General features: G+C 30.2%; 4 protein-coding genes across 4 annotated transcripts; 3 read left to right on the top strand and 1 right to left on the bottom strand.

The window, feature by feature from the left end:
* Positions 1-19,234: 19,234 nt before the first annotated feature.
* Positions 19,235-19,885, top strand: LOC107444110 (uncharacterized). The gene has a single exon (XM_016058188.2). The coding sequence runs from the start codon at positions 19,235-19,237 to the stop codon at positions 19,883-19,885; it is 651 nt and encodes a 216-aa protein (XP_015913674.2).
* A 12,109-nt stretch (positions 19,886-31,994) lies between these two features.
* LOC147805222 (uncharacterized) lies at positions 31,995-33,551 on the top strand. The gene has a single exon (XM_087149370.1). It carries the CDS (start codon positions 31,995-31,997, stop codon positions 33,549-33,551), a length of 1,557 nt encoding a protein of 518 aa, XP_087005496.1.
* A 578-nt stretch (positions 33,552-34,129) lies between these two features.
* Positions 34,130-37,297, top strand: LOC147805223 (uncharacterized). The gene is made up of 2 exons (XM_087149371.1): positions 34,130-35,670; positions 35,881-37,297. The coding sequence occupies exons 1-2, from the start codon at positions 34,130-34,132 to the stop codon at positions 37,295-37,297; spliced, it is 2,958 nt and encodes a 985-aa protein (XP_087005497.1).
* A 24,172-nt stretch (positions 37,298-61,469) lies between these two features.
* On the bottom strand, positions 61,470-202,457 carry LOC122269110 (LHFPL tetraspan subfamily member 7 protein). Its single transcript, XM_043040722.3, has 4 exons — positions 202,031-202,457; positions 186,381-187,062; positions 64,498-64,747; positions 61,470-62,320 (listed from the first exon to the last, which is right to left on the bottom strand). The coding sequence occupies exons 2-3, from the start codon at positions 186,880-186,882 to the stop codon at positions 64,521-64,523; spliced, it is 729 nt and encodes a 242-aa protein (XP_042896656.1). The 5' UTR covers positions 186,883-187,062; positions 202,031-202,457; the 3' UTR covers positions 61,470-62,320; positions 64,498-64,520.
* Positions 202,458-288,358: the final 85,901 nt, after the last annotated feature.

The raw sequence follows: 288,358 nt of genomic DNA on the forward strand, positions 1-288,358 counted from the left end.
GCTAGATTTACATTTCCAAAGAATCTTTCTAAATACAATTTATCGAAGAAAGATATTTATTCGAAACAATTGCCGAGCTGTACAATATTCAATGACTACATTTTAAGAAATTTATGAAGTTAGAAAATAAAAAAATTACTAAGAAAAGATAAAATTAAAAAATGAATACTGAATTTATTAGTAACTAAGTAAAGCAAAAACTAAGAAATTTTAAATAAATCGATGAAACAAACGTTAGATTTACACTCTTAGAGAATATTTTTAAATACAATTTATCAAAAAATAAAAAAATATTTACTCAAAACAATAGCCGAGCTATCGAATATTCTATGACTATCTTAAAATCTCCCATGTTGGCGAAACAAAAAAGTTCTTTTCCATAAATGACATTTTGGCGCCATATCCGGCGACAGTTTCTCAACAGCTCGTCTCTTTTCCGCGAAAGATTCGTCCGTCAACAAATTTACGCTTTACTGGCTCTACCTAAAAATGACTTTTTTTTCGCAGTCATCGCTGGTGGTTTTTATCCCTTTGTTTTTTTCCGTATATAGTCTATATCTCCTGTCCACAGGCACCAAAAAAAAACAGAAAATGGTCGATCTCTTCTAAGATGATCTTAAAAGTGGAGTTTGTTTTTTCCCCTGCTCCGAATTCCTCAAAGGAGTTTGGTTTCTCAAGAATGATTTTCCCATTTCTTTTTGGAGAAAAGCATTCAGAATTTTGATATCAATCCTACTGGATATGTCTGAAGTTCGAAGAGAGGAAAAAAAAATATTTCTTGGAATTTCTTTTCATCCATAAAATTGTAGTTATGCGAGAAATTTTTTCGGAACAGGATTAGTTTTTTCTTTCTTTTTAAAATGTGTAATGTAACACGAATATAACGACGAGATGGATAAGTTTAGGTTTTCAGTTGAATTGAATTCGCTATATGAGATTTGTTTGGCAGAAAATTGTTATCTTTGAAATCCCATATTTATATACAATCATCGAAATAAGTTGCTATCAGATTTAAAAAAAATTATTGGTGTACAGTCCGCAAAAAAAAAAGATATCACCCTGAATAACTTTCGTTCTAATGATCGGATTTTCACTAACTAAGTGTCAATCTTAATGGTTTCCGGGGGTGACCTCAAATATACTAATTAATTAGTGCTAACTATTAATTAAGTTACGAAATCAGACACAAAAACGTACTTTCTCTGAATAAACATACATTTTTTTTTACATATTTGGAATCTGGACACTTGAATTAGGGGGGGTAGGCAAAATTTTGAAAAAAATGGGTCATAAATTGAGTAGCAATAAAGGTTTATATATTTGGCGATAGTCCAGAAAACCGCCAAAAAAAGTCGCCAACGCAAATGAATATTTTAAGATAACCCATTGACTAATTCAAAAACTTAATGCTTAATTTTAATAGGTTGCTAGGCAACTTAGTAAAAGAACTCTGAATGTAAAAAAAAATGAAATAATGCTCATTAATTTCATAATGTAATTGCTGGGAGAGGTTTAATTAATTGTTAATAGAAAATATCTCGAAGTTTCTAGGCAATAGACAATTTTTAAGCTGATTTCTGTCCAAAAAGCAAAAAAAATTTTTTTTAAATCTCCTTTGAAAAGAAAATTTGAATTGATTTATAAATTATTTATGATTTTTTAAGTTTTTAGAATTTAAATACATGAACTTTTTATCTGATATTATTTAGATATGTTGTTTTTGCTATATTTATTCGAGGATTTCTTACTAAAATCAAATTGACATAACTTATTATAGCTATATACATAATTTTAGGGATAATTATTTTTACAGATTTAATCGAGTCTTCTAGGCAAGAAAGTTTGAAGAAACAAAAAATGCTTGAAAAATAAAATGTAGATTGTATAGTAATTCTAATACACATTCACAAGGTTTTTTATAATTTACGATATTTCTTTTTTCTATAACTCAAGGAATTGCTGAATGTTTAGTGGCATTTTAAAAACATTGAAACATGTTATATTTAAGAATAAGATATTGAAATAATATGTTGCATATTGTATGATTCATTGTTTAAAAAATCGCTTCATTCTGCTAGATATTTAGGTTACATGGTTTTCTTTGGATAAAGATTATTAGCAAATAGCATCCTCATGTTTCGATACATTCTGAAACTTACGTTCGCAAATTCACCATAAAATGTCGCACAGCATATTCTTCAATTACGATAAGCTACATTTACCCCCAAATACTGCTAATATGATTATTTTTGTTTTCTTATATATATCTGATACTCTCTTTTTAAGTAGAGCTCGTAAGATCCTTAAGATACTGAAATGGGGGCACAAAAATTTAAAAGATAAAATATTTAATTTCATTAACTCAAAATATCTGGTCTCAAAATTTTAATTTTTAAGTACTTATAACTTTTACAATATTGATGCTATTACGTTTTTAAAGACCACATAAATCCTGTTGAAATATAGAATTGCTTATGTTTACTTTAACGAGTGTAAAATCCTTATCAAAATAATGATCAAGACTCAAATGTAAAACGGTATAATTGATGATAAAAACTCACCTGGCTCAAAAAATATGAAGAGGGAAGTAAAAGTCGACATGTTTCGAGCGTTCAAATATAATCGCCCATTCTCAAAACTTGTCAAGCTTGAATAACTTGTGACTTTTATAATTGGACACTCAAAACATGTCTATTTTTATTATCATCTATTATTTTTTAAATCAATGAAGTTTTTATATTTTCGATTCAGTTTCTTAGGATTATCTATTTAGTTACACAACATATTAAATTATTTCACTCGATATTAAAATAAGTTTTACATAAGCTATAGGCACAGGTTCTTTGATTGAAAAAAATAATAATTCACTACTTTGTAAAAAAATCGATGCAATTTTTTCTTTTTTTGCTCCAAGCCTTAAATTTTAAAAGCCGAATGTGAAAATGGAATGTCCCCTAGCACCAGGAATCGAAATTAAATAGTTTCAAGGACAACTATTTCAAAAAAAGTTTGCGTTTCCGTCATACTCGAAGTTGTTTGAAAAGGTATTTTTTATATATCGATTCCAAAGTTTATTCTACATATATTTTAGGGTATACTTTCGGAGTATTTTGATCGAGTTTATTTTTACACCCTTATTTGCTTAAAATTATTAAATAATTTGCTTAAAATAAAATATTCAAGCTACCTGATTAATATATAGTATTTATAGTATAATAGTAAACGAGGCTTCCATCGCATATCCTTAACCTTGATATCGCTATCATTAAATAAATGGAATAAGCTTAGATAAATAATAAAATTAATTGTTTTCTCGTTTTAATTTTCATGGAAATATGTTTCGATCAAACAGATTTCATTCTGGAAATAGCGAAATTATTGAGTAGGTCCCTTGGAGCAATATCATTCTTATCCTATTTTGACGAAATATAGGAAAAATTGGTTTTCACAATTTCTGAAAAAAGTATGTTAGCCTTCTTGCCACGTTTTTTTTATTTTTAATCAAAATAAGATCGGAAATTGCGTATTTTTTATTGCATTTTTTTTTAAAAAATCAGATGGTTCAAAAATTGCCACGGCTTCGGAATCTTCTTACAAATTTCAATTTTTATTATTTCCTGCTTAACAAAATAAGTCATTTCTCCTGATAACAAATTGTACTACAATAATATCTTGGGAATCGTGCTAAAGAAAAAAATTAAACAAAATAGTTTAGCATATTATCCGGAAAAAAATCTACATGTAATCATAAAGAAAGAGTAAAAGATAATGAAATAATTATTGAATCACGCGTGGTCAGATAATTAAAAATTTAATTTCACAACTAAGATGTTAGGACGACATTTAAGATACTGAGATATTTTAAGACGCTTAAAAATTTGGCTGCGTATTCGACAGCTTTTTATGTTCGGTATCTTTAGACTCTTTGTAGTGACTTCTAAAACATCAACACTATTTTAGATAATCTATGTTGAAGTCACAAGAAACAAAACAAAAAAAAGACTATCAATGATTTATATTCCTTTTTCGAAAAAAATAGTATGCTTAGTAAATAATCAGCTGTTTTGCATTAAATAATTGTAAACAGTGGAATGCTTTTAATTTCTTAACAAGGTTTTATTTTTAGCTAGCAGACAATAATTCGTTTAAAAAAAACTTGACTATAATTTAAAAAGGAACTTCACTTTAAAGAAAACCTAAATTAAAGTACTAAAAAATTGATTAGTATGTTAATGAGGAAATAATAAACGTAGTAGGGTAAAGAATAAGATTTTTAAAAATGTTAAAATTTAATTAAATAGTTGGTAAAATAGTTCTGCGAAACACTTCTGGACAGGTGATTAAAAAATTACTTCTAACATTAAGACGATATATAAAATGTTGAGAAATTTGCGATGATGTGAGGTATGCTTAAATATGTTTACTACGTATTTTTATTAATATTTATAAAAAATATATTCAAGAAATTGATAAATTTTTATTCCAAATCAATTCATACGTATGTATATTATTGAAGTTGTATCAGTTATTGAGAAGAAAAAACTAAAAACTAAAAAATAATCACATTAAATAAGCACAATCTGGTGTATAATCTTATTCTATCAGAAGCATGCTTTTATAAAACTCGACATTCGTTGAATAAAATGTTTTTTATTCAATAAGATGTTTTATTCAAATTTCTTTACTAAATTGCAAATAGAATTTTAGACTATTAAAAAAGAAACATCGTATTTTATAGTTTTAAAAAAATAAAAATATTTGCAAACGATTATTAGCGAAAAAAATATGAATGAAATTTTCGCTACGCGCGCTAAGTTAAGTTCCTCGTAAGTTTATCACATTTTAATATTTATCGCCCCACTTAATCATTTCTTCATTGTCTCCAAATTATTTTTTTTAAATAATTAATTTTAATTTTTCTCATCTTCTAATAAATAAAAACAGTTGAAACTTTAGATTTTTCAATTGAAAAATATGTTGATTAAAATGGTATAAAGAAATTCATACCTTATAATTCAACTTTTTTTCATCCTCACTTTAATTAAATAATAAAAAATAATAAATAATTATTAAAAATTATTTTCTTCATGAAATTATCTTTGGGTAAATGAGTTTTATGAGTGGGTGCAATTTTTTTTTGAATTGCTTCATTAGTTTTTCAAATATGACTGAAAACGCAAAAAGCGAAATTAACATTAAGGGGCCCGAACTTTGAATTGCTCTCCTGACCAAACTATGGGGACCACATTTCCCAGATTGCGGCTACCCCCTATATTTTGAAGATGAAAAATCCAAATATGTAAAAAAAAATGTATGTTTATTCAGAGAAAGTACGTTTTTGTGTCTTATTTCGTAACTTAATTAATAGTTAGCACTAATTAATTCGTATATTTGAGGTCACCCCCAGGAACCATTAAGATTGACACTTAGTTAGTGAAAATCCGATCATTAGAACGAACGTTATTCAGGGTGATATCTTTTTTTTTTGCGGACTGTACATCAAATATATTTCACGCGACAAAAATTTGCTTCATAATTTTATTGAAATAACTGAGCTTTTACCCACTGCCAAAATGGATTTCATGGAATCCTCACTTTTCAACTACAATAATCACCAGTAATAGTAAACAGTGCGCATGCATTGCTATGGCGACCGCTGCTGTTTGATATTTTTTTAAAAAAATTTTTTCACTTTTAATTTTGTTATGCATTAAATTGGTGAGTTTATTTTTGAGATATGGGACCAGAGAGATGACATAAATACTTCTTGAATTGTGAATAAAAGAGAATTTCATCATTTGAACGATATTTTTGTTTTTATTGTTTTCATTAAGAATCAGAAATTCTAACCTACAGTTCAAACTGGATCGTTTTCAATACTAATTCAGGTGAATATCACAAATAAAGAGGGTCCCAAACTGATTGACGCTGTCCCAAAAGCAAGAAGAAAAAAAACGATGGCAAGTACTGAGATTACCGAGGCTGAAAAAGCCAAAGTACGTAGGCGGGAATACTTGCGTTACACACAAACGAAAGGATTCCGTTCGCAAACGCAAACATGAAGCCCGTCCCTCACAAAACTACCAAAGTGGTTGAGACAATTGAACCCTACCGATGAATGGTGAATCTAAGAACCCCTTTTATTCAAATACGTGAACTGGGTGTTGATCACCAGTTAAAGACAAAAGTATGCATTGTCAGCGTACCCAATAACTTGCACAAGACCGTAGACTGTATTCCACGCAATATAAATGATTCATTCACTATTCATGTAAAATTGAAAAAAAAACCTAGCTTTTAAATCATATTTCATGTATGAACTTGTGAATCCGAAACGGGTGTATGATGCAACTTACAACCTCCATCAAACACCATTGTACCATACCGAAAATGTTAATATTGATCTCGATTAGCTGTTCAATGTCTATTCAGTCATCTAAAGAATTGACACAGAATGTGTCTGAGTTGAATTTAAATATGTCAGCAAAATTGTGTACGGAGTAGTTCAGGATTAACAGTTAAAGATGTCTGAGACCTATAAAGCTTGTTTTCCAAAAAAATTAGATTGAAATTAGAAGAAATTAGAAATTTTTTTTTTGTTTGTTTTTTCAATAATTTATACAAAATTTCAATAATATACATACGTAAGTATAGATTTTGAATAGTATATTTATCAATTTCTTCAATATATATTTTATAATTATTTTTTACTATTTTGAATATTTATCTGTGAAAAGATTCGTGGTTCCAATCTGGAAAATATATTTCAGTGAGTGATCAAAAGTTTGAGTCCCATGACGCTAATTTAAGTGTTTTGCGTATCATGCTATCTCAAAAGAGGCAGTATTTAATTTCTTTTTACTATTATTTAAAATTGAGGCAAAAACAGAACACGTTTGGTTACACGTTTTGGCACGACACCATATGGTGATATTCAATCCAACTATTACATAACTGTTGACTTCTAAAGAAATTTGCTTGAGCAACGAGTTTTTGAGATTTTTTAAATTTTGCTGATAAGGGAGCAATGCTTACATGAAAAATAATATTTTATTGTCACTAATCCCTTGTAAATTGGCGAAAAAAAATTGGTTAAAAAAATCTAGAGTCTAGAGAAATAGATTTTTTTGTGTTTGCATACAAACCTAAGTATAGAAAAAAGAACTTGTTGATTACGTAATATTTCATTTTCATTCATATAGTTCATTCATAATTACTTGACCTAACATTTTAAATTGTTCCCAATTTTTCTTCATTGAAAAATAAATGTTTAAAATAATTTTTAAATTGCTCTATTTCATGCATAAATGCTAGTTTCATTCATAAATACATGCTTAAACTTTAATTATTCTTGAATTTCTTCGATTCATTCATCAATTCTTTCATATGAATTATAGTTATCAGCTATTTGGTTGAATCCTGTTTTGCTTAATATTTCTTCTAACGCTTGCACAAACTTTCATACCGTAGAATTGCTTAAGTGGCAGATATTTTTGGTAACTTATTAACCGGAATTATTACCAAAACTCGTTTCACCTTTTTCTCTGACCTTTTTATTGACTTAAAATTAAAAAGTGTCGACGTTAAAACTCATCCTCTTTTTTTTTCCCCATTAAAGAATAAGTCTGAAGTACTATTAAGATGACAAAACTAGCTAGTTACCAGCCAGTGGTCAGTAGTAGTGGTGACCTTTGAAAACATGTCGCCCCTGTTTCGAATTTCAAAAACTGAAAATTCAAAACAATAGGAAAATATTATTAATGTAAAGCATTTCTCAATATATTGTGAACAGTTCATTTCTAAAGAGAAGAAAATTTTCCTGATATCTAAAAATAGGTATTGAACGTAAATCTTTTAAACTTTAAAAAACAATTTAAACCAATAACCCAACAAAAAAGTTATGTTTGTAAACAAACACAAAATTTACTTATTTAAAAAATAAAGTAATAATAATCATGAAATTGTATTAATTATAATTAAATATTGTCGACTTATAAATAAATATGAAAGTTACTTGAATGAAACTTACTCAAAGTTTAAATCTGATGATTACTTCTTGTAGTGTATCTACCACTTTAAATATACAAAACCAATTCACTACTATATTAGACATGTTAATTTGATTCTATGACGGTGTACCTCTTCATAGATGAAGGTTGACATAGTTGAAAACAATTATCCCCACATTGGTGACTTTCGGACGTGATGAAAACACTTCAAAATTGACAGTAACGCTCATTTCGATTTGAACACGCCGACTTCAATGGATGGCCCATATTTAAAAGTTGACTTGTGACTGCGACATTATCCACCTCCTTGCGCTGTTGCTAATCAGTCTCGATCACTTACAACGTATGCACTCGACTGCGAAAGGCAACACAGGAGCGACCATGACCATGAACTTAATACAGCTCTCACGGCTTTTCACAAGACAGCAATGAATCAACTAGTGGTATCCATTCATCGAATTCTATCACAGCTATAATTCTGGTGGGGGAGTACTGTAGTGTATCTACTACTACAAATATACAAATCCAATTCACTTGTATGTAAGACATGTTAACTTGATTCTATGACGGGGCACCTTTGCATGGATGAAGGTTGACATAGTCGAAAGCAACTATCCACACACTTCACAATAAAAGAAATTGAAATTTCGTGTTTTGTAACACATGGAGGTAAATTTTAGGCGAATGGACGAACAAATTTTTAATTGTTATATTTTATATTACAAATCATCTTGTTAGTTTTGCCCTATGTTAAAAAGGGAAGTACAAAAAGGGCAAAACAATATTTCGTTTTAAACCTGTTTATTTTTAGACATTCTATAATTTAGTGTCTTTCTAATAATTTTGTATGATTCTGCTTAGTGACGGTTAATTAGAGACGTGATGGCTCAGAGCACTCGCCATCTAATGAGGGTAGCCCAGGTTTGAATCCCAGCGATGGCTGGTCGACAACGAATTCTGCACCCGGTTCACTCCGCAAACAGGGCTGGCGTAAGATATCCTCAGTGGTCGAAGAATCATGGATTAGAGTCCTATGGCCGTCAGGCTAACCATGAGCGGTTTTCGTGTTCTTCCTCTGCATTATGCAAATGCGAGTTAGTTCCATCGAAAATACTCCACGAAGTCAAATTTCTTCCAGTACTTGATTTAGGAGTTCCCTTGTCTTCTGGATTGGATCAAAATGACAAGGCTACGGAGTTGAGCATCAGCATTCGTATACTCAAAATTCAGCTGTTCAACGACGGTTAAAAAAATATTTCTTTTTATTTTCCTTGATTCTCTTCCTAGATAAATTCCACAATTAAAAGATGGAAAAAAAATTTTGATAATAGTGGGGAAGAAAAATTTTTCAAAAATACTTGATCTTGCCTAATTTAGGTATATGGAGGTTTCAAATCTGAAATTAATTTTGCTCCTAAAGCTGCAGATTTTCTTTATATAACCTTTTTGTCAAACTGTACAAGTTTAAAAACTTTATAACAGGAGGTCACGTAAATGTTGAGCCTTACTTCTGGGGAAGTTAGGGCACATCATCAGGACTAAAATTGAGTAGGAGCCCATGCCCGAAGATATCATCATACGATGCTAGGGGCAGTTCCCCTATTATGAACTGTTTCTTGGCGTGGTTCTGAACAGGTCATAATATGGAAGTGCCCCCTGCCGCGTGATCCAGTATTACCCCTATAGGAAGTGTCCCCAGTAGTAGTGGTTCCGAGCATGGGTTTTTATGCACTTTTGATCCTGGTGATGAGCCCAAACTCTCCTAGAAGGTAGTCGCAACCTTTACGCTGTTATATATAATGATTTTAAGCTTTAATATTTTGACAAAAATAGATTAAAAATGTCATTAAGAAATATAGATTGGAGAGATAAATCAATTTGATATCGTGAAAACATCCGTTTAAAAATCCTCAAAAATTGTTTCCTAGTTATTGAGAAGCATTTATTAGAGGACATACATCTGTATTTATTCATCTATTAGTCTAAAAAGATTAATGTCAAAAACATAAATGGTTAACAAACATAGAAATAAATTGAAATACAAGAAAAATAAAGAAGAACTAAAATATTTAAATTGAATCGTGATTTGATTTAGGTGTTAAGAAAAAAAAAAAGATACATATTTTTTATTCCTTAATTCTTTTCTTCAAAGAAAAAAATTAATTTATTCGTTAGTTTTGTAGAAATAAAATAAAATAAATAACCAAACATTTAAAAAAAAATCTATGAATTCGATTAAAAAAAAGGGTAAATGCATCGAGCAAATAACCTAAGCTTATTATCGTAACGGAAGTTTCACACATTTTGCCGTACTTTGAAAGAGACTGCAACACTTTTAAAGTAGAAAGATTTTATTACTGTTTTCCTGCAGTGGCTTCTTCTTAATCTGTTGCTACTTTGGTCCTGTAAGTCACCACCATTGCAAATTTTTTTAATTTAAAACTGTAAAAAATTTTGGTTTACAGTTAGCCCCAGTTTTTGGTGTTGAAGTAAGCTAAAATTGTTTGCAGCGCATGTAGAAGAATTTTTTATTTACTCTTTCACTGTTATAGCTTAATTTATTTATTTATTAATTTTTCGTTTATTTGCAGACAACACAGCCGTATATCTAAAATTTGATTTCTTGGGAACTATTCAACCGATTTAGCTCAGATTAGTATTTTGCCATTTAATATTACCTACTTTAAAATGACGTAAAAACTCTTATACCTTACAATTTAAAAAAACTTAAACTATTATTAAATAAAATAATGCATATTAAATAAAATTTAATTTTTGCATATTCCCTGGATTCAATTTTCTTTGAATAAACAAATTTTATAATTGAGTGCAAAAATCTTTCTATTCGCTTAAGAAGTTTACGAGATAAGGCGAAATACGCAAAAAGTAAAATTATCATTAAGGGATCCGAACTTTGGATCACTCTCCTGACCAAACTATGGGGGGGGGGGGAAAGCTACTGTTGAAAAAAAGATACGTTTTTCAGAAAAAGTAAGTTTTTGTGTCGGATTTCGTAACTTAAAATACCGTCTGCAATAATTAATTAGCATATTTAAAGTCGGTTAACCCCTTGAACCATCAAGAATGTGTCCTAGAAAGAGGAGATTCGATTATTAGATCAAAAGTTATTCAGGGTTGTCAGTTTTTTTTTTGGCGCACTGTTCATCTATTTAAAAGTTATAACTTTATTAGCCGTATAATATTTCCAACACTTTTTTTTATTCGTCTCTTTATTTTTATTTGTTTCTCTTGTGATTGATTTTATGCATATTTCCTGCTATAAGTAAGCTTGTTAAAATTTCAAATAATTCTTTAAACACTTAATGATACTCAAGTATTTGAAACATATATAAAAAATTATTTTTCGAGCATTTATCTTTAAAACGGTCTACGAAAAATACAATATTGTATTAAAAATCACGTATTCCTGAAAATGTTTCATAATAATATATCTTTTCTCTATTCAAAGTTTTTAAGATCAAAGAATTTTTTTTATCCACCTTGTTGGTTTTTAGAGAAAAATATTGACTAAAACATTGACAATACTTCCTTACAGATGAATGGATTCAAACAATACCTCCTTTGTGGGAAAACTTAGTGAAAAAACTCACAATCTTTGAAGAAAAATCTTTTGTTAGATGAAGCGTTTGCTGTTCTCTTATTTAGACATCAAAAAGAAATCAATGCAAGCGTCTGAAATATTTGCCTTTAAACAAAGATCTTTTTCATTCTTTCATTTTTGCGTAGCTTTGTTTTAACTTTCGTAGTTATCTGACACTACAACTTTGCTTTGCAGAACTCCAACACATTTGAATATTTTTTAAACTTGAATAAAAAGAAATATCGTTTTCTCTTTCACTTGCTAAATTCAAGTTGTACACCTGTTCTAAAATAATCGTCCTTTGTGTTTAACTCCGTTATCTCAATTATAATCAATTGTTGTCCGATATGAGAATAATTTCAATAGTAATCACTGATGAGAATGATCTCGATAATGATCAATGTTGTCCTATAAGAGCACTCCTTTTAATAATAAATGTTGTCCTATAAGAATAATCTCAGTAATAATCGAGACTGTCCAATAAGAACAATCTAGATAATAATCAACCTTGTCCTATAAGAATAATTTCGATAATAATCAATGTTATCCCATAAGAATAAATTTCATTACTAATCATTGTTGTTCTAAAAATAATATAGAAAATATCGATATTATCCCATAAGAATACTGTGGATAATAATCAATGTTGCCCGATAAGAATCATTCGTCATAATTCCTTTCAGTTATTATTAGTATTATAAGAGCAATATTACTAATAATATTATTCTTATTTTTCGTAACTACTATTTTTTGAATCCTTGTCAAAAAGACGGGAAAAAATTATATTAAAACCAAAAAAACAAAAAAAAAACAAAAAGGACTACCGAAATCAAGAAGTCACTATCGAGGAAGGCCGGGCTAATTGGTTTCATTGCTGGGGGAATCTAAAACAATATAGTAAAGGTAGTCATAAAAGAGCACCCTGCTAATGAACAAAAGAAACAGTAATATAACTTTGGAATCAGTGGCTAATAAATTTAATAAAAGTTAGGAAAAACAGAGCTAATTACTGCATTAAAAAATGCTTTTGTATCACAAATTATAAGATTATAAACACTTTCATTTATTTACAAACGCTTAATTCTTCCATTCTTATAAAAAATCATTCAAGGTAAAGACTAATAATAATAATTTATTTTAAAAATTAACAATATTTAAGCAATTGAAAGAAACTGAATAATACCAACAAATAGGCGACATTAACTAAAATAGTAATTAAATAGTTCCCGTTTCAAATCACGAATTTAATCTGTAAACTACCACAGAAAGTTAAGAATTTAATCTTCTAATAGTATGAAAAAAATAAATTGTTGGATAAAGCTTATTTTTTAATTTTTTTTTCTCAAGAACATTCATTACTGTTTTCAAAACGTTCATCACAATTTTTTAGAATTTTAAAGAAAAAGGTATTTCTACTAAGATACAAAAAGGAAACTATCGTCTGTTATTAAATAATAACGATTATAATTCAGAAAAATGTAATCGAAACTGGCTATTGTCATATTGATAACAATGTAAATGTCATCAAAAAAGCATTTACTTTTTAATTTATAAAACAACGATCTTCAATAAGTTTTAGAGATAAAACGATTAAGTTTAGAGACGACCTCTTAAATATTAGCGTGAAATACATATTTCGCTTTCATGTCTCAATTTTGTCATTTGATTATCGACTTAACCCTAGAATCTGCTCGAAGCATAACTCCAGCCAACAAAACAAAATGTGCACCAATTATAAAAGGTAAATTTCTTTTTTCACTATTTATTTTTCGCCTGCAGGTAATATTTCCACCAAAATAGCCATCTCAAATTCGAGAACGAAAATATGGGAAAAAGTAAAAATAACTGTCAAGTATCGAACAAAAGAATAAGAATCTATTGGTCCGTTCATAACTACGTCCAGCTTTATTTTTTTTTTTCAATGAGAAAGAAAAAAGTACTTTCCACAACCTTGGGGAATTACGTGGAAGATCATTCTCAATTTACGACAGTTCGGGCTTCTCTTGGATCCTTTTTAAATGCTTTCAGAAGATTTTTGATGCTTTTTGGCACTAAAAAATAAAGAGGTGGATTCGCCAAAGGGATTTTTAAGACAGCCAAAATCTTTGATGTTCTGTTGATCTATTTCTGTTAAACGCTGACCAACTTAGGTCATAAATTGCGAATAAATCGTTACACGCTGGAAGGTTTGTGGAGGTAAGTGGATTACGTCAGGGGTTGATTTATGTTTTAAACGCGTGACACCAATGAATGAGCTAAAATTGAAACAGCTTTTCAATGTTATCTGCGAAATGTTTGAATATGGGTTCTGATAATGTTGCTCGATACAATGATTTTGTTTTCTTATTAAAGAATTTCAATATCAAATATATCTTTAATAACACTGAGCCTAGAATTATGTTAACCCTACTTTTTTTCAAAAAAGTTAAATAGTTTATTATGAATTACTATAAAAAATGGAGTAGTTTAATCAAAAATTTTCTATATGAGTTTTTTTCTGCCTTTCATGTTAGTTTGAAGTCTTTTTTGCTTTTACTTTTTTATAAAATTAAGGGTAAAATGATAGTTATCAATAGTTATAATCATCAATAATTATAATAATCATAAATGATAATTATCATTGTTGATGATTATCATTATGTATAATCATGAAAAATAATAATAATCATACATAATCATACATAATGATAATTACCAATAATAATAATCATCATCAATAATGATAATTTTCATCAATAATGATAATTTTCAATATATGATAATCATCAATCATGATAATAATAAAAGATGATAACCATGAATATCCTTATAAGAATCATCCAATAATGATAATGACAATCATTAATGATGAAATGATAAGGGTGGTCAATACGGTACAACACATCTAGAGTCATTGTAACAGCCCGTCAATGCAAGAGTGAAACATTATTAATGAGAATATATGACGCCAAATTTTGCGCTTTTCGTAGTGGATATTTCTCAGCGATAGCGAAACACACGGTAGATCATTAGATTGTAAATAAATTTGATTGAAATTTATTTTAACCGAATTATAATCAATTTAAACATGCACGAAAAAAAGATTTTAAAACTATTACCATAGTAATATTACATAATATGTTTAATACTATAGAGCAATTCCACCATTAATGAATGCCATTTTTGCAGACTATATAAAAACTCCGTTAATCTTGCAGTTCCAATGATCTCTGCTAAAACAACTCTTGAGGTCATTTGTTCTTACTTGCATTCGTTCTTTTTGTCCTCTATTCTTAACTTTTATAAGTTTAAAAAAATGCTGACGTTAAAGACAAGGTGCTTTAGCCGTAGCATAGTATATTACGTCCGTAACAGCCAATTTTTAATTTTTGTAGTTGTAAATTCTATTAACAAAAAATTATTAGAACAGCTTTTTTTTTTTTTAACTGAAAATATGTGAAAAAGGCATTTTAAAGTCTGCTAATATAACCTTCTTAAACGGTAGAATTTCCTCTATAGTAAATGTTTTGATGATAAGAATTATGCGGTTTTGAATGTAAGAAAAAGTTTTAAAATAACGTTGCTTTCAACTAAAAAATTTTCTTTTATTTAATTACCACTGAAAAAAATAACCTTCAAAAAATTTCATAACCTTGCTGCTTTAAACAGAGTAGTTTTTCACAAAATTTATCAAAGAACATGCGATTATATATTAAACCCATTTCCCACTGAAAAACAAAGTTCTAGTCCGGACTTACACCAGAACGATCTAAGAATAAGATTGGCCATTAGTCTTTAATATGGTTGGCCTTAAGGGACTATAGTGTATCTCTTATTGTTTACGATAGGCTGACTTACAGAATTTTACGGCTGCTGGACCAAGACGGTCGCCATTTTTTTCTTCCTCCTTTGGTGATTTAGTGCAAACAACAAAGTTGGTGTGTATCTCATGTCAATGTCCGCTAAACGAATGGTGGGTTATAAATTTTGTGGCGCATCATCACAATAAAACTCTTATCAATATTAGTCAGAGGTGCATCTTTAGTTGAAAATGTTTGTTTCTGCCTCATAAAGTTTTTATAAAGGAAATAAAACTTTTGTTTGCATTTTATATTTTTTGTCACCTGAAATAATTATGTCATCGTTTCTCATTAATAATTCCAGAAAAGAGCTATTTTTAATTATGACCAGGCTAATTTTATTTAACGTTATCGGTAACTTGATTATCCTTTTTCGGAGCATCTGAAATTGAAAAAATCTTGACCCATTAAAAGCAGTAATCAGTTAAAGAAAATTAAAACTAGCGAAATTTTCTAATCTATATTTTTAGTTTTTTATGCAAAAGGAATCCTCAAAATGTATTTTATATAAATGTTTTTCAGCCTTGGCGATCGTAATACGTTAATTTACGAAAAAATTATTAAATTGTTAAATTTATTGCTAATGAAATGGAATCCTTCCGTGTTTTAAACTTTAACCGCGTGTTCCGCCTCTGGTATTACTATAAAGATTAAAATCTTATAATTACTACATTGCGATAAGATATTTAGTATTTTGTTTTAAAAATATTTCACCTCTGAATATCAATCCTATGTCAAACAGTTTAATTTCAAATAATGAATTTCCGGATGCAATAAACCGAATTTAGATCTTTTGCTTTCCTTAAAATTTAATAAGTAGCAAGTTAAAGTACCTGAGAATTATTTATTAGAATTATGCTGCATACTATTTATGGTATGCACTACTACTTAATAATGCAGCAGTCTATATGTTTTACAAATGAGAAATAAACTATTATCGGTTGTAGATTTACATATTTGAGTGAATAAAGAATAAATAAGTAAAATGTAATGAAAATTACCTGCAAATGTTTGTTGAAAAATGGATATAGGGTGGACCCTAGAATGGCTCTACCCGTGGCGACTTTTTAAAATCTCGCCAACAAGCTTTTTAAATCTCGCCAAACTAGATTTTCGGAAGATGTATCGGGGAGATTATTTTGAACAACCACTAACGAATCACAACCATTCTCAAACCTGATTGGTTATTTTATATGTATACCTACGCGAAAGTTGGATTTCGTTAGAAAAGAGGTAAAAGGGTTTATTTTTTTTGCCATTTATGCTTCTGATCTCCTGCTGTTAGAATCATCGTTACCATTTCATTTTTTAACAGTTATTTCATTTATTACCGTTTTTACATAATTTTTCAATTTTTTTTTGTACGGTACCTTATTATTTTTATTCTATTTATAATAATTATTCTATTTTTTATTCTATTAAAAATATTTTAACAAATTTGTAAATAATTTAAGTTTTTTTAAATAATCAAAAAGGAACGTTGATCCCAGTAATAATCACCAACTTGGCGATATATCAAAAAGTCGCCAAGAAGTTGGCTATTCTAGGATTTTACCTGGATATATATTTAAAGAAACTGTAATCATAAAATGACTTCTAAATCATTAAGCGTTTTTTATTTTTTAATGAAAACTCAAAACAGCAAAATCAAAATCAAAATTTGTTGAAATTGAGTTTTAAAAATTAATAATTTTGCGGAACTCCTGTAATACTTCTGTGGAACCCAATTTGTGAGTTTCTGACGATTTTGTTAATTAAAATATTTAAAACATGACAACAGTGATGTTTATGACATCTCTGTTTGATCAAAACTGAGATTCACGGAAAGTTTATTTCAAGTTTTTTAATAATTTGATAGATTTTGTCTGGCAAGCATGCGGCCATCAAAGAGCGCTTGGGCCAGTCCTTTACATATGGTACCAAAGAAAACTGGAAGCTACAGACCATGCGGTGATTACCGAAATTTAAATGCTGTCACTATACCTGATCGATATACATTGCCACATATTCAAGATTTCAACAACCAATTACATGGTTGTAAAATATTTTTGACAGTGGACTTAGTCAGAGCTTATCACCAGATACCGGTCGAACCTAATGACGTTGAGAAAACAGCAATCTGTACCCCATTTGGCTCCTTTGAATTCATAAGAATGAGTTTCGGGTTACGTAATGCCGCACAAACCTTCCAAAGATTCATCCATACCGTACTTCGCGGATTAGATTTCTGCTTTGCCTACCTTGATGATGTACTTGTGGCTTCCAGAACCGAAGACGAACATCTTTCACATCTAAGACAAGTGTTCCATCGATTTCAAGAAGCTGGTTTGGTCATCAATTTGGAAAAATGCGTCTTTTTAAAATCAAACATTAATTTTTTGGGGCATCATATTTCAGAAAAAGGCCTCAAACCAACTGATGACCGGATACAAATTATTGCTGAATATAAAAGGCCAAGTAATATCAAAGAACTGCGTCGTTACCTTGGTGTTATAAATTTTTACCATCGATTTATACCGAATGCTGCTGAGAAATTGGCGACACTTAACAGTTTTCTTAAAGGGAAGAAGAAAAATGATAAATCAATAATAAATTAGACGGAAGAAACTATTCAAGCCTTCGAAAATAGTAAGAAAGAACTATGCTCTGCCACATTATTGGCACATCCAGATCAAAAAGCGAAATTGGATTTAATGGTCGATGCATCTGATCATGCGATTGGTGGTGTAGTGCAACAAAATATTTCAGGTGTCTGGGAACTACTGAGTTTTTTCTCCAAGAAGTTGACAGACCCTCAAACACGCTATAGCACCTATGACAGAGAGCTACTAGCAGCTTATTCTGCTGTAAAACATTTCAAGTATTTCTTAGAAGGACATAATTTTACCATTTACACTGACCACCGTCCTCTAATTTACGCATTTCTGCAGAAAGTTGATAAAGCATCACCGCGACAAATGAGGCATCTAGATTTTATCAGCCAATTTACAACTGATATACAGCACATTTCTGGTGTAGATAATGAAGTAGCTGATGCATTATCAAGAGTTGAGGAAGTTGTCCTTCCGGAAGCGATTGATTTTAGTGCACTAGCCAAGGAGCAAGAAACTGAGGAAGAGCTCAAAAATCTCATAAAATCAAATAGTAATCTAAAGTTTGAAAAATTACCCGTTTTCGGAACCGATGAAGAAATATATTGTGATACTTCTACAGGAAAACCACGACCTTATGTGACAAAGGCATTTCGAAAAGTAATATTTTCGTCAATCCACAATCTATGTCATCCAGGGGCTCGAGCTACAGCACATCTAGTGACGAAAAAATTTGTATGGCCTTCAATGAACAAAGATGTCAAAGAATTCACTAAAAACTGTCTATCTTGTCAAAGATCCAAGGTACAGAGACATGTGCATGAACCAGTTGGGGAGTATGTACCAACCTCAAAAAGATTTGACGAAATTCATCTGGACATAATTGGACCTTTGATAACTTCCGAAGGACAAAGATATTGTGTAACCTTAATAGACAGGTTTACTCGCTGGCCAGAAGCCTTACCGGTGCCTGATATTAAAGCTAACACCGTTGCTGAAGCAATTTATAGTGGTTGGATTTCTCGCTTTGGAACACCGTCAATAATAATTACAGATCAAGGAAGTCAGCTCGAGTCGTCTCTTTTCACCGAACTTGCCCATCTCTTGGGAATCAAGTGAAGGAGAACTACATCTTACAATCCTGCTTGCAATGGGTTTATAGCGCGATGGCATCGAACTCTGAAAAATAGCATCATGTGCCATAATAATCCTCAGTGGACGAAAGTTCTACCTACTGTACTACTGGGGCTACGCTCCACTTTCAGAGAAGAATTCCAAACAACTCCATCGAAATTGGTTTATGGCTCAAATATAAGATTACCTAGTGATTTTCTTCATGAGACACAAGCATCTACTGACATTTCTACTTTCGCTGGTCAACTAACGAAATATTTCTCTCAAGTTAGGCCTGCTCCACCTTCACGACATGGAAAATCTCCCATTTTTGTGACGAAAGATCTTAACACTACTTCTCATGTATTCGTACGAACTGACGCCGTTCGTCCACCACTTCAACCCCCATATGAAGGACCTTTTAAAGTACTTTCCAGAAGTAAAGATTACTACACACTATCAATAAAGGAAAAATCTCGAAATATCTCTATTAATCGTTTAAAACCATGCTTCATAGAACAGTCTGCAGACTTGAAGAACAACGCCTCTTCCTTCAGTTCAATGCCAACAGTCGGCACACCTTCAGTCCTTCCAAAAATTGCTGCTTCAAATATCAAGAAGAAAAGAGTGACATTTTCTGACGAACCGCCTAAGAAATCTTTTTTTAACAAGACTTCACGTGTTGGGAGACCTATTAAAGCTCCATCTAAATTTCTCGATTCGTTCGAATGAGGTTCTCACTGGAAGGGAAGTAATGAAGCGACGTGACATCACACATCATATTCTGCATTAATTGTTTTTATAATTATTTAATAACTTTAAGTTTGTTTTAACTACAACTTTAATTCCTATTTTTTAGAATTGCTTTTTAATGTTGTTCTATTATTATATATTTTCTTATTCGCATCTTAAATATTTGATGCCGCATTTAAACTAAACTAGTCATGCATAAATTGTAAATAAATGTAAATTATAATTATTTAATGTTTCTGTTCTTCAAACCATTCATTACGCTTCAAGCCCCAGTTAGCCAGAATTAGACAGACCGACTTATCATTTATTTTTGGAGCAAAGAGCTAACATAAGCGCATAACATAATTAATACTAACATAACGTTAACTTGCGAACTTGTTTGCTCCAATATTGCTTGATAGGTCAGCTCTGATAGAATAGGAGTCTTAGGTAAATGGGACATTTGTCGATTGAGAAGCCAATTAAGTTCGAGACACACGTATGACGTTGATCACAGGTAACCAATTAAATCTGATTTAAATCCCATGATTAGGAATAATCACTTCACTTCTTTTCTAGCAGCAAGTATCCAATTTAAATTTAAAAAAAAGAAAATTAAGTTATTTCTTACTGTTCAAAATCAGTGGATAAAGTCGGTTAATTGTTGTTAATTTTAAAAAAGCTTGAGTGGGCCTCGAGCATCATATTCGCTGCTAAATTGTATTCAGTGTAGTTTATGTTTATTATGATAAGTTGAGTTTTGATAAAAGTGTTTTGTTTAATCTAGTAACGTAAGTAACTGGAACTCTCAATAAATAATAATAATAATATTGGATCTATTTTAGTTTTTCTACTATGACTTGCCTTTCATGTTAATTGCTTAGTGCTGATTTATTCATCTTTTTTTGTTTTACACAGAACAGAATAGAGAAAGAGTATTCATCTAGTAACAAAAAGATGAAAATATTTTAAAAATACCCCTACGATTTTAAGTAGAAAATAATTATATTATTGTTAGGCCTAAAACATATGCTTTTCATTTTCGTAAGAAACTTCTCTTTCGATTGAAAATCCAAATGATTCGTCTTATGTTTTTTTTTTCTTTTCGGAAAAATAGAATAATTTTTTTCTTTATTCTAATTGAAAAACGCACTTTCTCAAAATTTACATTTCATCATATTTAAGTTATGAACACGTTATTAAGTCAACTTAGTTTTCATTTCCTGGCGATTTTTAAGACGAAGTTATTTGTAAAACAACACAATAAATTACCATTCGTCGAATTAAAGCAAACAATATCCCTTTTTTATAGCCTCAAAACGACTTGAATACTCCTTCCACCCCTTAAAAAGAATGAAATGAGAAGCAAATCTTTATTATAGAACATCGGAGGTACTTTTCCCGGTCAACGTCTTCCCATCTTTCAGCTGTTCTGAGATCAATTTGAAGTTACTACTTTTACCCAGTATGTGTCTCTGTAGATGTTACCGTTTTATGACGTCATTAGTACTTCCACCAGACGATTTTCTCGCATTTTTTTGCCATTTCTTCTTTTTTATTATCGTCATTTTATTGTAGTTTGAAAATAGAATCTTTGCTTTCTTCCCCCGAAGAATGTTTGTTGAAATCTTTCACAGCGTTTCTTCTACACCTAGATTCAAAGTTCTTTTCTTGAAGCCGTTAAATGCTGTGCTTTCTAAGAAAAATAATAGTTTTTTTTTTTTATGGAAATCATGACTCTAATCTGAGTATTTTTGAAACTTTTATTCCAAATCATTAATTTTTATTAAGTTTTGCCAATAAGAAATATTTTAATGTGTTTTTTATAGTGTATTGTCTCTTTTTTTTTAAATTAGCTCTGAAAATTTAGCTTTCGCCCACATTTAACTTCTTGTCTTTTTTTTTAAAATTAGGATCCAAAATTGAATTTTCGCTCAAATTTAATTTCCTGCCTGATTTGAAATCTTCCTTCTGCTCACATTTAATCTCCTGAGACTCAAGCTTTAAATAATTACAGATAATGCGAATTTACTTAATATATAGCTAAATAAAAATAAATACATTAATACGAAAAAATATGTATTTGTTTGATCCTCAGTTAATTAAACTTATTCATTTTTTTAGTTATTTTAAATATTGTGCGTATTAAATATTGTGCTCAATGTAGTATAGCACCAGATGGATTGATTCGGAGGAATGAGATCTTAAAAGATGGAGAAACCGAACGTCTGATCGATTGTAACTAGTCTGTCATGCTGAGAATTTCTTTCTATTTCCATGAAACAAAATCTACAATAACAAGCTATTTATGCGTCATAAAACTACACAAAAGCTTACTTGAATCGAACTTCCAAACTTTATATTATTTTTCATTGTAATTTAAATCTCCGTATACATTGACAATCACTTTGTAAACAAATAGAAAGAAAAATCTTAAAAATCTATTTTTTTAAAATGATGAAATTGTAATATATTTATTATTTTATTTTATTGATAGTTAGATAAGGTTATTTGCTTCGCACTAGAGCTGCACGATGGGCTATTGGCTACGGTTTGTGAAACATTCCTGAGGATAATCCAAAGACATGCCATCGCAATTTTGATCCTCTGCAGAAGTCATTACTAATCATTAAGACACGGTTCCCAGCAGATCACCGAAGTCAAGTATCATTGGCTGCGGTCAGTGTGCGGGTGGGTGACCACTTGGATCAGTCTGCGTCTTGTCGGATCGTTATCGTATCGGTGAGTGAAAAAGCGCTCCGTTGCTGACCATGTATTTTACTTGACCCTATGTCGTTCGCCGACAATCGGATCCGTTTTGTCGTTATCGTGTCGTGTAATGAAAAAGCGCCCTAATAACTACTAAACAGATTATTTATCCTACAATAGCATCTCTTCTCAAACTTTTGTGCCTTCGTTATCGTTGTTCAAAACCTTAGTCAATTCCAACAGAAGAATTACAGCAGTTATTTATGAAAGCTGAATCTGTGAAAAAATTTGCGGTCAAAATTTGATGTAAATGAGGAGCCTTTCATTAAACGCTCAGAAGTGTGAATGCCAGATTCCCACCACAATTTTAAAAAGTTTGAAGGAAGAACACTACACCACAGGCCACATTTGCTCAAATACATAGCCTGCAATATTGTTTTCCTGCTTGTCATTCTAGATTAAGTTCTTGTGTTTTCGTTTTGTGTGTGCTTAGATTTTTGCGAGACTTAGTAACATGAATCGAAGACCTTCTCTGTCACAGTCTGGGACCGACCACTTCGACCTTTACATTTATTTCTTTATTCATTCACATATTCCCACAGTTCACAAGGATGGATCGCCGACGTCAAGTATCACTGGTAGCAGTCAGTGAGCGCTTGGGTGACCACTTTGATCAGTTTGCGAAGGTACCGAAGGTGCACGGAATCAATCCTCTTTAAACTGTTCTGCAGTGTAATTAAAAACATGTGATATAAGTTTTAGCTCTAAAATGTTTTTAATATTTAGAAAATATTTTCAACTATAATTGTTGTTTTCCTATCACTTTGTAATGTGTTTTTCAGCTACCCTACAAGTTGGTAGCGTTTATTTATTTTTACTGATTTTCTGTTTTTTAAATGGATAATTTAAAATATTTAATGGTTATTTAGTTATTCACTTTACGGTTTTAAAGGAAATATTACTTCTAAACTAAAAGTAATTATTTTAAAATTTCTACAAAATTCCGAACCTATCCGTTCACGAAGCATAATTTCAAATAACAAATAAATTTTTTTCCCCCCAGTAAATAGTTAAATGTTTTTTTTTATTTCATTGTTTTGAAATAAGCATCTTTTAGTAGTGTAATGAATAGTTTTTATTATTTAGTCGTGTCTGCAACGTGATTATTGTATATATTATAGAAAAATTATATTTTTTCGAAACTCTACGCTAAATAATCCGATCATAAAAAATAGAGTTATTCAGCGCTATGTCTTTTTTTTTTCTTCCAACTCACTTTGAGCAATGCTATAAATACCGTAATTTGAGGTATTTTAATTTCCTCACAAATTTATTTCTTAACTTTTGAATAATGTTCACGAGTTGTATTTGTTCGTCATATGACGAGAAATTTATGGTTATTAATATCATCTTGTTACAGATCAGTCCCATATAATATAACGTTTTATAACAGTTCGGTTGTGGTTTCTAGCAATCGTTTTGTTCCGCTGTGAACTTGATTGTTAAGACGCGGTTCCCAGTAGAAGTCAAGCATCACTGGCTGTGGTCTTTAATCAACTTGCAAAGGGAACGAGGATGCGCGGTATCGACTCTCGTCTTACTGCTCTACTGTAAAATTCTCTCACGCAAGTTGACTGGCATCAATAGCCCATTGTGTCGCTCTATTGCGACGTAAATAAAGTACTACTACTTACAATTGTTTTGGTGTTTATGCAATTAGAGGGATTACTTCAAAAATAATGGCAAGCCACAATTAAAAACAATGACAAATTACCAGAAGGATTAAATGTTTCTAAGCCTAGAGAAAACATTGAGACCGCGTGTTTAGTGTTTTATATTTTATTAGTATTTTTGCAAATATTTTGTGAAGAAAGATAAAAATACTGGATGTTAGGTATCCACCACTTTCAATGCCTATTTTTCCTTTTCCAAAATGAAGTAAAAAATTTACAGATTGAGAATCAAAAATAATTATCTAAGCGGTAAACAAATGTACTGAAATACTTAGGTGGGAGGTAGATCACCAAATCCTGTTTGATTACTTGATAAACCTAAAAATCGCTTTCCTTCAACAATTAAAATGGTTTTTATCTTTTCACCTTTCTCAGAAGTGATTCTTTAGATTTTAATAGCATGTTTGTTTTATGTTTCTTAAATATTTTTTTTTATTGATCTCCTATTGTGTATACTTTTTCTAAACTCATTTTTGAGAATGAATTTATTAACAGAAGTGATTACAGAACAAAAGACTAATACTGCTCTGGAGGTAGAAATTATATCAGCTGATGAATTCACGCTTTTGTCAAGAAAATGTTCGGTTTTGGGGATGGTGTGTTTGCCTCCTAATAAAATGAACCAGTTTCGAATCCCAGTGAAGAATGGTAAATTCGAATGCTGGACGAACACTACGCTGGTTATAAAAATTAAATATTAAAGCGTTAGAAACAATTCGTAGCAACAAATCAGTAATTCAAGTTGAACATATGTTTGATGTTTTACAAGTTTTTATAATTTAAGTCTGCCGCATAAACATTCAATAATTCGTTGAACTAGTTCTGCGTATTGAAAACAAATCATAAATAACCACTGATTCGGTATTAATGCCACGCAGCTATGCATTAAACTAATAGGTGTGTACTGTCACAATTAAAAAATAAAATCAACAATATAAATTCTTTAATTTTTTCTCGCCATTCTCTATTACTTAGCATTATTAGACGAGAAAAAAAGCAAGCAAGTACATTTTTAGAAGTTCAACCCATCAAAAGAAATATTAGTTACACTAGATCTCGATTATAATTGAGAATTGATAGAAAAACTAACTGTTATATGACATCGAAAATGATGTTATTGATCACGACCAACACACGATAATCAAGTTTTACTACAATCAAGAAATTTTCTAAATAAATTTGCATTTAAATGAAAAATTAAAAGTTTCTTTAATTTTAATTACTATTGATTCATTTGGGGTTATAGAAACACTTTCAAGGGCGTAATTATAAGCAAAATAACTACGTGGTCTCAGATGGCTTTTAAAATACTAATTTATTGACACTAGTCCCAGAGGTTATGCAATAAATTCCCAAAGAAACTCGCTTTAGATTGAATTGAGTCGTGAGTTAGCAAACATCTCTGATGCTGCCTAATTGACCGATAAAGTAAAGAATCGTCTGCAGTTTAAATTACAACAACACGCAATGGCTGATCAATAGGAAAAAGTAATTTTTTGCATACCCCTCCTGAACAGACCAATTAAATTTTCTTAAACGATTTTGGAATTATTAACTAAATTCATCCTTAACAGAGAATCTACAAATTTTAGATTCCTAACGCAATTAGTTCTGGAGAATAAGAGACGAACTCTTTGTCTGATTATAATACATAATATTCGAGTTACAATTTTTAAAACGAATGAAATATAGTAGAAAAGCGGAGCAATATCTAAACGACAACATAATGTACCAAATTATTACGAACACAATTGAAAATAGAGGAGCATAGAAATTATTATTTCCGTTATTTTAATGAAACAATTGATTTCGTTGGTCAGAAAGGAAAGATGAATCGATGGTCAATGGGTGTTCTACAAGATTTGGCTTTCACAGACAAAGGAACAAGACCCAAAGTCTTGGTAGAAACTGATGAATGGACTGAGGCTTTTTCCTGGCGGAAACCTGACATAATGCACCGGACATGGGCCGGACTTAACGTTCTGGGGGATAAATATTTCAATAGTACATTAGAGGAAACACTTTCTTTTCGAAGAAAAGAAAAACTTGGCGTCTTTCTTGGTTTGTTTGGTTATTTCTTGAAATTCTTTTCTTATGGTGAAGACTGTGTATGGAATTGTTGGAAAATGCCTGTTCCAAAAAAATTTTAAATGATTTAAAAATACTCTCAAAAACTTTTTCATATTTTGTTGAAGATTTTAACCAGTTATAATGAAATAAATTTGCTTGATGTCCATTTTGTTATTTATACGGATATTTTTTTCTTGTAGTTTATGTTAAAGTTTTTTTTCGAATGTTCCATCGTCGTATGAAATGATGCTTTTTTTGCGAATAATGTGCTATTTTCGTAACTGCTGTGAGTTTGCAACAGTTACTCATGACTGTTGGATCAAGTTTAGCCTATTTAAAGACAGAGCTGTCTATGATTATTCTAAAAATGGCCCAAAGCATAAATAGGAAAAAAAGCCATAGTTTTGCAAGAATGAAAAACGTTTATGGTCTAATTTTTAATCTGTTCTCATGAAAGTTTGAAAAAAAAATCGAGATATTTGATAATTTTGATCTAGGTTAAAAAATGTCACCCAATCGGCAATTTTTTAAAAAAATTAATAATTTTTAAAATATTTAAGTTATTTGTTCATTGTAAAGATTACATAATTCTTCACTTCAAGATGATATATATAGAATAAAATCATCCTTTTACTTCGAGTGTGAGGCACTCAAACTGTAGCTTTTTTTAGTTTTCCTTGGCGAGAGATCGTCGAAAAACCATTTATTGATCTTTATTTTTTCGGATTGAAATTGATTTATAAAAAGAAATTAATTATGATTTTTACCTTAAATTAATTTTATTAATTTTTTCGTGAGAAGGTGGATAGGATTTTACAAAATTTTACGAATTGTAAAAAATTATTGGCCATGAACTTGAACTTCTGAGCGTATAAATAACCAAATTTATAAATGTTGTTTTAATAACTACAATTGAACTCAATGAGAAATGACCAACAGAACAAATACAAGGGAAAACAGCTCCCCAGTGACGGCATCCCTTCTTGATCACACACTAACCCTTACTGTTACTCGCATTTTCGTAAACAAAGAACTTTATTCATGTTTTTTGTACTTTCTGAAGTTATCAGTAGATGACTGAACAAATCATAGGTAGGAAATTAGCATCCCATCAACATTTGAAAATTAATAAATGGGTGGATGTTTATTTCATCTCTTTATAAAGGGTTAAAACGGTAACCAATGATATTAATTTTTTTCTTTTAAGCAATAGATATGCTGCGGTAGAAAAATTACATTTAAATAATACTTATTGAACAAAAACAGTCAGAATAGTATCAATATAAGAACTTAAGCGTAGCTAACATTGGAAAAAGTCTTCCACGTAAAGATAAGGAGTAGATATGGACGATTGTTTCCTAATTTGTTGATTGTTTCATATCCGATTGTTGTATGCTGTATTCATAACCATAGGGACGATAAAACACTCTTCTATTGATGCGCTCGTGTTTGAAACTCTTTGACGTTTTTTTTCTCGTTATGATATTTTCCTGAATGATTTTTTAAAAAAAGTTATAATTTTTTTTTTTGCATAAAAACTTTTTTTTAAGTTTTTTTTTTCCTGCACCTATAATTTACTTCCTGTCTTAATTTTCAGCATAAATACATTTATTTTTTGACTTAAGATATTTAGTCTAGTTATTAATATTCTTAAATATATATTCCTATTGAACTTTATCTTCGTCAGTTGAAGAAAAACTTTTTTTTAATGTTTAAATTTGTTTCATTTTTATACTAATATTTAAATAGCAACTTTCAAGGATTGTACAGTGCCCAAAACAGAAATAAATGATTAAAACAAATTAAACTCACTGTTAAGTGACGCCAGAGGGCGTATGTGCCAGGGAGAAATTTGTAGTGTTAATTGTAGTAGTGATGTGCCGATCGATTCATTTAAATGAATCGATTCTTTAGAATCAATTCACTAAAATGAACGGTTATATGAATCGATTCTTTGATTCTTTTTTTAATGGTCGTTATAATGGAAGAGTCTTTATAAAAGGTGGTCGTACAAATTAGTTTAGACTATTTTAGTATTTGAATTAGTTGATCTAAGTCAGGGGCTCTCAATATTTTTCTGCCATGGAACTCTAAATAATTAAGGTTCTTTCGGCGGAACACCTGACAAAAGTACTATCTCGTGTTGCCGCTGTAACCTTTCCACGGAACCATAGGGCTTTTCGGAACACCAATTGGGGACTATTAATTTAGATCTTACGCTCTAGGGTGCAGAAGCAGAATATTCCAGTTAAGCGGTCAGCCGTATGTGGCTAAAAAAAGTACCAATTAGAGAAACCCTTGCAATTCTTGGCGGAACTCTAGGGTTCCATGGAACACCATTTGGGAACCACTCTTTTAGATCCTATACTCTAGGGGTCAGAAGTTGAATGTTCTACTTGGGTGGCTATAAAAGTACTATCTCGTGTAACCGTTGTAACTTTTCCACGGAACCATTGAGCTTTCCGGAACACCAATTGGGGACTATTAATTTAGATCTTAGTCTCTAGGGTGCAGAAGCAGAATATTCCAGTTAAGCGGTTAGCCGAATGTGGCTAAAAAAAGTACCAATTAGAGAAACCCTTGCAATTCTTGGCGGAACTCTAGGGTTCCATGGAACACCATTTGGGAACCACTCTTTTAGATCCTATACTCTAGGGGTCAGAAGTTGAATGTTCTACTTGGGTGGCTATAAAAGTACTATCTCGTGTAACCGCTGTAACTTTTCCACGGAACCATTGAGCTTTCCGGAACACCAATTGGGGACCATCAATTTAGATGTTGGGCTCTAGAGTGCAGAAGCAGAATATTCCAGTTAAGCGGTCAGCCGAATGTTGCTAAAAAAAGTACCAATTAGCGAAACCCTTGCAATTCTTGCCGGAATTCTAGGGTTCCATGGAACACCATTTGGGAACCACTCTTTTAGATCCTATACTCTAGGGGTCAGAAGTTGAATGTTCTACTTGGGTGGCTATAAAAGTACTATCTCGTGTAACCGCTGTAACTTTTCCACGGAACCATTGAGCTTTCCGGAACACCAATTGGGGACCATCAATTTAGATGTTGGGCTCTAGAGTGCAGAAGCAGAATATTCCAGTTAAGCGGTCAGCCGAATGTTGCTAAAAAAAGTACCAATTAGCGAAACCCTTGCAATTCTTGCCGGAATTCTAGGGTTCCATGGAACACCATTTGGGAACCACTCTTTTAGATCCTATACTCTAGGGGTCAGAAGTTGAATGTTCTACTTGGGTGGCTATAAAAGTACTATCTCGTGTAACCGCTGTAACTTTTCCACGGAACCATAGGGCTACCCGGAACACCAATTGGGAACCATTAATCTAGATCTTGGGCTCTAGGGTTCAAAAGCAGAATGTTCCACTTGGGTGGTCCAGTTGAATGTGGCTATAAAAAGTACTAACTAGTGGAGCCCCTGTAATTTTAAACGGAACCCAAGGGTTCCGCGAAACACCATTTAGGAACTGCTAATCTAGGCAATGCTAATAATTTTTTTAGAATTTTAATATTTTTATTTTTTTTTTAATATTTGTTTAATTCATCAATTTTATTAAAAAATAATAATTTTTTTTAAAAAAATTGTTACTATAAAGACCAATAATGAATAATAAAGATATTCGTAAAAAAATAAAACGTTAAATTCACTTATAATAATGAAAAAAATTCAAATTGTATAACGTGAAACAAAATAAAAAAATAGTTCAATTGCGTTTTGAAACTTAAAAAATTAAAACTTGAAAAAGTGAGAGGATATGCATTGATATTCAATAAGTTTGTCTAAAAGTATTCCTAACAAAAAAAAAAAATATAAAAGGGGAAAAAAAAAAGAAAATAAATAAAATAATTAAAAATATCCCTCCCCCCTGCAGTAAAAGAATATTTACTCTAAATACTCACATTTTTCGCAATAAACAGTTTTTCAATCATTAAAAAAATAAATATTTTTTTTTATCTTTTCTTAAAAAAAAATAAATAAATAAATAAATAAATAAAAAAATAAATAAAAAAGACCTGTCTTTTTTTCTGAAAATTTTTAGTTACTTGCCCCTTTTCATAACCCCCATCCCTCTGAAGGCATCTTTTAATTTTAGAAAAAAAGATAATAGCGAAAAGAATCGATTCGTTTCTCAAAACAGTTCTTTTAATGTTAAAAGATATAAAACCGCTCAAATGAATCATTTAAACAGTTCAGTGAATCGAATGCAATGTTAAAGTATAGGAAAACGACTCAAAAGAACTGATTGGAAATCCAAATCAACTCTTTGAGCCGATATCAATGTTAAGAGATACGAAACGACTCAAATGAATCGTTTAGAAGTTCAGTTCAACTCTTTGAGCCGATTTCAATGTTAAGGGATAGGAAACAGTTCAAAAGAATCGATTCATTTGGCTTTATGATTCTTTTAATGCTAAGAGATAGGCAAACAGTTCATTGAGTCGTTTATTCGACTCTTGATTCTTTTTCTCGCATTCGGCTCATTTTTAACCAATCAGAGGATCGTTCATTCGATTCTCGACTCTTTTTGTCTCATTCAACTCATTTTCAACCAATCAGAGATTTGCATTCATACGTAAGTTCATTACCCAATCAGCGCAACGGTTTCATTTTCTATGGCTCTCGCTCCTTGGCATAGAATAAACGATAACATAAAACTCTGCTTTACTTCATATTTACTGAAATTTATAAATCGAAAATTAAACGTATGAATGAAAAAATTCGCTCTTTAATATTAAAGGACTGAAAAGTAATATCTGAGCTTTACAGCATTAATATCTTTTTTATTTGAAAGGAAGAACCGAAACTGGAGAAGACAGCTTTTCAGTTGTTGTTGCCATTTTTAAATTGTTGTTTATCAATAGAATTTATTAATTTCGTAGATGAAAAGAAAAAAAGAGAGAGTGATGCATACAGTACGTATTGCATTAATAGCATTTTCAATTCCCTTCATCCTTCAAGTTCCTCCGGAAACCGGTTGTGCGCTAACGTTGACATCGGGGTCATTCTCATCGGATGCGATTTTTCCGCTTACGAAAACTCTCACACATACGAGTACCTTATTGGCTAGTTGTTCGCATGTAAATATTTTCAACCAATCAGATTGTCACTCGCATGATACTCGAGTGAGAATGGACCTGTGTCTATTCGACTGAGATAGGATTCTATCAAACTCCAATTGTATAAACGAAATGCTGTATCAAATGCATATGCGGATGTTTAGTAAGTATAAGTACTAACTCTGAATAAGCTTATAAAGTGTAGAGTACAAAATATTGTAAAAAAAAAAAAAAAAAAAAAAGAATCGATTCTTTTTCAAAAACGAACTTGATGAATCGATTCACAAAAAAGAGTTGATTGATATATCGATTCGTTCGTTTTTCGCACATCACTAAATTGTAGTAGTAGATGCCTGTAACTGCAGCGATGAACCATCGCCATATCTCTCAATAAAAATTGTTTTGTTTGTAACCAGTCGCCTAGAATTACTTATAACCTCTTCATACAGTCCACGCTATCGACGACCTTACAGTTTGGTCGTAACAGCCGGAGTGCTAATCTAGCAGAATTAATCGTGAATTAATTCAACATGGCGACTGCTACAAAGGCTACTACGTCGCTCGAGTCTAGCGTCGTTCTAACAAGGAAGCGAGCAAGCATCAAAGGTCAAATAACTAGGCTTTCGAACGTGCTTACTGATGAAACACCAAATCAAAAATCCCTTGAAATCAAGCTCAATTCATTGAGGGGTCTTAAAACGAAGATCGATGATCTTCGAAACGATTGCTACAGTATCTTATCCGATACAGATTTAGCAGACTTTGAAATTTCCCTAACGGAAATGGAGGACAACGTAGAAACAATTGAGGTAAGCTTCTTAGACTTAATTATTCCTCAAACTTCAAATTCTGTTTTGAATGAACCGAATACTAATGCAAACATTAAACTACCTCAAATAACTTTACCCCAATTTTCGGGTAAATACACTGACTGGCTTACCTTCAAAGCTCAGTTTACTACCTTAATTGATGAAAACAATCAATTAAGTGACTCTCAAAAACTGTATTATTTACAATCATCATTAACTGGTACTGCAAAACAATTACAGAATGTAGATGACTCTTATTCTTCCTTGTTTAACGCATTAAAAAACAGATATGAAAACAAACGACTGATAGTAAACAGCCATATAACTGAGTTATTAAATTTAAGTAAAATTAAATTTGAATCTTGTAAGGATTTAAGAAACTTAATTGATAATTTACTTAATCAATTAAGAGCATTAAAGCAACTTGGATTAGAACAAAATAAATTATCTGAGACACTAATAATGAACATTGTTTTGCAACGCCTTGACGATGAATCAAGAAAGGCTTTCGAAATGTCTTTAAATTGTAACGAATTACCCACTTGGGAATTTTTTACTGAGTTTGTGTTAAAACGTATTCAAGCTCTTGAAAATGTTCAAAAATGTATTTCTGTTTCAAAACCGAAACAAGAAGTAACCCCCAAACATAAAAGTTTCGTTTTGCAAAATGATAAGCATTTCTCTTGCTCTATGTGTCATCAAAACCATTTAATATATAAGTGTAAAAAATTCATTGACTTATCTGCTCAAGAGCGATTGAATAGTGTAAGAAAATTGCATCTGTGTTTTAATTGTTTGGGTAAACACATGTTATCTCAATGTAAAAAATTAGAGTTTAAATGTAAACATTGCTCTAGAAATCATCATTCGACACTTCATGGGGCTAATTTCTTAAAACCCGAAGTTGAAAACAAAAATAATCAAATATTAGAATCCAATTGCTCTAATTTAACTGAGATTATTTCAAATCAAGCAAATATTGAGATGAGTAATATGAGTGGAGGGGAAACGAAAACTGTCACTTCCTCCTTCGCCCTTTCTCACAGCTTGCAGAAGGCGCCGCCAAGCAGTTGTAATGTCTATGATACTTACTCAAATGTTTTGCTTTCAACTGCTTTAATTTATGTGCGAGGAATAAATGAATGTTTTTATCCCTTTTTATGTATTCTCGATAGCGGTTCTGAAATAAGCGCTATTACTGCTGATGCAGCAAAATTATTGTGTTTAAAGGAGAATACATTAAACTCATTAATAACTGGAATTAATGGGCAACTTTGAATGTAAATAAATCGATCTCTGCTCTTGTTTCTAATAAAAATAGAGACTTTACGAAAGAGATAAAAATGCTGATAGTGCCTAAGATTACTGAATTAACCCCTGCTAAACCGCTTGATGTTTCTAAAATTAAATTTCCTCAAAATTTGACTTATGCAAATCCTAACTTTTTTAAGCCTCAACGTGCTCAAATCTTGCTTGGCGGAGATATTTTTTACGAACTATTACGAACCGAGCAAATAAAATTGGAAAATAGTTCAGTCATTTTATAGAACTCTGTACTCGGCTGGATTGTAACGGGAAGATTGGGCACTAAAGATAATTGTAAGGAATACAAATGTCACTTATTATCACAAGATCACACTTTAACTGATTTGCAAAAATTTTGGGACCTTGAGTCTCTAGGAATAAAGGATGAACCCAAATGCTTAGAGGGGGATGAAGCACTATCCAAATTTAATGAAACAATTAGTTATAAAAATAAAAGATATGAAATCACTCTTCCTTGGAAAAGAGATTGGAGGGAATTGAACGATAATCTTACTGTCGCAACTAAGCGATTTAAAGGTCTTTTAAATCGTATGACTTCAAATGAAAAATTGTATATTCAATATAGTGAAATATTGCAAGATTACTTAGAAAAGGGAATTATTGAGAAGGTTCCATCCGCTTCAGATACTGTTGATAAACCTGTGTTTTATTTACCCCATCACCCAGTTTTCCGGAAGGACAGTGTTTATACCAAGTGTCGCATTGTTTTTGATGCTAGTTCTTGTGATGTTGGTGAACTTTCACTTAACGATTGTCTTTGGACGGGAACGAACCTTAATCCGAATGTATTTCATCTTTTAACCTTTTTCCGAATGAATAAATTTGCTATTTTAGCGGACATTGAACGTGCCTTTTTGCAAATAGCATTGAACGAAAATGATAAGGACGCATTAAGGTTCCTTTTCACTCTAGACGATCCCACTAAATCTGAAAATACTCAATTGCAGGTATTCAGATTCAACAGGCTTCCATTTGGAGTCAATGCAAGCCCTTTTTTGCTTTCAGCGACTATTAAGCACCATAATGATAAGTTCAAGAAAATATATCCAACAACTTCAAATATTCTTGATACTTGCTTTTATGTCGACGACATTGTAGCTGGTGCAGATAACTTGTCTGAAGCCTTCAAAATTTCTAGGGAAGCAGACATTATCATGAAGGATGCTAGCATGCACCTTCGTAAATGGGTTTCAAACGACGAGTCACTAAAACAAATATGGGAGGAACAAGGATTCAGTACTCTTCCTCCATCCTCATCAGAAAGCCCAAACGAGTTACACAAAGTTCTTGGGATGTACTGGGACACAAAACTGGACATTTTAACTATGGAAGTTAAGGGACTACTGGAATTTCTTGACTTGAGAAAAAATACAAAACGATTTGTGTTGCAAGCAGCAGGTAGAATATTCGATCCCGTAGGACTAGTAACACCTTACACCATCAGATTAAAGATTCTTCTCCAAGAATTATGGTTACGTAAGATCTCATGGGACGACGAGCTTCCTTCAGATATTCAAGAAACCTGGAAGCAGTGGTGTATCGAAATTCCTGAATTGGCTAACTTGCAAATACCCAGAAATGTATTTCAAATTTCTGATCACTCAGACTTTGTGTTAGAATTGCATGCATTTGCGGACGCTAGTCCAAAGGCTTACGGTGCTGCCATATACTTAAGAATTAAAACAGCAAATCAAGTATCTGTAAACTTAGTGGCTTCCAAGAGCCGTGTTGCACCCCTTAAGAGAATTTCTCTTCCTAGGTTAGAATTGATAGCCGCATTGCTTGCTTCACGACTTGCACGTGAAGTAAAGAAGGTATTAGATCGGAAAGGAATATCATCTATTTATTATTGGACAGACTCTCAGATTACATTGTATTGGATAAAAGGTTCCGTATTTAAGTGGAAACCCTTTGTAGCAAACAGGGTTAAGGAAATTCAATCTCTCACTGACCGAGAATCTTGGAATCATTGTGCTGGATGCGACAATCCAGCAGACTTAGTAACTAGAGGAATTAGTTGCAAATCTCTCATCGAAAATGTCACCTGGTGGACCGGACCAGACTTCTTAAAGTAATTAGTAATTCCTAAGTGTGATGAGACTCTGAACATTCCAGAAACTGACCTACCTTGTGAAGAACTGAAAAAGTGCTCTGCTCCTGATCCTAATGACATTCAATCTGTTTCTTTAATTACCACCAAAGATAGATCCTTTTTTGAACAAATTCTTAACCTTTCTAACAGTTTTGTTAAACTAATTCGAATTTTATCCTTTATTTTTAGATTTATTCATAATTGTCGTAATCCAATATCTAGAAATAAGGGGTTCTTAACCATTGAAGAGAACAAACATGCAGAAAATTGGCTTCTGCTTTCATTGCAGTCAGGTGAGTTCCAAGAGGAATTTAAAAGGCTCAAACAAGGTGAACCAGTTTCATCTAGGAGTAAGTTATCTTGTTTAAATGTATTTTTGGATGAAAATTCTCTAATTCGTGTTGGTGGCAGACTTAGAAACTCTGATTTATCGAATAACAGTAAATTTCCCATTGTGCTGCCTAGCAAGCATAAATTAACTGATGTAATTTTGAATCATTATCATTTGAAGTATTTTCATTTAGGTGCACAAGCACTCTTGTTTCAAGTGCGACAGAAATTCTGGCCGCTTAACGGCAGAAATAATTGTCGTAAAATTGTTCATTCTTGTGTGATTTGCTTTAAAAATAAGCCTGTAAGTGTTCAACAAATAATGGCCGATCTACCAAGGGAACGTGTCACTCCTAATTTTGTCTTTAATGTGACAGGGGTTGACTTTTGTGGCCCTTTTCTAGTAAAATTTAAAAATCAGCGTAAAGGAGTGTTAAATAAGATTTACGTAGCTGTTTTTATTTGCTTATGCACGAAGGCTATACATCTTGATTTTGTTTCAGACTTAACCACTCAAGGATTTATAGCTTGTTTGAAACGTTTCTTTGGTAGACGAGGCAAATGTTCGAAAATCATGTCAGACAATGGAAAGACATTTGTTGGAGCAAATGTTGAGATTAAAAAACTTTTGAAGCTTGTCACTTCCCGCAATGAAAACTTGTCGAACTTTCTCTCAAACGAGAATATTGTATGGGAATTTATACCCCCAAAATCACCTAATTTTGGGGGCCTTTGGGAAGCTGGGGTGAAGGCTTTCAAATTTCATTTCAAACGAGTAATAGGTAGCCAAAAATTGACGCTTGAAGAATTTGTAACTATTTTAGCTGAAATAGAAGGAGTATTGAACTCCCGGCCCCTCATTCCATTGTCGGCAAACTTTGATGATTTTCGGACATTAAGTCCAGGTCACTTCATAATTGGGAGACCAATAAATGGCCTTCAAGAACCTCTACTTAATGATATCAAGGAAACTCATTTGTCCAAATGGCAAAGGGTAACTAAATTTAGTCAACAAATTTGGCAATTGTGGAAGAAAGATTACTTAAATAATTTGCAGGGTCGAACCAAATGGAAATTTAGTAAGGACGATGTAAAACAAGGTACTCTTGTTTTAATGAAAAATGAGCAACTTCCTGCCACACAGTGGTCAGTTGGAAGAATAGTGGAAATATTTCAAAGTAGGGATGGAAAAATAAGAATTGTAAATGTACGTATGCCTAATGGTAAAATTTTCAAGAGAAATGTCAGGGACATTTGTATATTACCGCTTGAATGAAAAAAAAATATTTGTTTTTCTTATGCATATGTTTTTGAAAAGAAACTATTTGAGCGAATTAATTTTGTTTATAATTATATATGTATATTAATCAGCACATGTTATCCTACTGTATTTGTTCTCAAATTGTGTGTAATCATAGCAAAATTTAGTTGTTCATTATTTTTTATGATTCTAATAGTATTCATATGTTCTATGTATTCTGTTTGTTAGTTATATTGTTTATTGAAATTATGTAATTGAATTTCAATCGGGGGGGGAATGTTAAGTGACGCCAGAGGGCGTATGTGCCAGGGAGAAATTTGTAGTGTTAATTGTAGTAGTAGATGCCTGTAACTGCAGCGATGAACCATCGCCATATCTCTCAATAAAAATTGTTTTGTTTGTAACCAGTCGCCTAGAATTACTTATAACCTCTTCATACAGTCCACGCTATCGACGACCTTACACTCACCATTCTAAATAACTTTCGATCCTAATAATCTGCATTTCACGTTCTAGAACTCAATTTTAAAGGTACGAAGGGGGGACCACGATCGAATAAAATACGACTTTTTCAAAATTCGATTTCTCATTAACTTTTCAACCGATTTCACTCGAATTTCGCATTTTTCCATTTAAAATGCCTCTTTTAAAATGAGGTAAACATTGTATATCTTATTTGAAATTTTTTCGACTGTTATTAAATATAATAATAAAACATAATAAATCTTTACTAAAAGTTATATTTTGCATGGAATTATTTTTTTGAATTTTATAATTGTACGCAAAATTCTCTTAAAAAGATATGGTAATGTACGCAAAAAGTAAAAATAACATCAAAGGGTCCAAACATTATACTGTTCTCCTGACCAAATTATTGGGATAATATTTTCGAGAATGCGGCTACTTCTGTATTTTGGTGTTCAGAAATCCTAGTCCGTCGAAAAATCAAATTTCGAGGCAAATTTCTAATTCCGTCATTAAATTTTTAACATAAAAAAATCCTTGTACAATGCAGAAGTACGCAAGAAATTTTGAACTTATTACTCAAAATAATAGAATTTTTATTTTACCATTTATGCTCTTAAATGTAGCCTTATTAAACGCAATAATAAAAATTTCGATAATGAAGAGAAGTTGAAAGTAAATTTTTGTAGGCTGTTCGTTTGCTAAATAAATTTAACTGAACGATTAAACTTATTTTCAAAATTATATTTTTATGATCTGTAACTTAATTATTCAAAATAGACAACGAAATAAACTAAAGAGCTATTTGTGAAAAAAAAAGAAAAAGAAAATTAGTCCGATTGGTGAGTGACATTTCGGTTACATTCCTTGTTAGTAGTTTACTTATAGAAGAATAAAAAAGTTTTAGTGTTGTCTGGAAAAAAGTTAAATAAATTTAATAAAAAATCAATGCCAGAGCATCTTGCTGATGTCACTAGAATTGATACATATATCCTTAGCTTAATGCAATAACGATGTGAAGTTTTAAAAATACGTTAAAACAAATTACGAATGAAGCAAAAATGCTATCTCTTATCTCATTACATTTAGAATAGAACCTTTTTCGAAAAAAATAACGAACCTATTCCGCTTTCTAATTGATTTTAGGTTGCGATAGAATTCGCCTAGAAATTCCATCACGCCGGTAACGAGCCTACATAAAAAGAACCCGAATTTCTAAAGTAGTTGCATTCACATAATTTTTTTTTTTTGACTTAAAAAATATTCCCATTATTACTTTCACTGTTTCGGCAACGGATACTGAAAGTTTCTTTCCTGTTTCAATCGCCAAACCTCAGCGGGAAGTTCAACTAAAGTGATATCTAAAAAAGTTCTTTTTTTCCCTCTAGTAGAGAAAGAAAAAATGATTTTTTGAAACAAATTCTTGAAAAAAAAAAGTTTTGAAAATGGCTCACAAGGCGGTATTTTGGGTCTTACTTTATGGGAAGACATCATTTTGAGTACCGAAAAAGAGGTATATTATACGTCTCATATTTACACTTGTAGACCCCGTTTATACGCCATTTTTTTTTTCTTCGAAGGTATCTTGCACAAAATGTTCTTTTTTTCGATATCTTTTGTGAGATCAAGGGTGGCATCGCGAGAAGTTACGGTAGCCAAGTATTTTAGCACTAATTGCTGCTTGGTTGACATTTCACCATAAATAACGCGACACGTTTTTCCGTTTTTTTTAATTCAATGCTTAGTGTATCTGGTTTTCGCTGCTACAAGATCGGTTTGAATACGCATTTTTGGGGTAACTGAAGACGCAACGGAGTGGTAATGCTATTTCTGTTTTCTTTGACTGTTTGTAAAAGCGGGATGTAAATTATTTTGACTACCGACGGTGTTCTTTAAGATAAGAAGTGCGAAAGATAAACTGATAATAATCTTGCAACGGTTGCTTTCGCTGCTGATTCTAATATTAGATAATGGGCAGATAATTAAGAAGAACATCAGCTAACGAAAATTCTCTAACTTTTTGTTTGACACTCATTTATTCTTCGGCGGTTTTTCAAAAGATGAGATCTCATAAACTATTTTTGTTTACAGAGATATTTTTTAAACTGATATCATTTTCATCACTTTCAACAAAATTTTTTTAAAAAGACTTTTTTTAAAAAGACTCAGTTAGAAATAATGAAAAAAATTTCAACAAAATTTGTTGTGACGAAACTTCTTGTTTTTACTTTCTTGAAATTTGCTATAAAGAGTAAAAAGTTTGCTAATATAAAATTTAAACAAACCCAGAAATTTTCATTAATAAAAGCAGAGTAATTTTGAAGGCTGTTTAACATTAAACATACCAACACTTTACAATTTAATGCAATACAACATGCAATGACTTGTTATTTTGACCGGTTATGGTATGCTTAGTGTTAAACTGTTTTTACGTGGAAGCTTATTTATAAAAGAAACTTTTTATACAATGCTACAATGCGTTATAAAATATTAGAGTTGGGCTAATATAATTTATTATAAGCCGTTTGAATCAAATACTCATAATCCTTAAAATAAGTAATCATGTTTAATAAATACAATGTAAGTCGTGATAATTAACAATTATAATTTACAATTAAACGATAACAAATCAGTAGAAACTATAGCTTGGATTACAATATTGATAGTGTAATATTGATAACAGGTAATTATAATAATATTTAATTTTAATTACGAAAACAATTGATGATTACAACGAATTGAATTTTTTCCAACTTTTATTTATATATATGAGATAGTAAAATTGCTACATTTTTTTTTGAATTTCAAAAATTAATCTTTTAAAAAATGTGATTTTAATGTTTTACGTTAGTATTTTTACACGCTAGTAACACTAGTTAGCAAAAATAAGAAAATCTCAAACCCTCTTCCCATTTGCGAGCTTACGTAATATTTCAATGGCCTCCTCTATAAGCCATAACTCCTTTGATGAATCAATTATTTTAAATTCCTTTCTTATAACATTTTAACTTAAAAACATTTTGTGTTTAAAAACACGCATCGATATTTATTTATTTTAATGATGTGTTTTAAGAGGTTATAAGATTTACTATTAGAATTTCTACCTCATAATTCAAAGTTTAATTTTTTAAAGAAAGCGTTTAACTTTAAGAACATTTTAACCATTTTACGTTTTTAAAATATGCATAAGAATTTAAGCTAAATTATCTCATCAACTTATAAAAAGTAAAAACAAATTTTTTGTTTTAAATAATAAAACGTAATTTAAATTTTTTTGATAGATTTGATAAATGTGAACCATTTTACTACTAAATGCTATTTTTTGATTGTTAATAGTTTAACGTATCAAGCTATATTAAGAAAAAGTTCTTTTTGTTAATAAAAAAAACATAGTTATAAACCACACATAATGTAACAAAATAAAAGTGCCCGTAACGGGTTAGTAACAACCTGAAAATTCCAAAAACAAAAACTATCTTTCAAAAATCAATAACTTGTAGAAAATGATACTCTTGTCCACCGCGGCATTATTTATTTTATTTCTAAAAGCTGTGAGTGGCATCAGCTGGCTTGTTTATAATTTTCATGGAATGGTGTGCGTTTTGTGCTTGTCGCTAGTTCTTACCTGTTTTATTTATAATAAATGTTTTGTCCTAGTTAATTCTTCATATTTTACTTAATAATTACAAACGCAATCTTTAATATTTATAAACCCTGCAAACTAGAATATTTTTTAGAACCGTTTGCAGCATAACTCCCTAATATTCCATCAAAATCTCGTGCTTTTAATTTTAATTTATCTCGTTACATGTTTTGTTTCTTTTATTCATGCTTCTCTTAGCCAAATATTTTTTAACATTTTTAGACTTTATAATAGTTATTTCGAGAAATTATAATCTATAACTAACAAATGATTTAGTGGCAAAAAAAGCGTTCAAAAATTTGCTAATTCCTCAAAATTCTTGCAAAAGCGCCACGAACAGGGGCAGAAAAAAGCGAACATTAATCAAAATGGGCCTTTTTTCTTCCTCTTCAAAACGTGAAGAAAAGACCTTTAACGAAACAAAAGAAAACAAAAAACTTTATAAAAAAAATAAGAAAAGAATGTATCTTTAGAAAAACGGTTTAAAAAGATCACCCTATTTAAAGTTAACCATTAGTGGATCAAATTATTTAAAAGTAGTTATTACTCGCATAAAAAGATAAAACTCGGAGCCATCGTTAAATAAAAATTTGTCCCAAAGAATTAATATTAAAAAAGAAGTTTCAAAGGTTAAAAAGCTGCAGAGTTTGTTTCTGAGGTACTCTTTTAATGATGTTCGGTACCTCAGTCCATGTTAATTACTTAATAGCGGAAATTTAAACCCCGTTAATTGCTCCAAGTTCTTTATATGGAAAAGTCCGCCTTATTCATTAATGTTAAAAGAAAAATCTTATCGCCAAATGTCGGTCTTGCTCGTAAACTTTGGCAGGCTAAAAGGGATATTTTATTCCTGTGAAATTGCCACGGGGGAAAATTTATTATAATGACTGGTTTTAGTTTATCTTTTGAAAAATTAAATGTGAAATACGATCCCGCTTGATATTTGATGTTTTTTATTTGGATTTAATATCCCTGGTGATGAGTTTGGGAGATTTATTATTGATCCAATTAATGATTCGAATAATTAGGCGGATTGTTGTGAGGTTTTTTTCTTACAAAAAACTGAGTTATTCTTCTTAATGTAAGTGAAAAAATTTGTTGTGGCGAAATTTTTTGAAAATACATATTCATATTATGCGTCTTGGGAGTTAATGATTTCAGAAAGAATTTTTTTTTTTTAATTTAATGATAGGAAAATTAATGTAGATCTTAAAGCGCATTCCTTTTATCTCAAATTTATAAACAATAGTTTTATAAAGGTTTGTTTTTATGTGAATATTTAGCATTTTTTAATTTTTTTTTTTATTTATATTATATATTTTAGGGTTTTAATGAATATAATCAAAGCGTGAAAACATATTTTTGATATTTACTTAAACTTTAACTCATTTTTTTTAAATCATAAATTCGCACCTTTGCTTCTAATTAAAATTTTATTCGATCAAAGTAGCTTCTCTAGATTTTCATAAAAATTAGTTCTCAATTTAAATTTTAATCTTTTTATTTTAACTAGTTTTTTTTTATATATCATAAAAATGTAGCGGCTTAAAAACATTTTCAATTGTTTTTAGTGCAATTTTATAAAACACTAATTTTCTCACATGAAGATCCGAATTTGTTTGGTTTTCAATAGCACTAATATTAATAAAAATCAAAAAAGTATTTCTTGTCAGTAAAGTATTTCTTTACATGTAATTTAACTACATTTTAATAGTAGTGTTTATTAATCATTCTTTCTTAATATTCTCTGTCATCATTACGTTTTGGATTTTAAATGATTATTCCAAATTAAAAGATTATAATGAAAAGAAATGCTTCTTTATTCTGAAATAATACTATGATATTACTTTATTACGTAACATTTTACTATAAACATATTTCTAAATTCATTAACCGTTTTACAATTATTAAGTGAAAAGTTTAGTCATGTGTCCAATCCGTATATATATATATATATATATATATATATATATATATATATATATATATATATATATATATATATATATATATATATATATATATATATATATATATATATATATATATATATATATATATATATATATATATATATATATATATATATATATATAAACTGCTGTTTGTAGAAAATGCAACACCATGAAGGAATCATCAGAATCAAATGAAATTCGCAGCAAATGTCAATTATAGGATATTATGCAAATTAATAAAGTTTCAGAGCCATCGCGCGTGCGTGGCGCGCGCAGCGCCCTCTGAATTGATGCTGAAAGCGTATAAATAAAGTGCTGTAGTGGGACGTTGAAAATAGTCTATGATTATTTGTTAGTGGCAAACGTTTAGTGAGACCTGAGTATGCCTCCACGACGGAAGAATAAGAAATTCAAGCAACTTACGGAGTTTGAACGAGGGAGGATAATCGGCCTTAGAGAAGGAGGATTTTCCTATCGCGCAATAGCAGCTCGTATGCAGCGGAACAGTTCCACAGTGATGCGAGTTTGGAAGCAGTGGACCGACGAGCACCGAACAACTCGAAAAACAGGCACTGGACGACAGAAGGTGACGTCAGAGCGCGATGATCGACACCTGCTCCGCATGGCGGTGAATGATCGCACAGCTTCCTCCAGGCAGCTGGCAGCACATTGGTCTACTGCTACAGGTGTACAATTGTCGGCTTCGTCAATTCGTCGTCGTCTGCTGCGCCGTGGATTGCGTGCAAGGGTGCCATTATACAGGATTCCCCTCACGGCGGATCATCGACGGCTGCGTCGGCAGTGGGCTCTTGAGCACAGAGACTGGCGAGCTGATTGGCACCAAGTTGTCTTTTCAGATGAATCACGCTTCAATTTGTGGACCCATGATGGCCGTGTTCGTGTTAGACGTTATGCCGGTCAACGCTGCCTTCCTGAGTGTATTATTGAACGACATAGTGGTCGAACACCCGGAGTTATGGTCTGGGGTGCGATTTCGTATCATGGACGATCCAATTTGATACGAATTGAGGGTAATCTCAATAGCAACAGATACGTCCGTGAAGTGCTACAGCCCGAAGTCGTTCCTTTCCTTCAAGGCATCCCTGGAGCTATCTTTCAGCAGGATAATGCACGCCCACATGTTGCGCGGACTGTTAGAGACTTCTGTTCAGCACAACGCATGCAACTTCTTCCTTGGCCTGCTTATTCGCCGGATATGTCGCCTATTGAGCACGTGTGGGATATGGTTGGTCGGCGTCTCACTCGTGATCCGCGTCCTGCAGTTTCCAAAGACGAACTTTGGTTGCGCATACAAGCGATATGGAATTCTCTTCCTCAAGCAGATATTCAACATCTGTTTGACTCCATGCCACGTCGTATAGCAGCACTTATTGCAGCGCGTGGTGGCTGCACCAAATACTGATTTCGGACGCTTAATTTGTTTCTTTTGTTTTGAAAATTTCATCATTTATTTGTATCAGTACAAGTCGTTTCTGCATTAAATTTCATTTGATTCTGATGATTCTTTCATGGTGTTGCATTTTCTACAAACAGCAGTTTATATATATATATATATATATATATATAATAAATAAATACAAGAAAAAACGAAGAAAGTTAAGAAAAACAATAAGTTTCATTTATTGCGCTTAAGCTGCAAGTAAACAGAACTCATTAGATAAGTTCAAAATGAAGATGAAACAAAGAAAAATTAAAGACATATGAAAAAAGAGGGGAAATAATAAGTAAAAAAATAACAAACAACAGTTTAAAAAAGAAAGAAAAAAAAGGATGAAATTTTATTTAAAAAATTGGAAAAAAAAAGATATAATCTTTTCATCAGTCCACACGATTATATCCGCAAAACAGAGTGCTTTCTGATATTGTATCAATAAAGCCAAAGCAAAATATATTAATACAATAGTGTGATGAGTACTCAAAAATTTTTTTTACAAAAATTACAACGAATAAAATAGAACACAAAAAGTAAAAATAAGTAAAAATAACATGTAGAAACAGAAAATAAAATAAAAGAAAAAGAAAAAACAGTATAAAAATTGGACTATAAAGCGAGTAGCGAAATCAGATCTACTTACATGGACGGGAAATTTTTCAAGAATGATTTAAAAATGTTTTCTCAGAAAGATTGCCAGATTACAAAATATGAAAACAAAAGCGCACAATTGAGTGTAACTATAGGGTTTTAAAGTGCCATTCTTACTGCACTGCTGAAGTGATTTGTTATTCGGTGCATTGAATTGTTAGTTACCAAGGATGGGCCCGAAATGGATGAGCGCAAGGTAATATTATACTGGATAATTTTAAAAATTGACCATAAATAGTTTTAGAAAATAGATGTTTATTTAAGAAAAAATATGAAATAGAAAAGCGGAACACAAATTGCCTGTTTTGCAAATAATTTTAGCCACGGATTTACACGAAATGGATTAGTACATGGAAAAATTATATAAATAATCAAAGAAAAAAAAATTAATAGATTATTTTAACACGGATTTGCCCGAAATGGATTTGCACATGGAAAAATTAGCAAAGAAAAAAATTTTAGTAGATAATTTTAGATCCATGACTAAAATTATCTACTAAAATTTTATTTTTATTATTATTTTTCTTCCCCCCCCCCTTTTTTTTCATACGTCTGTAATTTTCCTTTGTTTTATCTTCATTTTGAACTTATTTTATGAGTTTTATTTACTTGCAGCTTATGCGCAATGAATGAAACTTATTGTTTTTCTTAATTTTCTTCGTGTTTTTTGTATTTATTTATTTTTCTATATATATATATATATATATATATATATATATATATATATATATATATATATATATATATATATATATATATATATATATATATATATATATATATATATATATATATATATATATATATATATATATATATATATATATATATATATATATACATATATATATATATATATTCGGTATTTTGGGGTGGAGAAGTAATCCTCCCACAATTTGTTTGCATTGAGATATTGTGAAAACATTTTTCTCAGCCTTTGATAGAGCCTCTCATTTTTTCTCAGTCTTTTTCCTAAATTGACTTTTCTCTAAACTTTAAATTTTAAAATACCAATGGAAAGAGAATTTACCATGAGAAATTTCCGCCGTGGTATAGCGTTTTCTTATTGAATTTCCTCCATATTAGAAAATTAAATGGTAAATTAATCAGCATGTATTCTAAATTCGTTTTTCTTTTAAATTCAGACTTTATAATCCTAGATGACGATTAAAGATGTATTGCTAATTCAATTTATCGTCAGAATGATTTAAAAGATAATGAATTTGATGCATGAAATAATTTAAACTTCTTATAGGACTGAGATAAAATATCTGATTAATTGGTCTGATTGGTCAGATTTATTTTCTTAAAACTTGATAAAGTTTTCAGGAATTAGGTGTAACGGTAATTAAAAGTAATTGAAGAGTTCTTTGAAAGAAGTTTTATATTAACAATTTTAAATAAATTTTGGATTTCTTGGAGGGGGGAAAAGATCTCATTATAGTTTTCAGAATTTTGATTTATTTTGTCAAGTCATTAAATTTTGGTGATCTCAGAGGATGCGTTGAGTGTTTTCGAAGGAATAGAACTGCATTTCTCAACAGACAACCTTAAAAAGTCCGTCTTTTGTCAGCACAGTAAAACGCCAATAGCGCGAACTTTATGATGAGAACAGTTTAAATGAGAATCGGGAATAACAGATTTCGCCATTCAAAGATCACGGACAAAAAAAAAAAAAAAAAAAAAAAAAAAAAAAAAAAACCTAATATTTATTTTACATTTATGAACATTTCTACAGAAAATAAAAGGTATTGGAGTAAGGTTTTTATAGTTTTCTGACTACGTAAGCAGAAAGGTGCATAAATAAATCTTCGGAAACTCAGAAAGTTGAAGAAATGCTTTAGTAATTGGAAAGGAAGATGTCTTTAATTAGAGTGACGACTTTACAAATTTTTGAAAGAAAAAAATTTTCTGAATTGGCCAAAAAGAAAAAAACCTGGATGCATCTCGAAATTCATGTTTACTAAAATGGATACAACTCAAATTCGTATTCACGAAAGTGAAATTGCCAAAATTGCTAATTATCAACCCAATTTTTAACAATTAATTGAGGAATTACGTGCCTACTTTTGCGTACTTATTTAAACATTAAGCTACAGTATTCGGGGTAAAATCCCGGACTTCGGTGTCGGGATGGCTAAGCATATTACATTTGTAACTTTTCAGACGATGTCTTCATATTTAAAGTTCTAAACGATAAAATAAGTTTTATAGCAATAAATTCTTACAACGTAAATTTACTGCCGATATTATAAATGTGTAGCACCCGCGGCAACTTTGTAAAAATAATAGTTGATCTTTAAAGTTCTTTTTTTTTTTTTTTTTAAAAAAAAAGACTAATTTAATAAAAGGTACCAAGTGATTTATGCAAATGCATGAATTTATTCAGATTGACTATTTTATTCCTTTAAAAAAAAAGACCAACACTCATAAACGAAAATTGAAGAAGAGATGGTATTTTCTTTAACTCCCAATTCGAGCTTTTTTCGGTAAATACTTTTATCGAACTGCATCCAGATTTAATGCACTCAATTTCTTAAAGCTGATTCAAGAGATGCGTCTTAATTTTTTTCACTTTGAATTCCTGTTACAAGCATTTCAAAAGATGTCGCTGCAAGTAGTAAATCTGATTTTAAAGAAAAACAATTGGAAATACCATCAATATTTTTTCATTGAATGATACGATAGGCTCTCAGCCACAATCACATGGAAATACTAAATATGCATAGACTAAAACGCAAAAAAAAAAAGCAGTAAAAGGGACTTGCAGAGTTATGTGTAAGAAAATAGTTCACCTAAAGCCAGGAACTCTGGGAAGAAAATCTTACGACCCGCTCAATGAATTTGCCGAGATAATCGTTTTTCCCTTCAGGACGTTTTTTCGTATTACATAAGTTTTTGAAAACCACTTGTCTAATTTCGGACGCTCTCTCCTAAGCATTCCCACTGCAGCCCGTTGTGGGAAACACAGAGGCACATATGATAAGGCTCCGAACGACATGATTGTGGCAATGCAGCTTTTACTCTCCAGACAAGATGGTTTCATGGGTTTGAAACTGGATCGAGATGGATCTAGAGAATATAAATTTGAGCCACCTTTGAGAATTGATCCTCTTCATTCAATATCAGTTCAGACTTAGGCATCACGGCTCACACACGAAATTGTCTTGGAAGAATAAAAATAAATTGAACAGACATGCTTAAAATCTAGATGTCATAAAATGTACCAAAATGCAAATATCAAAAGTGGAGTGCAGTGCGAATGGAGGACCTCTAAAACGTTTCCGTGACTAAAGCAATCTGCTTTAGAGCAAAGGTCAGGTCTAAATTAAATGTCTAGAATGGAAATTTCAAATGCTTGATAGTAGCAAGAACATAAAAACAGTGGTACTTAATCGATCAGCATGGCGATCTAGGGCCCCAATAGGCTATCACGCCAATCAAGAAAAATAATATTTGTGTTCTCAAACTACTTCAATACGCCATTCCAGAACGTGTCTTCAGTTATAGTTTACTTAAAAATCAGGAAAATTTCACTTTAAACCTTCATCCTTAGAACCAATTATCACGTAGAATCCTCATATTTAGATTATTTAGTCATAACCGAAAACCTTCATAACCTTTATTCTTAGAACCAAGTGATATTTAGTTTTATTTTACTTTTGAACCAAGCGTCACTTTAAGCTTAGATCCAAATCTTAGTACTTATATGGTGATGGTGACTCGCCAATTTTGAAATAAACTAGTGGGATGTATGCCTTATGAGGAATAATTTTAGGGGGCAACATTCGTTTCGGCCGATAGAAGGTCCTGTGAGAGATAAAAAATAATACAACATATAGAAAAATCGGTATTTTATTACTTCAATGCAGACTATTAGTTATTGTAATTGTCTCATACTCCAATTAATTTGTAATTAATTGGTTAATTAATTAATTTTCTAAGTAATAAATTAATTAGCAAATTACCTAATTAATAAAATTATTAATTGATTTGCAATTACATACTCCAAACCATTTGGAAAACTTTTTGAAAAAAAAAATTGATGTCAATTTTTCAATTTTTTTTTTTTAAAATTAACCTAACAGGTTTTTCTGATAAAGAGATGGATAAAATTTTCGAAATCAATTTTGACAATAAATATGCATTATATAGTACGTGAAAGTAACACAAAATTAATTGGAGTATGAGATAATTACAATAACTAATAGTCTGCATTGAAGTAATAAAATACCGATTTTTCTATATATTGAATTATTTATCTCTCATAGGACCTTCTATGGGCCGAAACGAATGTTGCCCCCTAAAATTATTCCTCATAAGGCATACATCCCACTAGTTTATTTCAAAATTGGCGAATCACACTTCCCTAGTTTCCCTTGTTAGTTACTCTGCGGTATAAAAGAAATCTTCAAACTTGTAGCTGTATTTGACCTTGTCAAATACATTTTGTAACTATAATTTAATTACGCCCATGCTTTATTCTTTGAAAAATTAAACTTCATTGTATAATTAAGAAAGCGGCATAACTTGCATGAGCTCGTTTTGATGAAATTAGTGGTTGCCGGCGTTAATTGCCTAATTATGCAACTGCATAAACTAAGTTTTCCAAGAGTCCGTTCTTTGGAAACTTTAATAAGACGGATGAAGATCTAAAAAACTTAATTAACTTTGCTAAACTAAACTAACTATTTAGCTATTGAAATTATAAAGTTAATGATCGAAATAGAAGCCGTAGTTATCAAATTAATTGGTAATATCTGTACAAACTCCTCATATATAGTGTTTTTTTAAGACTACAATTACTATATATAATAAGAAATTTCAAAAATTATTTCAGAAGCCAAAAAATATTCATATTAATGGGCCTTAAATTAATATATAAGTTATCGAAAAAAAGGGAAAATATTACCAAACTTTAGAGATTTTTATCTGCAGTCAATGAAGTCAAATAAGGAATTAAAATAATAAGAAACCAATTTATTCGAGAATAGAACTGAAGGGCATAATTTGACAGAAAGCCGGTACATCTTGGTTTTGACAGACTAACGAATTGCTGATTGTATTAGTCCATTTTCTCTACTATTGAATTAAATTATAATTCCGCTGAGTTTGTCAATGCTTTGGTTGTAAAAGATAATCACATAATCTTTTATGACAAGTAATCAACGGTCATATGATGGCTTGTAATCCTAATTTCTTATAATCGAGATTGCATTTTTTTCTTATAATAACTTTCAATCTTTATTTCAAGTAATCGCAATATCTTATACTCAAGATTGAATGTTATCATAATTATATGCAGTTTCAAATGCCAACCTGGTATGTAAAAACGCAATCTTGATTACAATTAATCATAATAACTTCTACTCAAAATTACACGTTGTCATGGCCATATGTAATCAATATTGCATGCAATATCAATTACGAGTGTTCATTTTAGAAAGAAATCTTAATTAAAAATTATCATGTAATTATAAGCTGCTAAATTACAAATTTTAGATTTGAAACAGTAAGATCAATTATTACTATTGACGAGAGAATGACTCCTGAAATAAGAAACCGGCTCTATCTGGTAAATAGGGTTGTCTATGTATAGGGCTGGTTGTATAGAGCTGAGAAGATTTATTAAATTTAGGTTTCTTTCTAGAAAAATGAAGTTCTTAATCTGCAAAACTCTTGTCAGGCCAGTCTTGAGATACGCTCCTGAAGCTTTTTTTATTCAAGAACAAAAAGATTCCTCGTGCACCACTGAAAAAGTACAACACGAGAAGCTACTGAAGCTTGGGCAGTGACAAAACTGGAGGAAAATTGTATCACAATATTTGAGAGAAAAATTATGCGGAGTATACATGGTGGTGTAAATGAAAACAATAACTGGAGAAGGAGATTTAACTTTGAACTATACAAGATTTATAAATAACCCTATATTATTAAATACATAAAAATGAATAGAATGAATTGGATGGCCCACGTGATTCGAATGAGTGGAGACAGTACAGTAAAAAAATATACTGCTTTTTGACCCACTGGAACAAGAAAGAGGGGAAGACCACGGTTGAGATTCTGTGGAGCCTGATTTTCTTGCAATTAAGGGGGGATAGAATTGGAGATCAAAGGTGAATCGGAAGTCATTATGGAGAAATCTTTAGAGGAAGGCATTGGACCAAATAGCCACATTTACAACTGGCCATCTATGATGATGATGATGAAATTTTAAATTTATTGCGTGATACTTAGGCTTCAAGTAATATAGATTTTTCATTAAATTGACTACGTTTTATATTATACTAGCTGAATACCCATAGTCTATAATGGTTGAAAAAAATAGAAATTCATCAGAACTAAACAACACTGAGAAATCGTGCACAAAACTGAAAGACATAAACCAAAATAATTAATAAATCTAAAACGATTGTATTTTTTTAAAAAAAACCCCATTTAATATAATATTTTGTCCTTTCCTGTGGCTATTAGATTGAACAAAACACGAGCAGTCCATCCCATCAATAACTGGATGCCTCTGGAATGATGCTGTTACCCTAGATCAACTCATGAATTTATCAAAATTGAGCAAATTTCTAGGTACGATCTCCGGTTCTTTTTACGATCCCTTTCCAGAGAACGTAAAAATCATCTTTCCACAGTATTAATATTGAAATTGTACAGTATTGATGCACTTTTAACAGGCACTAAATAAGCTAATAAAACACATTGTCCCCATATAGCCTATTTAAAGTGACCCTACATAACCAAACTTTAAAGTGCATTGATTACCATAATACCAGTAGTGCTTATTACCAAAACTAATTTAGCAACATTCGAGTCAATAAATAGTATGGCGTTTTTTTACACTTTCTTAAATGAATTTTTAACATTTCTGCATTTATTTAGCATTTTAGTACAGTGTGCCAAAAAAGAGACCACCCAGTATAACCTTTGATCTATTGATCGGATCTTCACGTTCTAGTACTCAATCTGTGATCCAAAGTTTGGACCTCATAATATTAATTCTAATTTGTGCGTATTTCTTCCATATCTCGAGAACTTTCTAAGCGAATTGAAATATTTTTGCATACAACTATAAAATGCATTCATCCAAAAATAATTCCATGCAAAAATATAAATTTCAGTCAATATTTATTATTTTTTATTATTATATTTAATAATAGTCTAAAAAGTTCTGAATTGAACTTTTTGCTTATAGCAAAACATTTAGAATAAATTTAAAGATGAATGTGATAAGTTTGACGTTTAAACAGCTTTTCGATCACCTATTTTCCGCAGGTATAATCTCTAAGCAATTAAAATTTCTTGGGTTTATTCGAACATTTATATATAGAACTATAAATCAATTATTGGATACTAATAGCTGAAAAGATTGACTTAGTTCTGTATGTCCATGCTCAGTTCGTACAAAAGAGAGTATAAAAAGACTTCGTGAAAAGATATGAAGAAATTCACAGCGTTTTGTTAATTAAATTGCTGCTGAAGAAAATATGAGCCTGAAAACTATGCGAGTTATACTAAATGAAGACTACCTGAATTTTTTCCCTCATCGAAATGAAAAGTTAGAGATTTGACAACTGTACAAAAATTAAATAGGTTACAAAAATGTAGGAAATTGCTGAAACGGCACGGGTAGCAAAAGTGTTGACAGAATTATATTTTCCGATGAGAAAATATTTTGCACAGATCAAAGTTATAATGCCATAAAATAATGTTGTACATACAGTAACCTTTGATGATATACCTGAAAGAGTACGAACTATCCAACGCTTTCAGAACAAGTATTCTATAATGGTTTGGGCTGCAGTGTTAAATAACGGAACATTTCCTTCGAAATTCATCGACAAAGGAGTAAAAATCAACGCTGAATATTACAAAAAGGAAGTATTGGCTACACATTTATTGCCACATGTTGACAGATAGTAACCCAAAATTGATTGGATAATTCAGCAAGATACTGCATCGTAAAACCGGGCCAAAACAAAACTGACTTGGCTCCATGTCAATTGTTTGAAACTTATTAAGCCAGAAGAGTGGCCCCCCTTTTCCCCGGATCTAAATCCTTTAGAATGTTGTGTTTAGGAGATTCTAGAGTCTATCGTTAATGCTAAGCAGCACTGGACACTCTCAGAATTTCTTGATTGCGTGAATGGGATAAATTACCTCTTAAAATGATTCATGCCTGCTTCGGACAATGACGTAAGAGATGGCGTAAGAGATCTTTGGTAAGCGATAAAGATGGTAGTCAGTTCGAATAAAAAAATTTTAAGGTAAACTTCCATTTTTAGTGTTAATTATAGTTGCGCATTTATTATCTATTTACATATATACAATGAAATGATTCGATATTTGTAGCAGTATTTTATAGCCACCTTGTATTAGGGCGATTTTCTTATAGTCATTCTAAACGAATAAGTATGTTTTCTCCATTAACTTTGCTTTTCAGTTTAGAGATTTTTTTTTATTTACAAAATGAATTTAATTTTTTCTTATTACCAAATTTAAACATTTCCCGAGATTAGTATATTTTCTCCATTAACTTTGCTTTTTAGTTTAGAGATTTTTTTTATTTACAAATTGAATTGAATTTTTTCTTATTTCCAAATTTAAACATTTCCCGAGACAAGAGTAGTATGAAGACTTTTACGCTTCCCCTTAAATACCATTTCTCCTTTAATTTTTTCTTTTAGTGCATAGCTTATTCCTTTCTAATTTAATCAAGCATCATTGGCGCCAGTAGTAGTATGACAAAATTCTACGTTTTTTCTAAGCAAATTAGTACTATTTATTAATTCATTTTGCTTTTCAGTATGTAGTTTACAGATTTTTATTTCAAATACCGTTCAATTTTAATCATTTAATTTCATAGATTCGCGTTTTTAAAAACTTTTAAACTTTCGAAATACTAAATTGGTGACTTTGTCCGATTATATCACCACGTTCACGTTAATCATTGAGTTTATCTGATTAGCGAATAAAAACTGGATGTTAAAAACTGTGCAAAAACTTCCTTTTTTTATTGATGAAAGCTACCAGCTAGCAAACATTACTGATGATATCATTAAAATATCTGAAAAAAAAAATGAAAAAAAAAAAACAGAATCATCTGCAGTTTAATTTATATAAATGGCGAATTCTACGCTACATTTTTTAAATGTCTCTCATTTAATTCTTATGAATTGAAGAAAACGAAAATTCATTTCAATTATACTATAATACAATTTAAGCATCAAAATAATAAGTAATGATTGTTTATGATGATAATAGGATTACTTATAATCATGCATCTTATAATTACTATTCATGATTATTTATAATCGTTTGTCATAATTTTTGCAATGAAGACAATTGAAATTGCAATAATGGCTGTTTGTAATAACAACTGCAATTGTAATCAAAATTATGATTATTTGCAAAATCGACTTCAATAGTTATTAAGATTATGATTATTTTGTGATCTCTTACTTGTATTGAATTTTTAAATTTTACGACTAATGCGTCCTTTCCCTTATAAATAATAAGTTAGTAGCCAATCATTTTCTTAACTATATTATTGCATCCTTAAAACCCATTTTAATAAACGCTTCCTTCCTTTTTTATTTTTACTTATAATAAATCTGGTAGGTCGATAAAATTAGCAAATCAAAATTTTTTGTAGCCCTCTTCAAATGTAATAGAACTAAATCACAATATCGTTGATGAGAGTCGGACCTAAAATAGTCATCTAAAATCTAATCACATTTTCACGTGAAGTTTTTATTTACCTTAACTATCGTAAAGTTTTTGTAAATTTAAACAAACTCGTTTCATTATGTTAGTTAAAATATATTTCAGATACAAATACAGTTTTTAAAATGTTTTTTTAAAAATAATTAATTTGCTTCTGTCCGTTAAAAGACATCCAGAGTGAACTGTAACTTGCTTTAAGAATCATACAGTATTTCTGCTCCACTTAAATTACAAAACAAAGAGTATTTTCATGAAGCCAAGAATGCAATAGAAATTAAACATTATCCCAAATTAAGCAAATTTTGCAATTTTTTTGAAATTTTATTTCTGAGAATCAGTTTGACTGATTTCTTACACATTTGGATTTTTCCATTTAAAATGGCATAGTTTAAATTAGTATTTCTTTTAAAGTATATTTTTTATCATATTAAATGATAAATAGTTGGTTGGTTATTTATTTTTTTAATTCTGAGCATAGTTCAAAATGCTTATTTAGGAAAATGAACACAGCCCAGAATGCATATTTAAGAAAATAGGTAGAGCTCCAAATGCGCATCCAAGAAAAATGGGTAAAGTTATTTAAAAAAATGCGCATGGAATTTTATTCCATTTTCTAATTTTTTTAATGATTATTATTCATTTTTTAAAGGAAACACTAATGACTCCAAATACACATGCAGTGTTTTGTTGTTCTTTAGCATAATATATTTTTGCTTAGAATTAGTCTCTTGTTTTAATAGTTTTAGCAAAAAAAAAAAAAAAAAAAAAAAAACAATAGAATTAGCATAAAGAGGATCAGACTTTCGAAGGTTTTTTTGATAACGAACCATATGTTCAACATTGTCCCCATCGGTTACCCTCAAAATTAACAAATGATTTGAAAAGTTAAACCATTTTATTTTCTTAGGAAACTAAAATTTATTCACAAAAAGTTCGGAAGTAATAATTAGTATGCTCCTCAGCAGATGGTGTTGTAAAATCTAACTCTCCAACTCTTAAGTCTCTTTTTCAATGGCTCTGTAGTCGTATAAAATGATGTTTTTTGCGAATAATATGTTCTTTTCATAACTGATGTGAGTTTTCAAAAGTTATTCATGACTGTTAAGTCAAGCTTAGCCTATCTAAGCGCGCCTTCCAGCTCCCTCTATGTTTATTCTGAAAATGGCTCAAAACGCTTATGAAGAAGTGCCACAGTTTTGAAAAAGTAAAAAGCGTTTGTGGTCTAATTTTTTCATATTTAAAAACTTACCTCAATGTAGCATTATATAGGCTCATAATCTGCCAAAAATTGGAATAAGGCATTGATTTCGATAAACTTTTTTCAGGTGGAAAATGTCGCCAAATTTGAAATTTTTAAAAAAGTTTAATGTCTTTTAAAATATTTACCAGATTATTCTTTACAGCAAGATGGCATATACAGTTTAAAATTACAGCTTTGCTTTATGTGTAAGGCACTTAAACTGTGGTTTTTATATTTTCCTAGGTGAAAGAAATGCAAAGCATCCTGTTAAGACTTGCATCTTAGTGTTTGGTCACTTTAGATTAAAACTTATTCAGGATATACCTTTTTTAATTTTCTTCGCTGAGCATAATTAATATCTTATGTCATATAAAATACTTAGACTCTTAAAACAATGAATGAAACTTTTTATCGACTATTTTTATCTTTTAGCGTCGAAGCTAAGTATATAATTTAAAAAAACCCATTTGCTTAAATTCATGATAAATAAAACTTACTTTACGCAGCATTAACTCCATAAACCACTTTAAACATAATACTATCTCTTCAAATAAAAACACTTAATTCTTTTCTAATTACAAAATGATTAATTTTTTCGATTATTTATCTTTTTATTTATTTTATTCAATTACGCATAACGAAAATACATGCTTAAAAAAAAACGTGGCACCGCCCGAAGGGAATTTTAATTTAAGGAAAAAAAATTTATATACTCGAATTAATTTCGTTTCTATCTTTGAGTAAATTAGATGAAAAATATAATCCTTCATAAGCTTTTCTGAAGAAAATAAGAGTGTGTTCGTTGCGTTTTATATCGATTTTTTTCCTACGCGGACAAGAAATTCGATGTAAAATAAGGCAATCCAATTTCAAGTAATAAGATTTACTCGTGAGTTGATGCAAATTACTTAAGATTAATTTACATTTTTATAGAAATGATAGTCAGAATACTAAGTAGATTTTTTTTCATTATGTTTGTATTATTTTAAAAGAAAAGCAGAAAGAAAAAATGACACAATGAAAGAGAAACACTTTTCTTAAAAAGTTTATTGGCAAAACATCATAGAAACACGTTCAGGAAATTTACAAATAACGCGACAGTGTCTTTTTCATTACAGTAAAAAAAAGCTCACGTTTTTATTTTAAACTATGTTGAGTTTATTTGTGAATGAGTTTAAATTTAATATGATTTACATAAGAAAAATTATTCTATAAGATTGTTATTTCTTATCAAAAATTTTCTTTATCTAGGGTTGTATAGTGATTCTGCTTAACATATGTAAAAAGTGATGGCAGAGTTAGGAAGAATAAAACTGCTTTAACATGCTTGCAATAATTACAACATATTAATTGCTCCAAAGATCTAGTTTTGAGATTTAAATTCGAAACTGAAAATACAGTAAATTTGTGACTTGTATAAGATAAACTTAGCGACCCATACTTTTTTTATATTCTAAGCAACACCAAAACCCTGTTCTATGAAGTTTTGTGCACATTCAGCAGACAGTTAACTAATTACTAGACTTTTGCAAAACAGTTACACTTTCAAAAACTAAAACAGTAAATTATACATAGTGATAATATAGATTCTTTTGTAATGAGTTAAAAATTAGGCAATAAAATTGCAGAGAAACTAATACAATATATATATATATATATATATATATATATATATATATATATATATATATATATATATATATATATATTAATATATATATATATTCAATTATACTATATATATATATATATATATATATATATATATATTTGTTGGTAATTCATTAACAAAATGAATTAGGAAGATCGTTACACTCAAAGTTGCAGGAGAAAAATTTCTCCCCATAAAAGTCCTTTTCGTGGCAAACATAGCAAAACATTTATCAAGTTTATAATGATCCTATAGATGTTTATAAACAAACATCAGCGAGATTATTATAAGTTCGATACTTTAAAAAAAAAAAAACTTTTCCTAATTGTCGAGTAACAAAAAAGAATTTCATAATATATTTCTGGTTTGAGACACGCCGCAGTTTTTATTTGTTTACACTATTTTTAGATTGTATCGAACTACTCGTACCACGGCCTTTTAAGGGTACACCTAATTAATTTTCAATTTTATTTTTTTTAAAAGCCTAAAGAAAAACGTCTATTCCAATACAGCTTAATCTTAATATACTACTTACAGCTATTGGTGCGGAAAAATGCAAGAAGTGTCTTTTTTAGAAAGTGTTTGATTTTTACAAGTTTTCGAGTGTTATTTTAGTGCAATTGGGTTAGAAGATTTCAATATAGTTTTCAAAAGTCTGAAATTTCTATAGCATACACTGAATTTTCGGAATTTTATAAAACGTATTTTGACAAAAAGCAATTAATTTTTTTGTGTTCCTGAACTGTCTTGAATACGTTTTCACGTCTGGCTAGTCTGGACACTCGGCGACTATTTTTGAGTCCTTTTTTCACGTTTTAATTTTGGAGCCAAATGAAGTTTTTTATATTATCAACAACAAGTATGTATTTCCAGAGTCATGGTGGCACAGGGGATAAAGCATTCGCCTCCCAAGGAGGTGACTCAGTTTAAATTGGTGGTTGGTAGATACGAATTTCGCTCCTGGCTCGCCCCGATCACAGTACTGACAAAAAATATCGTCTGTGGAAAATGGAATATAGGTTAGAATTCTCTTGCCGCCGAGCTAAATGTGGAAAGTTTTGTGGTTTTCCTCTCCATGTAACGCAACCACGATGAAAATGTCCACCGCGAAGGTTAGTTTATCCTAATACTTGAACCAGGCGTTCCCTAGCTTTCTGAGCTGACTTTAAAATTACAAAGTTAAAGAGTGGTACATTGATTATTGAAAACTTAGAATTGGGTTGACTGTTGAAAACCATTAGTATATAAAAAAGAAAAGCATATATTTTATCTTAGTTTCTTAGGATTATTCAAGTGATAAAGTGCTTAAATCAGAATCCCAAAATATTAAAATGTGCTAAGTCAGTTTGGATTAGTTTTTAGAATATTTGTATAAAATTTTTTCATAGGGATTTGCATTAGAATTAAAAAGTGATATTTTTTAAATTTGTTGGAAAAAAATTTCAGCACTTGTTTCACAGCTGTGGTAAAATTTTTAAATTAGACGCTTTTATAAGATGTTTAAAAAGAAGTATAAATTAAATTTAAAGAAAAGCAGTTAACCCTTTGAAGCAGATGGGACACTGGTATGGTTTTTATACATATTTTTTCTGACGCTCTAATTACATGCAAAAATGTTTTTTGGTACTTTTTAACTATAAAAAAACAGTCTAATAGTAACTAAAAGAAAGTTGTTTGGTTATCGGAATTATATTTGGAATTATATTTGTAATAAAATATGAAGATATGAATAAAAAAAAAACACTTACAGTTTTTTTTATTTAAAAATTTATCCATAATTAATTTTGTAAATTAAAGAAATTTCAATGATAACAGTTTTTCTCAGACCTTAATTACTGCAAAAAAGAGCAAACCTGTAGAATTATTGTTTGTAAGTGGTCCACATTTGAAAGATTTTACCTTCAGCGCAGAAAAAGACACCAGTGTTTTATACTGTATTTCATAACCATAAATTATTGAAATGGTAAGTAAAAGATTTTTAACTTACATTGACCTAAATTAATATTCATTCAAAAGGTTCTATGCAGAAACTTATACATGCATTTTTTGAAACATAGATATATTTTACATTAAGTATTTATAATTTTTTTCTCCTATTGTATTTTTCTCACAATACTTAAACAAATTAAAAAAAATTATTTTATTTAATATACAATGTACAATTTTTTTTGTGATTGAAGTATATGTACAAAATATTAATCGGCAAATCTATAAGAACATTACTAATAAGGATGAAAATCTATACTCATATTTCTACTTTGAAAAATATATAAAGATTTTAAGAAATCTTAATAATTTAAAATATACTTCATTATAATACAAAATGCACCAATTGTATCAGCATATCCTAAAATATTTATTGTTCTGTTTCTAAACAAGCTCATTTTTTGTAAAGGATAAATTATTAAAACGAAGTGACTTAGAAATTTATATGCTAGTACAGAAATTTATTTGATAGTATTTTAAAAGTAATGCATGCAATTCAGTATATTCGAAATTTTAAATTCTTGAAACATAAATATCAGTACTACCTTTTTTACTATTTATCTTTTTTGTCAATTTTAGCCAAATTATTTGAATTATAAGATATTTAACAGAGATTTAAGTGCAATTTTAATTAATTGGTTTCAGCTTCATTGGACTCAGCAGGATTTTCCGTGTTTATATATTATCTTGTTATCCTTGTTTGTTATATATATCCTTGTTTGGCACGAAATTTCGTGAAAAGGTTGACATAATCGTTCTATTAAACTTGATTGGAAATTTAGAATGAGATGCGTCTTTGTAGTCGAAATTTTCATTTTTAAACTTAGCATACTAGTCGCGAATTGTCCTTTGAGCTATGGTCTTCTCTTCATGCGCAGCGCAAATATTACGAGCAGCTTTAATGATCTTCAAATGTAAATTAGAAGCAAAAGAAGAAGATTTCGAAAATGCGATTTTCTTTGACTTGACACATCATTTTAATGATCTTAAAATTAACGTAAATTAACTAAAAAAAGCAATTTCGGGTAGAACAAACATAATCTTTGAAATGATTCAACACATTTATTAATTATAAAACCACGGGGATTGATTTGAATACTCAATATGAATTTGCAACCCAAAATGTGCTTACTGTTATGACAAGAGTTTTGAAAGTGTATATTAAAGGTGGTGAGCGCAGAACACCCTGTGAAATTAGTACTTTGTATGACTTATTTTGGAAAAGTTATAAGGGTAACATGTTTCGAATTCAGTATCAAATTTTTAAAGTTCAAGAATTAAATTTTAGTATTTAATTCAAAAATTAGATCTTAAATTTTTAAATAAGTATTTTTCTAGAAGTATAAAGTCTAAAAATTTTTATAGCGCGAGAAATTTTTTTTTTTAATTTGCATGTTATACTCCATTTTTATTTTTATTTGTTTGCAGGTTGTTCTTTAATGACACATATCTACTGTTCTGTATTGATTATTTTATAATGATACATCGCACTTAATATAGATTATTTGTTTTTAACATCTGCTTCCTGCGGTAATCCAACGCTTTGATGCTTTCAATCCGCCTTCCCTCGAAATTATTTTTTAGATTTAAATAGTTTTTAATTTCGCATTATTTCAAAATTGATTTGAAACCTCTGTTGTATATTTTTTAAACTTAATTTTATATTAGTGTACAATGTAATTTGAGTGGTAATTACAAAACACAAATGAATAGCCAGTGTGCACTTATAAAGTGATGAACGTGTACGTTAATTTTTTTTAAACAAACTAGTGTAAACTGGACTGACATTTACTTTGTTGTTATAATATTAAATGGTAAATTTTTGTACCTTTTTGTTTGTTGATCTATCGATTAAAAAAAGTAATTTTGTCAAACTGAAATGATAGTTAGTTCATGTACGATGTAACACGAACAATTATGGAGTATAAAGTAAACAAGTTTTGTTTCTGCATAGAAGTAATAATGCTTTCTCTTATTTACATGGTTTATATTGCACATAAATTGTATATATATGCATATCACATCAATATGTTTTGGACTAAGCACATGATTCAATGTATACACACTATTTACAATCAGCCAGAAAAATGTTACATTTTGTTTTGCTTGTTAGAACATTTTAAATAAATATATTTTCTGTAGACTAGAAACACACTTTCAAGTGTCAAGATTTGGTCACATAGATGAAGAAGTCAGTTCATTTCGAGGGCCAGAGTTTTCCTGCTTCAATGGTGTTATCACTGAGATAAATCACTCCTGAAAAAAAGTTATTTGTTAATGGAATAAAAATGCAGGTTTATTCATAAGATCCTCTGGATTTTGTAAAAGAATTAAACCTTGTACAAATTACAGGAACAATTCAAGTCTCATTACAACCCTTATAGGTGTTCTGTACACGAACCTACAGTCATACTGCGTGCATCAGTTCCTAGTATTCATTCAACATGTTACTATGATGGTGACAGCATGAGAACGTTTTTTATGGGGCAAAATAGAAGAGCTCTTTTTTTAACTCTTACTTATACCAACACCTCCTAGAAAAGAAGTCACATTAATAGTTTATTGTTTCTGGTAACCCTTCGAAAGTCCGAAAGTTGTGAAACTGTTTTTATTTCCACCCTTTCTCCTACTGCGCAGTTTAGTAGTCCGAACTCGGCGACACCTTTCTTTCCTCTAATGCAGTTTATATTCATTACCAAATAGATACGTGCCATGTCTCTTTCTTTTATAGGAGGTGTTGATTATCTTCCATATATATAAAAGTGAATGTTTGTGTGCGTGTCCTTTATAGATTCCTAAAGCAATTATCTGAAAGCTATGAATTTTGGCATACAGATAGTTCAAAGCACGAGGAAGGTCGCGGTCGATATTATAACATTCTATGACAAGCGGGATGAATCGAATTTGCTAACTAAATGGAATTTTCTGACTGCTTAAGCGTTAGCCATTGTTTTAAATTTAACAGTTCAATTTTTCACATATTTTAAAGATAACATCAGACAAAATTGCGAGCTTACAGATCAAAAAAAATAGTTTATTGCACTTGTTTAAATATTTAATTATTTTATATTTGCTATGTCAGATAAATTCAGTTAACATAACGTTTTAACATGCGTGATCTACGTCACCAAATTTATCGTTTGTCTGATATTTTATTTTGTTTATATTAATTCTTTTAAACGGGTTTCTAAAAAATTACTTATTTAAAACAAACAGTAATGGAATAGAAAAAAAAATATTTATATATTCAAAAGCAAAATTAATGTGAAAGCGGTACTAATTCGTTTAAGTGAAACATAAAAAATCGACTCCAATTGGGCTTAATTATTTAAGGTAATATATGCATATCGAAATAAAAGAAATAAGCTAGTACTAGAAAGCAAAAAAAAAATGGAATAATGGTATTTATTTGTCTAGAAGAACCGTAAGAAATCGTCATACTATCATTGACGACATTGATGCTTAATTAATCTTGGTAATATGTATTAATTGAAATTAAAAAAAGTAACTTCTGAACTGAAAAGCAATGATAAAGCGAAAAGATACTTATTCGAGTTTCGGGAAACCGTAAAAGATATGCTTATTATTATTGACAATAATGATTAATTAATATTGGTAATATGTATTAACTGACGTAAAATAAAATTAGCTATGTGCTAAAAAGCCAAGCTCATGGAGGAAATATTAATGGAAAATTTGTTTAAGAAAAACCGTAAAATATGGCCATTCACTGATGACTCTCAATTCATATGTATCACTGACGGTAATATGCGCTCTACTGTAATTGGCGAATTGGTTTCGATGCATTGTAGATTGCGGAATTCTACAATGTATTCCGCAATCTGGGAAATATGGTCCAAATAGCGTAACCGGGAGAGGCTTAGTGTTAGTTTTTATTTTTGCGCCCTTTTCTGTATCTCGAGAACTTTTTAAGCGAATTGAAACATTCTTACACTTAATTAAAAAATTTGTTTATCCAAAGAGGATTCCAAGCAAAATATAAATTTCCGTAAATCTTCGTTAATTTTTATTTTTTTACTTAAGAATGGTCAAAAAAATTTTGACGTGTGAGGTATACAATTTTCGACGTCTTTTTAAAGAATGTAATTTTTTTACGGCAAAACTCAAAATTTGAGCCAAACTGGTCGAATAGTTCCTGAGTAATCGAATATTAAGTGTTAAGTAATTTTAAGTGCTTGAAGTTTTTCAATTTTTTACAACTTACTAAGAGGATGATATTTTAGAGTTCTAGATGTCCAGGTTTTGTGAGATTTTTGAACCACCTTTACTGATTTATTAATCTAGTTTGAAAGTTTAGGTCGAATGGAAGAGGAACGTTGCAAAAAATATTTCGGTCGGTACTTTCTCCAATGCAGGTACCGATGATTTTTAAACTGAACTACAGAAACTTTGAATATGTTAATAAAAATTACCTTTTTCAGACTGTTGCTTTTCTTCATATTTCTGTCCATAGGCACGGACTAAAAATGTTGTAATGTGAGAAATGAGCCAGCAAAGGACAGTAGCAAGCCAGAACAGTGGATGTAATGGCAGCTATGTAGGCCCAGCCAATCCTACAACCCGCTGGATAGTATATTTCGGACAGGGGGCCACAATGGATTTTGGCAAATGAGGATCCCAAAATCAATGGATACATCAACAGTGACGCAGCCTGGAGAATAACTGAAAGGAAAAAAAAGTTTTAAAATATAGTTTAAAGAAACATACAAATAAATTAATTACCAAAGGTGATTATTTTTTTTAGCTTCGAATTCCTTCATTAGTAAAACATTTGAAAATGAGACTTGTTTAATTCTGCGGACAATGAACTAAAACTTGAAATAAATTATTCAAACTGAATCATTACTTTGGCATGGTTACTATTTGCGATCGTATATCTACTTTCACTCACTAAAGATGTTTTACCGTTTCAGTCGTTTATCTGCTCTTAACCACCAAAGCCTTTTATTTTTACCGTTTCAGTCATAGATCTGCTCCTACTAACCACCAAAGCCTTTTTATTTTACCGTTTCAGCAAATCGTATGTCTAATCTCAGCCACCAAAGCTTTTTCTTACCGTTTCAGGGCTTTATGTCTAGTCTGAACCTTCAAAGTATTTTTTTCAGGTGGTATGTCTACTATCAGACACCAAAGTTTTTTTACCGTTTCAGATGGTATGTCTACTCTTAACCATCAAAGTCTTTTTTTTCGGGTCGTATATCTACTCTCAGACACCAAAGCTTTTTTTACGGTTTCAGATCTCATGTCTCTTTTCAACCATCGAAGCCTTTTTTGTTTCAAGACGTACGTCTTAAATCAGACGCCAAAGTTTTTTACCGTTTCAGATGGTATGTCTACTCTTAATCATCAAAGCCTTTTTTTTTCACCGCTCAAGTTATACTCTTAAGTCAACACAGCAGCGAATCATGCTGATCATTTGGCAGTGCATAATCACGTAAACAGATAGACAATGGATATGTATATGGACAATGGATATATATATATATATATATATATATATGTAGAGTTCACTAGATCAGACCGGTGGATCGGAATACCGAACCTGCGACGTCTCATCCTGATATTCTTCCTGCTGTCAGAAATTAACTGCAACTGACTGCAGGATACTGATGTCGTAATTATTCATCGCACATTTTCTCCAGTATATATATGCATCTGTAAAACCACAAAACTACTACTACTCTGTTATACACTATTTTGAATTTTAATTTACTTTTAAGTTAGTCACGCAGCTTTTGTGACTCTATCATTTTTGCGGAAAATAAAAGTGTTTATTTGTATCTTCTGATTGTTTTGATGCTGTCTTTGGTTCCGTAAAAATGTAGGAACGCTATTCCTCGTTCCCACACATATATATATATATATATATATATATATATATATATATATATATATATATATATATATATATATATATATATATATATATATATATATATATATATATATATATATATATATATATATATATATATATATATATATTATATATATATATATATATATATATATATATATATATATATATATATATATATATATATATATATATATAATATATATATATATATATATATATATATATATATATATATATATATATATATATATATATATATATATATATATATATATATATATATATATATATATATATATATATAAAGTAAAAAAATAGACAACATTTTATTAAAAAAAAAAATGAAATGTTAATTAAAAAACCGGAAAAAAAGCCGGAAAAAAAAAGATATAATCTTTTTTTCAGCCCACACGATTATATCCGCAAAACAGAGTGCTTTCTGATATTGTATCAATAAAGCCAAAGCAATTGCGGTGATTTTCGAATATGCGGTGATTTTCGTCGTTTAAATGCCAAAACTATTCCTGATAGATATCCGATACCTCATATCCAGGATTTTTTGCATAATTTAAATGGAAAAACTGTATTTTCTAAATTAGATTTAGGAAAAGCATGTAACCAAATAAGAGTTGAAACTTCCGATAATCCTAAAACAGCAGTTATCACACCAATTGGACTTTTTGAATATATATTTATGCCTTTCGGTTTAAGAAATGCCGCACAAACATTTCAACGTTTTATTGATAATGTTTTAAGAGACATGGATTGTTGTATAGCATATTTGGATGATATTTTCATTTCCTCTGAAACCGAAGAAAAGCATAAATCGGATTTAGACAAGGTTCTTAAACGTTTAAACGATTTCAATTTAATCATTAACTTAGAAAAATGCGTTTTCGGTGTTAATGAAGTTAATTTTTTGGGATATTTAGTTTCAAAAAATGGTATTCAGCCTCTACCTGAAAAAGTAAAAGCTCTAAGAGACTTTCTTTTACCGAAATTTGTAGAACAATTACGCAGATTTTTAGCTATGGTAAATTTCTATTCAGATTTTTTTAAAGATGCAGCTAAAATCCAATCCTGTTTACACGATTTAACTAAGAGAAAAGCTAAAAAAGATAAAACACCTCAAATTTGGACTGGCAGGGAAATTTCTGCTTTTGAGACAGTTAAAGATGCGATTGCAAATGCTGTATTGCCAAATGCAAATTTATCTCTTGCTGTAGATTCTTCAGATTCTGCTATTGGTGCAGTTTTGCAACAAAAAGTAAACAATGAATTACAGCCTTTGAGTTTTTATTCTCGCAAACTTAATGCTGCAGAGCAAAAATACAGCACTTATGATAGGGAATTGCTTGCAATTTATTCAGCAATCAAACATTTTCGGCACATGCTTGAAGGTCGAAATTTTTTAGTGTACACTGATCACAAACCTCTCATTTACGCATTTCAACAAAAAAGTGAGAAATGCTCTCCAAGACAAATGCGACATTTAGAGTTTATTAGTCAGTACACTACGGATTTAAGACATATTCCCGGTAGTGAAAATATAGTTGCTGACACTTTTTCGAGAATTTCTTCCTTTAGTTTTAATAATTCAAGTGATATCAATTTTGAAGAGATTGCTGAGGCACAGGTTAATGACACGGAGCTTCACTCTTTACTTGAGTCTAATTCCGGTCTCGAACTTAAACCTATGAATCTCCCAAATTCAAAAATGATCTTTTGTGATATTTCTACTGGTGATATAAGACCATACATTCCTAAAGACTTTCGTTGGAGTATTTTTCAGACTTTTTATGGTTTATCTCATCCCGGAGGAAGAGTAACTTTAGACCTCATCAGGAAAAGGTTCGTATGGAAATCCATGACCAAAGACATAAAGCTTTGGTGCAAGACTTGCCTCTCATGCAAGAAATCTAAAGTTGGACGTCACACGAAATCACCTCTAGGAGAATATGGACTTCCCAGTGTCAGATTTTCGCATGTTCATATAGACATTGTGGGTCCTTTACCACCGTCAAGAGATTACAGGTACATACTTACATGTATTGACCGTTTTTCTAGGTGGCCTGAGGCATTTCCAATGCAGAATCAGACAGCTGACACAGTTGCAGAAACGTTCTTTGCTGGTTGGATAGCCAGATTTGGCGTTCCGGAGACTGTCACAACTGATCAAGGTCGTCAGTTTGAATCTGAACTTTTTTCTTCCTTGACAAAGGTTTTGGGAACACAGAGAACCAGAACGGTAGCTTATAATCCAAAGTGTAATGGAGCTATTGAAAGTTTCCATAGAAGCCTGAAAAATGCAATTAAATGCCACCTAACTGAGCGCTGGATGGAAGTTTTACCAACAGTTTTGTTGGGCATTCGCTCAAGTTTAAAGGAAGATATTGATTGTACACCAGTTGAAATGGTGTATGGTTGTTCAATACGCCTTCCAGGTGAATTTTTTCGCAACTCTTTTTCTAAACCTGTAACATCTTATTCTGATTTTTTACAGAAACGTCGTGAAAAAATGAGAGACTTGCGCCCTGTTTCTCTGAATACTCGTGGTGCCACTCGTCCAATCTTCATCAGTAAAGATCTGCAGTCTTGTAGCCATGTTTTTGTCAGGATAGACAGTGTCCGACGTCCTTTGGAACAGCCCTATAAAGGCCCATTTAAAGTAATTTCACGAACTAACAAAGCTTCTGTTCTAGATCTTGAAGGACAGAAATCTAGTGTTTCAATCGACAGATTAAAGCCTGCCTATTTTCTATCTGATGAAGTTGCAGACTCTACCAATCAGTCTCCTAAAGTAAAGTCAGAAGTAACTACTAGGTCTGGAAGAAAAGTTCGATTTGTCCTGTCATTCCAAGCCTAAACGTCTTACAGACTAGAAGGGGAGTACTGTAGAGTTCACTAGATCAGACCGGTGGATCGGAATACCGAGCCTGCGACCTCTGATCCTGATATTCTTTCTGCTGTCAGAAATTAACTGCAACTGGCTGCAGGATACTGATGTCGTAATTATTCATCGCACATTTTCTCCAGTATATATATGCATCTGTAAAACCACAAAACTACTACTACTCTGTTATACACCATTTTGAATTTTAATTTACTTTTAAGTTAGTCACGCAGCTTTTGTGACTCTATCATTTTTGCGGAAAATAAAAGTGTTTATTTGTATCTTCTGATTGTTTTGATGCTGTCTTTGGTTCCGTAAAAATGTAGGAACGCTATTCCTCGTTCCCACATATATATATATATATATATATATATATATATATATATATATATATATATATATATATATATATATATATATATATATATATATATATATATATATATATATATATATAAGTAAAACAATAAACAACATTTTATTAAAAAAAAAAATGAAATGTTAATTAAAAAACCGGAAAAAAAGCCGGAAAAAAAAAAGATATAATCTTTTCTTCAGCCCACACGATTATATCCGCAAAACAGAGTGCTTTCTGATATTGTATCAATAAAGCCAAAGCAAAATATATTAATACAATAGTGTGAAATTACTCCCATAATTTTGTAATTACTCCCATAGACAAAGCTAACAATAATTATGCTATATTCTGTAAAAAATTCTATGCTGAACTTTTAAATACGGAATTAAAAAATAGTAAAAATTTTGAACTTAGTAATTTCAATAATAATATTGCCATTAAAAAAATTTTAGCTTTTTACAAGAGATTAAAAATTAAAATTAGCAATATACAATTTCCTTACTTAATTATCAGTCCTAAATTTCATAAAATTCCAGTAAAATTTAGAACTATCACATGTGGGTCTAATACTTATTTAACTAAATCTGTCACCATTTTCTCTAACTACTTAAATAAGATTATTAACTATATTACTAAAGAAGGTTTCTCTTGGATAATCACTAATAATCAACCGATTTTAGATTTCATTAAACATAATAAAATTAATTCTATTGCGACTTTTGATTTCCAGGATCTTTTCAATAGCATTGCCCTTTCTAAACTAAAAGATGTCATTTTGAATTATTACCATGATTTTAAAAATATCCTTTGTTGCGATTTTGATTATTGGGAAATTCTGATTAATTTTTGTCTTTTTAGTAATTATCTTTACAATGGAAGGGATTTCTTTCTTCAAATTAATGGAATACCACAGGGATCTAATTATTCATCTCTCTTAGCTAACTTATTTTTGCATTATTATGAAAAAAATTATACTTTGAGTATTAAATTTGTTTTTAGATATATTGATGACTTAATTATCTTTAATTTCCAAGATTTTACTGTTTTATTGAGTGATATATACCCTGAGGAATTAATCTTACTTCGTAATCATGATGATAATATTAATTTCAATTTTTTGGATTTGGGTATTATGAAAGTTGAAAATATCTGCTTTGTTGATTTATACGATAAAAGAAATGATTTTAATTTTAATATTAATAAACTAGTTACTTGGAATTCTAATGTTTCTAGGAGCATCTATTTGTTGTTGCTGTTGCTAATTCCCATCTGGTCTGACGGGGTCAGACCAGATCAATGAATCCGTTAACATTGAGAAAATCCGAAACCAGAATGGGAGAGGAATGAATATCGTTCCAGTCCAGCCCTAAACAGATCAAGATGTGCTCAGGTGATGCCTGGTTTTGTTGGCATTTAGGGCAAAGAGGAAAGATCTTTTGATTTGCAGAAAATGTGAGACTTTTCAGGTGCCCACTGGCCAGTCGGGATAGGCAGGTGTTGGTTTGCCTGTCACCAGGGAGAGATAGAGAGAGTCCTGGTCTTTTTGCTTTATACCAGTAGTGAATAGGTGGAAGCAGCCACTTTTGTTTATTCTGGGCCTTTTGCCTTGCAAAAAGTTCAAGGTATGTAAGCTCTGAGGTGGAGGGGACTGGATGGTCTAGTCCCTTCTTTGCAAGAGTGTCAGCCAACTCGTTGCCGTGGATATCGACGAGGAGCATCTATTTAAATACCAGTTTTAATGAAATGAACAGAATTAAAAGAATATGTAGTAATATTTATTTATCCAAAATACAAATCGATAAACTCTTTCAAAATCTGATAAAAAACAATGGATACCCAACTAATGTAATAAAATTTTTATATAAAATCATTGAATTAATCGTATATTTTGGTGGATATATTTTCTAAACATTTTTTTTTTGTTTGTTAATTTTTATGATTTTCCCATGTGCAAATCCATTTCAGGCCAAAATTCATTGCCAAAATTATTTACTAAATAATTTCTTTGTTAATTTATATAATTTTTCCATGTGCAAATCCATTTCGGGAAAATCCGTGGTTAGAATTATTTACCAAAAATTCCTTTACAAAATAATTTCCTTTGTTAATCTATACAGTTTTTCCATGTGCAAATCCATTTCGGGCAAATCCGTGGATAAAATTGTTTGCTAAAAATTTCTTTATTTATACAATTTTTCATGTGCAAATCCATTTCGGGCAAATCCGTGGCTAAAATTATGTACAAAAATGTTTCTTTGTTAATCTTTCCATGTGCAAATCCATTTCGGGCAAATCCGTGGTTAGTATTATTTACTAAAAATTCCTTTGCTAAATAATTTCCCTTGTTAATCTATACAGTTTTTCCATGTGCAAATCCATTTCGGGCAAATCCGTGGATAAAATTGTTTGCTAAAAATTTCTTTATTAATTTATACAATTTTCCATGTGCAAATCCATTTCGGGCAAATCCGTGGTTAAAATTATCTGCTAAAATTTTTTCTTTGTTAATTTTTCCATGTGCAAATCCATTTCGGGCAAATCCGTGTTAAAATTATCTATTAAAATTTTTTCTTTGATAATTTAAATAATTTTTCTATGTGCTAATCCATATCGTGCAAATCCGCGGCTAAAATTATTTGCAAAGCAGGCAATTTATGTTTCTCTTTTCTATTTTATATTTTTTCTTAAATAAACATCTATCTTCTAAAACTATTTATGATCAATTTTTAAAATTATCCAGTATAATATTACCTTGCACACATCCATTTTGGGCCCATCCTTGGTAACTAACAAATCAAAACAAATCACTTCAGCAGTGCAGTAAGAACGACACTTTAAAACCCTCTTGTTACACTCAATTTGTGCTTTTGTTTTCATATTTTGTAATCTGGCAATCTTTCTGCGAAAACATTTTTAAATCATTCTTGAAAAATATCCGTCCGTGTAAGTTGTTATGATTTTGCTACTCGCTTTATAGTCCCCCCTTTTTAATGTTTTTTATTTTTATTTTATTTTATTATCTGTTTTTACATGTTATTTTTACTTTTTATGATCTATTTTTATGTGTTATTTTATAAAAAAATTTTGAGTGCTCCTCACACTATTGTATTAATATATTTTGCTTTGGCTTTATTGATACAATATCAGAAAGCACTCTGTTTTGCGGATATAATCGTGTGGGCTGAAGAAAAGATTATATCTTTTTTTTCCGGCTTTTTTTCCGGTTTTTTAATTAACATTTCATTTTTTTTTTTTTTTAATAAAATGTTGTTTATTTTTTAACTTATTATTTCCCACCCCCTTTTTTTCATATGTCTATAATTTCTTTGTTTTATTCTTCATTTTGAACTTATATATATATATATATATATATATATATATATATATATACATATTTAGTGATAGCCAAAAGTGGGGACATTTTTTGAAAGTTTCATGTTTTTCAATTTTGTGTTCATGTAGAATATATTAATTTTTAATTAAAAAAAACTTTTATGTAACAAATTGAAGGTAATTTAATGTAGAATTTAATAACAAAAACAGAATTAAAATATCAGTATTACAAAAAAATTTATGCTCATTTTAGTAGAACGAACAAACAGAAATCGTTTTGATTAAAGACGTGCTTTGTAATAAAAGCGTACTAGCCCAACACAAACACTGTTCTAACGACCAATCAAATGTCTGTAACAATAGTTTAGGTTATTTAGATGGTAAAAGAGTTGTTGTTGTGGAGATATTTTGAGGAATGATACTCGTACATACTAGTACAATTAAATAGAGTATTGCTGTTTTTGAATATTTAAAGTCCTTTTTTTAATTAAACTAAGTTTAAACAATGTCATCAACAAGAATAACTAATTGGACATCTACAAAAATAAGCCGAATTGTCATATTGACAGAAAATGACCTCTCTTCTGCTGAAATTGCAAGACAAGTTGGTAGTTCAGTGACTTGCTCTGGTGTACGAAAGTTCTGTTTACGTTATGAAAAGACGAAATCAGTGGAAAATAAAGCCAAATCAGGCCGAAAAAGATGCACAAGTGCTACTGCCGATAGAAAAATTAAACGGCTATGCCTTCAGGATAGAAAAATTTCATCACATGCCATTAGATGTGAAATGAATGCTGCGGTTATTGCAGTGAGTTCAAGAACAATAAGAAGAAGATTATCAGGTTTTGAGCTACAAGCTAGAATTCCAAGGAAAAAACATATTTAAATCAAAAGCAACGCGAAAAACGAGTTAAGTGGGCAAAAGAACATATTAAATGGTCAGAAAATCAATGGAAGCAAGCAATCTGGAGCAATGAGAGTAAAATATCGCTCTTTGGTAGTGATGGTAGAAAATACGTGAGACGTAGAGTAGGTGAAGCACTCCATCCTGATTGCATTGAAGCAACTACAAAAAACCCACAAATGTCATAATTTGGGCATGCATGTCTACAGATGGTGTGGGCCTAATTCAAGTGATTGATGGCATTCTGAGTGCCAAAAAATACATCGAAACTGTCCTGAAACCAAAATTGATACCTTCCATCAGGGATCTCCTCCCACACAACGCACCATTTATTTTTCAGCAGGATTCAGCTCCATGCCACACAGCAAAAGTATGCAAAGTATGGTTTCAAAATTAAGACATAGATATATTACCATGGCAAAGAAACAGCCCTGATCTCAATCCAATTGAAAATTTGAGGCTACGTTTAAAAATTCTCGTACGAAAAAAACGTCCGTCCAATAAAAGACAACTTATTGAAGCGATAATTGATTCTTTGCACCATGTGATTACGAAAGATGAACTCCAAACACTCGTTCACTCGATAAAAAGACGCTGCGAAACTGTCTTAAGAAATAAGGGTTATCCTACTAAGCATTGATTGAGTAAGTATCACTTTCAAAATATGCAAGTCTGAGATAGATCTTACTACTAGTTGCATGACTTTTTTTGTAATACGTATATTGCAATACTGTATTTATTATTAAATTCCACATTAAATTACCTTCAATTTGATATGTAAACGTTTGTATTTAAGTGAAAATTAATATATTCTACAAGCACACAAAGTTCAAAAACATGAAACTTTCAAAAAGTGTCCACACTTTTGGCCACCACTGTATATATATATATATATATATATATATATATATATATATATATATATATATATATATATATATATATATATATATATATATATATATATATATATATATATATATAGATAGATAGATAGATAGATATATAGATATAGATATATATACAATGAAAAAAGGGGGAAATAATAATAATAATAAAAATAACAAAAACCGGAAAAAACATTCCAACAAAAAAAAAAAAAAAAAAACTTTAAAAATTTTTTAAAAAAATTCGGAAAATAAAAGATTTAATCATTTCATCAGCTCACACGATTATATCCGCAAAAAAGAGTGCTTTCTAATATTGTATCAAACCAAAGCAAAATATATCAATACAATAGTGGGAGGAACGCTGAAAACATTTTACAAAAAAATTACGACAAATATATATATATATATATATATATATATATATATATATATATATATATATATATATATATATATATATATATATATATATAAGTTCAAAATGAAGAATAAAACAAAGATAAATATAGACATATGAAAAAAAGGGGGGGAAATAATAAGTAAAAAAGTAACAAATAACAGTTTATAAAGAAAGAAAGGATGAAATTTTATTTAAAGAACCGGAAAAAAAAGATATAATATTTTCTTCAGCCCACACGATTATATCCGCAAAACAGAGTGCCTTCTGATATTGTATCAATAAAGCCAAAGCAAAATATATTAATACAATAGTGTGAGGAGCTATCTTTCATATCTTTTTTTTCTGGTTTTTTAAATAAAATTTCATTTTTTTTTTATTTTATTTATTTTTTTAATAAACTGTTGTTTGTTATTTCTTTACTTATTATTTTTTTACTTATTATTCCCCCCCTTTTTTTCATATGTCTATATTTTTCTTTGTTTTATTCTTCATTTTGAAATTATCTAATGAGTTCTGTTTACTTGCAGCTTAAGCGCAATAAATGAAACTTATTGATTTTCTTAACTTCCTTCTTGTTTTCTTGTATTTATATATATATATATATATATATATATATATATATATATATATATATATATATATATATATATATATATATATATATAGAAGAGAGTGGAATGATAACACATAGCCAATCACAGAAGACTTCCGGTTAGTAACGCACAAAGCAGCCAATCAAAATTGAGAACGCATGTATGTGAAAAGGTAATAATTTTTAATAATGCTGTCAAAAAATTCAAAATACAAACTGACCTCAAATAACACAATCAAATAATTAAGAAAACTCTACTATTAAGTTTTTAAAAAGGAAGATTTATTAACTCAACATCCAATATTAAACTATTAACTCAACATCCAATATTAAACTATATAAATTAAACTATTTACATTCCAAATTATCAAAATATATATTGAACAGAGTTTACTTTAAAACACTTATCTTTAATATTATATCTTTTACAAAAAATGGATCGCCGTGAATATCTTAGGCGATATCAACAGCGGCATAGAGCTGAACATGATTTAGCTGCCCAAATTTAACTGGAAAATAATCGTAGGCTATCAATACGCGACGGCGGAATGTGCGGCAAAGAAACGCTGAAAAGTCAAGACGTTTAAATGGAAACGAATAACTTGGTGTACTTAAGAATACTTCTGATTGAAACTAAAATATTTTGTCAGTTGACAGTATTGAAGTTAATTGAGCAATTACTTGCAATGGTATTTGCTTTTGAAATATTACTTAGAATCAACTTATTAATATTATATGTTTTAATTTGTTTGTAATTTTTGTAATTTTTTTTCATCAGGTTTTAATTGTTTTCAGTTTAAAATTTAAATTGCTGGGTGGGGGAAGGGAGAGATAGAGAACCATATAAGGAGCGTCCGACATTCTATAAGATCAACAATGATTTGAGTTAGGCTCTACCACGCGTGCTTCGGACACGGAGATTAATCTCCGACTAATGCCCTATAGTAATCTGTTAAATAATATTACTTCCTCGCTTTATATAAGTTTATAATATTGTTTGTGTTGAAATTGCTTTATATAAGTTTATAATGTTGATAGTAAGTTCCTCTGACATTTTACAATCCTATCATATTCTCTCTATGTGATGTTGGTGCAGAAAAATATATATATATATATATATATATATATATATATATATATATATATATATATATATATATATATATATATATATATATATATATATATATATATATATATATATATATATATATATATATATATATATATATATATATATATATATATATATATATATATATATATATATATACATAAGCATACGTAACATCATTTAACTTCGGCTCCAATTGGCTTATTTTGGTTCTTTTAGTGACTAAATAGCCAAAATAAGCCAATCGTTATATTGGAAAATACAATTAACCAGTTATATCTCTTGGCACATTCTATTGGGTAACGTGCTTATTCTTCTGAAATGCAACGAGAGAGGGAGAAGTCACGTGACAGTACGTACTGAGACATGAGAAGATTCGTGGGTATCATAAATATACATGCCGCATTATTGAAGGATTAAATTGTGACTGTTATTCGGATTAATGGTCAGAATCGGCACGAAGAATCTGGTAGGGCGTTAACGAATCAGATACGTAGGGTGGCTTGATATCACCGCCCATAATGTACATTTTTAGAAAATATATATCTATACATTTTGGTTCGTAAATTGAAGCTTAGGTGAGAAAAAAAATACTATCAAAAGCTAAATAATTATTATTGGTGAAGGCAGGGGGATTGAAAACATCAAAAGTCGTGGAAACAGAGGGAGTTTGAAAGACGGTTCATAGAAATAACTTTCGTTCGGTAATTAAACAAGCTATAGTATTATTAACAGTGATTCATCAGATTACTATAGCATATTCCCCCGCACTTAAATATTAATTTACGTCTCCCAATTTGTATATTGTCCACTACGTTTCTGATAAGGATTTCAGAAATAAATATTAATAGAGAGTGATTGCGAAATACTGTTACAGCTAAATATTCATCAGTAAACAATTAACCAAAAATTGTTAATCATTAGATACATTAATAATTATAAAACTATATTTTAAAATATATGCTTCATATTAGTGAACAATCGTTTTACATGCCATTTCCCTTTTATATTCAATGAAACTCATTAAGAATTCAAGCATACAAATTAAATTGGCATTAATAAATGCCAATTTAACTTCGCAACTAAGTCTCGAAATATTTACACTAATGCAACTAAGAAGCATTAAGAAATATGCATTAAGACTGACTTAATATTAAAATAAAAAAATTTTTTAATTATAATTTAAATTATATTCTTGAAGATTCAAAGGGGTTTTGAAAAAGAAAGACGTGACTTTCACTAACTCAGAAGGAATGTAATAACAATTAATTACGGTTTCTTAAAAGTTTTATTTTTCAACCTCATTATAATTTTATATTCTTCAAGAGTGGTTGAGAGACATTACTTGAAACATGAAAGGCAATACATTTTTTTAATGATTTTTTTGCAGTCATCATACATTAGTCAAGACATTTAATGAAGATCTTTGGAGTAAATTTTTGCAAAATGTTGCTTAAATTAAATTAAGACTAATTAAATAGCTGAAAATATATTGTTTTAAAAGCTTCGGATGCTAGTTATGCAAAAATGATGATCTTATCTCAGTGTGATTTCATGTATAGTAGTATAAGAGCACGATACTATGTAAAGTAGAATAAGCGTATCGTACATGTTACCGCGAAAGACAATGATTATACACATTATCTAGTTAATGTGGAGATAAATTATTGTGATCCGTGTGAACTTTTTTAATAATCCCTTTATCATGGGCACCATATGAATGAATGTCGCACTACAATACAAGAAGGACAGAGAGATAAATTACACCTATGCTTAAAGTGGGATTAGAACGCTGAATATCCATGCACGTGGTTAACTCCTTGACCATCATACATTTCGGTCGGCTTATTTCCCCGCTTTATTTTTCATCGTCTACTCTTTATCCTAGTTTCATCATTCTATTCATTCTTCGTCATTCTCCCGCTGTAGTACACTACGACGATGTTTCGAATTGAGGAAATATTTTCGTCATATATTTGAGAGTTCAAGTTTTGTCACAAATCATGTGATTTCGTGATGAAATGAGTTTCGAAATTGAAAAAAATACATCTCTAAGATTTCTGAAATGTCAAAAGTGATTGTCTTATTTCTGATAATGGACAGAAACAAGCTTTTAAACTCAAAGGATAGAGACCTTAAGGTGACATTAGGTAAATTGCGAAAAAAACTTGATTCCACACTTAAACGTATTATTACCCTAGTTAGTCTTGTCTTCGATACAGGAAATTGTATGTTAAGTCTCCACATAATATACATATATACATAATATACTCCATAAATATACATATTTTTAAATTCTAATCGAAAACTGATATAAAAAATAATTCACAACGTGTGTTACAAATTAATATTTAAATGAAGAGAAAATACAAACATCAAATTTAGAGAAAATACAATTAAGAAAGGCTTTGGTTACAATACATAAAAACATGTTGTATTGCGGCTTAGAATTTTATGGTCCTTCAACTCTTCTCTCTTTCCTCTCGCAATCAAATAGGTTTTGGAACCCACGTGCCTCAATTGTAATTTGTCAGAATTCGGCAGCGTTTTAGTTCTTGATAAGGACATTAAACATATGCATTAAAGGTGATCTTGACCTTGTATATGAATTCTATGCAAGTATCGTTGGTATTGCCTACGTATATTTGCCTGAATTCTATGCAAGATACGTTGGTATTTCCCTATTTGAGTCAGGAACATCTTAGCCAGATGCAAATTTGCAAGATTTAAGGTTGCCTTTCAATATAAAGGATAATAACAAACAATTGATTTTTAGTTAAAAGCTTACTTTATAGAAAATTTTTCTTTATTTTTTTCTCGCACAAAATGAACTTTTTCTTACAAGATAAATTAAGTAAAATAGTTGAATAGAACAGAAAAATATAAATTTTAATAGAAAACATAAGGGTTGAATTTTAATATATTTTATTATAAACAAACGTAGTTTTATATCATACTTTAAATAAAATTATCAAATTTTAAACTTGTTATTTAATCAAACTTATTAATGAATGACTGCAAGGGAATATAATGAGACTTGCAAGGGAAAAAACTGTCCTATTTGCCTTTAATAAAATTCACTCAAATAATTTTCGTTGATACATAATAATTTATTTCCTTTCCATCAAAATAAAAAAAAACTTTTCTTATACAAAAAACCCTTAATTTACTTAAAAGGCGGAGCGTTACTATTTGAATTACACAATGAGATTTACGCAAAGTAAAGTAAATCGAATAGAGTATCACATTTCTCCCCCTTTCGAATGTAATTTTCGAAACGAAGTAACAATTTGTCGTATTAATTTAAAACCATTTTCGATGCAGAAACACATTCTAATCATATTTTAAGACAGTGTCGATACATATATACAACCAGCAGGCCGGAGTGTTTGGTAATGGAGGTATAATGTAATTATGCAAACAACAATTCTAAACCCATAAGAGCGAGAAATTAGAACTGCAAATGGAAAGGGATTGTGTTTACATCTGAATAACTTGTTAATAATTTATGACGATCTTTGCAATAATAGAAGAGGGAGTTTATTTCATTTCAAAGTGAAGTGAAGAGATGGGAAATTTATGAAATGATAATGTTTATCAATAATGATTATTTGATTTCAAGATGCTCTTCGATTAGCTTAAGAAATTACGGAAATATTTTAGCTAAGTTCTTTTTAAGAAATCAATTAGGATTGTGTTTTGGGAGCAATCTTGTCACTTTTTAATTTATTTTCCTGAAAGTATTTTCATTTTCTTTAAATCAAAAAATGTATATTTATCGAAAAGAACATCGAATGAAGAACATCGAAAGAACATAGAGAGAAAGCCTTCGGCCATCATATCTGTAATGCAGATTCAGACGCTGAATGATTAAATACGGAAAGAAGAATCTAGCAGAAAGTACAGGGAGTTCCAAAAGGACTATCCTTAATACATAAGTTTAAAAAGAATTAATAGTAACCATAGAAAAGGAACAAAGCATAGAACAAAGAACATAGAACAAAAATACTATCGAAATATAACGTGGGGGCAAAGAAGGTGATGTAAACATCTTAACCGGTTTAAATGCAAAAAAACAGAAAGAAAAAAAAGAAAAAAGTTCAACAAATCTAAGCTTTATGAGGCAATCAAACTGATTTTCATATCTTTTCCCCACTTTTGTGAGAAGAGATTTAACACTCTACTTCCGATTTTTGTGACTTTAATATGCAAACTTGTCTGACTTCATTTATGACAACGATTTTAAAAATCTCACCATTAAAAATTACATCGAGGGTGGAAAAATTGAAAAACCCTGTATAGAAAATTTCATGTAATTATAAGTTTTATCGAAGGAGTTTTCTAATTGTATGAATGCAGTAAATGTAGAAAAATATTCTTTCGTTGCATATCAGTTAGAAAGTTTGCATTCAATAACAATTTTGTACACAATATTTACTAATTTTTCAAAGGAATACTCTGCGATGCTAAGTGAAATTTCGGTAAATAATTTAAATTTTAAAGAAAATTAAAATAACTAATGTTTGCAGTAACAACGTAACCCAGTTTGAAGACAAAATTAGCAGACATTTTCATTATTTTTTTTTTAATTCTCTTATATTTTTCATGCTTAGTACACACAGCATTGAATTCTAAATTTCCATGAAAGGCTTTAAATAATTTTAATTGAAATGAAGGTGCAAATAAATAAGTATTAATTTGTTGAATATTTATAACAATTTAAAACCTTAGTTTTTTAAATTATCACTGAAAAGTCATTCCTTAACTAAATTTAAAAATAATTGTATATTTCTTACTTCAAAAAGTACTTTAATGTTTCCAGTATAATTGCTTTGCAAAATAATTATGTGTGCATTTGAAATTAGAATTTGGAAAGGGATTTATTTAAAAGTGTTAGATACTAAGATATTCAATTATAAATTTATAAGAAATCTAGATTAAAAACTGAAAACATAGATTCCAAAATACAAAACGTTATTTTTAAAATATTTCCAAAGCAAAAAAATTATTTCACATAATTGAATTTAATCCATTTTAGTTTCAATAGTTTCTCTACAACAAGAATGAAGTTTAGGAAATGAATTTTATTGATTTAATATTAAAAACTAAGTTACAAAAAAATAATATTTCCATAAAGATTAGAATTAAATTTAGAACGAAAGAAACAACCGAATTCATTTTTAAAACGAGAAAAACAGAATAAAATTGGCTCTCAGCCCATCAGCTTTCTAGATAACTACAGCGACTGCTTGATTAAATACAAGAATTAAAAATTCCGAAAGAAAAAAGTTTTTGTTTACGAACGCGTTGGATTAAACGAAATCATTTTTCAAAAATGGCAGTTTCTGTGACTATTTGACATGAATTCCGATTAAAAGAGAGACTATTAATGAAGTTATGACACTTTTCGACACTTAATTTTTAGTAGGGATACGGTAAAGTAATTAATTTTCTGACTTGAAATAAATAAATACACGTTTTTCGGAAATTATTTTCCTGTAGTATCATTAAAATTAAAATTAATGATACTGTTTTTACTCTTTTGCGAAAAATAAAACAAGAATTTTTTTTTCTACTGGAAATTTCGGAGCCTTTTTCATTTGATTTCGAAATAAATTAATGTATGATTAATGGAGATTGTTTTGAAATTTCAATCGGCTAATATTTTAAAAATGGAACCACTTGTTTTGCATGATGTTTATTTATTGTGAATTTTAATGCAATAAAAAGCAGTACTTACAAATTTGTTCCACGTCAATTTGTAAAGCTCAATTGTACGGAACAGAGAAACAATAAATAACTAAAAAGAAAAAAAAAATGAAATCATAGTAATTGAAAAACCTTATTTTTTTCAAAGTATCATTTTTTCCCATCAAATTGCTCCATTATATTGTTTCTAGGAAGGTATTTACTAGATTCCGGAATCTCCATTCGATGGCAGCATATGCGCAGAAACACTGCTCACTTAAAAATCATGATGTTTTGCCCAAAAAATAATCTTTTAGGAAATTTAAAAGTTTTGATTATGTGGCCCACAGCCTTTCATTTGTTTGCTTAAATTATTTAGTTAGTCTAAGACGGTTATGAAGCAATTAAAAATAATGATTTTTAAATGAATTTGTATGAAAATGATTTATTAATCTGACATAAATTTCAATGTGCATTTATTAATTTTCTGACTTACAACAAAAAATTCATGTTTTATGGAGTTTATTTTTCTACTGAAAAGTGCGAGCAGTTAAGTTTGTGACACTTCAAATAATTGTCATAATATCCATTCTAGTAATATTTTTCCCTACGTAATTACAAATATTTGTCTAAAGGATTTGTCTTTTATCAGATTTTTTTTTCTTTTTTAATGTACAGGTTCTAACCTTTAATTACTCGGATTCGCATTCTATTGAATTTTCAATAGAATATATTCTCATTCAAAAATTCTTCGACTCTGATTACTTCGACTCCAACAAATATACCACAGCCCAAATCACATCAATCTTGGAAATTTATGGTTTCGTCAAAAACGAGGAAGGGTTTCATCAAAAATGGGTTTCTATTTTTTACTGTCTATAGATCATGTCAGCAGACTAAACCGACTTTTCTTGACACTGTCACATGGTCTATAACACTAAATTCGTGAAGGTTTTTATAACTTATTTATCCTAAGATCAAATTAAATTTGCTCTGTATAATAAAAAATAATAAAATCGCTTCAAAATTTACTAGTAAACTTTTTAAAATGTCATCATAAATCGAAATATTTACATTCCTGGCAAAATTATCAAAAAATTAAATTTCTAGAAACAACTGAGGTCACCTCAATTTATTAAAATTTATGGAGTTTGCAATAAGTTTCCAATTTATCGTATCTTTAATGGAGAATTAATGAAGAGAGAGAAAACTTTATCCAAAATGGCACATTCTCTAATTGTCTGTTAATTCTTTCCATTGGATTGGCACTGAACTGTCATTGGGTCCATAATTACCTCAGAAGGATTTCTGTACCTGTCAGCCGTTATTGTTTCCCTCACCTGATTGAGGAACACTTGGTTTAGTCAGCACAACACTCATTGCCAAATAGAATTACTATGCAATTTCCCATTGAATCTCTATATTAAAGAGATTATAATTGGAAGAGAAGGGAAAGTTTATGAATTACCAAGTTTTATTAACAGCGTTTAAACTGCAAGTACAACATAGAACTCAATAAGATGAAACCAAAAAAGAAACGAAAAAAAAAGGGATTTTAAATAAAAGAAGACAATATTATGAAAAATGTAAACATTGTTTAAAATTTAATAAAAAATTAATTGAAAGATTGAAAAATTAACAACGCAATTTAATCTTGTCATATATATATATATATATATATATATATATATATATATATATATATATAGTTAGTTAGTTAGTTAGTAATAGCCGTCCAGTGGGTGTGGCGGTTCATCTATGCCACTGCTTGGGTCAGGGTTCGATTCCTCATGAGACATGTCTGATAGAACTGTACTTAATCTGATTGGGTCATAGTGGTTTGTAATTGACTCTAATTCAATGTTCTAGGTTGTTTCGAAGCCACAAAAATCCACGCAGATTTGAGTGGGTGGGAAGCGTGATGCGGAGGGCTGGTAATTATTTATACTAGTTGCTTTCCAGTCTGAATTGAGGTAGTTTAGAGTGCGCATGTGCCAGTAATGTGCTCGGATCATCATCAAGAATGAATCGCAGATCGTCGACATTAGCCCATTAGTGTAGCAACGTTAACAACTAATCAAATGAAACAAATAGGGATATGCTACCTTTTAGTACTTCATGTATTAAAAAAAAATTTGCGACCTCTGCAGACTTGAATCGATATTCTTCAATAATTTATTTTGTTTACCAGTGATCCATAATGATCGCCATCAAGGATATTTTTAAGACTCTAGTTAAATATGCACATAGTGGTTTGCAAATTAATATTTAAGCCAAGAAAAAAAAACTATATCGTAATCGAAGAAACCAACCTGGGAGGAGGCTTATTTAAAAATAGAAACTTGTCGGATTGTTAGAGCAAAGAGAAGGGTAGAAAACGATTATTAGAAATGATTATTTCAACCGTCATTCAAACATGATTTAGTGTTTTGCAAAATAGCCTCCTTTCGTAGTGATTTGCAGAACTTGTATATCCTGTACTTGAGTCATTTCATCCAAAATGTGTTTACTTTTTAATTTATTTTTATTTTTTGACAAGGATTTTCAAAGCAGGTTGTTGCAGCGCAATTACATATATCAGTGTTTGTGAAATTTACAACATTATGTAAACCAGACAGCAGTAATTGCAACACCAGAAATGAACGAAATTTATTCCACATATTATTGATACATGTGTTTTTAACTCTTATGATTCGCATCTCAACATTCCATTCCACGCAAGTTTGGTTCAATTTGCTTAATTCCTTCAAGGTATAGAAATTTACGAAAACGTAAGTGTAAAAACCTTTTCCAATGTTGATCCTTTCGAGCAGATGAAACAGCGGTGTCCCTTATATATTTTTCTGACTCTCTAATTACAAATAAAAAATATATTTTAGTACTTTTGAACTATGAAAAACAGTCTAATAGTAACTAACAGAAAGCCTTTTGATTATCGGAATTATATTTGTATTAAAATATGAAGATATGAATACAAAAAAACTTACAATTACTTTTTTTTTTTAATTTTTTTCCATAGTTAATTTTGTAAATTAAAGAAATTTCAATGACGAATAACTGTTTCTCTTAGATCTTAATTGCTGCAAATAAGAGCAAACATGAAGAATTATTGTTTGTAAGTGAAAGATGCAAAAAATACACCGGTCTTTCATGTTGCATTTCATAACTATAAATTAGTAAAATGTATTTTCACAAGACTCAGTCCTGCATCTAACAAAAGCATATCTTAAATATTATATTTTGTATATTTAATATCACCGACACAAACAGAAATTTACTGTTTAACATTTATTTAATTAACAATTTTGATTTCCAGCATTGAAAATCAAACTAAATACAAATTTAACTTCAGTATTTAAAATCTCAAAAATTATACCCGCCAATTGCATAGCCAACGGAAATGAAGAACAAATTATTCTTTTCAAAATTACATTGCGCCATTTATCCCCAAAACAACTTCAAAAATCTCTAAAAACAGATTTATTATGGCGCCATAATTCTCAAAATTTTAATTCTGTTCGCAGGAAAAAGAAGGCTCAAAAATAAGAATAAATTATTTTTTTTTATTCCATACTTACACAATTCCCTCGCTTTAAGTGCAAATTATGAGGACAAAAAGAGAAAAAAAAGGAGAAGAAAAAAGCAAAAACAATTTATTTTGGGGAATGGGTAAATCATGTTGTTATTATTATAATCATTATTATAATAATAAGCCACACTTTCGTACTTTAATCTATTGAATTATTTATTTCGCCGTGGGAAAGTTTTCTAAAAATGGAGTTTAATTTAGGAATAAAAAAATAACGAAGTATTATTCGGTCTGTTTATATATTTTTATTACTTTTTTTTAGTATGTTGATATGTCAGAGTTTTTTAATGAGTTTTTTTAAAGGACTTCACTGCGAGAATGATAAAAGCGAGAACTCAGATCATTCAAAAGTAATTACGGTTACAGCGTATTAGAAAGGGACGGCTGTAACCCTTCTTTTTATACTTTATCCCTTTTTCTCATTTTTCTTTAGATGATTTTTCCCCATCAATTTTTCTTTTCCTGAAAGTTATTCCCTAAAATGCAGCTAATTGCCGCTATAACGGGGTTCGCTTTAAGGTATTATAATAGAATTTTTTTCCTCTCCTTTGTATTTAAGATATAAAGGAAGGTATGGGTGTGTTTATTTTTAATGTTAACTTTACCTGTGTCACTTTCTTCGCTCACAAAAGAAATTTTCATCCAATTTAGGTACTTGAATAGCTCATTTTAAAGAAAATTAATAGTATTTCAATATTTTTAAAATATTCTTTTACCTTCTTTACTTGCTTTAAATTTTTTTTCTTCACATTCTTTACTTCATAACTTTTAAAATTTATCCTATTATCTTACTCATAGAAAAGTTAATCTTAGGAAAAAATTTATTTTTGTGGACATAAAATTACAAACAATTTTATTCATTAATTCTGTTTTCATGTATTTTAATAATTTTTTTTTTATTGTTTGAGTACTGCTGTATGAAACACGTACGTGAACAGACAGATTATATCCCCGTGATTGAGTTGTTTTATATTTGACTATAGTGCACCAATAACTTTAATTTTGGAGTTGACAATGGAAAGTTAAAAAGAGAGATTTTTTTCTATACAAATATTGCAAGCATTTCATATTCAAAATTTTTTTCTATCTCGTTTTTTGCTTGCAGAAAAATGTTGAAAATATAATAAAGTATCCTAATTAATCGTAAATACCCATATTGATTCATAAATAACAAACGTATAATCTATAATGCAAATGTAATAACAGAAAAGTTTATAAGTCTTGAAATACTTATTTCAGATACAATATTTATTCTAAGACATGATATTCATAACCGCAGAATTAAACCTATCATAAATTTCTTCAATCTTTTTTCAATTCCTACTATTAGTTCACTCTATACATCTCGTTCAAATTTTCAATCGTTCATAAAATACTTTTTATTCAAGTTCAAATACATTTCAACTTGTAGTGGATGACAATTGATGTTAATTCAGTTTTTTCAAATATTAATTCATTCATTAAATTTAATTAAATAAATTTGATTTATTAAATTTAATTAATTAAATTTAATTAATTAATTTTAGTTTTATATGGGAGAAAATTTTTTAAATATGTAATAAAAAGTAATTAAAATACAATTTTTCCTTTTTGACCAAAGTAAGAATTGACTTTAAAAATTTTTTTTTTTTTTACGTATCACTTGTTTATAAATACTTTTGCAGTTCAACTTACGAGTTAAATTGTATTTTATGCAAAATCATTTGGAAAGTAGTTGGAAAATTAAATGTCAAAATCAGAACCTTTTATTGTGGTTCTATTCAGCGTTAAACTAAAAATTACAAAAAATAGCAATTTTTTTTTGTTTATTAGTAAAATTTGGTAGGCATTAGTGATGGGCAATATACTGGTATTTTTTGAAATATCGATTATTTTAAAGCATCTTTTTAACAATATTACAAATATAGGATTATTCATAATTCCCTCCGGGGTTTCGAAGCGTTATAGTAAAAAAACGAAGACGAATATGGCAAAAAAGAACATATGAAATTATTCCGAAAGTATTCAAGCTTTAATTTAAGCAGTTGCCGGTGAATGGCAGTAACGTGTACCACTGAAGTCAGTTGTAGTAAACATCAGGTTGTAGTAAACAGAGGGAATTATGAATAACCCTGTATTATAAATATCATTTATTACAATGTGCGATAATGATCAACAACGACAATATTACAATTTAAAATACGATAGATTATAACTGCAACTATCGGATATGGTAATATCACGATCATTATGGACAATGATTGATCTTTTGTAAGTATTATGGCGAGCTGGAGAGAGGAAATTTCTCACCTTGGTCTAACATTAGACCTTTGACATGGTTAAGCTTTTCCACAGTTTCAGGCTTATAAGCTAAAAATTTGTTTCGGCAATTATTCAGAGCACTTACCACATCTATCTTAGAAGGTTTGAATACTTACAACTTGTATGCTATTTAAAAACGTACTACGTAACATTTTTAAATGTTATGCATTATTTTTAATAAAACAATGCCAAAGTCTTCTAGAGCTTATATATCTGACATCTTGAAAACTAATTGCTCTATTTAAGTGACAAACTGTCCAAACTATATAATCTGCTTGCCTTTTCAACACAATCCTAAAAGACAGAAAAAAAAAAAAAAAAATCCTTTTCTCCGAATTTCTCAATCAGAAAATAACTTAGATTACTGGAAAGCTATGATGAATGAATGAAAGGAACAAAAATGACAAACTTTTTTTTTTAATCTCAGTTTTCATTTCCCGGTTCTGGGGCATTGAAAAAAAAAAGAGTAGAGTATGCCTTAATTTGGTCTGACAAGCTTAACTTGAACCTTACGCATTGTCACAAATGCTTTTGATTCGTTAGCAAACCCATCCACCAACTGATAAGAAGTGTATATGTAAGGGGGGGGGGTTGAAATCACGCGAATTGTAGGCGTGTCAGTATTTCCGAAAGGAATAATCCATCAGAATTCATCAAGAACCCTTTTCAAAGTGCTGAGATAGGCATAACGTCTTCGTGCCTAGGGGGACATTTTGGACGGTTACCTATTATTATTAACAATATTTCCAGTGCTTAGATTTTGAATGCTACAGTTGACAGTTAAATAAAGCGCAAAAAAAAAAAAAGTATATATATATATATATATATATATATATATATATATATATATATATATATATATATATATATATATATATATATATATATATATATATATATATATATATATATATATATATATATATATATATATATATATATATATATATATATATATATATATATATATATATATATATATATATATATATATATATATATATATATATATATATATATATATATATTCGAAGTCCAGAATGATTTATTTATTTTTGTTGTTCTAAATGTTGTAAGTTTACATTAAAATGTTTCGTATGTAATGTTTCGTATTATTTATATTCAAAATACTCGTTAAAAGTAAAAAAATAAAAAAAAAACAGACATATTAAGGATCACTTATTATGTGTAAGCGAAGAAAAAAAAATCAATATCTAACGAATCACTGCTCAGGAAGTTGGGTCTGAAAACATCGAAACCTATATTCTTGGTAAAAGAAAAAAAAATGATTATTAGAAAGAGCTCAAAGTTTCATCAATAGTTAGTCAGTTTTTGGTGTTTTTCGTCTTGCTTTCTTTGTTAACGATTCAACATTTGGATAGTGTTTTTGTTTCTTCCTCGTTATAAAATTCACTTGCTACCCCTAATACTCTTGATTTTTAACGTCGACAAGGTTTCTGAAACCCAGGATATTTTCGTAATTCAATGGGTATCATCTGACTACTCTATGAATCAAGCAAACAGGGCCAAAAAGCGTCATAAAATAACAAAAAGAGCTCAAAGAAAACCAGGATCTGAAAGACATTATTTTTCAGAAAATGATAAGCGTAGAATATCGTGCTAAGCATAAAAAAAATATTTATTGGAGTTCTTTACAATTAGCAAAAGCTGCATATGAAAAAAGCTCACCCCTTGTATTGAAAAAGACTGTTTTATAATATCTGGAAAACGCAGGCTGATTGAAACTCATTCAGTGCTTATTGTAATACCTTAACAAAATGCTGATTGAGCTAAATGGGTTAATGAAGACTTAAACAGGAACTGGGAAAATATTTGGATGTTTGATTAAAGCACTTTTCAATTTTACAGAAACAATTTAGTAGCTTTGTGTCAATTTAATCTTTAATTTTACCTACTCCTTTAATTTTCTTAGAATTTTATTCCTTTTATTTATATAGCAGCTTATATTTATTTTAACTTTCTGATTGACCTTCCTCATGGTCAACGTGGTTATCGACCTTCTTGTGGGGCTTTTCTTTTTTTTCTTTCTTTTTTTAGGGGGGCTAACTTAACTAATATTTTTCCTTTTATTTTTCAAAATCTCCTCCTCGTTAAATTTAATTGGTTATTCACTTCTGGTCCTACACCAGTTAACAAATTTTTTAAGATACTTAAACACATTCTCTTTTTTGTGCTTCCTCGCTGGTTACTTATTTTGCTCCGAGATGCGGACCTTGGTCCGTATCGAGCGGAACTTTTTTCACATCCTTTTTTTCTTAACCTTTATTTTAACATAAATCCATAAGCGTATTCAATATCTTTCAGTTAAACATCCTTTAATTTTTTAACATTAAAGACACTCTTAAATTTAAACTTTCTTTCTATGAATATTTTTTTCGATAGTTAAATTTCTCGTTTTCTTTATTTCAATTTTATGCATGACGCCTTTTGTTTCTTTTATTCTCTTGTCACCTATTTCCATTAAAGGCGTTCCCAATGTTAAAAATTATATCAAAGATGTCTTTCTACTAATTATATTGCGAGTTTGTTTTTCTTAAATAAATCTTCAACGGAAGTTAAAAATGCGTGTTTCTTTGCCTCTATTGTCATGATGGTTGTCTTTTACAATTTCATCCAGTACATGGTGAGTACTTTTTTATTGTTATGGGCATTTATTTATCTCTCTTTGGAAACATTGCTAAATTGCATTGAATGATACATTAATGTTTGGATATAGCATGACTTTATCTTATTTATCTTTAAGTCTTTAATTTATTTTAGTTTCACCCTTTTTCCAAATTTGGTGATACCAATTTATCCAATTTGTTCAAACCTCACACTTTGTGACCCTTTGAACCTATTGGGTTATTGTTATACCACGATTGCATTGTACTTCCACTTTCCCTAACGATCAAATTTCCCTTTATTTAATTACCTTTTATCCATTTTTCGGCCTTTATTTGTTTTACCATGACATTCAATTATTACCTGTCTGTTTTTTTTTGTTTTTGTGATGGGTTCGCCGCTCATCGTAAAATCAAGTTTATTTCATTTTATTATCTGTTTGTATTTAATCAATTGTGTTTTTACTTATTTTTGAAGTGAACTGAATTAAGAGTTCTGACGTCATCATATTCTTAGAATTGTATAAATAACAGAACGCATATGGCAGCCAACCAGTATTTCTCCCATCAACTGCTGTGATGATGTTTCTTGCAATTCAAACCAACTTGTATATAATGTAAATATGCTCAATAAAATATTAGTAATACAAAGGAGCTATCTTCGCTTACTTCATTATCATGACTATATCCAGATACAAATAACTATATACGTGCACTTAATTTGCACGTACCTTAATTTGCACGAATTATGAACATTTTAATTTAAATGTAACAAATGGTGCCGTATTATTTTGTGAGGCCATATTTTTAAAATAGTTCAACTAGATAAACTTTTAATGAATCATTGAAATTTTTTCTCTATTTGTTTTTTAAGTTTGATAGGGTAGTGATGAAATATATATATATATATATATATATATATATATATATATATATATATGTATTTATAAGAATATCATAATATAATTTCAAATTGTTTATTGATCTATATCTGTGTATCTAACTGTTTAAATAAGGATATAATAATATAGCAAAAAGGATTTAATTTTTTCATGTTGAACCTAAAAAAAGTATAAAAAACTAGTCATTATCAACTACAATATATATTTATTAATATTGATAATCTTATAAAAAAATACTTTGGTTATATTTTTTTACGCAATTTAATAAGTTTTTTGTTTTGTTCCATTATTATACATTAAAAAAAATGTATTTTTGAGCTAAATGAATCAAAGCTTCTATATTGATGGACTAAGTCCCAATTTTTATAAATTTTGTTGCATGCTGGCCATACAAATGGAAGAGACGTCTTCAATATTTTTTCAGAATTGCTACTTTACCCATCATTTGCATCTTTCTTTAAAATAATTCAAGTTGAAGAATCAGCTAATTCATCCAAGTATATATTAGTATTATTAATGAAAACATCTCACCCTGATGGCGTTTCGTTACAATCCTCAAACTTCAAGATAAACTACAAAATATCCTGGATGATAATGAAATGAAGACAGTCAATTATCGGGAAAAATCGGGACAGATCCGGATATCTGGACAACATTTTTCAAAACCGCTATGAGAATGCTATTAAGTAACTCTTCTTTAGACTTTCTCCGGGTAATTGTAGTAGTGTCTATAAAAGCATACTAAAAATGGCGTGTTTAAACTATGTAATTTTTTTTTAATAATTTATTTTTTACAAAATAAACCAACAAAAAGAGTTTTAAAACTAAAAGAGACATATTTCACCTCGTATTTCTAATTCTAGGAAAAAGAAGAAATCTCTTCTCTTACTAAAAACTATTTGTCAGCTGTCAGCCCCGGAGATGGGATAGGGTGTAGGGCCCATGTCCGAGAGGTCATGCGTCCCACCGGTCGAACACTCCTCGTGTAGAAAATAGTGTCTGGTGAACGCTTAATCAGTCGGGATCACAAAATCCTCCAAGTTCCCATAACAAATCAATTTCCCGGGGGGGGTACTGGATCGGAGATTGATCGTGTTCTGGTCAAAAATTACGATCTGCGGATGGATGGTGGGTGAATGTATCCTCCCTGTAAAACGGGACGTGACGTATGTATGTTGCCTCCGTTTCATCCTTTGGGATGTTTCCCAGACCGTCGCAAATAGTTCATTGTGAAGCTCTAGTGCGCCGTAATTAAAAAAAAGTTGGCAGTTGTCTCTCACATTGAAACAAGAGAAGGAACGAGAAGAGGCTCTTCTTAAGATCACCTAGGCTAAAAAAAAAAAGCCATAATTTGACTCCTTTAAAATGTGCTTAAAATAAAGAAGCATTTTAGTGAAAAAAAAAGGTTTTTTTTTTTGGAGAAGGTGGGAAGAAACATAGGGTCCTCAACCAATCCGGATAATTGGACAATCCGATAAATCGACGTTCTATTGTAGTCTGCTACTCTGATCCCAGCCTCTTAAGAGAATTTGTGGGAATAATGAAAAATAAACTTGAATTAACAGAAATGGAAACAGTGAAAGAATCGAAGGAATATTTGGAGAAAATATGGGATGAAGTAACTTTCGACATTCTCAATTATTTCGTAGAATCTGTGCTAATTTTGCTAAGGAGAAAATAATTAACTATTGATTTTTCTACATCATATTGTACAAAGAAAAGACATCTTGAAATATATTTTAAATTCTGATTCGCATTTTTAATTACTTAAATAAAGCATTTTTCGAAAGTTACACATCATTTTTTGCACTGTAATTTTTTGTACATATATTCGGCGGACTATAGAAAAGTATTTTTATGTATTTCTCATTACATAAAGATTTAATTCAGAAATTTATGTCCAGGACAAAAATCTTTTTTTTAAACAAAAGGGAGTTCGAACTAAAACCAAATACAACGACGAGCGATTTTCTAAATTCAAACAATTTAAAAAGAATCCTGCAAACCATTAGAAATGTATTTCAGTCGATCCATAAGTCTTTAAGATGATCTGGAACGAATATTTGATCACTTTTGCATGCCATCTCAGAAAATTCATTTTATCATAATCTTCGATCAGTAAAAGGGGTACCCAAACGATGTACTAAACTTGACGAGCAAAATTTAAAAAATTACAGACTCTTCAAACTGTAGAAAATTTCCTATTTCAAACTTGTGCTGCGATAGCTTCTTAACATCTGAATATTTTGAACGGTTAACATCGCTTTCGCATTTCTAAGACATAACTTAAACCTTGACTACCATGAAACTCAGATGCCAAGACACGTTTTGAGGAAGAAGAACACCATATTTGGTCACGAGTCATTACAGTTTATTTTTTAGAAAATCGTGCTTTATTTTATTTTATTAAAAATTGTTTAAGAATGTCCAAAATAAAGATTGAAGTGTTTTGAAATATTTGTTATTTCCATTAGTACATCTAATTAATTTCATTTTAAAGCAATTTAATGAGTATTCAAAAGCAGTAACTGTAACAGTCCATCAGTAAAAGGGTAACAGTAAAAGTAGTAACAGTAGTTGAATGCAAAAAAAAAAAAATGAAACGTTTTTGATATGAGTGATGATTCTCCAAACATTTAACAGTTTTATCTTGCAAATCCTTACAAACTAAAAGTGCTATAAGCAATTTAAAAGAAAATTCCTACTTACTCCTTATAATGCACTAAATTAGAGAAAAATAAATGGAACTCCCACTTTACCGATTCTGGCTTTTAAGTCAATCTTCTGGCTAAGAAAATGTCAAAAGAGTGGAATTTTCTTTATGCAAAACCTGTTGCTAAGTTATAAAGGCAGCTTAAGCAAATTCATTAATAGAACATCACATTATTGCACATTATAATATAAATTACTTTGTTTAAAAAAAAATATTTTCATAGGATAAAAGTATCGTACAAGAACAGTAGAAACTGTTATACATCTCAGTTTAAAACTTCTAGGCTATGATGAGAACATTAAAAGTGCTCAATCACTCCAACTGAGTAGACGGAACAAGATTCTGTATTTTTCCCTAAAATAATAGAAAAATTCCCTGGAGTAGACAAAAAAATCTCGGGACTAACTTTCAAATGATACACCTTTATGACACAAAAAATGGATTTAAAAAATATTTTGTACCCTCAAAGATAAATGGCTTATTGATACTTATTTAAATTCTGAAATAGTGGTAAATTCTTTTTTAAATAAATGAATGAGTTTAGGAAAATTTCTGACAGACTAAGAGAAGAACTTTTAGGTGATTAAAATTTTTTTTTCGGAAATTGTAAATTAATAATCACTTTTCAATGCTTTGAAATGTCTTATGTCTTCCTAAAAGTATAAAAAATAAAAAATTTCTATCGCGTTTGTTTGAACCTAATATTGTAAGGTTTTTGGATAATCACCCATGCGTTAAATTTATTTGTATACGTCTCAAATTTATTACAATAGTATATTCGAAGAGCCATAGTGGCCCTGAGGATAGAGCATTCACCTACCAATGGGATTCTGGATTGAATCCCGGCGATAAATGGTTGATATAAATTCCGCACCTGCCTCATACCCATATATGGCAGTACTTTTACTTTCGTTACTTGTACCGCCGGTACAAGTAAAAGGTACGTACTTTTGCTTGTACTTCGTTTCTTTTTAAATTTAGTACTTTTACTTGTACTTCGTTACTTCTTAAATTTAGTACTTTTACTTGTACTTTCGTTACTTTTGGAGGGAAAAAGTACAAGTATTTATAATGGAAATGTCGAATGAAATCGTTACTTTTTTCTAAAACTCGGTAAGCTTTCTAAAAAAAAAAAGAAAAAAATTACATTTAAAAAAAATGCTTATGTTTTTTTAATCTATAAAATTAATGTGCAATATATATGCATTAGCAGCTAACTTCGTGTTTAAATACCTTGACCTTTTAAAATGTCATTCCTGAAAGGGAAAAGACGGCTCTTTTGATCTTTTTTTGACTGCAACTATCATTGTGAGTGGAGTGTTCTCCAGAATTGTATGTCCAGAATAGTCATTATTCATCTTCTGAAAATTGCCTGTGATAAAGGATGACATGAATAGCAAAGGTTTCGAATACCGGTGGCTTTCATAGTGGTGGTAAGCACGTTCTGAGAAATTCTCGCAGCAGTCTCAGTGACACCACATTCGAAATGCAATATATTTTGCAAAATGAATAAAAATATTAATTAGCAAATTATTTTCATTCATTTTTGAGTTTTATGGATTTATTTAATACATTTTAAATAGAAAATGTTTGATTTTGTTATTACGTTTTTCATTTTTCTTTTTGAACTCACTAATAATACATTTTTGTCTTTATACATTTTTAACTAAATACATTTTTACCTAGTAAATTTTTTACTAAAATTATGTTTATGCCCGACCTTGTCAAACAACGCCCAGTCAAATCTCTAAAAACTTCAGAACTATTTGTGCTATCTGATCAAAGCTATCTGAAACCCCGTGTTTGCTTTGTTTATGTTTGTGCTTTTAAACCGCGTTTCTATAGAGTAAAACAATTTTAAATCAATGGTAATTTAAATAAATAAAAATAATAAACTAAAAATTAAAATCAATAGATAAAATTTCTTTTTCGTACAAATCCATAAAAAGTTTGATATTAAAATTATATTTGATTTTAAAATTATATTATACGATTATATTATGAAATTATATTATAATATTCTTCCGAATTTAAAAATAAATTAATGTCCATAACTTTCAAAATTAAAAATAATTATATAAATAACAACAATTTTGCAAAAACATTAAAGAACATAAGAATATTATTCAATAAAATTTTAGGTTACTTTGAATTTTCGATTTCCTAGAAATGTACTATTAAATCGTTACTTTTTTTGCTTAGTACTTGTACTTTCACTTGCACTTTTTACTCGTTACTTTTTAAAATAAGAACTTTTTACTTTTTACTCGTTACTTTTCTTAAAAATACTTGTACTTTTACTTGTTACTTTTTAAAAGTAACGTTGTCATATATGCTCACACCACACTGTTGACGTAAAAATATCCTCAGTGGTAGACGGATCATGGGCCAGAGTCCCCTTGCCGTCACATTAACCATGGGAGGCATTCATAGTTTGCTTCTCCTAGTAACGCAAATGTGTGTTAGCACCATCAGAAAGTCCTCCACGAAGGTAAAGAGACTTATGAAGCGACTTATCAATGGATTTTTTCGAATTTGCGTAAAACGTTTTTCAGCACAGGCCTCTCTTGGCCACCTCTTTACCTGCGTAGGGTTACTGTATGAGAATATAATTGATGCATCTCTCCTTATACGTGACGTTTTGAGAATCAACGACCGACTGGACTAAGGCTAGTCTTCAGCCGAACTTCAAAGAATAAGCCACATCATCATAATTTGCCCTGGATGAGCACAAATTCGATTAAACCGTGTCCAGTTAAGAGAGATCTTCCTTTACTATTATCTTTAGAGGCTCAAAACACCTCCACATTAAACGCATTCAAATGTAATAAAACAGTGTCTAATTCAGAGATTCACCCTACCATTTTTCTATGCAGGCTAGAAAGACTTCTATAAATATATGCAAATCCGATTAAACCGTATCTTGTTAGGAGAGATCCTCCTTTCATATTTTCTCTACAATGTCAAAAAATTTCTGCAAACGTACACAATTTCGATTAAACCACGTCTAGTTAAGAGAAAGATTCTTTTTCACAATTTTCTCAAAGGTCTTCTAACAAACTTTAACAAACGCTCTCAAATCCGATTAAACTGTGTTTAGGAAAGAGTGATTATCTTTACTATTTTCTCTTCAGGCTAATAAAACTTCAACAAATGTTCGCTAATTTGTGTTAAATTGTGTCTAGAACAAAGATTTATCTTGCTATTTTCTATGCAGACTAAAAAGACTTCTACAAACGTACGCAAATTCGATCAAACCGTGTCTAGCTAGGAGATTCTTCTGTACTTTTTTCTCTATAAAATTTTTACAAGTTGAGTGAATAGGGCAAAATACCGCGAATTTATTGAAATTAGATGCAGGCCAAAGATGGCGATGGTAGTCTCAAACCCAGATTCTCCCAAACCTACATATTACGAACTCCCCTCGAGTAATTGCTTCTCCACTTAGAGATTCAATTTAACCTTCTCAGGTCGTTTTCATAATGCAGCTTTTAGTCTCCACTTTTATATCGAAGGCGTTTTCTACATTATTAAGCCTTTAAAACAAGAGTCGTGTTTTCCCTAAACTTTATATACCGCCTCCCCGACCGTTAATACCTCATTCAAAAAAGGTCAGTTTTCTTAATGACGAGTTTTTCCGGCACTTGAAAAATATCCCTACAAGAGGGAATTTTTATGAATAAGATATTTTTTCCCTTTAAGGTTCCATAATCTTTTTCAGTAAAAAAGGAAGGAAATGTATTCCCTTTTTTTTATTTCTTGAAATTTTATTTAAATGATAAATATAGTATCGTAAAATAAATGAAAGCCTTTCTTATTGAAATAGACCGAAGTTGACATAGCTGTTAATGAAAATTCAATTTTGGCACGATTACAAAAGCAGTCTTTCTTGGAAACTTCTTTCTTTTTAAGTCACAGATTTTTTTTTCTTCAGTTTTTAAAATTTCGAATTCGCTGTATTAATATAATTTTTCGCTTTATTTTAACTTTTTTGCGTTCTTATTTTTTTATGCTAAAGCAAGTTTTTTCTTATAAAGAAAAAAGTTTTTAACCAAAAAAATAAATTCAAATTAAATAACAGTTTTGAATACGAATAATCTTAACATTCATTTTTTTTAATTTCAAAATGATAATTCTATCAAAATTGATTAAAATGAAAATTATCAATGAAAGAACGATAAAATCAATTAAAAATGATTGAAATGACTTTTATATGAAAACTTCTTTTCATAATTTACTAAAATTAATGAAATTTGTTTCATGGGAATAAATCATTTTTAAAATTCAATATTCAGTATTTTTAAAACATATTCATTTTGAAATATATTGAATTTTTGTTTTGAAGTATAAAACATGAGAAAAAAATAAGTAAATAGCTATTATAAGGTTTGCAAAATACGTAATAAGGATAATAATCTGTAATAAGGATATTTTTTAGCCCAAGAAAGGTATCAAAATATAAACTAAGGGTAAATATAACCGATTACACAATTCTTAAATCTTCTTGCAGTTTTCAAAAATTCTTTTAGGTGCGCAGGTTTGTTTAAGAAAATGAACAACAGAATGGCTTAGCTAAACTCTGTTCAATCCACAACTACAGGTAAATAAATAAATTAAATATCATAAAAGTGTGTATTTAATAAACAAAAACTAAGTATATTATAAGAAGAATAAGTAATAAGCTATTAAGTAATTTTTACACAATAAAGCAGTTTGAAAATAATTATTCCTCTAATAAATTATAGTTTAAGGCAGATTTGATTAATTTGAATTCCAAGTAATTATTTTTAAGTACATTTCAAATAAATACCAGTTCTAATAAATAAAATATGTAATCAAAATTTCACTGCTTTCCGAGTACGAAGCAAATTTGTGTGATTACTTTGCGCAAAAATTTCACCGATCGTTTGATCCAACATTTTACACACAATTTTTAATGGAACAGCATTTAGTTATCATGAACTTACGCCCTTCTTCTTACCTATAAAAATCAAATAAAAGAATGATTTTCCAAAGAAAAAAAAGTTGAAGAGCTTGAGACAGTGTGGAATAAGTTTCACTATTTCCAATAGTGATTTCCAATTTACGAGTAAGTATTTCACAAGAAGTTTTACTAGATGATTTCGAACTATAGCAGATAAGCCTAATGTCAACATGGAAGTCATGGTAGAGTTGAATTGTATACACCATTGTATCCTACAGCAGCAAAGTATCAGCATGGCGGAGTATTTGACTTTTTCAAGAAAAAAAATTAATAGCCTTTAAAAAGAAACTATTTCAAAATTAACAAAGTATAAATTAAGCAATCATTTTGTAACAATGATTATTTTTAATGAACCCAGTTGATAATATGTGATTTTCGTATCAACGTAACAGTTTTAAATCGTAAAATTAAGTAAATGTATACAGATACGTTTTACAAATTCTGAGAAATAAGTAAATCAGAAAAAAAGTCTAGTTTTTTCAATTTCCAAGGGTTAGCATGATCTTGATGATTCGACTTTTTTCATTAGTTTAGCTATTCATAAATGTTTACTTCAAATCCAATTTTATTTACCAAAAGTTAAGTTTTATGTCAAGTAAAGCTATCCACCTTCTTATGTCCGATCACTTTACAGTATCCCAAACCAATAAGGCAGGACTTTTTTTCAAAATAATAATTAATCATTCATTAAAAAAAAGAAAAATGATGACTTTAATTTCAATTTAAATTACCAGAAAGCTGTTATTTTAAACCAAGTTAAGCCAAGCAAAATCATCTAGTCATATCGTATTTCATTTAAAGTGTAGTGCAGTATAGCAGAACAAGTGATTTTTTGAGGAAAGAAAATAATTCTTATGATAACGAAGATTTAAAATTCAATTTAAGTGTTAAGTAAAATCTTTATAACATCGATATTTCTTAGATTAATACAACAAATACATGCCACTTTTAAGAACACAAATATTTTAAACTGGTCAAATTCAGCTGTAGCCAAAACTTTAAATTTAAAGTATATATCCAATCTCATCAGCAGCATCTTATATAAATTAAGTCATCCGTTTCATCTCTTTCGAAACCCTTTGAGAACAAAACCGGATCCATTCCAAACAAGCCACCTCTGTCTCTAGCACGTCTTTTCCGGTCCGTTCCGCTCCGTTTCCTGAGACTTCTGCTCTCCGAGGTTAAGCGGAATTCCTTCTTTGGATTGTTTTGTTTGACTCCTCACGACCCTCCCACGCAGACCCCTCAAAAGGGGACTTAGTTCATCTCTTAGATTTGGTAAGGGGGGAAATAAAGTAAAAATGGGGGAATTTTTCTCCCAGAACTTCTCAAATTTCAAGTTTTCTAGAGTTACACCCCCTCATGACGATTTCGGCTATTTCTCTTACCATCTCAAATATTTTCATCCCCCCTTGTCACCCACTTTTCCATCTCTCTCACTTAGTTTATCCCCCTGTCATCCACAATTGTGGGAAAAATCGCTTGGAGTTCTGTAAATAGGAGTATTTTAAGGGTTGCTATTTTTTTTAAATCGTTTATTGCCAAATTCAAATTTTGTCCAACATCAAATTTTGTCTTTTATTGCCAAATTTCAAAGTTTTAGCATTTAGTAAATTTTTATAATGAGCATTGGGCATAAGTCAAGGTTAAAAAGTAAATGAAAATTAATAACAATTTGCTACTGCTGCTATTTATAAAGGCTTTTCCACAAAATAATAATTAAAATTTGTTACACTATTTCGATTTCGAGAATGAAATAAAGAAGGCCTTTCAACAATTTCTGGAATTAACAAATGCAATGATAAAGATTTTTCACGAGATTTAGAAACGCCAAAAGTAACAATAAAGGCTTAGTCACACTATTTTGATTCGGTGAATACTATAATGAAGGCTTTTTCACAATTTTTAGAATTAATAAAGGCAATAATAAATACTTTTCATGATTCAGAACTGACAAACGTCATAAATCATCTCATTTGGTTCTTACAAACTGAAATGTTTAATTAATTGCATTACATTATATTTAAAGTATTATATGTATTGCATGTATTATATTATATGCGTTATATTATTGGTATTGTATTATAGGTATTGTATTATATGCATTTATTATACTGTATATTGTATTAGATTTAGAGTTTGATACGTATTTCCTTTCTGTATTTATGACTATTAAAATGTATTACAGGCATAAGAGCTTTTTAACATTCATTCATAAATAAATTAATGAAAAAAGGTACATTAAAGATGGCACAACCAATCAGACTAGTTGGATTTTTATATGTATATAATAACATTGATTTGAAAAGCAAAGCATCATAATTGATCTGGAATTTAAAAAAAAAAAAAAAAATAGCAGAATTCTTTTAAATATTCTACAAAAGTATTATGTTTATAATATATCGATATTACATAAAATATATCTATATTATATAGTAACCATATCTTAATAATCCCCCTGCGTTATTACATCTAACTTAAGTGAATGTAGACTTAGATGACAGGAATGTCGGAAATATTTGTAACTAGCCGCCTAAGGCGGCCAGCTGTCCGCCACGCTGAAGGTTTTCACAAATAAAGTTTTTTAAAACATAGCAGGAAATCTGAAGATTAGTGGACAATTAAAGTGTTCCTGTCCAGCAATTTTGTCTTCATATCCAGTTCTGCTGCAGATGTGTTATAGCTCTTGAGGATGTTTGAAATTATATAGCTACAACGCTTAAGAAAAAAAAAACTAAAATGCTAAATACATGAAAAGAACACGAAAACGAATAAATTTTTTATGGTATCAGTTTCTATTTCTATATAATTTTTTATGGTATCAAATTCTATTTCTATATCTGTTACGTCAAGCACTCAGGTATTATAATTTGATCTAGTTGTGCTTGTATAATTTTGATCTAGTTGCGCTTTCTACGTCATTTTGTTAACATCGTTTGGTTTGTTATTTAACATCATTTGGTTTGTTATTTCTAAGTTAACTTTCAAAAAATTGGCTGGCATCAGCATTTTTATTCTTTAAGTTGTTTATTTTTTCTTTTGGAATTCGTTCCTTTTTAGCGAAATGTTTTTCAACCTAATCGAATTCTTTGCCGACTGTTCTCTGTATATATAAAGAAAATAAAGTAAATATTTTTAAAGTGTTGGGAAAAGAATTTTTAGTTGTACAAAGTACTACAATATCGCTATAAAAATTATCGTCTTCGCTTAAGAAAAAAAAAAATAGAGCTTGAAAAGAAGAAGAAAAACTTATTATAACAATTATGAACAGCGACAAATATATCAAAGCGAAGTGTTCTATTTACGTATCGAATATGTTGCCACATTTTTAATACAAAAGTTAAACTTTTCTCCACTTTAATAAATGTAAACTAATGCGAACTTTACAATTAAATTATTAATTCCTTCGTATATTATTGGTTTAAGTTGTCGAAAATTAATATTTAAATTGTGAGGTTCGCATTAGCATACATTTATAAGAGTGGGGAAAAGTATATGCATTTTTTAACAATTTTTTGAATATGGCTCTTTGAAGACGAAAAAGCAGACGAAAAGCATAGACTTACAAAATGACTGATAACTAAATAACTAATCAAAATTTTTGAAAAAGAAAAAAAAAACTTCTTCATAATGTCAAAACACAATTATGGGCCGAGTTTCGTGCCCGGGCGAGGCTTCTGGGGCGATATATTGTGATTACAGACACACACACACACACAGCCGCGTTTATTATTATGTATAGATGTATAGATTCACAGTCTGGAAACTGGCATTAATTGCTTAAATTAGTGAAATCAAACAATATTACACAATGAAACAAACAGACAAAAACAAGATAAAATTATAAGAGACCACTAGAGAACCTCGGGGTAGAGGAACCTGTGTTTGTCTGAAAAGGTTTTGTGTGGCCTGTTCTCTGAAACTCCATAGGAACTTCTAAACTAGACAAAACAGCATCATTTCTGCCTGGAATTGTATAAAAAAAAGTATTGAAAAACCTTGATTATTCTTCAGTGAACACTCCGTCCTCTAGGAGAATAGAATATGGAATTCTTAGAGGGAGTGACAATTCAAGCAATAGCTACGAGAGAGAGAGAGATGTCATACAACGTGGTGGGTGAGTTTAAAACATAAATACACGCTGTACGACAAGAGATCTGTCTTGGATTGGATTGGAGTCTTTCCCCCCTATTCTTACCTATTTATTCTTCCCACAGCACTATATTCCTTACAACCGAATGATTCCGAAAAATATTCTTTTGGAATTCAAAGAGAACTTTTTGACATGACTCCGAATATAAAGAGACTTCCCCTTGTAAAGAATACGAAATCATAACTAGACTTCTTTTTGCACCGGTATTTTGTCGACATTAGAATGACATTTTTGGAAGGAAAAGTATGCTCTTTAGAATAACTAAATAAATAAAATAAAAAATCGAATTCTCGAAAAGTCATTCAGAGTGAAGTATTTTGAATATTTGATTAGGTTTGGAAGAAGCGAAATCTGTGATATATTGAACTATGTTGACGCTCATAAACAGTAGTTTTCAAACCCAGGTCCGTGGACAGGTCGAGGATAAAATGAAACAATTACAACGGAACATTAAATTATTTCCTTTCTTATATTTACTATGGTGTATTTCTATCAGGTTTGTAGGGCTTTCCATGGACGAGAGGGAGTTGAGAGACGTCACCTAAAGCCGCACATGTAATTGTATTTTATTTTGAAAGCACTTTTAAATGCAATTGTATTGAAATTATTGAATTAAAACAATGTGAAATATAAACATTCGATGACCCTTCTCAGTGGTTCGCGGTAAGACTATCCATCGTTAACCGGCCAGTGGCGAAGGTTGGAGAGCACTGCTTATAAATAAGATTTTAATGAACGGACTGAAAGTCCTTGTAAATAGTGATTGACACTGTACAGGATCAACTTAAATAATTCATTTAGTTCCAATTGAGGATTTATTTACAAGTATACGCCGTACAAACACATACATGGAAATATACATACACTCATCAAGTTTCTGGTACTCACTATTTAATGTGTGGTCATCCGGCACGCGTGCCAATGGTAAACCATTTAGTTTCCGTTTGAATAGCGTGTTTCTATCTAAGTCCGTCATTGCAATGGTGATGTCAAGGTTTGTATGAGGGGTGCATAAGCGCGTTTGGGGCAATTCTCAACACCAACTTGTGTTGGGCAACATCTATGTACTCTTAATGCATACAACACTGCAGAAACGCATTGCAGCTGCTGTGACGGATAATACGTAAGCAATCGATCAATTTAACATAACTAATTAAACTGAAGGCTTAAAACATTTGACTATTATTTTATTTTATAACCGTCGTTGAACACCCGACCCAATTTAATGGGCTTACGACAACTAATGTTCAACTCACCAGCCTTGTAATTTTGAACCCAATCCAGAAGACGAGGGAACTCCTGGATCGAGTATGGGGAGAAATGTGCCTTCGTGGAGGACTTTTTGATGGAGCTAACTCGCATTTGCGTTACATGGAAAGGAAGACCAAGAGACCTCCCACGGTTAGCCTGACGGCAAGGGGACTCTAACCCATGATTCGCCTACCACTGAGGATACTTCACGTCAGCACTGTGGTCGGTGTAAGCCGGATGCGGAATTCGTATCGACTGGGATTCGAACCCGGTTCGTCTCATTGGAAGGCGAACGCTCTGTCCCCTTAGCCATCGCGGCTCTTTGACTATTATTAACTAAATTACTAATACTGACTAAAGAATAAATTATTAAAATTGGCTCAAACATACTGTACTAAAGGAACTAGATTTTATCCTGCGCTTGACTTATTACAGATATTGAATATGATAACAAAAATATCAGCATAGCGATATATATTTATAGAGTCGAATCCCAGAGGCGTTAATTGCATTTTTAATCCCATTCAAACAGAAATATATTTTTTATTATTGTTTATGTTATTAAATAAAGCGAGGAATTAATCACCATAATGAGAAATCAGGATGAAGAGTCATTCTTTATCATATTAAGACAAAATTTCAGCAATTACGAAATTGGATTACTTATTAAATTGTTCGCAATTTCTTAAACTTAGGTTATTAATCATTCATAGTATTTTTTTTTCTTTTGACATAGTCTCAATGCTTTGCTTATAGCATATTGGAATTCTGAAATGGTTGGAAAAAAAATAGTGTAGAATTTTTATGATATTGGCAGAATATTTACCAACATTACCAATTTCTCAAAAACAAGTATTTTTTTTTAGCCATTAAATTCTTCTAAAAATTAATCTTAAACTACGAAGAGCACAATAGTTTATTAAAGATCTGTGCATTAGTTTGTAGTGTTGAGTTTCTGTTATAACTTCTGCTATGGTTCGTCATATTCTCGATGCAATGCAGCAAATATTGTCTAAGAAATTTTTAATAGAGTAATCTCATACATATTAGAAACTAAAATTTTCGATTGTAATGAAATACTTCAAACTGTCGTTATCTGGTGAGATAATCCTATAAATACTAGAAATTAATATGTGATTATTGCAAATATTGACTCAGGGGAAGGAAAAAAATAGAACCGACAAAAAAGCTCGGGTTAAAGGCACCAGAAGAAAAAGGACCTGTTTGTAATAATATGAATTCAATTTTGATAGTTAATCCAGAATTTAATGTAATTGAAAATATATTTGAATGCAAATGGATATTTTTGAAAAATTAATATTAATTAAGGGCTCATTTAAGATTTTCGGAAGGGATTTTTCCTTAATTCACTCATACTATTTATCGAAATGATTAGGACTCTGATGCAGTTCTAAAATTATTCCAAATTTCTGTAATTACTCTTATTCTACTGTGACGAAGCAATGATATACAAATATTACATTTTAAACTTATTTTTTCAAAAAAATTGTATTAAAAGAAATACTTTATAATTTTTGTTAATATTTATTTTTAACTTGTCAAAAAGATTAACTCTGTATTAATTAACAATAGTTTCTCAATGGTATAGATACTTTTGTTAATTGATACATCATTTATAACAATACTAGAATATATTATATAATTGTATGTAATGTAATTAAATGTCATCAAAAATACTGTTAAAGGCTTCTTTTCAATTAAGATACAAATTAAGTTTTGCATCTTAATTCATTTTTTCTAGTGATTTTTCCACATGCTACTTTTACCTGATTCATATTCTCGGACATGCCGTAACTCCTTGACAATTTTTATTAAACACATTTTTCACACTTTTTTCATGATATTGTATTAATTTTGGTCAATTTAAATGAAAATCAATTATTGCGATACTTTTCAATCAATTAAAATGACATTTTGGACCAAGAATGAAAAAAATTAAAACTACTTTTGAGAGATTTTATATTTTAGTACAAATATAATTCCTATAATCTCAAAGATTTTTATAGTTAATATTAGACAATTTTTCATAAGTAAAAAATTCCAAAATATATTTTTATTTGTAATTTGAGCTCCTGAAAAAAATCTGCACCAAAGGGTTAATAGAGTAATTCCACACACACACACCACACACACACATATATATATATATATATATATATATATATATATATATATATATATATATATATATATATATATATATATATATATATATATATATATATATATATATATATATATATATATATATATATATATATATATATATATATATATATATATATATATATATATATATATATATAACCCATAAGTAGGACATGAACTAAAATTTGATATTAAAGACGCAATAATATAAATAGAGTCACAGACGCTCTTTTATAGGGTAATTCTCTAAATATTGCAGAATTGTAGGAAATTATTTTCTGACTTATAATTGCTTGCTGCTGCAAACTGATCCCTTTTTAAAAAAAAATTATCTATCAAACTATCAATGGCATTGCTGTTTATACAAGAACTTTCTGTTAAAGTTGAATTTTTTTTTTTTGTTGAACGAAATGAAATAATTTTTGTTAATTAAATTACCAAAATTAGGTACGAGAAAGAAGGAATCAAATTAATTATAGGGTAGTTTATCCCTATTTATTCTTTTCTTTATAATCTACGCGAGTACCTGCTGAAGCATTTTTTTTCTTTCATTTACCTAGCAGAAAAAAGAGCAAATCAATTATTTCAACGAAATTTTTTTTTCTTCTTGTCTTTCTTCAAAAACAAAATAAAATAATCAACTCGTTATATGAAGCAAAACAAAATCTATCTAACAAGCGATAATCCCATGGAAGATATATAAAATGATTGGAATAAAGCATCCCAAAAAGCGATAACTGCCTGAACGTTGGCATGGCTTCCGTCTGAAGAAAAAGAAAGAATCTAATCAAAAAGACAACAGAGAAATAAAGAAAGGAATGAGAAAAGTGTAAGGGGAGACGACAACGTTTGCGTAAGGGATTCATGGCAAAGGATCAAAAATCACGTTCCCCCTCTTACTTCGAGAATCTTTCGTATAAGTCTTCCCTCCTGCTCCCTATTCCCAAACTATTTTTTGTTTTCACTCCATTCTCTCTTGTTTGTGTTCTTAAGAAAACGCGACACACCAATTTCGCGGAGCAAACTCCCACACATACAAAAAACACGTGCGATCCTGGCCATATGCCACGGTTGCCGATTCACTTTATTTTCCAATATAGTTCTGTTACTTTTATCTTCTGGTAATATGTCCTAGAAACAGGTATATTGACGTTACCTGTTAGAGATTTGATGCTTGCTTTCAGGATGATTTAGAAGCTCAATGCTGGGAAATTGTGCAAGGCAAATTCTTGAGCTAGCGTTTGAAAATGTTTCAATATGCTTTTCGATAAAAAAAAAAGTACTTTACCCAGTGCTTTTTATTGTTTGGGGGAAAACTGTTTATTCCATTTTGAGAAATTTTCAACTGGAATGTTTTATTTTAGGCTGCTCGAAATCAGTCTTCAAAGCTATGTTTCATAATAAAGACGGAAAACAACTGGGCATTTTTCAACCAAGAGAGCTTTTAAATTTGGTGCACTCTCAATGAAATGTCTACCGCAGCACCTGGATAATTCCCCATCCTACATTCGGTCCTATAAAAATTCTGTAATCTCCCAATTTAAAAATAATTATTTCAGGGTGAAATTGCTATACCTTCCATCGCCATAATCACCATACTCCAATCTCCATATCTAGAAGGTTGCATGTGCTTTAGAAGTTCAATGTTGGAAAGTTTGCACCTTTAATTATTGAACGGGCAAGTAAACAGGAGGAGGATGCTTTAAATGACCTGTAGAATACTGGACCATTAATAGTGTGATAGGTTACGCTAAATATACATATGTAACGAAATTTAGTACAACACGCGGTCCACTGCCTAGCAACTGGAATCCACAAGAATTCTCCATGTTTGAATTTTTCCCCAACGAAATTACAAACTTCCATTTCATCGCAGCTAGAGAAGAGCATTCAATAATGGCAGAAAATGAAATTTTCTGTTAAATGCAGTTTAAGGGAAATTGAATTTATAAATGTGATAAGAAATTCTTTTTAAAAGATTTTAAAAAATTAAATTTAATTGGTTTCTTAATTGTTTTGATTTATTTTAAGTTTTTCTTTAACACTTTTTACAAATTGTAGGATATTTTTTAGAGTATACATATATTTTTACGTTTTGGTCATGAAACAAATCTCACTAGATTCAAATAATAGGATAAGCCATAAAACTCTTCTAAAACCTACTTGAATCAAATTACTTCATTTTCTTACAGTGTTTTATAATAATTAAAACTAAACTGAACTTTTTGATTGTAATTGAAAGGTAAATCCAATTGTATTTTTACACTTGCTTTGTATAAAGACATAAAAATTGAAAAATCAATCCTAAAGTTTCTTTAATAGTTTCTAAAGTTTTTTAACAAAATTCTACTAAGATACTGTGATTCAGGTAAATAGTGTAATAATTTCACTATTTACGTTACATGGGATGCGGCTATTCTAGGTTCTGGAAAAATAGTCTTCTCGCCCCCTTTTTCTTCAATTTTTATTTACTTATTTATGAACCTGAGGTTTCTAAATCGAAAAAATATCGGAGCACTTGAACATTAAATTTCTACATATGCTTCTCATAATTCGAAAAACGCATCCAGCAAACTGCAAACGTGGTTTTTTCGAACATTTTTCAAGGCAGCCAAACCCGTTGCTCGAATGAATGACCGCCATACGAATTCAAATTTGAATTGTATACGCAAAACTATATTCTTAGCAAAAGAACGCAAGTTCCGTTTTATTCCGTTATTTCGGCGCAGCCTCTTTACAAATCGAATAGTGCATCCAGCAAACTATAAAAGCGGTTTTTCCGAAGTTACGCATTTTTCTAAAAAGCATGACTCGTTACTCGAATAAATTTCCACCGTATTAATTCAAGTTTGAATAGTATACGCAAAATCATATTCTTTAAAAAAGAACGAAAATTCCGTTCTATTTTTTGGTTAATTTTCTTTTTTAATATAAGTTTGTTTTTTAAAATTGAGTTTAAAACAATAAAACGCTCCATTTTTGTTCAAATTAAAAAGAAATCCTTCTTTTTTGCTGTTAACCGCAAAAAATGCATTTTATTTTTGTTTTTATTCCAATTTAAAAACTGCAAGTACTCCAATGAACTTTATATAAGTCCCTTCAGGAATCACATTATCATAATCAAACTGTTAAAATAAGAGTTATTTATAATGAAATCATTTCCATTCACCATCTAAAACTCTTGTACTTTTGATTAAGGCTAATATCTTTTTTTAATTTGAGATTGAAGGATTTCGAGCAATATGGGGATACGCCACGAATTTTCTAAAGGCAGTACACCAAACTGTTTTTTAGTTTCATTTCCAAATTGGTTCACAACATGATTTTGAAGTTTACACTAGATAACGACAGCCCCTATACGCATAAACAACTTATTATTTGTTCATAAATTCACCAGAAGGACACTCTTAAACTGTTTGAAAAGTGGACAGTCATTTTAACGTTTTACATTCTCACTCTAAGTTCAGCATTAAACGTAACGGTAACTTGATTATCTATTACTTTCTTTAATCCCATAAGTCAAAAAGTGATTCAACCATGCTTAAAATAAAGTTGAACAAAATAATTCAAGCTGAATTATGGAGATCACTTTGTTTTATACCTTAATTCCAAATAAAAGATTTGAGTACTTTATTCAAACCAGATCAAAAGAAAAGGGATTAAATTAAGAGACATATAAAAATCCCAGTAAAAGCGGTTAAAAACCCAAAAACATTTAAAGAAGTAAAAATGTATCCAACTTGTTCTTATTTAACCATTTTTTTTCATTCAAAGTTGCGATTTTCCGAAAACTTTACGAACGAAATAAAATAAAACTTTTCTCAAGAGGTCTATTATTTTTATATAATTGAAACTAAATTTCGAACTAGATTTTATCTTTTTAACGTATTGTATTTTCGAGTTATGTTCTTTTAAAGAATCTAATAGGCTTTTTTCGGCTCAGAAACTTATTTCTGTTATTAGAGAAGCCATTCATCGGTAAATGTTCGTCTGCTACAATACATAAACCTTAGCTATACGTCATCAAATCAAAGCCAAAGCTAATGGAATTGAAAAGAGGGAATATAATTTTTATTCGCTGAATTAGATTTTGGATCGTTTTTATTTCTTCTCTTGATGGGAGTTATTATTATTTTTTATCTCCTCATTTCCTGCGGTATTTGTGAAGAATTCGAAGTTCCAAATCATTTCGAATTCTGGAGATGAGAGAAAAATAATGGAGTAAAAATAAATGAAATATCGCCTGACTGCTGCTCATTTAGAATCTTCTAGTTTTCTCAAATTAAAACTTTTTTTTCTTTCTTGATAGTACAGCCAGCACTTCAAAGTCTAAAGTTTTTTTTTCCCTTCCCTCTCAATTTTTCGGAATTTTTCGGTTCGTTTCCTAAAATGTAATGCTCCAATAAAGATTTTATTATTTTTTAAGCTTTTATTTAAAGATTCTTATAAAAATTGTTTTGCTTAAGGAAGTCATATGTTTCGTTTGAGGTCGCTGTGAGTAAAAAAAGGATCTCAATCTATCTTGTTTTATGCAACAACAAAATAATAAGAACAAACGCAGTTTACTCTTCAATTTAGTATTAGGAGATGTTTAGTTTTCCGGTATCTTAAGATAAGGAGACAATATCTTTAGATTTCATATGTTTTAATAAGAGGAGAAAAGATACCTAGTTCTCACGCATTTTAATATTAAAAAGACAATATCTTTGGTTTTCATATAATTTAACGTTAGGAGATAATATCCATATAACGACATTTTAATACCAGGGGAATATATCTTTAGATTTCCCATATTTTAACATTAAGCAACCTATAACTTAGATTTTTCATGAGGCGACAACATCTATTATTTTTTTTAATACTATAGAATAATAGATTTAGTTTTTCTTCATTTAAATAATAGGGAAAAATATCATAAGTTTTGTTGTATTTTGATACTAGAAATACTCATATACATTAGCATCTTAACTTAACATCTATAAAGGATTTGAATGAACCTAATAAGCAATTTCAAGCTTTCTTTCTTTCTTTATACGCGTTTTAGATATTTTAAATCAAATCGCGCAAAAGACTTAATAAGAAATATTTCTTTAGCTCGACGAAAGATAGTTAGTAGATACCATGATGTAAGTTTATGCTGATAGCTATGTACCTGAAAAGATCTAATTATTGCTGCCAATCAAGGGGCAATTAGATAACAGATTACAAAGCAAAATATTTTTTCGTTGAGTAAGAAAGAGAAATGTTCCTCCCATCAAGATGATAAGTACTCCTTTTTTGTAACACAAAGAAGAAAATTAAATTTCAAAAACGTCAAAATAGTGTAGATCAATCAAAACCACTCTCAATGAATGAAGTTTAAAAAATAACATTTTTACATTAATCGATACTTAATGTTTGTAGTTTTTAAACGATTCTCTACTATTTACAAAAATGGTTACAAGTCATTTAATTTTCTGAGCGTCAATTTTGTTTTGTGTTAAAAAAATGTCGAATTTACTTGCTTCCTTGAAAAGTGCCTCCAAATGCATGGCTATACATCCAGGATTCTCTATGGATAACATTTATTTTCCACGTGATATTTGTTTTCTATTTCTTTTATTTGTACACATAATTATTAATATTTTGAAATGACTTGTTTATTGTTTGATCTCGTGAAGGTTAAATTTTTAATTTCGCATAAAATTTTCGTTTATTCCTTTTGAATTTTGGTTATTTCTTTTTTATAACTATTTTTCTTATATTCACTAAAATAACATACCATCATTGCCAGATACACTCACACACATAATCCAATCACTGTCAAGCATCTGTTTTTAGGGCTCTATCTTTGAACAGACATGGTAGGAATGCCACGTAATTTTGATCCCTGGTAGACGGCGGGGCTAGTGCCTGAGCTGGTACCCCTTTTTACAAACTTCCATATCACAACCAACGAGAGGATTTTCAGTCACGACAGGGTACGCCTTGTCTGCATATACACGTCAGGAAGATGGTTTCAGTCTTATCAATAAATATTATCATTATGTTTATCATGGTTAACTTTTACCGAAGAAAAATTTCACAAATGTATCTGGGCATTTGGCTAAAAATTCCTTATTTTTTAATTTTTTAAAACATAAATAAATTATTGCAAAGTTGAACAGATGACAACCATGTCTAAAACAAAAAGATGTCGTCTTCTTAAGTTAAAAAAATAAATTTAAAATTTGAATTTATTTTAATGAAATATCATTTTTAGATTCAATAAAAAGAAATCACTAAATAAAATTTTTTTTTCAATGATATTTAAGAACACGAAACATTTTTTAGTAATTTTTATATTTGATAAAATTTTGCCGAAAGCCGCTAAAATTGACCAAAACCTTCTAAATTTGGAAAGAAGTTAGCTCAATTAATAAACATAGCCTATATACTTGATTTGGTTTTTTTTAAATTTTTTTTAGAGATTTAGTTCAAATAAATAAACATCAATTAATAAAAGCTTTTCAGCAATTATTTTTTTTAACTATAAAAAAAGTAATAGCATGCTTATTTTTTTGTGAAGTTTTTTTCTTTAAAACTAATCACGCGAAATATTATGCAACCTTATTAAAAATATTTTCAAAAAAATCTTTTTCTTTTATGAATTAGATGTACACATACTTATTTAAGAAGAAAAACATAGGAAGTAGAAGCATCAATATCACTAACACAGTCTTTAAACAAAAGTTCAAATTTTTGTTGGGTACATATACTGTCAGTGATGTGATTTATGTCCCTTTGCTTACCCTTTCCACCCACTCCAGCCTGAAAGAAGATATATGTACACATGAAAAATAAAGCGATTACATCCTAGTGAAAATACATTTCTACAGTTCCTATTTTTTTTTTTTTTTTCGTTGAGTGTCATTTTTTTTCCTCTACTCCAAAGTTCTTTTCTCTCGTTCGATGGACACTTCCCGTGTTTTCTGCGGACCGACACATACACAAAAAATGATGGATTATGAGACGATTAAGTGGCCCTGTGTGGTGCGATATCGAAAATGTGTTATTTTTCACCTTTTTTTTTATCTTATAGAATGTGTGCACGCGTGGATGATATCGGATTGAGGTTTTTGAAGAATGAAAAGAAATAAAAAATGGCGGCAAAAGAAGCGGAAAAAAAAAATCTTTTGAAATTATGAGTTGTTGAGACAACGCAATGATATGGAATAAACTTTGCGGAATCGCTTAAAATAAGATCGTATAGAGTTTCGGAAAGAAAAGTTATTGGAAAAATTATCGAGGAACTCAACGGAAGAGGCTAAATGTATGGTAGATAATAATCGACCTGCATCTACGTTCTTTTGACTTAAATCGATTTCGGATGTTGTAGTTGCTGTTTCATTTGCTTATCGCTATTCATCATGTTATCTGATGTTCTAAAAAAGAATTATTGGATACTTTATAATTGCCGGAGAATTGGTAAAACGCAAATAAATATACTTCAAAGAAGGACAAACGCTTTTCAAAACACGTGAATTAAATCGTTTTCCCTTTTACGGCGAGTGGTTAATTCATTCTACAAAAGCGATGTATTTGACAGAAATTTATTAGATAAAATGAATAGTAAAATAAATGAAAGAAAACGCGTTTAGTTTTCGATTTTTTAATAAAACTTTCTGTCTTTATTTATTGGATATTTGTTTGATAAATTTCAGATATTTGTACAGTTTTTCTAATGTAATTTATGTATCATATTGAGAAACTACATTCCAATTTTTCACACATTTCCATAAAATAGTAATAAATAATTGCAATAAATATTTTTAAATACAAGGACAATAAAGTGATACTCTGGCAAGTACATTCATATTTCTGTCAAGTACAGTTTAGAAAAGATTTTCCGTTCTACAATGTTCATTAAAGTCTTTATTTTTGTAGTTTTTGATAATTGTGTACCATTTGCTATAACTTTGCATAATTTCATATTAATTTGAACTGTTTCCTAAGTGTTTTATGTACTTTGAGATTCAAAATGGCAATATAATGGCCAACTATTCTATATCAATACAATTAGGCTGAACATAACTTGAAAATCAATTTTTATTTCATGTGAAATTATATATCATATTGTATCATTTATATGAATTGTTTTTTAACAGATTTATGTATTTCTTTGAGATTCGAAAATGACAATGCAATGGTGAATTATTTAAAAGTAGCACTTAAAAATGCAGTTTAATATATTACTAGATGTATACAATTTATGTAAGAGTTGAATTTCTCATATAAATATGTATCATTTATATGAACAGTTTCCTGATTGAATAATCTATGTCTTTGGGGTAATGAACTACAGCAATTTGTAAGTTGTACACAAAGTCAAATCAAGCTTCCACATATTAACATGTTCTAATTAACATTTATTTGAGCTGTTTCCTATGTAATTCGTGTATCTCTTTAGAACTCAAAACTACAATAAGATGATGAATTATTCTGTAGCAGTTATAATAAGAATGCGTGGTATTTAATAGCACTTTTTATAAACAATATGAAAACCTATTTTCACATATAATTATGCATGATTTATATGAACTTCCACTCATTTATCCTAAGTTATTTATGCATCTTTTTAAATATTTAAAAATGACAGTATAATGGTTAATTATTTTACAGAATTATATTATAAATTATACTCAATTCTGAAATTAATTTTCATGTATTTCTTAAAAACAAGTTTAGTTGAACTTCAATTTGAAGCTGATAAAAGCTTCTCTAAAAGAACTAAATTGTCAAAGTGATTGATTTAAAATACCAAGCAAAAAAAATTTACATTTTAAAAATTTTACCTGTTTACTGTTTTTTTTTAATTATCCACAAATTTTGTTTTATGAAAAATTATTGAATATTTAAAAATATAAATATTTAATATTTTTTTCAGAATATAGGATTAAAAAAGTAGTCTTAATACCATCAGATTTTCTATAGAGTTTATTTTCTTAAGAAGGCTTCAGCCTATATTTTCCTACAAAAATAAAATAAAGTAATGCCCTAAACGCGACGACTATTTTTTTCCTTGAGGCCAGCATTCAACGGTGAGAAGATCAGGATTGCACAAATTTTTTAAAATGAAAACTAATTCTTCAAATTGATTAATAAATATTAACGAAAAAAAAAACCTGCAGATTATATGGTAAAAAAGTAAAATTTTCAAAATAATTTAACATTTGTGCAGAGAATATATAGTGGTAGTTTTAATCGGCAAGAAAAAGTACTTTATAGCAACGAATTTCAGGAATGAACAAAAAAAAAATACTTCAAAAACAAAAGTTGAAGATTGTGAAACTCAGTCCCCAATCATCAGAATGAAAGCGCGTGTTCCATGACCCGAAATAGCTGACACCTGATCAGCTTAACCCTGACATTTAGCAACAACTGTTCACCCCTCACCCTTAATTACCGTGGGACTCAAGATGGCAAGTCACATGATCCTTTCAATCTCTCTCCATCTTCTTTACTTCCATAGGTAGACGAAAGATCTCAGCATCTTCAGTCCTCCAGGGATGGATAATCCCTCAGATAGAAGCGAGAGATAGATCCTGACCACCACCCAGGTAGTTATTTCCTGTTGCTATCGTGGGTGGGGCGGAAATAGCAGGAAATGAGATGGTGTTTCATCTTCCGCATCATCTGAGGTGACGGATGCCATCCCTAGGAATACAGGAATAGGGGTGAATGTGTTTCATTAGCAGGGAACACCCCTTTTAGGGAATTGAATGTTGCCCATGAAACACCGTCCTCCTCAATTGTTATATTTTCCCGTGATATTCACCAGGAAGTCTAAAAGTGGTGGTAAAAGTTTTCCAAGTAGTTATTTCAGCAATTTATTACAAAAACAACTAATGCCAATGCTTGGAAAATGCACTAAAAGGAGTCCAAGCAATGAGAAAAACTAAGTTAAGACTGTAGGCATATTATTATATTACCAATGGCTCATTATAAAATTGTAAGTACTTATTATAATAATGACCGATTTTTGAAAATCATAAGCGAAAAACTTGAGAAAAAAAATAGTTTGTAACATTCTGGCACTGAGCAACATATTTAATGAAATTGTGGTAGTTATTTTTAAATATGAAAATATTTGACCATTAGCATATCGTAGAAATTCCGTTACGAAATTAACGGTCATAAATTTTCGAAATAAGAATATCAAAAACTTTGTTGTCCAAAAATAGGTAAAATTTTTGTCCAACATTTAAAATGAAAGTACATTCTGCTGAAATGTTTTTTTGTTATTTTTGTTTTAAAGCAATATTATAACAGAAAAAGAAATCATAGTTATATCAATTTGAAACCAACATCCTATTCCTTTTTCATATTTTTAAGTTATAAAACATTTTCTTCAATGACAATCTTTACATGCTTGTCTTTTGACAAATATTATTGAGTAATACTTCTTTCATTTTTAACAGTAACATTGAGTAACACTTTTTTCACTTTTTTTCAGAAAAACTACATTATGTTTGTAGTTTACTACAACTACTTTGTTACAAATGTAGTTAACTACAACTATTTTTTTAAATGTAGCGAATACAAACTACGTTGAAACTTCACTACTTTAAGAAGCCGAATTTACGTTAAATATAAAGGAATAATTAAGAAATATTTACTTATGTTTGCATGAGTCAGTTTGCCGTTCCAAAAAAAAAAAAAAATGTTTTTCGAATTTATTCACTTAACCTTCAAATTAACCATCGCGGCTCTAGGAACTTTAATAGAGGAACACCAAAAATTGCAAAAATTTCAGATACTGCCAATTTTATTCAGGATGACAGTACATGATGATGGAAAGATTTTGCACTGCTTACAGTAATTTTAAAGCTAACCTCATTTTGCACCGTTCAAATAGATTCTGCGATTGGCTGAGAAAGTTTCGCGCATACGCTATGAAACTCAAATAGCATTAGAGTTAGGGTCACTATAAACCCGTAACACTTCGCAAAAACTCTCTCATATCTTTGACAGATATTTCCTGAAAGTATCAATTTAAGATTGATGAATCGTAATTTAATTTTATACTGTTAAAAATTTAAATACTGTGTTAATTGGCTTTTATGCCCTTGTTTTGTCAATTTAAAAGTTTTACGAATAAGGAATAATCTATTAAATTCAAATTGCTTCGGTCAGATGCAGAATAAATTAAAATTACCTTTCCAACACGAGAAAGAATAATCCAATCAACGATAACTTTGCACACTCATCGATTTTCATACAACAAAAATCTTGCTTCTGATCGCTTGATTGCATTTAGAATTCAGGGGCGCAAAAGAGTTAGAAGCATCAATATTGAGTAAATTCAAACAGTATTCGAATTTAAAAAAAATCAAAATATTATTAACTACTGTTCAAAAATCACAGGGAAAAATCACATGAAGCAAGGATTTTATTTCGCTTGCATTTAACCTAGTTTACGCTATGCTTAGCGAGATTGGAATCCATGCCAGAAGGTTAACTTCCCAATGAGATAATTGTTTTTTAAAATAATCAATTAAACGATAAATTATTTATAACAGCTGTTTCAAATTAACACATGCTTCGAAATTAAACTATGCAAATTTTTAAAAATGTAACCGATGATTTTCGTGTTAAATTAGTTTCAATGAAAAAAAATTCATTTACGATGTGCAATTGTAGCAAAAGAACATCACATTTGAATTAACTTGCTAAAATTATCTGATGAAAACAATTGAAAACACGGACAAACTTGATGTTCAGCCAAACTTTAAAGCTTATAATCATTAAAAAGTTATCAGGATTGTGAATGAATTAAAATCACAGGGATTTTTTTCTACATTCTTCGCGTAATTAGTTGATACATTAAGTCACATTAAGTGCAATTACTTTTTCTTAAATTTGATGTAATTAGAAGAGCTGATCCACATGTAATTAGTCAAGTTTAGAGAAGCTGGAAAAGATCCAAGTTTACAATGGATTATTTAACAGGAAGTTTAAAATTAAAGGGAAAAAAAGAATTCGCAGGAATTGATAAAGAAAAAAAAAACACTAAGAAATTTGTTTTGTTTTTATAGTGAAAGAAATGAATAATAGAAATTAACCTACATTAATTCCTCAGACGCAATTTCCCAACACTAATTTGTATATTAGTATTGAATGCCGAGAAATTGTCTAAATGCTTATTTTGTTTTTAAAAAGCTTAAAATTTCGTAGCATTTTGAAAAGAGTAAAAAAATATTCACACAAATTAAGTGAGGTACTACGAAACAAAAAAGTTAAAAAAGCATACAATTGTATTTACTAAAACACTGTACGAAAAGAAACAACTTGAACGAGATTGAAAACCAAATGTTTTGCTGTAGCTTTTCGCTAACTCACTATGGGAAATGCTATGCTTTCTTAGCTACAGAAGGAATTGGGAAATCAAATAAAGAAATCCGAAATGATTCTGCACTAGCAGATAAAGCTAAAACACTTAAAAAGGGTGCAACTTTCCTACAGCACAAGCATTGTCATCTTACTCACCAGATAGGAGTCAAAGATTTTTCCGTTTAATCTCCTATTTCACTTATTTATGAAAAACCGTATGAACTGCGATGGCACAGTAGTTTATGACTCTGCCACTCAGTTCTTCATCACGAAGAACTGAGTGGCGACATGAAGTTCACCAGTTCAATGGGTATCAGCTTGTCTGGGAAGCGAAGACGGCCCATGCATAATGCTAACATACCGTTCGTTTCAAAATTGTGAACCCTTATACTCCATGATTTCCTGGCTCACAGCAGGCTGTTGTGGGAATATTTTACCTTTTTGCTAAACTGCACAAGACATTCGTTTCTTAAGCAAAGAATGAAGACAAAATTTTAACCAACAGCGAAAAATAAAAATGCGGCACGTTTACAGCTCCGTATTAACGTCCAAGGTGGTCATTTCGTTGACACTTTTCTTATTCCCCCCCCCCAAAAAAAATGAAGTTTAGTAGTCCGAGCGTTATTTACTTGCTATTTACAATTGGTTTGCAATCTGTTTAAAACAGTTATAAACTTTTACACGATAACTCTTAATAGTCCCCTATATTGTAGATAGCTACACATAAAATAAAAATAAAAATGTGAAATTAGACTTATTCAATAAAATCCTATCATTCAGAATTAAATATTTCCTTATTTTCTGCCTTTTCTATTATTGTATTGCGCTACAGAATATTAACTTAAATTATGAAATGTTCAAAATGGGATTTTAACTAGGAACTTTAATAGGAAAAAGTTTTAGTTAGATTTCTTTTAAAAATTTTATTTTAAAAAATTAAAGGGCTTAAGCTTAAATTTTTTCTGTTGGAATCTCAATATTAGTTACATAAAACATTCTTTATATTTTTCAATGGTTAAGATGGTACCTTAAATTCAATAACATTTGTTCGCGCCTTGCCCTGTTACTTAACAATAGATGGCGCTGTTAAAATACATTTACATTTTACTTCTCAATTTAAAAAATACAATCCATGTCGTCGTGAAGTGTGGTGCTTTTGTTTCTTGTGTCGAGCTTTTCTAGTGTGTGTATGAAACAACATTTTTAACTTAATAACTTTTAAGTTTAGTTACATTTTGTGTTCTTTTTATTTCGTTAAATTCAGAGTGACTATTTTTTAATTAAATTAATAAAAAACATGTATTTTTTTATAAATGTGTTTCTTCTGTCGTTTTAATTTTAAAAATAATTTTAGATGGTTAATTGTGCTATTTCTATTATCAAAATGACAACTCGAAATTGATTAATTTCCTGGTTAAAAAAATATGCTACACAAAAAGCCAGTTCTTAAAACTTCTATTCAAAAATATGATTTCTTTTAATTATTCGATACATTGATCTACTTTGTTTAATTGTAAAAATTGTTGTAAATAATATTTACTTTAATATGCAACTTAACACTTTCATCGCTGCAATGACGTGCGTCTGTCCCACCCCCCGCAACACTAAAATTGAAACAAAACGCAAATTACTTTAGAACTTAATTGTTTCACTATCAAAAATAATAATAAGTTCCAATCAATAATCATATTCCCTAATACAACAACAGAGCACAGAGAGTATTCCTGGAAGACGAGTTATCTCGTTCATCGCGACGAAAGAGTTAAATTTTAAAATATTAATAGTTGTCCAATTTTATGACTTTATCAATATAAATTAAACTACAGAAAGAGAAATACATAAAAAACAAAACTTTAATCAGTGACTTTTTGAGCTTCAGTTGTTTAATTCGCTGTTAAAATCTGTCCTTTTTTTTTCAACGTGTTTTTCCTACACAAACTAATTTTAATGATGCATTTCCAACTTTATCAACAACCAAAAATTCTTTTAACGCAATTTTCTTGCAAAATGAAACGAACAAAAATAAATAGTAAGCTTCTGGATTCCTTGCTTCTGTTAATTAATTGAACTTTAATAACAAGCATATCTGTCTAATCCCCAATTCAATAAAATATTAAATATCCGCCGTACTTAAGAGGTCAATTCAAGCGATCTAGTTTCACCTTAATCTTATTAATAATCTTCAAATACAAATTTTAATGATCCACAATTCAGTCAGTGTCTTAAAAACGCTGATCACCACCTCTTTCCCCCCCCCCCACTAACTGCTACCCGCTAAAATACCCCTAATCCTTCAAGTCACAGGAAATATCACGAAAAGAGGATTTACTTCTCATTTAAATAATTAATCCCACTGCACCCCTCCCCCACTGGAACATTTCTTCCCCTTAAAAGGTCGTTTCTAATTATGTTGGAGCACTCCCCCATATTCTCCCGATTTAATTGCTGCCCAGATTGCAGAAAACTCTAAAAATCCTTTCTTTTCCTCCCCCCCCCCAATTCTGTAGAACCCTTTAATATTGTTGTTGAAAAGGGAAGGAGGAGGGGAAGTGTTTGGTGGTGGTGGTGCAACGGTGTGGAAAGTGGGGCATTTGTGCATAACTGATCGTAAAGACATCTCATCGGGAATAGTTTCAGACATGTGATTCTTGTGTCTGTTGAAAGATTAAAAATGGGAGAGAAGAACGCTGCTTTGGATAGTTGACATTCACTTCTTAATTATGTACTGATCCCAATTGTTATTTGAGAGTGGATAAAAGAGTGCATTATAACGTGTGATTTGAATAGTGGTATTGTTTTTCCAATTGAAATTATGTATTATACATTTCTAAAACTAGTTTAAGAAAACATAAAATAAGTTTTAAAAAAAATCACATATTTCAAGTGCAAATATAATTTTGAAAGTGAAAATTTTTGTCAAACGAAAACGAGAAGCGCATCCCTTACAAAAGACATGGGGGGAATTTTAGAGGGGGATGGGGGTCTATGCCGGTGTTCAATTAGTCAGATTATTTTCCTTTCAGTTAATTTACATTTTTTTTCCAATTTTATTTATTTTCTTCTTCTTAGTTTTGTGTTTGCTAGTTTGTTTATGTCTCAAAATGATCAAGATTTCTATTGGATACAAATTCCATTTAGTAATAAATTCCGCTTGCAGTGATCGTCAAACACTGAAATCCCGTATAGTCATCAAGCTCATAGCTTCAACTGAAATTTGAGTTCTCTTGTTAATCAGAAAGTATATAATCGAAATGTATATTACTAGAAATGTATATTACGCCAACAAAAACTTATGTAAAACGAAGTAAAATAATAAAGAAAAATCATTGCTATCAATTTTGCATGTGATAACAGGAGAAGTATATTTTACTTGAAATTATATTCAACGATTAAAAATAAGTTCAATTTAATTAAGCAATTTAATTAAATTTAATTAAGAGCTATCATTTTTTGTAACAGTATACAAAATTGTATCGTTCAGTTTATAAATCTTTAACTGAAGATTATAGCTGCCAACAGCATGTAGCTCTATTGTTGTAATTTTGCACTGTTTTTTTTCTGGTCAAATGTTTAACTTAAGAAGTTTCTATTTTTGACTACATTTTACAATTTTCACTTCTTTTTCCCTTATCACTTTCTTCCAATTTTCCATTTTTCACTTTCTTAACTAATATTGTTTCCTTTTCTTTACTAATATTGTTTCCTTTTCTTAACTAACATCGTTCCAAATTCCTTAATTTTATTATTATTTTTTTTCTTCAAAAAATATGTGTAATTTAGATGTTTTTCTTTGAAATGTAGCTGAATTTATATTGAATTTCAGAATTCATCTACTATTGAATTTGAAAAAATATTACGAAAGCATAACTAGTGAAATAAAATTCACGTTAAAAAAACTCAAGTATAAAGGAGAATAAATAAGTAATTATGAATAAACTGTTGTAGATGCAATGATATAATTCAAACTTTGTTGTAGATACAAATATATATATATATATCGAAATATATGATACCTACGCATATTTAAAAAAATCATATACATTTGACGTATGCATTCTCAAAATTTTTTATCATAAAATGTCAGAAAAAAAAAAACAATCTGCTAAAAGTCTATATTTTGTGCTCATCAAAAAACAAAATGCTGCTTAAAATGTGAATTTATATTAAAATATGTAATAATTTAAGCTATAAACTATAAATAAGTATGAATAAAAATAAGTTTTAATAAAAATAGGTATTAATAAAACTATGTATTAATAAGAATATGCATTGATAAAAATAAGTATTAACGGAAATAAGTATTATTAAAAAGTTAGTATTAAATAATTTAAGCATTACCTTTTAAAATTAACAGCTCAATTTATATTTATTTAACTTCAAGCAACAAAGGACATTAAAAGTAAATTTTATGTCATGGTTATTTACTTTCTAACAATAAAAAGGGTGGAGTCAACTATAGAGAAAAGAATTTCTCAATACATCTTCCCGCTCAAACAACTTTTTTTCCTTCTTCTTTATTATGTACTTTGCTTTCAAAAGTCTCCTCAATTATCTTCCAAAACATCCTCTTCCATCAAATTATAATGTTCTCAGATAACTGCAGTCATTCGAGACTTGGAAGGTTTTAAAAACCCTTTGAACCCCAGGAATCGTAGAGCTATTAGAAATGTTTTAAATCGCTTTTTCTTATCAGGGTTGAGGAAGGATTGAGGGAAAACCTATGGTTTGATGAAGTGGGGTGCACAGAATTCCACCCCGGGTTTTTTATCTAACTACCGGCAATGGGGGATGTTATAATTGGAGAATAGTTGCCACTGTTGTTGTGAATCTGTCTTGATTGCAAGGTTTTGCCCTGGATTTGGCAAGTGCAAATGAAGGGATATCTATCTGGAATGGTTAATATATCGCAAGGAAAGGGGATCGAGAATTTGCATTTCTCTAAAATAAAGGAATTGTAAGTCTTAAACGATATTACTGCTCATGAATATTTATCTATACTTAAATTTTAGAATTTTAATGAGTTTTTTTGTTGTTGTTTTAAATTGAGTCGCCAACTCCTGATACATCATAGTTATTTACAATACCCTTTTGAGGATTTCGAACTAAACATAATGTACAATGACATTGCATGCGAATCTGAAAGTTTTTGTTGCTAAATGACAACAGTCGATAGCAAAAAGTAGTTCAATTAGGTTATTTCATAAAAAAAATATTTTTTCTATGTATCTGTGCTACTGCATTGCATACAATGCTTACTGCTTTTTTAGAAAAACAAATATAAGAATTACCATATACTTTATCCAGGCATGAAATAAAAGAGTTGTTATAAATTTTACGTAATCATAAAATATGAGAATTATTACGAAATATAAAAATTGTTATAAAATTTACCTAAGAGGGAGATATGAGAATTATTATGTGTTTAAATAGGTATGAAATATGATAAGTAGTATGAATAATTAGAATCCTTATAAACTTCACCTTGGCATTAAATATGAGAATTATTATTAACTTTAAATAAGCATGAAATAAAATAATTGTTATACACTATCTACCAATAAATACTTGGCCAATCATGCAAATAAGGATATCAGCGGTCCTGATCTACGTCATACCTTTTGCGCTTAAATACCGTACAGGAAACAGCATTTGGCATTATCCGCATGCACGATACAACGAAATTCAGGGATGTCTGAATTTGAAACAAATGTAATTGTCGAATATCGCAGAAATGGTTTATTCTTAGGGGACATATCTTTTGAGTTGAACATACCAAAGCCAACAGCCGCTTTTGTGGTTATGCAATGAAAGGTGATTGTCGGAAGTTAATTTGACCCGGCAGTCCCACAAAAATAACAGACAGAGACCAACGAGTGCTATCCTAAGCAATTTGACCAAATCGTACCAAACCGATGGCCCACATACTCCAAGAGATTCAACAAGCTTTCGGGACTATTGATTCGATAAATAACATTCGCAAGAAATCACATATGCATGGCTTCCATGGTTCTGCTGTTGCCCATAAGCCTTTTATTACAGAATCCAACCTCTATTGAGGTGGTGCATGGCAAGTCAAAAATGGACCGTAAATAAGTGGTAAAGGATTCTCTAGAGTGAGGAATGAAGGCTCAATCTCTATCATCCGAATGGCAGTGCTTGGGTCTGGCCTATGCCTGGAGAATTCCTTTCACCCGAATGCATTGTACCTACAGTAAAGATTGGAGAAAGGTGTGGGGAAGTTTCTCGTGGTATGGATAGATACTCTTGGTCCAAATTCATTGTAAGCTCAATTCCGACTCCCATTCCACTATTCCAGACAACAACTTTGTCGCTGTTACAATTTTGTGGGTTGGATCATTGTTACTTCCAGTATGACAATGTTGCGAGGTCCATCATGGATCGGTTTGGTGATAATAGGATAATGAACCATATAAATTGGCATGACCAAAATACAGACTTAAATCCTGTAGAAAACCTCAGGGACGAGTTAGATCACCGAATTAAAAAGGTGCTGCAATCTTCTAAGATCTGTGAAAGAACATATAAGTCTTTTCCAAGCACAGTGAAAGGAAATACCTCTGACCATCATCCAAACACTTGTAGAAAGCGTGCCTCAGAGGTTTAAGAGGGTTGATTGTTTCATGTGCAGACTCTACCACTATTGAATGTGAAAAAGTTATGTTCCTCCCTTTTATCGCAGGTATCCTATTACTTATTGGTAGATAGTGTATACTTTATCTAGATGTTAGAATTTTTGTAAAATACATGAATAATAATATATTCTCCCTAGGCAAGAAATATGAGAATTATTATGAAATATTAAAATTATTATAAAATTCACATAAGTATGAAATATAAGAATTATGTACTTTGCATAAGCATGAAATATGAGAACTATTATTTACTTTAACTAGATATGGAGTAAATAATTGTTATGCATTTTACCTAGGTGGGAAGTATGAGAATTTTTGTGAAATATAAGAATACTTGTATACTCTACCTAGGCATGAAATATGGGAATTGTTATGTACTTTGCCAAGGTATGAAATATAAGAATTATTATGATATACAAGAGTTTAATAAAATAACAAATCATTTATAAAATAAAGAATTCATTTTATAAAATAACAAATGAATGCTCTTTAGGTAAAGTATGATAGCATGATTCGGTGGATTCAAAAGACGGGAAAAAAAGAGCTCATATCTTTTTTTCATTTTCTATTTATTACTGAATTGATACTAAAGAGAGTGCTATTAAATGCATCCTACTATGTAAATAAAAATAAGAACAGTGTACAGACTTTAAACACACAGAACAACTCTTTGTACAGTTCAATATTTCTTGCAAATTAATTTGTTTTTAGATAACATTTAGATTTCTCTTTAAGTAATTACATGAAGCACAAAGAGGTTAATCTACTTTCTATTTCATAATATGCCAATTACTAAAATAGCTTGAAATTTTGAATTAAAATAGCTTGATATTTTGAATTTTTGAAAATTCCTGTTCCCAACTGTGTAAGGTTCTTCTCACTCTTACAGCTTATTATTTTTAATTTTACAACTATGACAAATAGAAGTGCTAATAATTCAATTCATTTTTCAAAAGTTACTAAACAGAAGTTCTCATAATTTCCAATGGATTTATCGTTTATTTCTTAGCAATATCTTCAAATTTCACAAATAAAACTACGACTCACTCAATGTAGAATTCTCTCCCCCCCACATACCTTCAATTAAAAGAAACAGGAAAACATTAATAGAAAAGTGAATAATTCCATTTTGTATCCTTAACGAGATAAGAACTCAAGAAAATATAAAGATCTTCGTAACTTAAACACGGAAGCTCATGTTTTAATTTAGCAGTGAAAAACAGAAAGAAACGGAACTTTCATCATGACATCAACTAGTATATTAAATCTCTTTGGAAACTAAGTTTCACGCTCTTAACAGCAAGGAAAGAACAATTGATTCTTTGCATTTGACTTTCTCGTGTATTTAGAAACGCTTCTTCGGATTGAGCTTTAAGGCAAATGGAGGCTTATTCTCAGAAACTAAGAATTGCATAACTTTGTTGAAGGGGGTAACTGAAATTTCAAGTTTCTGTCCGAAAAGTGATTAAAAATTTAAAATACTACTATTGCTTTGTTTGATGTTAAGTTGCAACTTAAGTTGTTATTGGCTTTTAAACCCATGTTAGTGTGGGGGAAATGCCTGAATTTGGAAGACGTCATTTAATACACGTGTTTATGAATAGCGTGTTGCTATGACAACCGTTAAAATGAATGATTCCTGATGTAGCCAGTAAATCTATATATAAAAATGAATGTAATATGTCTGTGTGTGTATGTATGTCCTTTGTAGACACCTAAACCATCCGACAGAAAGAAAAGCGATGAAATTTGGCATACAGATAGTTTCAAGCACGAGGGAGGTCACTGTCAACATTAGAACATTCTACGATAAATTACATTTGAACATTCTAGCAGGATGAGCGAAAAACCTATTGGAATTTTCTGATTGGTTAAGCGTTAGCCATTGTTTTAAATTTAACGAATCAATTTTCACATATTTTAAAGATACATCAGTAATAATTGCTAGCATATAGCTTCGTTTGATCAAAAAATAATTTAATACGAGGGTTGCTATTTATATTTCTGGCCTTGGCAACAGTAAGTGTTGCTAGGCGACCGCAGACGATTTTAATCGAAAGTTTGATATTTTTAATCATAAATTCAGCAGACGATTTACCATTATAGCTTCATTTGTGTTGTTGACAGTAAATTGAAAAGTTCTTCTCTTTCAAAAAATGGAATTGAATCGTGAACATTTTCGTGCTATTATTTTTCATAACTTTCGACGTGGATTGTCAAGACAAGAGTACTTCGATGAACTTAATTCTTTATTCAGCGATAAAGCGCCATCCTACAGCACTGTAAAAAATTGGTATAACGAATTTAATCGTGGTCGATGTTCGATCCAGGACGAATCCCGTGCAGGTCGTCCAAAATCCGTTGTTGTGCCAGAAAAGATCGATGCTGTACGTGAACTGATAAAGCAAGATCGTCATGTGACATACCGTGAGATAGAGGCGTCTTTGGACATTAGTATGACTACCATCAATAAAATATTGCATGAACATTTGAGAGTAAAAAAAAATTGTTCGCGTTGGATCCCGCATAATCTGACAAACGCTCAAAAAAAGACTCGTGTCGATTGGTGCAAGGAAATGTTGGAAAAATACGTTCAAGGTACATCAAAGACTATGTATAACATCTACACAGGTGACGAATCATGGATCTATGTATATGAGCCGGAAACAAAACAGCACTCAACTGTATGGGTCTTCCAAGACGAGGCAAAACCAACAAAAGTTGTTCGAGGAAGAAGCACATTGAAACCAATGATTGCCTGTTTCTTCGGTATTAACGGTCATGTGGCAACAGTGGCGTTAGAGCAACGCAGGACTGTCAATTCTGAATGGTACACGACCATTTGTTTGCCAGAAGTCATCGGAGAAATTTGAAAAAAGCAGAAGAACAGGCGAATCATTCTTCGTCATGACAATGCGAGCTCTCACACATCGACTCAAACAAAGGCATTTCTGACGGAGCGAAAGATCGAACTGATGGGTCATCCGCCGTACAGCCCTGATTTGGCACCCAATGACTTCTTCTTATTCCCACACATCAAAAATAAATTACGTGGACAACGATTTTCGACCCCCGAAGAAGCGGTTGATGCATTCAAAACGCATGTTTTGGAGTTACTTCAATCGGACTGGAAAAGGTGCTTTGAAAATTGGTTCAAACGCATGCAAAAGTGTATTGATCATCATGGAGAATATTTTGAAAAACAATAAAACCAATTTCGATCCTACATATTTGTTTTTTCATTATTAGGCCAGAAATATAAATAGCAACCCTCGTACACGCATTTAAATGTTTAATTTTTTTTAGTTTCGCTATGCCAGATGAATTCAATGAACATTACGTGGTAGCACGCGTGGTCAACGTCGAATAATTTACACTTTGTTTGATATCACGCGCTTTTATTTTATTTATATTAATTCTTTTAAACGTGTTTCTAAATAATTACTTATTTAAAACCAACGGTAATGGAATAGAAAAAAATATTTATGTATTCAAAAGCAAAAATTAACTCCTTGAATGCCATGGGGGTCATCGGTGACCAGCACTAAGATTCTTCGTAGCACCACGGAGGTCACCGGTGACCTCAATGAATCAAATGTGTCACTAATGATTACAAAAATTAACTGTTTTGTTGTAAATAATATTTCATCAAAATATGCAACCCATACTAGAAAATCATTTTGGCCAGACCGGCAAGTCGTGCAAAATTAGCGTGGCATTCAACGTGTTAATGGGAAAGTGGTTCTAATTCGCTTAGGAGAAACATAAAAAATTGGCAGCAATGAGGCTCAATTAAGCTAATTGTGCTTAATTAGTTAAGGTAATATATGCATATTGAAATAAAAGAAATAAGCAATATACTAGAAAACAAAAGAATTGGAGTAAATGTATTTATTTGTCTAGAACTACAGTAATAAATCGTCATACTATCATTGACGACAATGATGCTTAATTAATGTTGGTAATATATATTAATTGAAATAAAAAAAAGTAACTTCTGAACTCAAAAGCAAAAATAAGTAAAAGAGATACTTATTCGCGTTTTGGGTAACCGTGAAAAAATCTGCATATTATTATTGACACTAAAGTAAAATTAAATAAGCTCTGTGCTCAAGAGCTTGGAAGAAAGATTAATGGGAAATTTGTTTAAGAAAACCGTTAAAAATTCCCATTCACAGATAATTCACACTTAATTCACATGCAACACCGACGATAATATGTACTATTGGTATTATGGTAATTGGAGAATAGGTTCTGATAAGAATTCTATAACGGGTTTTCCGCAGTTTTCGAAAATATTTTTTCCAGTGGTATTAATATCCAGTGTATTAATATTTGAAAGAATTAGAAATTAAAAAAAAAAAATTCCATCACTACTTATAAATATTTTAACAGTAAATTAAAAGTTAGATAGAGAAATGGTCAGGCTCCAAAATCCTTTTGAAGTTACAATGTATATATTTTTTTTTAAAAATTCGGCTTTAGTTGGCTGCCCCTGACAAATATGTATAAACTCAAATGTTGAAGTGTTATGTAATAAGTACCAAATATACTTATATAGGTATAAAATATTATATTGGTATATTAGATGATTTTTAAAACTGCACCAAGTAGTTTTGATACCTATACTTTGGAATTAAGTGCTTAATTTAAGAGGAATTTTAACTGTCATGAATCGGTCGTGAGCAATAGCATCATGCCAAGAGATGTTAAATACATTTTATCTTTATTCAATGGTATGAATTACAAACAACGAGCATTGCTTACCTCAATAACATAAAAAGCCACCGAAGATAACAATATATAACATTAAATTAAAAAATTGAAATAATTTTAGCCACATTAATTGAAAAACTTAGTGGAAAAAACAAGTTAGTGGCATATTCAGAACAAAAAAAGTTGCATCTGAACTATTTTATTACCAATTTATTAGAAAGTGGGAAAAATATTTCTTTGTTTTTCTTTATTTACCACGACCTAATTTGAAATGCAAGCACACTGAAAACTGATGTAATTAGTTATGTTAAAATTTACGTAAAAGCAAAAACACTTCTGTGACATTAAACGTACCCGTATATATTCAACCACTTTTTTTTAAAATCTCATTAATTCTTATTCATTAATTCCCCTAAAAGTATCACTTATCTTGTTCTTCCAAGCTCTTTAAATGTATCGGTATATGATTTTAAATTTGATTTCATGATTTCGTAGTGTTTCTCAATACTGATATCTTGATTTTTTTAAATTTTTTTTTTTTTAAATATTCCCTTGCGAAGAACGGGTATTCAGCTAGTAAAAGAGATAAAAGAATAAGACTGAAAAGAAAACAAACAAATGAACTAGCGAATCAAATAATTATTAAATTTGCTTAGTAATGGATAGGCGAAGCAGTGAATAAGGTATTTAGTTAATCAATGTTGCTGTGACAACCATTACTATGAATAATACTTGATATAGCGAGTGAATAAATAAATAAAAGAATGAGAAAAGAAAAGAAACAACTTAGTGAATTTGCATGTTGATGCATTTAAGAATCATTGAATAAGCATAATAATGCATTGATGAACCAGTGAATGAAGGGACCGGTGAATGAACTTTTTGGAGAATTAGTGAATAAGCGATTCACTAAATGAGAAAATCAAAGTATTATGAGAGTAAATGAATATGTTAGACAATCGATATTGACGCATAACTTAGAGATATATGAGTTTTTTTTAAATATTTATTTAAAAAAAAATACTTTGAAGCTGAAATGTTATTAAACACATTTTCTTTCCTTTTCATTATATATTTTGAATTAATTCATGCGTTAAAAAGTAAGTGAAAAATATAATATTTCGTATTTTAATTATTTACGGGTATGAAAAAAAAAGTATGAAACACCGATGTCTTTTTCTGCGTAAAGGTAAATTCTTCCTAATACGGCTCACTTCCAAACAGTAATTTTTCAAATTGAAACTTATTTGCATTGTCATTTATATCTAAGAGAAACCGTTATTCATCATGGAAATTTCTTTAATTTACAAAATAAATTATTGATAAATTTTAGAATATGAATTAAAAAATTTTTTTTTCAGAGCACTTTTTTTCAGATTTTACATTTTAGCAGAAATATAATTATGATAATGTAACACATTTTTTTAGTAACTATTAGATAATTTTTATAAACAAAAAATACTAATATATATATATTTTTTTGTAATTAGAAGTCAGAAAAGGATATATGAAAGGGACACTGGTGTCACATCTGCGTCAAAGGGTTAAGTTAAAAGAACGCGAAAATTGAGACGAAAATCTAATGAATCATTACGAACTTACTGAATACGAAGTGATACTAACTTATTTTAAGTGTTTTAAACTTTTCGCTAAATTTTTCTAGATAATTAGATATTAAACTTAATTTAAAATCAGATGAAATGGTGTTTTCGATTCATGGTTACATCACGATTCGAAGAATCTAAGTCTTTGTACCAAGGAATACTTTCAATAATCATCTGAATACAGAGAATAGATACAGTTTTCTTCTTTTAAAGTGGAACAAAGAAGTTTAAACCTTTTCTAAAAGGTGGGCACAAAGCCATTCATTTTACGTGATTTTTTAGACAACGGAAATAGAAACAAAGGCCGAAAGCAGTTGTTCAATAAATCACAGAAGACCAATAACACCTGTTCGAAATTCCACCCTCAAATCTAGGGGGAAATAAAAATTACTTTTCTTCCCTTTATTGATTTCGAAGAGATTGCAGTCAACACAATCAGGTCATCAACAGCGTGGTTCTAAAATTCATTTTAATATGAAAAGGTTATCTTCTAAATAATCGCAAAAAAAGGTGGATCCACTTAGCTGGTGCACTGCGGCTAGTTACGGTTGAGATGAAAAAAAAAATCTCACACTTATTACGTAAAGCTATAAAAAGACCCAACGATTATTTATGCAAACGATTATATATGATTATTATGAACTAAACTTTATGCAAACGATTGTTTATGACGTCATTAGATAAAAGTGTCATTAAAGCAATATTATCCAGTGTTTATTAATAATTTTGAGTGGCAGTGTAAAAAGATAGTTGTTCTAAAGTTTTATAATAAAATGTTTGTTTTGATAGAACGCAGTTATTTATTTTAGAATTCCAATATATTTTAATAGCTTTGATAAATCGGGTAGAGTTATTAGAAGCACGCATCAACACTCTCTCAAAAAACTATTCACATTCCAAATTATCAAAATATATTGAACAGAGTTTACTTTAAAATACTTATATCTTTTATAAAAATAGATCGCCGTAAATGTCTTTGGCGATATCAACAGCTGCATAGAGCTGAAGATGATTTAGCTACACAAAATTAACTGGAAAATAATCGTAGTGCTATTAATACGCGACGGCGGAATGCGCGGCGAAGAAACGTTGAAAAGTCAAGACGTTTAAATGAAAACGAATACCTGGGTGTACTTACGAATACTTCTGATTGAAACTAAAATATTTTGTCAGTTGACAGTATTGAAGTTCATTGAGCAATTGGGTATACTATAGCCTACGTCACAGGTTGTGTTATTCCTACTAAATTTAACTAGTAAACAGCATTTTCTGCGAACCTGATTTTTAGCAACAAGTAAACATTAAATGAAGTGTGTTGTTATAAGTAGTTACTCGGCAGGTTGGAATTGTATTAGTCCAGTTCCTTTTGAAATAATTTATTTTGTTGTTTTATCTAAGTTTATGAATTTAGTAAACATATTTAGAACTCAGCTTATTAATTAAAGTAAAAGGTAAATGTTATTCCTAGTAAGTGAAAGTAGTTGTATTTTTTCATATTATACCCAATTACGTGGAATGGTATTTGCTTTTGAAATATTACTTAGAATCAACTTATTAATATTACATGTTTTAATTTGTTTGTAATTTTTTTAAAGTTTTTTTCATCAGGTTTTAATTGTTTTTAGTTTAAAATTTAAATTACTGGGGAGTGGGGGGGAGAGAGATAAAGCACCATATAGGGAGCGTTCGGCATCCTATAGGATCAACAATGATTTGAGTTAGTCTCCACCACGCGTGCTTCGGATGCGGAGATTAATCTCCGGCAAATGCCCTATAGTAATGTGTTAAATAATATTGCTTCCTCGCTTTATATAAGTTTACAATATTGTTCGTATTGAAATTGCTTCATATAAGTTTATAAAGTTGATAATAAGTTTCTCTGACATTTTACAATCCTATCATATTCTCTCCATGTGATGTTGGTGCAGAAAAATTGCCAGCTAATCTCCAGGAAAACGACTTTAAGTTTGTTCGCGAAGCGAACGAAATGTAATTGCGTAGCAATTATTGGGGGTTGGCGAGCAGCAGTGAGCAAGGGGTGGAGCCCTCTAGTATTTTTTTTACCGGTAAAATTTTTTTTTAATAGGGTATGAAAGTGAAGACCAGACATTTTTTTCATTACCAATATATATTTTCATCTTGCAGTCCCTGGCCATATTATTCGACGCACTATAGGATTCTATGTAAAATCTTAATTATCATGTGATACTCTACAGCTCTATTGTTTTTACGAGGCTGAAACCAGTTTGCACCTGTTTACGTTCGTATATCAGATTAGTTATACGATATATAATATAAATTCGACGATTAGATAAAGTAGACAATATATGACATAAATATAGAATATTTATTATATCAGGTATTATATTAGTATATTATAGTAATTAGACCGTTAGACTCACTGCAGTTTTTTAATAATTACATGTTTTGCACGAGTTTATAGGCAATACATTTATATTTAAACATACATGTAATGCGTTTTATTCGGGAGGTTTTTTATTTACTTCCTATTTGTCTTCATTTCTAACGGATCGCATTACAATGTTAACCCAATTTGATACACGAAGCATTGATGCAAGTGCAAACACAGTCGCTTAAAAACAATAAAGCTGTATCCACCTGATAATTGTACACATGGAATTCTATTGTGCGTCCAATAATTCGGCCAGGTTTGGTAAGTTTATTTTGCTCTAAAATTTGTGACATCATTACCTCAATTTGGACAAGACTGTATTCATATCAAATTATCGACCAGACGGCTTTACTGTGGTACTAAGTGATTTTAGAAGGTGTAATTATGCATGGAAATTATCTAAGCATGCGGAAATGCAGCATCTGCTTTTACGATCCAGAAGATGTCGATAACGTTTTTGGTATTTTTTTTTTCGGAAGATACAAAAGGGAACTTTCTTTTTACGAGTCTAGATGTCGATTTAGATAATAATTTCTGCGCTTTATGACGACTCCGTTTCAGAACCTTTGAAAAGTGCTGTGGCAACATCAAACTTTGTTTCGTTCTGTTGGCAGGAAGTCAAAGAAAGCGGGGTTACAGTTAACTATATCGAACATTACAAAACACCACTGGGTTCTGGTGAAGATAAAAATCATTTGGCAGTTAAACGGGCCGTTATGAGAGAAAAATTTAGTTTTGTTGCCCAACAGAAGGTTTGAAATCGCAGCATGAGATAAGAATGACTCTTTGCGCCCTGAGCTTACGAGAAAAATTGGAACAAATTTTAATTCAAGATAGATTTAGATGGTGATTGTAATCTCTTCTCCTTCTGATTTGGTGTTAATGAATATTCATTTCATTTCCTTATACAGTTATCTCAAATTAAAAATAAACGTTTCTCGTTATAATTTGATTAGTCATTTTATGATGAAACATATTCATTCATGACAAATTGAAAATAAACGTTATTGTAATTTAGTTTAATCATTTTTATGAGGAACTTAAATGATTCATGGTATGTTGAAATTTTTTTTTCTTTTTATTATTAATTTAATTGATCATCTTGATGAAGGATTTGACTGATTCATTGCAAGTTAAAACAAAAATTTTGTGTTAAAATGATTTTGTTTGATTAATCATTTTGACTGAAAACTTGACTGGTTTATTCCAAGTTGAGAACAAAGTTGATTGTTGTAATTTAAATTGATTAGTTATTTAAATGAAGGGCATGATTGATTAAGTGCAAGTGGAAAAAAGTTTGTTACTATAACTGAAATTGATTTATCATTTTGATGAAAAATTTGATTGATTCAGTGAAAGATGGAAAAAAAATTTCTTTATTATAATCTAATTTGTTTAATTATTTTGATGAAGGACTTGATTTATTGACAGTTAAAAAAAGTCTTTCGTTGTAAGTTAGTTTGATGAAGAACTTGACTGATTCATTGCAAGTTGAGAAAGAAATATGCGGCTAAAATTTAAGCTGTTTTGTCATTTTAGTGAAGAACTTAACTAATTGCTTCTTGAAAAATGTTGTTATAGTTTTATGAAGAATTTGATCAATTCACAGTTAGTGGAAAAAAGTTTATTATAGCTTTATTTGATTAACCCTTTAGATAACAAACTTGACCCATTCAGCAAGTTTGGTAATACAATTAAAATTGATTCATCATTTGTACAAAAGATATGATCGATTCATTGAAATGTTGGGGAAAAAATAATAATGTAAAAGAAACATTTTCTCTTTTATTTCCAATGGCATGAGAAAGTGACAATTTATTTAAAATAACAAGGAACTTAATGAACATAATGAATTATAAAATGAAGTACATCAAGAGAAAAAAGTTAATGTTCCATCAGTAGATGTCTAGCTCCCCAATATCTCTTCACCTCGGAATCGACACGCAGAGCCGAGTATCACATCAAAGGGTGCCTGTCCATGACTTCGTATTTCTCAGAAAGTAGACAATTTGGACTCTTAAAAATACCAATACGTTGAAGGCATACGTACGCGAGGACTACCTTCATGACCTATCGCAAGTCGGGACCCATAGCATGTCTAGACCCATCGCAAACCTGAATTCCGTGATAGTCTGGAATTCTGTTGTACGAGGTTTATTCAAAATGCTTTCCAATTTTATCTCATTAGATATTTTTAAAATAAACATTTATGATACAAAAGGAGCTGCTGAATTACTTGAGTGCCTTTCTTAGCTAACATGCCTGCCAGATCTTCTCCTTAAATATCACAATGTCTTGGAATCCATTGGAGTGTCGTCTCGCCTATCCTGGAGAACACGACAATCTGGGATATTCTTAGAAATGAGATCAGATCCCATAATCTATAGGGTAGCTTTGGAGTCAGCAGTCATTCAGGCTGTCTACATTTCCACATGTTATAAATGAAGTTATTAAGAAATAATTTCATACATTATCTGTAGAAGATTTTTCCCTTTTCATTGCAAATCGGAAAGTATGTTGTTATAATTTAATTTGATTCATAATTTTGACAAAAGACTAGAATGATTCAAGTTGGAACTAAAAGTGTATTGTTATCGTAATTGAACTTGATTTATGAATGTGGTGAAGAACTTGACCGATTCATTGCAAGTTGGAAAACTTAATTTGATTAACCGTTTTGACTGATTTAATACAAAAGGAAAAGGTTTTTTTTATTCCGGACATGACTCAAATTACGTGTTTCAAAAAATGGACATAGCTATTTAAAAAAATGAACATAGAAATTTATTCCGTTTTTCAAACTTCCCTTAAAAGTATGTTTTCGTTTTTAAAAGAATAAACTAATGAATTCGAATAAATTCGTAGTATTATGTCACATTAATTTATGTCACCCATTCACCTAAATCTCTTAGTACAGTTTTAAAAAAATTAGTCTTTTTTGATAAGATTTTTGTAGTCAAAGTTATTTTTACAAGGTTGTCGCGGGTTCTATAAATTTATAATACGGGTAAGTTTATGTTGTAGGAATTTAGATTTCTTAAAACATTACTTTATCATTTAGTGTCCTAAAAAATAAGAATTTGCTTGGAAAGTTCAATCTGTAATATATCTAGTCATCCTGACCCCTAAGCCTGGTACTTTGTTCATAATGATTATGCTTAGTGTTTAAAAAAGTGTACAGAAAAATACGTAAGAAAGTAAGAAGAAATACGTAAATACGGTGCTCTTTTTTTGCTCTGTCTTATGTACGCATGTCCATTCTCTTAAACTCTTTGACGCAAGTGGGACACCGGTGTCTCTTCTATATATATTCTTTTTCTGTCCTTCTAATTACAAGTAAAAGTGTATTATGGTTTTTTTTAACAAAAAAAAACAAAAACAATCTTATAATTAATAAAAAATCTGTTATACCATCATAATTATATTTGTTCTAAAATATAAAATCCAAGAAAATAAGTTTAAAAATTCTTTTTCATCATTCATATTCCAAATTTTATCAATAACTTATTTTTTAAATAAAAGAAGTTTCACTGATGAATAACTGTTTCTCTCAGATCTAAATAACTGCAAATAAATGCAAATGTAAAATAAATTATTGTTTGGAAGTGAGCCGTGCTTGAAAAATATTATCTTTAACGACGAAAAAAACATCGGTGTTTCATGCAGTATTTTCATAAATATAAATTATTAAAATGCTAAACATAATATTTTTACTTATTTTGACAATAAATTAATATTAAATAATGAAAAAAAAGCATTAAAAATATCTCTATATAACATAAAATCATAATGATTTAACATCGTTTTCCATTGTTGTCGCAGCATTTTTATTGGTCGGAAAATCACGTGGTAGGATCCAGTTTTCCCTCATTCATTTCCATATTGTTTTGTTTGTCATCAGCATAAAATTAACAATAGTCGTTTTCCTTTAAATATTTTTGTATCCCTAATTTAAACTTATTTTCCAGTACTGCTATTATTAGCGAGAATATTGAACTCTTCAAATTTGTTTGAGCAATGTAATGTTATAAGAACATAAATGTTATTCTAAAAAATGATTACTTCGAAAACTCACTTCCGTTCACCAAGTGATCTAAATGTTTATAATACTAATTGATAGTAATATTTGGACGTGGGAAGTAGAGGCGCAGGAGCAAACAGAATTCCTTTTAGTAAATATATGTTAAATGAATAATTATTAACTTTAGTAGAAAAACTGTTTTCTGCCACGAAAAGACAATTATTGCGAAGCAATAATCGGGGTTGGTGAGCTGCAGCGATCAGGTTACTTAGCCCCTTAGTATTTTGTAAAAATTCTGAGTCAAAGGGTTAATGAGCATTTTTAGCTTTGTCCATTTTTTAAACTCGCATTCAGAGGCGAGTCGCATTTGATTTGCGTTCAAAATAAAACGACCATCGACGAAGTGTTTTCTAACATTCATAACAGTATATCAAAGATCAGAGCATTGAACAGGCAAGCTATCTCATTTCTATATAATAATTCAGTTGTGGTTAGTGTGAAACACGTCTCTTGTATGAAAACACACGACTCATTGCGGTAAATTGATATCAAAAGGAAGTTTCCTTACTTCAGAAGACATAGGAATGTTAAATTCTGATTCGTGAAGTGTACTCCGTGTGTCTAAGGTAACCCAGAGTGGCAATCTAGTAGGAATTGTGACACAATACGACATCATTCTGAGAGATTCTTTTGGCACAAAGAGATGTCCGCTTATTAGCTTAGTTAGAGAAATGAGGTTGTTTATGCAGCCGACCCTAATCGAAAGTACTGCGGCTGCTTATTTCCGTGTACTCAATTTAGAACGAAAATGGTATCTGAATATCTGCCTCCCTTATTACAAGCATCTAAACCAGGTACATCAAATACGCCTATAGCGGAGTTTTGACATAATTTAATAAAAGCGATTTTTTTTTAATGAAAAGAACGCCTTTTTGCGCTTTGATTGCATAAATTAATATGTATTATTTTCATTTTCATGTGTTATTTGAAATGATATGTATTATTGTAATATTTATTATACTAGTATGTATCATACTGGATGTTCTTAATTTAAAACAAGATTCTAATGTGAACCTAGTGTTAGGCGCGGTATAATCTTTCCTGGCCCTTGGGGCAAAAATAACTAATTACTCAAAATATTTATTATACGTTCAAGATTTAGATAATTAGTTTCAAAAATATAATTATCGCTATTAATGTTTAAAAATTGTTCATGAAATTTTAAAATTAATAGTAAAGAAAAAATTTTTAGATAAAAATTCATTGTTATGATTAAATTTATCGATTTTAAAAAATCCGTTTAATTAAGGAAAAACTGAAAATTTAAATATATATATATTTTAAATTAAGTTTTAGAAAACTTTTTTCCTAACTTTTATTCTAAAGGTTCTATATATATTAAGTCTTACATATTTTTGAACTATTTCCTCTTCTATACCAACGTAAGAAGATTTATGAAAATGGAATTTTTTTTTTTTTTTTGCAATTTTAATTATTTTTATAGAGATTTTTTTGATGAGTAAAATTTAGTGTGTTAACATAAGCTGTGTTCATACCTCTAAAAAAAGAGCTCGCAAAATACTTAAGTGCTCATGTTTAGCCCTTTGTCGCAGAATTTTTATTTAAAATATTTTTCATACTTTTTATTATTATTTTGTATAAATTTGGTTAGTATTGTATTAGTTTGGTTAAAATAAGTAAAAAAATATTATATTTAGCATTTAAATAATATATGGTTATGAAATACAGTTTGAATTACTGAATGGTCTCTTTTTCTGCGTTAAATGTAAAATCTTCCAAAGAATAATTTTTTAAAAATTACCCTTATTTGCAGTTATTTAGATCAAAAATAAACAGCTATTAATCTTTTAAATTTCTTTAATTAAATTATTTAGTTATTTATAGTTGAAATTTCTTTACAAGATTAATTATTGATAAATGTTTGAACATGAATGAAAAAATGTTTTTTCAAACTACTGCTTTTGGATTTTATATTTTAGTACAAATATAATTCCGATAATCCAGATTTTTTTAACAACTATTAGACTTTTTTTATCATTAAAATTTTGTTGTTTGTCATTAAAGAGTCAGATAAAAAAAATATATGAAAGAGACACTGGTGTCCGATTTGAATCAAAGAGTTAGGTAATGTTTGAACTACAAGTGAAAATATCTGGATGATTACAGCATTTTAACGTAATTGCAATTTGCATTTAAATATTTTACTTTATTTAACAAATTTTTTTCCTATTTGATTCACGATGAGAATTTTTTTCTTTAATATTTAGATATTGAAGTCTTTCTTAATTTACCAGCCAATGTCTACACTGTTCACAAAGCAAACAGTCTTCCGTTTTTCCTTTTATTGCCAATCTAATTATTTATTATTACAACCGCAAGCAATTGAAACGAAATGCTGTATTATCATAATGATCACCGTCACCTCTTAACGTCAGTTCTACAAATTCATTTCAATCTCACATGGATTGATATTTTCATATAAATTATTATTAAATAATATATTCGTTTATACTATTGTATCAGTATCAACATAAGCATAAATTAAATTGATTATTAAGTTGTTAATGCAGTCTAATGTATTTGTTAATGTAGACAAAAAAAATTTCCAATTCGCTTAAAATGTTCTCGAGGTAAGGCAAAATACGCATAACATAACATTTATATTAAAGGGTCCGAATTTTGAACCATTCTCCTGACCAAACTATTTCTACCCTATTTCCCAGATAACGGCAATCCCCAATATTTTTGGGAGTCGGAAATCCAAATCCGTCAAAAGTAAGGTATGTTCAGAGGAAGTACGTTTTTACGTCTAATTTCGTAACCTAAAATATCGTCTGCACTAACTAATTAACCTATTTGAGATCATCCCCTCCAACGAATAACATAGAGTTCTTCGAATAGTTAGTTGTTGGGTGGTTAAAACGGACCACCCAAAAATTATTCAAGGTGGTTCGTTTTCTATTTTGTTAACGATCTTCCAGCTAGCACGGTAACATATGTTGTTGTTGCTTCTAATGCCACTTGCCACACGGGCAAGCCTGGTTGGTGAAACAGAGCAAATTTAAGGCAGAGTGTGTGTTTCTTGTTCTTCAGTGGCGCCATCTATGGCCAAGAATTCGACTTCTGCCACACCATACGTCGCACCCGATTATAGGGCTGACCCATTCATACATCCATTCATTCATCCACAGATCGTAATTTTGACCTGAATAAAAGAACGATCGATCTCCAATCCAGTACCCCCAGAGGTTTTGATTTGTTATGGGAACATGGAGCACTTTTGCGAGTTAACAGATTTAACGTGCATCAGTCACTTTACTACATGGTAACATATACAATATATTATCGAAGCATTGCAACTTTGACACTGATATGGGTTTAATCCTTTTTCTCTAATTGCTAATGTTGACAATCCCTTCTGTGACATAAACCATTAAAGTTCTAAGAAGATGACATACGAGCACAAGCAACATGTAACTTTTAAATAGGTTGTGATTTATTGCGGCAAAGTTTAAAAATGTTTCAAATTTTCCGCTTCGTTTCGCGTTTTTAATGGGGCTTCTTTGAGCACGAATTTTATCTTTCCATGCAATGCTTTACATGAATTGGAGAAAAGTATTCGCTTTTCTCGGAATCGTGACTCTGACACGAAAAATTGAGAATTCCCTCTCCTCCAATTTTTTTTATCATTCTGAAAAGGGATTTCGTTAGGTATAAACAACCTTTAAATCTAACTTACCGATGAACGTTTTAAAAGTTGTTTAAACAGTTAAAAAGAGTCATTAATTTCGATCGTCGACGAGAGTGAAAATTTCTGTTTAATGAGAATTGTGAAAGAATGTTAGAGAAATATTTGTTTTCGGTTTATTTATGCAGTTAGGATTAAAAAAAAAAAGAAACCAGATATTATTGGGAAATCTTCTTAAGTACGTATTTATAATCAATGCGTTAAAATTATGAGTTTTCTAAATGATAAATCAGTATTTGATACTAGAAATGCAAAAAGGGTCTGAAAAAGTGCGGAAAATTAAAGATATAAATAGTCTAATTCTGTGTGGCATCATACTTTGTAGAGCTGATAAAGAATTTAAAAAAAAAATTTTTTTTGAACAATATTATACAGTTTTTAACTGTCCTTTAAAAGTTGCAAAGTTTATTTTCTTTAAGGAATGTTTAAAAAAAAATATTACTATTTGGAGAAACAGATTAAGATAGGTTGAATTTTTAAATGTGCTTTATTGTAACGCTGTTTTTTTTTTTTATTTCAGACAAAGTTCAAAATGCTGGCTCAATTGCAAAGTTCTAGCAGCTGGCCTTAGCCTAAAAATGTGTATAAGGAAATTGACAATATGAAAAAATAGTTTTAGCATTTGATTCGGCTTTTTGTTAAAAAAAAATGTTTTTAATACATTTCTATTTTAAAAGTGCAAACCAGTCAATCTCTGAATAATAAATTCGTAATGGAAAATATGATAAATGCATTGATTACGTATGCACATTTTCTGTATCGCTTAACACTAAATGTGAAACAGCTCATTTTGTGTTAAATCCAGTTTAACGCAATATTCGCTAGGTAATATCATTTTCAGTAATCCACGCTTTTTTAAATGCTCAGTTTCAGTTATGATCATTTTTGTAAATTTTTCATTTTTGTCTTTGGCTATGTTTAAAAGCGCATATTATACTATGACTATTTTCTTAAACACGTTTTTTGAACTCTGTTCAAAATACTAATTACAAAGTGAATTGTACACAATTATATATATTGCAATTGTACAATAGTATTGATTACAACTAATGAAAATTGATTCAATAACGAAAGCATGCATTTTCATGAGGGTGAAAAAAAACATTTTTACTCCAAATTTTAGTATCTTTTATCAATTAAATTAGAAACAAAGGAAGCTCCTTCATCTGATCTTTCCATTCACCAACCCCCTTAATTGTTTCACCATTGTTAACTTCTTCTTAAACGTAAATATTTCAAAATTAAATAATGAACATTTTAGTTTCAAAATATATAATTATTGTAACTTCATGAAAGAGCACTTTGTTAATGTGTTAATGTGTATATATATATATATATATATATATATATATATATATATATATATATATATATATATATATATATATATATATATATATATATATATATATATATAATATATATATATATATATATATATATATATATATATATATATATATAATATATATATATATATATATATATATATATATATATATATATATATATACAGGGCTGGATTACCCATTAGGCCAGACTAGGCCTTGGCCTGGGGCCCCCAATGATTAGGGGCCCCTTTAAAATGGATTTTTTGAAAGTAAATTAAGAAAAATTAAGAAAAACAATGACTTTTCAAAATTTTTCAAAATTTTATGATTATTTTTTAGTTCTAATTTAATAAAATAAAGTAAAATTTAATTTATTATTATTTATTTTAATTTTAAATATGCTTTCCTAAATGAAAAGATATACAAATACCTTTATATTTGAATAAATAAAAAATATACCAGAAAAAAATTTAATCTAAGGGCCCCAAAAATTTGAATGGCCTAGGGCCCCGCGTACGTTTGTATATACACTATCTGGCCATTAATGATCGGACACCTCTCATTTCGGATGCATGAGGTGCTAGTATCAAGTCAGTAGGGCGTAGGGTCGCCACGCGCCCGAATCACAGCTTTAACCCTTCTAGGAAGACTATCCACTAGGTGTTGGTACACGGCGGAAGGTATTGCCCGCCATTCCTCCTGTAACATGGCGAAGAGTTGAGTGGTGGTTTTGGGGCGTTGTGGTCTGGCCCTCAACCGGCGCTCCAACTCATCCTAGAGATGCTCAATTGGATTGATGTCGGGTCTTTGGGATGGCCAGTCAAGTTCTTGCACCCCCATTTCATCAAACCAGTCCGTGATGGCATGTGCTTTATGAATGGCAGCGTTATCGTATTGAAACACAAACGGGTCATTACCGAACTGTTGCCACAGGGTGGGAAGCACCGAATTGTCCAGGATGTCTCTATACCCTTCTGCGATCAGGGTTCCACGCACTAACACTAAGGGTTGAAGGCCAAACCATGAAAAACAGGACCACACCACAATTCCTCCACCGCCGAACTTCACAGTGGGGACAATGCACTCCGGTAGGTACCGTTCTGCGGGCATTCGCCAGGTCCACACCCGTCCATCAGAGTGCCACAACATGTAGCGTGACTCATCACTCCACATAACGCTTTTCCATTGCTCTACTGTCCACTGGCGACGTGCTCTGCAACACTGAAATCGGTGGCGGGTGTTTGATGGAGAGATGTTTGGCTTATGTGCTGCTGCTCGTCCATGGAATCCTTGTGCAATCAGCTCCCGACGAATGGTACGTGTATTGGAACACTGCCAGATGCAGCCCGGATGCTGGTAGCGACACTGTCCAACGACATTTGTCGGTTTGCCTTCACTGCACGTCGAAGAGATCGTCAATCCCTGTCGGGCATTATTTTGGGCTTGCCGGGTCGGGACTGCAGTTTTATCGCTTCCTCTCGTTCCCATTTCAACACGACGTCACCAACTGTTGACGGATTTATCTGAAACTTGTCGGAGATGGCACGTATGGAATGACCAAATCGATGGGAGCCTATGATCATGCCCTTTTCCTCCTCATTCAGCTCTCACCGTCCACTCATTTTCACTGTTAACGCTCGTACGGCCGTCTCCTGCTTACGAATGGTCTTCCCCCCACCACAAGTTGCGTATTTATTCCGCCAGGACGAGTCCACCTGCCTTTCAAGGGGTGTCCGGTCATTAATGGCTAGATAGTGTATATATATATACGTTGTATATATATACGTTTGTATATATATACGTCCGCCCCTATGTATATATATATATATATATATATATATATATATATATATATATATATATGTATATATATATATATATATATATATATATATATATATATATATATATATATATATATATATATATATATATATATATATATATATATATATATATATATATATATATATATAATATATAATATATATATATATATATATATATATAATATATATATATATAATATATATATAATATATATATATATAATATATATATAATATATATATATATATATATAATATATATATATATATATATATATATATATATATATATATATATATATATAATATATATATAATATATATATATATATATATATATATATATATATATATATATATATATATATATATATATATATATATAATATATATATATATATATATATATATATATATATATATATATATATATATATAATATATATATATATATATATAATATATATAATATATATATATATATATATATATATATAATATATATAATATATATATATATATATAATATATATAATATATATATATATATATATATATATAATATATATATATATATATATATATATATATATATATATATATATATATATATATATATATATATATATATATATATATATATATATATATATATATATATATATATATATATATATATATATTCTTCATCTGCTCTTTCCATTCACCAACCCCCATAATTGTTTCACCATTGTTAATTTCTTCTTAAACGTAAATATTTCAAAATTAAATAATGAGCATTTCAGTTTCAAAATACAATAATTATTGTAACTTCATGAAAGAACACTTTGTTAATGCGTTAATTTTAAAGAAATAAATTATTATTTAGATTTTAAAAATAATCATCGCTTTACTTAAATAATTATAATAAGGCAGGGAAGGAATACAGATTATGAGACTTAATAAGAAAAAATAAATGTGAAGTAATTTTACTCGTTGAAGATACTTGCAGGATCATGGAAATTCCTCATGTCCCAGCTAAAAATAAACTGCAATTTTTCTACAAAACTGAAATAATTCTGTCGTTTTCCTCGAGTTAACTGCAGATTTTCTGTAGTGCAATCTTAAATGGAAAGACACTGCAGTTATTTTGAAGCTAATGTGAATTAATTTATCAGTAATTTATCTCAAAATTTTTTTTAGCTATTGTCTACAAAATTACTGTAGTTAATTAAGGTCACTTAAAAATCATTAATTTAAAAAAAAAACTGAAACTTTAAATTCATGGTTATTCTGCAGTAAATTTTAAGTAATTATGCAGTCATTGATTTTGAAGTATATTTTCTAATGAATCTGCAGGAAAACTACAGTTACTCTGAATTGTTATAAAATTAAAAGAGCATGAAGTCTTCAATCTTGATTTCTTCACTTGTAAATCAACTTTTTATCATGTTTATGTCTTTTTTTATTATATATTAATTTCTTATATTTAGGTAAACATTCTCATCATATATATATTGATAAAGGAAATTACGTACACTGTCTACATTCATAAAAGTTAAAATTCCTTAAATATATACATTTTGGTAAAAATGGTTTATAAAAGATTTTTCTCACTGTTAATAGATTCATTACCATCTTATTTATGGTTATTTCACTATTTTTTTCTTAAGTATGGTAAAATAACAATTGAATAGATTGTTATTTAGCCATTTTTTCCTAGAAATTTCTGACAGTGTTTAACAATTCAAATAGGGAACGGTTTTTGTAGTGATTTATTAGTTTCTTTTTTATTTTTAAAAATTCCCTTATGAATGCTAAGATTTATTTCTGGCAACATGTAAACTCTGTCTCTTTTTACTTTTGTACGACATCTACTCGAGAGTGAATTATAAGTATCTCGTGAAAGAAAATTGAATTTTCTACAACAATCGATAAATAGTCAATATTTAAACCAAAAAAGCTATAAGAAATCACGAAAAAGAACTTAAATTTTGCAATAATTTTCGAATAAATAGGAATTTTTTAAAAAAAAAATATCTTGTTAAGATTACAATATAAAATGGTTCTATCAGCACGTCAAATTTCAATCTGTAGTTGCATTTCAGTGGGCGAGAAATAGATCGGCGCCAACATGTTTCTCTTACTACAAGTTTAACAGTTAATAATTCTCGAACTAATTTTCGAATCTGAAATCTTTTACTCCATCGTACTCCTTATACTTTTTTCTACACAATATCGTAATTTCAAGTTTAAGTTTAATAGATTTTGATCAGCAAAGAAGAATGTAATGTAAAACAAAAGGAAAGTGAGAAAAAATTCGTAAAAAATGTATTTAAAATTGCAATAAATTTTAATCAAATTAGTATTTTGGAGAAAAAAAAATTAAGCTCATAAGCAGATGTGGTCCTTTCAACATGCCGAATTTCAACTCTGTATTCGGATCCCTGTGGCCAGTAGAGCGATCCGTATGATAATTTCCAAACAAGTTTAACAATTAATAATTCTAGAAAAGGTAATTAAAAGTTAAATTTTTTTTATTTCACAGTAATTCCTATACGCTTTTCAAGAAACCTTAGTGATTTCAAGACTTATAGGTTTTGCACAAAAAAGCAAAATGTAACTAAGTTGAACATCCAAAACAGGGTACGATTTTTTAATATAGATAGATTAATATCTGGATGTTACGAACGTAACACGATAAGTAAGTTCTGTTGTAGCAGCCATTCTTTTTTAAATTTCGTAAGCTTGATAATAATTGGAGTAAGATTTAATGAAACCAAGTGTTACTTTAACAAAAATTAGTAGAATTGCTTTGTTTTTTTTTAAAATTGCGACCCACGCATTTAAAATCAGCAAATAAGACGTTTGTAACTGTAGATACTAAACATAATTAATAACGAATTCCTCCAAAAAATCGTTTGTTTATTAAAAATAATGTAAAACATTCAAACCCTACCTTAAATTACTCTTCGAAACCTAATGCATCTTCTGAAACTGTATTAATTGACTACTAGTTTCACCATGCACTATAAAAATTTTTCCCCCTCAAGTAAATAAGAACAATAAATAAAATAAAAAAACGAACATTTCCTTAATCGCTTTATTTGTTTAAAAAAACAACTGACATAATAGCCTAAATTTACTTTCTTATTTGCTAAACCGGGAGAATTTAAATGTATTCAAGAAAAAGCAAATAAAACCAAAATTTAGTTATTTTGCAAAGAACAATTTTGGTCAGCTTTTTTATACTCAAAAAATGTACTTTGCTTAAGTCATCTTAAGGACATTAACAGCTTCTTTTTCTTCTTTTTATAAATATATAAAAAAATAATAGATGAAGAAATAAGTTTGCATAATGCATGCGTATCTTTGAAATATTTTCCTCAAACCACACAGAAAACGCTTAATTACGCTTAACGACAATAAGATGACGCTGCGAACGCAGAACATTAACGCACACCTGGGTGCTACTTTATTAACGCTAATTTTTTTGCTTGAAAGAGTAGGTTGCCAAATTTGGCATATTTTCACCCTTTAAAGAGGTTTTATTTTATTTCAGTAAAGAAAAAAATAAGGAATGCACGTGCAAGATCCGTTTTTAAAACAGTTCTAGTGGAAAATATATTTGCTCGATTACGTGCGTTCGGGTACTTTTAACTCGTTAGTTGATGATGATGGCACAACTTTTCTAAACTTCTAAAAAAATTCGTATTATTTTTTTTTTAAATTTTAATTTAATTTCTGGGAATTTTAACAGTTTACATCTTCACTAACTGTTACTTTGGCCTTTAAAGATGTTTCTTTTTACTCAGCAACTAAAAGAGGGTTAGGTGGAAAAATTTAATTGATTTCCGGAACTTTGTCTTAAATGTGTAAAGCGTTTTGCAGTATGTAATGGAAACTTCATTCTTATAAAGTATGTGCGTGCCACAAAGTCTTATTCGCAAACCAATTTGTCTAAATTCCTTTGAATAATACTAGAACGCTTTTGGTGAATTTTTTAAGCTGAAAACGAAATAAAAACTGATGCTCATAAAAAACATGAATTTAATATATGTGATTAACTCCAAAGAATAGAAGGATCCTTAAAAGCATTTGTTTTGTTTATAGTTTAATTTGACTTCGAATTATTTTTAAAGAAAAAAAAATAGAATCTTTTATATTAGGTATGAAAAATGAATCCTAAAAGTTAAATAATCATTAAAAAAGGATAAAATTTTAATTTTTCTTAATTTATTTCTAATAATGAGTGAAGTTTTAGAAAATTTTAAGAAATATAAACCAGCTTTTAAAATGGATATTGTAATAAATGATATTAAAATTTAACTTATTACTAACTAACGCTTGAGTTTAACACTTTTTAACACTCAGTTTGCAATATAGTTCTACATTTTTGTTAAAATATTTTTAAAATTTAAAGTAACACAATTTTTTTGCATTATTACATGTATGGGAGGGTTGTTAAACTTTTATTCATTGTATTTATTTTTCAACCGAATCGATTGCGATTGATTTCTTAGAATTCGAACCTATTAGCAAGCTATTTTTTTACAAATTGAATCCATTGCGAGCTTGTTCTTCCAAATGAAACGTAGAGCGTATTTTGCGTTGAAATCTAAGCAAAATGCCACAGTTCAACATCATTAAAGAAATCTTAACATCTTTGACATAATATATCAACTTCGTGCTTGAATTCAAATCAGAAAAAATCACAATCACAGGCGAGAATCTTTATAATGAAATTAAAATCGTACCAGCCTTAATAATCGTAAGCTGCAATAATATTACATCTCTATCAGTCTATGTGTGAATTTATAAAGAGTGAGTTCCACAGCTTTTGGAGCCAAATTCTTTCAACTTTTGAAAAGTAAACAATTGTTTGACGTTTTCAAGCAACATCGTTATTCTTTATTTAAAAATTATTCTTTATTTGGAAAATATTCTTTGTTTAAAAATTATTCTTTGTTTAAAAATTATTCTTTGTATAAAAATTATTCTTTATTTAATAATTATTCTTTTATCAACATTTTAAATAATTCGATCAGAAAAATAAACTACAATTAAAAAGTTAAAATCTTAAAGAATAATAAAATAAAGTTCATTATTATAATAACTACTAGTTATGTATAATATGTAATTCTTCTTAAAATATCTCTTCAATTATAATAAAATGCAATTTAATAAACAATTATAATAAAATACGATTCAATGAATAGTACGAATAAAATACAATTCATTAGAAACTTAGGGAATATTCTTATTGAATTCGGTAGGGTCGTTCTGCCAAAAATTCATCTATCAAATGCTCAATTACTATATGTATATTTTATATTAATTTTTAGTGAATTTTTAATGAAAAAGATTAGTGAATTTTTAATGAAAAAGATATAGTTAAAAATTCTGTCGTTGCAGCGTTGAAAAGAAAGTAGTATTGTTTCACAAATTTTGATTCCAGCGAATATTTATTTGTCAATTACTAGAAAAGGATGAAATATCTCTACTCGTCGCCTAAGATGAAAAACGATTAAACGTTTCAGCCTGTTTTTGAACGGAGGTGTCAAAACGTCTTAGCTCCAGCTCCAAAAACTCCAAGTCAGTGAACTCACCTAATTAAAATTTAGACTGTTCTGGAAAGGAAAGATAAAGGAGATTATAGAACAAAAATTGATGTTTTTTATCCATAGGAATGTTCCGGAAGGGTTTTGAAACTGACTATCGGAAGTTATTAAATGTGAAGATCAGCATACAGAAAAGCAATAAAAATTAATAAATTTGTCCATTTATTATAAAAATGTTCAGATACTTCAATGAACTACAATCAAAATAGGCTGTGTTTAATTTTTAATAAGTAATATGTTATCTTATTGTAAAATTCATGTAAACTGTGTTCTGTCAAAGCACGAAATTATAATAATAAACTAGAATAAAAAGTTAATCAATATCCTAAAGCAATACGAAATGCATTTTCGCCTTATTACTAATTTATATAATTTTCAAAAAAATCATTTGACAAGTTTGTACAATAATCAGAAATTTAAATAAAAGTTTCAAAAGCAAGTTAATGAATGAAAAGGCAATAGTAATCAAGCAAAATGATAAAGTTTAAATTTTACGTAATCGGAGTCTTAAGGTCGCTTTCTGAGTTTATGTAATTAGAACAAAATATTCTGAGATATTTTAACCCTTTGGTGCAGAATTTTTATTAAACATATTTTTGATACTTTTTTCATTATTTTGTGTTATTTTAGGTCAAAATAAGTGAAAAATATCATATTTAGCATTTTTATAATTTATGGTTATGAAATACAGGCTGAAACATTGTTTTTCTTTTCTTCGTTAAAGGCAAACACGGTTCACTTCCAAACAATAATTTTCCAAATTCGCACTTATTTTCAACGATTTCGATCAAAGAGAAACTGTTATTCATCATTGAAATTTATTTAATTATCGTTAAAATTTTGAAGATGAATAAAAAAAATTCCGAACTTTTTTCTTCGGATTTTATATTTAATTGCGATATATAATTGCAAATATAACTGCGGTAATCTAACAAAACTGTTTTAGAAATTTTTAGACTATTTTTGTTTGTAATTAGAGCGTCACACACACACACACACACACATATATATATATATATATATATATATATATATATATATATATATATATATATATATATATATATGTATATATAAAAGTGACACCAGAGTCCCATCTGCGTCAAAGGGTGATTTAAAAAATATTTCATTTTAATAGCAAGAAGATTGCGTCGGGGTTGGTGTGTGGGAAGCGAACATCAGGTAATCCAGCGAGGAAGAGAATATAATCACTGACTTAATAACCATCACTTACGTTAACTCTGTTAATCTAAAGCAATTATCGAACAATTAGATATTCTTTATGTAGTGTATCTACCACAGCAAATATACAATTCCGATTCACTAGTATATAAGACATGTTAAACCGATTCTATGTTAGGGTACCTTATCATAGATGAAGGTTGACATCATCGATAACTCCTCTCCCCACACTCTAACTTTTTTAGAGAGTTAATACAAAATATCAGCTCCTCCAATAATGAGGTTGTATAAAATTGCAATCGCCAAGCTTTTCCGTTTTACTAATTGTTAAGCATGTTAAAAGTTTCTTCCTTCAAATCAGTCTAATGAAGAAGATTCATTCTTTGCTTAGTACATGGATTGCATTTCTGTTTAACGATTAAACCCACCTGCCTATTCAGCGTTCTCTCTTGGCGGTGTTTAAGCGGACCAGACACGTAAACACTTCCAACCTCTTCTTCTTCAGCCTAATAAAAGCGTAATTTGGCTTTCTTTCCGACTCAATTAACAGTGGCCTACTCTTTTATTCAAGAGAACGAATGGTGTAGTAGTATAAAATAATATATTGCTGATTTGCAGTGTAGTAAATAATACCTTATGCTGAGGAATCGCCAAAAATAAAATAGAAAATCTTAAGTATTACTGATATTTAGCTAAATATCTATTGTTTTGACCAATATACTCGATTTTAGAATTAAAAAAGTTATAAGTATTTTTAATTCAGTTATAAGTATTTCTATTCACACACTAATGGCCAATAAGCTCATCTAAATTTTTTAAATTTAATTTAATTTTATAACAGTCGTTGAACAGCCGACCTAATTTTGGGCTTACGACTGACTTCTAATGCTCAACCTCGTAATTTTGAACCAATCCAGAAGACAAGGAAACTCCTGAATCAGTACTCCCAGAGGTATGATTTGTTAAGGAAACATGGGAGGGCTTTGTGACTCGACAGATTTAACGTGCATCAGTCACCATTTACTACGCAGGGAGTCTTCTGCGGTGGTGATCGAACCCGCAACCTCTTGGACATGGGTCCAGTGCTCTACCAACAAGCTTAACTAATTTTTATATTTTATAGCCGTCGTTGAACAGCCGACCCAATTTTTTGGTTTTACGACTTCTAATGTTCAACTCCGTAGCCCTGTAATTTTGAACCCAATCCAGCAGACAAGGGAACTCCTGGATAGAGTTTTGGAGAAATTTGCCTTCGTGGAGGAATTTTTGATTGAACTAACCCGCATTTGCGTTACATTGAAAGGAAGACCACGAGAGCCTCCCATGTATAGCCTGACGGCTAGAGGAATCTAACCCATGATCCGTCTACCACTGAGGATATTTCACGTCAGCACTGTAGTCGGTGCCAGCCAGATGAATGTGTATCGACTGGGATTCGGAGCCGGTTTGCCTCGTTGGAAGGCGATCGCTGTATCCCCTGAGCGTTCATGGCTAAAGCTCAACTAATTGTCAAAACAAAATTTTTAAAATCTCCATATAAAGTGAACAAGCAAAACAGACTAAAATCATTTCTCATTGCTGTAGCTGTATTCTTGTCAGCCTATTTTTAGTGGTTTATGGTAGGTAAAGATTTATATCGGAATCTAACCAAAACCTCAATTTAGTAGTCCAACGAAAGACGTCATTACGTTTGGACTACTAAAGGATGAAATTTTTTGTTTATGGTAACCCGTGCTGAGGTCTTCTCTTGCTTAGGAGGTCTAACTTAAAAAAAAAAAGGAATTTTGAAGATGGAAGGAAGAGGGGAGTCTAAATAAACAAGGAAAACCTGAAAATCTTTTGCTGTCATCACAAAATTGATAAAAGTTTTAACGGTACTTATCTCTCATTTAAGGCCTTTTTTTTTTATTCTGTTCTATTTTTATTGCAGAGATATTTAATTTAAAATTCTTGAAGTTATCTTTATTTATTTCAAATCATTAGATTATTTATATTAAATTTATCTAAATATTTCAGATATTCTTGTTGCATTTTTAATAAAATTAAGAGCCAAAATCGTGACTATATTTTTCAAAATTAAAACTAAAATTGTTGCCATATTATAGTGGCTATTGCGCGGTAAAAAAATCTCCACCATTATTCTGCCGAACAATAGTGCCATTTTATAGGAATTAATACGAAAACTTAACTTAAAAAAAAAAAAAAAAAAAAAAATTGGCAATAGTATACCGGGTAGTGGCAACATACCTTAAAAAAATAGTACAGGCTAAACCGAACACTTAACCTTACAAAAATACCAGTCTAGCGTATATCGAGCACTCTCATCCCTTGATTATTTCGATTGTTAAAACGGCGTTTATTATTACAGCCGTTTTCCCCATACGGTAATACAGTCAAACCCCGCTATAGTGCACCTTCAAGGGACCGAAATTTCGGCTCACTATATCCGTTCCACAAACAATTTTAACTAATGGTTCTGGGGCCCTATTACCAGCTTCACGGAATCTAATTCCGATCGAATAGAAGCTCTCGTGACGTCATAAATCCGTGAATGTCAGTTAGGCCGTATTACGAGCTCTTGATTCCGCTCGGAACTAAATTCCGATGCGAAATAATTACGAATCCGATTCCGGCAGGTTTAGAGCAAGCGAAATCTAAATTCCGATAGGAGTTCGTTTATTTTAGTGATCAAAATGGCGCTGTTTTCTGTCATGACTACCGATTAAAGCCAATATGAAAAACATTTTTGTAGTTCTTCTTAGCGAGTAACACAAAATTTGATAATTTTAATTTAATTTTATTTAAAATAGGATATTTTTATAGCTTTCATGAATATAATTGTATTTCGATACTTAGAATGCGGCTTATTTTGTTTTACGGATTGAGTTAAAAAGAAGAGCTTTTCGTTATATTCAGAAAGATGATAACTTATCTATTTCATAATTTTATAACCGTCGTCGAACAGCTGACCTAATTTTGTGTTTACGACTACTGATGTTCAACTTCGTAGTCTTTTAATTTTAAATCCAACCCAGAAGACAAGGAGAGTCCTGTATCAAGTATTGAGTGAAATTTGCCTCCGTGGAGGACTTTTTGATGGAACTAACCCTCATTTCCGTTACATGGAGCTGAAAACAGTGAAAACCTCCCACGGTTAGCCTGATCTCAAGGAGACTCCAGATCTTCTGAGCCACAACGGCTAGGCCTGATTAATAATAAAAAATGATTGCTTATGAAAAAATAATTTCGTTGAGATAATGATGAGCATTTAGTTGAAATCCAATTACCGCCGAACAATCTGAAAAACATTTTCGTAGTTTTTCTTTGCGCGTAACGCAAAATTTGATCATTTTAATTTCAACTTAATCACGGTAAAAATAAATTCTTTTTGTAACTTTTATAAATATTGTTTTTCGCCGATACTTAAATTGCGAGTTACTTTGATTTTTGGGATGAGTTAAAAATATAAATAAAAAATATATAAGGAGCATCTCGTTATATTCACAAATATAATTGGCTGTCTGTCAAAGATGCAAAGATTCATTAGATAAAAAAAACTTCATTACGAATCCTGAACATTAAGCTAGAACTCTTTAAGCGTCAAGCAATCTGAAAGATATTTTCGTGGTTTCCCTTCACACGTAACGCAAAATATAATTGTTTTCTTTAAAAAAAAAAAAAAATTAACAAAAACATAAAGGCAGCAGTGTTTACATGTTTACATAAATTATGAGTAATTTTATCTTTCTTCCTTGTTAAAACAAAACAAAATGAAGAGCATTTGATTGAGGGCAATTCATTAGCAGAGTAGATAGTCTTTTGCGGACGTTAGGAAATGATTTGGCATATTTCTTCATAATAAATGCTACAAATAATTATTTTCATGAAAAAGATTTTTATTTTTAATTCTCATAGGAAAACTTAACAAATTTACAGTTGCATTATAATAGAACTAGACGCTTCAAACTAGTAATTATGGTTGAATAAGCAAATATCCTTCCTTCGGTTTTAATTAACCTAAGGTTTTAAGTAATCCCAAAATTGCTTGTAATGAAAATAATTATAGACAACCTTGATTTTCCTTCTGGAATTTTATTGTATGCATTCAGTGGTGGATATTGCTGGCGAATATTGATTTTTGTATGGGAAGCCATTTTTTAAAGTAAAACATATGAATTTTTAAGATTTCAGTTCTAAGTTAATGCGATTTTAGCTCGCATAGCTTGCCCCAGATTTAAATAAATGACCCATGAAATGAAATACTAAAATAACTGAAAAATAATACGTAGTAACAAAAAATGCGCTAATATGCTTTAATTTTTCATTACTCTTCGTCTTGTGTATACAAAAAAAATATAGTAATCGTTAGCTGATGCAGGGAAAAAGTTGTCCATATTTCTGCCTGGGTTGGCCTTTGTTTAGGGAGAGAAAATTGAGATAAAAGAAGCAAACAAAAAAAAATGCCTATCGCTACATTCCACTCTCTATAGATGGTTTTAAAAATCAGTATAAGTATTTATTTTGAAGTAGACATTCAAAATTATTTAAAAAAATGATGAAGAAAAAATTCGTCGAGGACAGAAAAAATCTTCCTCACTTTCTTAGTTCACTATATCCACAAAAAATAACATATTAAACGTGTATAGCAAGCCACGGGACCGAACATTTCATTCCGGGTTCTCTATAGCGGGATTTGACATTATATATATTTTTGAATCTTTTGTGGAAAAAAAAAACGAGATCAAATGAATTTTATAAAATAATTATATGATATTATTGTATTAGGCAACACTTTACGATATATATACTTAAATATCGTTTTGAAATCACCAAACGAAAAATGAGTTATATTTAATCCGAAGTATTGAATATCTGTAACTTTTCATGAGTGATTTTGAATATCTGGAATATTTAATTACTTTTTTAAGACGAATACGAAATTTTAACTCTCAAAATATGAGGAAGGGCGTTGAAGTCGCCTGAAAAATAGGGTCTTCATTTTTCATTTCTTAAGAAAAAAAATCAAAACATTTTTTCATACAATTATAAAAATCATTGTACCTAAAAAGAATGGCCTAGAGTTTTCTAAAAAAGATTCTTATCAATATATTTATTTCTCTTATACGGTAAAAAAGAAAGTTCACATTTCTTTTCCCCGATGGCAACAAAAAATCAAGCGTGTGAGTTTGCCATAATCAAGAAGTCGTAAATATGCATGTTTACGAATTTCTGAATGAAAATTATTTTCTCGCGTGGAGAATGAAAGGCAGGAACAAACTGAGCTATAAATTGTTAAGAACTGAAAGGTTACAACGAAAAAAAATTATCTAAATTATGTTTTAATTATACCAATGCATGCTCTATAATAATAGTTTTATTCATTGATATTGAAGTTCTACCTCTTATGCGATTTTCAACAAGGTTGCGTTAAACGTTTAACGCTACATTTTTATTGGCCGGGAAATCACGTGGTCGGATCCAGTTTTCCCTCATTCATTTCCATATTGTTTTGGTTCTCTCTAGCATAAAAATAATAAAAGTACTGTTTTTCTATAAATATTTTTTTAGTTTGTTTTGATACACATATAATTTAAGTGCTATAAGCGAAAGCAGAGAGCACGCCGCACTTTACTATACTCAATACTCAATATAATTTAATAGGGTAGTATTTTGTATTTTCAAATTTAGTGGATAACAATTGTAAAAAATGAGTGAAAACAATCCCACGGACAATGCGACGGATTTAAGGTTATGTCAAGGTACGTCTCTTGTGAATGATTGTTAGGTTTTCTCTTCTGAAATTACATTATGACGCATTCACATACATTATTAATACAAATACATTTTTCAGGGCGATACGATGAGGAAACCACAAGCACTTCCACTGGTTCAAGAGGTCCACGAGGGAAAAATGCACAATATTACCGTGATTACAGAGCATGGAAGCGAGCGGAGCAGGAAAAAGAGTCGTTGAATAGAACTAGTGATCCTTCTACGACTGCTGATTCTTCTACAATTAGCGTCGCAGGCTGCGAAGTTTAACTTCTTCCACCCAAAGGGACTCCACGCACTATTTTTTTTTTTATTTGTTGAAATGTGATTATGAGTTGTGCTGTTACGCATTTTAAGCGTAATAAAAAATAACGTTGATGATAATTATGAAAGACGCAATATTGAAAGAATGCTTAGCAGATATGTCATCATACGTGTTGTTTCTTAAAATAATAATTATTGTTTTATTTTTGGAAGTTTTTTTATTGCATGCCATTTATTTAATTTTTTTTTCCAATAACTTAAGGACTAAAAATTTTTCATTTTTTAAAAAAGGAATTCGTTTCTAAGATTTTAAAAATTAACCTAAATTTTAGGCTAGAGCACATTTCAAATGGGTTTAACTTAACAGCGATCATGGTTCCACATAAATACCACATAAAATAACCACAGATAAACTACTTAAAATTTCTGACAAATCTTCCGAGGTTGGAAAGCGTTATCAAACAGGCAGCGAAATCTATTTATTTACATTTTTTCCGTTTAAAATTTTTCATTTATAAGGTATAACAAATATTGAACAAATATTTAAACTGCGAGGTTTTAAATGATAAACTTTGAAGTTTAAACTAAATCGATCGAATAATTCTCTTCAAAAAATTTAAAAATATGACTTTCATTGAAATTCTATTCAGATTTTGCTCAAATTTAGGATTTTGCTAAGTTAAACGGAATAGTTTAAGATAATTTAAAATGTAGAATCGTCTTGTTACGAAATAAAAATTTTTTTTAGTTAAATTAAAATATATAATTCTAAAAAATAGAGAGACCTAATTTTTTTACAATACAATTTGTAATTTTTCGTCAGAATAAATAATCAAAAATCAACAAATTTGTTACACGAGTTTCAAATTTAAAGACTGACATGCAGAATCGTCTTGTTACGAAATAAAAATTTTTTTTAGTTCAATTAAAATATATAATTCAAAAAATAGAGAGGCCAAATTTTTTTACAATACATTTCGTAATTTTTCGTAAGAATAAATAATCAAAAACCAACAAATTTGTTGCACTAGTTTTAAATTTAAAGACTGATATGTAGAATCGTCTTGTTATGAAATAGAGAAATTTTTTAGATAAATTAAAATATATAATTCTAAAAATAGAGAGACCTAATTTTTTTCCAATACATTTCGTAATTTTTCATAAGAATAAATAATCAAAAACCAACAAATTTGCTACGCGAGTTTTAAATTTAAAGACTGATATGTAGAATCGTCTTGTTACGAAATAGAGAAATTTTTCAGATAAATTAAAATATATAATTCTAAAAAGAGAGAGACCTAATTTTTTAAAAATACATTTCGCAATTTTTCGTAAAAACAAAAAATCCGAAACGAACAAATTTGTTACACGAGTTTCAAATTTAAAGAGTGATAACTGGCCTCATTTAAAGGGGGTAGACAATCGATGGTACATGCCCCTTCTTACCCCTTCGTTGACGACAACGAAAAATTTAATTACATTCTAGAAGAAGAAGAAAAAAAAAACATCTTAAAATTTGCTTTCCACAATCGTCGCTGCGTTCTCGAAACCTCATCAACAACGCATTAGCGAAGAAAACACCCCCCTTTCCTATATTCATCTAATGAAAAGGTAAGAAAATTTCGATTGCAACAAAAGTTCTTTTCTCGTCTGACGATGCGAAAAGATCTAAAATAGTTATTGCACAGACGAAAGAAATAAGAATTCTGTTATCTATATAGAAAATAAGAAAAAAATAAAAATTACTTTGATTAAATATATAGGATAAAAAGAATATATTTTTAATTAAAAAAAATTGAAGTTTGTTTTCAGAAGTAGTATTTTAAACGTTTTACATTTCATTCATTTTTCTAGTTTTGGTTCGGAAATTGAGAAAATGAACTAAACATATTTTTTTAGATAATTAAATTGCTTGTTTTTATGCATAAAAAAATTCATTTAATGTTTTTTAGTGTGAAGAAATATGAGTTGAAATTTCTGGTACGGAAATGAATTATGAAAGTAATTAGTTTATGTAAAATTTCAAAACTTTATATTTGGAAGCAATTTGTGAATGAGTTGAAATTGGAAATTAAAAAAAAGAACTCTAGGCTTTTTCTTAACTTTTTATAAAAATAAAAGCAAGTAAATTTGTAGACTGATGGGACAGAGGTTATAAAAAAGTTATGCACTATTTTGGCATAATATTTATGAATACATTGAATACCAACAACATGCTTGAATCCTACACATTTTTTGAATTTTTTATTACTTACTTAGACTCAGTTTAAGAAAAACAGTCAAGAGGGAGCAGATAAACAATAATTTTAAATAGTGATCTTTTTTTATTATTTATTATTCGATTTATAATATATATAATTTTACTTATTATATAACAGACAACACCACTAAAGTTCAATAATATTCCCAAATTTTAAAAAATTTCATAAGCCCCAGGAGACTTGGAAAAGCCTTATACGATTTCGCAATCCCTAAAAGAATGGAACAAAATACCAGAAGAGAAGATGCAGCCTATAACAAAAGAAAGCTTGACACTTTTGTTGGCCTGCGTTACAGATTAAAGTGGTCAATTTTAAAACTTGAAATAAAGTTTAAAAATTTGTAAATATGTTACAGGCAAAATATTTTCATATTTATTTGAAATTTTTTTAGTGATATTTCAATTGGCTCCAAAATTTCGCATCATATGTGTCCAAGTCATTTTTGTTCACTCTGTATTTTACATTTTTATTGATCGAACAGACATTAAATAATTTAATAGAGAATAAATCCTAATTTTAACCTAAAAATGAGCATAAAGAGACCTGGTACTTAACAAGCAATAAACTTAAAAAAACAGTAACTTAACAAAAAAGAAAAGCGTATATTTTTCTCATATCACCCACAGACACCAACACCAGCATTAGCTAATCTTCTTTTATCTTTTCCAGCAAAAAGCACGCTCTTGGCACCTTTTTCAACTATTAATCCTCGATTCCCGCCAACGCCATATGCATCATGGCAAATTGTTACTTAAAGAAATATTAATCTTTGGGCTGAGTTTATGCACAATGACTTAAAAGGGAGAGAGAAAACTGTTCACGCTGCACCCTCCCTGTTGATACTGCACACTCTAAGATAAGGTTTAATTTATTCATCTGTATTAGAAACCAGAGAGTTTGTTTAATTTGGCGTGCTTTCGTAAGCGACGGGATTGTGTGGCAGGTAATTTAGAGTTGGTGTCTCTGCCCTGCTTTGTTAAATGTAGCGTTGATTTCAGGAAACGTTACCACAAAATGAGGGTCACTTGAAACTTGTAATTGTGAGCAATAAGTCTGTACACAGGTGAGTGAATGGTTGCGTTTTGCTTAACGATAAGAGATAAAATGTATAATTTCTGAGCTCAGCAGACTAGAAGAGTAATTTAAGTTTAACGCGTCGAAAAAGTGCAAGTAAATGAGTTCGTAATGTGTTGCAAGTTTAATGACACTTGGATGTCTTTTACTAATCTTCGACAGAAATGCTGTTTTTGTTAGTCTTAGAAATGAATTGTTGCCAAATTGAAAGTTCATCTAAATAAAGCTAAATGAGCAATGTGACTATTAGTTGAATTAATAATATAATAATATAAAGCATGACAATGTGAAAAGAAAATTTTAGGCCTACAAGGCCACACGCCTCAAAAACTATATAATGCCATCTTATTCAAATAAATAAAACAAAATTCAAATAACTGAAATAAAATAAATAAACGAAATATTCAACATTAATAATGTTTTAGCAACGCAATAATTTATTGAAAACATTGCCTTTCGTTTTAAATAAATTTTTAAAAAATTTTTTGAAGAAAAAATATTATCATTTTAATTTATTTTAAGGTTTTTCATTTTATTTTAAGGACGATAAAATAGGATAAGGATTTAAAATTATGTTATTTTCACAAAATTAGTTGTCTTATAAACTATAAACTTAATTTGTAATTTTAGATACTAGTTGTAAAAAATTAGTTTAATTAGTTTGTGTAATTATTTAAATTAATTTTTTAATTAGTTTTAACAGTTTTTTTTTGTTGAAAAAAATACACACTTTGAAGATTATTTATACTTCAATTATTTTTAAAAAAGTAAACAACCCGGCTAAGAGGTATTTTGTCATGGAGAAAGATGATTTTACAAGTTTGTTTTTTTTTAGTTAAAAAACTTAATAGAGGAACATTTTGAAATTTTATATTTAGAATATATAGAAAATAAGAATTTCTTCAATATTATGTTGTAAATTGGAGGAGTTACGATAGATTCTTTTCGCTTCAGTCAAAGCAAAACTAGATCAGCTCAATCTTCGTGGCGGCTGCTTAAGTAATTGTAGTCCAACGGATCCAAGCTGCTAAGTTGCACCCAATCCTTGAAGAATTTAGAATCATAAGGCTTTGAAAATACAGCAACATCATAAAGTCGTTTATAACTTCTATTTATTGTTTAAGAGGTGTAATGTTAGACGTTTTTAAAGCCTAAAGTTTAAGAAACTCTCGGCAAATATTTCTTCCACTTATCTCTTCGCTCGTTTTGACTTTCGGAAGGACAAACTCAGAGTAAGAAATAGTTGTTTATTGAGTTAGAAAAACTCGACTAGTGTGATTTGAAATCAATAAAAAAAAACTGAACTGTTAATACGAGTAAATGTGGAAAAGAATGCAAATAATTTTAGCGACAATCGGTTGTTATGCAGATTTAATACATTTATGATAAAATGAAAGTAAATGGCCTAGTTTGTAAAGCAATATCTAGTTATTTCACGTTTAATGATCCTCTACATCATTATTTTATATTATGATTTTCATCAATGACAAATCCGACTGATTATTTTTGATGTTGTCATGACTTCCGAAATTTATTCCTCTATTAAAAAATGGCTCTCTCTTCTCTCTCCGCCGATTCCCCGAAAGGAGCAGACGATATCGAACGCTGCCAACGCTGGAGTAAATAAAATATTAATAAATAGAACAGCGATGATGGGAAAGAGAAGACTGGGAATAAAGAAAAGATTAAAAAAATATTTAGAAAAAGGAACGGGAAAATCTGTCATCTTATTTCCGGAGCATTTACTTGTCATTGATTAATGTGAGGATTATTAATCTTGCATAACTGTTTTCTTTTTGCTTCATTTAGTTTTATCAGTCAATTTCAGTGGTCAAAGTAATTAATAGCATATCAAATGAAAGAAAATTGTAAAAAAAACATGCTAAATAAGTTTTAAATGATAAAAATTAATATTTTCCTTTTTTTAATTTTTTTTAAAGAATAATCAATATTCGAAAAATATATTTTGAATTGAAATTTTTAGGAGCTTTTTTACTTGTACAACGCTCAGTGCGAAAAACGAAACACTGAATTACTTTTGATTTAATTAACGATGGGATCTTCACGTACCAGATTTAATGATAATAAGTTCTAATAGTTCGACAGGGTTGACCTCAAATATGTTAATTAATCACTGTAGACGATATTTTAAGTTACAAAATGGGACATAAAAAACGCAGTTTCTCTGAACAAACATACTTTATTTCGCGAATGATTTGTATTTTTTAATCTTGGGGATCTGGTTTAAATAATTTGGTCAGAAGAGTGATCGGAAGTTTGGAACCTTTAATGTTTTTGCGTTTTTCGCTATATCTCGTAAATTTCTTTAAACGAATTTTTAAAAAAATTTTGCATTCAATCACAAAATTCGTTTATACAAAACTAATTCCATACAATAATTAATTAAAAAAAATTATTTATTATATATAACTATATTATTTAATAATATTCGGAACAAACTTAAATTGTAAGGTATATAATTTTTTGCAAAATTTAAAAGCACAAAATACAAAATTTGTACGAAATTGGTCGAACGGTTCCTAAAAAGCCGACTTTTAAATATTTAAAATTCGAATTCTCAAAAACTATTCGTCCAATTTTGTTTCCCTTTTTTAGCAAGCTGAACATGTTTTAAGAGTCAACCATTTTATAAATTTTTTAATGACTCTTTATTGATTGTTGTCCATTGTGTTTAGATGACGTTATATTGCTTTGTGAGATGATTTTATATGTTTTAAATCTTTTCTGAAATTAAAAAGCAGAAACTCTGGATAACTTTGGATCTTTTATGATTGGAATTTTACATACTAGGACTCAATCTTACTGGTTTGAAGACCTTCACTATGCTAATCAATTAGTGCAGATGATATTTTAATTTCCAAAAATTTATTTTTCTGAATAAACATTCCTTTTTTTATAATGCACTTGAATTTTGATCCTTTGAAGTATAGGTGGCAGCCGCAATCTAAAAATCACTATCCCGATTTTTTGGTCAAGACAGCGGTTCAAATATTGGACCACTTAATGTTATTTCATTTTTTCGTACATTTCGCCATTTTTCCAGAAATAATAAAGCGAACGAAAAAAAAGTTTTGCATACTATTATGAAACTTGATTATCCAAACATAGGTATACAGGTAAATTATCCTTGATTATTCAGGTAAAAAATAATTATTTATATTTAGCATTTCTTAATAATTTATTTTAAAAATGAGATAAAACAATTTAAATTTTTAGAAATACAAATTTTTTTCGCTATTTTAATCTACTTAGGTTTCAATGAAAAAATTCAAAATTTGAGAAATAAAAATTTTCAATTACGACTCTTTTGAGACAGCTACCGATGAATGAAACTATTTTTTAGATAAATTATAAACCCATTAACAGAATATGTTAATAATTAATTGCTTTGGTTATTCTGAAAAATATCCAAGGAGATGTGATATTTTTTTTTACACATCCTTCAAAAAATGCATTACTTTAAAACTGCGTATTGTTTAAAAAATCAGTTTAATGCTAACTAACAACTGTATATTAATCATTGTCGGTAAAGCTTGAGGGGATTTAATTATAGACTAAGTCAACCTTCATCCTTTTTCTTTTCTTTCTCCAAGCTTTGGACATGTGCCTAGGTCATTATGGACCCTTTACCATATAGCCCAAAGCTTGGCTACTGGTCCGGCTCCACTCCAGCCTAGAAACGAGCTCAGTCAGCAAGAATTTATTGAAAGTTTAGATATGTACAAAGTCACAATGCTTAAAAAAATACAAAGATTAAATATAGTACAAGTTAATAACATACAAAAGAAAAATCAGAAAATTAAAAAAATAAATAAGTAAGAATGACTAATGTAGAAAATCTGTAAAATGGTTACGTATTGAATGGAAAATAAGTAAATAAATATGAGAAAAGATAAATTTCGCCTAAAAGTTGAAATTGAAGTTGTAGTTGGCTTTAAGGCGTTGAAGTTCTGATAGGTAACTGAGACAAGTAGAGTGGGAGGCTTTATGGGTACAGTCATATCGGGAATCGGAGTGTTTATTCGAGTCCGAGCAGTTTATACATAAGTCCTCGACTGAGTCGTAGTTTTCTTCCATGTGACCGTTTATACCACATTTAGCACAGGTAGAAAATACTTGTTGGCATTAGTTTCGATGATGTCCTAATGTTTGGCGGTTACGACATCGTTGTACTATTCGTTTTTATATGAAACATTTATTTAGTCCTGCGAAGAAATAATGAAGCTTGAGAAGTTGAATTGCGATGCGATGCGAGGCTCTTACTATGATGTGTTGTTTGTTTTGTTGATGTTTGTGCGGCAAGGTTTTTATGAACTGGATGATGTCTACATTGTTGTTGTCAACCTTCATCTATCAAAATGTACCTCGTGATGGAATCAATTTAACATGTCTTATATACTAGTGATTTGGTATTTTATATTTATAGTGGGAGTTACGCCACATTATTCCCCTTCCAGAATTTTATCTGTGATAGAATTAGATGAACGGATACCACCAGTTGATTCATGCTGCTTATTTATTTATAGAAGTTTTTCTGCTCATCATATTTTTATTTTCCTTTAATTTTTGTTTATGCATTTCTCTCATTATTATTATTTTTTCTTCTTTTGGTAGCAATTCGCAATTTTTTTTCTTTATTTTTATTTGTTTAGTGACCGGGAGCCTTTATTTACTTCACCGGATTTTTTTTCTTTGAGCAGTATATTTTTAAGCAAATCAACTGTTTAATGTGGATCATTCATCAATATTGGCAAGTTCTTATCACGTCCGGGTCACCATTGAGGGGATTTAATTACAGACTATGTCAACCTTCATCTATCAAAAGGTACCTCGAGATGGAATCAAGTTAACATGTCTTATACACTAGTGACTTGGTATTTTATATTTATAGTGGTAGATACGCCACAAGCTCGAATCTTTTGCCCATCGTAGATAGTTCATTATTATTATTCATTATTTTCGTAGAAGCATTCAATTTTAAAAGTAATACATTTTAAATTAAAAAAACTAACTTTAGTTGTATTTTTAGAAATATTGTAAAAATCCACCTATCCATTGAATATAATTACGACACATATATTGCGACTTTTAATTAACGACAAGCAATTTAAAACGAACACTGAATAGATACTCTGTTGCTATGGTTACATTAACTCAAATCAATTTCCAAATTGTTACGTCTAGACGGTTAAAAAAATTATTTTTTAAAAATGAGCATGGGTAAATTTAGAATAAATGTCTTTATTTATTTAGGGAAATTACATTTTATTTAGATTGTTTAATATGCCAGCATTTGAACTATTGTTAAAATTAACCATAATTTATTCGAATTTAATAATCTGAATTTAAAACATTGCTGAAAAAAGAATTTCTTCTTCATTTTAAATTTTGCGTAAATTTAAATAAATTTTTTTATTTCCATACTCTTATTCTTTAAATATTTATTGCACTCTTTTTACTTCAGTGCTGCTGTAAATTGTGAAAAGAATAGTGTAATCAATATTTTTGTTGCTGCTGTATTGTATTTTAATCAATCTAAAAAATCATGAATTTTTAATAAGATTTAAATTATGCAATGGAATGTGGATTTTTTGAAAAACCCTTTAGAAAGATACTCATCGACAATTTCTATTATTTTTGGAGCAATTTAGAACTAAAATTATGAACTTAAGAGCTCATTTGATTCGATTAAATAAAGAATTCATTGATATATATTCGGTAGGTCTATATTGAGATAAATTTAAAACACAGTTTACTGTATCTCGTACTTACGGAAAAAATGAAAAATAAATAAATAAAGCGAATGGTGCCAAAAAATTAAACTACTATCATAAAACAAAAAAAAAAATAAATAAATAAAAAAAATAAATAAATATTTAAAAATAAGTAAATTGCTAATGACCTTTGAACAAGTGAAACTTAACAACCATTGGCCTTGTGAATTAGGTCAGGACTGTTCGCCTTTTATTTCACAAGAGAGCACAGCAAGGGTGAACGTACGGCTTAGCTCAGAACTCATCTGATAGATGGCAGCACCAATCATTCAGGAGGCCGTTTTCTTAATTAAGATATAGATCTAAAGGGAACGGAAATTTACTCCAGATCTCAGTGCCCATGGTACAGCTCAGCGACAGACCACAGGACTCCCGATTCCTCAGACTTAAGAAGCGCGTACATCGCTTTTGTTCGAGGATCGAATCTCGACCCCTCCGGACCAATGTCCGATTCTCTAACTCTGTGGACTGGTTCATAAAATAAATAAGTAAACGTTATAAGGTGATCTTGAGGCTGTGAACTCCGCAATTATCAACAATAATTCCGATGCGGAACTGCATTGAAAAAAAATGAAACTTATGAGGCAAATGTCATGTTGCGGTGAAATATAGTCTCTACAGTAATATTCACTTGCATAGTAAATTAAACGGAGAAAAATAGTCTAGATCAGTGTATATAGAGAGCCGTAGCATTCTTCTCAACCACACAGCGTGAAGGGATAGTACAGGGATTAGTGAGTTGGCTTGGGAAAAAGGCTTTGAAGTTGCCTGGCTGGAAATTTAAATTTTACGGTAAATATTGAATTTACAGTAAAAGTATTGGTACCCGGAGTTGCGATACCTTTCTCCATAAAGTTTCATGACCTTAATTTACAGTGCAATTGTATAGGATAGAATGCTTATAGTTGTCGTAAAGGATAGAATGGGTATAGTTGTTGTATAGCATAGGAAGCGTATCGTTGTTGTATAGGATAGATTGCGTATAGTTGTTGTATAGGATAGATTGCGTATAGTTGTTGTATGGGATAGAATGCTGATAGTTGTATGCTTATATGATAGAATGCGATAAATTTTCGACACTTGAAGAGAAAATTGAATACTTTTTTTAAAAACATTATTATAAAAAATAAAATGCATCATTTCTAAAATGAAAAACTAACAAAATATGAATGTTTTTTTCTTTCTTTCATAAGGCATATATTATAAAACAATGCGCATTTTAAACAAACTTTCAAATTATAATTTTTCTAAATCTTTTAAATGCTTTATTTTTTGTTATTAAGAAAACCAAGTTTCTAATCAAGCTCAGATGAAGGGAACTAACTTATATTTAAAAAATATTTAATACTCAGTTAATAATACTGTTTTTTTTCCTGTTGCATGAGATTTTTTAACAGATCTTTCGCGTCACTGATTTCAGATCTATTTCTCAGCTGCAGTTTTAAGCAATTTAAACTGAACGAGGATTTTTTTTAAAAATTCCCTCGAGTGGCTACTTAACGTCATCGCTTTTCTGCCACGTGGGAAATGGTAGGAAAAGGCGATAATACATTTCAGTTTATGATACGATACGTTAAGGCCACACGCTTTTTCGTCTTAAATATTATTTTCAAATGAACAAACAAGTGTATATAAGCCTATATATTCAGACAAAAAATAAAATAAACTGCAGATACCATTTTGAAAATATCTGTAGCTTTCAGACGGAAACTAATTTCAGATTTAACATCACGTACTCGCATTGGTAAGATCAATCACATATATATAAACTCATGTTTGTGAAAATTGCAACGCCATGAAGGACATACGCGAGTGAGCTGAAATTTTCAGGAAATGCAAAGTAGAGCATAATATGCAAATGATTAGAATTTCACACCCGTAGCGCATGCGTATGCTGAGCAGCTCCCTCTGAACGGCGGATGGATCCGAATAAATAGACGGCTGTAGCGAGGCGTGTATGGCTATCGGCGGTTATCTGCTAGTGGTAAACGTTAGCTCAGACGTTACTTATGCCTCTTCGACGAAAGAGAGCGAGATTTCAACAACTTACGGAGTTTGAAAGGGGGAGAATCATCGGCCTGCGTGAAGCTGGATTGTCTCATCGTGCAGTAGCAGCTCGTGTGCAGCGTAACAGCAGCACAGTGATGCGTGTTTGGAAGCAGTGGACGGACGAGTGTCAGACAACTCGGAAATCCGGGAGTGGACCCCGAAATGTCACGTCAGCTCGCGATGATAGACACCTGGTCCACATGGTGCTGACAGACCGTATGGCTCCCTCTAGACAACTGGCAGCACAGTGGTCCATAGCTACAGGTGTTTCATTGTGTGCTTCATCAATTCGTAGAGGTCAACTGCAGCGTGGACTACGCGCAAGGACTCCTTTATACAGGATAACCCTCACGCTGAACCATATCCGCCTGCGGCTACAATGGGCCAATCAGCATAAGGACTGGCGTACTGATTGGCAGCATACCGTGTTTTCTGACGAATCCCGCTTTAATTTGTGGTACCATACTGGCCACATTCGTGTCAGACGCTATGCCTGTGAACGCCACCTTCCGGAGTGCATTATCGAACGCCACAGTGGACAAACACCCGGAGTTATGGTCTGGGGTGCCATAGCATATCATGGACGATCTCAATTGCTACGAATTGTGGGTAATCTGAACAACAACCGGTACATCAGTGAAGTTTTACAGCCCCAAGCTGTTCCCTTCCTTCAAGCCTTGTCAGACGCTGTATTTCAACAAGCAATGCCCGCCCTCATATTGCTAGGACTGTTCAATCCTTCCCTGCATTGCGGCAGGTACAGCTTCTTCCTTGGCCTGCGTATTCTCCAGATACGTCGCCGATTGAACATGTGTGTTATTTCGTTGGTCGGTGCCACGCTCGTGATCCTCGTCCTGTTGCTTCTACAGACGAACTTTGGGTACGCATGCAAACTATATGGAGTGTTCTTCCTCAGACAGACATTCAAAATTTTCTTGACTCCATACCACGTCGTGTAGCAGCGCTTACTGCGGTGCGTGGTGGCTACACAAAATACTGATTTCGATCTCTTGTTATTGTTTGTTTGCTTTGAAAGTTTAATCATATATTTGCATCACTACCACTCAACCGTGTAGTAAATTTCATTCAATTATGACGATTCCTTCATGGTGTTGCAATTTTCACAAACAGGAGTTTAAAAGCAACAAGAAATTATTTCCGCAGTGCAATCTATTGAAAACCATTTATACAAGCAAAGTGCAAAATAGAAATAACTTTCTTCTTTCTTTATCTTATAAGGAAAACATTCTCTACGTAGCCTTTCAGCTTTTCCAACACATCAATCGCTGATATATTATATAAAAAAATATGTCTAAACTCTTCCCCTCTTTAAAAAATGTTATTCAGAAAAAAGTCTAAAAATCATATATATACTTTACCGGACGAAAAAGAAGATTGATTTGAGTAAGTTTCCTTTATGTATCGTAAATAAACAAATTTCACAATCAAATGTGACTATAAGGGCGTGAAAAGGAAAAAAAGGCGTCTTTTTCTAAGTATACACACTGTCATAAAGTATCTTGGAATAAAAATTCCATCTTTTTTGTCATTCATAGAGACATTCAAACTGAAGATGGTTGGGCGTATTCCAATCTCGCGAAAAAAATCTCTACGCTGCGTTTATCCCGAGCTAAGCACATCCCATCATAAATTTAACTTTAAAGACATTTTGATGGGAATCTACACGAATGAAATAGAACGTATTTTAAAGCAAACTTTCGACATCGTCTGCGACAAAAATTTTTCAGACCATATCCTGAGCGTTGCCAAATCAAACTATTTTATTTGCTAGTATAACAGAATCTTAGGTTATATCCGCTAGAGTAAATATTTATTTAAAAGTTAATTTAAAATTCTTCGAAAATATTCGTTTACTTAAGAAAATATTAAATTTGTTTTGTGACTTTCCGCGCTGATTTCCGAAAACTGAGTTTTAATTAAAGCTTTTATTCTTTCGTACTAGCAAACGAGAATTCTTTAAAATTCCCTTTTACACCTGAATCAACACATTTCTATTAATAATTTAATTTTATAATTTTCAAAAACTTTTTTATATCATTAAATGGGTTCAATTTTTTATAATGAATATTTTCTTATCGTTACATCAAATAAAGCGAAGATATTGGTTCTATATGTTTAATTCAGCTGCGTTAAGCAAATTAAATATTTTTAAACTTTAAGAAAACATAATTTATTCATCTTTTGATATCTTGGGTGAATTTTGTGAAACGAATTGAAAGTGTCATAATTTCTTTAATCTGATATTTCGATAAAAAAAATTACTGGGTAAAAAGAAAAAAAAAGATTTTATAATTTTTATAATTATATTTCACAATTATTTTACAAAAAATCTCGCCTATGATCGAAATTTGAAGATTTTTGTAAAGTTAAATATTACATTTTTGAAGCACAAAACTTCTTTAAACGCTTTCTATGATAATAAGAAACTGTTAGTTTTGGATAAAAATGTTTGTTTTAAGCAGGTAAGTTTTTTTTTTCTAAAACTGATGAATTAAAAAAAAATAGATGAAAATTAAAAGTGTTTATCTAAAACTCATAAAAATAGAATTTGCATAAAATATTGTAATTAATATATTATTTTTTCCTGAATTATTTTGATCCTTAAAAAATTTAAAAAAGTGTATCTAAATATAAGGAGAAGTAAGTAATTTTGTTGGTTTTAAAAACGAAATCTTTTTTGTTCAGAAATATTTATCGTTTTTTTTGGGGAAGAACAAAATTCCGTGATTGTATTAAGAAACTCTTTATGGTTATAACCATTTTATACCAATTTAAAAATTGAAATTTTTTCATTAAATGATATTGTTAGTACAAATAAGCAAAACGATTTTATTTCACTCCTGTTTTTAAAGTTTATTTTAGATAAGACCTAGTTTCAGCTGATCTTTGATACTAATTAGCATTAAAATCGCAATAAAAAGAAAGTGTGCTTATTTGTTGCTCAGTCTCAATAGAATGTGTGAGCTGTTCTTTAGCTCTTTCAGTCACATTAAATTTCGGTTGAAGAACTTGGTCAAACATCGCAGATAGTGAATTGATGTATTGTTCTATAATTTATTTATTATTTTGACGTATTCATACAAACAGTCACAAAACCATAAATGAGATGATATTCAAGCTGATAACTGTGAGAAAAGCTATTTATTTAATGAGCGGTTAGTTGATACTGTAGATTTAAGTTGTTGACCCTCTAAGGTTTATAACTTAGTGTCCGTCTCATTTTTGTTTACTTCTGAACAACTATTTTTGCAGTATAAATGAATAACACTACTTCGTTTTAAGGCTGCCGTTTTCTGCTTAATTTTTATAAAAATTATTGAATAAAAATAGGATCGCGTAATTTTATACTAGTTTAATTGATTTTTTTTAAATATTGTGCATTGTGTGGAAGCAAACTTTTTTAATCAATTCAATAAACAAAATTTTCTGACCTAATCAAACCTATTGTCATAGATTTTAGTTATATAATTCGTAAAAGGAATTTCTGTCACGTTTTTATTTAAACCTGTTTATTTCATTCTATCACATGGTAAATTCTCTGCACAGAAAAACTTCATAAATAGCTTTTCCGTCTTTATTTTTCTTAAAAAGATTAATGATGACTGCGATTTTTTTTCAAATAGGTATTCTAATTCAACATTGAAATACATTAAAGAACAAGAAATATAGTGAGAAATGTAATTACATAAAACAAATTATAATTTTCCTTACCAGATGTACTTTTGTCTTCATTAACAAGTGGCATTCTCAAAAAATTCATATTTAAGAATTTTGTGGAACTAAAATAATGTAACCAAATGATTACAGCAAAATTCACAAATTCAACTAAAAATAATACGACAAAAAATAATAAGCTTACCAATCTAATTAGTAGTTAAGCCTTTTAACATAACGTGACGGTAAAATTACTTAGGCATGAGTGTTTTGTCACGCTTTGGGAAGGATACTTTTTATTTCTTAAACTTCTTTTTATATCTTCTATCAGCAGAAAGTGAAACTCTTGACACATTTTTCTGAGGTACGCTTTGTCATGCATAATACTAAAGAATTCAGTTTAAATGGACACAGTGAGCCAAAAAATAAACGGACCACCCTGAATAGCTTTTGATCGGCCGTTCTAGGACAGTATCTTAATGGTTCGAAGGGTTGACTTCGAATTAATTAGTGCGTACGATATTTTAAGTTACGAAATCAGACAATTAACGCACTTTCTCTGAATAAACATACTTTTTTTTTGTTGAAGGATTCGAATTTCTGACCCCCAAAATATAGGGGGGGGGAAGCTGCAATCTGGAAAATATGGACCTGATTGTTCAGTGATACTCGAGAGCTCTTTAAACGAATTGAAAAATTTGTGTACACATTTGCAAAATTCGTTTATACAAAGATAGCTCCTTGCAAAATATAACGTATAGTAATTATTTTTCATTTTTCACTCCTTAAAAATAGTCGAAGTAATTTTGAATTGTAAGGTATACAATTTCTTACAATAATGCAATTTTAAACATCAAAATGCGAGAACAGTCGAATAGTTCCTGAGAAATTGAATTTCAAAAATACGACGTTTTCTAAATTTGATTTCTCAGGAACTATTCAACCGTTTCGCTCAAATTTTGTGCTTTGGTATTTAAAATTACTTTTCATAAAATGCTGTAAAAATTGAAGAAAATCAAATTTAAAAAAAACGATGCAAATTTACTAAAAGTTATATTTTGTATGGACTTATATTTGAATAAACGAATTTTACTACTTAGTGCAAAATATTTTCAATTCGCTTCTAAAAGTTCTCGAGATAGGGTGAAATACGCAAAAAGTAAAATTAACATTAATGGGCTTTGGACCATTCTCCTGAGGACCCTGTTTCCTAGATTGTGTTTATCCCTTACATTTTGTGGATCAGAAATCAGAAGAGAAAGTACGTTTTTGTGTCTGACTTTGTAACTTATAATATCGTCTGCACTAATTAAATAGCATATTTGAAGTCACCACGTCGAACTATTACGATTGTGTCCAAGTTAGTGAAGATTCCATCATTAAATCAAGTTATATAGAGTGTCTTTTTTTGTGAGCTGTACTTTAAATTTTATTATTATTATTAAAACGTCATATTACCAAACTATCACATTATACTGTAAGCTAATGATAACGATTAATCAAGTATCTCTAATTTTAGATTCACAGAATGTTATTTTGGAGAAATTAAGTTGTTCCGTTGCTCGTTCTACGCTTTATCTTCCACCTACCTCCAGCGTCATTTTATGAGTTTCAGCGATTTATCAAGTTTAACTTTTTCGCCCCATTCAGCTCATTATTGTTTGGTTTGAAAAAAAGTCTATGAAGTTTTAATGCATGGAAATATTTAACCGTACGTAAATTAAATGCATAAGGTCACCTTTTCAATTAAAAAAATGACCCTACTCCGGTTTCTAAATCTCTTTGTCTCCATTTTAGGTCCATTAGCTAGATAAAAGGTTAATGTTTCATTTTAATTTCTAATGGTACCGAAGAATTATGCGCGGTTTTGTTCTATGTACTTTTATTTTCAACCCTCTGACAGACGGTTCCGAATGAATTATTCCGTTTATTTCGTTTGAGACCGTTGAAAGCATTTAGGAAAGGAAATATTATCAATTTTTTTTCCTTCACTTCCCTATGCGGGTGATAAATTAAACTTTTTCAGCTGAATAAAGAGAAATGATTTAGACAATTATGTAAATGACATTTTGTTCTTAATTTTTTTTTCTGAAAAAACTTTCTTTTTTACTTCAGAAAAAAGTTGAGTTGAAATTGATGTCAACAGAAAGAAAATATGTATAGCTTATTTGTTTTTTTGTCATTATTCCTGTGACAAAAATATATTTATTTTCATTAGTTTTCGCGTATTTAAACTGTTTGTGTAGTGGAATTCCGTTGCTAAAGTTTAATTATTTTATTCGACTCCTTAAACGTAACAAATAATGAAGTAAATAACAGAGATAAAATACTGAATTAAAAGTGCTATTAGTTGTTACTGTATTATAATAGTATTTAAAAGTACTATGGTTGTCATAAAATTGACAGTAAAATGTACGAAGAGTTTACAATCGTAGTAGAATTAGCTCATTTGTTTCTATTAGGAATTAAAATACATTAACTACTTATTTATAACTATTATCATAATAACTTTTCAACTTTATTTATTATTGATCATGTACACTATAACAACTTATCAATATTTCATAACTCCTCATTAGTTACATTACAACAGTATAAAATACTTGCATTGTAACAATAGGTTAATTACAATGTGCAACACATTAATTAAGCATTATAAAAATGTTTCTATTAGAGTATAACTTGTGGGGCTAGGCTACCGACAATGTCCAGCATCATTTATCTAAAGGTACCAGTTAGACTGATAAGTCTAACTGGTACCTTTACTGGTACCTTCCTGATACCTTCCTGTTAGATTGACTAGACAAATACAGTGCTAACAGAGTACCTAACCCAGGAGGTTCTTCATCTAAGTTTAATCTTCTTCTATCTTCTTCTCCATCTAAGTTTAAATAATAATAAGGGTTGAAAGAAGGGGGGAGGATTGATAGCGAATTGTAAATCTATATTGGGTGAAGGTTTAGCTCGTAAAAATGCAGTCTAGAATATAAACGTGATAGCAAGTGATGATAAGCAATAAAAGACATAAAATCTGTACAAAAGAAAGAAAGATACAATATTTAAAGATATATTCAATTTAAGGTTATGACTCTCTGTACACTCCTTCGCCTCCCCCCAGCAAGTCGGGATTCGCAGGCACAGAGTGTACAGTTTGTCTGAATTTCGAAAAAATAGCCAAAATTGTTCACCACTGAGGAAGAAAGCTGTGACTGGACTAAATTTAGCGTTAGAGTCGATTAGTTCAAAATCTAAAAAAGAAGCATTCAATTTTTGAAGGTAATGGTTCATTTTTTCTATTTTGAATTCATTATAAATGGTCTTATTTCTGACATACCAGGTGGATACGCCTTGAAAGTTTGTGTTCGAAAACTTGAAATCTCTTTATTTGGGTCTTGCTTAGGGCACGCCAGGCTGGGGAAGCTTAGCAAATTATCGGTCGAATACATATTATGTTAACGTGTCTCTTTGTATTAAGGGCCATTCTTGAATCGCTATTAAGAAGGGGTCTTAGGGCTTGGAATGCTGCTTCTGCCTCTCCTAAGAATATCTGAGATATGAAGAACGGGTGAGTGTGATGCCTAGATATTTGGCTTTTGAAGTCTTTGGGATGTCTTCATTGAATAGTATTATATTGCCGTTTACATTTAATTTTCTTTTACAATGTTTTCTAACGATGAGGGGATTTGATTTCGTAGTGTTGATTTTGACCTTTCATTTACTTACTACACCAACTTTCTACTTCACAGATGTTGTCTTGTAACATTTTTATCTCTCTATTTGGCCACATGGACCTACTTAAAATAATTGTATCGTCAGCATAGAAAACAGTGAGTTGATTGAGGTTTGATCTAATCCGTAAAACTAATTAAGAAGAGTCCTAAGATTTAGGAGCACCATCTTGTCCAGTTGATGAGAAGTAGTAGTTAACTCGAATGGAAAATTTTCTATTGTTTAATGAGGAGGGTGATATCGTTCGGAGTATTATTCTCGATCATTTTATGTATTAAGCCGGCGTATTAGGAACAGTCAAACGCTTTGGAAACGTCCTGCATGAAAAGACTTCCTTTTTTATAGAAACCTTCACTAATGAATTCAAGAATCCTAATAAGTTGTTATGCTGTTCCTAAAGCCAAATTAATTATTCGGTAAGAAGCCAAAAAAAGGATAGGTAACATTTTCTTATTTATCATTAGATAGATAACATATGAATCTATGGGCGATAAGTTTTCTATGCAGCACTTTATAGGCTTCATTTATTATTGATCATAAGCTAGAGTATAAAAACTTGTTACCTATATTGTAAACATTTACATGCTACATAATATTACATTGTAAAAACATACTACCATCATTTAATTATCATCATTAATCACGTAACTTATAGCTACAGTTAATATTGTTACATTATAAACACCTTATTAGGTACACTTATTATTATTTATCATAATTATTATTATAATAACTTGTTGGCTACATATATTATTCATCACTAGATGCATTATAGCAATCTTTGGTGGTTGGTTGGTGTCGTGTCATGGACAGAAAATAATTTTAAATGTGATCAAAGGTCTATATACAACATCTGCAATTTGAAGGCAATTTTCTTCATATAAGTCCGCCCACGGATTGTCACTTATTTGCTGCAATTGCGCCAGTATAGCGGCACAGTTGAAAAGATGCATGGGGGTTAGTTCTATGTCTGGGCAATTTAACAATCTTTGATTATTTTGTAAATTAAAGTAAAATTTTAAAAGTTTTCTCGAGCCAAAAAAAATTACTTTAAAGCATTGGATCCAGGCAAAAACTCACACTAAGACCTTCTTAAGTTCCTTATTTTCATTTTGAATATTATATCTCAATTATTTGATTTAAAAAAATCCCTTCGCTTAAAACTGAACACCATGAAAGCAAGATATTATCTATCTTCCCCTTCTTTTTCCCATATTTTATTTAATTTAAAAAAATTGCTCACTTAAAAATTATCAAAACATTATTCTACAATTAAAAATGATCAAAATACCGCTTTTAAATTCCTTAAAGCTAAACAATTTATTAAAATATTTGGAAATGGAATTTAAAAGCAATTGTACCATTTGTAGATATTTCAATGCATCAAACTCTTCCTTCATTAAATTAAATTGAAAGCAATCTTAAAATGCTGAACGTCGTTGTAATTGGAACACCTAGTTGTCAGCTTCGGCTAAGTTATAATAATAATTCAAAACAGCGCAGTTATCATTCTACACGGAAGCGTATAATGTTACGATTAATGTAGGCATTAATTGTTCAAATAGAAGCTGTGGCAACGATGGTGCATTAAGTAATTATAGGTAAAAGATTATTACGAACTCGAGAACAGGAAGTAAATCATTAGGGCCGGGTCAGATTGTAAATCAATTAATTTTCCTTGCAGATTCACGTCTGAAATTTGATGCTCGCTTTGTCATCATCATGAAAAGTGCCATTGTCTTAAAACCATTTTCTTCAAATATGCAACCTCCTATAAACTGTAAATTCAGTAAAAAGATACAAATGACCGCATGCGTAACACTGTGGCTCAAATAATACTTTTAAACATTTTACATTTTTTAAGTATACACGAAAGGTTTATAAATACTACAGTATAAATCAGCGCACTAATCGACTTTTTCGAATCTCCCGAAATTTTACGAAACTCAGGAAGTCGATTTATACACAGGTGATAAATTCGGACATTCGCTGATTGTAATGCATCGATGATTCTAAGCAACGAAAAAGTTATGAATTTTATTGAAATAGTTATGAATAGTTAGTGTCAATTTATCTTATTTACAATTGATTTATGATTTTCTCTCATCATACTTTCTTTACATTTAAAGCTTTTTTTTTTCTTTAAAGAAAAAAGAACTATTCCTTTCATGTTCAGAAAAAAATTAAGAATAAGAAAAGTTAACATAATTTGTTTAAGAGTATTTCAAAAAACAGAACACGTTAAAAACTTTTAAGACGTGCAAAAAAAAGTACAAAATTAAAATTTCTAGAATACCATCTGTGTCGGATTGCATTGTCTTTCATTGCGGATCCCAATGAATTCTACTTCATTCATATCTACCGAGTTCCACAAAAAGTCGTCTTCAACCTCATCCAAAGAATTCGAAACTTCACACTTTTTAAAAGATGACATTTGAATTCACCTTTTTCGTCACAGCATTTATTAATGCATCTTTATTTGAGAGGTCGCATCATAACGTCTTTATTTGAAGACAAATGTTTAATTTCTTGAGAGAACAATGTGCAATATTTTTAGCTTGTAAAAATTTTTTAGATTTAATATTATTTTTTAGTTTTTTCAAATTTAAAAATTTTCATATTTGGTTTTTTCTGCAGTCAATTTATACATCCGACATACCTGAAATTTGCTATCTCATAATCAATAATAGTGGTTTTTCGGTGAGACTAATTACTTCCCAAATTATTAGACGCACTATAAGATTCTTTGTAAAATCTTAACTGATACTATACAGCTTTATTGTTTTTACACGACTGCAAACTGGTTTGCACTTGTTTACGTTCATGTATCAATGGGTTGACATTGTCATGCGTTAAAAATAAATGAAAATAGGAGGAATGAAAAAGATCTCCTATATAAAAACCCAGTACATGTATGTTTAAATATTAAAGTATTAAATATAAATTCTTGCAAAACATGTAATTATTAAAAAACTACAGTGCGTTTAATAATGGGGTCTAATTATTACAATATACTAATGTAATACCTGATATAATAAATATTCTTTATTTACACAATATATCGTATAATTTATTCAATCCTCGAACTTATATATTGTTTAATTTAACCAGTAGACGAGCGTAAACAAGTGAAAACCGCTTTGAGTCACTTAAAAACAATAAAGCAGTAAAGTATCAAGTGATAATTAAGATTTCACATAGAATATTACAGTGCGTTTAATAACTTCGTCAGGGACTGTATATACCAGAATATAACATTATACGGAATATAACAACGTACAGAATATAGCTATTTTTAACAATATGTGACATTTTTAGCTCAAACCCCTCCTTATTATTGTTTCTCGATTGGTACTTTACAAGTTCCCGTTTCTTCACTACATAGCAGCAAAATACACAAGCATCTTATTGGCCACAAGAAAATCAAAACAAGTCTCTTAAATAAAATAAAAAAAGCTCTCCGAAATAATTTTAAAAAGTGAATCCAAATCCTTAAAAGATGAATGCAACTACTTTATAAAAAAGATGTTATACCACTTTAAAAATTTCGCAATATTTGAAATTATTCATTTAACAAGGATAAAAAAGATTGTATATGAATTTTTTTTATTTAATAGACAGGCTTTTTTTAAGGAATAGACAGGGCTCTTTAAAAATGTATACACTTCTTAAAGCATCAACGAACCTATCTCATCTGTACAATTAAATTCCTAATATAAAGATTGTCATGCTGAAATATACATAACATATTTCCTATCATTTAAAAAATCCCTTTTCAATAAATAAAAATCACTAACACAAATCTGTAATCTTTTTATACCACAATCATGAATTGGGTGCAGAATAAAATCTATTTTTAGAGATTTCATCTACTTCAGCCTAGCACATTAGCATAGAATTAGAAAACCGTGGCTAATGGTTTTTGATATCAAGAAAAATTAGTTTCGATGGCTAGATAAAATTTCAATTGCAAATCTTTATCACTGAAATAAAAACACGAACTATATAATTTAAATTCTGTTAAAAATTTTCAATTAATTCTTCAACGGTATCATCCTCAAAATTCTCGAAATGGCTAATAATAAAATCAAATATCTTAACTGGCGAAATTGGATAAGTTACTAAATTACAGTTTAGAAGTTAAAATTTTTTTACATTTTTAGATGCTTAAAAAAATTTCTTTAGTAAATTTATATGAATGCTTTATAAATTTGGTACTCAAAAATTTTAAGATATAAATTGAAATAATTTTTGTAAAAATAAAATATAAAGAATTGTAATAAATACCACAAAGGATGCGTAACGGATGAAAGTTCTAAGTAGTCCATGAAAACAACTTAAAAACCAGGGGATATTTCCGTATCGTGATTTGTTGCGCCAACTACAATCGCCAAGGTGCCAAATAGATTTTAAACTTAAAGTTTTTTTAAGAAAAACTTGTAGATGTTAGCCCGGGGGTGGCTACGAGTTATACATTTCGAGTTGGTCCCTTTCTGTGATGTTTTTTTTTTTTTTTTTTTTTTTTTTTTTTTTTTTAGTTTCTCGCGCGCCGCTGCCCGGAAGTTGCCAAGACTTGGCGATGATTCTGCCACAAATCACGATGTGGAGATTTTCCCAAAAATAACATAATCAAGAATGAAAGTTGATAGGAAAAAAAAATTAGTTTCTTCTTTCCGATGAATCATGAATTAACACCGAAAGTTTGGGAGAAAATGAAGATGATTCTTTAACTGAGGGTTGAACGTCGAACGTAAAGCATCGTAAACCAATTCAGGGTCAAGGTCCATCCATTTCCAATAAGTTTTCACAGCTAAGCATTCTCCTCTAGTTCGAAGCATATATGGCAACGTTACTTTTAAAAAGTAACGAGTAAAAGTACAAGTATTTTTAAAAAAAGTAACGAGTAAAAAGTAAAAAGTTCTTATTTTAAAAAGTAACGAGTAAAAAGTTCTTATTTAAAAAAGTAACGAGTAAAAAGTACAAGTAAAAGTACAAGTACTGAACAAAAATAGCAACGATTTAAAAGTACATTTCTGGGAAATCGAAAATTCAAAGTAACCTAAAATTTTATTGAATAATATTCTTACGTTCTTTAATGTTTTTGCAAAATTGTTGTTATTTATTTAATTATTTTTAATTTTGAAAGTTATGGACATTAATTTATTTTTAAATTCGGAAGAATATTGTAATATAATCGCATAATATAATTTAAAAATCAAATATAATTTTAATATCAAACTTTTTATGGATTTGCATGAAAAAGAAATTTTATCTATTGATTCTAATTTTTAGTTTATTATTTTTATTTATTTAAATTACCATTGATTTAAAATTGTTTTACTCTATAGAAATGCGTTTTAAAAGCACAAACATAAACAAAGCAAACACGGGGTTTCAGATAGCTTTGATCGGATAGCACAAATAGTTCTGAAGTTCTTAGAGATTTGACTGGGCGTTGTTTGACAAGGTCGGGCGTAAACATAATTTTAGTAAAAAATGTACTAGGTAAAAATGTATTTAGTAAAAAATGTATTAAGAGAAAAATGTATTATTAGTGAGTTCAAAAAGAAAATTGAAAAACGTAATGACAAAATCCAACATTTTTTATTTAAAATGTGTTAAATAAATGCATAAGACTCGAAAATGAATGAAAGTAACTTGCTAATTAGTATTTTTATTCATTTTGCAAAATAATTGCATTTCGAAAGTGGTTTCATTGACAAGGGAAACTAGGGAAGTGTGACTCGCCAATTTTGAAATAAACTAGTGGGATGTATGCCTTATGAGGAATAATTTTAGGGGGCAACATTCGTTTCGGCCCATAGAAGGTCCTATGAAAGAAAAAAATAATAATTCAATATATAGAAAATACGGTATTTTATTACTTGTTGTTGTTGTAGTTCATTTACGTCGCACTGGAGCTGCACAATGGGCTATGGGCGACGGTCTGGGAAACATCCCTGAGGATGATCCGAAGACATGCCATCACAATTTTGATCCTCTGCAGAGGGGATGGCACCCCCGATTCGGTAGCCCGACGACCTGCACGCGAAGTGGAGCATTTTATTACTTCAATGCAGACTATTAGTTATTGTAATTGTCTCATACTCCAATTAATTTGTAATTAATTGGTAGATTAATTACTTTTCCAATTAATAAATTAATTGGCAAATTTATTAATTAATTATTAATTAAATAATTATTAATTATTAATTAATTATTAGTTAATTAATTATTAATTGATTAATTAATTGATTTGCAATTACATACTCTAATTATTTCAGAAAAAAATTCTTAAAATTTTAAAAAGTTTGATGTCAATTTTTTTTTTAATTAGCCTAACAGGTTTTTCGGAAAAACTACAGATATATAAAATTTTCGAAATCAATTTTGACAATAAATATGCATTATATAGTACGTGAAAGTAACACAAAAATTAATTGGAGTATGAGGTAATTACAATGACTAATAGTCTGCATTAAAGTAATAAAATACCGATTTTTCTATATGTTGAATAATTTTTTCTCTCTCATAGGACCTTCTATGGGCCGAAACGAATGTTGCCCCCTAAAATTATTCCTCATAAGGCATACATCCCACTAGTTTATTTCAAAATTGGCGAGTCACACTTCCCTAGTTTCCCTTGTGAGTCTGCTGCGAGAATATCTCAGAACGTGCTTAGCCACGCTGAATAACCGCTCCACGGGACGTCAAGGTATTTAAACACGAAGTTAGCTCTGAATGCATATATATTGCACATTAATTTTATAAATTAAAAAAACCTAAGTATTTTTTTTAATTAAATTTTTTTTTTAGAAAGCTTACCGAGTTTCATAAAAAAGTAACGATTTCATTCGACATTTCCGTTACAAATACTTGTACTTTTTCCCTAAAAAAGTAACGAAAGTGCAAGTAAAAGTACGTACTTTTTACTTGTACCGGCCGTACAAGTAACGAAAGTAAAAGTACTGCCATATATGGTTCGAAGTAGCGGCGAATATAAAAAGAATTATGAATTGAAGACTAGTAGATGATTTTTAAATTTGCTTTGTAAATCCAACTTCGTTCCGTGTGGTCTTTGGCTCCATTTACATTGCAGGGATTTCATTATCGACTATGTCACCCTTCTAATCTATCAAAAGGAACCTCAAGATAGAATCAAATTAACATGTCTCATATACTAGTGAATTGGTATTTAATACTTGTAGTGGTAGTTACGCCACAATATCAAGGAAATGCTTTTTGATATTAAGAAACATTAGTTTTGATAGCTAGATGAAATTTATTTTGTTGAAAAGGTTTGATTAGCATAACATTCGGCGAATTTACCATTCGTTGAGGAGGATGCTGATAGGTGTCCATATATTATTCCAGTCTGATGTAGGCAAGCAATTATTTAGCAAAAGTCATAAATTGTTTAATAAAGAATCAGATTATAATAAATAAAAATGTTTTATTTTTGAAATGTATGTGCAATCATATGGAGCACCAAAGTAAAAAAAATATCCATGCATATTAATTAATAAATTTAGAAAACAGCACGGATGGTGCGACTGCAGGGTCAAGCCCCACAAGTCACCTCCATCCATCAAGAAATCAAAAATGTAAGTGTAACGCGTACGTTGAAATAGTTTTCGCCAAGGAAAATTAAGAAATCCATGTATTGGCCATTAATTGGTTAAATTTAATGCCGAGGCTCTTTTTCTTAGCCTTACGCATACAAACGTGTAGGCGGAAAAGAAAGCGAGAGAAATAATAACGAATTTAATGAAATCAAAACATTAGCAAGCCTTTAACGATTTTCGAATTCCACGCTAAAGTGTTAGGCAGAAGTAGGTGGAATCTCTAAAAATAGATTTTATTTTGCCCTCAATTCATGGTTGTGGTATACAAAGATTACAGATTTATATTAATAATTTTTATTTATTGAAAAAGGATTTTTTAAATGATAGGAAATATGTTATGCATATTTCAGCATCACAAAGATTATTGAAAAAATTCAGTAAGAAAGCATAATTATACAAATATATTTAAATTAAAATCAGTTTAGCGAATCTTAAATCAAGCCGGGGATAGAATTCGTATCAACCAGCCAACGCCGGGATTCGAACCTCGTATCATTGGTATGGCGGTAAAAGGTACCTAATATTATAGGTTCTACAGTATTATGTTTTTTACCCTCAAACGGAAAAGTACCTCTTTTGTCCTCTTTGTATCAAAGATATGCGGAAGACAAGAATGTCATCTCCCATCAATTTTTAAAAATGAGTCCGTTTTGTACCGAAAAATGTTGAATGCAACAATATGTCAAACTTAATCTACAGAAAATGAACTTATAAACAACTATTGCAGGTAACAAAATAAATAAGAGTTAGAAAGTATATGATCGGCACAAAAACAAAAGGGAGAAAAACATCGAGGAAGCAAACACTGTAGGAAAAAAGACTAGTTATGGCAACCCAGGATAGTATACCTCATGTTTATTTATTACACCTGAGAAAATTTTGATTCTTTGTCCAATTAAATTATACAGTTTAATCTACACTGCTTGGAGAGTTTTGTAATCAATTCTAGAACATGTAATATGTTCTATAACACGTCACGAAAAGAGTCGAATCTAAATTAGTTTTCAACATTTGCCGGCCAAGTGACCGAGCGGTTAGCGCGCCTGACTGCGAAGCCAATGGCCACGGGTTCGAATCCTGCTCTGGGCATGGATGTTTCTCTCTTGTGTTGTCCTCTGTTGTGCGTGATGTGTGAATGTGTCCCACCCTATGAACGGGTTTGTGGCACTGTGGCGTGGGCAATGTTACTCGCCTCCGTGACTTTTTTTTTCTTTTCTTCCAGACGTGGACACGTACCTAGGTTTGCAAAACCCTTAACCGTATAGTCCACGTCTGGACGACATTCTAGCTCGCACAAAACTCGGTACATAAGTAAACCATTACAAAATTCATAACTGCACAATACAGATGACAATAAAGATGACAATAACGCCTCCGTGACTTTGGTTCACAGGTGCCCACTGGGTAACGCGAAATGAGTAACACATCTGGCATCTTCTAAGGCGAAACGAATAAAGTTCAGTACCTGCCATTCGAAATTTTTTTTTTAACATTTAATTAATAATTTGTTTCATTATATGGCATAGAAAAAGTCAAATAAAATTATCGCTCTCTTCTACTTTACTTCATGGATGAAATCAAATCTAAATTGATTTCAACCATTTCATTAATCTGTTCCATATGTCATAGAGAAAGTCAAATCTAATTATTGATCTCTTCTACTTTACGGCATGGATGAAATCAAATCTAAATTGATTTCCTCCATTTCACTAATCTGTTCTATATGTCATAAAAAAGTTCGGATCTAAATGTTATTCCATCCATAAATTAGTAATCTTTTGTATTATGTGACATTAAAAAAGCTGAATCTAAAAGATTTTTGACAGAAAAAAATTAAATGAAAATTTAATATTTCTGTACTCACCGGCCACCAGTTGTATTCTGCCTATGAGCATGGCCACTAACTGTCTATTCTTTTTACCAACGATCCACACATTGCAGAAAGCTAGAATAGAGCACCAGGTCAGTAGGACGCAGCCACTTCCAAACAGTACGTAAGAAGTCTGCCATGAACTCGATGGAAAGTCCTCATCAAAGTTCCTACACTGCAATTCTTCTAAACTGCCTTTCAATTGTCCGCGGTGGCACACAGACACCATCCCCAGGGTAGTGACAAGTTCATCCCGGTCGTATTTTAGAATGTCTGTCTTCCCTTGTGTCTCTCGAACAAACCACTCTGGATGCACATAGGCAGCTGTTGCCAGTGTGGACACGAGCCATGACAGGAGAATCCAGAGGATCGTCACTGGCCACGAAGTTACTAGTTCGACATGCACCACAGTGCAAGGGGATGTATGGGAACCAAAAAATTGCGGTTTGGTGTTGCTGTTATGCTTGCATTGGTGTCTGCACACTTTGACCTGCATTGTTCAAAAATAAGTGTGGAGATTCACATGGTTTTTTGTTCCAAACGTTACCACAAATTCCAAATTTTTTCTGAATAATGTAGTTTCTACTATTGCTTTAAATAAGGCAATAAAAAGCTTAAGCTCTTACATGCTTTTATCTGGCATTATCAGATAATTATCAAGCAGTCTTCTTGTAGCCTGTAAAAATATTAAAAATGCTAATATAAGTTACAAGAAATAGTAAAATAATGATGTACAGTGTGCAGTCAAAACAATTTTGAATTATAAGGTATACAATTACTTTATTTTAAAGAATTTAATTTTACATGGAAAATTCAAAATTTGAGAGAAAACCGTCTACCAGCTTCTGAGTTCGAACTATTATATACAATGACAAAAAATAATAAATTATTATAAAAAATTTTTTTTGCCTTTAATTATCTTTGAATAGACTAACTTTATATTTGTGTTCAAAAATGTTTCGATTTGCTTAAAAATTTCTAAAGATATAAGCAAAAAGTAAAATTAACATTAAATGGTCTAGAATTCGGTTCGCTCTCCTGACCAAACTATTGGGATCCTAGTACCCAGATTACGGTTAACCCCTATATTTGGGGCCAGAAATTTAAAAACGCAGAAAAAATGAATGTTCATTCAAAGAAAGTACATTTTTGTATTTAAATTTGTAATTGAAAATATCGTCTGGAATAATTAATTAGCATATTTGAGTCCCCCACCTCGAACCATTAAGACTAAGAACAGGAAGATCGAATCATTAGATCAAAAGTTATTTAAGATGGTTCATTTTTTGCGTATTGTACAAAGGAATAAAAGTTTTCAATAATTTTTGTTAAATGTATTTTTAATTACAGTCGTTAAACAATAAGCTACCCGCTGCTGCTTTTCAATGAATAAATTTGAAGTATTAGTGCCGTATCCCTGTAATTTTGAAACTAACTCATAGAACAAGGAGATTTCTAATTAAATAAAAACTACTTATAGTTAGTTAGACAGAATTGGTACTCTTTTTAATACTGCTGTAGAAAAAATTTTGTTGTCGCTATGAAATTTAATCAGCTAATTGCAGGGCTATTAATGATATCAAATGATATTTATAAATGAACGAACATAACATCTCATTGAATACAACAACATTGAAATCAAATGAAATAAACACTGGATTAAACAATTCAGCGTATTGTTTTCTAATCAGAATTGACCGGTGACTCTCCTTATAGCGCTTTCGCAGAGGACGCAATACGTTGATAAGTTGAAAGTCAAGGTAAATCGTAAAAATATTGATTCAAATTCAGCACTGAAATCAACTAGCGTCCTCTACAAAAGCTCGGCAAGATTTTAGACGTCAAATCCACTCTCTGCCAAGATCCACTTTAACCCTTAAATGTGTCGTACAATCTACCTGAAACCTCAGATAAGAACCCATAAGCATAAAAAAAGTGCAGACCTTATGTTAGAAAACAACGAGAAGTATTATAGAACATACTGCTTGCCATCAAGAAACCATTTAATAGTAAACTAACACAGATTCACCGACTTCTGATTTGCGAGTTATTATTACCTAGGAAATCGGATACACTACACTATAATAATAAAAGTCACACTTTCAATTTTTGACATTTTTTTTAAAAACACTTTGCAAGAAATAGAGAATTAATTTATAACTTTAGAGGTACTTGGGTTATACATTTTTTCATACTTATATCAACAAAATTTAAAGCTTTCAGAGACTTGAGGAACCAGCAATATATTACGAGCGAAAAAGAATATTTTTAAACACCCTATACCAAAAAATTTAGTGATAAGCCTGTACTTTGGTTATAATATACAATAACTGCATAAAAGTTCGTAAGCCTAGATTTATAGAGATATGGACAATTTTTTAAGGAAACTAATTGTTTTGTTTTGCGTTTTCTTATAAACTCATGTTTGTGAAAATTGCAACACCATGAAGTAATCGTCATAATTAAATGAAATTTTATACACAGCTGACTAGTAGTAGTACAAATAAATGATTAAACTTTCAAAGTAAACAAACAATAACAAGAGATCAATATCAGTATTTTGTGTAACCACCACACGCAGCAATAAGTGCTGCTACACGACGTGGCATGGAGTCAAACAAATTTTGAATGTCTGTCTGAGGAAGAGCATTCCATATTGTTTGTATGTGTACCCAAAGTTCATCTGTAGAAGCAAGAGGACGAGGATCACGAGTGAGACGCCGATCAGCGAAATCCCACGCATGTTTAATCGGCGACATATTCGGGGAATACGCAGACGGCCAAGGAAGAAGCTGCACCTGCCTCGATGCAAGGAAGGATTGAGCAGTCCTAGCAATATGAGGGTGGGCATTGTCCTGTTGAAATGCAGCGCCTGCCAAGGCTTGAAGGAGGGGAACAGCTTGAGGCTGTAGAACTTCACTGATGTACCGGTAGCTGTTCAGATAACCTACCTATATACAGACTATCGTCGCGAGCTGACGTGATATTTCGGGGTCCACTCACTCCCGGATTTCCGAGTTGTCTGACACTCGTTCGTCCACTGCTTCCAAGCACGCATCACTGTGCTGCTGTTACGCTGCACACGAGCGGCATCTGTACAATAAAATAATCCAGCTTCCCGAATGCCGATGAGTCTCCCCGGTTCAAACTCCGTAAGTTGTTGAAAACTCGCTCTCTTTCGTCGAAGAGACATAAGCAACGACTAAGCTAACGTTTACCAGAAGCAGATTACCACCGATAACCATACACGCCTCGCTACAGCCGTCCATTTATTCGGATCCATCAGCCGTTCAGAGGGCGCTGCTCAGCATGCGCATGCGCTACGGGTCTGAAATTCTAATCATTTGCATACCATGCTCTACTTTGCATTTCCTAAAAATTTCAGCTCACTCGCATAAGTCCTTCATGGTGTTGCAATTTTCACAAACATGAGTTTATATAACGGTAAAAATAGTCAATAAATTAAATGAAATTTTTGGAATAATTAAAATACTACTTGAAAAAAAAATCGTTGAAAATTGTGTAAGTTATAAGCCTGCAAAGCAGACTAATTTTTTTGAGGGGTGTGTCGTCCAATTAAGCCCCTTTGAATTAACGTACAAAAGAACAGTGTTTACTTTCGCCTGCCTTCATTGGAATAGAAAAAAGTTTAGAAAGATCACCATAACTACTCTATAGAATGTCTTCATTAGCTCTTCGTAAACACTACAGCCGATTAATAACAAAGACCACGTTAGTCAGTTTCCATCATTTTGTATTCGACACCACTGTGAACCATTTATTCGAATCTTCCTTTTACACAATTTAATCCACCAAACTTGTTACTCACTCTTTCCGTCTGGATTTCGGAATGCTCTTTTCATTGTGTTTTTTCCCATACCTGTATATGTGACCTTATTTACAAGGTTTTAATTAATTTTCCTGGAGCAATGTGATTTCTGAAAACAATATTTGATTTAATAACATCAAAGAAAAAAAATTTAAACGTCAGGAAGAGAAGAACAGGAAAAAGTGAAAATATATTTTGCTTCCTAAACTTTTCAAAAAATTATGAAATTTTCTATACTGCTAGAACTGAAACTAAATTAACTTACAAACCCTATTAAGAAGTTTTTTTTATTTTTCAAAAAAAAAAAAAACATTAAAAACACGAGTTGTAAGGAAGACAAACTTTAAATAAAAATAAATTCCCCTTTTTCCCCGTAACTTTTAATGAAGTTCAACTTTTAATCCCTCTGTTTTCAAAGAAAAATATATCCTTGTTTTAAGTCTCCATAAGCCATACTTAGTAAGAGGATTTCGTAACAAAGTCATCCACATTTTTTAATTTAGACTTGTGCTTAGATTCTTGTTCTCTTTTTAAAACAAAGGAATTTTAACTTCAATATAGAACTTTTTTCATGGCAATTATTTAAGTTGAATGTAATTAATATTTTCTTGACCGGGTAGTTTTATAGTGTGTTTCCCAATAAAATAATTATTTATGTAAAGCATAAAAGCAACGAAATTTTTGTTACAAATTACAGCTATTAACTTTACTAATGAAATCATTTATCTCTTATTTAAAAAGATAAATCAATTATGTACTTTGTTTTATGATAGGTTTTGAACAGTCAAACCATTTTTGTACTTATTCTTATCAACCTTCATTTTTATATCATCTTCATATCCTTAGCCTTGCAATTTTGAGCACTGCGCTGAAAACAAAAAATCACTTGAATCAAGCGCTGGGACAAACTAGTGCAATTTTTTGAGCGATTTAAGCCATATATGCATGATCTGGATAAAAATTTGCACTATATTTAAAACACACACACACACAAATATACATATATATATATATATATATATATATATATATATATATATATATATATATATATATATATATGTATTTGTAGCCACGTGGAACTAGATATAAAAAATAGCACAGCTTATTCTTAGTGCTTTTTTATTGAAATGTTTTATTTAAAAAGCTAATGTTGTATAGCATGAAAAATAAAAACGGAACACCAGGTAAAGTTTTTTAATCTAATGATCTTATTTTCATGTGCTTACAAGTGTGACCTCAAATATGCTAATTAATTAGTGCGGACTTTATTTTAAGTTACGAAATCAGACACAAAAAAAACTTATTCTGAATGAACATATCTTCTTTTAGGCGAAAGTGGATTTTTGACCCTCAAAATATGAGAGTCAAAAATTGTTGGTCGCAATCTCAAAACTGAAAAATTTTGCCCAATTGTCTTGCGAGGAGCGAAAAAACCCGTTGATGCAATTTTTTTAAATATCTAATTTTTTGAGCGAATTGAAAAATTTTTACGCACAATTAGAATTTCGATTACCCAAAAATAATTTCAGGCAATGAAATACATTAATTATTATTTACATTTTTAAGTATAGAATTTCTTAAAAACTAGATTTTACATGAACTGTTTACCCGATTTCGTTTAAATTTTCTATTTCCCTTTATAAAATTACACTCTTCGAAATAATGTAAAATTTTTATACGTTACTATTCAAATTTTTTTCAAATATTATTGAATAAAATATTAATAAATTATTATTAACAATTTTTTGCTTTAAATTATCTTTGGATAAACAAATTGTATAAATGTGCTCAAAATTGCTTTTTTCGATCCGCATAAACAGTTCGTGAGTTATGACAAAATAAGCAAAAAGTGCTAATTGACATTAAGGGCTCCAAAAGCTCAACTGCTCTCCTGATCAAAATTTCAGAGAAATGTTTATTCAGAATTCAGCAAAGTTTATTCAGAGAAAAAGGGATTTTTAGTTCATTTTTACCGTATTTAGAACGTCTGTACTAATTAATTAGCCTAGTTGAAGTCATTGGACCATTGAACTATTAAGATTGAGCTCAAGGTACTTGAAAATAGTAGGAATAGTACGGCTGGAGCTAGTCATGCGTTGAAAATCTCATCACAAGATCAAAAGTTATTTATGGTGCTCCGTACTGGGCATATGTCCAGTCTCGTCCTAGTCCCGCCTCTGCTATCCTCCTGGGGTGGGGATCAACATTTCATAGCCTTAAAATCGAAATAAAATATTTGTTTTTATGCATTAAAAATCAAAGCAATGAAAACGTGTTTTTTCTTCTTTTTAAAACCCTTGTTATCAATTAACGAATAAAAATTGTTAAACAAAATAAGATAAAAAACAGGATATGTCAATCATTGTGTAATATACAGGTCATCATATACTAATTGCATAAAAACACTGCAAAAATTCATTAAAATTTTTTATGAATAAACGAATGCTCTTAATTCTAATCGACAGTTCATAATTAAACTCTTTTGGGTTGATTGTTCTTAAAGTATAAAAGATGACAAGCTCTCTCAAAACTTAAAAATTACAAAAAGATTGTTTGACCACTTAAGTAAACTTTTGTCTAGACAAGTTGGTAAAGAGAATTTGAGTTAAAAGAATTTTTTATGAGTTTATAAACACCTTAAATAAAACACTTTTTGAAAGGAGTTTTGCATGCTAAATGTTTGCTGCGAAGAAAAGAGTGTCAAAAGTTGCCTAAAGAAGAGATAAGAAAATAATTACCAAGATAAAGTAAAGATTTTAATGGTAGGTTTAACTAAAATATTTAAAAAAAATTTATAGTAAAAACAACTCATTAAAAACTAAAATTATTTAACAAGGGTAGGAGAAATGCACACGGACGGAACGTGAGATTTACGAATTATCTCAAGATATAACGCATGAAATAAATTATAATTATATTTTTTTTCAAACATTAAAATATTAAAATGATTATTTTTAAAAATTAGTGTTAATAATTTCGTGAAAATTAAAATGTGATTAAATATGAATATATTTCTGACGTAATTAAAAACTTTCCTTTCAAAAATACACATATTGTAAATAACAATAGACGTCATTCAAGCACTCAAAAGCAGACGTCCATTTTCAAGACTTGCCCGACGAGAATGAGAATAGGGGAATGAATTTTTTGAATGAATTTGAAGGCAATGAAGTTTTTAATTAAATACTATCAAGTCAAGTGTGTTTAATTAGATTTTCTCACATATTTGTATTGTTCTTATTGTTGAATTAACTTTATATAGCCGTAGATTATATCTAATATGATTTTTTTTCTAAAAAATATAATTTAATCCAAGTAAAAAATGAAAAGCAAAAAGTGGCTATTAAATGAATAGGACCTATCGGCATTGGTGGACACCGACCTATTAGTGCTGTGGAAAAAGTGGCTACTACGTTATTAGAATCTACCGGCCACTGGATACTAAATGAAAATTTAAGTTGTCAGGTCTATCGTACCTCCCCCCCCCCAAAAAAAAATATCAAGTGTTTGCGCGGCATAGTTTTTTATATAATTTTTTAATGCCATGAAAAACTATGTCGCACAACTATGTTTTTTGAGCACTACGTGTGTATGGTCTCCGTTTTTGTAAGTACTTTTTTACCGGTACTGTCTTATCTATATCATTTCAACTTACAACAAATAGATATGTAAATTTAGTCGTAAAATGTTACATTTAAAGGAGAAAAGTGTGACTTATATTACCCAGAGTCTCTTGTATACATAATTAAATTATGAGGCTGTTCAAGAAATAAATTTTTGGAAAAGCAAATTATTAAATTACAATTATTTAAACTTTTATGAGTTCGGAAATTATTCCTAACTGCTAAGTGAAATTTTTGCCATCATTAACTTGTACTGATAATGAAAATAACTCAAAATTGGAGAAGTGGAGAAAAAAGAAAGTCAGTCCTTTCAATGATAATATTTTAATAACGTATTATTTTACTGCACTGTTTACAATCGTAGACAAGTATTTAGTATTATTCTCAGATTTTATTAATCTTTGACATTGCGCTTTTTTTTAAAAAAAAGTTTCATGTATTTTCTTAATTTCAAAAATAATTGTTAGCTAAAATAACCATTTTTTCAGTTGCAACATAAAATTAAAGATTTATTTTTAAGTAATCAAATTGTTAAAAAGGTTTAAAGCAATCAAACTGTATTTTTACCCCTTTTTTTTGCAAAATAGCTTCTAAAGAATCCTTAACATTCGAAGACAGCAGTTGATAATAAACAAGATAAAATACACACATAGTCGTTTATCTGGTTCATAGGGCGGTTTATCGAAATAAATAAAAATTTTAGCCCATCTTCGTTTCTCTATTCAGTTACTATTTTAGCAACAAAAGGATCAGAAAAGCTGCTGAGTTCGAAAAGTGACTGCACTGAACCTAAATCACAAGAATCTCTTTACCGCCGCAATTTTGGCGTTAATTTTCATCGATCAAGTGTCGCCTCAATCGCCAGAAAGGGTGCTGACGTTAACACACACACATTGTATGATGGATGAGGGGTTGAACAAACTATGAAGAAAAATAGAACTTTAAGTAATAGAGAGGTTTTCTTTTTTTCACGGAAGGGTTTCATAATGACAGAAGAAAATAATTTTCTATTGTGTACACTTTTCTGTCAATTCGATCTTAATAAATGGGATAATTTAAATTAAATTGCATTAAAATATACTTTTGTAAATTAACTTGGGTGAAAAATATAGTGTAATATGCATTTTAAGTGCATTACATTTTTTCTAATAGTGTTATGTAGATGTCTTTAAATACAAAAATTAAAATAGGTTTGATAATTCTTAACGTTTGAAAATATCTGAATATTTTAATTAAATTAACTCGATAGCATGGAGTGCATTTTGCATAAGATAGATTTTTGTAAATATCAAATCTAATTGCATTAAAAGATAAAAAGAATTTTGTTCAGCCGTCTTTACTATGTATTTTTAATAAATCATTTTACTATAACCAGCGATGAAGACTCGTTTTCTGGGTTTACGACCATCAATGTTCAACTTCATAGTCTCTTAATGTTGAGCCTAACCCAAAATACAAGGGAACTCGTGCAAGCCGCGATGGCTCAGGGAGAAGAGAGCTCCCCTCCCAATGAAGTTATCAGGTTCCAATCCCAGCTGTGGCTGCTTGATACGAATACTGCTATTGGCTCGCACCGACCACAGAGCTAGCGTAAAATATCCTCAGTGTTAAATTGATCATGAGTCAGAATCCCTTGGCAGTTGAGCTAACCATGGGAGGGTTTCTTCGCCATGCAATGCAGATGTGTATCAGTTCCATCAAAAATGCATTGTCCCAATGCTTGATCCAAAATTTCTCGTCTTCTGGATTTGGTTCAATATTACATGGCTAAGGAGTTGATCATCGATATTAGAAAACATTGGGAAAAACTAGTCTTCGTCGTGGATTTTTGATGGAACTAAACCTAACATGTGTTTTATGGAGAGGAAAACCTGCCAAAGTTAGCGCAATGGACAGGGAATTCTAACCTACCATTCAACAACCACAGAAGAAATATGACGTCAGTAATGATGTCGGTTTTTATCAGGAGTAGAATTCGCATCGACTAGATATCGCTGTGATACAATCTTAGGTCGCCTCAAAGGATCACTTCTCAAAAAATGATGCATAGATAGGGATCGAACGCTTATGTTTTCTAAACATTGAAATTTGCTAAATCGTTAGCGAAGAAAGCGATGCAGAAAACAGAAAATTTTCATTAAAAATAACTTGTTAAAATAGTACCGTGGCATGAGGGAATAAAGATAGAATTTCTTTTGTCAATAGCATCAAAATTCTATAAATTTTACATTCAGAATGTTGATTTGAAATTTAGGTACAGATTTTGAATGACTCTGAATTATTTTTTAATTGTTATTTTATTTTTACAATTCAAAGTCTATTAACTGTCAATGATAAGATCAGTTTTACGTTATGAAAAGTGAAATTTTCATAAATAATACATTTATTACAATTATTTTGTACGTACTCTTTGAACAGGACGATAAAGATATTTACTATTTTTTTTAAATAACGGCAGGCATTCTTCACCTTAGAAGATGCCGGAAGTGTTGCTCATTTATAATTGTTACCCAGTTGGGCACCTGTGAACCAAAGTCACGGAGGCGAGCAACATCACCCACGCCACAAATACCCGTTCATAGGGTGGGCCACATTCACACATCAGAACACAACACAGAGAGAGAGAGAAACATCCATGCCCAGAGCGGGATTCGAACCCGCAGCCATTGACTTCGCAGTCAGGCACGCTAACGACTCGGCCACCTGGCCGGCAGACATTTAGTATCAAATCAAAAATATTTTTCTTAAAATTCACTTTCAAATTATATGAAAAAGACGACTCGCTCGAAAATACCCTCCAAGATAATTTGTTTTTATATGTGACACGCAATTTTTTTCGTATATTAGAAGTATAATGAGCCAAAAGAAATAAGAAGGAAAAATTTGAATAACTTTTGATCTAATAATAGGATCTTTACGTTCTAGGACTCAATAGTCTGAGGATATGACTTATACTAATTAGTTATTGCAAATGATACTTTAAATTACGAAATCAGACATGAAAACGTACTTTCTCTGAATAAACTTATCTTTTTACGATAAATTCGGATTTCTGACTCACCAAGTAGAGGGCAGCCGAAATCTGGAAAATAAGGTCCTCATAGTTTGGTCAGGAGACAGATCCAAAGTTTGGACTGCTTTAATGTTAAATTTACTTTTTACGTATTTCGCCATATCTCGAGTGCTCTAGAGCAGTTCGAATATCTTTTGCACACAATTATAAAATTTGCTCGTCCAAAGATAATTCCTTACAAAAATATCTTTTAGCAAATATTCATAATTTTTTAATATTTTGTTAAATTATAGTCAATTTTGAATTATTTTTTTTAATGGCGGGCACTTGGAACTATTGTTCATTGGCCACAGAAAGTACCAGAACTGCTAACTCTCTTTTCGTTACCCAGTGGGCACCTGTGGCGAAGCCACGACGGTGGAGCAGCGTCGCCCACGTCACACTACCACAACCCGTTTAAAGGGCGGGTCACATTCACACACAAAGGAGAAAGGACATGGAACACAGATAGAGAGAAAGAAACATACATGCCTTGCCCGGGATTCGAACCCAGAACCTTTCTTCAAGGACAGTTTCCTGCCCCCTACACAGGCTGGTCGGCCAATTTTGAATTGTAAGGTACAAGATTTCTTGCATCATTTTGAAGTACGTAATTTTATATGACAAAATGCAAAATTTGAGAGAACTCGGTCAAATAGTTAATGAGAAATTGAATTTTAACAATACGACATTTTTGAAATTAGATTTGTGAGGAATAATTCATCCAATTTTTCTCAAATTTTTTATTTTGTCATGTACATTAAAATGATGTAAAATATGATGTTGCGTACATTAAAATGATGTAAAATATGAAGTTACGTACATTAAAATGATGTAAAATATGATGTTAAGTACATTAAATTGTATTCCTAAACTAAACTCATTGGCTCGACAGCCCATAGAGGGCCAAGGCCTACTGTGCCCATCTCAGTTTTGTATTCCTTTGAATGCAAAATTTTTCGGCTATTATTTAATAAAATAATGAAAAATAATAAAAATTTACTAAAAGGTAATTTTTGGACAAATGAATTTTACAATGATGGGCAAGAATTTTTCGATTTGCTAAAAAAGTTCTCGACATATGGCAAAATACGCAAAACGTAAAACTAACATTAAAGAGTCCAAACTTAGATCCTGACCAAACTATACGAGCCATATTTTCCAGATTGCGGCTACCCCCTATATTTTATGAGTCAGAAATCCAAATCCATGGAAAAAAAGTATGGTAATGCGGAGAAAGTGCGTTTCTGTGTGGGATTTCGAAACTTAAACTACCGTCTGCTCTAATTAATTAACATATTTGATGTCACCCACTTGAGTCCTAGAACGTAAAAATCTTATCATTAGATCAAAAGTTATTCAGGGAGGTTTCTCTTTTTTTTAGCGCACTGTACCTACCGTTTGTCTTTGTTGTACTAGCTACTATTAGGAAATGTAAACTTTTGTTTTTTGACCCCGGAATGACTAACAGCACTTAGGACTGTCAGAGTTTAGCCAGGCCAAAAAAGCAAGTCATTTTCATGTTAGTTTAAACTACTTAAAAAAAACTCGGCTAAAGTTAAGAAATGTTCGTTTTTATTAGAACCAATATTGTTTTAAAAAATGCTAGATTATAAAAAGGGGTATAAAATTGCTAATTGCTACAGTGGCGTGGTTATATGTTTGGAAGAATGTAGAGCAACAGCATTTTAAACAAAATGTATGAATTATTTTTAAAAAAAATGCTAGTTCATAAAAAGGGTATAAAATAATTAATTGCTACAGTGACGTGATTATATGTTTAGAAGAATGTAGAGCTACAGCATTTTAAGCAAAATGTATGAATTATTTTTAAAAAAAATGTTAGTTCATAAAAGGGGTATAAAATTGTTAATTGTTACAGTGGCGTGATTACATGTTTAGAAGAATGTAGAGCTTCTGCATTTTAAACAAAATGTATGAATTATTTTTAAAAAAAATGCTATTTTATAAAAGGGGTATAAAATTGTTAATTGCTACAATGGCGTGATTATATGTTTAAAAGAATGTAGAGCTAAAGCATTTTAAACAAAATGTATGAATTATTTTTTTTAAAAAATGCTAGTTTATAAAAGGGGTATAAAATTGTTAATTGCTACAATGGCGTGATTATATGTTTAAAAGAATGTAGAGCTACAGCATTTTAAACAAAATGTATGAATTATTTTTAAAAAAAATGCTAGTTTATAAAAGGGGTATAAAATTGTTAATTGCTACAATGGCGTGATTATATGTTTAAACGAATGTAGAGCTACAGCATTTTAAACAAAATGTATGACTTATTTTTTAAAAAAATGCTAGTTTATAAAAGGGGTATAAAATTGTTAATTGCTACAGTGGCATGATTATATGTTTAGAAGAATATAGAGCTACAGCATTTTAAACTAAATGTATGAATTATTTTGGACAAATTATCCCCACTTTTACAGAAAATGCATAATTTGCAAAAAATGTAGCAATAATTTTGAAAACTAATTATTTAAAAATTTTTTATTGTTAAGTTAAGATGAATTAGAACAAGGTTAAAATAAGTTAGGAACGAATTGGGTGAAAACTGATTGAATCTGTAGCAAGTATGAAGCAACAATTTCTTTACTAATTAATACTATATTTTATCTATTTATGGAATAAATACCTCTAAGAAAAAGTAACAAATAAATATTAGCTTCGTAAACATTCAAAAAGAAAGAACATTTGAGTAGAAAATTGTCCTTAAAGGCAAAGTTACTTTGTGCAGCAAATAATTAAATTGGAGCAAATATAATTTTAGTTTTGATGTTACAAACTACAATCCTCAGTTTAATTAAATACAATTCTACTTCTTTAAGTATTTTATTAACTGAAAACATATAATAACTAAGAACTAATAATTAACTAATTGAGATAATACAATGCACATAAAAAAGTTTTTTTTATACTTTGATTCGTAAAACTAATAATAGAAAATACTATTGCTTTATTAAATTATTAATAAAAAGGTATTTTTTATGTTTAAGCTACATTACATATGTAAATACTACTGAAATTTTCAGCTTATATTTTTCTGTTTCTGTTACATTTTATAAAAGGAGTAGTATGTTCAACAACTCAAAACTGCTACATATACATTTTCGGTAGTATTAGTTTCAGTATCAGTAATAATACATGATGTATGTAAATTAAAAATTAAATTGTTCACAGCATTTCTGTATACCAAGTTTAATTTTAAGAAATTAAATTCAAATTTCTGCAACTTAAAGAAATGAAAATATTTTTTAATATTAACATTATGTAACTTATATTGGTTTTTTTTCATCACATTAGCGTTAAAACAAATAAAATATTCCATTTTGCTGCAATATTAGACATAATATCATAAAATATTTTGTTCATATTATTTTTATTAAATAGTCATCAAGAAAATAAAAATATATGTATGTAATAAATGAATAATAAAATATAAAAAAGCCAATAAAGACTGTGTTTTTTTTTTTAAATAAAGGTAGTTCATTTTAATAAAAATTGCCCTGCTTTTTTGCAACTCTAACACCAATCGTTTTATTTTAGATTGCATATCATATACAAAGTATAAAAGCTGTGAAAATATTTTTTTCAGCCATGCTGCCATATGATATGTTAAACTGTATATTTTTCAAATTAGAAAAATAATAAATTTTCTTATTGTTCATACAGCAATGAAACGAGTTTTAGTGTAAACATGTGTCGATAAATTTATATTGATGTTTACAAAATTATTTTAAAATAGATTTTGCCCTTTTTATTAATTTTTTATTGCTATAAGTATTCTGTTAACCAAAATACTACAATAATTTTAAAATTCAAATTTCATTTTCTTCATCCATTAGTCTGAAAGTTAAAATTTAACCACAAATTCCAAAAATTTTATAAAATATTTTATTTTTTAAAGTTGAACTAAAATAATTATCATAATCTTGAGAACTTCAAAAAATAAAAATGAATTCATTAATTTAATCTTTCGATAAAATAGTACCTCTTCTAATTAAATAATGAGACACCACTTAAAGTCACTTAGATTTTCAATAATATTTAAGATCGATTGTTCAAGAAAAAGCTGACGTAATAGATCTTTATACTTTACTGTAAATCAAGCACTAAACAACTGCTTGATATACATTTTAATTTAAAATATTATTTCTTAAAAGAAAACGGAAGAGTAGAAATGATTATAATATAACGTACGGGGACATTGAATAATTGAGAGAAATACGTAACATAAAATCAAACATAATATATTATAAATTTTTATGGAATTCGTGAAAAATGAGACATTAAATTTTCTCGGAAAGAATTTCTAGTTTCAATATCTGTTTTGAATTTGGTTATTACATGCAAACATTAATTCAATTAAATCGATTGAATTCAATTTTATGAAAAAACTATAAATTGAAACTGGAATATATATTTTAGAAAGTTCCAAATTAAGATTAATGCTATCGATTGTTCTCGTTTAAAAGTACTTTTACAGAGAGATTGAACTATTTCGACAGCCTACGTTAAAGGTAGTTATATTGAAATGTTTTTTATGCAATTATACATTCAAAAAGTAAACAAAAACTATTTTAATGAAAAAATTATTTAAATAATTTCAAAGAAAATACTACATTGAAATTTATTCAAAATTTCAATATTTTCCAATTTGTGAATTTCAAACAAGAACGTTCAAAAAGCTGAGCTATCAAGATTAAGATTAAAGTAAGATTTTTGATTAAAAAACGGAGGTAAAATATAAAATTAATCCAAAAATATAATAAATAATTACGTTGAAAAAACAAGACTTCATGATTGGAAAATTGTCAAGCATGAATTCACAATAAATTTTTGTAATATTATTTTCATAAATTTACAGAAAAAAAAAGTTTTATTAATCTCTAAACATTTTTTCTTTGACTATAAGTAAACGTATAACATTCAAAGTTTCTTAAAAAAATAATTATGATCAGAATCATTAATTCATTTCACTATTGCATTTTTAAATTGTCTAAAATATTTAAAAGCAGGAAACAAATTCATAATTTTATTTTAATCAGCCTAAATCTGCGACACTTAGATTAGAAATAAATGTTAATAAAAAACATACATATAACGTAATTCAACTTACAGTTTGTTGATAAACTTGTTGTCCAAAGTATACCTGCCGCAATTTCATTAACTATTTTAACGATTTTCCGAATCCAGAACTGCAAATACAACTTCCAAATTAATGTTTTTCCGTAAAAATTCGTGGTTACATAACTTTCGTAAATAGAACAAATGTTCACCGTTAATACAAAGATATTTTTAAATAATACCCCATCAAAATAGTATCATTATTTCAGTTTTGTCAACGAATAAAGTCTGTCAAAAACAACGCGAACTGCCTCGCTCACCCAAAGCACGTGTAAACGAAGAAGATGCTGAGAAAGATGCCCGAGAGCTTCTTATTCCACACTCCTTCATTCCTCACACTGACCCATCCTGACATCGTATCCCTTCAGTTTTCGCCTGAGGGCGAGGTTGCCTTCGAAGAGTTTGGCGACGAATGCTCAGTTTCGCCAATGATGTGGAAAAGATGAAAGAACCGAACTGTGCAGCTTTTCATTAAGAGTTCGCGGCTTTGTCAGATGAGGAAGAGGATGAACTATTCCATTCATATATGAATCTTTTGCTGCGAAGGCAGCTTTCAAACGATATTTTTTTCATTAATTTCATTATTTTTAATAATTCCCCTTAGGAACTATTCTATAAATGTATCTTAAATCGTTAGAATGCATTTCTTTTTTGACAAAAGTTGTTTTAAATATTCTAATCTTTACCATTTTTCAAAGAATTGAATGAATTACTGCATTCATAAGCGAATCGTTAACTGTAAAGGCAATTTTCAAACGATTTTTGTTTTTTATAAATTTAACCTATTACTCTGCGCATGGCTCTTTTTAAGAACGATTTTAAAAATGAATCTTTAGAATTTACCACTTGAAACTTTATTAAAATGAACAAGTAGAATTTAGTTTTTTCAACAAAAAGTTTTTTCAAATATTATATTCCTTAAACATTTTTAAAAAGCAACTCAAATTTTGTCCTCCGAACAACTTTTTTTCAAAATTCAAAAATTTCAAGTCGATGTAAGAAGTTGTCATGATGGTTATCTAATTACGAAAATAAAAATTCAATATTTGAAAAGTACTTAGATTTTCTTGGAAGGAGTGCAGTTCGTTAAATGGGTTTTCTTGGTAACGATAAATACTTAGATTTTCTTGGAAGGAGTACAATTCGTTAAATAGATTATCTTGGTAATGAAAAATGCTTATATTTTTTCGAAAGAAGTGCAATTCGTTAAATAGATTAACTTGGTAATGAAAAATACTAAGATTTTTCCCTTAAAGTTTCATTCCTTGAGAAGTCAAACAAGTTTTGAGATTATTTCAAGATGGGAGAGAAATCATTGAAGGATAGAAAAGAACTTTTTTACACGATGTCTATTATAATCGCTATCTTAAAAAGGTACTTATGAAAAAAAATCTGATTTAAACACTTTGAAAATTTAAATAATTTCCAAGCCATTCCTGAAGTAGGTTCTGTGAATTTTGAAAAACAGCTCTGAATGGTAAGGGGTTTTCAAAAAATATCCTTTTGTATCATAAAATAAAATTTAATAACAAATGATAGTCCCTTACAATAATCGTCTGTTGAAAAAACTGTGAGGGTATAAGGAAGAAAATATACGAAAGAAAATATATTGTCCTTGGGTATGACCCCCCATAATGCTGTGTCAATTTTGATAAATCTTGCTTAATAGTACAAAATAACGTTCGTGGAAAACACCTTATTATTTAGAGCTTTCATTCAAAATGTATAATAGAAAATTGTATCTTTCTTGATTTTCAAAATATTCAAATTAAACGTCTCTCAGTAGTTACCGAATGTAATCACAACAAAAGTATGAAAAAAGTTTTTAACTAGCCAACTCCCGCGCAATGTAAAAAAAAGTGCTTTAAATGCTGGCGCAAGTATATCAGGCGCAATTTTTAGCAAGTTTTTTTTTCTTGAAAATGTAAGATTATATAATTGTAATAAATTAAAATTTCCTATAAAAATTTGTTTGCTATAAAAAGACTGTCAGGGTCACGTGATGTAATAACACGCATTTTCTGATGTTGCGAGCTAAAAGCTTGATATTATAGATATGATCATTTTTTCTTGTTTTGGTTTTAAAAGAATGGATGAAAAAAGAATAATAAAATGGTGAATTAGTTTTTGTAGAATTTTGCGTTATTTCTTTCGTAAAAGGTTACGACTGACAAATGTGCGGGGAAACCCCAATGGATTTCGAAATAAAAGATTGGTAGTTGTTTGTTCTATGAATTTCAAGTTGTTTGATGGAAGATAGTGAGTTATTTAGATTGTCTTGAAATTGGTTTAGGAAGTGGCATTTTTTTTTGTAAGAAGGTGCAGTTTAGAAAGTAGTAGGTGAAAAATGGCATTTTTAGGAAGAGCTTTAAAAGTAGATTTGAAGTGTTTGGCGGAAGAGTTAGGAGAAACGGCAACGGAAGACATGAGAGTTACCGAATTAAAGAAGATTATATTGGCAAGTACGGAGTACGAAGAGGAGTTTGTGAAGGAATTATTAAAAAGAATAGTTAGTGGAAGAGAAGAAATAAAGCGCCAACAAAAAGAAGATGAAATTAGGCGACAAGAATATGAAATTAAGCAACAGGAAAGGGAAGACGAATTAAAGCGGCGAGAACAGGAAAGGGAAGATGAATTAAAGAGGCGAGAACAGGAAAGGGAAGGTGAATTAAAGCGGCGAGAACAGGAAAGGGAAGATGAATTAAAGCGGCAAGAAAAGGAATATGAATTGGAGAGGTTGAAGATAGAAGCTTCATTGGTACATACTGGTACTATAGGAGAGACGAGCAGCTCTCGAAATGAAGAAACAAGAGAACATGTACCTGGTGGATTGCAAAAATTAATGCGTACTTTTGATCCAAAAGAAGGTGATATAAGTTTTTATCTAATATTGTTTGAAAGACAAGCACGAAGAGTCCATATAAAAGAAGAAGATTGGGTAACGCATCTTGTTGGATTATTGCCTCTAGAAATGGCGAATTTAATTGCAAGGGAGCCTGAAGAAAAAGCAAATGATTATAAACATGTAAAATGTATGTTATTGAAAAGGTTTAAATTGAGCCCAGAAGCATTTAAAATAAAGTTTAAGAGACATTGTAAAGCGGCTGAGAGCACTTGGCGAGATTTTGGATTTGAATTGGCGAACTATTTTAACGAATGGGTTTCGGGACTAAAAATTAATGATTTCGACAGCCTGAAACAACTTGTCATTGTCGAACAGATAAAAGAACGAGTACCTGGAGACATACAAAATCATTTTATTGATGAGTGGAGTAGAATTTGCTCAGTTGACACACTTGCTGAGAAGTTAGATGAGTACGAGAATGCAAGGAAATATAACCAAACTACTAAATTCATTGCTTCTCAACCATATAGGAACTTATACCGGGAAAAACCAAACATGGTTAGTAGAAGATATCATACATTTGGTGAAGGATATAAACATGAGCATAACAACCATGGCAGAATTGATAAGCGGAGTTCTTCCCAAAATCCAGTCACATGTTTTAATTGTGGACGAGTAGGACACTTGGCACGATTTTGTCGAGATAATAAAGAGAGGAGAAGAAACATTGAAGGCAAAGTGGCCGAGGTTCAAGTATCGGAAGGGCAAGTATCCGAAGTTAAGGTACTCAGAAATGGAAATATCGAAAGCAAAGTAGTCACTGCAAGATTTAACGGTGAAGTCATGATAGGAAACAAAAAATGTAAAGGCGTTCAACCAAAAATAGCTGCCCTTAAGAAAGTTAGAATTTCATATAATGGAAATGAATACGAAGCTGTAGTAGATTCTGGTGCACAAATAAGTGTATTTAAAAACGATATAGTGGGTAAGGAAGTGGATTACAAAGGACATATAATACTACAACCTGCGTTTGGCGAAAGTCTAAAAGCTGAATTAAAAGAAGTGGAAATCGCTTTGGTAACGGAAGGATATATTGCGCCTATAATTAAAACGATGATAGCAGCCGTCAATGGGTTAAATGCTGACATTTTGTTGGATGCTGAAACTTATGAGGCATTATTAGAACAAAAAAGAGTATACAATCCCAGTTTTACTGCTGCTATGAAGCTAAGATCAGATTCCCGAAAGGAGCAGTTATATATGAGTGCAAGTGACGGAGAAGAGCAGCAGGAGCCAACAGTAGGTGAATGCGGTGATAAAAAGAATGGAAATGAAACCGAACGATTCAAGATACAACAACAAAGTTGCGATACTCTCCAAGAAGCATGGAAATTGGGGAAGCAAAATAAAGGAGGGTATGTGATACAAAATAATATACTATGCCATGAAGAGCTGTTGGACGGGAATAGAATACAACAATTAGTAATTCCCGAAATTAGAAAAGGTAAAATACTAGAAATTGCCCACGAGTCAGTATTCGGAGCACATCTAGGAGCTCGTAAAACAATTCAAAGAATTAAATTTTCCTTTTATTGGCCAGGGATGGTCAAGGAAATTAAAGCTTATTGTAGCTCATGTCATGGGTGCCAAGGTAGAAGAGTTGTTCGTTCAGTAGACAAAATTCCGATAACACCTGTGTCACGTCCTGAACTTCCATTCCAAGTGGTGAACGTAGATCTAATTGGTCCTCTAGATCCAGTATCAGCACAAGGACATAAATATATCCTTTGTTTGATGGACCAACATTCAAGATGGCCTGAAGCAGTCCCGCTCAAATCGTTAACGGCAAGGAATACATGTGAAGCACTGCTCGAAATATTCTGTAGGACAGGAATTCCAGAAGTAATCGTGGTGGATAATGCGACAAATTTTACGGCAAGTTTAACGCAAGAGTTTTTGAAGGTTTTAGGAGCTTGTCCGCGATTTTCAACGCCATACCATCCGGAAGGGAACGGATTGATTGAAAGATGGAACCAAACTTTCAAAAATATGCTACATCACATTATTAGAGAAGTAGGAAGAAATTGGCATCGACATATACCATTTGTACTATGGGCTTATCGAGAAGTTCCAAATGCAACTACAGGAGTACCACCTTTTCTGCTAATGTACGGGAGAGAACCGAAAGGCCCGTTATCTATATTGAAGTCAATTTGGGCCGGAGATATGTTTTTACCTTTGAATATGAAAGGATCAGCGGAGGAATATTTAAAAGAGTTAAAAGGAAAATTAGAAATAGCAACCGAAAAGGCAAGGTTAACAAGTGATGTGCAACAAAGTAATTATGCCAAATATTACAATAGAAGGAAAAAATACCGGGAATTTGCGCCAGGAGATCAAGTACTTGTGCTAATGCATGATTCATCCAATTCATTATATGCCAGATGGATAGGTCCAGTAAAGGTAATTAGAAGAGTGAAACCGAATTCGTATTATTTGCAAATGCCTGAAGGAAATTTAAGATTATTGCATGTTAACAAAATGAGAGAATACAAAGCGAGAATTCAAACAGTTGGAGTTGTCTATGATATTGATGATGAATTTGGTGAAATATACGAAACACCAACTCTTCCTACAGATGTGGAAAGCTATGAAGCATTGAAAGGATTAAATTTGGATTACTTACCCAAAATGCAACAAAATCAATTGAAAGATCTTTTACATAGACGCAAAACGTTGTTTTCGGGGAAGATAAGGATAGCTAAAGTTGGGAAACATGCGATAAAGCTGAAAGCTGAGGAGGATACGATGAAACCAAAAACGTATAAGATACCAGAAAACTTAAAGGGGAAAGTGGATGCACAGATCAATGAATTGCTAGCGTTAGGACTGATTGAACCGGTGGTAAGTGAGATAGCACACCCGGTAGTATGTGTTCATAAGAAAGACGGAACAATCAGGTTATGCATTGATTTCAGAAGTTTGAATGCTCTTACCGTTCCGGATGCATATCCAATGCAAAATATGATGGAGTTGAATTTCTTAGTAGGAAAGAAGAAATTCATTACTGTGCTAGATATGTTGAAGGGATATTGGGCTATACCGATGGAGAACGGCAGCAAACACCTCACAGCATTCCGAACTCACCGAGGCCAGTACCAATGGAATGTATTACCCTTTGGATTAAGAAATGCTGCTGCAACCTACCAAAGAGCTATGTCTAAAGTGGTTCAGTCCATGTCTGATTTCACTTGTGCTTATATCGATGATTTAGCAGTATTTTCTGATACGTGGGAGGAACATTTGATTCATCTTGAAGAAGTTTTTAAGAGATTGGAATATTTTAATTTCTCCGTGAACTTGAGAAAGTGCGAATTTGCTAGACAAAAGGTTAAATACTTAGGACATATTATTGGTTCAGGTAAACATGCTCCTGACAAAGAACGAATAAGAGTAATACAGAAATTAGAGGCACCCAAAACCAAAAAACAACTGAGAAGTGCTTTGGGATTATGCAACTTTTACAGGCAGTATATTCCAAACTTCGCAAAGATTGCTCTTCCACTAACAGAGCTTACTAAAAAGAAAGTTCCTAATGAGATTCCTTGGAGCGAAGAAGCTGAGAAGGCATTCAAGGAATTGAAGACGTCGCTATGTAAGATCGCAGAGTTACAAGTCCCAGACATAGAGAAACCATACTACTTGCATACGGATGCATCTCAAAATGCGGTCGGATGTTGTTTAGGTCAGTTAGATGAAGAAGGAAATATTCGTCCCATAGCTTTCGGTAGCCAGAAGCTGAATTCAACTCAACAGAAATGGTCTACAATTGAAAGGGAAGCTTATGCTATTATTTGGGCTTTGCAGAGATTGGAAACCTTACTCTGTGGTGCTAAGATTATTTTATTAACTGATCATAATCCCCTAGTATTTCTGACGAGTGCGACACCCCAAAGCCCGAGGTTGCAGAGATGGGCGTTAGCCATTCAACGCCATGATATTGAGGCAACTCACATCAAAGGATCGAAACTTAGTAATGCAGATGCATTGTCCAGACTGTAAATATAAACTAAAATAAGACTCTGAACATTTTTTCCTATTATTATTATTAGGTGATTAAAGTAAATACCTAGTGTTAAGTTAAACCTAAGATTCAGTGAATATTTGGGTGAATGTGAAACATAGTTTGTTTATGTGTAAAGTGTGACCCTTAAATTATTTGCCATATTCGATCTTTGGATCTAATATGACTCTGGGGGGAAGGTGTCAGGGTCACGTGATGTAATAACACGCATTTTCTGATGTTGCGAGCTAAAAGCTTGATATTATAGATATGATCATTTTTTCTTGTTTTGGTTTTAAAAGAATGGATGAAAAAAGAATAATAAAATGGTGAATTAGTTTTTGTAGAATTTTGCGTTATTTCTTTCGTAAAAGGTTACGACTGACAAAGACAAAATAGTTTTTTTTATGAAAAAATGTCCGTATCACCATATATCTCCAATGTCTGTATGTAATTCTGTCATACTAGGAGGCTTCGCCCCCTGCTCGCTGGCGCTCGCCATCCCCAAGGCAATTCTAAACCTTAATTTTGTTCAAAATGTCAGTAAAATTAAAGTAGAATTGTTAAGTTGAAACACAATATTTTTAGTTTTGATGTCAGCAATACAATTCAATTTTTCACAAAAACGATTGTATCCATTATTAAATTCAATGTCAACAACTCAAATTTTTCTGAGGCAACTCTTAACCTCTAAATATTATTTTTTTCATGTACACATTTCTAAATGTCAGTATTCAACCACAAAACAACTTAAAGTCCTCAAATTTAGCACGAAGTTGTAAAATGTAATGAAAGAGGGTCATAGCAATAATGTTAGTAGAAGTAAAGTTAGTATTGTAAAATTAAAACAATATTTTTAATCAATGAGCCAAGTTCTTCAAGAAGCAGTTGTAGAAGTAGCTGGATAGAAGTTTTTTATTTAAAATTTTTTATATAATTTCTTTAAAAACACAATTGTCAATCTGGGCATTTGGCGATACAACACTTATAGAATTGAAGGATTTGTTACGTCAAGCGCTCAGGTATCATAATTTTGATCTAGTTGCGCTTCTATGTCATTTTGATTTATGTTGCTAAGTTATCTTTCAAAAAATTCTATGACTGGCAATAGCATTTTTATTTTTTAAGTTGTTTATTTTTATTTATTTCAGAATTCGTTCTTTTTTTAGTGAAATGTTTTTTTACCTAACAGAATTCTTTGCTGACTGTTCTCTGCATATATGAAGAAAATAAAGTAAATATTTAAGTGTTGTGAAAAGAATCTTATTTAGTTGTACAAAGTACTTCTTTAAAAATTAAAACTGTTGCCACCAGCGGAAAAGAAATACAGCCAAACTTTGGGAGCCACGTAAGAGAATTATATATATTAGATAGTAACTTTAGGTAATCGATACATGTAACAAGTTTATTGTTATATTTTCTGACAGAGACTGTTTGAAAACATCTTTTTTTCATTCGTTATGTAATGATGGTCCATTAAACCTCTAGAAGCTTTAAACTTTACTGATTAGTGTGAAAAATCGCTTAACCTAAACACCTGTAAAGTTATAAAATAATCCACTAAGTATTTCTTGAGAAATTTAAAAAGAACTGGGAAAAAAATGAATGTGTCTCTTCAATTATTGTAGTGTTATTATTAGATTATTGTTATATATTTGATATGCAACCCATCAAAATTTCGAACTCATAATAGAAGAATGAATTCCCGTAAGTGTCGTTTCTTATAATCACTCTTTAAATGTTTCTCGATAAATTAGTTCTTTTTCTCTCTGTATAGTAGAATTTATAGAAAAGTGGAATCAAACGAATGTATTACAGATACGCAAAATTGTAGAGTACTTACTCGTTAAATGCAAAGTGTGCAAAATATAGCACCCTGAATAACTTTTGATCTTATGATCGTACTAAGTGTCAATCTTATTGGTTCCTGGGAGTGACTTCAAATATGCTACTTAATGCTAATTATTATTATTCAGTTAAGAAATGAGAATCAGACACAAGAACGAAATCAGAATCAGATACAAAAAGGACAAAAAGAAAAAAAAACATGAAGAAAATTAGGAAAAACAATAAGTTCTATTGACAGCACATGGAGGGTTTTATGACTCGACAGATTCAACGTGCATTAGTCACCACTTACTACAGGGGGAGTATTCGGCTGGCGGGTATCGAACCCACGACCTCTTGGACATGCACTAAGTGACCTACCAAACAGGCTATCCCGATCCTTTAATTAAAAAATTTAAATGATTTTAGAATTAATTTAAATCAATTTAAAATATTTAAAATGAGAGAGAGAGAGAGAAAAACATGATTTGCCTTTCGCACAAATGTTTAGCCATGGAATTGGCCAAAAATGGATTTGCTCATGGAAAAATTACATACATTAACAAAAAGTTTTTTGTAAATTTATTTATTTATTTACAATAACATACAAGTAACTCAATGATTTTATATAAAATTCAATTTCTTTAGTTGGGTATCCATTTTTTTAATCAAATTATAAAGACCTTGTCTATTTTTTTTTTTTTTTTTGGATAAATAAACATTGCATATTCTTTTAATTCTATTAATTTAATGAAAAATGGTATTTAAATAGATGCTTTTAGAAACATTGGAATATAATTAAATATCAACATTAATCATTATAAACTTCTTTAAATTATCCAGTATATTATAACCTTTCGCACATCCATTTTCGGGCCACATCCTCGGTAACTATCAAATGAAACGCATTTCAGTACTGCAGTAAGAACGCGCTACTAAGCAAAATCCCTTTATTTGCGCTTTAATCTCAATTTACTCTTCTGTTTTCATATTTTGTATTCAGGCAATCTTATTACGAAAATATTTTAAATCATTCTTTAAAAATTACCCGTTCATGTAAGTTCATCTGAATTCGCTACTTGCTTTATAGATTACGTTTTATGTTTTGTTCTGTTACATTTTATTTTCTGTTTCGTACGTGAAATTTATTACTTAATGTGTGATATTCTATTTTGTTTCAAATTTTTTTTCTCGGTGTTCCTCACACTACTGTATTGATATATTTTGCTTTGGCTATATTGATACAATATTAGAATGCACTCCTTTTTGCGGATAATCGTGAGAGCTGATGAAAAATATTATCTTTTTTTTCAGATTTTTACTTATTTATTTTAATTTATTCTTCTCTTTTTTCATTATTCTGTAATTTTTCCATATTTTCTCTACATTTTGAGCTTATTTTATGAGTTCACATTTTGAATTTATTTCATGAGTTCAACATACTTGCAGCTTATGTGCAGTAATTTAAACTTATTGCTTTTCTCAATATTCTTCGTCTTTCTCTTTTTTCTTTTTTGTATTTATTTATCGTGTTATATATATATATATATATATATATATATATATATATATATATATATATATATATATATATATATATATATATATATATATATATATATATATATATATATATATATATATATATATATATATACGTCTATTCAGAAAAAGTAAGTTTTGGAATCTCATATTGTAATTTGATTAATAGTTTGCAGTCATTAATAAGCATATTTGAATTCACCATCAGGAACAATTAAGACTCACACTTAGTAAGTAAAAATCAGATCATTAGAACAAAAGTTATTCAGGGTAATATCTTTTTTATTTTGCGCCTGTACAAGGAGCAAAGTAAAATAAAAGACCACCCTGAATAAATTTCTTTCTAGAATTCAATCTTAAGGGTTCAAGAGGGTGACCTCATCATACATGCTAATCGGTTAAAACAGTTGATATTTTAAGTTATGAAAACAAAAGTGTACTTTCTCTACTTAAATACCTTTTTGCCAACGGATTCAGGTTTCTGACTCCCAAAATATAGGGTAAGCCGCAATCTGGTATAAATACAGTCCCCATAGTTTAGACAGGAGAACGGTCCAAAGTTTGGACCTCTTAATATTAACTTTAGTTTTTGCGTATTTCGTGAACTTTTTAAGCAAATTCAAAAATTTTGGCACACGAAATTCGTTTATCCAACGATATTTCCATTCGAAAAATAACTTTAAGTAAATATTTATTATTTTTACTGTTATATTTCAAACTTATCGAAAAGAAATTGAATTTAAGGTTTACAATTTTTTACATAATTTTAAAGAAAGTAATTTTACATGGCAAAATACAAATTTTGAGCGACATTTGTTGAATTGCTTCTGAGAAATTAAATTTTTAAAACTCGACTTCTTTTAAAACTTGATTTCTTAGGAACTATCGACCTATTTCGCTCATTTTGTATTTTGCCAATCATAATTATGTTATTTAAAATGATGTAAAAATTTGCTCCTTTTAAAATTCAAATATTTTTTTACTATTAATATATAAATAATAAACAATGGTAAATATTTATTAAAAGCTATTTTTTGAGTGGAATTATCTATGGATAAACAAATTTTATAATCGATTTGCTTAAGGCTGGTTTTCGAAAGCTTTGTTGTCATATGAAATGGCGCTTTCTTCCGAATAATATTGCTATTTTCATAAATGGTGTGAGTTACTCATGACTGTTAGGTCAAATTTAGCCAATCTAAAATCAGCTTATTTTGAAAATGGCGCAATGATTCAATATGGAGAAAAGACTCGGATTTGTAAAAATAAAAAGCGTATATGGACTATTTTTTTAATATTTAAAAACTTACTCCAATTTTGCATTACTTCGGCTCAAAAAAATTATAAAAAACTGAGATTAATGCAATTATTTTAAAACTTTCATCTAGAGGAAAAAATTTAGCCAAATAGGCAATTTTTAAAGACGTTTAATAGCTATTAAAATATTTGTCCGTTATAAAGCCCAGATAATTCTTCACCGCAAATTGATATATAAAGATAAACATCATTGCATTGCTACTAAGACACTTCAGCTGTGGATTTTTATTTCTCTTTGCGACAGAGCTTTGTGTGCTTAATTGTGCGCAAAAATTTTTCAATTCTCTCTAAATGTTCACGATATGACAAAATACTCAAAAAATAAAATTAACAAATTAGGGGATTCAAACTTTGGATCGCTTTCCTAACCAAACTATTGCAACCAGATGCCCTAAATTGCAGCTACCCCTTATTTCGGGGGTTAGAAATTTGAGTCCATCCCAAAAGGTATATTTATTCATGGGAAGTATGTCTTTGTGTCTGCTTTCGAAGCTTAAAATAATGTCTGCACTAATTAATTAGCATATTTGATCCTTTCAAGCAATTAAGATTGAGTCAGAGAATGTGAACATCCGATCACTAGATCTAAAGTTATTCAATACGCTCCATTTTTTTTTGTATTTTGCACACTGTACATCCCCAACTAAAAGTATTCTGTCATAGTTTATAATGGACTATATTGCTTAATTGAAATATGATTATCGTGGAAAGAAACTCTATAAAATGAGTTGTGAGGTGCTACAGTGAATCGTTCTTAAATATTATTCGTTCAAGAGCACAATTTAGAAAACACAAAATAAAATAGAACATGAAATATAAATCAATTTAAAATAAATTGATAAATAAAAAATAAAAAAACGGTACTCTCTTTTATTTTTAAAGGCTTATAGTAAAAGAACTTTTTTTCTACAGATACAACTTTTAAATTCTTTTACTTATCACTCCATCTACAAAAAGAGAACATATGGCAAAGAAAATCCAAATTTCTTTAAACATGAGTAAAACTTTTACACATTAACTGTAAAAACTATGCATTTTATTACATATTTAAATGAAAAATAATGAAATTTGTGCCATTAACTTGCTAATTTTAATTTATAAAGTTATGCCAGTCGGTGTGCGCTAAATATTCTTACGTCTGTCATGGTCTTTCATATATATATATATATATATATATATATATATATATATATATATATATATATATATATATATATATATATATATATATATATATATATATATATATATATATATATATATATATATATATATATATATATATATATATATATATATATATATATATATATATATATATATATATATATATATATATATATGTAAAAATCTAAACGTTTATACAGTCCCAGGCCAAATTGTTAGACGCACTATAAGATTCTATGTAAAATTTCTTTGATCAGGTGATTCTATGCAGCTTTATTGTTTTTGCATAGCTGAAACCAGTTTGCACTTCAATTGGTTAACATCGTAATGAAATACGTTAAAAATAAATACGAGTAGGAGGTGTATGAAAAATCTCCTGAATAAAAACCCATAGCATGTATATTTAAATATAAAAGTATTGCATATAACCTCGTGCAAAACATGTAATTATTAAAAAACTGCAGTGCGTCGATTAATTTGGTCTAATTATTATAATATAATAATATAACACCCGATATAATAAATATTCTATATTTATATAACATATCGTCTAGTTTATCCAATCGTCGAATTTATATTATATATCGTCTAATTTAACCAATTGATACACGAACGTAAACAAGTACAAACCGGTTTCAGTCGTGTAAATACAATAAAGCTGCATAGTTTTTCCTGATAATTAAGATTTTACATAGAACATAGAATCTCATAGTGCGTCTAATAACTTGGCCAGGGACTGTATGTATATATATATATATATATATATATATATATATATATATATATATATATATATATATATATATATATATATATATATATATATATATATATATATATATATATATATATATATGAAAGTTTTTGCTGCAGCTTTGATTAAACAAATCGTGACTATTTGCGGAACCTCTGTTAAAGTTACACAGAACCCACGTTGAGGCTTCTGCTATTAAGAATTTCTATTTCTCTATCTTGACAGTAAATTATCTGATTCTTGGAATAAGCAACTTAAAAATGTAAAAGTCAACCTGAAAGCAATAATCATGAATTGGAAGAGCAGTTATCATTCTCTTAACAAAAAGTTTCAAACGATAGATCGGAAAAGAAGTTATCAAGTGAAATATGAGATTGAAATTCTTATGTATGATCGAATAAAAATGCTTTGGAATTTAGAGTTGGTCTTACCTTCTTAAGCAACTCTTCAGAAGCCATTTATTTTCCGTTTATCCCTCTAAAGGGAAAATATTTCACTGTGTTCCACTTTATTCCCGTTTCATGGCAAAAGATATTTTTCTCTTTCAAGGAGCAGGAAAAATCATCTCAACTTTGAATTTTATTAGGATCGTCTGCTATTGACGCAACAACGACGGTATTTTTCTCACTGGAATTCATGTAAAAATCTTTGCGTCAATAGAAAAAATACAAGAATATCGCTTTGGAATTCGATTTACTTCTTTTCATATTTTTCGCAGGAAAAAAGGTAAATATTGATTCATTTGATTAAACTTTTTCATGTTATTTATACTGTAATAATGAATGAAAGTTTGGAAAAAAAAGCAATAATGTAGTGAACCATTTAAATTGAATAAGACAGCAAACAGTAGAGAAACAACATTCGTAGAAAATGTTTTTATCTTTTTTCAGGTATGATTTAAAATATTTTAAAGTTAATAAACTTTATTTTGATATGCTTTTGTTACGGATAAACAGAATCAAAGTTTAGTTCCTACAAAACCATCTTCTTTTGCTACTTTGGATTTTACATTAAATTTCTAATTATCGTTTCCATTATGTTACTTTATTTTCAACAAACTTAAAATGACAAAATATCATTCAAAAGCAAATTATCTTTGCAAATAATATTAAGGTTTCGTAATAGGATATAAAAATCTTATTTCATTGAGCAACTTTTAGAAACTCTCCGGATTTTTTCCCCGTAATTTAAAGCAATAGGATTGCGCTGTTAATAATTTTGGTTTAAAAATTAAATAATGTACAATGTGTTTGTTTATAGATTGTTCAAAAATTTATTTTCACTTTTATTTAAACTGACAAAAACAAATGTGGATAGAATTGAAAATTTTTTAAACCAAAATAGATCTATTACAGATATCGTAATATGTAAATCCAGCACCAGTTTATTTATCAAAATTAAATAACGTTGAATAAAAGTATATACCATGAAAAAATTAAAGTATACTTGAGTTTACCTTAAAAATGCAGATTTCCTGAGGGGGTTACAGTCTGGTTTGTTTCAAGCTTTAACTCTATAATTTACTTTTTAATTATTATAATTTCATTAGTTAAAAACGATCGAGAAAAAAAAGAGAGATTTTAAATTTTTTATACACTTTATGATCAGCTGAATTGCATTTATCTTAATAATGCAAACTTCCTGAAGATTTTTTTAAAATTGGTTAACTTCAAACCCCATCATCTATGTATCATCAATCTCTATCATCTATATCCCATCTATATTGCCCTTTTATTATCTTTTTTAATTATTATAATTTTATTAATCTAAGCTCTTCTTACGACTCATAACTCTTGTCACGTACAGCAAGCCTCATTACAATTTTTCGCAACTTAAATTACTTAAGGTAATTTTTTCACTTCAAAACTTAATAGAATTTTTTTTTTCGTTCCCAAAGTCTTCAACCAAAAAAAACCAAACTTTGCTAAGCCTTTGACTGGATACCTCATTATATATGCACAATCCCAATTAAAAGTTTCGCTCTCTTCCTATCAGTTCTTCTTATGCAAACAACAAGGATAGTTATAAAAACGCTCGAACAGATACTCCCAACAAGAAAGGGAAATAAGATATTGGGTCAATATCATTATTGTTCTATGAATGTCGATGTAATGAAAAAAGGTAATGTAGCATTCACTGATGTGTTTTATAATTCAAATAACATGATGCGTTTAGAATTGAAGAAAAAAATCAATAATTTATTATTTTTTCTTTTTAATATTAGACTGAGATTATTATTTCTCCAGTAGTCATGAATATTAATGGAATATTAATGTTTAAAAAGAAATGTCAGTGTTTTCCTTTTGTAAAAAATCTATCTAGATTAAGTTTCTTACACAATAGAAAGTTTATATTGAATAATTTGTGATTTAGGAGACATATAAACATTGCATTTTAAATGATAGAATGATCTCAAATGAAAAAGGATTAATTATAGGGTTACGGTTTAAAAATTAAAAGCATGATCCACCTCGTCTTTGAGCAAGAATACGGAAGCGTTAATTTATAACTCTATGTGTAAGAAAGCAGAAAAAATTTTAAGTACAGTGTTCCTACTAAAAAATTATGAAACACTTTTGTAATTTTTTTATCTAGTGATCTGATTTGCAGGTACCAATTTTAAATATTCAAGAAATAAACTTAAAATGCTCTATACTTTTTGGACAGATGATATTTAAAGTTACACGAACTGAGATGCAAAATTTTACTTTTTCTCAATAAACATACCTTTTTTTCTTGACAGTTTTGGACGGATTTTTTTAAAACCTTTCCTGATCTTAAATGGCTTTAAAAGCTGCAGTCTGAAAATAAGGACAAAAAAATGGACGGTGGTGATTCTTAAGTGCGGAGATTTTAACACAGATGCAATAATTTATACCATATTTAAAGATAGCCTTTTGAACGGTCATATAGATAGCATTTTGATACGTGAAAATGTTATTCCTAGATGAAAATAGGAATAGCATTTCATGTTCCATTTTTTATTTTGCACATTTTTGTTTGGAAATTGATTTGTGATTAGTACAATAATGCAGAGTAGTTTAAGCTTATAACTTGAAATGAAGAACTATCTGAATATATATATTTTTTAAAGTTTAGATGACGATGATGATTAATAAAAACTACCGTATACTTGTTTTGTAAATTCCTAAAGTGGAGAGTATCCATATTTTATTGAAAAGAATTCCACTATAAGAATCGAATTCTTATAGTGGAAAGCCCTCATCATTTCATAATTGCATATATTGCTTTCATTGAGGAAAGTATAATTTTATAGTGGAAAGGTACCATTATTATTGTGAAAAATACCAATTTAATGTGGAAAATGTACATTATATAATAGAAAATATTCGCCGTTTTATAGTTGAAAATATTATCCTTACTGAGGAAAATTTTATTTTTATAGTGGAAAAGGAATTTTTTTTTTATGGAAAGTACCATTTTCACAGTGGAAAATGTATTCATTTTATAACGGAAAGTAATATTCGATTTGTAATTTCAAATATTATTTTATTGGATAAAGTACCATTTTTGTAGTGGAAAAATACCATTATTATTGTGGAAAGAACGATTTTTACTGTAAAAAGTATACGTTTCATAGTAAAAATGTCCATCATTTTATTATTGAAAATATTACTTTTTCTGAAAAAAGTACCATTTATATCGTAAAAAATGTTTGTTTTATAGTAGAAAATATTCGTTGTTTTATAATTGAAAATATTTCTTTACCATTTACTAGTATCATTTTTACAGTAAAAAAGTATTATTTTTATTGTTGAAAATATCCGCTTTTTAGTGGAAGGTATTCGTTAATGTATATATTTAAACGAATCACTTTAAGTAAAGAACAATTTTTCTTATATTGTTTATTACAGTGATTCGTGACTTGAACTGAAATTTTTTTACTCTCCAGATTCTTATACAGCAAAATTTTGAGTGCGTGTAAGGTTTAACGAACAACTTGAAATCATATATTCCTTTTAGCTTTTTACTCAACAATTTTCTTAAAAAAGGGAACAGCTGAGGAATTGAACAGCTAATTACATAGCATTAAATAGACTTATGTTTATTACTATTTGATGAGGTTCTTTATAAGATATTAATCAGATTTAGTTTGTTTCGAATCTTTCAAGCCTCCAGATGAACAGAGTGCAGTTAATGATATACTAAGCTAACTAATACTAGCTGTTTTTATTTTCTCTCTGCAATAGCATTAGTAAATGAAATAAACAGTAAAGAAATACACTAAAAACAACTTTCTATCTACTGTTTTCAAAGGAAAGTAATATAGCCCCGTTTAATTGGCGAATTTGGTAGACATAATTCAACCCCAAGACGAGCGTAGAAAAAGCAATAACAGCCAAGAAAATTCTTTCCCGTTTCACAATAACTTCAACATCTTCGTCATCAGACGGGGATGAAAGTTTCTAAACGATCGACAAGGGATGTTTTTCCAACTGTTAACAGCATGTCCAGACGCTGGCGCAAAAACAGTTTGTAAACTGGTGGAAGAAAATGCTGTAAAAAAGAACTTTTTTTTTATATCCCCAGTCGTACTTGTTTATACTACCATAAGAATCACTAAGGATTGCGCCTCTTTTTCTTGTTTTTTCGCTGTCCGATGGGACTAGAGATTGGTCAAGAGATAAATAAATCTCAACTTCGGCCTTCTTTAATCTTGGAAATTTCATGAAGTTCTTTTCTTTTTTTGAATAGCAACATACCTTAAAAGAATTGAATTTGTATCTTGGGAATGGATTCGTGAATTTGATGTTATATTTTGGACCTGCCGGGGATTGGAAAACTGTGTTTTTGTTTTGTGGCTTGGAAGAAGTTAACGCAATGTATGGGATATATCTTCGGATTCCTTAATGAAAGAAAGCGTTGAAATGTTTTTGATATATGTTTCTGTGTTGGGTAATAAAAGTTCCGTTTCTGAAAGAGTTTTTTTTTACACATATTAATACAAAAAATACATGACTAATTATTAATTTCTTATACTTGACAGACCAATCATTATAATTATGACTGGGTTGTTTTTAAAAAGTATATTTTTTGATTATGAAACAGAAATTAAATAAAGTTTAAACTTTTAAGATTCTTGAAAGTGATTGCTGCAATATAAAAATGATGAATATTTTCAAAATCGATTTGATTATAGAACTTCAATTACATAGATTCTTTTGTATATTTTTAAGTAAATCTTTTGACCAGATTTGTGCAAATAGCAATCAAAAGCGAACGTGCAATTGTAGGCAGGCCAAGAAGAGTAGCTTTAATCATCGCATAAGTACTTTGCGTTTTGATCACGAAAACGACGCCTTCTTACAATGAAAAATTTCCTTCCAGTTAAAAAACAAGTCTTATTTCTTAATTTCTTCTCGGACATTTCATTAACGGACGTTTTTCTTAATTTTAAATTAACAATGATAACGAATATTACATTGAGTTCTTACACCAAAATATCACGAGCTAAAGAAAATTCTCATGAGAAATCCATTTGCCTAAACAATTTAATTTATTATTTACCAATGACCTGACAATTGACGTGAATCATCGGTCTTATTTCTAAATGATTCTATTTGTTCATAATGCACCAATGAGGAGAATATTAAAAGAACCAATGAACGCACAATTATGTGAAAATTGAGAGGTTAAAGGATCGATCCTGGATTCTAACAAAAATATGTTAAACTGACAGCAACAAAAAGTTCTCTCGATGGATGCAAGTTTCCAATAGCTGCTCAAACACCAACTTTGTCACCTAAAGTGGTGAATGCTGACCCAACTGTCACAATATAATATCTTTAAAAAAAGCTTAATGCAGGAATATGGTATTATTTTGTACAGTGCTTAAAATAACCACCCTTAATAACGTTGAATCTAATGATTGGAATTTTAGGTTTTAATTATAAGGGATAGAGTCTTTGCCTTCCAATGAGGTGAATCGGGTATGAATCCCAGCGGTGGCTGGTCGATACAAATTCCGCATCCGTCTTACACCAACCGCAGTGCTGATGTAAAATATCCTCAGAAGTGGACGGATCATGCTTTAGAGTGCTCTTGCAGTCAGGCTAACCATGGGAGGTTTTTTCATGGTTTTTCTCTCTCCATGTAATGCAAATACGGGATAGTTCCATCAAACATTTCTCCCAATACTTGATCCAGGAGTTCCCTTGTTTTCAGAATTGCAAGGCTACGGAGTTGAATATTAGTAGTCTTAAAACCAAAAAATTAAATCAGCTGTTCAACGACGGTTATCGACAACATTTTAAGTTACGAAATTGGACACAAAAATGCAATTTTTTTCTTATAAAAATTTATTTTGTCTTACCCTCAAAATATAGGGGGTAGGGAAATATGATCCCTATAAATATACGATTTTTTTTTAAATTCGATTTCTCAGGAACTATACGACTGGTTTGCTTAAGGGCTGCATTTTTTGATATAGAATTACATTCTTTAAAAGATTGTAAAAAATTGTTTACCTTGGAACTCAAAATTTTTTCGAATATCATTAAATAAAATAATAAAAAAAATAATTATTATTTTTTTGCATGGAATTATCTTCGGATATACTAGTTTTATAATTTTGAGCAAAATCTTTTCTATTCGCTTAATAAGTTCTCGAGATATGGCGAAATGCGTATCTCCTGACCAAACTATTGGGATCAGATTGCCGCTACCGCCTACATTTTGAGAGTAACGAATTCAAATTCGTCGAAAAAACTATGTTTATTTATACTGCGTTTTTTGGGCGTTATTTCATGACTCAAAATATCGTCTACACAAGTTAATTAATATATTTGAGATCTTCCTCGTGAACCAGAAAGTTTGTCTTTTAGTGAGTGAAAATCCGATCATTAGATAAAAAAGTTATTTAGAGTGGTTCATATTTCTTAATTTATTGTGTTCTGAACAAAAAGTACAATGAACCACCCTGAATCACGTTTGATCCAATGATTGGATCTTTACGTTTAAGGATTTAATCTTAAAGGTTCGTGGGGGTGACCTCAAATACGGTAGCTAGCAACAGCAGACGATATTTTAAGTTACGACACAAAAACGTACTTTCTCTTAAAAAACATACCTTTTTCTTATTGACGGATTAGGATTTCTGATCGCTATCCATCTATAAGATAAGATCTTCATAGTTTGGCCAGGAGAGAGGTCCGGAAATTTGGAACCCTTAATGTTATTTTTATTTTGCCATATCTAGAGAACTTTTTAAGCATGTTGAAAAATGTTTCCACACAATTATAAATTTTGTTTATCGAAATATAATTCCATGAAAATTTTAGCTTTTAGTAAATATTTACTATTTTTCATTATTTTATTTAATAACAGCCGAAGGGATTTTAAATAGTAAGACATATTATTTTTTGCATTGCTTTAAATAATGTAATTTTATACAGCAATGAAATCGGTCGAATAGTTCGAGAGAAATCAAATTTTAAAGAAGTCCTATTTTTAAAATTCAAATTCTCTGGAATTAATCCACCGATTTCGCTCACATGTTGCATTTTGCAATGTTAAATTAGATCCTTTGAAATGATATAAAATTATATTTCTTACAATTCAAAATTTTTTTCTACTATTATTAAATAAAATAATAAAAAATAATAAATGTTTACTAAAAGTTACACTTTGCATAGAATTATCCTTGAATAAACAAATTTTATGTGTAAAAATTTTTCAATTCGCTCTAAAACTTCACAATATGACAAAATACGCGAGAAATACAATTAGCATTAAGGGGTTCAAACTTTGGACCCCTTTCACCTGACTAAACTACGGGGAACATATACTTCCCAGATTGCAGTCACCCCCTATATTTTGGGGGTCGAAAATCAGTATCCAGCGAAGAAAAGGCATGATAATTCAGAGAAAGTACGTGTTTGTGTTCGATTTTGTAACTTAAAATATCGTCTGCACCCTATTTGAGGTCAACCCTGTCAAACGATTGAGCTGAACCATTGACCTGAAGGTCCGATTATTAGATCAAACAATATTCAGGGGGGTCAGTTTTTTATTTAGAAGAATCTACATATTTTAGTAATAATTAATTCATTTGTAAAGTTCCTATATATTGTAAATTGATTTTTAAGAAAGACATTAAAAATAGAAATTGCAAATAAAACAGTTAGAATTATTTTTCAATCAATGGTGAGAAGAATTATTGAGGCTACATTAAAATGAAAATAAGAATATGTAATCAAAATAAAATTTTTAAAAAATTGATAGCTTGATGAAAATAATAAAATTTTATCATTGAAAGTTTTAGATTTCATCCTAGTTGCGGTAACTTGCTGTCCGCTATAGAAATAAATAAATAAAACAAATTACAATTTATTGCCTATTTATTTTATTTACTTTTCTTTATATATTTGACATATTATTAATCATTAACAAAACTATAAATAAAATATCTCTTAAAATTAAATATAAATAAATGAAATAGCTCTAAAAGTTTTATACTTTGAAAAAAAAATAGGAGTTTTTCTTTTCTGGTCTTCTTATTTCTTCATTGTAAAGTTTATTTTCGGACATTTAAAAATAAATTACATCCCAATTGTCCTTTTAATGGTTTTTTTGACCCATGAGTATTCTGATGAATGCATAAGACTGACTAAGATAAGGTTTATAGGAGAATGCGCTATGCAGAAGAATGTTTTCATGAATCTATTTTTCGGTGGAATTGGATTCTCGAAATATGAAGGTTAGCCGTGATCTGGGAAATAGGATCTCAATAGTTTAAGCAGGAGAACATTTGAAAATTTGGGGGTTTTTTTGCGCATTTCACCACACCTCGAGAACTTTTTCAGCTTGACGAACATTTTTTGACCACAGTTTAAATATTTATTTTTCCAAAGATAAAGCCATTAAAAAAATTAACATTATTGTATGCGTTTTATTATTTTATTTAATAACAATTGAAAAGTTTTGAATTGTAAAGTTTAAAATTTTTTACATCATTTTGAAGAATTTAATTTTATATGGAAAAATATAAAATTAGAACGAAATAGATCGAATAGTTCAAATAAGATCAAATTTTAATGATGCGATTTTTTTTGTTGGAATTTTTAAACTCAGAAACCATTTTGCCATATAAAATTACTTTCTTTAGAATGATAAAAAGATTTGTTATGATTAAAATATAGTATGCGAAAAATACAATAATTAGATTAAATGGTATTTAGGTGGTTTTTTTTCTTCGTTTTTTTTTCTTGAGCCCGAATTGGAGAACATGATAGACTACTTTAAAGCATTACTAACTGATTAGTGTGAGAGAAAAAAAACTCAAGAAATCTCCTATTAAGTTAACATTAAGAGTATTTTTGAAAGTAAAATGCAGATATTTTCGCTTTTAATCAAACACAATTAGTAATTAAATGGTGGAAGGTACTTATTTTAATACCGGCTTATAACTCTAATCAAATTAGAAGCTAGTGAAAGGAAGTAAAATGCAAAATTGGTAGTACTAAATGGATAGTTTTGACTGAGTAGAATAGAAAAATTTTATTGCCATCAAATAATTTAAATTTTTTATAAGATGGGTAGGAGTGAAGAAATTATTACTAAAAATTACCTAAAACAATCATTATTTGTGTATTCCTTAGTAGTAAGAAATCAAAAGAGAGGCTTAGAAACATTATTTCACATTCCCTTAAGTACACGTACGTATGTTTTGATGCATTTGAACATGCACAATTTTGTAGAATCTGTTCGCAGGTATGCGCAGTTACTTCTGAATGTCCGTACGTAAACGTAAGACGAGAAGAAACGGTACGCATGGAGAGATTTAGCATTCTCACGTGGCAGACAGCATGTTCAGGCATATGGGTGATTCTCACGAAAAATGACAATTTACTGTCTCTTGCTCCAAGATCTAATACTATGCTACTAAGAGAACTTCAAAATTTTTTTTAATAAATAGTATTGCTGTTAGCATTTTAAAATGACATTTGAACTAGCATTGACTGTTTCGTATAGTTAAAAAATTTAATTGAATATCAAAATATCATTTTCCTGGTATGTCACAAACAATATTTATAATAATAACTAGCTTCAAAACTTACCATAAATTTTTCAATATCTAATTTTTTTTATCTTAACCGTTGTAAGCATTTCCAAAAAGTTTGTTGAAAATAATTTTTTCTGTCAATAATTTGTTTGTCACATGAAAATGAGTCATTTTCCTGGCCACTTATTTTTAGTAATTTATAACCAAATTAGATAGCTCCAGCAGACAATATCGTAGGTTAAGAGATTGATTAGAATACCATCTTATCAGAACATGTCTAATTGGAGGAATAAAGAACCAACTTTCTGAGTCAAAATGTATTTCAAAAAATTTTACAAGGTTAGTAGGTTTTTATGTCGTCATTTTCCTGTCCTCTTGAAATCATTAATAACATAAACTATTTACATTTACCTTCGTTATTTCAAGAAATCCTGATGTTTTCTGGGGAAAGTAAACGTCTTAGGCAAAATGCTCAATTAAAGTAATGTTAAATGCTGTAAAATGGCAAAATTGTCATTATCCTGGCTGTCATTTTCCAGGCTTATAAATTCCAGGGCATTAATACAGTTATAAGAAAATTTTTTAAACACTATAATGTTAAGAGGGAAAGCAAATATTAACCTAAAACCCAGTTTATGAAAGATTGTAATATGCTCGTATGTAATTAAAGTTATTTATTTATTTAATCATTGATTATTATACACAATTTTATTCCGTAAATATCAACAACAAAAACATTTTTGATTCTTTCTGTAGTGGATAAAAGAATTAATTAAATCATGGTCCATCTAACGCAAAGGCGTTAGGTTATTTTTTTTCACAACACAGATAGTTAAAAATATAAAGGATAAACTAAGAACATCACTGTACAATTTAATTCTGACTGTCATAGTCTTGAAAAGTTGCATGGGTGTAATAAAATTAAGGAATGTAATAAAGGTGCGAAATAAAATTATTTGAATTATTCTTAATTTAAATAATATTATAAAAAAATTTCCGATGTAAATTATCATAAAATTAATTTTAATGTGAATTTTTGTAAAATTAATTAAAAAACTCCTAAAAATTTGTAACTCTTTATCATTTTACTTGTAGGAGAAGTTTTTGAAGTCGTTCATAAAGATATTAAAGTTAACTTCGTGCTGGCACACAGACTGCTAATCACTTTAAGTGGCCCGGGAAAAGAGACTGTGTCAAAATTTCTTAGAATATCACAAATTCAAAAATGTCTGCGCCTTTTCAATATCTTCCGGGAATTTTGCATCCTCTGAAAGCTTCAAGATTAATGAAATTTTACAAAAAAATTTTGTTTTCTTTGTTTTAACTGTTTCTTTGCAAATTTAAGTGTAGTAAAATTAAAAACTAACTCATTGTGTGTGTTAAGGCCATATCACACATAGTGAAAATTCGTTCAATTCAACCTTCAACTCAACCCCAACTTCAACTTTCTGTTCAACAACCAGCTGAAACAGTTGAACTATGGTTGCCATACGGTTGAAAAGAGTTGACTATTGATAAACGAGTGATTTCTTTCTTTTTAGGCGATTTAGCGCTTTATACATAGACGAATAAAATTTTTCATCGAAAGACTCTGCGCGTGTGTGAGTTAAATTTAATTTAATCGACGGCAATGGATCCTTCCTTAGCAATTTCAAGTTTGATCTTTTACAGTTTGATAAAGAAAAAAAGAAAGATAAGAGAAGGACACTTTGGAGTAAAGCATGACGCTTACGAAGACAGGGATTAGGCTGTTAGGAAAATTTATTAGAACTGTTTATTTTCATTTCTGCAATTTTTGACATAGAAGTTAAAAATATATAATTAGTTTTAATATTGGAAAAGTAAATTAGGAAAAAAAATCACCATTTTGTTATAAATATACTCTTTGCATGCTGTATTAATTTAACTTATTATCATAAATTAAACACATAAGTCGCAATGGATTTTTATCTTTAGTTAATAAATATATTTTTAGATTATTCTTTACCTTTAGTCATATAGTACTTATTTTAAATTATTCAAATAAATTACCTTTAAGTTTTTCATATATTTAATAACATAATATAGCTTTTTGCAACTTACATTTACTATGTATATTTTACAACGGAGAAAACAAAATCTAATATAAAAGTAAAAATAAACAGTAAGAACAAAATTTAGGAGTTTGATAATTTTTTGCACCAAATTAATGCAATTAATTTTTTTAATGTTGACTTTAAGTTCTTGAAAAATTATTAAAATAGTTCTTTAAGAGCTCGATATGTATTATTATATATATGTTTAGTGAAATACTCTAGTTTGAAATCAGGGTTTGCTGATTTAAATCAGTTTGATTTAAATCAAATTTTTTTTTTAAAAAAATCATTGATTTAAATCAATTACTTCTTTTTAAATATATATATTGATTTTAATTGTTAAAAATCAGTATTTTAAATTATTGATACTTCTATGATACTAATGTTAATTAAAATTCCACCTTTTGAATGAAGAAGCTCGGAATTAAAATCTACATTATATTTTATTGGTGGAAAATGTATATTTCTGAAGCTTGAGGTTATATTAAAAAGAAATTACCCTAATATGCCAAAAGTAGGAAAAGAAAAAAAAAGGCTGATGAATTCAGATATTTTTCTCCTGATATATTGGCATTCTTCTCTTCAAAGTCTATTTGAAGCAGTAGAGTTATGTTAGCAGTATGGTTATAATGTGTTTACAGTATCTTTGACATTATCTGATTTTCTATAAAGAAATTTTGTGAAAAAAAATTCCAATGAGTACATAGAATTTTTAAAAAAATATTTTTAGCTTAACTTATCTATTTTGATGTAGAATAAAAAATAATTATTTTAATATAAAAATATATAGATTAAATATTTATTTGTTTTTTGATGAATGTCTACATTTATAAACACAATCTGTTACATTTATTTGGTCATTTTAAAAATCAAGAAAAAAAGAGAAGAAAACGCAATTTTAAATTAAAATTATGGTTTACTAATTGAAACTTTGTTTTAATAGTTAGCGGTACCTTCACAAATTCAACTTTAGGAAAAACGGTAGAATAATTTGACAAAATACTTTTTTCTTAAAATTTTATTTCTGTGTCTCGCAAGAAACGATAAATCCATATTTGTGTTGATTTTTTGACATGATTTTTAATTTTCACAAATTATGTCTAAATTTTCACAAAATAGGTACACCTGTATTTGAATAAAAATCAAGAAAAATCTGATTTAAATAAAAAAAATCCAATTTAAATAAAAAAAAATCTGACTTTTTTTTTATTTTTTTTAAAAAAATCAAAAAAATCACGAACCCTGCTATTTATAGAAAATTAAAAGTTTATGTGAAACTGAATTTTAAAAAAAAGAAAGCTATTAAACGGCACTATTTTGTTAAAGGTTCAACATGAATAAATACAAACTATTTAAAAATTAGGAAAAACAAGAACTGATAAAAGTGAACAATTTATTACAAAAGAAATGTAAAAGCAGTTTCGATAAATTTTTTAAGAGCTCTTAAATGATATTTCCTTTGGTGGCGGGATGTTACATTCCAAATGTTCTCTTTTTTCTTCAAGAGTTCAATAAATGTGCTCTCCATTTCGATGCTCCATTTAAAAGTTTCCCCAACGGGAGCTTGTTCAAAATTTTGACTCATCTTTGCTGCAATACAAGTAAAAAAATTTATTAAGAAAGGTGAAGGAAGTGTATTTAAGGCAACAGACAGTAAGGAACATTCATTAAAAATAAAATAATACCAACCAATTAATTCTGTCAGCATATTGTTATGGTATGAGTAAGTTTTTTATTATCAGTAAAAACTGAAATAAATTTTTAATGGTCTTCCATGTTTTTATAATAAGATTAATAGAAAGTGAAATTAAAATTATGTATAATTACAAGGAGTATCAGTTACTTGTCCCATTTTTTCAAATATTTAAACTTAAGAAAAATACTTCATTTTTAGATAAATAATTTTACCTTTATCTTTAATTTCAAAAAGTAAATTAATCTATTAAATTATGAAAAAAGCAGATATAAAAAGGACCTACATATTAGTATATTTAAAGTTAAACGTGCGTTAATATTTTTTTATTAAAAATATTACCTTGAAAAAACCTGTTATGTGCTTTTACGGGTAAAAAAATATTTTCAACTTCCTTCATAATTTATTCAAAACCTGCTTATTAATAATATAAAGCATGCCACTGCATTTGAAAAATTGATCCTTACAGTCTATGTTATTTAAATTTCCATCTAATTTAATTTCATTAAATATTACTTTTTGAAAAAAACCGCTTTAAGTTTTTAATAGTAATATAAAATTACAGATTCGAGTTTCTTCAACTTTATAAATTTTAAAAATTTAATCATATAAAGCATGCAAATCTATTTGACAAACTTATGCTACACAATAAGTTACATAAAATTAAATGTGAATCAATAAGTTTTAATAAAAAAATTTTTTCTTTTTTTAATAAAACCCACTTAGCGTCCCAAGTAGGTTTTTTCAAGGTGGGCCCACTTGTCGATCCCTGATAGAAAGTGCAAAGTAATTGAAAAAAAACAAATTTTTATTCCGCGAATACTGACAAATATACAGTTTAAAAAGGAAATAATACAAAGATATTAATTCTGTCAGCAGATTGTTTAGTTATGAGTAAGTTTTCAGAAAAGTTTACTTTTTGTAACGCAATTTTTTCTTTTGTAAAAAAATATTCAAAATCACTGAATTCAGTACCAACTCTAGAATAATTGCTGGTATAATCTTATCGGAACTATAGAAAGAGCAAAGTAATTGAAAAAAAAAACTATATTTTAATTCGGCGAATACTAACAAATATACAGTTACGAACGAAAAAGATTAAATGCAATTCATAAAATTTGTTTATCATTTAAAGTAAAGTCAAAATATAAAACAAAACTACTTTTATGTACTTGCAAAATTTACTTCAGATTGGCGAATTTGGCGTAGAAAATCATACTTTTAATTTACGGCTAAAAACATAACACATTTATAACATAAACTTCTTTAATGGATAGAAACAGATTTATACTTCTTATAAAATAACTTTAAAATCAATACTCAATTAAAAACTCACCTGAATTAATATATAACAAATTAGATACTCTGCTTCGTCATATAAACTTTGCGGCCATATTGTTTTGACTTGTGCTATCCCATAACCCCATGCGGTTGCTGCCACCTGATTGGTTGAATCGTGAAGTTGGTTCAACTCTTTTGAAGAGATGTGAAAGAGTTGAACAACAGTTGATCCAACTCGGATAAGTATAGCACACCTATGTTTTCGGACGGAGTTGTCTTCGGAGTTGAAGTTGGGGTTGAGTTGAAGGTTGAATTGAACGAATTTTCGCTATGTGTGATATGGCCTTTACTCTCTCACTTTCATTATACTTAAATAACTTAACTTTCATTTCATTGACTACTTAACTTTCATTATCTAAAGTAATATGTCATTGTCCTGGCCTTCTAGACATTTTCCTTGCATTTAAAAATTGATGAATTTCTGTTTTATTTTTTTCTTCAGCAAATGTCAATAAACTACTCTGCCGTCTGAAAGATATTAATAAATGTAATTATATAAATATGCACAAAAAATTTTATTATTTTGAAGACTTTAAATTTGAAGAAATTTTTTTTTCCGAATTGTCATGTTTCCAAAGAATCGCCCATATACGTTCTGCACAGAGCAATTACTTTAGTAAAATTTTGGCTCTCTACAGAGTTTGCACGGAACATGCATCTGCAGAGAGCAGTAACTTCAGAAAACTCTTGGTCCTCTACAGAACGAAGACAAGTTAACGTACGGACTGCTACGTGAAGCTAGGTTTCTCGGTTGTTTTGATTAGCTCGGTAACGAACAGGTAGAGAAGGAAGAAATTCATCAAAAATTCATCAAAATAAATAATTTTTGTCATCGTGAAATTGAATGATGACTCACTTAATGCTGACAAATTCAAAACCTGGCTTTATAACTACTAAAAAGAGTTTAAAGAAATGTTTAAAAAAAGGTTTTAGCGCAATTTATTAATAACTGGCTAATCTAAAAATAAATAAAAAAAAGTCGAGCAACGTCGTATTGTGCTTCGAATTAGAAGAAAAAAAAACTAGGAAATATTTAAGAACTGAAGAAGTATCCTATTAAAAATCAGTATTTGAACTCAATAAATCTCCATTTCAACGGAATATATTTAGGGTATCTACAATCGAAATATTTTATTTATTCTAAAGAAAGAGAGCTCTAAGCTACCATTTATCCTCACACCTACTCATAAATCTCTGCCTCTTCTTATGTAATCGCTTGCGAAGAAAAGCTCTCGATAAAAACTTACTTTCGCCTAATATTGACTCGGCTTGCTCTATTCTTCCTTTTCTTATGGCGTTTCAGAGAGGAGACGACATTTTTCTTTTATTTAGGCGTCGCATATCTAGGAGAAGAAGAAAAAAGATATTCAATTATGTTTGATAGGTTTGGCGATTGATGAATCTCCAGAATTATCGTGATTCTCATCATGGAAATGTGATAAAGATGGGATTTTATGGAAAATAATATAAGGTTCAGTCAATTCTTCGATCAAAATTACCATTGATAGAATTTAGCTCGATGAAGATTTTATGGGATTCATCGTTATCTATGTGCCGTACACTAATTGAAAAATTTCGCAACTTGATAGGCTTATTGGGAAAATCTGTAGAATTTACTAATCAGTCTTGAAAATTTTATGCCAAATGCACTAATCCCATTTACCTTTAGGATAAATAGGGAATTTTTAATCTATTGTTTAATTAGTCTGATTTATTTCATACCATTTGTAATACAGTAATAAAGGCTTATTACAATGAGCCGAGTGGAGAAGCTTATTAAAAGAATTAACAAGAAATAAATTACTTAAAATAAATTTAAAAATTAAAATCGAAATAAATTAATTAAAAATAAAATTAGCCACGGTTCTCTATTTAAAGCTCCAGCATAGAACAATGCTCATTTTAATTAGTCCAAGTAAGTTTAAGCTGATTGAGTAGTTGTTCACATATTTTACAATTGACCTAAACATATGCACTATTTGTTACGAACCTAAAATTTATCAGGCTGAATAGAAAATACTAGTTTTTTTTTAAAATTATCACGAAGCATTGAAAAATTACATCAATTAAAAAGTTTCAGATTTTTGAATTAGCCTACAACACTTGATGAATAAACATTTTATGTTTGGACTCTTTAGTATGCATAGTTTGTCTCCGCAAGAAATTCTAGCTTGAACAAAATTTTCTTTGAACAAATCGAATGAAAAAAAATACGGGTAAATATGGGCAGAAACTAACATCTGAAGGATTGCCATACAAAATTTCAGGACATATTCACAAGGAGACGTTTTTTAAATAAACTTCTCTTCAATGAAATTTTGTTTAGGATAAATCGAAATTAATGTAAGGCTAAAAGGGACAAATATTTAGATAAAAGTATATGAATGAATCGTTATGAATATGATATATATTTTATGAATTTTATGGTCAAATATCTTATTATCTCTTACTGTTTTTTTTTAAATGTTGTATCCAGAAATAAAAGTTATAATCTCTGTTTATTGAAACAAAGTATTGAATGCCTTTAGAATTATTGTAGCAAAAATTAAAACTGCATCTATGGTTTCATCACTTAGGAGGCGAGACATTAGTTTGAAATAATTTTAAGCAACAAAAAATTACATAATTTCTCAAATAAACCCAGAGGTTACTATTTTGACTCCCAAACTCTTTCATTTTGTTTTATTTATTTTCATGAATCCTCAGAAATACTCGTGAAAACTAACTATGAAAAAGAGTATTTATTGTTCTAATATATAACGAAAACTTTGCAAACCGTCTGCAAAAGAGAGAAACCATGGCAGTTAGTGCTAACTGAAGAAAACAGAACATTTAAAAAAAAGTCTTCTTGAAATATCTTCTTGGTTCTGAAACATTAAAAAAAAAAGCTTGAAATAATTATTGGTTTCTTAAGTTAAACATTTTTTATGTATACTTAAATAAGAAATTTTCAACTTGTTCACAAATGATTAATTAAATCCGTTGGTACACAAAAAATATTCTATATGACCATCTTATTATAATTCTTTTTTCGACTTAATTATTTTATTTAATATATTTTTAGTTTGATATTTATTATTATAATACCTATTATACTTTGATACCCTACAGTACTTTACTAAACTTCATAACGTTGCAGGGGTTTCGTCGCGACTAATAGACATTTCAATGCCCATAAAATTCTTGGCAATTATTTATGTAATCTACAGCAATAAAAAAAATATTCAAGGCGACAATCTTATTATTATTTCTCGTCACTGCACTTACATTATGAAATTATTTTGTTTGGATTTTATTATGCTTCAGAAAATAATACTATATTGTAACAACAACTGTAACAATTGAATATTTTGACATTTTTCTAAGCCTTATGGCAGTGCCTTTTAAATCAGCGGTATTTCTCAGAATTCCTTTTCCGGTTGCTAGCAGAACAATACTCATCCCCCCATTGGACAATTATTATCCCGAATCCACCGCAACATTTCTGTCACCTTCTATTAGTCGCCAAATACGGAAGCCAGGAGATAGCCAACAGTGAGTCAGTGTATTTTAAAAGGTTGATTAGAAATGATGGACATATCTGATAGAAACCAAAAATGGAGGAACTGACAGGTTTCAACAGTAATTTCCAGTTAGAACTCACTTTAGCGTTTCCCGCCAAGTCCAAATCGCCCTTTTCATATTACCTTTTCGTGTAAGGTTCCAGCAATATTGTCTCGTAAAGAAAACCGTCTGAAAGGATTATGTAACCTTTACTGAGATATGAAAGGGGGAAATGCGAAATATAATATGCTGTGATTTTAATCTATTTAAATGAGTTACGGGGAAGTTTAATTTGAAGAATATTGATGTCTTAATGCATTACCACGTTTTTTTTCGAGCTGATGTTTTAATGCAGTTTTTTTGTACTACCTTTCAATCAAAGTGTTTAAAGATTAAGGAATGCGAAGTAAACTATTAGACTCACTGCAGTTTTTTAATAATTACATGTTCTGCATGAGTTTATATGCAGTACTTTCAAGGGCGCCGGCAGAATAATATGAAAGGGGGTGCAGCCCTCTAACAAACTACCCCCCCCCCCAACAAAAAAAATTACAGTTTTCGTTTATTACAATTTGTTTTGTTATTACATATACTTTCATCTGTTAATTTTTTTCAAGATACATTTCTTCATTGTTAATAAAATATTTAAAAAAAAAAGTACGAATTTCTTATACTTGCAAATTTTGCCACGAGAAACTGAACTGATGGCACTAGCATAGCTACTGACTTTGAAACACAAATAACTACAAACAGTAGTTTCGTATACTAACGTGCTTGTGCATGCTTAATATTGGAATTTATTGTGTTGATGAAGTTTTACAGTCGTGAGAAGTCAGTTTGTGTTATACACCTTTGTTAAACTGAATAACTAATAGAAAAAATTATATTATTTACGTTTTATTGAGTGAAATTTAAAAATATAGCTTAGATATCTGCAAAGTTTGAGCAAGCTCAGTGTGCATAAGAAAAGAATAAAAGATGACTCAGAATTCATTAAAATAGTTCTAAACAGAATTGGACAGCAAACAAGGCGATTACAATTCTTGTTTGATTAAACAATTTTTTTAGTTCTTATGTATCAATTATTTAATTATTTGTTTTTGAATAAAAATATTTTTAATAAAAATTTTTTATTACAAAATTGTTTTTCTGTATCGTTTTAATTGTTTAAAAAAAAAGCCAGGAGGGTGCAAGTGCACCCTCTGGCACCCCGCTGCCGGCGCCCTTTAATACTTTTGTATTTAAACATACATGTAATGGATTTTTATTCAAGAGATTTTTTATGTACTTCCTATTTGCATTTATTTTTAATGTATTGCGTCACCATGTTAACCAATTGATGCACGAACAAGTGCAAAGGGGTTTCAGTCGCGTTCGTCCGTGCGTCAGTTGCGGACTGCATGCACTCTATGACTTTATGCACTGTGTTTATTTGTTCCGCAGTTTTATACTACGCTGTTATTTATTTATTTTTTTAGTGCAGTTTATTAATAATTAATTGTAACATTTTCATCATGGGTAAAAAAAGGCGATCTTTCACCATGGGTAAAAAAACTGAAGTAAAGGCTCTCGTGAATGCTAAAATATTTTCAAACCGTGAAATATCAGGAAAATTGAAGATTTCTGAAGCTAGGGTACGACGCATAACGAAGAAAAATGAGTCAAGGGATGAATTGAGCCTGAAACGAGAAAAAAAAAAGAAAAAAGATGCGGCTAAATCTTATAGTGCGTCTAATAATTTGGCCAGGGACTGTAAATTTAAAATGGCTTTAGCGGTTTACTTAAAATTTTTACTCTAACAAATAAAGTGACCTACGAAAATGCTAGCAATTTTAATGGCAATCCAATAAAACAAATTCTTACAAGTGTACAAAAGGATCACGAATATTCAGCGTTCTATTGAAATTTTTTTAAAGTTGCCTCATTTTATTAGTGTACAAAAATTGTCCACAAGTCTTAAAAGGTTTTTTAAAAAGATGTTCCAAAACTGCAAACATTTTTTTCACAAAATTTTTTTGACGCTGAACCATTTTATGAGCATACGAAAAGAGTTCTAAAATAATCAGCATTCTTTTGAAATATTTTAGTTGCATCATAACATATGTATACAGAGGTTATCCACGAGTCTTAAAAATTCTTTCAAACCTTTTCGCTGTAGCATTATTTTTGAATATACAAAGAGCTATCACAGATCTCCAGTATTCTTTAAAAATGTTTCTGTTGTTTAATCATTTCAAAATTATAAAATTATTGTCCTAAAATCTTAGGCCTTTTGAAATTCTTTTGATGTTATATTACTTCTTAAGTCTCCGAAAAGTGTTTCCTAATATTCAGTGTTCTTTTGAAATGTTTTTGGAGTTGCATCACTTCTCAAGTTTACTAAAGTTTGCCCACAACAGGGCAACATCTTAAACATTCTTTTAAACATCTAAACATCTAAACATCAACATCTAAAACATTCTTTTAAAATATTTTGCTGTAGCATCATTTTATAAGTATGCAAAAAGCCCTCAAAAATCTTCAGTATTATTTTGAAATGTTTCTATTGTTGAATTATTTCATAATTATAAAAAAGTGTTCAAAAATCTTAAGTATTCTTTTGACGTCGCATTCATTTTATGAGCATACGAAAATTGTTCCCAAATATTTAGTGCTCTTTTAAAAAGTTTTTTGTCTTGCATCATTTCATAAATATACAAAAATTGTCCATGAGTCTTAAATTAACTTTTTTTTAAAAAATTTTGCTGTAACTCCACTTTATGAGCAATCTCAAATGTTCAGTATTCTATTGAAATGTTTTTGTTTTTGAATCATTTCATAAGTATACAAAAGGTCTTCTGAAATTGTAAGTATTATTTAAAAAAAATTTTGATGTTGCGTCGTTTTATGAGCAAACGAAAAGTTTCCCAAATATTCAGTGTCCTTTTGAAACGCTTTCGATATTGCATCACTTCATAAGTATGCAAAGGTTGCCCACAAAACTTAAAATTTTTTTTCAAATTTTTGATGCATCATCATTTTACAAGTATGCAAAAACATCTCACAAACTTTCAGTATTATTTTGAAAAGTTTCTATTGTTGAATCATTTCATAATTATTGAAAAAAAAAGTGTTCGAAAATCTCAAGTATTCTTTTGACGGTGCATCATTTTATGAGCATAGTGTAATTGATACCAAATATTCAGCCCTCTTAGGAATTTTTCTTTTATATTGCATCATTTCATAAGTATGCAAATAATGTCCACAACCATTAAAAATTTTTTAACTTTTTTTTTGCTGTAGCGTCATTTTATAAGTATTCAAAATGCGCACACAATCTTCAGTATTCCTATGAAATGTTATTGTTTTTGAATCATTTTATTAGTAAACAACAAAAGAAACAAAAGGTCTTTAAAAATCGTATGTATTCTTTTGAAATTCTTTTGACGTTGCATCATTTTATGAGCATACGAAAAGTATTTCCAAATATTCAGTGTTCTTTTGAAATGTTTTTGGAGTTGTATCACTTCACACGTTTACAAAGTTTGTCGTCAAGTCTTAAAAATACTTTAAAAATTTCTTGCTGTAGTATCATTTTATAATTAAGCAAAAAGCGTTTACAAATCTTCAGCATTATTTTCTAATATTTCTGTTGTTCGATCATTTCATAAGTATACAAAAGGTGTTTGAAAATCGTAAGTATTATTTTAGCACTTCATCATTTTATGAACATACGAAAGGTTTTGACAAATATACAGTGTTCCTTTGAAATGCTTTTTGTTTTACATCATTTCATATCATCTCATGCAAGAGATGTTCCTAATTCTTAAAAATTCGTTTGAATTGTTCTTATTTTTGAACCATTTCATAAGCATGCATAAAGTGCCTTTAAATCTTAAGGAGTCTTTTGAAATTCACTTGATGTCATATTATTTCATAAATATGAGAAAAATGTCTACATAATTTCTGTGTTCGTTTAAAATGCTCTTAGAGCTGTATCTTTTTAAAAGTAAAAAAATGGTTTTCTAAATTCTTAAGCATTCCTTTGAAACTTTTGCTTTACTGCAATTTCATGAGCATGAAAAAAGTGTTCACAAATTTTTAATATTCTTTTGAAAGGTTTATGATGTTGCATCATTTTAGAAGTATGAACAGTCAATATCATTTTTATTTTTTGGATGCTGTATCATTTCACAAGCAATCAAAAAGTGCTAGAAATACTATTTTATTGTTACATCATTTCATAAGTATGCAAACCATGTATTCTTACTGGGTTCTTTTTCCTGCTGTTTTGATCAGAGTATTCTAAGTTTCAATATTAATGAAAATTCAATTTGATGCGAATTAAAAACTAAATTTCGTCACTCCATCTGTGTTTAAATTAAGAAAAATTTATCATTCGGAAAAAGAATTAAAAGTCTTATTTTCCGAGATAATAAAAAATAATCTCAATGTTTAAGATATTTACCCCTTTTAAAATGGAAAAGTATAATAAAATCTTCTGAATGGTTTTCTGAAGAATTATCTTCAAGTAAAAATTAAAGTTTTTTTTCTTTTTCATTTTTATTTGTAAATTGTAAAAGAAATAGCCGTGCATACCTCAAGACGAAAATTAAATTGATTAAGTAAGATTCATCTTTTTAAGAAAAATCATTGCAATATATTCGACAGAGAAAAGAAAAGCTCAAAAGGCCAACAATGAAAATGTGAAGTATTCTGAGTGAAAAAATCAGTCAATATCAGAACTGTTGAATCTATTGCTGCCGTGTCTAGCTTTAAGCGTTCTTGAAAAGACGGAAGATATTTAATTAACTTCTACACCTCAAGTATTTTCCTTCTAACAGCAACAACACTTCGTTATTCTGGCGCCCTTTTATATCCACGGCTGATCTCACCAACTGAATAAACCTCGCCAATGTGATTAATGTTGCAATTACGTTACTTTGGGTGACAAAATGAAATGCCAAGTGGCTTTGGAACGTCCAATTAACCTAAACGCTACAAACTGCGAACCGTTAGAGGTTCCAAGATATCGCTTGTCTTAAAATTAAATCTCTTCGAGTTGTTTAAAGATTGAAGGATAGGCTGAGCCCTTAAGCTCCACTAATTGTTACGGTTCAGTAAGCTAAGAGAGCTCTCACTATTTCTTACAGAAAGTAGTGATTCTTGTGAATTTCTCCGTAGAATTATAAGAAAGTGCTTTTATTAACGATTCTGTTTAGTATTGTGTTTACCCACACCTATTGGCATTCTGTTATTAGTATCAAAATCTTAGTATCTGTAACATTGTGTTAAAATCTGAAGACCGTAAAATTTATTATTAATTGATTTGCATAACCTGCATGTTTACTGCAAATAGAACAAATTTATTCAACGAATTGTAATATTTAAAAAAAATCAGATGTTTTATTATATTTAGCTTTTTTAATGGCGAGCAATAGAAATTTTCATCAGGTCAACAAATAGTATACTACCGAAATTGTTTTTTCGGAGCTCAATATATACCTTTAGACTAGGACTTTGTAGTGCCCGTGCCCCCTAAGGCTGATTGGAACACCTCTCCTCTTTGAAAAATTTTCACTCCCCTTTTCCACAAACAGAAAAAATAAGCATAAAGTTTTTATTCACTGTTAGAAATATTTGAAAGAACATTTTTTTTCAGAAGACTAACTTAACATTATGAAAAATAATTGAAAAAGGATATATCCCCACCTAGAAAGATTTTAAACATTTTCCCCTCCCAAAAAAAATAACAAACAGTTTAAATAATCAAAAATATTCCCAAACTATCTAATTTACAGATTTAAAAGACAAATTTTCATAAAAAGTTTTTAAAAAAGCATCGCCCCCAAATGACTATGGAAACTAGCTCCCCCCCCCCCCGATGAACTATTTAGATTGATGCAGAAAAAAAAAGATTTTAGCTGTTCACATCACAGTCATGTGAACCCTTCCGTAGAGTAGTCATTCTTATTTAAACACCATAAAAAGAACAAAATTGTTGTTGTCACTAATCACCAGTCTGGGATCTGTGAATCCATTGACAAGCATGAAATCAATAACCAATGGGGATTAAGTATAGATGTAGAACAAATAAATAAATACAAAATTAACACAAGCTAACTGAAAGAATCTGCTCTTTGTAAATGACGCTGGCGTTCTGAAATGCATCAGCTTTCTTAGAAAAGTTTTCAGCATTTTCTCAGCCTTCTGATGTTTTTAGGCCTATTTCAATCAACCTGTATGCTTTATATTAATTAGGAAATGTACGAATAATTTTTTAATCAGTCTAAATTTGCTTCGGCTTATTACATAAATTTTTCATTAGGCTAATTACAACAAACATCAACTGTTCTGGGCGTATTCAAACTATATACAAATAGTCAGGGTAATTGATAAGTAATATATTTAATTAGCCTAAAGGTATGTAGACTCATTTAAATAAAGCTAAAAATTGTCTGGTTCCTTAAAATTACTGGAAACTTCTTGATTTAACCTCACGTTCCCATTGCAAAATGACGACGGCAAAGAAGCGGATCATTTAATCAGCCTACGACGCACACGTCACCCATATCTGATGCAACAGTATTCAAGTACGGGTGCTTATACCTCAATTGGGAACAAAAAATTAAAGCATTTTGTTTAGTGTTGTCCTAGAATTGCAAATTCGATAAAATCGACGTCTTATACACTCGTATGTATTTATATATGCATATGTACAACTGTTGTTCTACAAAAAAATATCATGAAAATATTTAAACTTGAAATTTTTATTTAAACAAAATTTTACGAAATTTCTTCAAGTATTCTTATGCAAGAACAATTCCTATTGCATTCAAAATTAAACAAGAACTTTTAGGCCCTATTTTACGAAATTAGTTTAATTACCTACTCTTCAAACGCATTTTTAAGTAAGTTAATATTTTTTTAAAAAATCGCTATATACACCAGTCCACTTAACTTCTTTTTTTTTACTTCTAACAATAGGGCCTGAAGTTCATGTCAGACTTTTATACTAACAATTGAGCTACAGTCTCGTTTCCAAATATATAGAACTGAACAATTATTTTAACTCCCATCTTCAAACCTTTAAGCCATTATTAATTTCCAATATTCAATATAATACTCAAGTAAGAAAATAAAATATTAAAATCCCTGTTGCACACATGGGAATAAGGAACAAAAGGGTTGGGCAGGAGGTACAGTGGGACCCCCTCAGGATGTTCCAAAAGAAAAGCCGGCTGTGTTTATTAGCCTCTTACACTCTTTGTTCGCGAGAAAGCATGTCCTTGTCACTCTTTCTTCAAGGTGGTAAATCTATGTTTTTTTAAAGACATGATCATCGATTCCGTCATCGTATCGGGACTTAAATTAAGCTTCTTGTTAGGGTGCAAAATGCAATCAGTGTCAAAGCGAATTGTGGAGTGAGGTAATTATTCTCGCATGCATCATGTCACTGGATCAGCAGCAGTAACATCGCTTGTTCTGCAAAGATGGTGTGGAGTGATTTGATAGGTTTGCTATATTTGGCGATACTATCTCTTTTTTATATGCTGTTTGTAAAATATATTATTTTATTCTGTTATTGTTTTGTATATTTTTTGAAGATTTTTCTGCAAGGAAAAATCAAAAGTAACAGTTTGTGTAGCTTTATCTCCAAAAAAAAAACTTTAGTTTTGAACTATATAAACTATCTTGATGTGATTTTTCAACGCGAGTGAAAAACTTTAAAATTAAAGAATAATTTTTAAATTTTCAAGTACGCTTATTAATCGTTGGAGTGACACACTAAATGTTGAAAGTTGAAATAATATGAACAGAAACTTCTTTTATTTTCATAAAACTGGGGCTTTTTTCCCAATGACGTTTTGCATAATTTTTATGATTAACATTTAACATCCACTGGTGTAAAAAATTAAGAGAATGACGATTATCTCTGACAGACTGGGTCGATTATCTCTAGAACTACCAGACTGATTTTAATGAAATTTTATGTATACATACATTGGTACAATACAAAGCAAATAATTATTCAACAACTGTAATACACTCGCATGATCATGGGTAACACTCGTTGGAGTCGGAAGGTATGAATCAGCAGTTGGAGAATAAGCAAAAAGAAGGGTTCATAGGGTCTCCTCTTAGAGATATACAAGCCATACAGCGTGATTTCATTCTTGAAATAAGGCAGTTTATCATTTCCTGTGGCCTGAATTGTTCTGCGGCAATTTCATACCTTCAGACTCCAACGAGTGTTACGCACGATCATGCGTGTGTATTACATTTGTGGAATAGTTATTTGTTTTTTATTGTATCAATGTATGTATACATCAAATTTCATTAAAATCTGTTCAGTAGTTCTAGAGACAATCGACTGCAAATTCTCTTAATTTCTTACAGCAGTGTAGAAAGCGCCGGCTGAAGATGAAGGATAAAACTTAACCAGTGATTAGTGACTGTTACGAATTCACAACAGCTATAAAACTGTATTCACTAAAGAGAGTTAAATGACGGCAGTGTTTTCAAAGAACATTCTTAAGATTTTTGCTTTTATTCATTTTTATTATTATACTATTTGCTCCGAGGACTTTATTGTTTAGTAACTTAAGTTTATGAAAACTACATATTTTGGGTTCACAAATAAAATATACAAACTTTAAAAAATTTGTTCGAGTTTTTAATAAATAACATAACACGGCATAGTAAAAAAGTAAAAGTTTTCAGCAAAGCCTGCCCGAGTTTAAGGACTACTCAAGAATGCTCGAAGATCTTCTGCCAAATAAAAGACAAATCATATCTTCAATGTTCTAAATTTGAATGAAAGCTTTCATTTAAAACAGTACATATCTACTTTCCTGCTGAAATAGATTGCTTAAAACTGCACTAACTATGCAAGACCAACTAGAAAAAGTTTAAACTTTTATATATTTTTATGAAGTGATCAGTTAACTTTTCAAATAAATTCAAAAATTGGATAACAATCATTTTCCATTTTTATAAAACTGTAAATTTTCTTCATCATGAAAGTTTTGTACCATTTTCAAAATGAACATGTAAGGTACTCGACTAAAAATGGACGATCCTAACAGTTACGAAACATAACCTTACAAAGTCAAAACAGATATAAAAATATTCGCTACGAAATGTTCTTTTACGTGATGACAGAGCTATTGAAGAACCAACCTATATTGAATGAAAATAACAAGCCTGCTTTATGCTACATCCTTCAAAGCTCTAATCAGTTGCACGTCGTAAGTTTTTATAGTAAATAAAATATTAACCTATTTAGCGATCTTTTCATTTACTAATAAATCATAAACACACACTATGTAAATTACACCTTGTCGCATATGTTTTTCAACTCCATTCTAGAATGAATTAACCATTATTTGCGTAATTATGACCACAAAATCCAAGGGAAAAAATAATGATGAGTTATACATTTCAGCAATGGAAATTACTTTTGAGGTAATTAATTAAATACACCACATTATTATTACGGCTTGTTATATCAAATATTTATTTTTATCACAAATATAAATTTAGTAATTTTCAAATTACTAACAATAGACTAGTTATTTTAAGGAAAAAGTTATATGTAATATATTTTAAGTAGTTTTTAGAATACTGGAGTACGTAATACCAGGATATTCTCGTACGCAAGATGTAATGCAACCACTTATTCTCCTTTTTATTAAGTTCTTAATTACTTTTTATTAAGTTCTTAAGTTAATTTTTTATTTATATATTAATAAACAATTATATCATGTTAGCGTTAAAAAAATTTGAAAATTAATAACAAATAAACGGAAAATGAAGAAAAATGCACTTTGGGGCTACTTTGTGGAAAGTTTCATTCGTTTTTTTTTCGACAGAAAAATGGTCAGACGTTATAAAAAAATACCTGGAACGAGAAACTACCGTGATTACACTTTAGAAAAGCTACAACAATGTTTGCAAGCAGTTGCTGGTGGTATGTCGATTGCAGAAGCTTCGCGGAAGTACAAAATCCACAGAAATACTATCTCTAATAAAATTCACGAGAAACACATGAAACGTGCTGGTAAACTATTATTTTTCTTCTACAAAGAGTTTTCTAATGAATTAATCAAACGATTTAACACATAAAAATATATTTTATAGGACATCAGGTGATTTTGACAGAAACTGAAGAGCAAGTTCTGACATGTTCATTCAAGCATGTTATGTTCAAATGTATAAATATTATAAATGTTAATGAATATGTAATAATTATTATTTTTGAAATATCATCCATTTCAATGTTAAAAAAAGTATATAGTTTCCTTTTGTTTAAACTCAAATGTTTTGAAATAAACATTCTTTTTAAGAAAAAATTCTTCAAAAAAAAAAAAAATGGTTTTTTACCGCTGAAAATTATTTTCAAACTAATATCTTGTCATACCTTGATGTTTTTGTCTTTAAAAATGTCAACAATTAACTTTTTAACAATTTTATATCAATATTTTACTAAAAACATGATTATTAAACTGAATTCCTATCGCTGCACAAAGTATGTTTTGACTTATTATTCGTAAATATTACATACAAATAATGCCAATATTGATCAAATTCACTCGTCTGAGTCCAGTTATGAATATAATATCGATAAATTTTACTAAAGTTTGAATTAACATAGTTTTTTTACATGTCAAAGCTCAAAAACTGCGAAATCCAGCACAAAGTAGCCCCGAATGACGGTATATTTATATCTTTTTAAAAAAGATAGCAAATAAATGCATTAAATAAAATTTGCCTTTTTTAATGCATACATTCAAGCATAAACAACTCTTACCTTTTTTTTTTTTTTTTTTTTAAAAAGAGGCTCGTGTTTTATCATTTTATTAAAAGCAGGTAAAAATGTTTCATTTTACTTTTTTATTCTTAGCTTTGAATCCGATTTTCTTCTAACATTATTCCTTTTCTTGACGAAAAAAGTATAAAAATCAAATAATGTATATATGTATAGATGCAATAAAAACAGGAAAAGATTGACTTCGTCTCCATACAATACACTCTACATATACATGTATAGAAACATAATAAAAAGGAACGTTTTGGAGGCGAGCAGGGTGCCCGGAGCTTTGTTGACACGATACATTGTTGGCCGTTACGTCACAATCAGCCATTTTCTTTCATTTTGCTATAAAGTGGAACTTCTTTTGAAAAGTATGTTCCGGTGAATGCGATAAAACTTTTTGGGCGAAAATGCTTCGGTTTTTCATTGCCCTGGGCGATGGATGAATAAGATACCTTTAAAAACTGATTTTTCTTTCTTTGGAGATTCTTCCCTTTTTTTCATTCTTTTAGGGTATTTTGGTTTATTCTCGACTTCATGATGACAGGCATTCTTAAAACTTCGTCGTAAAATATTTTGGTAATAGTAAAGTACTCAAAGGAAGAGTTTTCTGTTAAAGATAGATTTATGTTGAATGTGAAAATATCGCTCGACTTTTCTTTTTCTCAAAAATAAGAAGATTTGTTCCGATTCTGCTGTAGAATTTGTAAGCAAGGAAATTTTAGTGGCAACAGTTTGATACTGACATTTCATTTAGTTGCTTGAAAAGTAATTTCATTTTTTCCTAACAGAAACTTAAACTTTAATTATAATTTTTTCAAGCCAACTACTTAAAGCACCTAATCATTAGATACCTTGACAGCTGATACAGCAAGACTAAAAATTAAAAATATCATTAGATTGTACCAAGCAGGTTTACGATTCGTGCCTCTTCAATATGGGAAATGAAAAGGGGAATTTTCAGCTAGTTTTACTTTTTTGCTATCGTAAAGGTAAACATGCTGTTCAAGCAAGAAGAAGCAATTATCCGATTTATATGGAGAAGATGCATGGCGCCAAAACTTATTTGTGAAATTTTGAACAGGAACAAAATTTTAAATAAGATGCTGCATCACGCCAGTTTCAGCTTATGAAGACGTAATAAAGGCATTAATTGAGGCAAAACCGAAGAATAACAACTCGTGAAATCGCTTAGATATTAAATTAATCGAATTCGGTCGGTCATGATCATTTTGAAAATCTTAAGGTTTAATCTTAAAGCTCGATCAATGGGTTCCTCATGTTCTCAAGGAAAGAAATTTACTTGTTGACGTCTGTGATTTGCTTCTCCAACGTCAAGAAAATGATCAATTTTTGAAGCACTTCATAGAGTAATAGAATTTCTTACAACAGTTATGGTTTCTAGAATTTTTTAGACAGTGAAACCTTTAGCTTAAATAAAAAGGCCGAAATCACCTGGATGAGTTTATTGATAGCTAAGAACCAAAATTTCATACGCGTGGAATCATACTCCTGTCCATAAGATACCGAAAAGTATTTAGGACCAGAATGGACAATTCAATAAAATATTTATTCACAATACGAAAATTCGTCTTTCATTGTTATAAACGAGATAACTTTTCGATCAACTTAATTGAAATTTCTCTTACCTCAACTTTTGCATTTAATTTTAAAGGTTAAAATTTCGTTGCCACAAGTTCATTTACAGTTCTTCCCTTAACTGAGTACACTTAGATTCCAGTATTATTGCACATTTTTCTTATGGTGTCAAATCTGAGTATATATTTAGTAGCTCATGGCTGAACCTGGCAAGTGCATACTGTTATCCAATGAATGACCACTAGGTCTATGGGCAGTTCAATGGGCAGTAAAATTCTATTCAATTAGTAATGCATTTAGCTTTTACTGTCAGGTCTAACCATTTTCTTAGGAATTCAGATAGCTTACTTCCTGATATCCAAATGAGAACATAATAGGCTCATAATATCCAAGCACTTAGATTCTAGCATCATCCTGTGTACAGTGAAAAAAAATAAACATCCTGAATAACTTTTGATCTAATGATCGTATTTTCATGTACTAGGACTCGGTCATAATGATAAGAGGGGGCTCTCAAATATGCTAATTACAATAGCTAATTCAGATAATATTTTAAGTTGCGAAATAAGACACAAAAATGCACTTTCTCTGAATAAGCATAACTTTTCTCTCTCGACGGATTACAATTTCTGCCCCACAAATGTAAGAGATAGACACAATCTGGGAAATAGGGTCCCAATAGTTTGGTGAGGAGAGCGGTCGAATGTTTACTTCATATTTAATGTTGTTTGAGTTGCAAGGAATACAAATTTCTACACCACTTTAAAAAAAACTTTGCTAAAATACAAAAGTTTTCTTTGCTAAAATACAAAATTTGAATGAATTTGTTAGTTCCTTGAAAATCGAATTCTAAATATCTGTCTTTCTTAAAATTTGATTTCTCGACTGATTTCGTTTGAATTTTGTATGCTGCCATATAAAATTACATTCAATAATGTAAAAAATTCCATACTTTGCACTACAAATTTTTTTGCTACTCATAAAGAATAAAATAATTAAAAAATTATAAATTATTTTTAAAAACTAATTTTGCAGGAAATTGTCTTTCGATAAACGAATTTTATTCCCGTGTGCAAATATTTTACTATCCGCTTAAAAAGTACGAGTGAAATGTTGAAATACGCAGAAAGTAAGATTAATATAAAGAGGTACAAACTTTCTACTGCTCTCTTGACCAAACTAATAGTACCACATTTCCCAGATTGAGTCTACTACTTATATTTTTTCTGGATCGGGAATCATATCCCGATAAGAAAAAAAAAAAAGATATGTTAATCAGAGAAAATGCCTTCCTGTTCTTGATCTCTCAACTTAATATGTCGTGCGTAATTAGCCTATTTGAGAACAACCCCTTCAACCATCAAGATTGAGTCCCAGAAAGTGAAAATCCGATCAGTAGATCAAAAGTTATTTAAGGTGCTTCACTTTTTTTTTTCTCCTTTGTACCTATTTTTAGCTTTTACTGACAGGCTTAAAAATTGCGTCTGGCATCTCAGTCAACTAGTACTTAGCTCTAAATACCCAATTGAGTACATAATAAGCTCCTTTATTTACATTCTAGTCACCAAATGCGTGTATTCTAAGCTTCTGATATCCAAATGATAGTTTCCGGTGGTAGTTTCTTCCAAACGAGTTTACCACTTAGCTTCCAGCTGTAGCTTTTCCCCTCTAAGTGTACACTTTAGTTCCATGTATTAGCTTATTCTATATACACATAGCTTCTAGTAGTAGATTCTTTCATATAAATATACTCTTTAACTTTTAGTAGTACCTTCGTCCAAATAGGTATACAATCAGCTTTTGGCTGAAACTTCTTCTACAGATTAAATATACAGTTAGCTTCTAGTAGTAACTTTTTCTATATGAGCATACGCTTAGCTTCCAGTAGTAACTAAATTTAAAGTTAACTTTCCACAGTAGTTTCTTCCATACTCTAAGTATAAAGTTTGCTTCTTGTAGTAGTTTATTCCCAATAAATATACACTTAGCTTCTAGCTGCAGCTTCTTACTACTGAGTATACGCTGAGCTTCCAGTAGTAGCTTCTTAAATAAAAATATACACTTAGTTTTTAGTAGTAGCTTCTCCCGAACTAGTATAAACTTAGCTTGAATATATATTTGGCATCTAGTTTCAGATAGGATAAAAATTCAAATTCAAAACAAAGATAAATTCCAAATATTTAATGAAAAGTAGAGTATTACCATTTTTCCCTTCATAATGAGCAAAAAACATTGGAAAAACCATTAATTTTTTACAGCGGTAATATTTAATTGGATTTTAAAAGTCCTTCTAAGTTTCAAAAGAAAAATTGTGTTATAATAAAAGTGTACTTATTATAACACAAATAATAAGTGTGTATAAAAAGTGCGTAAAAACTGCGCGGTAGCTATTGATTAATTATTTTTTTATTCGCTTATTTTATGTAATAATTAAGATCCATAGACTCATACACAGACCACCGGAAGTGAAATAGTGTGCATCATTTCCATGCTTGTAATTTTGTCAATCTCAACTACTTTTCGTCTTTTAAAAGACTTACTTTCAACTGTAAAGTAAGTAAAACCTTACTCTTAACTCTAGAATAATAAAGTGTTTACTTTAAAATCTAGACCATTAAAAAGTTTACTTTCAGCTTTAGACATATAAAAAAGTCTGGTCTCTACTCTAGATCCATAAAAAGTTGACTTTCAACTCTAGACTAATCAAAAATTTACTTTCAATTTTAGACAAATAAATGTTTTAATATAATGAAAATGGAATGAAATTAGAATAATGAAAATTTAACTTTCAAGTCTAATCTAATTAAAAGATTAAATTCAACTTTAGACTAATAAAAAAGTCTTTTTATCATCTTTATGAATATCACAAATATAAAATATTTTTTTACTTCCAGTTGTATTATTAACAAAAAGTAATTTTAAAGAATTTTGCTTTAAAAAAAAAGAAGAAAAATTCTTCTAGATTTAATTATATTTTATTTCAGTCTCGGGTTCATAAAAAACTTGAACGTACTATTTATTTTTTCCCCATATCAAGTCACTGTATCATAACAGTTTTCTGTTTGAAAATCGCAATTGAAAAAAATCCCTTTAGGTCATTGAAAAACATGGTTTTTCTCATAGATCCCCCTCAAGTCTACGGAATCGAAAATTATCCCGGTATAATTCAAGCTTCCCTTTGGCAAACATTCGTTGAAGGACCTTTTAAGCAGGGCACAAAGGGGGCACTTTACCCTTCCCGAACCCTTTATAACCCTATTTTTCAATTCGAATGACTCAGCGGAATGTTGCCAAAAAGGACTACAAAACTTCAACAGTTTTCTTCTACACCTCACTCTCTAGCTATTGTCAAGCAAAGAGGAAGTAAACTAAACTGCAATGAATTGTAAATGGACTGCATCTTTCCAATTCTCCCGACTGATTAACCTGATTCTCGCCATAGTGATGAATGTTTGGCGAGGCACGAAAGAGTTTAAAAGGACTTGATGGATTAGGTGCGAATGGGAGCTATAATTGAATCAAAATAGAGTGGCACTTGGGAGATATACACGTTTTTGTACTGCTACCGGCTGAAAGACATATTCTGAGTCACTGTGAAAAATATAGAATTCGATAAAATAGTAATTTAATAATGCAGAATCCAACTTTATGTATTCTTATACGTTTTCTCTGGCGTAAGTTTCAGGAATCTAGATTTCATCAACAAAGAAGAAAAAATTTTTTTGATTCATGTAATAAACAAGAATTTACATCCTAATAATCCTGCTCTAGTCTATGTTCATGTTTTTAATCTAATATGCTGTTTGTAGTTAATGTTAAAACATTCTAACACACTATAGGTTGACACATTTTACAGCCTAACAGAAAACATATAAAAGAAATTAATTGAAATAATATTTTTTACTTATTTTTGTTTTTTCTTTTTTGAGAATAAAAAATAGACTGTTTGATAAACAAATAATTTACGTAAACAATGCTGTCAAAAAGATTATAATGGAAAAATTGAAAAGCGGTATTTTTGTCCCAATACTTTTTATTTGGTTACAAAGAAAATTTTAATGGCTTACATATTCCGTTGTGTTTAATTGCTTTTTTCCATGTAAGTAAAATTTAGTTTTTATGCTCTTAATTTTTTTTTTTAATTTTATATACGACGTGAATCAAGCTCTATTTTGTTTCTAAACAATTCAAATATTTTCTTTCTTAACTAACAATGTTTTTCTGCTTCAATATTAAATAAGATATATAATTAACTTTTAAAAAAATTATTTTTCACCCTGCGATTTTCATCATTAATTAACATTCTAATATGCTGTTTCGTCTTTTTTCTTCTTTTTTTTTCAGAATTTGAAAGCTGTTAGTCAATCGCGCTAATTTAGTAATTCTTAATATTATTAGCCATATATGAGTTCAAAATTTTACATATGTTTTTACAAATTAAAACATAATAATGGTTGCTGTCTTAGAAACTAAATGTTTGAGTTTTGTGGGCGTTAAAAAGCAGATAATCACTGATACGTAAATATTCCTATATGTAGCAAACGTAGAGAGGATAACAATGTAACTGTCATTTTAATAACATTTCACAATGCATGCCAACAAATAAATTAGTTGAGTTAACTCGTAACATATAAATTTCCCTGATTTGATTTAGTTAGAGGAGAAAAAAATATACGCAAATATTACTCAATATAATTCCGGATCTCAAAAGGAAACTGTAACTAAAACAAATACACAAAAACTAGAAAACACAAAAGCAATGCGGGTCGCTCAAATTTCAGCCTTCACTGAGCAAATGAAATCGAAATAATCGTCCGCCGTTTCTTTTTTCCACCACACAACTCAACTCGACTAGCATGACAGAAGACGCCAGAGAGAAGGCAAACACAGCGTTCTCCCTGAAGAATTGCTGAAATCGAGTGTGAAAAACGAATAAAACGTGCCCAAGTGCTTACTTTGGTACACTGGTACCAATACGGGGTAATAGGGGAAGTCATTACCCGAAGTTGGCCCGAAAAGATTGATTTGAGAAAGTTCTACTATCATCAGTATTCCCGTGTTATCCATCACTGTGCTGGCATCCATCCACTTGCAAGTTGTTGTTATGTCTCTTTTTCTTTGGGGCTTGTAGAGGTTTTTCCGCTTTTAAAAGATTAAGTTCTGGTAGATATATACGATGGACTTTTGCCTTTTCATTGTTATTTTTTTCTTTTGTTTTACTACGGGTTTCATGTCGTTATTTCATTTCGGAAAGGGAACCACTGTTCTTTCTTGGGGTAATAAAAATTTTATCACCTGCACGCTGAGGCCTTCTTTGAAATTCTTAGTTTCCTCTCGAGACATTATTCCACCTACTCGCAACTTTATCAACTTAAGAGCAAGAAGAGGTTGAATATGTTTCCTCGAAAAGGTACGCCACCCTTAGGAATAAAAATGGAATAATTTTAAACATTATAGGTGGATTTTAGACTCTTTAAACTCAACTCACAGATTCCTAAGTGTCTCATACAACACTTTATGCCTATTTTCGAAAGTAAAATGCGAGTCTTGATACGCAGTTAGGTGAAAAAAAAATTGTTTTGTTTGCAAACTTAAAATGCATTTTTTTATTTTCACTTTTTATAATAAACATAATTCTTAATTTTGTGTGAAATTATAAAATGAATACTTTTATATGAAAGAAAACCCGCGTTTTTGGCAATATTTTGCTGTACGGAAATGACGTAAATTAATTTGACTGTGAAACACTATCACGAAATTATAGTCTTTACTATACAAATAAAATACATGAATTAATAAGTTTTTATTAATAAGTAGTTACTTAATTGTAGTAGAATATTATTAAAAAAATTATAGGAGTGCGCTGCCGCAGTTGTTTTTGAGAGTTCAACTTACTGTTACAATTTGTTTTGCTTCGCAAAATCTATAAGATTCAGAAACTTGGAATCAATCACTAAGTATGTGTTTAAACAAATGTACAGCAGTACGATAAGAAAAAAAAAAGTAACATTCAATATTAATTAAAGAAGTATTAACTGTTGAACTTATATAACCATGCTAACCACTCTTCAGGCCATTGAAATATAACTACAATGTTATCATTTGACGAGCTAAAAAAGCCATTTCTTTACCATTTTTGCACGAAATTTTTTTCGAAGGTTTAAGATTTAAAAATTATAAGATTTACGAACCTAAAATTTCGAAGATGAGTAAAGAAATGTATTAGGAATACGATGAAGTAGAAAAAAATTTAATATTCGGTTACTAGTTTGCGAATTATAATCTGTTAAAGCGGTAAGTAAAAAAATAATAGCCGGTCAATCTATCACCCATAGAAATACAATTATAAAACTGAAATTTGACTTGCTAGATAGTAATTTTCATTTATGAACCTAACGCAAATTTTTTTCAAAATTTCAATTTGTTCAAATAACATTACAAATTTAAGTTTTTTCTAAATTTTTTTGGATTTAAATAATGACGATTGCTGAAAAAAATATTTAATTTACAAGCTCAACGTATTTAATTTATAAGCTCGCTCTTGAATTGAAACAAAGAGAAAATGGATAAATAATTAAAAGAAAAATAGTAATAGAAAGTGATTAGACGTTGCAAAACATAAATCTTAACATTTATGGGCCAGGTAGAAGCCGTTTCAATTTGAGATGTAATAATTTTATAAGGTTTCTGTTTTGGATGATTAACGATGTAAAACAATTTCTCATTTTCGTTTCTCTTTATTGTCAAAAAAATCCGCATTTCTAATTTTAAATATTTTTTTTCAAGTATACGTTGATTATTTTTTAAATCCAAATAATCATTCATTTTGTTTCGATCACTATTAAGAAAATGATCTTACACAATGTTATCATAATTATATATTTGAAAAACAAAATTAATTTCTTTAAAAAAAATATTGACTTTTAAGAAAAAGAAACAATGACGAAGGAAAAGCAAACTCAGGTATTTGTGAGAGGAGGAAACAAGGGACGGGATCTTCTAGTTTTTTTTTTAAAAAAAAACATAGTAATCATGCTTCTGTAGTTTCAATTGAAGCGACGCATGGTGGGAAAGATTGAGGCAGCAAAAATCAAAATATAGCAGTGAGATAATACTCGTTAATTGCACACAATTTTCAAACTTATAAATTGGAAATTCTAAAACGCTTAGCTGCAATAAATCATTATGTAGTTTGAATTTTGCATTTCACCTTTTTTCGATGTTCAAAAATTCGGAATACCATATGTGAAATATTCTAAAAGTGGCTAAAAGATATGAATTCGTTTAAGCGAAACTCACAAGTTCTTTGCTAACTTAAATTATTTTATTTATCGTATGCGTCAAAAATTTGTAACCTAGTTTAATCCACATTAAAAGCTTTTTTTCGCAAGATCTACCCCTAGAAGTTTTTATTTTATTTCAAAATACAGATATATGCTACAAACTACACTGGTAGAATTTGCTCTCTAAAATTATGTTAAAATAACCAACAGCAGTCTGTCCATCCAATTAAGCGTAAAGTTAACGGTAAAGAACATTTTTTACCTATACGGTCTTAAAACCGTTTACAACTGGTGTGGTGAAAAAACCATAAATACAAAATTATATGGTTTTTCAACCATTTACAACTAGTATGGTTTCAAAATAGTTTAGCAGCTTTATGGTGCTGCCATCTATGCGTAAATGAGAGTATCGGTCTTTAATATCACAGGGTCACAACTTAGGGAGTGCAGGATACTGATAAGGATACGTGCGTTTAAGGGTTAGGAAGAAGTTTTGTGGTGTCAACACTGAGACTCGAACCCCCGTTCTGTCGAACATGAGATTGACAGAATAGCCCTCTCAGCTGTAATGTGTAGCCAGCTGCAAGGAACTAAGTGACTTCATTAGGTAGGAACTAGTTGGTGCGATAAAGTTCTGGTTGTTTAACCGTATTATGTGAAAGTAGAAAATAATAATCGGTTTTTCTCACAATTTACAGTTTGAACACCACCTTATTTATGGTTATTTGACTGATTTGTTTGAATATGGTAAAATAACAACTATTTAAATTGTTATTTAGCCATTTTTCCAAGGAATTTCTAACAGTGTACATTTTTATTAAAATAATATACTATAGACCAATTTATAAAGTCATATTAAGATTGTGTGCTTAATAAGGCTATATACTCAAATTTTTCTTTAATACTTACTGTATGTACTATAAGCCGAGAGAAACTTACAGTATGCATAAGCTTAGAAAAATGCAACACGAGTAGCAAAACTCTTTTTGAAAGTTTATCTCCAGTCAAAGTTTCAGCTATTTTCATAGAACATTACTGGAAATCATAAAATAAAAGGAACTATCATGATTTTTACTCAGCTGTAAAATTACATTGAGGAACAATATTTTCGTTCCATTTATACAAATACTTGGTCTTGCCTAATTCGGGTGTAGTGATTTCAAATCTGAAATTAGTTATGACCCTAAAGCTACAATTTCTCTTTTATCTTTAATGTATTTTTAGTCAAAATGTTGCGACAATCTTCTTGGGGAGTTAAGATAACATCATCCGAATTAAAATTGTATAGGAACCCATGCACGGAAATTTTGTAGCATGCAGTTAGAGACGCAGCCTTATAATGACGTATTCAGATGCACACAAACAGTTCATTATAGGAAATCGCCTCCAGCGGCGTATCACGACATTTCCGAGCTTGGGTTTTTATGCTATTTTAATTCTGTTAATGTGCCTTCGCTCCCTTAGAAGTTTATCACAACATTTATGCAACCCTTTGTAATATATAATGGCTTTAAACTTGTACATTTCAATAAAAATAGACTAAAAATGTCATTTAAAAAACGGTAGCTTGGTGGAAGAAATCGATTGTAGATTTGGAAATCAGAGACGTAAAATATTAATGATCCGTTAAAAAATCTATTTCATTCATTGTTTTTAAATTTTGTGTAAACTTAGCAGCATAAAGGGATGTTAAAAATTATCAAAAAGCCTGACTTTAATAACTTTAAATGTTTTAATCATAAAAAGTCTTATCAGAAAACTTTAAAAGCATTAACTTTTGAAATAATCGAAAAGATCCAGACAACATTTGCAAAATTTATTTATAATTAAAATTAGACTTTAAAAAAAATTTTTTTACATTTATTATTTTCAAGAAAATTTCATGGGAATCAGTTTTGCTGCACCAAACTCAAACAGAATTAATTAAAATAAACTAAATATTAAATGACACAAATTAAAAAGCGATAAAAACATAAAAAGAAATTCACGTTGGAATCCCAGAAATACGGAAAAATAACTTTGGGGGGCTCGTATAAGTAAGTGCAAAATTTAATTTCCCAAACTTTTTCTTTAACGAATGGATTCCAATTATACAGGGTGTTTATAAAGTCCCGGAACTCATAAAATAATAAAGATAGATTAAAATTAATAGCATAAATGGTTAGATAGACTCAAAAAGTTTCATGACTCTGGTCAATGAACTTCCACGTGTGCCCCCTTCGTCTCACGGAGAATATCAAGTCGATAGTAAATTTCACACCAGGTAGTGGCAAGCATGTCGGCATCCACAGAGGCAATTGCGGTTGTAATTCTGGCATTTAGGTCACCAATGTTCGACATGATCCTCCTGTAAACATTGTCCTTTATAAATCCCCGAAGAAAAAAGTCCAGCGGCTTTATATCAGGTGATCTGAGTGGCCAAGGAATTGGCCCTCCACGCCTAATCCATCTTCCTGGAAAATGGTCATTCAAGGAATTACGAAAGATGACACCCCAATGAGGTGGTGCACCATCTTGTTGCAAAAAGACATATGGCTGAAGCTCTTCTAGTTGCGGAAATACGAAGTTTTCCAACATGTCTAAGTATACGACTGATGAGACCGACGACTGATGAGACAGGAAGATGGATTGGGCGAGGAGGCCCAATTCCTTGGCCACCCGGATCACCTTATATAACGCCGCTGGACTTTTTTCTTTGGGGATTTATAAAGGACAATGTTTACAGGAGGATCGCGTCGAACATTGGTGACCTAAAAGCCAGAATTATAACCTCAATAGCCTCTGTGGATGCCGACATGCTTGCCGCTACCTGGCGTGAAATTGACTATCGACTTGATATTCTCCGTGAGACGAAGGGGGCACACGTGGAAGTTCATTGACAAGGGTCATGAAACTTTTTGAGTCTATCTAACCATTTATGTTATTAATTTTAATCTATCTTTATTATCTTATGAGTTATTAAACATTAAAATGGGTCCGGGACTTTATAAACACCCTGTATTTTAAATTCGTGTTAGGTATTATTTTTCTGCCTTTTATATACAAAAATGACTTTTTTACTTAAATTAAAAAAGCTCGTGAGGGATTCAATAAAAACTGATTTTACAATGTCAGAATAAAAAGCGAAGCACTTTTATTATTTCAAGAAATTATTATTTATGTTGTTGTAATAAAGAAAACATTCTATGCAACCCAAATTATTACTTAAAGAATAAGTCACGTGGTACTGTGAAAGCAGCAACGAAGTTTTCTCGTCTGAAATTGCTTGTTTAAAGAGAAACCCAACAATTGACTCAATAATCCGGAGGAGGAAAGAATCCGGTGGGTTTTCTCATCCCCGGACGCTGCCGGACTCAATTTTTTCATCATTCTCTATGCAGGACTCCAGCGACTGTTATCTAATTTGTACCAAGAACTGCGTCTTAGATCTGGGCGGGCAATAAAAGTTTTATTGTCGCAGACGCATGCCATGTGATACAATTCGAACTAAGATTAAATCTCTAAGAAATACGGAACGCATCGTTCCGAAATAGTGGTTTTTTTTGAATTACGAAATAATGGAGAAATCTTGTTATGTATGATTTTTTACGACCATTTTAATTTAATTTTCGAATTCCAAGCTTTAATATTTCTCATGAGCTAAGTGGATAAAAATGTTGATGTTCTTGAAACTAAAAGAATCTTCTAAAGATGAAAAAAAAAGTTCATGTTAGCTGTCAGAAAAATGAACATTTCATTCTTTTAAGTGAATTGACAATTAAAGGTTTGTTATCAGCAAAAGCAAAGCTTGTTTCATTATCTTAGATAAGAAGCAAATTATAGTTTAATCTCACTAAAGACGCTCTAATCTTTTAAGAGATACTGATTAAGAGTTACAGATTAAGAGATTCTGATTCGTGTTAATTAAGTTGACTTGTCAGGAAAAAAAACATACATTATCTTTTACTCAAGATACAAATTGACAGAAAACACATCCCAATTTTTTAATTGAATGCGAATTGAAATTTACTGTCAAAAATATATTACTTTTGCGCAAATTATCATCCCGCAACAAAAACAATTAATTCTATTAGGAATGACAATTAAGGATTATTGTCAGCAAAAGACATATTATTCTATCGTGAAAGTTGAGAATTAATATTTACCGCCCAGCGAAGTATATATCTTTTTTTCATGATAGTTGACACTTAAAGTTTGCTTTCAGCAAGAAGCATTAAACTCTTTCATAAAGGTTAACAACTAAGGTTTACTGTGAGCGACAAGAAACTCATTCTCTTGAGGAAGTTACCAATTGGGGTTCAATTTTAGCAAAAATAAGCATTTCTTTTTTGTCTTAAAAAAGTGTTTAAATGCAATATTTTTAAAATTCTAATGAATTTTAACACTGATTTTCTTAAACTTAATAAAATGTAATTTCATCAATGATTACAATGACTAACAAATTTTTCGCTGCATTTATACAAATACTTGATATTTCTGAATTTGAAGAATTGTATGTCAAACCTGAAATTAATCGGATTCTGAAGCTACGTGTATCTTTTAAATGACATTTTAAGTCTATTTTTTGTCGAAATTTAAAAGATTAAAAACGTTATATATGACAGAGAGTTGTGTAAATGTTGCAAACATCTTCTAGGGAAGTTAAAGTACATTATCAGGATTAAAATTGCATAGGAACACATGTCCGAAAAATTGGTCGTATAGCTAAAAGTACTTCTCTATTATGACAAATGCAGAAGTACACGAGGAAACATTTCATAATAATAAGAAATTGCCCCTGGTGGCGTATGACGAAATTTCTATACATGCGGGTTCGTATACAATTTTAATACTGATTATGTACCTCAACTCTCCTAGAAGCTTGTCGCAACATTGACACCGCCCCCTACTATATGTAACGTTTTTAAACTTGTTCATTTTGACAAAAAATAGGTTAAAAATGTCTTTTTGAAACAATCTGTAACTTTGAGAGAGAAATTGGTTACAGGTTTGAAATCAGATCTGTAAGATCAGTCAAAAATTTTTATGCAACATAAAAAGAAAAAAAGTTGTCCCCCAGTGTTATTAACTACAGTTGATGCTCCAACGGTGATAATTTATGCTTCAGTGATTTTTATAATTCAGAGCTGCTTGAAAAGTATTTTATAATTCAAAACTACAGAAACATTTGATGAGAGGAGAACTAAACCCCATTTAATGAAAACGGAGTTTATAGAAATTTTAGTAAAACCGATGTCGATTCTAATTTAGAGTCGTCAAAAGTACATTCAAAAGTTATCCAGTATGTGGTCTGAGAAAACGATCTAAGGCCACCTCATTTCACATTTAATACCACTTCATTAAAAGAATAATGATTTCAAAAATATGATGTATGTATTTTTCAAACTTTGAAAAAACCGGTGTATTAAATCGCAAGTTGTGGTTAACAGATGCTTAATGAAGTTCAAAACTCTTAAAATTATATCTGGACCAGAAGTTTCAATCTGGCTGGTATCTAACGAGCGAATGAACTATTTTATATAAGATTTTGACACAGAATTGCTAACATTTCGGGTGAACTATTCAAAAGTTCATAAAGTAATCTTATTTAAAACATATAGCAATATTTCAGAAAGAAATCGACATAACTATTTTCAAAATTTTGTCTCTCAATGATTTTTTTATATTGATGAATATAAAAAATCTGAATGATAAGTACAAATAAAATAACTTCTTGACAATCGAATTTTTATGACAGTCACTATTTTTTAATTTTTATATTTGCGTTTTTTTCTCGAGATAAGTGCAATTAAAATGACGTAGAAACAATATTTTTCAGCAAGTCAGTATTTTACCATTTTTATATAATAGAATTATTTGCTTTCCTGCAATAACTACAATCAAAACAACGTAAAAACACTATAATTGGTTCTCCATTCAATCACTATTTTGTCATTTTCTTTCATTTGTGCGTATTTTTTATGCATTAAGTATAATTAAAATAACGCAGTAACTATTTAACTTGCAACAAATATTAAATTGAATGCGAATAAAATTAAAAATAAGAATTTTTACCATTTTCTTATACTTGTGTATTTTTTCACCCGATACGTACAATTAAGATTAAGAGGAATGTAGGAAAAGTATTTTTTAATCACCATTTTCTTACATATTTTCCATGCTGTAAGCAGAATTAAAGTAACATAGGAACTGTATACTCTTTAAAATTGTCAGTACCTTTAGCATTTTCTTTACCTAACGTTCTCTAAGCACGATAACTACAATTAAAATCAAGTGCGGTTTGTTTATCAAAGAACTTCTTCTCCTACAGAGTACTGAGCTACATTCTGCTATGTGAACAAAACACACATTTTAATGAGTAGAGCTTTTAATACTTCTGTCATTGGCCCTAGTTGGAACTTGTCTTAAATGTTTACCCCCAGCATTATTGTTTAACATCGTAACCATAGTCATCGACCGAGCTCTTGGCGACTGACAAGCGAGTTCTTTAGTAAGGCAGACGGTAATACATCGTAATACACACAAATAAACAATTCTATTTTGAATATTTTTGCCTATCACGATGTTTTTTTCTTCTTTTAATAGGGCAGGTTCATGTTTCAAAACCTATTTAGTAAACTTATAATAATAATGATTAACAATGTAATTATGTTTTTCCGAAAAGTCGTCATAAGACGTATCACCAATAATTACACACACACTGATTATCGGCAAAAGAACTAAACAAGCTTCAAATATCAGTAGATAAACAATTATTTTTTTAAATTTAATATGTTTCTTATCAGCAGAAGGATAGCAATTTATTTTTATTTATATTCACATTTGACATAAACCAGTTATCTAAATTTTTTATTCTTCTTAGATTTTGTCTAATGTCTATAGATAATATACAATAATTTCACAATTGTCTATAAGCCGGCTATCATTTAAGACCCAACAAATAATATACAATGGAGGCTTTGTTGCGTCGCCTGACAATTCCACCTGATGCTACTAGCTTTAAGCTCATACAAATATAATTAATTACGCTGAATCGGGTTTTGTAGTCATGTTCATACCATAATAAGCTTCTATTGTTCGCCGCTTCAGCACCTTCCAGTACAATCTATGACAAATATGGATTTGTAGGTTTTGTTTATTGTATTTAATATCACTAAACATTATCAGCCAATAATAATTAAAAGATATTTCTGCTTGAACAATAAATTATTTAACTAATTTTACATAAATTATTGCTTCTATTTTATAGAAATTTCAATTTACAGGTAGACATATAATATCTAATTGATATTAAAATAAATATCTACATACATATCTTTTCATCAGTAATTCAAATATTTTTTCACACCTACTTTTACAATCAATGCAAATTTAGATTACAAGAAAAAATGCTGATTACCTGGGAAAGAAAAATTCTTAGAACTATTTTTGGACCTGTAAAAGAAGGTGATCTGTGGAGGAGGCGATGCAATTTTTAAATTGCAAGACTATTTAAAGAAAAAGATATAATCAATTATGTGAAAGCAAAGAGAATTCAATGGCTAGGACACCTTGAGAGAATGGGGGAAAACAGAGGCACTGAGAAGATACTCAAGGGGCAGTGCCAGGGCAAAAAGAAAAGAGGAAGGTCTGTTAAAAGATGGCTTGACGAGGTGGAAAAAGACCTTAAAAGACTCTAAAAGTCCGAAACTGGAGACAAAGAGCTAGAGACAGGCGACTTTGGAGGAAAATTGTTAGTGAGGCCGTGGTCCAACATGGACTGTAATGCCAGGTAGTTAGTTAGTTAGTTAGCAAATTTAGATTTGTGGATTTTGTTAATTTTATTTAATTAATATCACTAAACAATATCTGCCAGCAATAAAAAATAGTTTCTGCTTTAAACTTGATTAATAAATTATTTAACTAATTTAAATTTTATTATTAATTTTGATTTAATATTATTAATTTTAATATTTATTATTAGCTAATTAATTAACCAATTTATATTGATTGCAAAAATTATTTATTTGATAACAAACTTTTAATATTGACATCCATATTTGATATATCTATTTGTTATCCACATATTTTTTCACTTATTCTTTTATATACAAACAAAGAAAAAAAAATTTTATGAAGCAAACAATCCTTTAATTGATAAGATATTCGATAGAATCACTAAAAATAGTTGTTTACAAATCTATGTTAGTCTAGAATGTTAGAATCTTAAAATTTCGCGAAATATATTTAGTAGCGCAAGTGGCTTATATTTCCCTTTTCGTTGAGGAATGTTCGTTTTTCGTTCATTTGTTTATTTATGTATTTTACATTATTACATTTAATTTGAGGTTAATTTTTCTACTCTTATCATTTTTTAACTACTTTATTTTACGTCTCATTGCCTGTCATTTTTTTTATCTTCAATTTTAAAAGCACTTTATTATAGGTTTGCGTTGTTATGACAACAGAAGTTATTATGAAAATATTTTTTACTAAGTGAGCGAAGGAAGAAAAGAAAAAAGAATTTAAGAAAAAAAAAATGGATTAATGAAAGGGAGAATCGATTTTTAAAAAAATTGAAAATGACAAAATGCAGTAATGTGCGGTATGACGGTGGCTAATAATCACAATTTACTTTAAGTGATTTTGTTTTTATAGTAAAGGCATCGTTCAAAATAAATTACATATTTGTACAATTAAAAAACTCAAAACTATGAACTCATGAGAAGTTCGTATATTTTAATTTCTTAATCAAATCTCTCAATTATTTACAGAGATAAATTTACAGAGATCTTTGAAGGGCCAAAAAATCTTGAAAATTTATTTATTTACGAAATAATACTATTTGCTTTTATCAAAAATTTGGAAAGAATTAGGTTTATTATATCGCAGCAGCAGAAGCAAGTCTGGTTAATTTGCCTAGTTTTAAACTTCTATTAAAATTACTTCTTCATCGGTTAGAGTGAAGCAGAAAAGCTTGCATCTTATAGTTTGGAAAAGCCGAGACTATTGCTCAGAGGCTTAAAATTATGAAAAAATTCCTTTACCTTTCAATTCAAAATTGCCGACCTGGTGGCCGAGTGGTTAGCGTGTCTGACTGCGGAGCCATTGGCCGCGGGTTCGAATCCTGCTCATGGTATGGATGTTTCCTTCTCTCTCTCTCTCTCTCTCTCTCTCTGTGTGTTTTATGTCCTTTCTCCTTTGTGTGTGAATGTGTACCGCTCTATAAACGGGTTTGTGGTTGAGTGACGTGGGTGACGCTGCTCCACCGCCGTGGCTACACGACAGGTGCCCACTTGGTAACGAGAAGAGAGTAGCAGTTCTGGGATTCCTGTGCCCAATGGGACAAACACCCAAGTGCCCGCAATTACTTCGATGGATGGTTCACACTGAACAATTGACTTGCTACTTGTGACTGCCACATTATCCACCTCCTCGTGCTGTTCCTACCCAATCTCAATCACACACAACGTACAACGCATACACTTGACTATTAAATGCGCCACAGCAGCGACCACGACCATGGACTTAATACAGCTCTCACAATCAGCACTCAAAAGTACGGTGATCTTAATACAGTTCTCCCGGCTTCCTACAAAACGGCAATGAATCAACTAGTGGTATCCGTTCATAAAATTCTTTCACATCTATAATTCTGGTGAGGAAGGACTGTAGTATGTCTGCCACTACAAAATTACAATTCCTATTCACTGGTATATAAGACAAGCTAACTCGACTCTATGTTGGGGTACTTTTTTACAGATGAAGGTTGACATTCGCTAACTACTATCCCCAGAATTACATTTACATTAAAGAACTCAAACTTCGGTCACCTCTCTTCACTAAAATAACCATATTTGAAGTAAAAAAATCATTTTGAGTCGGACTCTTTAACTTAATTCAAATTAAGTACTAATCAATCAGCATATTTGGTGACATCTTTTTGAACCATTATGATTAGCACGTAGTTTATGAAAATCCTATCATTAGAACAAAAGTTATTTAATGTTATATATTTTTTTTCATTCTGTTCAGATGCAGAACAGTTACTTTGAAAATGTTGCTGAAAAATGGTATTTTATTCAAATGTTTAAATTTAAGCTTTAGGGTTTAGTTTTGTATAACGATATAATTACTTTTTCCGATCACTAAAAAAAATTTAAACCAATCAGAAAATAGTGAAATTGATGACTAGAATTTGGTGACGTAATTCAAGTAAAAATTTTAATTCGTAATAATTTATGTATTAACAATTTTTCAAGATGCAAGATAAATTTTTCGTTTGATATCCGAAAAAAAAATCAACCCTATTGGCAAATGACATTTTGAGGTCTTGTTAGTGTTATTTTAAAAGAACGCCATACACGTTTCCCAAAGCACTATTGGTGTCATGACATCAAACTAAAACGCATGTCAATTTTTATTCATATTAAAATATTCCACAAAAACCTTTTCAAGCAAATATGCCTTATGCAATCAATTTCTGAGACAACTGGCTGCATGAGCAATTTTCTTATTTGCTTGCCAAAAGAAATACATACCGGAATATTCTTATCAAATATCAAGCACAAATAAATTAAAAGAAGCAAACATATTCAAATACAAAGTATCTTTTCAAAGTATCTCTAGCGCTTAGAATCGGTTTGCATCTTTCATATTAGAGCAGAAGAAACTCAATTTGAGAGAACTACCGCTCAGATTTTACAACCCCTTGCAATTTATCAAAGAGGGTTTTTTTTTTCTTTTTCTCTTCTCTATCCGCTCAGCGGAAAAAGCTTTTTTGCTGACTTCGGAATATTTTGTTTATTTTACCCATCAATATAACATAAAGTTTCGATGGAAGTATATTTTGGATTCTTTTTTCTTCTTTTGTTTCAGAGTCAAAAAGAAAAAAATAATAATTTTCATATTTATTGAAAATAGTTCTATGACGTAAGATGCTAATTACGCAATTTGTATGCAAAAGTAGCATTCAAGAAAAATTAAAATAAGCTTAAAAAATCAAATTAAAATAGATTTGAATACTTCATTAGTTTACCAATCACTATAACACAAAATTTGGAATGAGCTATCTTTTGAATCAGTATGTTTTCTTTACTTTAAGTAAAAAAGTAATTTTTTTTCATATTTAGTGAAAATTGTTTGTTAATGTAAGATGTTATTTAAAGAAAAGATGTAATTTACATATGAAAGTAACACTCAAGAAAAATTCAAATAAGTTTATTCATTGATGAAGGTATTGTAGTTACTTTTTAGGTTTGGTTATTTCGTAAATTTACCTATCTACACTGGTTATCATAAATTAAGGAAAAATCACAAAAATAGCGATAACTCTTTCAAAAGTAAGCCAAACCGTGCAAAATTTGCATATGTTGTCCACTAAGAGTAGCTGAGTAAAATTGCAATATGCAAATTAGTGGCGCTGCACTCGGCTTACGTCATCTGCCTGGAGCATAAAAGTCCAAGTTTGAGAGAAAGCACACAAATTTTACTGTGATTGCGACATTGAAAATCTGAGATAGCCAATTCGTAATAATGACCTCTAGGCATCATTTGCCTGAAGAACTACGATGGAGAGCCATCGGGAGACTAGAGGCAGGGCAGAGTCAATCAGAAGTGGCCAGATGGCTAAATGTGAGTCCATCTGTGGTTCATAGACTTTGGAGGCAATTTCAAACCACAGATTCGGCATCTAGGAGGTTCAGTCAAGGACGGCCAACTGTTACGACCAGTGCCGATGACCGATATTTGACATTAAGTGCACGCAGGAATAGAACCACTACTCCGACACATCTTAGATCCTCTCTTGCTGCAGCCACCGGAAGGTTGGTGTCAACGTCAACTGTGCGCAGAAGGCTCCACGAAGGTGGTCTGTATGCGAGACGACCAGCCATTTGCGTGCCGCTCACATCACGCCATAGGAGAGACCGTTTGCAGTGGGCCCGACAACATGTCCACTGGACGTCAGATCAATGGAGGCCTGTTCTCTTTACGGATGAGTCCAGGTTTAGTCTAGAAAGTGACAGTAGACGTTATTTGATATGGAGAGAACCTGGGACCCGTTATCATCCATCAAACATCCGTGAAAGAGATGCATACGGAAGAGGCAGTGTCTGTGTTTGGGGAGGCATATCCTTAGGAGGGCGCACATACCTCCATGTCTTTCCAAGGGGAACCGTGAATGCTCAGGTTTATCGAGACAACATCCTTGATGCTTATGTGCGCCCATATGCCGGGGCAATTGGTGATTGCTTCCTGTTACAGGACGATAATGCAAGACCACACAGAGCTCGCATTGTTGATGATTATCTTCAACAGGAAACAATTACTCGCATGGAGTGGCCAGCTCGATCCCCGGACTTGAATCCTATCGAGCACGTTTGGGATGCTCTAGGGAGGCGTGTATCTGCCATCAATCCGCCCCCTCAGACCCTTGCCACGCTTGCAACTGCTTTACAAGAGCAATGGCTCTCACTTCCTATTGAACTGATAGACCGCATAATTGAAAGCATCACACATCGCTGTTTGTGCTGTATTGCTTCTAGAGGCAATCATATTCCATATTAAAGGTACTTTTTCTATTGCAAACCGATACTTCCAATTTGTTTATTTTATACATGTGCTAATTTCTATACTACTATTAATGTCTGATAATTTCTTTTTATGTTGTTTAATACCTTACTATGTGTTGTATATTGTGGGTAAGTTTCATAAAATTCCATGTGTAATTTCTTGAGTTATCGCGATTTTTGTGAATTTTCCTTAATTTATGATAACCAGTGTATTTCTATATCATAGAAAAATAATTTTTTTTTCCAATACCCACCTGTGTTAACATCCGTCAATTCAGGCACTTACAGGGCGATTATATTAGGTGGGCCAACGTCTCTCCCACAGTGGGGACAGATAGTACAGAGAATTAAAGAACATCCATGCCTTGCCCGGGATTCGAACCCAGAACCTTTCTGATGCAAGGACAGTTCCCTGCCCCCTACACAGGCCGGTCAGCATATCATCGAAAATAGTTTACTGAAAAAAGATGCTATTTCCAAAGAGGATATAATTTGTATGCGATTGCTAAGTATCTTTAAAAAATAAATATTTGTTTAGATTGGAACACTTAATATGTAACCTAATATAATTAAAATAACCTAAAACCTCTTTGGAGCATTTTTTTTATTCCTTTTGTTTCAACCAAAACGAATTTTTTTTTAAAATATTGATTGAAAACAGTTTGATATGACGTAAGACTCTGTTACCAAAAACAATGTTTTTATAAATGAAGTAAAAACCAAGAAATATTAAAAAGAGATTTTATAATTTTCAAAATATTTAAAATAGAGTATGTTGTTTATTTCATCCATCAACAAAACATAAGCTTTTGATAGAGGTCTTGTTTTAAACAATTTCTCTTTTGCTTCCCTGAAGAAAAAAAAATAGATTTTTAAGCTTTCAGGAAATAGCTTGATAATTCTGTCACCGATGTAATTTGTATGTGAAAGTTACAATCGAGAAAAATGAAAGAAAGGCTTATTTCTTTTTAAAAAAATTATAATTATTTTTTTTTTAGATTTGAACTCTTCGTCAATTCTAATCCTCAATATAACACGTAAAGTCATAGTTAATGATAATAATAGTACAATAATAATAATATAGTAATCAAGGTAAGCGTTGGAGTACTGATTGCATTCATGAAAGCGAACTAATATAAATAATTTTAAGTAAAATAATTAGAATATTCAATTTCGACTTTATTTAAAAAGGAAAGAACGATATTTTTTTTTTAATTTAGCAAAAATCTGAAAACTGATGTAGTAAGCTGCCATTTGCTTATGTAATACAATCTGTACCTTTTAATAAACGTTAAAAAAATTTATTTATTTTTTAAATATTTTTAAAACTTTTGCAGCATAAAAAATGACAAAATCAAAATAATATTTTTTTCCAGAAATAATAACCTTTTTTCCAATAATAGGTTTCTTATGTATTTACATAAACTATAATAAACAATTTTTTGAATTAACCATCACAGCAGAATTCGTAATTACTTGTTAGCCATACGTGGAAAATAATTACACTACATTGAATTGGTAGATGAATTTTCAATACAAATGCTTTTCAGTTTTTGAATCTAGTATCTTTACACAAAATTGGACAAACCCAAAGGCTCCTCCCACAAAAAATAGAAAAACTTTCTTCTGATAATCATAAAAATCCAGTGTAACACTTATTTATACTCAATGGTAAAATACTTTAAAATAATGTAAAATGCCCTAACTTTATAAATCATATTTTCAAAGAAATTCAGCACGCTTTCAAAATACCCGTTTTTTAATAAATAGGTGAATTTAAATTAAAAATAATTTCCCGAACAAGGAGTTTGAAAATCAAGTTTCTCCCATTTTAATCAAAATATCAGAAAAACTTCGAAAACACGTAGCAAAGCGAATCATTTCTGTCGAAGAAAAAAAAATAGTTATTACTGTCTCGCAATCCTGTTTTAGAACTATAAAACCATCAGAAACAGATTAAATTCCAGTTAAAAACTTTTATCACTCAATTTGGAAGAGATTTTCAAGAAGAAAATCATCATTACGATGCTAAAAGTACCATTAATTTTAACGGAAACCACTGGGACTCAACTGGCGATGAAAATGGCGATGAAGATGTCAATGAACAAACTATTTGCTTCCTTTACCACATCATATAAACTGCCAATAACCAAGCCAATTTTTTTTCTTTCCGAATGTAGTTTAACCGCTGGCGATGTAATAAAATTGATGCCAATGGAGAAAAATGAAATGTTTTTTTTTCTCTTTACATCAAGCTTCAATAAGTGAATCTGTCTATCGTGCCTGATGATAGTGCGAGGCACAGTGATATGAGAACATTTTTGTGGCACAGTGATATGAGAGTGATATGAGAGCACAGTGACGCCAGAAACACTTACTTTTCTGTGGTATAGCAGTCGTTGAACAGCCGTCGCAATCTTGAGTTTACGACTACCACTGCTCAACTCCGTAGCTTTGTAATTTTAAACACATTCCAAAAGACAAGGGATTTCCTGGATTAAGTATTGGAAGAAATTTCCTTTCGTGGAGGACTTTTGGATGAAGCTAACCCGCATTTGCGTTACATGATGAGGAAAACCACTCAAGGTGAACCTAGCCGCAAGGGGACTCGAACCCATGATCCGTCTACCACTGAGAGTATTTTACGTCAAAACTGTAGTCGGTAGCCCGACAACCTGCACACGAAATCGGGCACTTTACGGTAGAACAGTTTAACAAGGACCGATACCGCGTACCCTCGATCCCGTCGCAATCTGATCATATTAGTCACACACTCGCTTATTGATCGCAGCCAGTGACGCTTGACTTCGGTGTTTCACTGGGAAACGTGTGTACTATCATTCACTGCGGGACATTGAAGAGTTAGTTAAATCGATAATGTCATTAAATCGATTAAAAGCATTTATCAATTCGGTGCTGCATAATTCATTAAAATGTTTCAAAAATAAGTTTTTCTAGCATCAATACATATTTTCCAAAGATATTTTTATCAGTTATGGACCGTATCACGGTAGGTTTCTTCCTGGTTGTCTTTCAAAACCTTGATACAAGATTCTTTGAATTTTCAACTGTCCCGAAATTATTTTTTTCACTGAGAGTAAAAAGGATGCGAGATGTAACGTCGGAAATTGCACACACAATTGGTTGGAGAAATATTGGCCGAAAATAACTGATCACAAGACTTCACCTTTCTTGTCTATAGATTATTCATTAAAAAACTGTAAACTGGAATGATTAAACTCTGCTTCATTAAAAAAGAAAGTACACTTAAATTACCCTCTAAATTCAATAGCTAAGCGACATGTCTCGCATTTTCTTCTTTGGTCACACATTATCTTTTGCTACAAAAAATATTCGAATCACATGTATTTCCGATGCATACTCTTCACCAATAGCTTTTTTTATCACGGGAAAAGTTTCCATATCCAGACTTTCCAAGTTTTGCTCAAGGCTTGTAGGGAATTCTTTGCTCCATGGACACTGCGTGGCTATCTTCAGGGAAGATGAAAACGAGTTTCTTCTTTAAAAAAAAGCCCGCTTATTCTTCAGGTGGGCGTAGATGACTAAGTGACCGTGCACGTGTTAGCTAATTCCATCTTCATCTACCGTGTCCAAACACGTTTCTTCCTGCATTCGCTTGACAGTAGAATCTCTGACATTACATGTAAGACAAATCTAGTATAATTGGCTCTCTGTTTAAAGTTTATGTCGAAATAAAGTTTCTGTAATACAAAATGCGAAATTTCTTCTTGCAAAAAATAATTACAATTATTATTGATTTTTTTAGCAAATTTGTTGTACTTTTTCAGCGTTTACAAGAAAACTGTTGAGTCGGTCGGGAGTAATGATCTCTACCAGCAATATGAACGACGCCCTAACTGTCTGTGGGTTACCAGAACATTTCTTGGCAAATTTTTATTATCCGAAAAAAAATGCAGTTTTTTATTTTTATTTTAGTCGCAATAGTTATACCTTAAGACTTCTTATTATTCATTTAAAAATTTATTTTGGCACAGAATGCTACTGCCTTCAAAAAGCTACTCGACATCTGGTTGAAACTTGCTTGCTTGAATTCAGATTGGAAAAATATCATGCTGAGAAATAAAAGGATTAAGTTTAAACATCAGTGGTTTCAAACACTGCCTCTTAAAGCCTTTTAATTTTAAAGTTCCTACAAATATTTTTGAAACTATCTATGCATACGTTAATGAAATTGCAGCCATATCACACAACTGAGAAACATAAACCTCTAAGCATATCGTCTTTCCTTAATTTCAAGAATTTTTATGCGAAACGTTAGCTGACGACTTAAACCACTTTTATTCTCAAAAGAGGCAGCTTCCTCGGTCCAACAATGAAGTGAATATCATCGCCAGCCGATGAGATTTTAAGTTGATTTGACTGTCACGGTTGAGTTCCCTTCAACTGAGTGCATCCTTCACCATTTGCACCACACCCACTACTACAACTCCCTCCCCTTTACAGAAAAGAAATTTTTTTGAATAGCTTTGAAAATTGCTAAAAACAAACAATTGATGCCTATCGTGACGGGTAGTTTTGTTAACGAAAATGTAAAGTCACCGAAGATTACAACAGATAACATTAAATAAAAAAGTAGAAATTATTTTAGCTACATTAATTGAAAAACTTAGTGGAAGAACCTTGTAAGAGACATTTTGAGAACGAAAAAAGAACACATGAATCCGAATTACTTTATTGCCAATTTATTAGAAGATGGAACTAATAATGCTTTTATCATTGCCTAATTTCAAATAAACACCATGCAAGCATACTAAAAACTGCTATGTATTAGTTATATTAAGATAAAAGTGAACATTAAACATACCCATATTGACTCAACCACTTTATGATATTTTCTCTTAATCCTTAATTCCCTTAAAAATCTCATTCATCCGATTCTTCCATCAAGCTCTTTAATTGTACATGACTTACAGTTTTGAGCATGATTGCGTTGTGTTTCTCAGTACTGATTTATTGATTATTTTTCTCTTTTTTTTTACTAACCCCGTGTGAAGAACAGGCATTCAGGTAGTCTTTATATATATATGCATATATCTCTTATGAGTCAAATTTGTACTTGGTTATTTTTATTTTATTTATTGGCAGCACTATAGTTATAATTCATTTTGTACGGTTGTCTTACGTAATAATTTAAATAATTTGGTATAGTTAGTTATACTTTAAGTATATATCTATACAATAATTTTGTATTTTTATTATTGGATTGAAAATTCAGTTACAAAGTAATTTTTTATATTTATTTTTGATCCTTAAATACTTAAAAAAAACTAAACTATTACATTAAAATTTTTTAATTATTTTCATATTAAATTATTAAATTATTATATTAAAAGATTTTTAAACATAAACGATGCTATGGGGGCGCGTACTGTCGGAGCTGGCCTTTTGCCAGCAATAGTTTAAGATAACCAGTGTATATTACACGATACTCTAGCTATGGCTCGAGAGGTGCGTGAGGAAGTAGTTCAGCAATTAAAGGAACACTGAAATTAGTTTTCCATCTTATTTCAAGGCAGAGATGGAAATAGTTGTAATATTTCTGCTGCTTACTATGAATCGAAATTATACTTATGGGGGTTAGAATAATTTAAAGGCTGCCGAACTGGTTTTAAATTATTACTGAAATTTAATACATAGATCTTTGACATTATCGCAGTCATTTCTTGCAAACAATTAAAATGAAAATGAAAATATTTCAACACTAAGAAAGCGGAGAAAATTTTTTGAGAAAACTCTAACACTACTATTTTTTAAATTTTTAAACTAATCCCCAAATATTTAAGATTTTTTAATGTGAAATAAATTTATACAAATTGATATTTTTAATAATTAATTTTATTAATATTTTTAATTAAAGTAAATATATGCATAAAATATAAAAATATACGAATTTTTCGTAAGTTTGTATCTTTGAATATATTAACTAAAATAAGCGTATTATTTATTTTGACTGATGGCTTATTTTAAAAATAAAATCAGTTATAGTAAACTGTGATCGCTCACCACCGCCATACAACAAATCACATTTTTTTAAACTTTTTATTTCTTCAAAAATCGATTTGCTCTTCCAATAATTCATAAATTTACTTTCAAAAATAATTTGTTCTTTTCCTTTTTTTACTCACTAACTATAAGAAGCATTTTCATAAGAACAGTTGTTACCATGCCTACAGTACTGAAACGTCTCAAAATCATACTTGAAGAGGTTTGCACGATTTAATAGTATATTGGAATTTATTGCAAAAATTCAATACATGAAGAAATTTTATAATATCGGAGATATTTTCCTTTGGAAATAGTTAGAATTAAATTTAAAGTTCTTTGGTACAAGCAAGCCTCTAGCAGTAGCCAAACGGTGAATAAGTTTGATTAACGTATTGTTTGAAACCAATTAAGGATTGGAAGTAGAGATGAAGGATTAGAATAATTCAAAACAGTAGTGCTGTGTATTTGGTTCAGTTGCCATCAAAGATTATAAGTTGAATAAAATAATTTTAAAATGTGTCCAAATTGGTCGCCAACGGTGCCTAGATTAAGGGATTATAAATGATTATAAGTGATTTGTACTAATTTAATACATTCAACTAAAGTTACTTTATTTTTATTAAAAGAATTCTTTTTTAATTGGCTTGGCAATTCTGTTTTTCCATAATTTGCACATTTTTACCTGTGATATTCTAGCTTATTTGTTCATAAACAGTACATGTTGTTACTTTACAGTTGGTTTGTAATATTAGTAAAAGCTTGGCAAAATGAAAAAAAAAATCTTAATTAAAAATTAAATTTGTTTATTCATTTATTTGTTTTAATAAAAGGGCTCAAAAGAAAAAATAAGTGATTAGAGTTAAATGGAAATTCTAATAGTTATATACGCACTTTATTTTTTATCCAGACAAAATATGAAATAAATTTATTTTGCGTCTTAACTCATTCTTATACGCAATTTTGTTTCAGTCACTGCTCTAATGAGTAACGGAAAATCAATAAAAAAATTTTTCTTAATAATAATTGTTTCTAACTGAATAGTTTAGTGAAATCCCATATTAAATATTTGTTTTAACTTAAGAACTTAGTAGAATAACATATTAATTATTTTTGATCTGAAGAGCAATAGCATGCTAATCATTTGTTTAACTGTAGAGTTTAGTTAAATGTCATGTTAAATATTTTTTTTTTACTGAAGAGCTTGGTGGAGTAACATAGTAATTATTTTTTTTAACTGAGGAGCTTAGTATAATCACATGTTAAGTAATATCCTGAAAGTCTTTTTATGCAATAGTTGAATTTTGAGTGTAAAACATTTATTCGCTCTACCTAGTCTTGCAAGGTTTTAAAAGTTGAAAATGTTTTGTAAATATACGCTTAATGTTTCTATGCCTTCTATAACTGATTACCTTTAGTATATTAATTACTGAACGTGTTTTTCAAGTAATTATTTCAATTAAAAGAAATAATCTTACGCGATATTTTTCATATGTGGTAATTTGTTAAAGCAAAATTATGTTTTAAAAAGAATTATAAATTTCCATTTTGTGAGGTTTTGTTCGCTAACTATTTTTTCGCTGTATTTTTCCTAATAAAATACAATTCCGCGAAATTATTGAAACATGATATTCAGAATGAACTATCTATCTATATATATGTTACGGTAAAAGTGATAAATCTAGTTATTATTAATTTGTTTAGCATTGTAATGATTTCATTAAGCATAATTATAGTATTGTTTCTGCAAGTTTTTCAACTGCATGCCATTTAAAAGAGTTTATTTCAATAACTTATTAGCTAAAAATTGTGCTTTTTCAAAGTGAAACTAGCTTTAAATGTTTTAATAATTGATATGAAATTTTAAGATAAGAACACATTTCAAATGGTTTTGTACACAGTAATGAGCGGAAGCGAGCGAAAAGTAAACCACATAAGATTGCATTGGGGTTTGGGGAGAGTCAGCAAAAAAGGGATGGAAGTTATTTCAAATGCTTTAAAATCTTTGTTTTCCAATCTGCACCATTCAAAAATGTTAATGAACAACAGTAATAAAATAATGATAATAAACCCCAAAAAAAGTAAAACAGTTTTATTACAAAGACATTACTAAAAAACGCCATTTGAATTCATTACAAATATTCACGACAGCCCATGTCACGCCACTAAATATCAGCATATATGAAACAAGTACTAAAAAAAAAAATTCAGTTTGCGCCACAACTCAAACCAAATGTTTGCAGAGAGGGAGTGGCTGCTGATAACACCCAAACCACAACGTCTGTTGAATTTACTTCGGGTCCAAAAGATCTCCCCGTTGTTGTCACTCACTACTTCTCCCTGGCTGCGTACTGGAGTAGTAGTCCCCCCCCCCTATTTGGATACTGAGAGTGGGCTAATGGGTTAGATGAGTGGGACTGGATTAATTTGACGTGACGCTTGAACTGTTATTGGGATCTTCATTATCTGATATAAGGAGACGAGGTTTACCCACTATCTTTGAAGGATAGAATTATGTGGTCAACGGCTTTGCTACAGGTCCTGTGGAAGAATTTGCATATTCCACAGGTCCTTGCACCTATTTAATTAAAATACCTACATTTTAATTAAAATACCTACATTTCATCAATGGTCTTAGAAGTTGCAAATTAATATACAGATATCAGCTCTTAGCTTATTTTGATGTAAAAAAAATATTGCATGATAGTATAAAAAATTTTTTTTTGCATTTTAAATGTGTGAAATTCTGACAAATTAGGTGTTCATAAATTGGAAGGCTTGAAACGATATATTTATGATGAGCATTTTTTCTACAGATTGAATATTTATGTTTCTTAGTATTGTTTCCAATTAGGCAATTTATAGTTTTACGGTATTTCGTCTATATACTATATAATACAGGAACAATACATGATAAAATCTTATGTCTTGCATGGAAATAGGGATGTTTCCCCCCAAATTCGTTTTCCTAAACAATTACAAAATATGGCTTACCACTGCATTTCTAGAAATTCCTTAGTTGTATTTAAATGAGTATCAGTTACAAGTCATCTTTCTGAAAACTTAAAGACATATTTGATAATCTGTTAAACATTTTTAAAATTTCCAGACCACTTTGTCAAAACTGAGTCGGTTCATCAATATTTTATTTTGAATGTTGGCTCTACTTCAGAAATTTGGATTGATTCTCATTAAAACAGGCTTCCTTCTAGTTTTTAAAAGTTTATCATGCTTTTAAATCTTGTTATGAAAGTAATTTTTTCACTTTTTTTTATGCCGTTTTAAAAATATTATTTTAACCATCTAACAAGTAGTTACTTTAAACCAACAGAGAAGTTCATACAATTTTTTCTAGAGAGACTTACGTAAAATTAAATTTTTTAAACAATCCAAATACTTAAATTGTACTGAAATTATTTTAAGGATCGATAATTACCGACTAACTTAAGCATTTTAACTTCAAAAAGGAAAACAATCTAAATGCAAATCATAACAGCAAGTTATTAAAACCATAAATTTTAAAAAGAGCAATAGCAAGTCCTTAATTTTGAAAAAATAATCGAAATTGCCGATACTTCGTCTGATTTAAAAGTTGGGTCAGGTGTTCAAAGGCGTTTATGTTGTAAAATAAAATAGAACATTGCAGGATATCGAGCACTTGCCTTCTAATGAAGTGACACAGGTTCTAATAACAGTGATGGCAGGTTGATGCGAATTCCGTACCCGGATTGCACTGACCATAGTGTTAACATTAAATATCGTCAGTGGTGGATGAATTATAGGTTAGAGTCCCCCTGTCGTCCTCTCCAGGTAAAGCAAATGCGGATTCGTTCCATCGAAAAGTCCTCCATTGAGGCAAATTTCTCATAATAGTTGACAGAGGAGTTTCCTTGTTTTCTGGGTTGGGTTCAAAATTACAAGGCTATGGAGTTGAACATTGATAATCGTAAAATCAGAATTTGGTTGGCTGTTCAACGCCGGGTCTAAAATAAAATATATTAAGATATTAAAGGCAGACGCTCAAAAGATAGAGAGCTCGTTACCTAATAATATTACCTAAGTTTGATTTTCAGCGATGGCTTGCAACGATCACAGTGCTTCTGACATAAAAATATGCTCAGTGGTAAACTAACCGTATCGATCTAGCCGTCGGACTTTTTCATAGTTTTCTTCTCTGTGTCACTCAAATGGAGGTAAATTTCAACAAAAAGTCCTCCTCGAAGGCTAATTTGCCACAATATTTCTCCCAGGAGTTCACTTGTCTTCTGGATCGGGTTCAAAATTACAAGACTGTGAAGTTAAACGTTGATAGTCATAAACTCAAAATTGGGTTGGTTATTCCTTACCAATTATAGAATAAAATATTCAAACCCAAAAAGTAATATGAAAGTAAAAATATAAATAAAAACTAGACACAGAAAGGAAGTTTTATAATTATTTTATTGCAGAGTTTCAGTAGAGGAAATGCTCTAAATGAATAACTTCAAACGAAAATTGAAAGTAGATAAACGGCATGCGAAGCAATTTTCATTGCGTAAATGTAGTGGTAGCTATTTTTCCCCCATTTACCCCTTTTTCATAGTTTCTAAAAGAACATTCTCCTTTTCAAAGATTTAAAACACGTGCAAAATAAATTTTTATTCAGATTTTGATTTTCCTTGTTCAATAGGATGTTGAGATTTTTTCCTTCATCACTGATTTTTTAATGCATACGGAGTTGTGCTTGCAAAAAAGAGGTAAAATTCCTTAAAATTTTAATCTACTTCCTTAAGATCTTTTCACTTGAAACGTAATTACAAAGCCTGACTCACAAAAAACGAACCTGCCAGAAATACTTTTGATCTAATGATCAAATATTCACGTTCTAAAACTCAATCTTAATAGTGACTTCGATTATGGTAATCAACAACTGCAGACGATATCTTAAGTTACGAAATCAAACACAAAAACGTACTTTCTCAAAATGTTCTTTTTTTGACGTATTTCGATTTCGGACCCCCCAAATATAGAGGGTAGCATTAATCTGGGAAATATGATCTCCATAGTTTCGTCAGGAGAGGGGGATAAAATTGGGACCCCTTAATGTTATTTTCATTTTGCCATATCTAGAGAACTTTTTAAGCATATTGAAAAACTTTTGTATACAATTATAAGTTACGAAATTAGACACAAAACGTACTCTCTCTGAATAGATGTACTTTTTTAAGTCAGATTTGGATTTCTCTTCCCCAAAATATAGGAGATATCAGCAATATGGGGAATATAATCCCCATAGCTTGGTTAGGAGAATCCAAAGTGTGGACCCCTTAATTTTAATTTTACTTTTTGCATATTTTGCCTTATCTCGGGAAAGCTTTTAGCAAATTCGAAGATTTTTGCACACTATTATAAAATTCGTTTATTCAAAGATTAAAAAAATATTATAAAAGATTCTACGTGGAACAATAAATAGCTTTTAGTAAATATTATTGTTTCATTTACTGATAGACGAAAATATTTTGAATTGCAAGATATACATTTTTTTACATCATTTCAAAAAATGTAATTTTGCATGACAAATTACAAAATTTGAGAAAATTCGGCTGAATATTTCCTGCAAATTATAAATATTAGGTATTTTAAAATTTGATTTTTCAGGAAATATTCGTCCGATTTATCCACATTTTTTATTTTGTCATGTAAAATTACGTACTTCAAAATTATGTAAACAGTTGTATACCTAACAGTTCAAAAAATTTTCGACCATTATTAAATAAAATTACAAAAAGGAATAAATATTTGCAAAAAATTATTTTTTGCTTTGGACCATTCTGCTGCCCAAACAGTCAGAACCATATTTCCCAGATTGCTCACACCCCTTATATTTTGAAAGTCAAAAATCTGATTTCATCAGGAAAAGAGGTAACATTTATTCAGAAAAAGTATTTTTTGTGTCTGATTCCGTAACTTAAAATATCGTCGACGCTAATTAATTAATATATTTGTGGTCACCCCCTCGAACCATTGAGATTGAGTCCTTAAGCGTAAACCAAAAATTATTCTGGTTTTTCATTAAAAATCAAAAATTCCGTTACAGATTTCAATTCAAAAAAAAATTTTTTTGCTTAAGAATAAATTATTTTTCCAGGAAATATGTCTTGCAAAACGTTTTTAATTACCAAACTACTCATGTTCATAAATTAAGGATATGCCGGCTACAGCAAATAAAGGTTCAGAAACGAAACAAACATTAATTATTCATATAAATACGTTTATTAAACAAAAGATGAGGAACAGAAAAGATGGTGTGTGTATGATGCCATTCATAAAGACTGCAACTTTTTCTCTCTAGAACAATTATAAGACTAATTAAATGGTTGGTATGATGGTTAATACATTTTATGCCTCCCATGCGATGCAAAACAGGTTGTACAAGGCCTAGGCATGCTGAGTATCAAATTATGGAGATGATTTTGAAGAAGATTACTCCACTCTTCAAGCAATGCTTTTCAAAGTTCCAATACACACGAGGGAGGTGGTTGATGGGCTGCAACTCGTTGGCCAAGTATAGTGCTGCTTTGAGGAGAACTCCTCCAGACAAAAAGTCTCGGGCTGTTGCTACTATGATAACAAGCGAGAGAATATTTCTAATGGGGGTGAAATGGAGGAAAGAAGGTGTCGATTGGTCTACTCACGCTGACCTATGCCAAGATTAAGACAGAAATATTCATCCCACACCTTTATTCGAAGTGTCTTTTCCTCGTAACCATAGTATCCGCCACGACGCGAGACGAATGTCTGTAGGAGTTGAAAAGCTGCACTATATGTCCCTCACATACTCTATCGTATTCAAGTCATGTGAAAATGCTGGTTATTCCATACGGGGTGATACTCTCAGATTGAAAACATTCGTTCAAGATGTTTATCTGTGAGGAGGAACGTTGTAATCCATAAACACAAGTTTTTGCCCCCATGGCACCCCTAAACAAGCTTACATGTTGCTCAAGAAAGAAGCCCCGATAAATATGGTCCGTAATGGTTCCGATTTGGACACGTAGATTTGTTTCGGAGCCCAGTATGATTCCACCCCAATTGAAAAATTCTGCATCCGGTGTCATTCAATGTTGTTGACTTCGTGGTAACGGATATCTGGCGTTCTCCATTTGATAATCCGATGTGAATAAGACTGCAAGCAAAACCCAGACTCTTCGGAGAACATCACACAAGTCAACTGTCACGATGTCCACACGGAATGCTCTCAACTACAGACTAATCGCTGGTGACAGCGAGTTGCAGTACGTCAAACAAATCTGACAGGCCAGCAAACATGCAGACCAATATTTTCCAAACTTCTGTACTCGGGTTGCGTTAAAATTGTAACAACTGCTCTGTAATAGGAGGTGATCTGCACTGTAATATCTAATTACATTTTCCTCATTTTGGAATCGCTACCAAAGCTTAAAAAATGACTATTCGAGCAATCCCAAGCTCCTCGAATACTTCCATCTGAGTACGCTCACATTCCAGGCTGTCGATAACTTTAACACGTATAACATCCTCCACGTGAATCCTTTGTGCCGATTATAGCACTGCGAGACTTACGGGATATTTTACGTCAGAACTGTGGTCAGTCCGAACCGGGAGCGGAATTCGAATACACCAGCTATTTCTGGGATAGAACCCGTTTCACCTCATTGGGAGGTGGTACTCTATCCCCTGAGCCCTGAAATATTTTGATTTCCACTTTAATTATTTTCAAGAGATGACCTCGATAAAGTCAAACATCTCCAAGAATTGAATTTCAGTAATAATTTAAAATCAGTTCGGCACCTTTTAAATTTTTCTAACCACCATAAGTATAATTTCGATACATAGTAGGCAGCAGAAATTTTAAAACTAATTCCATCTCTGTCGTGAGATAAGATAGAAAACTCATTTCAATGTTCCATTACTTGATGAACTATAGTTCGTTCACCTGGAGTTCTCCACCGCCTCGGACGCAGAGTTCATTTTAGCGCGGAAGTAAGAGGAGAAACATCTCGAAATTGAGACAACCCTTAAAGCGCGAAAACACAAACAGTGACTCCTTTTTCAGTCACTTACTTTGCTTTATCATCTGCTATTGTACCTTTCGTTTCTCTTGCTAATTAAATTTACTTAAAAACTGCTGTTTTCCCAGCAAAATGTCTCAAAAAGGACAAAGTATTCACTCAAAAGAGAGAAATATCATAAAAAATTGCAAGAAATAAAATTAAATTTATGAAATATTTAATGTTAAAAAAAATGCAGATAAAGTTTGCGAAATAAATATTTTTGCCATACGATCATCAAACAGCAATCTTGTTGAGGATTGCTCAAAAATGGCCATAACTTGACCGTACTTACATAAATAAATGTGACGATATTTATAATGCATACGACGAAAAGCGCGAAAAGTGCTTTCAAATGTCTTTCTGTAAATTAGCTTCACCTTCATGATGCTTTTTTTACAGGAAAGCGAAACTCGTGGGACAAGTAGTGCAAAATAAAAAATTAGCATTCCTCTGTCAGATTTATGCCCATATTTTCACATTTCTAATTTGATACGAATATTTTATTTCATTTTTATAGAAGATTAGAAAGAGGTAAATAAATTATTGTTCCCATTTTTACATTAAAAGTTTAAATTTTCAATTATAAAAATATAATGCATTTGTTTAATATTTGTTTAATTTTTGTAAATTAAAGAGGTATTTTGCGCAATTGGTATTATATTTATTATATTTTGGAATAATTTGTATTCTATTTATTATATTTTGAAATAATTCTTATTCTATTTATTATATTTTGGTATAGTTAATTGTTCACTTTGTCTAATGTCTTTTTGAAAAATGATATTGTAAAATATTTTCATAACTTTTTTATACATAATTTTGTAATAAAAATTATAATTAAAAAATCGAGGAAAAAAAGAAGTGAACGGTATTTTCAAGACAAGACTCTATTTCAAAATTACTGCCAAAAACCAAACAACAACTTTTACTCACTAAATGGATTGATTTTTGTGTACAGGCTTCTCCATAATCGCTAATTGAAATACATGATTTTAGAATCCTTGTTAAAATTGCAGACAAAGAAATACATATTTTTTTCACTATCATTGAAATTTTTATTTACAAGAAAAGAAACAAAGCAGCAAAAAATATTTCGGGAACCTGGGATCCCATATTTCATAATGGTAACCATAGAAGTTATTAATAATAAATGTAAGCAGTGAAATAAAATGGCAACAAATAAAACTAAATATGAAGCACAATGCATGCAACATAATAAAGTGGTAAACTGGATAAAGACTGAACTACATATTTTGTGAAAGATAGAGCAGGAAAAACAAAGATAAAATACACTCTATAACAAAAAAATCGACGCACCAAGAAGGAGTTGTCCGATTAAAACGAAAATTGGTGGATACGAAGACAATGTACAGAATAGTAAATGATTAAAATTTCAGAGCAATTGAATAATTTATTGCAGAGTTACAGTAACAAGTTCAATAAGGTGTTGATCCGCCTCTAGCCTGGATACAAGCTGCCACATGGCGTGGCATAAACCGATAAAGCTCCCGGATGGTGTCTTGCGGTATTTGCTGCCAAACTCGATCCAATCGTCGAACGAGGTCATCAACATTCCGTGCCAGATGCAATCGCCTTCCCATCATATCCCAGACATGCTCGATGGGAGAGATATCTGGTGATCTGGCAGGCCAAGGAAGAGTTTGACAAGCTTGCAGACAATTCGTAGCAACACGTGCTGCATGTGGTCTGGCATTGTCCTGCTGAAAAACCAGCCCACGGCAATGCAAAAGGAAAGGTAGCAAAACAGGTCTTAGGATGACGTCGACGTACCGCTGTGCAGTAATGTACCTCGAATGACGACCAAAGGGGTCCGGCTGTCAAAGGAAATGGCACCCCAGACCATAATGCCTTGTTGAGGGCCAGTGTGGTGTGCAATAGTGAAGGCAGGATCCCCCTCTGCCCTGTGCGTCTCCAAACACGTCTTCGATGATCGTCAGGACACAGTTGGAAGTGGGATTCGTCGCTAAAGACTATACGTCCCCAGTCGGCATCATTCCAGCCTGATCGATCGGTGATTTTGCGCGTCTTAGCGCGTTCTTGGTGCGTCGATTTATTTGTTATAGAGTGTAGATTCTGAAGATTCTTAATAGTAAATAAAATAATTCCTTCGATTTCCGTTTGAATGAGCTTTTATTAGGAGAGCTTTGAAAATCCGTGGGAATACTATTAAAGAATTTGGGAGCTTCACAACTGAAGTTCTTTTATAATATACTTTTGTAAGGTATCGGTATTTGACACATTTTGTTTTAAAAGAAGTCGTATTTTTAAAATTAATTTCTCAGATACTATTCGACCGATTTCGTTCACATTTTGTATTTTGCCATGCAAAATTACGTTCCTTAAAATTATGTAAAACATTGTATACCTTAGAATTCAAAATTTTCCCGACTACTTTTAAATAAAATAATAAAAAATAATAAATGTTTACTAAAAATTTTTTTCTTCATATTTTTGAATATCATCTTTAATGTCATTTTGGATATTTTTCATACATTTTTTCTTATCATTGAACAAAAGAATTTTATAATTGCGTGTAAAAAAATTTCAATTCGCATTAAATTTTCTCGAGATGTGGCAAAATATGCAAAAAATAAAATTAACACTAAAGGGTCACAACTATGGAACACTCTCTTGATCAAACTATTATGATCATATTTCCCAGATTGCTGCTACCCCCTATATTTTGGGGGTTAAAAATCCAAATCAAACAAAAAAAATTGAATGTTTATTCAATAAAACTTCGTTTTTGTGTCAGATTTCATAACTTAAAATATCATCGACATTAATTAGCATATTTGAAGGCACCTCTTTCAGATTGAGTCCTAGAATGAGATTAGACTGTTGAAGATTGAAATTAGCATTACGAATAGTCCTAGAACGCGAAGATCCGATCATTAGATCAAAAGTTATTCACGGTGGTCCGTTGATTTTTTTTTTGCGCACCGTACGTCGAGTTTTTAATACTTGTATAATATATTGTGTAATAGTCACCTCCCCAAATCGTTAGATTGTGATTTATTTCCGAGAAAAATTAAAACAGAACTTAAAACTTATAGATTTTACATTAAAATTTATACTTGTGCATTAAAAAACATCATTATTTTTTGCCTGGCCACAGAAAAACTTCTTTATTGTTTATAAATCTATTTACATTCAAATTTACGATACTCATCTAGAAATATATAGTTAAAATGTATTATCTATTCTTTTATAAAAGAGATGCTTTAAGAGAAGAATAAAATAAAACCATCCTCCTTTTATTGATCCATGTTAACATAACTTTAATTGAATGTCTGTTAGTGGCAAAACATAAAGGGTTTTTAATAATTTTTGCTTACAAAATGATTTGCTACGCATATTTAGTGAGATTATTTTTGATCACGAAAAAGGCATTCCAGCACGTTCTCAAAGAATTTTTTTTTAAAAAATAGATAAAGAAAACAATGTTTTATAGCACAATTTGCCAGACACCATGCCAACGTGAGGCGAGAAGAAATATAAAGATTTCATGGAGAATCTATTTATTTAAAAAAAGTGACATTGAATTAAAGAAGAAATAATTCTGGGATGTCGCACACCTTCCATAGCGATGCACTTATCTCAAATTTAAAGCGTTTTTCACATTTTATTTTTAGTTTCACATTGCTTCAAATAGGAGGAATGTACTTAAAAAACTATTGATTTTGCAGAAATCTAAACGATGATTTTAGATTGAGTAATTCATGTGTAATAACTACACCAGTTTTCAGGACAAGAAAAATAGTTTAGATACAGAACTAGTTGGAGGGATTGTTTAAAACGTTTCGGCTTAGGTTCATGGATATTTGAAATTTTCTATCTCCTCAAAGGAAAAACTTTATTCGTTTTGAATTTACTGAAGGATGCGCGGAGAAATAGATTCTGATAAAATTACAATGCTGTATGGCAAAAACATTTCGGGTAAAAAGAGCTATTAGTGGTAATAAAACCAAACTAAACGGTATTGAAACCATTCATTTGGTAATGTTTCTTTTCATATGGTAAAGGCCTACCGAAAGTCATGGTTTTCAAAATTAGAGTTCTTTTTACTACGCATTTAGTAACAAATACGAAACTGAAAAGTTAATTTAACCGAATAAATGGTTCTTATACAATGCTCTAAGGCAGTGTTTCCCAATTTTCTTCGGCAATGGAACCCTTAATAATAAACCTTTTTTTGATGGAACCTCGACTTTATAAATAAAGTTTATTGAAGGTGATTATGAGCGGTATAACCTACAAAAGATTTTTTTTAAAACATTATATGTAATGGCAGAGGAGGTACAGATTAAGATATCGCCAATGAATTAAATAAAGCACTCAGAGTACTTATTCTAGTAGCTACTCAGAGTAGCTATTCTAAGTAAATTTTGGGCATGCAGGACTATATCGAATGAAACAAAAATAAGAGTGTTCAACTCAAATGTTAAAGTCTTTTATATGAATCAAAACCATGGTACAACTTGAAAACAAATACAAATGAGCTATAAACTTTTATCAATAAAATTTATCAGACGAATTCTTAACATAAAATGATTTCATCAAATGTTTAACAATATAATATTAAAGATCCTCTAGCAAAACCAATAGAAATACTAAAAATCAGAGAATGTCGAGGGACTGGACACACTGTCAGAAAGACGGAAAAATTCAAAAGAGAAACAGACGCTGGGCTGAACACCCCAAGGTAAACGAAAGAGAGGTAGTCTTAAAATGACATGGAGCAGAACTATTATTAATAAATTAAAGACAATAAACAAACGGAGCCACCAACAGGTTGAGATGGAGACTCCCTACGAAGTGAAGAGGTGTAAAAAGAGATGAAGGTGATTGTGAAAGTTATGAACTATAGAAGACTGTTTTTAAAATATTTCATTAGAAGAATTCATTATTAATAATCTTGAATTAAGTTTCATGTCCTACAGTCTAATTTGCTGTTCCTACTTTATATCTTGTCTAGTTATGAATTTGTTTTTGGTGTACATAGATAAGCTGAAAATTAAAAAAAATAAATCGTATTATAGATTACTTCGAAAGGAAAAGTTAAAACAACTGTCATAAACGCTGAAAATTTTCTACTTGAGAAACATATTTTTATTTATTAAAGAATTTAATAATTTTATTTTGATTTGAAAAGCGCAATGTTAAATAATAATGAAATATTTTACAAATGCGTATTCTTTTCACAATTTGTTCAAGATATTGCTATTAGAAATATACTTTCTTTTCAAAAATGTCGATACATTTCCATTAAAATTTTACTTGAAATAATTTCACAAGGGTAACTGAAAGAATAAAAATTAATTTCAGGTTGGATCTAAATACAATTAAAGGTTTCAAAAATCATCACAGGTTTTAAAAAGTACTAATCCCTGGAACTCCTTTAATTTTTCCATGGAACCCTAGGGCTCCTAGGGACACCGTTCGGGAACTGATGCTTTAAGGCAATTTCAACCAACTTTTCCCACATTTATCAAATTTTAGCACGCATTTTGAAGCAATGTTATTAATTTTACTAAAAGTCAGTCATTACCTAAGTCTTTCGACAAAAATTTCCTTCGTTTTTGATGTTATCAAAGAGCCAAATACATTTGTAAATTGTACCATATTTTGGAAGTTTTGACCATATTTATTTCTCAGGGTAGAGAGTCAACAAGAAGAAACTTAGTATTTAGAGTATTGAGGTAATGTTTCCTATCTATATCTGATGTTAAATCAAATGAAACCAAAACAAGTCAATCAGTCAAATATTTTCGAAGTTATGAAAATTTTTTGTATAAACAGCAGAATTTTTTACATGGGCAAATTTACACGTAAATGTTTTCTACCTTTAAGCTATCAAATTTGTCGACTTAAATTTTTTCTTCTTTGATTTAGCATAAAAAAAAATGTTTTCTTGCTTGTCTAAATATAAATGTCCGACTCTTACCCAGATAAAATTGTACCTTTCAAACCTTATACGTGAAAAAATTCCTCATAATTTCCAAAACATAAATTATATTCACCTGGATATAGCTCTTAAACTATAAATGTAAAACAAATGTACAGTAAATATATAATATAAAGCGATTAAAAACTCCTCTAGATAGCAATTTTAAGTTACTTCTATTAATTCTTTCAGGAAATTAACGGTGGCAATTACTTCGTGGAAGGTAGTAAACAGGTACAACCTGAAAAATAATTTACAGCTTTCTCCTAATTATTACAGAAAATGTAGCTTCAAACCGTTAAAGCCCAAAGACTAAAAAAAATGAAATCAGTAACAAACTGTTATGTACCCTTCTCCTAGTAAGTGGCAAAAGGTGGATTATCTCACGCGTCAAGTTGTTTCCAGTGGGAGGATTAAAGGAGAAAAAAAATTACTATTTAGACAAACGAGGTATTGTTTTCGATGAAATTTTCACATTGAATCGATTGCAATCCGACAAATTTGCATCAAAAGTAAATTACAAAGACGCGTGTGAAATTTGATATGATATTTCTCTTTTAATTTTTTGCGATAATTTTTTACCGAATTTAATAACTATTAAAATTTATAAAGTATTTTTCCGATCAAGGAAATTTAATATCTTACGTAAACATTGCTCATATTTCAACCCCTTTCTTCAGCAAAAATAAACGAATCGCAAAACCTTTCCTCCTTTATTGTTTGTGCATATCTTAAATTACATCCTATTGTTATTACCAAAAAATAAAGATAATTTAAAGTATAGTTCATCTTTTTTCTAAAAAGCGTAAAACAATAAATTGAAAGATTGAATATAATTTGCATATTTATAATTAATTTGGATATTTATTTATTTCATCTTAGATTTGTACTTATTTTCATTAAAGATAATTTTGAAACCTTCACTCAAAAATACAAGAATGAAGGGCAAAAAACAATAAATTTTATTAAATTGTAAACAAACTTTTATTTCATTGTGAATCACTAAACAATAAATTATTTTCTCTCATCATAAAAAGAGACTCATAAATTTTAAGAAATTCATTCTGAACAAAGAAAAAAAAACGATAACTTTGTCTGAAAGCTTTTAAGTAACAGTTACTCATTTCAATAACAAATCCATAAAACAAGTATTTTTAATACTCCGCATAAGAAATATGACTAAATATGACCTCATTTTTTATCTCCTTCCGAAGCATAAGATGAAAATAAATTATCTTGTTTCTCTCCTATGAGCGACCGTTCATTATCTCCACAGGCTTCATTCATGGGATACTTATCTCTATCCTGCAATATCATTCTGCGTTCTTCATCATCCTGCAGTAAGGAAAAAAAGAGATAACTCGTGCATAATTTGTAGGGGCATGTCTCTTTAAATTAATGTCGTGTCATCCATTTGCCTTTTCATTAAGTGGTCAGGAGATTCAATTACGCCTCTGGTCATGCCTTATTCGATTTGAATTATAAATTATCTTATGTTGGCTGCGATAAACAGCATTTCTCTGTCACTGAGGTCCTCTGGGTTTAAGTTTTTAAAGAGTAGATCATTTCCAAGACTAGAAAAAAATTTATTTTCTCTTAAAAAAATTGAGGCAAGAAATTTCATGTTATAGCTTATTAAGGTTTAATTAGGCAACAAAATTTAATTCAATCCTCATAAAATATCTGCAACATATAGACTTTTTACACGTTTTTCTCAAAAAGAAATTTTTAATTGTTGCGTTAAAATGTTGCTAAGAATAATATGCTTTTTATAAAAAATAAATAAAAACGTAGGATTTCTTTTAAAAATAATATTGACATTTTGTATATTTAAAAA

Source organism: Parasteatoda tepidariorum, chromosome 8 (assembly GCF_982258835.1).
Source record: "Parasteatoda tepidariorum strain Cologne lab strain chromosome 8, Ptep-v5.0, whole genome shotgun sequence".
In the NCBI taxonomy this organism is placed as follows: Eukaryota; Metazoa; Arthropoda; class Arachnida; order Araneae; family Theridiidae; genus Parasteatoda; species Parasteatoda tepidariorum.

What these genes read in the sequence shown, in the direction of transcription:
- LOC107444110 (XM_016058188.2), top strand. Translation starts at nt 19,235, where the DNA reads ATGTGCCATAATAATCCTCAGTGGACGAAAGTTCTACCTACTGTACTA.
- LOC147805222 (XM_087149370.1), top strand. Translation starts at nt 31,995, where the DNA reads ATGGCGACTGCTACAAAGGCTACTACGTCGCTCGAGTCTAGCGTCGTT.
- LOC147805223 (XM_087149371.1), top strand. Translation starts at nt 34,130, where the DNA reads ATGACTTCAAATGAAAAATTGTATATTCAATATAGTGAAATATTGCAA. An exon ending in ACCGGACCAGACTTCTTAAA is followed by an intron (nt 35,671 to 35,880) that starts GTAATTAGTAAT and finishes CTTTATTTTTAG; the next exon opens with ATTTATTCATAATTGTCGTA.
- LOC122269110 (XM_043040722.3), bottom strand. Translation starts at nt 186,882, where the DNA reads ATGCAGGTCAAAGTGTGCAGACACCAATGCAAGCATAACAGCAACACC. An exon ending in CAGAATACAACTGGTGGCCG is followed by an intron (nt 64,748 to 186,380) that starts GTGAGTACAGAA and finishes TTTTCCTTTCAG; the next exon opens with TTATTCTCCAGGCTGCGTCA.